The 237,053-nt window shown below is 44.1% G+C and overlaps 6 protein-coding genes across 22 annotated transcripts; 4 read left to right on the top strand and 2 right to left on the bottom strand.

Moving 5' to 3' along the window:
* Nucleotides 1-10,263: 10,263 nt before the first annotated feature.
* Nucleotides 10,264-70,667, bottom strand: LOC121270706 (CUE domain-containing protein 2-A-like). 3 transcript variants are annotated; one of them, XM_041176051.1, is made up of 12 exons: nt 70,523-70,667; nt 56,682-56,788; nt 55,808-55,951; nt 53,678-53,739; nt 49,150-49,277; nt 44,382-44,552; nt 39,844-39,893; nt 38,901-38,961; nt 15,880-15,973; nt 14,235-14,365; nt 12,418-12,548; nt 10,264-10,606 (listed from the first exon to the last, which is right to left on the bottom strand). In XM_041176051.1, exons 2-12 carry the CDS (start codon nt 56,753-56,755, stop codon nt 10,537-10,539), a joined length of 1,116 nt encoding a protein of 371 aa, XP_041031985.1. In that variant the 5' UTR covers nt 56,756-56,788; nt 70,523-70,667; the 3' UTR covers nt 10,264-10,536. The 3 variants fall into 3 exon arrangements, with proteins under 3 accessions (XP_041031985.1, XP_041031986.1, XP_041031988.1); XM_041176052.1 differs by lacking the exon at nt 70,523-70,667 and adding an exon at nt 70,200-70,273; XM_041176054.1 differs by lacking the exon at nt 70,523-70,667 and adding an exon at nt 70,127-70,247.
* On the top strand, nt 19,701-33,817 carry fbxl15 (F-box and leucine-rich repeat protein 15). 3 transcript variants are annotated; one of them, XM_041176055.1, is made up of 5 exons: nt 19,701-19,760; nt 24,366-24,508; nt 27,515-27,674; nt 29,152-29,654; nt 31,022-33,817. In XM_041176055.1, the coding sequence occupies exons 2-5, from the start codon at nt 24,471-24,473 to the stop codon at nt 31,209-31,211; spliced, it is 891 nt and encodes a 296-aa protein (XP_041031989.1). In that variant the 5' UTR covers nt 19,701-19,760; nt 24,366-24,470; the 3' UTR covers nt 31,212-33,817. The 3 variants fall into 3 exon arrangements, with proteins under 3 accessions (XP_041031989.1, XP_041031991.1, XP_041031990.1); XM_041176056.1 differs by having other exon boundaries at nt 19,716-19,747; XM_041176057.1 differs by lacking the exon at nt 24,366-24,508 and having other exon boundaries at nt 19,709-19,760.
* Nucleotides 69,776-122,225, top strand: tmem254 (transmembrane protein 254). 10 transcript variants are annotated; one of them, XR_005941596.1, is made up of 5 exons: nt 76,755-76,918; nt 79,729-79,832; nt 80,998-81,057; nt 121,762-121,899; nt 122,031-122,225. XR_005941596.1 is itself a non-coding variant. In XM_041176063.1 (4 exons), exons 2-4 carry the CDS (start codon nt 79,735-79,737, stop codon nt 87,036-87,038), a joined length of 276 nt encoding a protein of 91 aa, XP_041031997.1. In that variant the 5' UTR covers nt 69,776-69,910; nt 79,729-79,734; the 3' UTR covers nt 87,039-87,363. The 10 variants fall into 10 exon arrangements, 8 of the variants coding, with proteins under 8 accessions (XP_041031997.1, XP_041031994.1, XP_041031999.1 ...); XR_005941595.1 differs by lacking the exons at nt 121,762-121,899; nt 122,031-122,225 and adding exons at nt 86,921-87,110; nt 89,785-90,453 and having other exon boundaries at nt 76,760-76,918; XM_041176063.1 differs by lacking the exons at nt 76,755-76,918; nt 121,762-121,899; nt 122,031-122,225 and adding exons at nt 69,776-69,910; nt 86,921-87,363.
* LOC121270705 (L-threonine ammonia-lyase) lies at nt 105,604-154,897 on the bottom strand. Of its 2 annotated transcripts, XM_041176049.1 has the most exons (12): nt 154,762-154,897; nt 154,188-154,227; nt 149,998-150,331; nt 140,956-141,072; nt 139,327-139,568; nt 137,509-137,674; nt 133,226-133,322; nt 130,737-130,812; nt 128,441-128,566; nt 124,105-124,272; nt 119,758-119,815; nt 105,604-105,932 (listed from the first exon to the last, which is right to left on the bottom strand). In XM_041176049.1, exons 2-12 carry the CDS (start codon nt 154,202-154,204, stop codon nt 105,834-105,836), a joined length of 1,500 nt encoding a protein of 499 aa, XP_041031983.1. In that variant the 5' UTR covers nt 154,205-154,227; nt 154,762-154,897; the 3' UTR covers nt 105,604-105,833. The 2 variants fall into 2 exon arrangements, with proteins under 2 accessions (XP_041031983.1, XP_041031984.1); XM_041176050.1 differs by lacking the exons at nt 105,604-105,932; nt 119,758-119,815 and adding an exon at nt 126,054-126,129 and having other exon boundaries at nt 124,171-124,272.
* A 19,356-nt stretch (nt 154,898-174,253) lies between these two features.
* Nucleotides 174,254-187,084, top strand: LOC121270710 (placenta-specific protein 9-like). The gene is made up of 4 exons (XM_041176066.1): nt 174,254-174,431; nt 179,803-179,882; nt 181,676-181,793; nt 184,895-187,084. Exons 1-4 carry the CDS (start codon nt 174,374-174,376, stop codon nt 184,903-184,905), a joined length of 267 nt encoding a protein of 88 aa, XP_041032000.1. The 5' UTR covers nt 174,254-174,373; the 3' UTR covers nt 184,906-187,084.
* Nucleotides 187,085-214,556: 27,472 nt separating this feature from the next.
* Nucleotides 214,557-234,661, top strand: ncoa4 (nuclear receptor coactivator 4). Of its 3 annotated transcripts, none has more exons than XM_041176504.1 (12): nt 214,557-214,712; nt 218,259-218,416; nt 218,588-218,728; nt 219,545-219,633; nt 221,272-221,380; nt 221,881-221,958; nt 223,018-223,131; nt 226,024-227,205; nt 229,049-229,129; nt 230,535-230,621; nt 231,120-231,206; nt 232,359-234,661. In XM_041176504.1, the coding sequence occupies exons 2-11, from the start codon at nt 218,267-218,269 to the stop codon at nt 231,171-231,173; spliced, it is 2,085 nt and encodes a 694-aa protein (XP_041032438.1). In that variant the 5' UTR covers nt 214,557-214,712; nt 218,259-218,266; the 3' UTR covers nt 231,174-231,206; nt 232,359-234,661. The 3 variants fall into 3 exon arrangements, with proteins under 3 accessions (XP_041032438.1, XP_041032436.1, XP_041032439.1); XM_041176502.1 differs by having other exon boundaries at nt 218,256-218,416; XM_041176505.1 differs by lacking the exon at nt 231,120-231,206 and having other exon boundaries at nt 218,256-218,416.
* Nucleotides 234,662-237,053: the final 2,392 nt, after the last annotated feature.

The raw sequence follows: 237,053 nt of genomic DNA, 5'->3' as shown, positions 1-237,053 counted from the left end.
TCTTCATCTATGTGTCTCTCTCTTCATCTGTGTGTCTCTCTCTTCATCTGTGTGAGTCTCTCTTCATTTGTGCGTCTCTGTCTTCACCAGTCTCTCTCTCTCCACCTGTCTCTCTCTCCATCTCTATCTCTGTATGTCTCTGTCTGCATCTCTGTCCATTTCTCTCTCCATCTCTGTCTGTCTGTCTCTCTCTCCATCTCTGTCTGTCTACCTCTCTCTCTCCATCTCTGTCTCTGTTTCTCTCTCCGCCTGTCTATCTGTCTCTTTGTCCCGCTATCTGTCTCTCTCTATCCTTCTATCTGTGTCTCTGTCTGCCTTTACATCTCTTTTCTGTCTCTCCATTTGTCTGTCTCTTTCTGTTTGTCTTCTCTCTCTCTTTGTCTCTCTGTATGTATGTTTGTCTCTCTCTCTCCCTCCCTCACTCCCTCTTTTCTCTCTTCCACTCCCTGGCTGTCCCTTTTTCTCTCTTTCTCTATCTCTATGTCTCTTTCTCCCTCGTGCACTCTCTCTGCATCGTCCTCTCCACCACTGTCCGATTCCTGGACATAGCTTGTAAGAATGCATCTTCCATTTCAGTCAGACTTTCTACAAACCCTCATTCTTTTCAGTGCCATTTGTTGCTGACTGGTGGAAATTTAATGACATTTTGCATCACAATGTCTGCTTCAAATCAAGAAGCAATCTGACTGTAAACTGAATGAAAGCTAAATATCAGACAGCTAGCTTTACTTCCCACCTGAATTAACTTAAAACCAAATAAAAAGCAAAACACTGTAAATGCTGGAAATCTGTCCCAAACAAAGAAAACACTGGAAACACTCAGCAGGGAAGAAAACAGGCCAGACACCTCTGAAAAACCAAAAGCATCTCTTCTGTTTAATGTGAGGTAACCTTCTTCATTTCCCATCTAATGTCTTTGATTAGAAGATAATCCAATTCACGTTCCACCCAAACTGCCTTCATTCAGTACATCACATCACTTCCAGCTCACTCTATCCCAACAAGTTATTCAGTCTGTTAAAGGAAAGTGGCATTTTAGCTACAATGAAATTAGCGAGGGGCTTTCTCAAACCTAATCTTTTTGCTCATTTATTGCCTGCACACCTTTCACTGTTCATGTTTCCTGCCTCACCAAGGAGGATAGGGAGCTGGAGGCTGTTTGTTCCTGTATTGCCAAAGACAGAGTGTACATTGGTAGTAGAATAAAAGCATAAATGATTCTTCCCCTAACACCTCACCTACTCCAAGTTAACCGTACACACAGGTTGAACGCTACACTACCTCTTTGAAAGACAAGAGTACAGGATGTGGAATTCCCTCTCTAGATGACACAGTAAGAGGGAGACAAAGTGCTGCTCTCATGTTTTTTCCAGCCACTGCACAATCAGAAATCAATTGAACATCATTGTACAGCCCGCCATGCTAAATTTGTAGCATGTAGTTAATATTTAAAGTTCATGCCACAACTATCCAAAGGCTGGAATATGACGTGTATAGTACAGATTTGTAACCAGTGCACAGGGTGGTAAGAAGTGGATGTAGCTGAGAACATTCATCCGTTGATTTTAAATTTTAAGCTTTTAAAGGTTTTTTTAACTTTTTATAGCTTGGCTTGTTCTGTCCCAGTCACTACATCCTGATGGAAGAGAGATCAGAACCCTGCCATCCCACACCCCACCCCACCCCATCTCCCATTGCTGAGTATTAGCTGTTGGAGTACAGTGGCTCTTTTTTTTGATACCTCTCATCCTCCTCTGTGTAATCTGCAAGGATGATGTCAGAACTGTGTAGCTATCAGGAAAGGCTGAACAAGCTGGGTGTTTTCATTAGCAAAGAGAAGGCTGAGGAGTGACCTGAGAGATATTTAAAATTACCAGGAGGTTTGATAAGGTAGTTGTAGGAGAAGATGTTTCCATCTGTGGGGAAGACTAAAACTAGAGGGTTATAAATGTCAGATAGTCACTCATTCAGGAATTCAGAAGAAACTTTTTTTCTAACCAAAGTGGTAAGACTGCAGAACTTGTTGAAGACGTTAGTTTAAATGCATTTTAGGGGAAGCTAGATAAGTACATGAGAGAGAAAGGGATAGAAGGATAGGATGAGATGAAGGGGTGGGAGGAAGCTCCTCTGGAGCATTAACAGCTGCATAGACCAGTTGGGCCGAATGGCCTGTTTCCATACTGTAAATTCTATGTAATTCTGTGATCAGAAATATGCCAAGCAAGGAAGTGCAGCCCTCACCCTTTAACTTCAACTCAGCATGATGGGCCACACTGAGGGCTTCTTAATCAAACCCTATCAGGATTTGAGACCTTGTTCTTACTCCACTGCCTCCCACCCCACCCCGACCAGATTGGTCATGGAGATGCATTGACACTGTTGATAGAATCATTCTATTGGCTGAACGTTTCTGACGTTGGCCATCCCTCAAAAGAACAAAACGAAAAAGCTAATAAGTGGCATTACACAACACAATTTCACTTCCAGCTCACAAGGAAGCACTTTGAGATTTTCCACCCCGTCTCATCAGAAACCAACAGCGTTTTCATTTTAATTGCTCCACACCAGCAAATTAATGCTGGCACCTCTACTGGCCGAGCTGGCAGAGAGGGAGAGCATGTACGAGAAAATATCTCACTGTCTCACGCAATGCGAAGCAGGTGTGAACCGTGGATAGTTAGCCTTTCAAAGCCTTTGAATTGAAAAAGCTTTTTATTACGTTTTCTGTAGGTGAAATTTGATGGTGCCTGATTTCATGCATGGCTATTGAGTTTACTTATTTTTTTTACCGTTGCAAGTCATAAACATGGCACCGCATTTTGACCCTGGTGATATTTGTCATTCCCCATTCTCAACAAAACATTTTATTTTCACAATATGGACTCCAGATTTAGCCTCAAAGTGAGATAAGAACAGAGAAAGGAACAATTTATCAGAAGATTTATTTTCACAGGTGTGACTATTATATGATGACCTCTAACTTCTGACGCTATCTGGTGTACTCCATATTGATCGGAGAAGTACCTGAAGAGATTCCCCCCAGTGACAAACCCTTCACTGTAAACATCCTACACAAGACACACTCATGCCCCTCACTGGTGTCTCCTCAGACCTCATGACAACCCAACGCAATAGTCAGTGTTAGAATCGCTCCCCTTCCCTTTGTGGAAAGGATGATGCTAGATTTCTGAACTAGCACAGGTGATTGGAAAGTCAAAATGTACACAATCTCATTTATCACATGCCTCCTCTGGAATTTTTTTTTAAACTTTTGCCCAAGGAAGTGTTGGTTACCCAAGCGCTTCTATTTTTCAAACACTGAAGACTGACTTTGATCGGTAACTTGCATCGATTCTAAAGGAGTATACTAGAAGGGATTTTAACTAATCTATTTTATTCCCCTCTTTCCTCTGCCATCAAAACATATTACACAAGCCTAACAATGATAATTATCTTCTGAAATATGTACCTGACATGTATAATTTGAATCCCTGTACAAACTGTTCCAATTCAACTTTTTTAAAAACCCTGCGTTTTGCTGTAATTCTGTTTATGATATGTGTGTAAAGTGTCCAAAAACATAAAATATTGAAAATCAACATTGGTTGTTGATGTGGTCTGAGTGAATGTTTTAATTGTTAAAACCCACTGGTATAATACTCAGCCATCCCATGCAATTCCAGTTTCTGATTTTCCTTTTGTAAAGAAATTTCCTCAATGGCAAATGGAGAGTGGACCCAAATGGATGACAAGGCAAGAATTTGAAACCTCTGTTTGCAATAAAGTGGTTTATAAAGAAAAATTCATCGGGCAAAACAGTGAGGAGCCAGAAGGAATAGCTGCAGTGCTAGACAGTTCACGGAAACCTAGCTGAACATAAGCCAAAAGACTGAACTCACCAAATTTAAACTGATCTCAAAAAAAAAAGTTACAGGAGAAAATACGCCTTCACTGACACTTCGAAAGGTTCAGTATGTCTCAAATCTTTAAGGGTTGAAGCTCAAAAGAGTAGTAAATAGACAAGCATCAATATGCTTTTGCTGAAACTGCATCAATAATAATGGAGGTAAGATTGGAAATAATGAGAGCCATGAAATGCTGTTCTTTCATTTTAAGTACGTGCGACAATGCCCTTTCACCTGAGCACCCTTTGGCTCAGTAGGTAAATACATCATGCGTTACAGTTAACTCAGGGAATCCGATATTTATTTCTTTTGTGGGATGTGGATGGATAGGCCAACATTTGTTGCCCAGTCCTAATTGCCCTTGAACTGAGTGGTGGCTTGCTAGGCATTTCAGAATCAACCACTTTGCTGTGGATCTGGAGTCATGTGTAGGCCAGGTAAGGATGGCAGGTTTCCTCCTCCATAAGGGCATTAGTACAAGATGGATTTTTGCAACAATATGGACTTTCTTTATATTCCAGATTTATTAACTGAATTCAAATTCCACCAGCTGCTATGGTGGGATTTGAACCCACATCTCCAGAGCATTAGCCTGGGCCTCTGGATTATTAGGCTAGTACTAGTGACATTGCCTCTACACTACCATATCCCCTACAGCTGTAAGTACTTCTTACACATGAGGTTCTAGTCTAGAGCTATGGATAGTGATGGTAGAGTCTCCAACTTTCATTCCATCACATGGTTGGCCAGGCATCTCTCCCATTCTTACTGCCTGCCAATGACATGTGTCGGAAGGATTTACAAGTTGATTCTCAATCTGTTTGGCTGCATTATGAAGGCACCTTCCTTGGCCATCAAGTCCTGGAGTGGGACCCAAACCTGGAGCTTCTAACTCAGAGGCAGGGACGCTACCCACCGTGCCACAAGACCTCTATAATACATTGAGTAAAGTGACCAAATCTGATCCCAGTGCTGAGTTAGCTGATCTCAGCAAGGGGGTTAAAATGGTCATTTACGTCCAGAAAGTGTTCAAATCGCTCGGTATTCCTCTGCGATCTCTGCGCTCCTCCAATTCCAATTCCGGCCTCTTGCGCATCCCCGATTTTATTTTTTTTTTTGCAAAAAATATACTTTATTCATAAAATATCTGAAAACACATTTCAAAATGGCCATCATAAAAAGTGCAATCACATTCAAGTATTCCACATAGATCATGTGGCACCCTGAGGTGCTTCAGTACAATCAAGGAACATTACAGACATTTGATAATGGTCATAACAGTCAGACAATGCAATGGTATTTAAGAATCACGATTTTATTTGCTCCACCAGTGGCGGCTGTGCCTTCAGTTGCTGAGCCTCTTAAGTACTGGAACTCCTCACATTCTCCACCACTCTGTTTTCCTCTAAGATGCTCCTTACAACCAACCTCGCCTGGTGTCAATTTTTGGCTTGTCACACGTCTGTGCCTTAAAGGTGCTTTTCAAATGCAAACTGTTAATAAGGACAAAATGTACCCAGGGCTGTGACGAGAGTTTGGCAAAAACAGAACTTGAAGCAAATTTGCATGAGCAGGGTTTTCCTGTGTGATATTTCCATGTGCGTACGTGCTGTGTTTCTTATGCCTGACCACATTTAGAATGATTTACAAAACCGTCCCTTTTGCTATCGCTCTCTGAAATCTACCAGTTGTTTCAGTTGCTCAGCGCAGTGCTTCATCAGAGAAAAGTACCTGCCTCTTCCTCTTTAAACTGCACGTCCAATCCTCTCCAGTACAGTTCCGTGAATGTTATACTTACCACTCAAGACTGCAACTTTCAGATCCCACTCCCCGCCCCAACAAGCTCTCAGACAGTAGCTCGCCCCGACTTAAAGCAGGGCAGGGTGGGAGTGACTATTGCTATGTGCTCTGCGTGTATAGATTATTTCAATGTGGCCGCTCCCACTAAAGGTGTATATGGGTCTAATTTCTGTTCATTGCAATGGTTCCTGATAAATTGACACAGATTGTGGGTTGTGTTTCTATTTCCTCTTCTAGTTGTCTCACTTTTACTCTTTTCCTCAGTGCGCTTATTTATCCTGGGGTTGGGGGTGAGGGCGTGATCTTTGAATAGCCGTGAACTGACCAAAGGAACTGTTTCTCACGTGTGAATTTTAGCAGCCTATTTGGCTTTGGAGCTGGTCTGCCAACTCTGGAGGGATGTATTTCTGGAGCTTAGGCCCAGCCTACCTCCGCACTTCTACCATTGGTCATCTGATTGGTCCATGTTTGCAGTGCACCGCCTTCCTATGGTCAGATGGAAAGCAAAGTGGCTGTGAATTGCCCAATTGGATGATGCTTGACTGCCAATCAAACAGCTGTTTTATCCTGTATCAAATATTTTTAAAAATTGATATATGTTCAAAATGCACTGCAGCAACTCACCAAGGTTCCTTAGACAGTACTTTCCAAACCAACAACCACTACCATCTAGAAGGACAAGGGCAGCAGACACATGGGGGCACCGCCACCTGCAAGTTCCCCTCCAAGCTGCTCCCCACTCCGACTTGGAAATATATCGGCCGTTCCTTCACTGTCGCTGGGTCAAAATCCTGGAACTCCCTCCCTAACAGCACTGTGGGTGGACCTACACCACATGGACTGCAGCGGTTCAAGAAGGCAGCTCACCACCACCTTCTCAAGGGCAACTAGGGATGGGCAATAAATGCTGGCCCAGCCAGTGACACACACACCCCATGAATGAATAAAAAAAGAAAATAGGAAAAACACACGCACAATTGTCATATCCCTATTGTTTCTATCTTGGGTTACTTGTAGCAGTGTCCTGGAGATTGATTAATCTTTAGTTCATGGAGGGTCTGGGGCAATCCTCGGGGGGGTGGGGGGTGGGGGGGCATTGGTGTTGGCAACCTTATGTGGCCTACAGCACAGCTGAGCCTCATCCGACATTTCCCAAATAGAAATGGACTGAAATAAAAGCACATCACCTTCAGATTAGGCACTTTACAATCTTCTGGACTCTGAGTTCATCAACTTCAGACCACGAAGACTGTCTCCATTTTCATTTTTATTTTGCCAAGTGCCAGTCTGTATCTTGTTTTCATGTCTTTTCTTTCAGGCAGAGCTGTCCTTTATTCCACCATTAACACTTATTCTGGACCAATGCTTTGTTTCTTTACCACAAACATTACCACTCCCTTTGCCTCTTGTTCCATGACAGTGTTGTCATCTGACCTCCCTCATCCTCAAACCTTTCCCTTTTGTCCTACCCATCCCTCCAACCCATCACCCCCCCTCCCTTTTCAACAGCATAAAACCAATCACATTTCTACAACTCTTCAATTCCAAAGATGAGTCATATTGGACTCAAAACGTTAACTCTGTTTCCTTCTCCATAGATGTTCCCAGACCTCCTGAGCTTTTCCAGCACTTCCAGCTGGTTTCTGGCATCTGCAGTATTTTGCTTTTATTTTACTGTAATTCTCTGTTAATGTACCAGTCAAAAGTGGATCCAAGAAGCACTTTTTCAAACAAATGGTAATAGAAATCTGGAATTCTCCTCTGAAGGATTGTTAGAGCTTTCAAGATTGCAATTGTTAGATTTCTGATCGGTATCTAGGGTTATGAAACAAAGTTATCTAAATGGAGTAGAGGTGCAGATGAGCCACAGGTTAATTGGTGGAATGGATCAAGGGGCTGAATGGCCAGCTTCTGTTCCTACTGGTGGCACTCAGTCTTGGCGGGAACTATTGCTGGTGAGATCACATTGGTCAGACAAACCGCTCTCTGAAACCAAGTGACAGATGTCACCCCAAACAGATCTCTCATCAATCCTCCCCCACCTTGTGCTTGTCACACGGTGAACCAACCGGTCTCAGTGAACTCTATCTTATACACAAGGGTTTCCAATCTCCACTCTCGAAGAACCCGCTTTGGAATCTTCTCCCATGCAACACTTTCTCTCAGACCTTCCACAAGGGTCCACTTCCAGGGCTTCGAACTCTCCTTCCAATGTTTCTCTCCTCTGGATCGCTACGTCCATTTAAGCTATCTCCCACACACACTCTCTCACTGACTCAGCCGTGCCAACAGAACACCACTGCTTCACATGCCCAAGTAAAGACTTTCTGCTGTCCCCTGGCATCTTCTGGCTTCTTACGTGCCTATATTGCTTTAAATCTGTGTCCTGCAGCTTTCTCCTTTTAAACTTGAAGCTTGGAGTTTTCCCATCTGCTCTTTATTTTCACTTCCACAGAACAGGACCGTTTCCAAATTCCTGTCCTTGTCTTTTGATACACTGTCCTCTTGGGACATTTCCTGTTCTAGTCCCCTGGATTTTGGGGCTTTCTTCTTTAGTTTCTGGAACCTGCTCTTGCAGCTGCCTCTCCTGTGTCTAGCTTCTTCTGGCAGCTGGCTTTAACATTAGTTTGGGACTTGCTATCTGTCCCTCTGCTGTCCAGCCTCTCTGGAATCCTGGCTTCAGCTGAGCTGAAGCTACTTTTCTAGTTTTCTCTGCCTCTGTGGATCCCTCTCTCTGAACCCCAGTTGCTAGGCAACGGCACAGTTTTTTAAATCTTGTTTGTTTTAACTTCCCTAAACCCCTTGATAACACAGCTCTCCAATTCAAAGGTGATAAAACTCATTAGAAATGCAGGCACAAAACAAAGCCTTAGACCTGTTGTCCCCACTCAAAAATGAAACTAGATCGCCTGTTTCACCTTTTGAATCCACAAATAGAAAAAATATAAATTAAACTTAAACTTAAAGATATACCTTATTCCTAACACCCACAAATGCAAATACAACTTACTTAAACTATCTCTATTTCCTGACATTACACTCTCTGAGAGGGACAGTACAAGGCAATTGCAGGTTGAGTATCCTTTATCCAAAACCCCTGAGGCCAATTGTGTTCCAGTATTCAGATATTTTTGGTTTTTGAGTTTATAGTTAGGATGAATAAATAGTAACATGTGGAAACCTAGTTAGTAAAGCTGAGTTGGAGAAAAGGTTTTGTGTCCCTCAGTGGTATGTTAAACAGTTTATGAAATAAGGGAAAGCAGCTTTTGGCAGACTGGACTTGGAACTCTTAAAAGACTTGCTGATTCCTTATTGACTCATAGACATCTGCAGCACAGAAGGAGGCCATTCAGCCCATCATGTCTGCACCGGTCAACAAAGATCTGACGGCACTAATCCCATTTTCGAGCACTTGGCCCATAGCCCTGGAGGCTATGGCAACACAAGTGAATATCTAAATACTTGTTAATAATTAAGAGAGTTTCTGACTCAACCACCCCTTCAGGCAGTGAGTTCCAGGCTTCCACCACCTTCTGGGTGAAAATATTTCTCAACTGCCTTCTTAGCCTTCTATCTCTTACCTTAAATCTATTCCCCCTGGTTATTGCCCACTCTACTTTCCTATCCACCCAATCTATGCCCTTCATAATCTTATTCACCTCTATCAGATCCAATCTCAACCTTCGCTGCTCCAAGGAAAACAACCCCAGCTTATCCAATCTTTCCTCATAGCTCAGACCCTCCAGCCCAGGCAGCATCCTGGTAAATCTCCTCTGCACCCTCTCCAGTGCAATCACATCTTCCTATAATGTGGTGACCAGAACTACGTGCAGTAATCCAGCTGTGGGCCTAATCAGTGTTTTATACAGCTTCAGCCTAACCTCCCTGCTCTTGTATTCTATGCCTCTTGGATCAGATAACCTTTCTCTTTGTCCGAGGGGCAACTTTTCTTGGTTGAACTTAGTTGCCATGTAGGGTCTGGATTGAAGCAAAGACTCTCACAACAGGTGGGCACAAAGTAAGGCAAATAACTAGACTTCCCGCGCTAAAGGTCGGGTGTGGTTGGTGAGGTTCATGTCAGTTCGGACGATGTCGGTTCATGTCAGGGACTTCCCATGTCAAAGGTCAATGCAGTTCCAAAAAAACTGTGGTTTTCGGATGTGTTCGGTCTTTGGATTGACGACCTGTACTAAATATGAATCATTTCTCTATCAGTGGGGTACAATTTTACAATTCTTTGCTTCCTTACATAAATGTCTGTGACTGGGGTGGGGGTGGGGGGCATTGCAATGGAGTCTGACCCTGTCCTCACTCCAATATTCGCTTTACGCCCAACAGTCAGTCACTGGATAATGGTCAGGAAAGGGAAACTTGGAAGGTTTCCTTGCTCCCTCCCCAGTCCTGGGCCAGTCAGTTCCAAAGGGTCATTTTGGAGTTGGAAAGTTAACTCTGTTTCTCTCCCCGCAGATGCCGCTGGACCTGCTAAGTCTTTCCCAGCACTTTCTGCTTTTATTCCGGTCAGCACAGAATGGATAAACTACAGACCTGATGCTTAAAATTCTGAATAAACCTGTTTTATTACACTTTCATTCAAAAGACGGGTTTTGTGCAACTTTTTTTTAAAACCTGCTTTTTATTGTGTTAGAAACTTCTCTGGAAACCAGTGGGGGAGTAATAAACCCAGAGCCCTTCACACCCCCACCCCAATCAGAACAATTAAGCTACTGAATTGGTAGTTTCCTCAATGTTCTTCATTCTGTCTCCATCAGTTAAATACTTTTCACGTCTCAGTCCTTTCACTGGGGATTTCCTTTCTTTACAGCAACTGAACTCAGCCCTTCAGGTGCTGCAGGGTCGAAATGTCATCTTCAATAATATCGAATGGTGCATCAAGGTCATACCTACAAACAGAGACCGAAAGCATTAAAAACAAAAAACTGCGGATGCTGGAAATCCAAAACAAAAACAGAATTACCTGGAAAAACTCAGCAGGTCTGGCAGCATTGGCGGAGAAGAAAAGAGTGACTGGGAATCCAGAAAAAGGGGAACAAAATCTTAAGAATTCGAGCTGGGCTGTTCAGGGGTGGCATTGGGAAGCGCTTTTTCACACAAAGGTTAGTGGAAATCTGGAACTCTCTCCCCACCACCCCCCACCAAAAAAAAAACTGGTTGAGGCTGGGGTGTCAAATAAAGAATTTAAAACTGAGATTGTTGTTGGGTAAGGATATTAAGGAACAGAGAAACAAGGAGAAACTATGGAGTTAAGGTTAAATCAGCCATGATCTAGTTGGATGGCAGAATCAGCTCAGGGGGCTGAATGGCTTCCTCCAGCCTATGAGATGCATCGCAATATAAGTAAATGAGTAAGTGACTTGAATATTGAAGGAGTAATGGGAAATGGGACAACAAAGGTAAGACTAGCCTTTTGCTTACAGCTCATTTGTAGCTCCCTGTGGTGATTTGTGCTGGTAACCGGCGCCACACAGTGGCCGTTCTCCAGATATCAGTCCGGATGGTGAGTGGAAGCAGAACATTCAAGAGCAGATAGCATCACAGTTGACTCTCCTTCTGTTCTTAACTAATATCCTTTAACTAACAGTTAAAGAGTAAAAACTTGCATTTATATAGCACTTTTCCTGACAGTAGGACATCCCAAAGCATTTTACAGCCAATTAAACCCTTCTGAAGTGAAGCCACTGTTGCAATGTAGGAAACACGGCAGCCAATTTGTGCACAGCAAGCTCCCACAAACAGCAACATGATAATGTCCAGATAATCTGTTTCTTTTTAAGTAATGTTGGTTGAGGGATTATTTAATGACCATGACACCAGGATGAACTATTCTACTCTTCGAAATAGTGCCATGGGATCTTTTATGAGAGGACAGATGGGCCCTCAGCTTAACATCTCAACCAAAAAGCAGCACCTTTAGCAGTGCAGCACTCCCTCAGCAATGAATACTGTGCAGTGACCTTGAGCGAGAGACCGGGTTGATTTTAATTTCCCCTTTGTTGTTTCAGGAAACTGGGGCCAGTTCACTTGTCACCATTGAAATCAGATGACTCAGCCCAGCTCAGGAATCAAACATATAATTTTCATTTTCTGCATAGCTCAATACTGGTGCAAAACCTATCTACAATCTCTATCAATGACATCGAAGAGAGGACCTAGTGTAATGCATCCAAGTTTGCTGACAATACAAAGTTAGGTGGGGAACTGAGCTGTGAGGAGGACACAAAGGGACTATAAAAAGATCTAGGCAGGTTGAGTGAGTGGGCAAGAACATGGCAGATGGAATATAATGTGGAAAGATATGAAGTTATCCATTTTGGATGGAAAAATAAAAAAGCAGGATATTTTTTAATGGTGATAGACTGGGGAATTTGGTACTTGGAGGGACCTGGTTGCCCCTTGTGCATGAACTACAGAAAGTTAAGATGCAGGTACAGCAAGCAATTAGGGAGGCAAATGGCATGTTAGCCTTCATTGCAATGGAATTGGAGCATTAGAGTAAAGAAGTGTGACCATAATTATAGACCACACCTGGAATACTGTCAACAGCTTAGGTCTCCTTTTCCAAGGAGGAATATATTTGCCTTAGAAGGATTGCAACAGAGGTTCACTAGATTGGTTCCAATTGAACTCCAACTCAGCAGTTGTAGAATAATTGCTAAGTATCTCAGCTACCCATTTACATTAACGTGTGCTTTACCTTTTAAATGGTTGTCCATCCACATCAACCAAGAACTTCTCAAAGTTCCAACGAACGTCACTCACTTTCAAGGGTGACCAGTGCAACCTCGTCCGGTCCCCAATGATAGGGTTCACAAAGGGGCACGAAACCTGTAAAAAAAAAACTTGCATTTCTATAGCGCCTTTCACAACCTCAGGACATCCCCTAGCACTTTGTAACCAATGCAGCACTTTTGAAGTGTAGTGACTGCTGTAATGTAGAAAAGCCAGTTCGCGCACAGCAAGCTCCCGCAAACAGCAATGATGTAATGATCAGATAATCTGCTTTTAGTGATGTTGACTGAGGGATAAATATTGGCCAGGACTCTGAGGAGAACTCGCTGCTCTTCTTCAAAATAGTGCCAGAGGATCTTTCAGTCTACCTGTGAGGGCAGGCAGGATATCAGTTTAATGTCTCCTTTGAAAGGTGGCACCTCTGACAGTGCAGCACTCCCTCAGTACAACATTGAAGTTTCAGCCTAGGTTTCATGCTCAAGTCTCTGGACTGGGACTTGAACCCACAACCTTCTGACTCTGTGCTCCCACTGAGACACAATTTGCTTTCATAACATTTTTCAGTACCGAATTAGGACTGGGTTGGAATTCCTTGGCCAAGTGTGAACAGAATTTGAAAGGGATACTGGTACAATGCTCTACAAAGCAAAACCTGACACCGAGCCACACTGGGCAATATTAGGACAGCTGGCAAAAAGCTTGGTCAAAGACAGGTTTTAAGGAGCATCTTAAAGGAGGAAAGCAAGGTGGAGAGGTTTCGGAAGGGAATTCCAGAACGTAAGGCCCAGGCAACTGAACCAACAGTAGAGTGATTAAAATCAGGGATGCTCATGAAGCCAGAGGTAGAGGAGTGCAGAAGTCTCAGGTTCATGGGGCTGGAGGAGATTACAGAATTAGGGACTGATATGGCCATGGAGGGATTTGAAAACCTGGATCAGAAATTTAAATTCGAGACATTGCTTGACCAGGAGCCGATGTCAGCTGGGACAGCAGTGATAGGGGAATGGGACTTAGTGTCATCGGTTGGGCGGACTGTGAATGGGGCTCTGTGTTTCTACTTCTGGTTTTTTTTTGCCTCTGTCTCAGGATTACATGGCTGCTGGGATTGTGAAAATTGCATGGTGGAGTAAGGGGTGTAGGAAGAGTCTATTCATGATTCTTCAGAGTGGCAGTTTAGCAGGAGCCCAGTCCAACTTGAAACCCTTGAGGGAGAGAATCGGAAGCATAGTCAAGCCAGCTGACAGCACCCCTGACTCTAAGGAGCCTCATATGAGATAGAGAGAGAGAGAGAGAGAGAAAACAGGACTGCAGCCAGGAGCTGGGTAGAAGAACAAGCCTGAACAAGCCTGGTGAGTGACTGCATTGCGGAGTTGAGATCCTGAAAAGAACAGAGATCTGGAGCATCGGCAGTGAATATTCTCTGTAAATAGCTTGTTTCTCAGAGTTATGCTTCCCATTAAGGGTTGATATCACTTTGACACTAGTGGTGTAAACAAACCTTGATTTATAACCTTCATACAGCCCGTGTGCTTAAATCTTACTCTACATCACGTTGGCTTGATGGATTAACTAGTAGTTCCTGCCTATCATTATCGTACATTTTAACATGTAGAGAATATGCTCACAGCGGCTGATCACCAATAGCAGCATTAACAACACAATGACCATCAGTAACATATAAGATGAATGGCCAATGACACTGACTGTCAGAAATGGCCTACTCCTGCTCCTAACTCCTATGCTCCTGTGTAATGTATAGGGCACATTCTCAAAGACACTGACCTTCAGAAAGGTGTAGAGAGGATGCTCTTTTTCACCATTCACTTCAATCTTGCCAAATATGGGAAACTTAGGAACAAAGTTCCCACCCGGGCGGACGAACTTGAGAACATTCAGAATTTCATGGTCTTTCTCTGAAAAGAAATGTTTCAGCACAGATCTGAGTGCAGAGGTGATACTTTAAGTCTAACGTATTAATGTATTAATAGTTCATCACAAAGGTTTTTAGTGACCGATAAGAAGATGTGTTAAAAGTATGTGTTAAAAGTACAAGACACTTCAGAGTTACAAGTTGAGTTGTGATTCCAGTAAGCAGTATTCACTTTGAGTGCTCAGAGTCTCTCTCGATACCAGTCTGCTCATCATAAGGCCAATAATGTTGTGCGCAATGTATTATTATTGCTAAGGTGGAGGTGTATCCCTTTAAGACTAAGGGACTAATTGTTAAGTGAGCTCAGGTACTGTACTCAGTCCCATGTTAACCCTGTATGTACCAGACCCTACTACTGCAGTTTTGCTATAACTGAGTCACTTATTTGGCTATTTCAGAGGGTAGCTATGAGTCAACTCATTAATGCAGGACTGGAGTCACATACAGGCCAGTCTGGATTAGCACAGCAGGGTTCTTCCCTCCAGGACATCAGTGAGCCAAGTGGGTTTATACTACAATAAGATAAAAGCAAAATACTGTAGATGCTGGAAATCTGAAACAAAATCAAAAATAGCTGGAAGAACTCAGCAGGTCTGACAGCATCTGTGGAGAGGAATACAGAGTTAACGTTTCGAGTCCATATAACTTCATCAGAAGAGTTTATACTGCAGTCTGATTGCTACATGGTCACTTTTACTGCTAATAGTTTTGTTTAAAACTCAGTTCAACTTCTCAAATGGCAATGTGAGACAAATCTCTCATTCACTGGATTATTAGCCCAGTAACCTTAAAAAAAGACTTGCATTTATATAGCACATTTTATGACCACCGGACATCTCAAAGCCCTTTACAGCCATTTAAATGCTTTTGAAGGGTAATCATTGTTGTAATATAACAAACATGACAGCCAAATTTGCGCATAGCAAGCTCCCACAACCAGTGATGTGATAACGACCAAATAATCTGTTTTTGCGACGTGGATTGAGGGATAAATATTGGTCAGGACGCTGGGGAGAACTCCCCCGCTCTTCTTCAAATTAGTGCCTTGGAATATTTTACATCCATCTGAGCAGGCAGATGAGGCCTTAATTTAACATCTCATCTGAAAGGCGGCACCTCCGGCAGCGTAGTACTCCCTCAGTGCTGCACTGGAGTATCAGCCTTGACTAACCACTATGCTACTAATACATGCTTCCTGTTCTGAAACTTTACTACCTGCTATGATTTTTGGTTGTGTTGCAGTGGCAACATTTACTATTCAATTTTCCTTTGTCAACAGTCACAATATGGCTGCAGGCTCTGGCCACTTCGGCAATGCTTTGGTACAAGTTGCCAGAAAGCTTTCTTGGAGCTCCGTCACCACCTAGAATATGTGATAAGAAAAACTCAGACTCATCAACTGACTGTCGGCAAAGTCATTGGCAATTTGCTAATTAATTCACAAAACCTGTGTCATCATGGTGACCCTGCAATTCCAGAATGGGTATTTCTTCTCACCTGGATCCTGTTGTCCAAACTGGTTACAGGGGAAAGCCAGAACAGTGAATGAGGAATGGGAGAGTTTATCCATCAGGGCATTCAGTTTGTGGAACTGTTGAACAGAGAAGAAGAGGCAAATAATCAAGGAATTGGAACTTGTTCAACCCTATCCAGATGAAATAGACCAAAACTTATGCTTTGGTGCCATAATAGTGCTAGATCTAACGATATATTCATCCATGTATCACTCATCCATTTATTATTCATCCACATATTACTTTACAGGTGAGAACATTCTTTAAGTGCCGAATACTTTGAAGCAGAGAAGTGCTGCTAACGTCACTGGGCTAGTGACCCAGAGGCCAGGTTAATGCTCTGGGGGCGTGGGTTCAAGTTCTGGAATTGAGAGCTAGTCTCAGCAATGGTGACCGTGAAAACTATCACAAAAAACCCCATCTGGCTCACCAATGCCCTTTGGCAGAGGAAATCTGCCATGCTTTACCTGTTGGCCGACATGTGACTCTAGAACCCACAGCAACTGCCCTCTGCAATTCTGGCCTTACCTGCACTGCCCCACATCCCGTGAAAGGAACTTTAAAAAAAATAATTAGGCGTTTGATTTCACTAGCTGAAACGCTCATTCAGAGAGCCAGTGCGGACACGATGGGCTGAATGGCCCCTCCTGTGCTGTCACAATTCTGTGATTCTGAAACCTCAAGCGTGTAGTTTTATTCCCTGATCCTGATTTCATTTTGCTCTGACGGAATATCCCGTTGAAGTAATCATCCTCGACACTGAACAACAGAGAAGCCCTTTACCTGTGGTACCGTTGACCCTCAAAAAGCGGCCACGTTGGTGAGCAGCAGGATTTCCCCTTGATACTGGCGCAGAGACACAGGGGCTCCATCCAGCGTCCTAACCGTAAAATCATGCACTGAAGCCGCTGGTGCTTCCTGGGCAGAAAGCGGCAGAGAGCAGCCCGGCTGAGACATCATCAGCAGTAAGAATAACGCGCGTCCGATTTTTCTGACTCTCTCCCTCTCCCGTTCCCTGGCCCCTTCCTGGCTCACCATCCACCAGCCGCCCCCCACCCCCCCAGTTCACCAGTATTCATTGGCTACGGATTATTCTGCCTCAGCACCTCCGCCGATCTGCTTTTGTGTCCCTGTGATTGTCTGAGAGCTCCCTGCACACTCATCACTCTGTCCTGATGTGCACATTTCAACAAATAACCTTTGGGATCTTATACAAACCAGTTTTATTTATGTGAATGGGGGCAGAGAAAGATTGACGAAAGAGAGAAAAAGCCAAAGACGGGGAGAGAGAGAGAGAGAGAGAGACTTGCGTTTGCAACGCACCTTGTCACATCTTTGAAATGGCTGAAACCTATCGCATCCACTTTGAAATGCAGACACGGCTGTTGTGTCAGTACATGTAGCAGTCATACTGTGTGCTGTATTATCCCCCCCCCCCCCACCCCACAATCTGCAAGGACATGAAGGAGCAGCCAATTTAGTCAGAGTTGGCATGGACATCAGGCCTCTCTGCACTTCTTCAGATATTATCATGGCATCCTTACTGCCCATCGCAGCAGCTAGACAGAGCACACCCCAAATCTAGCAATGTAGCATTCTCGAAGGATGCATGATTAGGGTCCCCATTCGCTTGATGCATGACCTTTGTTGTCAGGGGGCGTTGAAGTGAGGATGAGATTTGCAGGCGGATGTGAATCCCCTCCAGGTCAAACAGCCTGTAGACATTGAATGGCTCACAATGAGTAATGGTTATCTGGCCGAGGTGGCAAGGAGTTAGCAATAAAGAATCCCTGCAAGGAATCAGCTCCCTTGGGAGGAGCCGTGAACGCTCCAAAATCGTGCGACTTTCAGTATGTTTTAAACAGGGTCAATTATTAAAGTAGGGAAATGTGGATGTACAACGGCCCAATGCTTCCACGACCCTCTTCACTTTATGAGAAAAACATCAAAACTGCAAAGCACTGCCCTCCTCATGGACACTGGTAACACCTCAATAAGCTGTGGATGGGTTTCAGAATCAATTCACTGTTTTTAAACAAAAATCATTTTAGAAACAAGTTTGTCTCAAGTCCTGTTTCTGCCTATTGAAGCCACTCATTGTTGCTTTGGTCAGGAGTTGCAGTTTGGGACAATAAGCCTGGAATTTGATGGGCCTGTGACACTTGTGCACATGTTCTTGCTGAGTCTGCAGCCATTAGTACACATCTGCGTCTCTGAAATGAACCATCAATGTTAATTCACAGCGTGTCCCAGAATGTTCCAACTCTTTGTTCATAGAAAATGGGCTTACTCTACCGCCCACTCAGCATATTAACTCTCAGTGGAAATTCATTTTACTCAGTATCTGTGCTCCGCCTCTATCCCAATGTTCTAACTACTAATGTGTCACTCAGCAGCACTGCTACCCCGGAGCTACAATGTTGTGGGTTTCAGTCCCACTCCAGAGACATGAGCATATATGTGCAGTACTGAGGGAGTGCTGCCTTTTCGATGAGATGTGAAACAGTCTGTCCTCTCAGGTGGATGTAAAAGTTCCCATGGCACTATTTCGTAGAAGGGCAGGGGAGTTCTCAGCTGTGTCCTTTGTTTTTGGACTACAGCCAAAGAAGCATTTTTGAAGTGCAGGCACTTTTGAAATGTAGGAAACGGGATAGCCAATTTGCGCACAGCAAGATCCCATAAACAGTGAACTGACTGGTGATTTTGGTTGAAAGATAAATGTTGGTTAAATACAAGTGCAAGGAGGTTATGCTAAGTTTGTATAAAATACTGGTTAAGCCTCAACTGGAGTACTGCATCTTTGAGGAAGATGTGAAAGCATTAGACAAAGTGCAGAAAAGATTCACGAGAATGGCTCCAAGGATAAGGACCTTCATTTAAGTAGATAGGTTGCCAAAGTTGAGACTGTTTTCCTTGGAGAAGAGGAGGTTGAGAGGAGATTTGACTGAGGTGTTAAAAATCATGAACGGTCTGGACAGTGTAAATAGGGAAAATACAGTTCTCACTGGTGGAAGAATCACGAAAGAGAAGGCATAGATCTAAAGTAATTGGCAAAAGAAGCAATGGATACCTGAAGAGAAACTTCCTTACCCAACATAAAATCAAAATACTGTGGATACTGGAAATCTGAAACAAAAATAAAAATAAAAATGGCTGGAAAAATAACAGGTCAGGTAGCATCTGCAGAGAGGAACACAGTTAACGTTTTGAATCCGTATGACTGAAGTCCATTCTGATGAAGAGTCATACGGACTTGAATCGTTAACTGTCTTCCTCTCCGCAGATGCTGTCAGACCTGCTGAGTTTTTCCAGCTATTTTTATTTTTATTTTTGTTTCTTCACACAGCAAGCGGTTAAGATCTGGAATGCGCTGCCTGAGAGTGCGGCGGAGGCAGGTTCAATTGAAGCATTCAAGAGGGAATTAGATTATTATCTGAAAAGGAAGAATGTGCAGGGTTATAGGGAGACAGTGAGGGAATGGCACTGAGGGAAATGCTCATTCAGAGAGCTGGTGCAGATATGATGGGCTGAATGGCCTCCTTCTGTGCTGCAGCTATTCTGTGAAATCACTCAAACTAAATTTTGAAACTGTTATAAATGTGCCATTGTTATGGCTCACTTTATACATATTTTTCTTAAACCTGAGCAGCTTATCCTTTGAGCTAAAGGATGAGGTGGAGGCTCAATCTGAACGCTGCTGTTCCAAGGCGGTGCCACCAGAGGGCGGGATCTCCAGCCGGCTGAGCAGTGGGACGGGGGAAGCTGAAAGCGGTTACACCCGCGGCTCTCTGGGGGACCGGAGATGGGGGTTACACCAGGCGGAAGTGGAGGGGTGAGTGTCATGGAGACAGGTGAGAGCAGCAGGTGAGGAGCCGCGGGCGCTGCAGCCTGGGTGCGGGGAACGAGCCTGAGCAACAAACGGTGTCCGTGCGTTACCGGCCCGGGGAGAGGGAGCTCCGCCCCCTGAACCTTCCCCCGCCCCCCTCGGGGGGGTATCGCCAACTCTGCCCCCCCCACCCACAACCTCCCAACCCCACCCCCCCCACCCTCTCCCCCCCCCACACCCCCCCCCCCACACCCCCATCTCCTCTCCCCCCCCACACCCTCTCCCCCCCACACCCCCACCCTCTCCCCCCCACACCCCCACCCTCTCCCCCCCCACACCCTCTCCCCCCCCCACACCACCATCTCCTCTCCCCCCCCACACCCCCCCCACACCCCCATCTCCTCTCCCCCCCACACCCCCACCCTCTCCCCCCCACACCCCCATCTCCTCTCCCCCCCCCACACCCTCTCCCCCCCCCCACCCCCCCCACCCTCTCCCCCCCCACACCCCCATCTCCTCTCCCCCCCACCCCCTCTCCCCCCCCCACACACCCCCCCCCACACCCCCATCTCCTCTCCCCCCCCACACCCTCTCCCCCCCACACCCCCACCCTCTCCCCCCCACACCCCCACCCTCTCCCCCCCCCACACCCCCCCCCACACCCCCATCTCCTCTCCCCCCCACACCCCCACCCTCTCCCCCCCACACCCCCACCCTCTCCCCCCCACACCCCCACCCTCTCCCCCCCCACACCCTCTCCCCCCCCCACACCACCATCTCCTCTCCCCCCCCACACCCCCCCCACACCCCCATCTCCTCTCCCCCCCACACCCCCACCCTCTCCCCCCCACACCCCCATCTCCTCTCCCCCCCACACCCCCATCTCCTCTCCCCCCCACACCCTCTCCCCCCCCCACCCCCCCCACCCTCTCCCCCCCCACACCCCCATCTCCTCTCCCCCCCACACCCTCTCCCCCCCCCACCCCCCCACCCTCTCCCCCCCCACACCCTCTCCCCCCCCACCCCCCCCACCCTCTCCCCCCCCACACCCCCATCTCCTCTCCCCCCCACACCCTCTCCCCCCCCCACCCCCCCCACCCTCTCCCCCCCCACACCCCCCCCCCACACCCCCATCTCCTCTCCCCCCCACACCCTCTCCCCCCCCCACCCCCCCCACCCTCTCCCCCCCCACACCACCACCCTCTCCCCCCCCCACACCACCACCCTCTCCCCCCCCACACCCCCACCCTCTCCCCCCCCCCACACCCCCATCTCCTCTCCCCCCCCACACCCTCTCCCCCCCCCACACCCCCCCACCCTCTCCCCCCCCACACCCCCACCCTCTCCCCCCACACCCCCACCCTCTCCCCCCCCCACACCCCCATCTCCCCTCCCCCCCACACCCCCACCCTCTCCCCCCCCCACACCCCCATCTCCTCTCCCCCCCACACCCCCACCCTCTCTCCCGCCCCCACACCCCCATCTCCTCTCCCCCCCCACACCCTCTCCCCCCCCCACACCCCCCACCCTCTCCCCCCCCCACACCCCCCCACCCTCTCCCCCCCACACCCCCACCCTCTCCCCCCCCACACCCCCATCTCTCTCCCCCCCCACACCCTCTCCCCCCCCCCACACACCCCCCACCCTCTCCCCCCCACACCCCCCACCCTCTCCCCCCCACACCCCCATCTCCTCTCCCCCCCCCACACCCCCGCCCCCACACCCCCATCTCCTCCTCCCCCCCACATCCTCTCCCCCCCACACCCCCACCCTCTCCCCCCCCACACCCCCATCTCCTCTCTCCCCCCCACACCTTCTCCCCCCCACACACCCCCCCTCCCCCCCCCCCCCCCACCCCCATCTCCTCTCCCCCCCCACACCCCCCCCCCCCCCACCCCCCCCCCCCCCCACCCTCTCCCCCCCCCCACACCCCCACCCTCCCCCCCCCCCCACACCCCCACTCCTCTCCCCCCCCACACCCCACCCCCCACCCTCCCCCCCACCCACACCCCCCTCTCCTCTCCCCCCCACACCCCCACCCTCTCCCCCCCCCCCCACACCACCCCCATCCCTCTCTCCCCCCCCCCACACCCCCACCCTCCTCCCCCCCCACACCCCCACCTCCCCCCCACCCCCCACCCTCCCCCCCCACACCCCCCCATCTCCTCTCCCCCCCCACACCCCTCCCCCCCCCCCACACCCCCCCACCCTCTCCCCCCCCCCACCCCCCCACCCTCCCCCCCCACACCCCCATCTCCTCTCCCCCCCCACACCCCTCTCCCCCCCCCACACCCCCACCCTCACCCTCTCCCCCCCACACCCCCCCACCCCCCCCCCCCCACTCCCCCCCCCCCCCTACACCCCCCCACCCCCCCACCCCCACCCCCCATCTCCCCCCCCCCCACACCCTCTCCCCCCCACACCCCCCCCCTCCCCCCCCCACCCCCCCACCCCCCCCCCCCCCACACCCCCTCCCCCCCCCCCCCCACCCTCCCCCCCCCCCCCCACACCCCCTCTCCATCCCCCCCCCCCACCCTCTCCCCCCCCACCCCCCCACCCCCCCCCCCCCCCCCCCCCCACTCCTCTCCCCCCCCACCCCTCTCCCCCCACCCCCCCCCCCCCACCCCCCCCCCCCCCCCACCCCCCCCCCCCCCCCCCCACCCCCCTCCCCTCTCCCCCCCCCCCACACCCCCCACTCCTCTCCCCCCCCCACACCCCCACTCCGCTCCCCCCACACCCCCCCCCCCCCCCCCACACCCCTCTCCCTCCCCCCCCACACCCCCATCTCCTCTCCCCCCCCACACCCCCACCCTCTCCCCCCCCCACACCCCCATCTCCTCTCCCCCCCCCACACCCTCTCCCCCCCCCACACCCCCACCCTCTCCCCCCCCCCCACACCACCACCCTCTCCCCCCCCCACACCCCCACCCCCTCTCCCACCCCCCACCCTCGCCCTCCCCCCACCCTCTCCCCCCCCCACCCTCTCCCCCCCCACACCCCCACCCCTCTCCCCCCCCACACCCCCACCCCCTCTCCCCCCCACCCTCTCTCCCCCACCCACACCCCCATCTCCTCTCTCCCCCACCCACACCCCCATCTCCTCTCTCCCCCACCCACACCCCCATCTCCTCTCTCCCCCCCCCACACCCCCATCTCCTCTCTCCCCCACCCACACCCCCATCTCCTCTCTCCCCCACCCACACCCCCATCTCCTCTCTCCCCCACCCACACCCCCATCTCCTCTCTCCCCCCCCCACACCCCCATCTCCTCTCTCCCCCCCCCACACCCCCATCTCCTCTCTCCCCCCCCCCACCCCCATCTCCTCTCTCCCCCCCCCACACCCCCATCTCCTCTCTCCCCCCCCACCCCCATCTCCTCTCCCCCCCCCCACACCCCCATCTCCTCTCCCCCCCCCACACCCCCATCTCCTCTCTCCCCCCCCACCCCCCATCTCCTCTCTCCCCCCCCCCACCCCCATCTCCTCTCTCCCCCCCACACCCCCATCTCCTCTCTCTCCCCCCCATCTCCTCTCTCTCCCCCCCCCCACCCCCATCTCCTCTCTCCCCCCCCCCACCCCCATCTCCTCTCTCCCCCCCCCACACCCCAATCTCCTCTCCCCCAACCCCCAAGCTCCTCTCCCCCAACCCCCCATCTCCTCACCCCCCCCCAACCCCCCATCTCCTCTCCCCACCATCTTCTCTCCCCACCCCCTCATCTCCTCCCTCTCCACCCCCCCTCGACCCCTGATTAATTGGTTAATGGGCTGGGGTGGGGACGAGAGTGAGCTGCACATCTGAAATTCAATCAGCAAATGTTGGAAAAGACACACCTGCATAAGGACAAGTAAAGGCCCAAGCTTTGACAAAGAGCATAGGCATGATTCCATGTCTTCCTTATGGACACCATGCTCTGCTATTCCAGAACGTTCTCTTCATTCATTAGTTATCAGCCAGGAAAGTGTCAGTCCCTGCTCTATAGTCACTTGCAGTCCTGCCCTCCCTTTTTATTTACAAATGTGAAATGACAGGTTGGCGAAGGCCAGTTGGTCAATTGAACAGCTCACACTCATAGTGCCGGGGTACAATAACCAGACACTTCCTCTCCCCCCTCCTGCAACCAGGTAATCTGGGAAAGGCATAAACACTCAAGAACAATAGGGGGAGAACGATCTCTGTAAAATTCTCCTACAACCCCCTCAGGTGATTATGACCACTCCAAGATGTCACATTCATCATGCTATCTGTTTTCTCATTCATGGCTCTGTATGGTGCATACTGTTCCTCAGTCCAGCTCCGTCTTGAAGGCACACACACACAGACACACACATGCACAGAGTCAGTACCCAGCACACCAGATGGCAGTGATGTTTTTGGGCAAAGATTTCATGTGTGGGTGATGTTAAAAGTGAAGGTGGTTTTAAGCAGACTGCCCACATGGTGCCAAGATTAAACACTCCAGTATGACCCGTGTAACTACAGGAAATAAGACAGTGTTATAATTTTAGGGCACTAACAAACAAGGTTCATTGGTTGGGATGGGGACTGAGTTTGTCATTGATGGAAATAAACTAAACATGTAAATAACAAATGTTTGCAAATCATATGGAGAAAATTGGACTTTTGGTATCTGATCTATATTTTAGAATTTCCAGTCTGCTCAAAAATCTGCACGATCCAGTGCGTAACCAGGTGGCAACCTTAGATGATGTTAGGAACCAGTCTGATGTATATACGCACATGCATGTCTGATGGGATTAAGCACTTGCTATCAAGTGAACTCCACCAGGTAATGGGCATTTTACAGTGGAACATCTCTATTTGTCCCATGGTGAGAATGTTATGATGGCACCTCATTACACCTGGTGTTACAAGGCATATAATAACTAAAAGAACAGTTTCCCTTTGCCACCTCCCCCACATTCTTTTAAATCTTTATTTTTCAAAATGTTTCTCCCTTTTCCAGTTTGAGCCATTCTCCTGCTATACTCTTTCTAGTAGGCAGCCCATGTCCTAACAACTGCCATGCTTAAAAACAAATCCTCTCCAACCCCTCTGTTCTTATGTTGCTGACCTTAAACTCATGCCCTTTAGGTACCTGCTCACTGACCAGTGGAAATAGTTTTTCTCAGTTTACTTCATAGCCGTTTGGTAGTATGGAACTTGAGTATTGCTGAAAAATGAGACATGCTATCAAAGCTTTTCATCTTGCATTCATCAGGGCAGCTTGTATGAATTTTCCAACTGTAATGGGGGCAAGTTATACTGCATGAGAAGAGGGTGCTGATTTGTTGGCAAGTGGTCTCTGATTGGTGGAGGTGTTGCCATGGAGAATGCAGCATGGAGCAGTTAACTGCCCAGCTTTGTTCAGATTCAAACTGGGCAGGGTTGACTTTAATTTGTCAAGGCAAGTTGGAAAATTCATGACCCGCCCAGTTTGAATTTGAACAAAGCTGGGCAGTTAACTGTTCCATGCTGCATTCTCCATGGCAACACCTCCACCAATCCACTTGCCAACTATTCAGCACTCTCTTCTCATGCAGTACAAATTATTGTTCCCTGTTAGTTAGAAAATGTTTATAAGCTTTCCTACTGAGTGCAAGATGAAAATAACTTTGATAGCATATCTTTTTCATCAATACTAAAATTTACTTTGTCGAAATCTCTCAATCTTGTATGCCTCTAAACCATCCTATTTTAACGAAGATTGTCTCACTTTCTCTTCCCTCTCCTGATGTTGATGTTTCTCGATGCAGTTGATCATATTTTACTGTGGTGTGGCCTTCAATTATTTGTGTTCTCGTCGTTCTCAATTTTTCTCTTGTTTTGTTTTTAAACTGGTAACTGTTCATGTTACAACCAAAGTGTCAGCTGAATCAACTGTTGGACAAACATTTAAAACATTAAAGGACTTCAGTCTGCTGGAAAACTCTCCAGGCTACCTTTCTCCTTTAGTCCTGTCCGTTAATGTGTCAGTAAAGCAAACTTGTACTGAAGAGTATTTTGTAACTGGGCTCAATATCACTACTATGTACAGCTGAGGGACTCCAGGTAACACCACACACTTGCTAAACTAATACGAACGTATGAATTAGGAGCAGAAGTAGGCCATTCAGCCCCTTGATCCTTCTCCGTTACTCAGTAAGATCATGGTTGATCTGATTGTGGCCTTAATTGCACTTTCCTGCCTGCCGCTGATACCCTTAGATTCTTGACTAACAAGGGAATTAATCTCCGTCTTAAAAATACTCAATGACCCTGCCTCTACTGCTCTCTGGGGAAGAGAGTTCCAAAGACTCACGACCCACTGAGAGAAAAAATTTTCCTCATCTGTCTTAAATGGGAGACCCCTCACTTTTAAACTGTTCCCCCATAGTTCTGGCCTCTCCCCGTCAGCATTTTGTGCTGTTCACCTGGCGATCAGCACTGCTCCAGGCTCTGACCCCTCACAGCCTCTCCCTGCCCCTTGTTGCTCAGCCCTCCATCTCTTACCACTCCCAGTTCCTACTCGGGCTCTGAGCAGCATTGTAGCCTGTGGTAAGAATTCTTGCAGCGCTTTTCTGGGATCAGGAGTTTTTCTCCTGCGATGGATTTGGTGCTCCAGAGCATTAGCAGCAAGGAGACAGCGTGATTGAGAAGGTCGGTCACTGGAGAGAGTGGACTCAGCTACAGAATTAACAGGGAGCTGGGGAGGCTTGCTGAGGTGGGGTGAAGAGATCATGAAGACTGCCGTTGCATGCTGATTGACAAGAAGACAGCCTCCATGAACTGAATGGTGAGAAGTCCATGTGACTGAGCCAGTCATGTGAAAGTCTAGACAGAGAGCGCTGGCACACTGTTCAGTTAGAAGCTGTCACCAGCAATGGCTCCACTTCCCACTGGGCAGTGATCAGGAGTGGATAACCTGCCCCTCCACCACCCAGGCTCCTGGAGCCAGTTGTTGGCAAAGCTGTGACACCTCCCATGGTTAATCAGCCTCAAATGGGGACTTTGAGCAGAATGCAGGAGTCCTGCTGGTGCGTGGGCTAAATATAAATTCGAAAAAAAATGTTCAGACGTGTTGCTTAACTTCCAGCTTTTGCCTCAACCCAGGTATACATAGTTCTGCACTTTTTATTCATTTATGGTGTGGGGTGTTACTGGCAAGGCCAGCATTTGTTGCCCATTCCTAATTCCCCCTGAGAGCAATTAAAGGTCAACTACGCTGTGGGTTGAGGGTCACATGTAGGCCAGACCAGGTAAGGACAGCAGATTTCCTTCCCTAAAGGGACATTAATGAACCAGATGGGTTTTTATGACAATCGATGATGGTTTCATGGTCACCATTACTGAGGCGAGCTTTATATTCTGGATTTTATTAATTGAATTTGAACTCCACCAGCTGCCGTGGTGGGATTTGAACCCTTCCCCCCTGAGCCTGGACCTCTGGATTACTAGTGTGGTGACATTGCCACTATGCCAGTATCGCCATCTAGATATTAAATTGGAGCCCTGCCTGCTTGCTCGGACATCCCATGCTTCTGTCCTGGGCAACTTCCTCGCTCAGTCAGCACACTCAAGCAGATAAACTGGGCAATTGCATCATTGATGTTCATGGGATCTTTCTGTGTGTAACGTTGTGACTGGAGTTGTTAAGAAGTAATTAATTGCCCATGAAGCATTCTGAGACACCTCATGGATATGCTTTATATAAATGTAAGGTCTTCCTCAATTAGATTCCAGTCGGGAACTTGAGCATCGGTCTGGCACTCGCTATATCTGTTTCGTTCTTCAAATTCTCATTCTTTCACCCTAGGTGCCAGCTTCTGGAGCTGCCCTGGGAAGATGTTCTGGTTCCGCACGTCCTGTGCCACCTCCCACTGTGCCAGCTGGTCTGCCTGCAGCGGGTTAGCAAACAGTTCCACACCTTGATCCAGCTCTACCTGGCAAACTGCCACACTCTGGACACCTCGCAGGTAATTCGCCAGGGACATTGTGCCTCCCTCCACTGCCCATGAATCTTTCTTCAGCAGTGAAAGGGCAGTAGACTGGGAAGCTGACCAGCTTTTGTCAGTGATATGGGACTGGCTGCCTGAAAGTGGGGGTGGCGGAAGCAAAATCAGTCATAATTTTCAAAAAGGAATTAGATATAAACTTGAAAAGGGAAAAACGTGCAGAACCATGGACATGAGGTGTGAGACTATGGATGGCTGTTTCAAGGAGCTAGCACAGGTGCAAGGGGCTGAATGGACTCATTTTGTGCTGTAAGGTTCTCTGATTTTATAGTCAGGCTTGTGCTATGTGGGAAGGGTGGGATATTCTCACTTGAAGACATGTTGAGCTTTTCTCATTCTCTTGTCTCCAGTCATCAGCTCTTTGGTGTTTGGTGATAATTTTAGTCTTCCAGTTGATTGGAGTTAAGGGACATCAAGGGTTAGAGTTCACAGGGTGAGACCGCTTCTGTCAGGGTTCATGTTAGGGTGAGTGTCATCTCGGTCATTAGGTTTGCTTCGGAGTGAGGGAATAGTGAGACATTTTGCCATGCACACTCCCCACTCTGGAGAATACTATAGGATGTCCCATCAATTTCAAACAGCTGGGATTATTGAGAGAGAATTTCCATGATCCTGATTGTCCGTTGTCCTGGCTGCAAGACAGCCCGGACTGACTGACCGACCGAGGAGTGTAGTGGAACAGTCAGTATCTAGACCATCGTTGCTGCCCAACTCAAGAACACTGTATAGTTGGTGCTCTCTGTGTAACTGCAAATGAAAACAGTTGGAATGCAGAGGCTGAAAGAATCGGAAAAGAAGTAACAGAATGAACAGAAACATAGGGTAATATATACACCGAGAAATGGCATTCGCTTATCTGTTTAACCTTTTGCACAATGGGATTGCAGCCTTACCAAGGCAGCCTAGTGTTTTGCGCATGACTGAGCTGGAACGGCGCACACGAACCCTTGTGAATAGGGAATGTTGTTTGGAACTTGCAGCTTTGTTAACTGCTTAAAAATGATTTTAAGTCTTGGCTTTGCAATTTGTCACAAAATGAGAGCAGGGTGCTGGGCGTGTATAAAAAGGCTGCCAACTGCAGACTTTGCATGGAATCAGAGGGGTAGATCCTGGATTTTGCCTGTACTGCAACTTCCAGATGTGGTGAACGGTGGGGAGGGGGATCTTTGGCCATTCAAGAGGAAGCTGGATTCGTGCATGAGGGAGAAAAAAAATAAGAGGGATATAGTGACAGGGTGTGTTGAAGTGGGGTGGAAGGGAGGAGGCTTGTGTGGCGTATAAACACCAGCATAAATCATGCGTACATCATCTTGGGTAACCAGTGACTAACTGGAGGAGTTTGGGCTAGTATGGAATAGTTCATCGGGACAGGGAGGAGAGAAATACGAGCATTGGAAACGTTAACTCATTTTTTTTTCTTCCTCTGATTTGAGTTCAGGTCGGGGCTGCTATCCCTCAACACGCCTTCTGCAAAATACTGAAAGACAACACGGTACTGCACCACCTGATAGTAGGAAGCTGTTCCGACTGGCTGACAGACAGCGAGCTCTTACCGGTGATTGGCCAAAATCATCACTTGGAGAAGGTTGACATCACAGGCTGCCGAGGCCTGAGCAGACAGTCGCTGGTGGCCTTGTCCCTGAGCTGCCCCAACCTGCAGCACCTTTCCCTCAGGCAGTGTGACTGGGTGGATCCCCTCTCCCTGAGGAGCCTGGCTGACCGCTGCAGTCGGCTGCTGTCAGTCGACCTGACCGCCTGCAAGCAGCTGAACGATGAAGCCGTCTGTTACCTGGTCCGGAAGTGTCGAAAGATCAGGTCACTATCCCTGGCGGTCAACGCAAACCTCAGCGATTGTTCAGTGCAGGAGGTGGCAAAACAGTGCACCGATCTCGAACACTTGGATCTAACCGGCTGTCTCCACCTCAGGAACGAGTGCATGAGGTAATATTCCTGCCTTTTTTTAAAAAAATGTGTCCCTCAAACAGTTTAGGATCTGCAACGTACTTCTCCTAGGGATGTAGCTATAGTTGTTATTACTAGATTGGTTATCTAGAGTCCTGGATTCATAATCAGGGGAAGTGAGTTCAAATTCTGTTTGGGCCATTCCAATTGAGTTTAAAGCAACTTTGAAATTGTGTCAGTAAAAAGTGACCCATGAGGCTATTGCATTATCGTAAAAATCCAACTGGTTCACTAATGTCCCTTAAGGAAGGAAACCTGCCATCCTCACCCAGTCTGGCTCGTATGTGACTCCAGTCCCCCACCAATGTGGTTGACTCTCAACTGCTCTCTGAAGTGGCCTAGCAAGCCACTCAGTTGTATCAAACTGCTACCGTCTCAGAACAACTGGCTTGAAAACTGCATTATTTATTTTCTTGAACTAAATGCACTTAAAAATGAAGCTTGGCTTGTCCGATGGGCTCAGGATGAATGTCACATATTAAGGCACTTGGAGTGGGAAGGTTCCAGGCTGGTTCTGATGGTGTCAGCCAGGACGGTATTGGGACATGACAATCATATGAATATACATACGAATATACGAAATAGGAGCAGAAGTAGGCCATTCAGCCCCTCAAGTCTGCTCCACCATTTCATTAAGGTCAAGGCTGATCTGTTTGTGTTTTGAATTCCACATTCCCATCTACCTCCAATAACCTTTGGTTCCCTTGCCCAACAAGAATCTATCTACCTCTTCCTTAAAAATGTTCAATGATCCCGTCTCAACCAGCAGAGGGTTCCAAAGTTGCACAACCCTCAGAGAAAAAAATTCTCCTCATTTCTGTCCTAAAAGGGCGACCTGTAATTTTAAAACAGTGCCCCCTAGTTCTGGACTCACCCACAAAAGGAAACATCCTTTCCACGTCCACTTTGTCAATACTTTTCAGGATCTCATATACTTCAATCAAGTCACCCCTCACTCTTCTAAATTCCAGTGGAAACAAGCCCACTCTGTCTAACCTTTCATCATGAGACACAAGTCATTGCAAGGGGAAGAGATAGGAATCTTCCTGACCCTGTTCCTGCTTAAATTAAGATAAGGCAAGTCTTTCCTCGTGCCATTTATTCAATGTTTTCAGGATCCAATGAAGGACAGATAAGAGTGTTTGCAAATGTAAAACATTTAGACATGAAAACTACTTTTCTATGACCCTTTGTTACAACAGTGATTGCATTTCAAAAGAACTTCAATAGCTGTGAAGCACTTTAAACGTTTAAAGAAAAAACTTGCACATGTATAGTACATATCAGTGACATGGTGTGCATGTGATTTGTACAAGAAAAGAATTCCAACTCATTGTGTTTTCCAGGACAGTTGCAGAATATTGCACAAAGCTCCACTCACTGAAAGTGAACCACTGTCATAACATCACCGAAGGGAGTTTAGAAGTTTTGCGCAAGAAGGGAGTGGACATTGATGTGCAGCCACCTCTCCAGCGAGCACTTGTCCTCCTGCAGGATGTTGTGGGCTTTGCTCCATTTATCAACCTCCAGATTTGAACAGAACTATTCGGGTAAACTGGTTCCCCGTCTCCCCGACACACACGCACACAACACTTATGGTGCTTATGTAAACTTAGATTAAAGTAGGTGGTATAATATTTCAGTAGCAAACTGCAAATTCTTTGTCAAATTTGCAGTATCAAATTTGCAATCACTCAAAGCTAGTGTGATATTGGAAAGAATCAAGACCAGTAACTGACAGCCTCGGTGATTCTGCACCACGGCAACTCACACCTGAGCTGGCTAAGTTCCCTTGTAAATGATGTTTGATACTGTGAGCTGATAAGAGTGGCCATGTTGTGCACTAGTGGGGGCGAGGCAGTGTATTACTTCTGTTTACCCACTGAACTGTGAAAGCATGACCATTAATGGTGAATCGTTTGACCTTACAAAGGTCCCAGGTATTTATTCCATTTAAGAGGTGGCAAAGAGTTGCAGCTGTTATTCAGATACATCCAAGTAGTTCTGGTTTGGAAGGTAACAGAGTTGGAGCCTTTAGAGAGAATAGGGTATAATCTAGGTAGCTGTGACAATCAATGGGCTTGTAATAGATGTCTGTGAAAGCACATCAGCAGAGAGAAAGATACATCAGAGATGGACCATGTGAAGATGAGGGTGGTAATTGGAAGTCACATAAATAAAATTCAAAGATTTCAACATGTTGACCATTGAAATGGACAAGAAAGTCAGGAAGGAGGCCTGAGTGGACCTGGAACAAAGTGCATTCAATATATCCTGCAAAAGACAGGTTCACATACCAACATATTTTACCTGGAGGATGCGTGTTAAAAGAGAAGTCATTCAAGGTGAGATATTCGGCTAGGATGAGTGCTGGCAGATGGTTGGACCTCTGTTCGAAGAGGAACCATATGCTGCCCTAGTGAGAGCTGGAAGCGTAGAGGGACTGGAGAATCTGAAATCATGAAAGTGGCAGAGATGACACAAGTGTAGATGAGTAGAGCCTAGACATGGTAGAGAGAAGAGTCAGATAAGAAGAAATTGATCAGTGGGACAGGAGCATCTTAAAATAATTGTTCTACCTAAACAATCCTATTTTTCACATCTTGGAGTAAAGATAGAAATGAGCTAAGCCTGGCTGTAGAACTGAGGTCAGATCCCCGGAAGAGTTGTGATTGCTAATAGCTTGGAGAATAATTTTGGTACTGGGGTCATGGTCCAGAGGCAGGTCAAAGAATTGGCATTCAGCCTCAGCCAGGTAGAGGTCCTCCTGCCTCGACTATCAGCAGGTTTGATATCAGGGTTAGAACTGAGAGAGAAGCTTCAATAGCTATTTGAAGCAATGCATTGTCTTTACCTTTTCATAAGAGAAATTATTTTGATCTCCCCCTTTATACTTTGAATATTAATCCTAAATTCACCATCAGGAAATATTTCACTGTGTACCTTTTTAAAACTTAAACTAGACCTGATTGGCATTCTAAGTCTGTAATTACTGATCCCTGGTAGTATCCTAGTAAAACCTATGTTGTACTCTCTCTAATGGGTCAACATTGCTTCCATAGTGGATGCACAAAACCACACACAGCACTCCCAATGTTGGCTTAGCCCAGGAATGGTCCAAATACAGCACCAAGGAACTTGAGACTAATTTTGATAACTCTTTAAACATCCTCAGAGAATCATACATTACAGGAAGCTGCCATTTGACAGCCCAGTGAAAGAGCTATCGAATTAGTCCTGCTCCCCTGCTCTTTCCACATAGCCCTGCAATTTTCTCTTTTTCGAGTATGTATCCAACTCCCTTTTGAAAATTACTATTGAATCTGCTTCCAGCCCCCTTTCAGGCAGGTCATTTGTGATCAGAACTTGGTGTGTAAAAAAAGAAATTCCTGTTAATCTCCTCTCTGTTCTTTAGGCTAATTATCTTAAATCTCTGTCCTCTGGTTACCAATAATCCTGCCAGTGAAAATAGTTCCTCATTTGCTCTTTGAAGCCCTCACAACCTTGACTACCAATTAAATCTCCCCTAATCTTGTCCGCTCGAAGAATAATCCCAGCTTCTCCAGTCACTCTATATCAGTAAAGACCTTCATCTCTGGTTCCATTCTAGTAAATCTCCTCTGTCCCCTCGCTGGAAGATGGGCCTTCGACTGACAGATGTATGCAGTGGTTTTGACATGAATATCCCTAAGCTTAACAAACTTGTTGTAGTTATTTTAACACAAACCTATTTGTTTCTATGCTTTTATTTCTCTTTGTTAGCCTCTTGACTGAGAAGGTTGTGGGTCTAAACTCCATTCCAATACTTAAAGACATAATCTAGGCTGAAACTTCAGTGCAATATTGAAGGGGAGCTACACTCACTGATACTTTCAGATGAGACGTTAACCTGAGAACCCAACCCCCATCACCCTCCGCGTGATCAGGTGGGTGCAAAAAATCCCACGGCACTATTTCAAAAGAGTAGGAACATTATCCTGGGTATCCTGGCCAATATTTTTAAAGTAGTGGGTAGGGAAGAGTTCTTCAGGTGACCTGACCAATCTTCATTCCTCAAAATGGTTAACCAATCATCATTGACTATGGAGCACTGATGTGCACAAATTGATTGCTTTGTTTGCCAATAAATAATTGATTCAAAAGAAATGTTGTGGTTATGAATCGCTTTGGAATATCCTGGGAAAGCAAAAGATGTATAAAGTTTTTTTTTGCCTGAATAATTAAGCCGCATTTAGAACTACTTGCCAACACCTTTCCTGAGTAAGGATGTAGATTTAAACCCGTTATTGTTGTTCTCGGATGTGGTGATACTGTCTGAGGCCACCGGGTGTCTTTCTAGTTATTCTCTGTAGACTAGTGTGGCTTGTTGCTAGGCTACTTCAGAGGGCACTGAGACAGCAGAGAGCCTAGGCCTGGAGTGGATGTGTTGGGCCAGACCAGGTTGAGGAGGAAGGTTCTTTTCCTTAAAGGACATTAAATATTTCTGGCAGCAAGGACTGATCTACAACTGACAGCAAAAATATTAAAACCCATTTTATTGTTCAGAAGCAACACAGCAAATTTACTGAGTGGAAACAGTATCACACGACACAATATCATACACACTGTAAACAGCAGGGGACAGATTATTATAAAAGCAGAAAAGTTTAATTTACTTTACAGATTGCTCAATTATTTCACAGACAGGTACAGTTATTTTTAAAAAAATACACCCTTTCCTCAATTCATCCCCTGAAGTTTGGATTTCTGTACTTGGCTGTCAGCTACAGTAAGTAATGATTGAAAACCTATGTAATTTTTTTTACAAATGTCATAAATAGCATGTATTAACCAAATCTCAGCTAGTGAGAGACAACTCAAGAGACAATCCAGCCACATTTACCAAGGAAGTTTTCATCTTAGCCTCACAACAGATGCACAAACTGATATCAGTTTGTTCAAACTTCCTTCCTAACATTATTTCACTGCCCATTATAGGTTGTTACTAGACATAAATTTAGCTCTATTAATATAAAATAATTTAAAATGACTAGAAAATTCCACTCGGTAAATTCTTTAAAGGGAAGAATGAGTAAAGCAGTTCTCCTGATTACCAAGTAAAAATCCAGTCTTTAGCTCCTTCAACAAATAATTAAACCTGCTTGCACCAACTCATCAAAGAAAGCTCAAAGTGACCATCTACGTACACAGATTCCATTTGAGGCATCATTATAAAACGACTGTCGCTTCCCTTTGAAGTGCACAGCTGGTCACAAAAACATCAGAGGACCCCTAGTTGGTGCACAGAGTATGTTCAGGACCTCCAATAGACTCAAGAATGTTAATCACGCTAAGTAGGCTGGTGATGTCTCCTGCTTGACCAGTGTCTTGACTTTTAGATGGACAATTAAAAAACAAAATACTCAGTTCAAACTTACAATAGGAGAGAAAAAAATTACATTTGTTTAACTCTATTGGGGGAAGATATTAAGTTAAAGAGACTATTGAATTATCATCAAGGCCACATTTAGATAATGCTGTTCTGAAATGTCGTATGTCAGTGAATTCAGCTGTACAACGGATGCTATCAGATGCAGAACCCACAGACTGCAACAGCTCAATGCTACACGGTAACGTTGTGAAATGAAAAAATAATATTGCTGGGGTCTTAATAAGGGAATCAGCATTCAAATCATGGTTTCTTATAGTGGTTGAGTAGTAACTTCATCACAAAGGTATGAACTCTCCTACCGCACCATTGTCCAGTTCAGGAAGCAAAGTGAAATTTAAATCCTTGAGCTGTGTTGGATGCGGGTGGCTGGGGAATCGAAGTTAGCCGATGCTGGGATCTGAGGATTAACCCATGAAGCACTCAATCGGCATCTTAGTGGAATTTATATTTCCTGGCAGGTTTAAGATTGATGTAGGTTTTCTTTGTCTCATCACTTTCCGTTTTCTTCACTTCAGTGTACCGTTCACCCTTTGTGCTGACCACCTTGTTGTCTATGTATCGGATAAGCTTCTTGGGAGCCTGGTAGGAAGCAGCGGACACAGTTCTATCAATCACAAGTCAATCTGATACTGCTCATTTACTACCATCTAATGCCTGCCAATTGTAGGCAATGGAAAATTTACAAGTGAATTTGAGGTGTTCTGAGGCAGTGGTTAAGACCTAATCGAGGGTTGAGACGAGAGCCAGCATTATTTTACCTTTAATGCAAGCTGGCATGACTAGAGAGTGTGCTTGGTGGGGCAGAGGTGAATCTTCAGCTAGGCTGGATTGATAATAAATCCCATTTATGTCCAGTGTCTTCATCTACGCTTCTTGCTCAAACTAGGCCTCCTGGCAAGAAAGACATTAAGTTCCTTGATGCTACCCCACCATCTTCAGTGTAGGATCTAGGATGGGCCAGCAAAGACTGCAGGTTTGTGTAGATGAATAAAATTTGTATTTGAAAGTATAGCAAGAAGATTGTGAAATAATTGACCGTTACTAATCACAGATCATGAGAAAATCTTACAACATTGCATATAGCTCCTGGTGATTTAACTTTCACATCACAATTAGGAGACAGCTCTATTCAGTGGATTGGACTACTGTCCAACTTTGAAAATTCAGTCCAGATTAAGGTTACTGACTACAAATGTCCTTAGACAAATATGATCCAATGGGTGCAAGCCACTAACTGGAAGACTCAGCTCAGTGAGAAATGAAGAACTTATACTGCTGCAGTTGGGTCCTTATTGAAGACAGAGGGGGTAAGGCATATTGTAGTATCAAACTAAAGGAACACATGTTACCCCAAGCTAATGATGCTTAATGGGCCACAATTAGCATCAGTTTGTAACTGTACCTGAGCTTCAGATTTCACATTGGGCAGAATGGACAAGAGCATTACCTGGCCAAGTTATATCAGACACAGGGTGAATTATTAACATGTCAGATTAACCATATGTGGAAGGTAACCCACTACAGAACAGCAGGAACACTCATGATCTCTGAACCTTGATTGTGCAGAGAGTCCTGTAGTGTCATTTCCCAGGTCTCACCTTCCTGTGTAATCTTCAGAACGTTGTCTATCCTTCACCTTTCAGAATGGGAGTTCACAGCTGATATTTAGAACTGGCTGATTCCTTCCCCCAATACCCCCACTCTAATATTTTAAGGGGAATGGGGAAAATCACATTCTCATGAGACATTTCTTCCTAGTTGAAACAGCACTTACTGTGGTGCCAGGTTCTGAATGAGCAATCCCCAGGATGACCCTTTTTTGCCAATACTTGGTTGAAACTATCCAGGGCTTGAAAACTTTACATGTCCAACAACCTTTGCTCTCCAGAGCAGCTTTTACTGCCAAAAGGTCCGTTTCTATAGCTGCCTAGACATCTGCTATGGTCTTTGGAGCTACGCGCCAGTGAAGAGACCAACCAGGTCTGAAGAAAAGTCCCCCTTCTGTTTCTCCTCTCACTCTCCTCACCTCCATCATTTGGATTGTTGGTAACATACAGCACAAAGAGGCCATTTATACCTGTGCCCATTGTCCCAGCTTCTCAAAACGCTCCATGTAGCTGAAGTTCCTCATCCCAGGTAATCTTCCTCTGTACCCCCTCAAAGCTTTGGATTCTACCTAAAGTGTGCTGCCTAAAACTATACTCAATACACCAAAGATTTCTGAAGGTTTATTATAACTTCCTTGTTATTGGATTCAGGGTTCCTATTTAAAAAAAAAGTCAAGTATCCCAATATGTTTTCTTAACCACCTGTTCTGGGGAAATTGGAGTACTACCCTGCATTGGAACCTTATTACTGTACTTGAAATGCAAGTGAATGAGGCTTGGTGGGTGAAAAACACCAAGTGAATGAGATTAATTGGTGAAGCACGTGAGGCTTGGAGCTCAAGATCCTTCTGGTCTATCACACTTTGGGCGTTGTTCTACCTTTAATACAAATTTCTGTCAGACTTGCACCTGATCGATGCAAATGAAAAAGAGTAACAAATCATTATTGCACAGGTAGACAGTATACTCATGCGAAAGGAGCAAGCAGGAACGGAAATCAATCATTTTGCAAAAGCTACCCAAACAACAACTCAAATATTAAAAATATTTTTGCAAAATGTTGCCATCTAGTTGGAGTTATAAAAATAAAGTTTTCCAAAATGAGAATCACAGCCAACTTATGGTCAGTACTACAGTATAGATTTTGCTGTGTCCTGCATTCACTATTATCCAGACCCGTGCCCCGTTTAATACCTACATGCTGTGACTTAACATGCGTACAGGGAATGCACCATTTTAAATTTTCCTCAACTTGTTAAAAACATAAGACCATGTTTTAAATTTTAATAATCTTTATATCTAAACCTGCCAGGAGGGAGGTGCTGGGATGATTTTTTTTTTTTACAGCGGAGGAGGATATGGTCAACACTGCATTGACCACAAGGAAATGTTAAGTCTTCTGCTTCATTCAGACTGAATGGGAATGGCCAATCAAAATAACCAGGTACATAATTGCTGGAAACATAGAAAAAGCAAAAGACGCAACAGGCCAATGAAACTTATACAGCACTGCTCAAACAATAGAAAGAAAATCTTATAGCAGTGAAGGAGGAGGCCACTCACCCCACCTTGTATTAATCCCACTCACCACTCCTTCCCCATTTCCCCGAAAAGAGACAGAGAAGATTTTGAACTGTTAGCAGCTCAGGCCCTAACTCATTATCATAACAACCAGCAACTTCCCTATTTACTCAGTGACAGGGACAAAGGGACTTCAGCAGTCATAAAATTTAATTTGTGGTAATAACACTCGTCTCTTTATAAAACAATGAGTTATTCAGATCTGGAATACGTGGCCTGAAAAGGCATTGGAAACATTCAATGGCAACCTTCAAAAGGGAGTTCAATATATACTTGAAAAGGAAAAAAAAATGCAGGACTGTGGGAAAGGGCAGGATGACTGGGACTAATCTCAAAGAGCTGACACAGGCAAGATGGGTCAACTGGCCTCCACCTGTGCTATAAGTTTTGACGAACATCCAGCAGAATTCCAGCGAGCTTGGTGTGTTGTGGAACAGAAGAGGCAGAGTTAGGCATCAGCTGTGGCTGGCAAGGATTACAGAAGTAGGATGGAGTGGGGTCATGGAGGGACTTTATGTTGGGCGATAGGGAGTGAATAAAGCTCGATGTGGACAGTGGTGCCAATTAAGTGCTGATCCAAGATTTATATTACAGATAACTTCTTACCTCTTTGGGTGCAATCGGCTTGTGCGTTTTGACATCGTCATCATTATCCACCATCATATATCTGGAGTAACATAGTAAAAAGCATATTTTAAACAGGAAGAATATCAAGAGTCTATGCACAGGGTACAATACTTTACTCTGTAGCAGTATAGCCAGGGCATTTGAAATTTAGGATTTATTTGATTTGGTAGTGTGTACTTTCATAACTAAATAAAGTAACATTTCCCACATCAAATTCATGGTTAAGTTGCAACAAATATAAAAATAAGTTTTAAAGAATTCGAAAATATCTCCGATTTGCTCTGTCAATGGGTCTCACGTACTAAAGTTTGAGCATGTCCTGAAATTGGGTTGCAGCAGTCAATTCAACCGGAAACATCGCTTTGCATTCTTTAGAAACAAGTTCAGGAGCATGGCGAGGTCAATTTTATTCTTGCAACTACAAATACTGGAAAATCTGAAACTAAAAATTGCTGCAAATACACCTTCTCAAGGGAAATTGGAGATTGGCCTCAAATGCTGCCTTTGCCAGCGTCACTCACACCCATGAAAGAATAAAAAAAAATCCCACCCTAATCCTCTTTGCTGCTCTACCTGCCCACACCAGGTTACAGCATGTTCTCTTGTCCAACAATGGTATTTGACCTCTCAGGCACTGTATCTCTGTCCTCTGGAATTCCCTCAACATCTCCCTCCCTGGTTATAAAAAGGTTTCTTCTAAACCTTTCTCGCTATGTGTGTGTGTGTGTTTCATGCTCCATAAACTGTTTTTTTTTTCATGTCTGCTTGGTGTAAATGTTTTCCCTCTGGTCCACAAATTGTTTTGAAACATGGCTGCGTACACGTGAAGGGTTACGGAAATGTGACTGGTCCTAAGTTCCCTTCTTCCTTCCACCCCAAACAAATAAATGCATCTTAAGCTGTCCACGGACTGAATACTCACTTCTCCAAGATGCTTGCTTTGATCTTCTTATCCGTTTTTGGATGAGTTTCCTGAAAATGAAAGGCAAAGCACGGTACAGGTGAATGAAAATCTTGCAACTCAGAACCTGCAGTGTGTAGCACTGTTCTTAATCTACCCACTGTTTACATTGACTAATGGCTTATCTGGGGCCAGACTGAAGCAGCAAATGCATTGGTGTCAGTGAATCCTGCCACCTGGAAATCTTAGTTTGCTTAGATTGCCTCTCGGCAATTTACTGAGGCAATCAGAGAGATTAATATCGCTCAGGATTGGAGTGTGAGCAGAGTGCGATGGGTGAGGCGGAGGGGACTTGGGGGGCAGATAGGTGCTCTACCCCTGTGCACAAAGCAGGACCGCTCACTTGGATCAGTTTTATACCAGAGGACAGACCTCACTGCATTAAGAAACACGGTGGCTGAGTAGGAAACAGCCAAAGATCCTTAACTTGCATCTCCTTGTATATAGGCAGCAACTGAGACAAATCGTAACATGACCAAATGTCAACTAATGTGCTATTGGAAAAGAATTTCCATGTCACCTATAAATACAACGCTGCATTTGAACTTATGGTGAACCATCATTTAATCACTCCAAATTACAAGTGTAGGACAAGTAGCAGCCCGGATTTATAAGGTAACTGTCGGCTGCCCCTCGATTCAAGGATGACGTCTACTCAAGGTCACGGGTTTCTGCCATGGGTCTTCATGCGACTGAATAGGCCAACTCTCAACCTGCAGATCTTTGGGCACACGAGATAGTGGGATCTGGAGGGCAGGATTTGCTTCCTTTTCTTTCCTTCTCTGCCTCGTCATTAAGACGCTGTGACTAAAAGCGTGATGCAGCTTGATGGACAAGTTGTTGCCATTTTGAATGATTGGTGGCAAGCTCCTTCCAGTCATTAATGTCAATGCTGCCACACTTCGTGGAGACTTCAGTGTCTTTGAAGTGTTTTATTTGTCCTCCCCTGGATCACTGGTCATCTGAGAGTTGAGAAAACAGAACCTGGCAGGGGAGATGGTTTTTGACCATCCGGACACAGTATCCAGCGCATCAAAGTTGATATTGCAGAGTTTTTTGCCTGAATGCTTGTAGAGCAGGCTTCAGGAAGGATACTAACGTTTGTTCAGCGGTCCTCCAATTGGATCCAGGGGATGCAGTGGAGGTATAGCTGATGGAATTTCTCTACCGCTCCTATGTGTCACTGATACACAGTCCAGGAGTGCGATGACAACAACTGCTCCATGCATTAGGTCTTTTGTTGACTTAGAGGTCTTTGTTGTCAAAGACTTGCTGACATAGTTTGTAGAAGGCTGAGCTAGTCACAGTCAACCCTAGCATTAAGATCCCCCAGAAAAATAATCTTTTCGTCTTTGAAATGGCAGCGAGGAGTTCATCAAGGTCAAAACAGAACTTTTCCAAAGCATCTTCATCAGAATCAAAGGTCAGGACATAAGTGCTGATGATGGTGGCATATTGATTACAGCTGAGCTGTAGATGAAGTGTCATGCATGAGTCTTTCACTTATACAATTGGAGAGTTCTGCCAGTACTTCAAAGATCCTATTCCGGATGGTAAAACCAACTCTGTGACACAAGAGTCACTGTCAGCTTTTTTCCAGTAGGTGTATCCCCCTGCTTGTTCCTTTAGCTGCTCCTCCTCAGGGAGATGGGTCTTGCCGAGGGCAGCAATGTCAATTTGGAGTCTTAATAGCCCCACATGATACAATCGCAGTTTTTCTTTCTGGACAGTCATAAGACCATAAGACATAGGAGCAGAAATTAGGCCATTCGGCCCATCGAGTCTGCTCTGCCATTCAATCATGGTTGATAAATTTCTCAACCCCATTCTCCTGCCTTCTCCCCGTAACCTTTGATCCCCTTACCAATCAAGAACCTATCTATCTCAATCTTAAAAACTCAATGACCTGGCCTCCACAGCCTTCTGTGGCAATGAATTCAGTCACTCTTGAGACAATCCATGAGTGTTCTCACATTCCAAGTTGCACAATTTAAAGTTTCTTTGTTTGACTGCAGGGTGTGGTTCCCCAGCCAGGAGAAAGTCAGACAGCCTATTTTTAGGGCACCTTTTCTAGCCCCCTCCCCATTTAGGGTGAGCAGAGAATATCCTGAAGAGGTCTACACAGTCACAGATACTGCTGCCCAAAGACATCTCTGTCCCAATGCAGGTTCCAACAATCTTTGTGAATCTGTTGCGATTCTTGACCCACCTGCAAGCTCCCCCTCCAAGTCACACACCATACTGACTTGAAATTATATCATCGTGGCTAGTCAAATCCTCGAACTCCCTCCCTAACAGCACTGTGGCTGTACCTACACCACATGGACTGCAGCGGTTCAAGGCAGCAGCTCACTTTCAGATTCTTAAGGGCAATAAATGTTGGCCCAGCCAGTGATGCCCACATCCCGACAAATTATCAAAAACATCCGCATGATGTCCCAAAGTGCATTAGCCCATTAACCTTTGATGTACAGAAACATGGCAGCCAATTAAGGTCACTGAAATAATCTGTTTTAGGTGTTGGGTGAAGAATATGTGTTGGTCAAGACACCGAAAAAACTCCCTTGTTCTCCTTTAAATTTGTGCCGTGGGATCTTTTATGTTCACCTAAGCAAACAAATGGGCCTTGGTTTAACGCCTCATCTGAAAGGCGAGAACTTTTAACAGTAGAGCACTGCTTCAGTGCTGTCCCTTCCAGTAGAGCTGCCCTCCCTCATTACTGCCTCTCTGACAATGCAGCTCCCCTCATTACTGCCCCTCCCCCTCGATACTGCCCCTCCGACAATGCAGCTCCCCCTCAATACTGCCTCTCCGACAATGCAGCTCCCCCTCAATACTGCCCCTCCGACAATGCAGCTCCCCCTCAATACTGCCCCTCCGACAATGCAGCTCCCCCTCAATACTGCCCCTCCGACAATGCAGCTCCCCCTCAATACTGCCCCTCCGACAATGCAGCTCCCCCTCAATACTGCCCCTCCGACAATGCAGCTCCCCCTCAATACTGCCCCTCCGACAATGCAGCTCCCCCTCAATACTGCCCCTCCGACAATGCAGCTCCCCCTCAATACTGCCCCTCCGACAATGCAGCTCCCCCTCAATACTGCCCCTCCGACAATGCAGCTCCCCCTCAATACTGCCCCTCCGACAATGCAGCTCCCCCTCAATACTGCCCCTCCGACAATGCAGCTCCCCCTCAATACTGCCCCTCCGACAATGCAGCTCCCCCTCAATACTGCCCCTCCGACAATGCAGCTCCCCCTCAATACTGCCCCTCCGACAATGCAGCTCCCCCTCAATACTGCCCCTCCGACAATGCAGCTCCCCCTCAATACTGCCCCTCCGACAATGCAGCTCCCCCTCAATACTGCCCCTCCGACAATGCAGCTCCCCCTCAATACTGCCCCTCCGACAATGCAGCTCCCCCTCAATACTGCCCCTTGCTGCAGTGCAGCTCCCCCTCAGTACCGCCCCTTGCTGCAGTGCAGCACTTCTTCAGTACCGCCCCTTGCTGCTGTGCAGCACTTCTTCAGTACCGCCCCTTGCTGCTGTGCAGCACTTCTTCAGTACCGCCCCTTGCTGCAGTGCAGCACTTCTTCAGTACCGCGCCTTGCTGCAGTGCAGCACTTCTTCAGTACCGCCCCTTGCTGCAGTGCAGCACTTCTTCAGTACCGCCCCTTGCTGCAGTGCAGCACTTCTTCAGTACCGCCCCTTGCTGCAGTGCAGCACTTCTTCAGTACCGCCCCTTGCTGCAGTGCAGCACTTCTTCAGTACCGCCCCTTGCTGCAGTGCAGCACTTCTTCAGTACCGCCCCTTGCTGCAGTGCAGCACTTCTTCAGTACCGCCCCTTGCTGCAGTGCAGCACTTCTTCAGTACCGCCCCTTGCTGCAGTGCAGCACTTCTTCAGTACCGCCCCTTGCTGCAGTGCAGCACTTCTTCAGTACCGCCCCTTGCTGCAGTGCAGCACTTCTTCATTACCGCCCCTTGCTGCAGTGCAGCACTTCTTCATTACCGCCCCTTGCTGCAGTGCAGCACTTCTTCAGTACCGCCCCTTGCTGCAGTGCAGCACTTCTTCAGTACCGCCCTTTGCTGCAGTGCAGCACTTCTTCAGTACCGCCCTTTGCTGCAGTGCAGCACTTCTTCAGTACCGCCCCTTGCTGCAGTGCAGCACTTCTTCAGTACCGCCCCTTGCTGCAGTGCAGCACTTCTTCAGTACCACCCCTTGCTGCAGTGCAGCGTTCCGCCTCTGACAATGCAGCATTCTCTCAGTACTGATCTTTGGAAAGTGCAGTGCTCCTTCAGTATTGCACTTCCAGCAGTGTAGCCCTCCCTCAGTACTGCATTGTCATTACCAGATGTGCATATGGGTCACTTCCAGTTTAAAGCATTGTAAAAACATTAGGAACAATTACTGAAATATTAACAACAGTAGTTACAACAACAACACCAGCCGCAGACTATTGATTGTCTCGGTCTCTTGCTCAAATACCCAATGGACTTACCTCCAGAGTTGCAGTGTCAAGTTGCTCCACTATCCCCTCCATTATTAACTGCACAGCATAATCCAAGTTGCCTTTAGCTACAGACAGAACTTGGCGCATGACCGATAAACTGGAGGATGGAAACATCTCGACAAGCAGCTGGACTCCATCTTCCACCTTGGCACGACCTTCCTAAAAACAATGGGAAAAAGAAAGAGCAAAGCACTGGAATGTTAGATCCAGAACAGATCTCAGGAGCTCAGGAATGTTGGCCAAGGCATTCCTCAAGACGTCATTAACTACCTACAAAAAAAAAACTGTTCCTGAGAAGAGTCTGGATAGGAGTGAGCTGCATTGACTGACTTGGCTTTTTCTTATCACCACACTTAAGTTAGCTTATCTGAAGGACGTAGTTAGGAATGTCAGAAGGTGGTGGGCTCAGGCCTCCCTGCAGGAACTCAGCAAGTAATCGAGGCTGGCACTTGCAGCGCTGAGGGAAGTGCTGCCTTTCTGATGAGGCATTAAACTGAGGCTCTGTCCGCCTGTTGAGGTGGACGTAAAAGATCGAACGGCATGAACCAAAGAGCAGGGAGTTCTCTAAATATCCTCGGCAATAAAAGCAGCGCTGGATGAAGCTTGAAGTCTGATTACTTGCAATGGGTTCTCAGCCAAGAATCTATCTTGAATACCGCAAGTGAATCCACACAATTTTACCAAGTGCCCAAGCAAAATGACTGATTGAATAATGGATCAAATTTTAAAAAAAAAATTAATAGTAATTTTTTCAGCATCGACAAAGTTTTCCATTGTTTAGAGTATTTAACTTCATTTGACTTTTAATTCCTACTGTACCTAATCCAAGTATTGATACTGTTATGATCAGGTGAGTAGGAGTAAACTAGCTCCCTTCTGTTCAACCTCCTCAGTTGGTCACAACAAAGGTTTCAGTTTCTTTTTGCACAAGGATATGCCTTTTTCAAATCCGAATGTATTTTAACTATTTGAGCTGAGAGCAGTAAGGAGCGAATCAAACATGTTTTTCTTAGTTAAATAAAGAGCAAATTTATTAACCATTAAACCCCAGGAAAAAAAATGAATAAAAACATATCACACAGACCAGGTATCAGAAATAAGAGAGGTTAAAAGAATATACGGTGCAGTGTCCTCTGATTGTCCTTTACGTGTAGATTTTAAACATTGTGACCGATTTAGATTAGCTGGTTTCATGGATGTGGTCAGATGTAGAAGATGCAATTATTACAAGATCTCAGTCCGCTGGTAGATTTCTAGCAAAGTTGGCTTCCGGACTGGGTAATACACTTGTTCCAAAAGAGAGAGGGGAGAGAGCCCAGCTTTCAGACTGCTTCCTCTGCTGAAAACTTTATTGCCATCTCTCTGCAGTAGCTGCAGCCTGGCCTGTTATACTTCACCCATTGTGTATTTCCAAGGGGTTTTGGGTGGGTCTGTCTGTTTCAATATCCAGCACTTTGCATTTTAATGTCTCTTCCTTAGACAGTAACAAGTTTCAGTGGATGTCTGAATGATCGCAAATGGCTCTCCCTACAGGTTCCCCTGAGGATAACTTGTTTTCACTTTCACCTTGGAAAGTGGCCTTGCATTTTAAAGTAATTTGTTCTGTCTCATTTCAAATTGCAAAATTTCCAGTCGATTGAAAGTTTAACTCATACTTTCAAAAACAAAAGTAGCACAGCCTTGTGACAATACCAAGAATAGATCAACTGTTATTCAACTCAAAACTCTTGGCACCAAAGGATTCAATTCCACTTTACAGAGCAATATCATCGCCATTTTCTCATAATGTGAGTTTTTTTTTTTACAGCAATGGGCAGCAATATAGTAACCAGGAATGACAGGAAAAACACTCAAATCCCACAAAGTTTTGCTTGCTTTAATGGGGCAGAGGTTAAAAAATGCTCTTTTGCTGGACTATAAATCATCGGACTGCTTGACTGACATCCAGTACTGGATGAGCAGAAATTTCCTCCAGCTCAAAATTGGGAAGAACTTAGCCATTGTCTTTAGATCCCCACCACAAATACTGCTCCCTCTCCCTGGCTCAACAAGATCTTGGTGTCATTCTTGACCCTAAGATGAGCTTCTAACCACATATCCAGGTCATCAGTAATACTGCCTATTTTCACCTCCGTAACATCACCTGACTCTAGCCCTGCCTCAGCTCATCTTTGCTGAAACCCTCATCCATGCCAATGATACCTTTAAGACTTGACTATCAAAAGCTCTACAGGCCAGCTTCCCATAACTTTAAGCTCAGCCAAAACTCTGCTGCCTCTGTCCTTACTTGCACCAAGTCCCATTCCACCTACCACCCCTGTGCTAACTGATTTACATTAGCTCCCAGTTAAGCAATGGCTCAATTTTAGAATTCTCATCCTTGTTCTCAAATCTCTTCATTGTCTTTCCCCTCCCTATCTCTTTAATCTCCTCCAGCCCTACAAACCTCCAAGATATCTGCACTCCACCAATTTTGGCTTCTTGCATATCACCTTGCTGGTCATAGCTTCAGCTGCCATCACCCAAAGCTCTGGAATTCCTTCCATAACTCTCTCTCCTCCTTTAAGAAACTTCTTAAAACCTACCTTTGAGTAAGGTTTCAGTCATCTAGCCTAATATCTCCTTATGTGGCTGGATGTCAGATTCTGTTTCATAACAGTCCTGAATAGCAACTTGGGGCATTTTCCTATGTTAAATGTGCCATTTAAATCAAGTAGTTCGTATTTTTACTCCAACACCACTGGGCCAGTAGGTGGAGCTATTGAACCACAAAATTAACATCACGGTTTCATCCAGTGCAACATCATACTGTGCCAAAGGTTTTTATAACATTATAGATAATAAAAAAAACATATTTTGGCTACAGTTTAAAAAATGCACCACTTCTATGATAAGCATGCAGACATACTATTTTAAAGACCATTCTCCCTACTTCCCTATCAGTTCCATGAAAACCCTAGGAAGAGATTTTTTTTAAATGACCAAATTGTCTATTCCAGATTATGAACCAGTGATGCAAAAGCAAAATACTGCGGATGCTGGAAATGTGAAATGAAATAGAAAATGCTGGAAACGCGCAGTAAATCTGGTAGCATCTGTGGAGAGAGGAACAGGGTATCAGATCTGTGAACTTGCATCAACCTGAAACGTTAACTCTGTTTCTCTCTCCACAGATGCTGCCAGATCTGCTGAGTATTTCCAGCATTTTCTGTTTTTATTAACAATCTAGTTGGAAGAGCAAGTGTGCGAACATAAAGTGAGGATTGGGCTCGGCCATGATGCCCCCCCCAACAGTTGAATATGATGCTAACAGGCACTGGCAAGGGCCGGACCTGAAATGCATTTGAATAGCTTATGAAACTTCCCCTGAAGGGGATGCTTATTTGCCTGTTTCAAAACGTGCCTGAATCCCGATTCGGCTCTGGTTACATGAATCAGTTACGTTCGGTTGCATTCTCCAAATGCTGCACTGCAGTGAAGTCAGGCCCACACAGTTTTTTATGACAGGAATCTCACAATAAGGAGCACTGCAACCTGATCAACAAGGAGTGCTGTCATCATTCTTCAGGTAGAGTCCATATACCATGGGTAAGGCATGATACAGAGACAGGAAAATCAGAGGGACACCTTCCCCTTTAAGTGCTTTCAGGGATAAGGATGCCTGTCCCTTTAAGAGCTTCCAGGCAAAAGTTGTCCATCTTCGCTGATACATACAAGATCTGTACCTTCTTGAACCATCTACACTTACTTATAATTAGGAGTATCTCATCATGACATCCTGTGGAAAGAAAATCTGCTGATCCTCTTCATTAAGTGTTGTACTAATCAGGTTATATGTGGAAACATATCAGATGTAGTGGGATGTTTTCCATAGGTTATATATAAACCAGGAGTACAGCTGATGTCACACAAAAAGATGGATATTTTTAGTATTACAGGGTCAACACAGGATAGCAGATTCACGTCCACCATTAAAGGCAGGCCGGAGCTGCTGCTTGTTCAGTTCAACTCATCAGATCCCAGAACTGTGCCTCTAGTGTCATTTCTGATTGGTTGATTTATCACATTCTCCCAAAACAAACCTGCTGGCAAACAATTGCGGTGCTGGTTTCCCAGATTCCTTCTCCGCTAATCTTCTGTCCCTTATTTTTTTAATTCATTTACAGGATGTGGGTATCACTGGCTGGGCCGGCATTTATTACCCATCACTAATTGCCCTTGAGAAGGGTGGTGGTGAGCCGCATTCTTGAGCGGCTGCAGTCCATGTGGTGTAGGTACACCCACAGTGCTGTTAGAGAAGGGAGTCCCAGGATTTTGACCCAGGGACAGTGAAGGAGCGGCGATATATTTCCAAGTCAGGGTGGTGAGTGGCTCGGAGGGGACACCAGGTGGTGGTGCTGTTCCCATGTACCTGTTGCCCTTGTCCTTCCATCAGGCCCATTTTTTAGAATCCACACCTGACTGCTGCCGCTCGGCACAGCTTTACAAACAGACAGACTCCAGTGCTGTTGTCTGCCTCATGACTCCAGCCATTCTGCAGTTCTTAACACCATCTGCTTCAGTAGCCTCCTTAGTCTGCAGCAATTACCCTTTGGGCACAAAAGCCCCTTTGGACTTCTCTTCACCCTCCCATTTTACTAATTTTAAACGGAGGTACTGCGCCACCCCCCCCCGTTAGTTGAAGCCCTCAGTAGTGGCAGTAATTAGCCTGGATCAATACAACCAGTGCCTTTTACAATCTGGAAAGTAGCCTAACCTTTGCGCTGGCTCCCTCTCCTGCCACTGAATTGTTTTCTGGTTCTGTTGATTCCTGCTCTTCTCGGTCACTTGCCTGCACCTTCGAAGATGACTTATCTTGAGTGGAAGCCAGGGGAGGAACATTTTCTGTGTAGATACAAAAAAAAAGTGTCATGAGATGGTAGCATCCAACTACCCATCTACCTATCTGAGAGTTTTCTTTTGCACGTGTAATTAAGAGTGTGAACTAGGATCAGTCACACTTGCGCACTCCCTCACACCTACATCTTATTGAGCTACAGTGAATGCCTTAAATACAACAGACAGGAAAACTACCTATCACAAAGCAGCAATTAGTGGGAGTTGTCTATAGGCCTCCAAACAATTGTGGTAAGGTAGGGTACGGCATTAAACAGGAAAATCCCAAATGGTAAATGGTATAATCACCCAGCAAATGTAAGACTTAATTGTCCGCTTGGATCACGCTGGTAGCTCTCTTGCTTGAAGTTTCTGTTGGATTCTGTGACAATTTTTGAAGAGTAAGGATGTTCTATGCTGAACCTTGGTTAAACAACACCCAGAGCACTGTGAACAGTTTTGGTCTCCATAAAGAGAATGCATTGAAGAAGGTGCAAAAGAGATTTACTAGAATGAGACCGGAACTGAGAAGTTGAACCTATCAGGAAAGATTGAACAAGCTGGGACTCTGTTCCTTAAAAAAGGACAAGGCTATTGGATGACCTTACAGAGCTCTTTAAGATTATAAAGGGATTGATAGGGTAAATGGAGAAAAGATGTTTCTATGGCCGGGGGTTGGTGGGAGGGAGGATAGTATGGTGATTAGATATCAGAACGAGGGGCCATAAATATAAAAATCAGTAATAAATCTATTCGGAAATTCAGGACAAACTTCTTTACCAAGAGTGTGGTTAGAATGTAGAAATCTCTACCACAAGGAGGTGAATCGCATTGATGCATTAAGGGAAGCTAGATAAAGTACATGAGTGAGAAAGGACAAAGGCTATATTGATACGGTGAGATGTAGTAGAGTGGGAGGAAGCTCGTGTGGAGCATAAATACTAGGGTCAAATGGCATGTTTCTGTGTGGTAAATACTATGTTAAGACGTAAACCTAACAACACTGAAGACTGCAAATCAGGTCGTCTTTGAAAAACTAAATCAATAAACATATTAAACATAAATCCAAAATTCTTACATTCAGAGTGAGTTTAGTCTTCATGATGAAATAAGATAGTGATTTTTCAGCACAATATTGAGGCAGCTATAGTATCAGCCCTGATTCTGGAATCTCCATGTTAACTAACTGAGGTACTGTAATTAGTTCCAATGATGAAGAAAGGTCTCACCCCAAGTGAGGCAGCTCACCACCCCCTTCTCAGGGGCAATTAGGGATGGACAATAAATGATGGCCTAGCCAGTGATGCCCACATCCCATCAACAAAAAAAAAGGTTGAACAGTCTCTGTCTTCTGGATGATGACTATACTGAGTATTTCCAACACTATTTATTTCAGATTTCCAACGTATATGTTAATTGTTATTCTAAGTGGCGAGTCAATGTGGATGACTTACTGCTGTTAAGTCCAAACTAGACAAAAGCCTGGGCATTTCTTTTGCACTTTGGCTTCTGCTTTATATATAGACTGTTCTGACAGTGATGAAAGTTATCTTCTCCCCTTCACCTTGTGCCCATGCTACCTGTACTGCAGACAATCTCCCTTCCCTCAGGTGGTCCCAATGTCTCTCTGAAGACCTGCTTCCACTCTGCGACAGAGCAAGAGATACTCCAGTGTCCCATTTCAAACTTTCGCTGAATATAGGTGACAATGGCAAGTTTCACACTGATTGCCCACCCTCATTACCCAGAGAAATTGGTTGGCATGGTAGTAATTGGTTGGCATGGTAGTAATGGTCTCACATCAAGGCCACTTCCAAGCCTGGGTGAAAACGCTGGAACTCCCGCTCTAACAGCACTGTGTACCTACACCAAATGGACTGCAGAGGATCCTCAAGAGCAATTAAGAATGAGCAATAAATGCTGGCCTTGCCAGTGACTCAAATATCCCATGAATGAATAAAAAAAACTTTAAGAGCCAACCGTATTGTGTAGGGCTGGAGTCACATGTAGGCCAGGTCAGGAGGGCTCCCTTCCCTGTACAGCATTAGTGAATGAATTGGGTCTATAATGACCGATTTCACAGCCACTTTTTTTCCCTTCTTCTGCCAATCTACAACCAACTGGGTTTATTGGATCCAATTTTGAAGCTCATCTGTGATGAGATAGATTTGAGCTCAAACTCCGCGTTACCAATACGCTATCCTGCTCGACTCCAACCCTGCTGCTACCAAAGGAACAAAGTAATTTCTACTTGGCCTTTAACTCTGCACAGGCTGCTCCCTTTCCTTTCGTCTTCACATCTCACGCTATACACTGCCCCCAGTAACAGGGAAAGCGGACAATCTGTGATACTCCAGACTCTTAAAAAGGATATTAATAAATAAATACCAGTTAGCAGTCATCTGGATTTAAATAAATCATTAGAGGGGCAACAGTGTGTGCTCCACAATAATGGATTAACGTGAAAATTTCAGGTTTGATCCTGGCTGCAATCATGTACTGAGTGGTCGTTATCAGCATGTGCCATTATACTTCTTGACCTCTGCTTCCTCTCGAATGACCCAAAAAAAAAATGGAATTGAGCCTGAAAATTCAATATTTACGGTAGATAGTGAGTGGTCACTTCATACAAAGTTGTATGTTGATGGCAGACATCCCATGAGTTCAGAATGGCCTTCCACTTGTGGAAAATGACAATGCCTGCTCCACCACTGGTGTACTATTGGGTTTCACTTACTCACTCTGGTAGGGTTAAATATGTGTGATACACAAGAGAGAATCTACCATCGACCCTTGACATTCAATGGCATTACCTTCGCTGAATCCCCTGCTATCAACATCCTGGGGGTTGCCACTGACCAGAAACTGAACTGGACCAGACACGTAAATACTGTGGCTACAAGAGCAGGTTAGAGGCTGGGAATTCTGTGGAGAGTAACTCACCTCCTGACCTCCCAAAGCCTGTCCACCTTCTACAAGGCACATGAATGTGATGGAATACTCTCCACATGCCTGGATGAGTGCAGCTCCACAGTGCTGTTTGGGAGGGAGTTCCAGGATTTTGACCTAGTGACAGTGATATCATTCCATGTCAGGGTGGTGTGTGGATTGGAGGGGAACTTGTAGGTGGTGGTGTTCCCATGCCTCTGCTGCCCTTGTCCTTCTAGATGGTAGTGGTTGCATGTTTGGAAGGTGCTGGGGAAGGATCGTTGATGAGTTGCTGCAGTACATCTTGTAGATGGCACACACTGATGCTATTGTGTATCGGCGGTGGGGTGAGTGAATGTTGAAGGTGGTGAATGGGGCGCCAATCAAGCAGGCTGCTTTGTCCTGGATGGTGTTGAGCTTCTTGAGTGTTGTTGGAGCTGCATCACCACCATCTGTCCATGCACACCCACCCCCTCCCCCCCAACAAATGCAGCAAGAGTCCAGCCCATGATGACATCAAATGCTAGGTGACAATTGTTTGACAAAGTTTATGTGGGATGAGAGTGTGAGAGCAAGAGAGCAAATGAAAGTGCGACACAGAAATAGAAAGGAAAAAAGCAGAGAAAATGGGGAATAGATTATATTTAGCTTCACATCCTCAGGATGTCACAAAGTTCTTCACTGTCAGTGAGCTGTTGTTTTGTAGGCCAATGTGGCAGCCAATTTGTGCAGATGGTCCCATGAACATTAATGGCCAGCTATCCTGTTTCGTGGTGGATTCCTTGAAGATTTGCCATCCAAAGGCATCAACTTTCTAAATAATATTCAATAAATGCAAAAACACCTACTCAATTTGGTATAATTTTCACACATAAACCAGAGCTGTGTTTAAAACCACATTTTGATGTAAAACTTGGTCATGCAAGCATTTAGGTCACCCAGAACTTAATTGATGTCCTACAAGATTGTCAAATTATGAGTCATGGAGATATATAAAAAAATGCAGCCTTTTGAGTACTCCCACAGATGGCTTTATAAACATTCCTTTCATTTCTGTTGACGCTGGGAATGCATTCATTTTAAATGTCACCGTATTCTCACTTCCATAGGAATGCATTCAAGTGATAAAAGGCCATAAACATGATTGATGGTAAAGATGCAGCTTTGAGTAATTACTGTTGATGTTTACACCCCTGCATATAAACCAGTGACATTTCCTACAGCCTTTCAGTCTGCCTCCCTTCCCCCACCCTCCCTGCATGCAGACACCTGCCCTTGCAGGAAAATGGGATCCAGAACATAATGTCTCCCATTTTCTGGCACGGAGGCACTGATACAAATAGCAGCACCCCAAACTACTGCCCTTGTCAAGATAAGCCAAATCAATATAATCTAGGGATTGAAATCTAAAGCCTGCTGAATTTAACCTGTACTGTCACGTTTCTGCAGCAGCTCCACTCGACACAGATCTTGGCTCTTACCTTTGTTACGAGCTTCTATCAAACGTGCAGCCAAATCAAACATCATCTCGCAGATAGTGACACTGAAAAATAAACATGTCCTTTTTAATCTGTTATCTGTTCACAGAAAGTACTAATTCTTCCTTGTGAACAACTCTTCCCACTGAACACATTTATCATCTGAATGGCTGAGCTACACAGAGCAGCGAGGCTCCAGAGTTGATCACTGCACAGGTGACTGACACCCAGACAACTAATAATGTCACAAAGTAAGCCAGTATAAACAAGGCGTGCAGGGGTACCAACTCTGGGTGGGGGAGCAACCAGCTTCACTGCGAGATCAGGAACCGATGAGTATCCTGACTGATCTGTGCTGAACTGAAGGGTGAGCAGGGCAAAATATAATGGAAAAACTTTGTGTTACTAGGAGGCAATACTGGTCGCTCTTTACCACCCACTAGGCAAGGGGACTAAAATTAAACACAATTTTCTAGATGAAGTCTAGCCAACATCCTTTACAATACAGTAGAATGCTTTTTGTTTCCTTTGGTATCGCATCCCATTATTCCATTTGCTTTTCCAAGGTCCCACAACACTGGTTTGGAGCCTTTATGTTACAGTCTCACGTCCTGTAACACCCAAGACTCTTTCCCACTCGCTGGACTTAAATTCGGCTCAATGTCATAATCGACTGGACTAACTTCATCCACGAACCTAGTCGTTTCCTGAAAAAGGTCCACCAGGTTCATGAGACATGCTACCTTTTCTGGGAGCCCTGTTAAAGAGTCCTTAATAACCTCATCCACAAAAACAGAAAATGCTGGGAAAACTCAGCAGGTCTAACAGCATCTGTGGAGAGAAAAACAAGAATTAACGTTTCGAGTCCGTATGACTCTTCTTTTTCTCCATAGACGCTGTTAGACCTGCTGAGTTTTTCCAACATTTTCTGTTTTTGTTTCAGATTTTCAGCATCTGCAGTATTTTACTTTTATCTTAGTGTTTAATAACCCCTTCCCCGTTTAGGTGGTCACAGAGAGTATCTCCTAATGATCTGTCCAAGCAATGTGATGATTACAGAAGTGAAACTGCTAGGCTTATAATCTATTGGTACAAACTTGCTGTCCGCTTTCAATATTGACCCAACATCAGTTCACTGATTCCGAGGCAAGGGTGCTGCCCATTCTTAATGCTTCCCTTGTGGCCGAGTGGACAAATGCACTGTCTCTTCTGTTACTAGGGTAAACATACCAGAAGGTAAAACATTTAATCCATGGTTTATGAGTTAATTGATCCAACCCGTGGACAATGCAGGGCAAAAATAAATACATCCCTGTCTTCAATACGATCCACTGGCCATTGGAAAATGCTCATCTGTGTAATGGGTTTGGCTGTGAGAATTAATTGCCAACCTTATCTGCTGCCATATGAAGAATGACCTCAGGATGCTCCAACGTGCTTTACAGCCAATGGTGGTCCTTTTTTTTAATCATTTACTGGATGTGGGTGTCGCTGGCTAGGACAGCATTTATTGCCCATCCCTTAAATGCCCATCCCTAATTGCGCTTGAGAAGGTGGTGGTGAGCTGCCTTTTTGAACTGCTGTGTGGTGTACGTACATCCACAGAGCTATTAGACAGGGAGTTCCAGGATTTGGATCCAGGCTTTTGGGAACATTGGTTGGGACACTGGGAAGAATGCGCCTACTGTTCTTCTGAAGTAATGCCGTGGAATCTTTTACATCCACCTGAGGGTAGATAGAACCTCGGTTTAATGCCTCATCTGAAAGATGACACCTGCAATAATGCAGCTGAAGTGTCAGCCTGGATTATGTGTTCATGTCTTGCACCCACAACCTTCTGACTCAGAATGACAGTGCTAGCCACTGAGCCATGACTGATGGTGAAAAGTAGCGTGTGAGAATCTGCACCTTCAAGAGAAGTGAGCAACTTGGGTCATAACAAAATGTCCCAAATGTCAAAACACTAACGTAGGGAATTAAAGTGTTGCTGTCTAAGATTTTTTGGTATGAAATGTTAGGCTATTCAATTTTTCACCCCTTCATTAATAACAATGGAGGTTCTACAGGATTTCTCCCAAACTCTCGTGGTTCATCACATTACCCAACGACAAGCAAGTGCAAGAAATTGCCCACCTGCTTATCTCTGCAAAGCCTGGGATGTAGGCTGCCATCATTTCCACAAACATTTCCACATCAAAGTTCTCTTCCGATGCGTCTGGAGATCCAAGTTCCTCTAGTACACTAGTGATATAGGAGAGAATCACCTCATCCAGCACACTGTAGGGGCAAAATTACAACATCAACAGAATTGTCCCACCACAGTACAAGACGCAGTCCCAATAGTGTGTACAAATGAACGTGAAAAAGTGTTTTCCAGTAACCTGACAGTATTGCTTCAGTGGTCTCTTTCCATCAGATCATTTGAACGCTCTCAGGTTGATTATATTGTAATTAATATTTTATTGAAATAAAGTACAATTGTCCGATGTGTTTTAGATGTTAACTTGATCCTGTTTCAATGCAGTGCTTAGAAAACTCACTAATAACCATTGATTCCCTCACACTTATGTGGAGCTAAACATTTCTTACACTTTTTTTAGTGTTCAAGCTCCACTTGAGGGCTTGAGCACATATTTCCAACTGACACTCCAGTGCAGCATTAATGGAGTGCTGCACTGTCACTGGTGCCATCTTTCAGGTGGGATGTTAAACCGAGGTTCTGCCTGCCCTGTCAGGTGGCTGTATAAAAAAACCCATGGCACTTTTCAAAGAGCAGAGAAGTTATCCCTAATGTCTTGGCTCATAAGACTAAAAAACAGGTCATTCTCATTGATGTTTGTGGGACCTTACTGCATGTAAGTTGGCTGCTCCGTGTGTCCCTACATTACAACTGTAATGGCACTTCAGAAGTACTTCATTGGTTGTAAAGTAGTTTGGAATATCCTAAGGTTGTGAAAGGTGCTATATAAATGAAAGTTCTTTTACTTTTCTTTCCTTTATCACCCACCTGAGATCAGCATCAGGCACGTGCGAATGAATAAACTGGGCCAGCGAGTCATGGATAATTTTCTCCAATGCCATGGCACGGACACTTGAACAGTAACAAGGTCCCACCTACAGAAACAAAGAGATGTCAACTGTTTCACAGTGAAATTGGGAAGACAGACTTCGTTTAAAACCACAGAAGGATTTCCCATTTGAATGCAATTTTCATCTCGAAAGTCATGTTCTTCCTGTTACTCTGCTATTGGTCTTCGCCGCTGGCACCAAAGGTTTGGCACCCTGGGGTAAGATTAACCTAGACGAAGGTAGATTCCAATGTCATGTTGAGGGAAGAAAGAAGGAGCCAGAACATAGAATCACCAAGACCTTCATAATGTCACCCAACACTACCCCTCAGCTCATCTGCTGCTGAAACCCTTATCCATGTCTTTATTAGCTCTGGACTTTTGACTATTTCAACTCACCCCTGGCCAGCCTCCCCAATTCTACCCTCTGTGCACTTGAGGTTGTCTAAAACTCTGCTGCCCATATCCTAATTTGCACTAAGTTCTCTTCAATCGTTATCCCTATGCTCAATATCGACATTGGCTCCCGGTTAAGCAACATCTCAGTTTTAAAATTCTTATCCTCGTTTTCAAATCCAACCATGGCTTTGCCTCTCCCGACCTCTGTAATCTCCTCCAGCCCCACCATTCTGATCTCCCTGATTTTAGTCGTTCCGTCATTGGTGGCCATGCCTTCAGCTACCTGGGCCCTAAGCTTTGGAATTCCCTCCCCTAAACCTCTCAACCTCTCTTTCCTCCTTTAAGATGCTCCTCAAAATCTACCTCTTTGACCAAGCTTTTATCATCTGACCTAATTTCTCCTTATGTGGCCCACTGTCATATTTCATTTTACAATGCTCCTGTGAAGGACCTTCGGATGTCTTATGTTAAAGGCACTAGATAAATACAAGCTGTTGTTGTAAAATCACCCTGAGCTGAGGCAACAGACATTGATAGGATTGTCAACTGTGATTAAACGTATTCCTGGAGGTTTCATCACATGACTTGCCCCCTTACAACAGTCATTAGTCGGCCAACACATCCATCCTTGTGACATACTCCCTTCCTATGCCAATTGGGAAGCATGAACAAAACTCATTGCTCAATTCACTATCAGCCAAACAGCCTCTTTCCCCCCATTTTCAATGTTTTTATATTTGGTAAAGAGAAATGTTCAGAGAAAATGACAAAACAAATACTTTTTTAATGTCCCGATGATTTTTCTCCAGGGTTGCACATAGCAGTGTCCTGGAGACTGATCTTCAATTCCTGGAGACTCCAAGCCAATCCTGGAGGGTTGGTAACCCTAGGCATTGATGATATCAAGGCTCTGGACTAGAACAGTGGTGCAAAGTGAGAAGTATACAGAATAAGCCCTTCCCCTTGAGCATCTATAACCCATATTAAACAGAAATCAAGCTCAGTGTTGGACCTCATCTAATGTAAACTTTTGAACATCTTTGAAGTACTGTACTATGCCTAAATATCACTGAAGGGGAAAATCTATTTTTGGGAAGGTGTTTGCCAAACATCTGTACCACAGGAAGTGGTGGGCTGAGATCCTGAGCTAGGAGCATCCTAGGGGCAGTAGATCTAGGCAGGAATGGGAGGGAGGGCAACACCATCTTATCCACATGACTGATGGATTGGCCATTCACTAGCACAGTGTTACCATGGGCCAACATACCACAGGCCTCCTGTCCAAGACAAGAGGTGAATACAAGCTTCTATAATACCATTGGTACTTGCTGATCTCCCATGGTATTGCTCCAGTGAATACAGGAGTGAGCCCCTCTAGCTGTTTCATTAATCCTTTGTCCTCAGTCGTCTCCCTGTCAGCTGTTTCTATCTATTTCTCCCCTTTAATCTGGCTCCTCCCTTGCACAGCTGCCAAAATGATCTCAATATTCCTTGGATGACTGGATGAGGAGTTCTTAGAATGCTTTCAAGATAGTTTCTTAGAGCAGCATGTTCTGGAACAAACAGTGGGCAGGTTATATTAGACTTGGTATTGTGTAATGTGGCAGGATTAATTAATGAGCTTAGAGTAAAGGCACCGACCACCCTATGATTAAATTTTACATCCAGTTTGAAAGGGAGAAGAGTGGGTCTAAGACTAGTATCTTAAACTTAAATAAGGGCAACTATGTGGGGATGAAAGCTGAGCTAGCTGGAGTGAACTGGGAAACTAAGCGAGAGGATAGATCAATAGAAAAGCAGTGGCAGACATTTAAGGGGATATTTCAGAGTATTCAGAATAAGTACATTACCACCATAAAGAAAAATTCTAAGGGGAGGACTCCCATCCATGGTTAACTAAAGAAGTTAAGGAAAGCATCAAACTTAAGTGTCATGCAGTCAGCATCGTGGTGAAGCAGTCTGGGAAGAGTGTCCTACAATCAGCATTGCAGTGAAGCAGTCTGGGAAGAGTGTCCTACAATCAGCATTGCAGTGAAGCAGTCTGGGAAGAGTGTCCTACAATCAGCATTGCAGTGAAGCAGTCTGGGAAGAGTGTCCTACAATCAGCATTGCAGTGAAGCAGTCTGGGAAGAGTGTCCTACAATCAGCATTGCAGTGAAGCAGTCTGGGAAGAGTGACCTGCAGTTAGTTCTTGTTGAAAATAACAAGACTAACATCACAAGACAGCGTGAGAAAGCGGCAGAGAGATCAGAACCAGCGCGAGTGCAGGGAAGCTTCAAAAAGTGACATCAGCACAAAGGTGAGAGCTGATTGGTGAGTAGTGGGTAACTGTTTTTCTCCAGTTTAAAATAGATTAAGGTAAAGAAAGGTAAGAGTTCTAGTTTTTATTTAAAGTACATAAATAATTCAACTTTTTTTTTTACTGTATTTAACTTAAAGTAAGGTGTTCTTTTGCAACTAGAGGCATGGCAGGGTAGCTCCCTGTTATGTACCGCCTACAACATGTGGGAAGTCCTAGACGCTCCCTGCGCTCTGACCGACCACATGTGTAGGAAGTGCTACCAGCTGCAGCTACTTGAGCTCTGAGTTTCAGAGCTTGAGCAGCAGCTGGAGGCACTGAGGTGCATCTGCGAGGCTGAGTGTTTAGTGGATAGCACGTTTTTAGATGTGGTCACCCCACAGCTTACGGAAGTGTAGACAGAGACCATCAGTCAGAAGAAAGGTGTCAGGCAGATAGTCAGGAAATCCCCAGGGTGCATCTCGCTCGAGAACCTTTTTTCGGTGTTGCAAAGCGGTGAGAGTGACGGTTCCTCTGGGGAGTGCAGCCACGCTCATGGCACTGTGAGTGGCTCAGCTGCATGGGGAGGAGGGGAAGAGGGGAAAAGCAATAGTGGTAGGACAGGCGTTTCTGCAGCTGTAGACATGACTCCAGGATGGTGTGTTGCCTCCCCAGTACTAGGGTCAAGGATGTCACTGAACGGCTGCAGGGCATTCTAAAGAGAGAGGGCAAACAGAGAGAAATTGTGGTACATATTAGTACCAACGACATAGGTAGAAAGAAGGATGAGGTCCTGTCAGCAGAATTTAGAGTCCGAGGAATCAGTTTAAAAAACAGGACCTCAAAAGGTAGTAATCTCTGGATTACTTCCAGTGCCAAGTGCTAGTGATTATAGAAATAGGAGGTTAGTCCAGATGAATGCGTGGCTGGAGAGATGGCGCAGGAGGGAGGGCTTTAGATTTCTGGGACATTGGGACCGTTTCTGGGGGCAGTGTGACCTGTACAAGGCCAGACGGGTTACACCTGCACCGGAATAGGACCAACATCCTTGTGAGGAGGTTTGCCAGTGCTGGTGGGGGGGTTTAAACTAACTTGGTGGGGGGGAGGGGGGGCAGGATCCTGAGAGGAGGTTCAGCAGGGGGAGATGTGCAGCCAAAATTAGAAGAGAGCGCAAGTGAGTCTGGAAGGCATAGAAATTATAGGCCAGTTAAGGCACAAGGGAGTTTGGCAAGTTGGATGGGATTTATTTTAATGCATGGAGTCTGATGAATAAGGCAGATAAGTTGAGGGCACAAATTAACAAATGGAAGTATGGTGTCATTGCTGTCACAGAGACTTGGTTGAGAGAGGGGCAGGATTGGCAGCTCAATATTCCAGGATACAGGGGCTTCAGGCAAAGCAAGGAAGGAGGTAAAAGAGGAGGGGGTATCACAATATTGATCAAGGAATCAATTACACAGTAAGGAGGGATGACATCTTAGAAGGATCCTCAAATGAAGCCATTTGGGTAGAACTCAAAAACAAAAAAAATCAATCACATTGCTGGGAGTGTACTATAGGCTCCCAAACAGAGAGAAATAGTAGATATGTAGGCAAATTTCAGAGAGGTGTAAAAATAATAGGGTAGTAATAGTGGGGGATTTCAACTTCCCCAACATTAACTTGGTTAGTCATGGTGTGATAGGTTTAGAGGGAGCGGAATTCTTAAAATGCATCCAGAAGAGCTTTTTAAGCCAGTACGTAGAAGGTCCTACAAGGCGGGGGTGTGGGGTCCTGGTCTTAATTTTAGGGAATGAAGCTGGGCAAGTAGTAGAGGTATCAGTGGGAGAGCATTTTGCAGTTGGTGATCATAAACTCACAGGGTTAAGTGAGAGGGAGGAACTGAAAGTAATCAGTATTAGTAGGGAAATGGTGTTAGAGAAATTGATGGGATTGAAGGCCAATATATCCCCAAAGCCTGATAACATACATCCCAGAGTACTTAAGGAAGTGGCCCTAGAAATAGATTCTGGAACAGTTCCTACAGATTGGAGGGTAGCTAATGTAACCTCACTATTTAAAAAGGAAGGTAGAGAGAAACAGGGAATTATAGACCAGTCAGCCTGACATCGGTAGTGGGGAAAATTCTAGAGTCCATTATAAAAGATTAATAGCTGAGCACTTGGAAAACAGTGGCAGAATCGGACAGAGTCAGCATGGATTTACGAAAGGGAAATCATGCTTGACAAATCTACTGGAATTTTTCGAGAATATAGCTAATAGAGTTGATGAGGGGCAGCCAGTGGATGTGGTTTATTTGGATTTTCAGAAGGCTTTCGACAAAGTCCCACATAAGAGATTAGCAGGTAAATTTAAAGCGCATGGGATTGGTGGTAGCATATTTGGATGGACAGAAAACAGGTTGGCAGACAGGAAACAAAGAGTAGGAATAAATAGGTCTTTTTCTGAATGGCAGGCAGTGACTAGTGGGGGACCACAGGGATCGGTGCTGGGAACCCAGCTATTCAAAATATATATTAATGATTTAGATGAGGGAACTAAATGTAATATCTCCAAATTTGCAGATGACACAAAGCTGGGTGGGAGGGTGAGCCGTGAGGAGGATGCAGAGATGCTTCAGTGTGATTTAGACAAGCTGAGTGGGCAAATGCATGGCAGATGCAGTATGTGGATAAATGAGAGGTTATCCACTTTGGTAGCAAAAACAGGAAGGCAGATTATTATCTGAATGGTGATAAATTGAGAGGGGAATGTGCAACGAGACCTGGGTGTCCTCGTACACCAGTCACTGAAGGTAAGCATACAGGTGCAGCAGGCGGTAAAAAGGCAGATGGTATGATGGCCTTCATAGCGAAAGGATTCGAGTACAGGAACAGGGATGTCTTGCTGCAATTATATAGTGCCTTGGTGAGACCACACCTGGAATATTGTGTGCAGTTTTGGTCTCCTTATCTGAGGAAAGATGTTCTTGCTATAGAGGGAGTGCAGCGAAGGTTTACCAGACTGATTCCTGGGATGGCGGGACTGATATATGAGGAGAGATTAAGTCGGTTAGGATTATATTCGCTGGAGTTCAGATGAATGAGGGGGGATCTCATAGAAACCTATAAAATTCTAACAGGACTAGACAGGGTAGATGCAGGAAGGATGTTCCCGATGGTGGGGGAGTCAAGAACCAGGGATCACAGTCTGAGGATACGGGGTAGACCATTCAGGACTGAGTTGAGGAGAAATTTCTTCACCCAGAGAGTGGTGAGCCTGTGGAATTCACTACCACAGAAAGTAGTTGAGGCCAAAATATTGTATGTTTTCAAGAAGGAGTTAGATATAGCTCTTGGGGCGAAAGGGATCAAAGGATATGGGTAGAAAGCGGGAGCAGATTATTGAGTTGGATGATCAGCCATGATCACAATGAATCGTGGAGCAGGCTCGAAGGGCCGAATGGCCTACTCCTATTTTCTATGTTACTATAACTCCGTTAGATTCAAGGTTGTTATGGAAAAGGACAAGGATGGGCAAGAAATCAGAGTTCTAAATTGGGGAAAAGCCGTTTTTAATAAGATCAGACATGATTTGGCCAGAGTAGAATGGCAGCAGCTACTTTTAGGTAAATCTGCATCAGAGCAGTGGGACTCATTGAAGGAGGAAATAGGGCCAACATATTCCAGTAGAGATAAAGGATGGCACCAACAAATCCAGGGAACCCTGGATGTCAAGGGATATACAGGATTGGATAAAGAGAAAAAGGGAGGTTTATGGCAGATACCAAGGGCTCACAACAGCTGAAGCCCCTAGAGGAGTATAAAATGTGTAGGGGCGAACTTAAAAAGGAAATTAGGAGAGCAAAAAGGGGACATGAAAAAACATTGGCAGGTAAAATAAAAGAAAATCCAAAGTTATTTTACAAGTACTTTAAGAGTAAGAGGATAACTATGGAAAGAGTAGGGCCCGTTAAGGACCATAGTGGTAATTTGTGTGTGGAGCCGGAAGACATAGGTAGGATTCTAAATGAATACTTTATGGCAGAGTTCACAAGTGAGATGGACGACGTGGGTATGGAAATCAGGCAGAAGGACTGTGATATAATTAAAGAAATTAGCATAGAAAGGGAGGAGGTTCTAAGTGGCCTGGCAGGTTTAAAAGTAGATAAATCTCCAGGCCCAGATGAAATGTATCCCAGGCTGTTGAGCGATGCAAGGGAGGAGATAGCGAGGGCACTGGCAATAATTTTCAATACCTCTGGGGCCACAGGAGAGGTGCCAGAGGACTGGAGGACAGCCAATGTGGTACCGTTATTCAAGAAGGGAGGAAAGGATAAACCAGGGGACTACAGGCCAGTCAGTCTAACCTCAGTGATGGGGAAACTATTGGACAGAACTGAGGGACAGAATTAATCTACACTTGGAGAGACAGGGATTAATCAAGGACAGTCAGTATGGTTTTGTTAAAGGGAGGTCATGTCTGACCAATTTGATTGAATTTTCCGAAGAGGTGACCAGGTGTGTAGATGGGGCAATGCATTTGATGTTGTCCACTTGGACTTCAGAAAGGCTTTTGATAAGGTCCCACATGGGAGACTGATAACGAAGGCAAGAGCCCATGGGATCCAACGCAATTTGGCAATCTGGATCCAGAATTGGCTTAGTGGCAGGAAGCATAGGATGATGGTCGAGGCGTGTTTTTGTGACTGGATGTCTGTGTCCAGTGGGGTTCCTCAGGGATCGGTGTTGGGTCACTTGCTGTTTGTGGTAGATATAAACGATTTAGACTTGAAGGTAGGAGGGTTGATCAGTAAATTTGCGGATAACACAAAAATTGGTGGGGTGGTAAATAGTGAGGAGGATAGCCTTAGATTAGAGGAGGATATAGACGGGCTGATCAGTGGAAAATGACATTTAATCTGGATAAGTGTGACTTGGGCAGGACAAACAAGGCACGGGAATATACGATGAATGGTAGGTCCCTGCAAAGTACAGAGGATCAGAGGGACCTTGGTGTGCATGTCCATCAGTCCCTTAAGGTAGCGGGACAGGTAGATAAGGTGGTTAAGAAGGCATATGGGATACTTGCCTTTATTAGCCGAGGCATGGAATATAAGAGCAGGGAGGTTATGCTGGAACTGTATAAAACGCTGGTTAGGCCACAGCTAGAGTATTGCGTGCAGTTCTGGAATCCGCATTATAGGAAGGATGTGATTGCACTAGACAGAGTGCGGAGGAGATTTACCAGGATGTTACCTGGACTGGAGAGTTTTAGTTATGTGGTGAGATTGGATAGACTGGGGTTATTTTCCCTGGAGTAGAGAAGATTGAGGGGGGACATGATTGAGGTGTATAAAATTATGAGGGGCATAGATAGGGTAGACAGGAAGGAACTTTTCCCCTCGGCGGAGGGATCAATAACCAGGGGGCATAGATTTAAGATAAGGGGCAGGAGGTTTAGAGAGGATGTGAGGAAGAATTTTTTCACCCAGAGGGTGGTGGGAATCTGGAACTCTGTCTGAAAGGGTGGTAGAGGCAGAAACCCTCATAACATTTAAGAAGTATTTGGATTTGCACTTGCGATGCCATGGCATACAAGGCTATGGGCCTAGTGCTGAAAAATGGGATTAGAATAGTTAGGTACTTGTTTGACCAGCACAGACTCAATGGGCCGAAGGGCCCTGTTCTGTGCTGTAGACCTCGACGACTCTATGAAAAAGCATACAACTCCGCAAAGATGATTGGACAGGATATAAAGAACGGCAGAGAATGGCTAAAAGGTTAATCAGGAGAAAGAAATTACGAGTATGAGAGGAAGCTAGCTAGAAATGTAAAAACGGATAGCAAGAGTTTCTACAGGTACTTAAAAAGGAAAAGAATAAGTGAAGTGAATGTTGGTCCTCTAAAGAGTGACAATGGGGAGTTAATAGTAGATAATAAGGAAATGGCAGAAGAAATGAACAAATATTTTGCTTCTGTGTTCACTATAGAGGATTTTAAAAAACATTCCAATAATAACTGCAAATCAGGAGGTGAACGGGAGAAAGGAACTTGGTGAAATTGAAATCACTAGGGAAATGGTACTGAGCAAACTGATGGAGCTGTGGGCTGGCAAGTCTCTGGGTCCCAATGGATTGCATCTTGGGGTCTTAAAAGAGGTGGTTAATGCGGTAGTCAATTTGTTGGTGTTAATTTTCCAAAATTCACTAGATTCTGGAAAGGTTCCATCAGATTGGAAAGTAGCAAATATAACCCCCCCTATTCAAGAAGGAAGGGCAGCAGAAAACAGGAAAGGCCAGTTAGCTTGATGTCTGTTGTGGGGAAGCTATTACAATCAATCATCAAGAAGGTTACAGCTGGGCACTTAGAAGAGCTCAAGGCAATCAGGAAGAGTCAGCATGATTTTGTGAAAGGAAAATCATGTTTAACCAATTTATTGGAGTGTTTTTGAAGGAGTAACATGCACAGTGGATAAAGGGGAGCCTGTAAGGCATACTGTACTTGGATTTCCAGAAGGCATTTGATAAGGTGCCACATCAAAGATTATAAAGTAAAATAAAAGTGCATGGTGTAGGGGAAACATATTAGCATGCATAAAGGATTGGCTGGCTGGTAGAAAGCAGAGAGTATGCATAAATGGGTCTTTTTCTGATTGGCAGGATGTGATGAGTGGAATCCCACAGGGGTCTGTACTGGGGCCTCAACTTTTTCCGACTTACATCAATGACTTAGATGAGGGGAGTGAAGGCATGGTAGCTAAATTTGCAAATGACACAAAGATAGGTAGGAAAGTATGTTGTGAAGAGGACATGAGGAGGCTGCAGATGGATTTAGTTAGGTTGAGTGAGTGGGCAAAGATCTGGAAAATGGAGTTTAATGTGGGAAAATGTGAAGTTGTTCACTTTGGCAGGAAGAGCAATAAAGCAGAGTATTACTTAAATGGACAACGGCTGCATAATTCTGAGGTGGAGAGGGATCTAGCTGTTCCAGTACGAGTCACAAAAAGTTAGTATACCAGTACAGCAAGTAATTAAGAAGGTTAATAGAATGCTATCCTTTATTAAGAGATGAATTGAACATAAAATTAAGGATATTATGCTTCAGTTATACAGGGCATTGGTGAGACTGCACCTCGAATACTGTGTGCAGTTTTGGTCTCCTTATTTAAGGAAGGATGTAAATGCATTGGAGGCGGTTCAAAGGAGGATTATTAGATTGATACCTGGAATGAGTGGGTTATCCTAAGAGGAGAAGCTGGACAGACTGGGCTTGTTTCCACTGGAGTTTAGAAGAGTGAGGGCTGATTTGATTGAAGTATATAAGATCCTGAATGGTCTTGACTAGGTGGACATCGAAAGGATGTTTCCTCTTGTGGATGAGTCCAGAACTAGGGGGCACTGTTTTAAAATTAGGGGTTGCCCTTTTAGGACAGAGATGAGGAGAAAGGTTTTCTCTCAGAGAGTTGTGTGACATTGGAATTCTCTGTCTCAGAAGGTGGAGAAGGCGGGGTAATTGAATATTTTTAAGGCAGAGGTAGATAAGGTTCTTGTTAAGCAAGGGAATCAAAGGTTATCGGGGTTAGATGGGAATGTGGAAATCGAAACAAGATGATCAGCCATAATCTTACTGAATGGTAGAGCAGGCTCGAGGGGCCGAATGGTCTACTCCAGTTCCTATTTCTTGTGTTCTTATGAAAGTCAGTGGCAGTGACAGGGTTGCCCCCTGGGGATCTCTACCCAGAGTCAAACAATCTCTTGTTACAGTTAACATTGAGGCATGGCTGGGGGCTGCAGCTACACTCGGAGGGTGACGAAAACCGGGAACAAAGGACCAGGCTTCCCTCTGTCAGCCACTCTCTCGTCCAACAGCTGCTGCAACACAGTGAGTCAGACACCTCACTTTCCCCCCTACCTCTAGTCTCCGGAAAAAATGTTGGGGACGGGGCGGAGGAAGGACAAGCTTGAGAGGAAGCATGAGCTTAGGATAGAGGAGGGCTGAGGGGAGCAAGATGTCAGGAGCTAGAGTTCATCTTAACCATAGATCCACACTTTTCTTTGTTCTTTCATGGGATGGTGTCTCTGGTTAAGACCGCATTTGTTGCCCTTGAACTGAGTGGCTTGCACATTGCTGTGGGTCTGGAGTCACACGTAGGCCAGACTGGGTAAGGATGGGAGATTTCCTTCCCTGGAGGGCATCAGTGAACCAGATGGGTTTTTACAACAATCAACGATAGTTGTTATAATCACATCACTAAGACTAGCTTTCAATTCCAGATCTACTGAATTCAAGTTCTACAGGCTGCCATGATGGGATTTGAACCCAGGCCCCCAGGACATATGTCTGAGCCTCTAGATTACTAGTCTAGTGATATTACCACAACACCACGATCTCCCCCAGATTAATATAATGAATTCAATCCTATTCCAGTTAGTAGATGGGAAGTTCCTATTCTGTCTCAGATTCGTTCTTTAGGTTGAACTTCTTGCAGGGGAATATAAGAGGGCAGCAGAGTACTCACTTCTGACTGGTCCCCGGTAACCACTTGCTGGATAATACATTAAGTCAACTGGCCCACCAATCAGATTGCTGGAAACAGGCTCAGTTTACTTCTTATAAAACATAACTGCAATGCGCAAATAATTGCAGGTCACTGTAATTAGATCTATTCTTCAGTCTGTCATGTGAATATTTAAAAGGACCACAGGATTATGCAAGGCTGGGAAAGAACCTGCGTCCATTCAGCCAGATTGTGTGTCTAGGAAATAACAATGCGATAGCTCTCAATCCTACACATCTGTCCCCCTCCATCCCATTTTTGAGGCTATGTCCATTTGGTGTAAAATATATAGCCATCTTAAACATAATGACGTCTTTCTTATGTGTAGCCTTTACAATTTCAATTCCTTCCTTAATTCCTTGTGTCAGCAGTGGCTCAGTTGGTAGCACATTTGCCTCTGAGTCACAATATTCTGGGTTCAAGTCCCACACCAAGGTTTGAGTACAAAAGTCAAAACTAACACTGCTGTCATTAAACAAAGCTGTCTTTTTGCCTGTTTGGGTAAATGTAAAAGATCCCATGGCATTATTTCGAAGAAGAGTGGGGGCAGTTTTGCCCGGTGTCTTGGCCAATATTTATCATTCAAACAACATCACACACACAAAATAACAGATTATCTGGGTGATTATCACACTGCAGTTATGGGAGTTTGCTGTGTGCAATCTGGCTCCCTTGTTTCCTATATTACAACAGTGACTACACTTCAAAAAGTACATCATTGACTGCAAAGTACTTTGCGACATATGGTGGTTTTGAAAAGTGCTATATAAATGCAAGCCTTTCTTTTTTATATGCAAGATTGCTCCTGAGGATTCTCTCCCAGTTCTCTTCATGTCATGAGATGCAGAATGAAGGGTCAGTATGGTTTAGCAGTGATTTAGTTTCCAATTTGTCTATGATGAATAACATATGAAACTAACCATCAAGGTTTATACAGAAGGAATGCTCCTACATTAGAGGAAGAACCCCAGTCAAGTGCTAAACACTGCCTCGTGATGACAGAAATCCCAGCCCCAGTAGATCATCAATTGTGTTTGTACATCTATCTCTGCAATATAAAATCTATCTTATTTCATAAAATCACACAGCCAGAAGGAGGTCATTGTACTAGTAACCCTGTTGTTTTTTCAGCAATTATTTTAAATGTGTGTCCTCTGCTTGAAAGGGTGGTAGAGGCAGAAACACTCATAACATTTAAGAAGTATTTGGATGTGCACTTGCGATGCCATGGCATACAAGGCTATGGGTCTAGTACTGGAAAATGGGATTAGAATAGTTAGGTACTTGTTTGACGGGCACAGGCTCGCTGGGCCATAGGGCCTTTTTCTGTGCTGTAGACCTCTATGACCTTCTTACCACGACATTACAGAGTGTTGTTGATCTCCAGGAGTGTCCCTGTCCTGGTGTGTGCGCATGCACCAGGTAAGTGAGGCACTGGTATTCCAAAAGCTTTCGCTTGTACATGGCATTGACTGCCATTCTTTCACTCTATCGTGGCTCCCACATGGAGTACCCATAGGTGTGCAACCTGATTCTAAATGTGCATCAAGAAAGGACACCCCAAAAATCTTAATCCTCTCTCTCCCCACCTGCCAAGGTCCCTGCCCTGGGAAGCACTCCTGCCTTTTGAGAACTGACTGGTTGTGAGCTCAAGTCCCACTCCAGAGATTTGAACAGAGACATTCAATTTGACACTCCAGTGTAGCACTGATGGAGTACTGCATTGTAGGAGGAGCCATCTTTCCGATGAGAGGTTAAACCGAGTCCCGTACTGCCCTCTCAGGTGGATGTAAAAGACCTAATGGCTCCATTTCAAAGAAGAGCAGTGAAGATGTCACTGGGGTCAATATTTGCCCCACAAAAACACATTGCTGCTTGTGGGATCTTCCTGTGCACCTAGTGGCCGCAGAGAGCTACGGGACGTCCTAAGGATGTGACAGACGCTATAGAAATGCAAGTCTTTAAAAAATCCAAAGCTGGCGCACTGGTGGGGTGGTTGGGGCGGGGGGGGGGGGTGGCGCAGAGCCGCTTCAGCGGCTTTACATTGTCGCCGGTATCGAGCTATCAGCCGGCTCAGTGAAAGCACCCCCTCCCCCCCCCCCCATATACTGAGAGGAAGACCCAGTCCCAGAGGCTTAGGCCTCCCTCGAATTCCCGCTGATCACTTACGCCACACAAAACACCCGGTCCTCCGCTCGATGTCTTACCGCTCCAGTACCGCGCTCAGGCACACGAAACTCACCTACTAAGCCCACCCTCCTCTCCGACCCCAACTACCGCGCACTGACCCTGCCCACCGCGCAGAGCCGGCGCAACACCCACTGACCCCGCCCACCTCTCTCACCCCAGCTACCGCGCACTGACCCCGCCCACCGCGCAGAGCCGGCGCAACACCCACTGACCCCGCCCACCTCTCTCACCCCAGCTACCGCGCACTGACCCCGCCCACCGCGCAGAGCCGGCGCAACACCCACTGACCCCGCCCACCTCTCTCACCCCATCTACCGCGCACTGATCCCGCCCGCCTCTCTGACACCCATCCACTGCGCACTGACCCCCACCTACCGCGCATACGGACTCGAATCGTCAGCTGTGCTCTTCTCCGCCGATGCTGCCAGACCTGCTGAGTTTTTCCAGGTTATTCTGTTTCTGTTTTCGCACCGCGCACTGAGCCCGCCCACCTCGCACTGAGCCCGCCCAACGCGCACCGACCCCACCTACCACACACTGACCCCGCCCACCGCGCACTGACCCGGCCCACCGTGGACTGATCCCGCCCGTCGCGCACTGAGCTCACCCTCCTCTCTGTCCCCGCCCACCGCGCACTGACCCGGCCCACCGTGCACTGAGCCCGCCCATCGCGCACGGAGCTCACCCTCCTCTCTGACCCCGCCCTCCTCTCTGACCCCACCCACCGCGCACTGACCCGGCCCACCGTGCACTGAGCCCGCCCATCGCGCACGGAGCTCACCCTCCTCTCTGACCCCGCCCTCCTCTCTGACCCCACCCACCGCGTACTGACCCGGCCCACGGCGCACTGACCCCGCTATTAAAGCGTTGCCAGGGCAGAGCCAAGGTAAAGGTACAAATACTAGAATTTTGTCTAGAAGGTCTCTGAGCATCAGTGAATAGAATCTCATCCAGTCTTAAAAATAGAGCCAAGCCATTCAGAAATGAAATTAAACTGCGTTTTTTCAGACGAGTGTGGTGGAAAACAGGGGCCCTGTCCCTCCATTGAGACCAGGCCAATTGAAATGTTCAAAACTGATTGATCAATGGATGTTAGAAATAGAAATTGTGGAAATTTGGGCACTGATGAAGACCATTCAGCCCATCATGTGGGTGCCAGCTGAGAAAGAGCTATCCAGTCTAATCCCAGATTCCAGCTCTTGACCAGACTATGGCCCTTCCAGTGCATATCCAAGTGCTTTTATTTTAAATACTATTCATGTTTCTGCCTTCACCACTCTTTCAGCATCGCACCTTATGACTCATTGGTGGTGGAGTAATTTTACCTGTGCGTTACGAGCGGCATCTCAGCCTCTCTCATGAATTTTCCTTCATTTCAGTGGAAAGGAAAATGGGGCAGGGCGTGTCACAGGTGGTCGATCAGACATCAATCTTTAATCTCTCACCGAGACTGAACGAGTCCAATCAGTTAGCATTCTGATCCAGAGTTCGGTCTCAGCTATGGCTCAGTTGGTCACACTCTTGGCTCTGAATCCTAAAATTGTGGATTCAAATCCCGTTCCAGAGACTTGAGCGCAAAATCTCAGCTACCACTCCTGTGCGGTCCTGAGGAAGCAAAGGCAGTTGAATGATGTTCAGATACAGAAAGGACTGCTCTTGTTGCTTATATATATTTCCAGCATTTTCTGTTTTCATTTCAGATTCCCAGGCATTTTTCTTTCTTATACCTTCAGTAACTATAACTCCTGTGTGCTGTGTTACTGAGCCATATTGAGCAGTCAAATCTCACCTGCATTCAATTCCTGGTCTTTCCTGATTTAACTGATCTCAGCCAGGGCAACAATCATAAACATTAGATTTATTGAGTGCCTTACATTTTTCAAAGCACTGCAAATTCAGTTGCTGTTATTACCCACACACCACTGGGCTGGTGCCTACTTAAATTTCTGCTCAAATCTCCACTCAAACCACCAAATTGTATCTTGGCTTAGCTTTTTATCTAAAGAATGGCATCTCCTACTGGGAACCATTCATTCATTACTGTACTGGAGTGTCACCTTCATTATATCCTGGAGTGGGGCTTGAACTCACAACCTAGAGGTTAGAGTACTTTTCAAGAAGCAAAGCTAACAGCTATGAGCAATATAATTGGCCTTGGGACCGCGTTAAGGGGAGGAAAGTTAGCTAAGTTTCTTCATTCTGACTGCTATTTCATTATGCCTCTGGGAATTGTAGTATTAGGGTGTTCAGGATGAAAAGAATTAATGTGGGACTGGGAAACAGTACTGCCCACAGGATGATGTAAAAGAGAGTCGCATGATTGTAATAGTACTGTAGTAGTCTGCTAGGAATCTGGATGGAGATAGCTCATGGCTAGGACTGAAGAAGCCTACTGACTTGTATTTATGTACATAGTTATGTTCCATAATAAATAGTTACAGTCAGACATCCGAGCCTTTGAACCTCTCCCTTAGACAATTACAAAAATATACAACAGGAATTGCCTCTGTGAAGTTAAAGGCAAATGCTTGCGTTTGGCATTTTTATTACCACCAAGTGACCTCTGACTAAGAAACTATATTGGCATAGATGAGAAGTAAAGACAGGATTGGGGTTGCCATTGTTAATCTACAGGCTCTTAGCTGTGGTTCAGTGTGTATCACTCTTGCCCGTGACTCTGAAGGCTATGGATTTAACTACCGCTCCAGGGACTTAAGCTCAAAATCTAGGCTAACACTCCCAGTCCAATGCTGAAGGAATGCTGCACTGTTGGAAGTGCTGTCTTTTGGGTTAAACACTAAATTGCCACCCCTTCCACTCTCAAAGGTGTCTCATAAAATGTCCCGTCTCACTATTTTGAAGAAGAGCAGGGGGGTTATCCCCAGTGTCCTGGCCAATACTTTTCCCTCAATCAACATCACAAAAATAGATTATCTGCTCATTTTCACAGTGGCTGTTTGTGGGAGTTTGCTATGTGCAAATTGGCTGCTGTTTTCCCTACATTACATTAGTGACAATACTTCAAAGGTACTTCATTGGCTGCAAAACACTTCAGGACCAAAGGGGCCCAGGCCTGGGGGCCTTCATTCATCAGGAGACAATTGGGAGAGGCAGCAGCAGAGAGCGGACCTGCTTGGATCCTGCAGAGGAGAGAATAAACCAAAACCCAGGCTAGAGTAAAGTGACATGAGGTAAGCTTTTTCATGCAGCAAGTGGCACTGCCTGAGAATGTAGTGGAGGCCAGTTCAATCAAGACATTCCAAAAGAAATTAGTTGTTATCTGAAAAGGAAGAATGTGCAGGTTACGGGAGAAATCCATTACAAAATAAAAGCAGATTATTTGGCTATTTATCTCACTGCTGTTTGTACCATGTACCACCTGTACAAAATGACTACATTTCAACAGTGACTACACCTTAAAAAAGTACTTCATTGTCTGTAAAGTGTTTTGGGATGTCCTGAGAGGCACTATATAAATGAAATTCTTTTTAAAAGTGAGGGGATATATTATCATTAGATCAAGGTCAACAGCACTGGGTGAATTGCTCATCCAGAGAGCCACACAGAGAACCAAAGTACCTCCATCTGCGCTGTTACAATTCTGTTTTCTGATGTCCTGAGATTGTGAAGGATGCTACATAAATGCAAGTCTTTCTTTTCGTAACTTGCAGATTTGCCACTGAGTTATGACATCAGAGAGATACCAGTGCCTGTGAAACTCTGTAAGAGTCTTTAGAGAGAGGAAAATGCAAAGTTTTGGATATCTCCCACTTGAAAGCTTTTTGTTTATGTGTTTAGGCACTTTGCTTCCTACAGAAATAATCCTGAGAAGCCAAACGGCATTTTTTTTCTTAATTCTTTGTTACATTAGTGGCTAAACCATGTCAGCTGGTGAAAGGCTGAAGATACAGCTGTTCAGAAAGGAAGTCATTAGGCTGTTGCCAAGAATCAGTCACCAGAGGACAGGGTAGTGGACTAAAAGTATTCAGATTTCCAGTAAAGTTATTCAGGGTGAGCTGGTCACTAGTTTGAAAACTGGACTTTACATTTTAGACCCTTTAAGAGTTGGGAATTTTTGTGAGGATCTGCTCCCAGCAGAAGGTCTCCCTTGACAGCTGCACAGAATTGGACATGGAGATTCACAGCATTCCTGAATTTCCAAACACTGAAGTTAAACACTGGAAAATCAGGAGCACTGGGAATCTAGCGAATTGATCTCTTCATCCGATTCTCCGGTGAATGAGGCTCTCAACTGGGCGTTGTTAACAGGGTCCAAGCTGGTTGGTGGACGGAAACCAGGACACAGAGCTTTTCTTTATTGAGAGAGTTCATTGACTTCTTCAATGTCATAGCTCTCCTCCCACTCAACCCAGTGTCCCAACTGTCCCCTATTTATATGTGCTCAAAGACAATCAATACCCATCACCTGTTTCTCTTAACCTTAACAATGTAACTGACTTGCCATTAACAAACCTTAACAATGCAATTGATACAACATGAAGAAACATTAACAATGTAATTGACATGACATTAAGAAACATTAACAATGTAATTGACATGACATTAAGAAACATTAACAATGTAATTGACATGGCCTTAGCAGGCGTAGAGCCTCAACAAATTTCCCTGTAAATGTTTTAAAATTAGTTACTGAGATATGCTTAGAGAGCTGGATTTATGTACTATAGAGCAGTGTAAACTTAGAGATGATCTATAAAGGTCTATTAAATAATGAAAAGGCTGGGTTGTATGCTTGTTGATAGGTTTAAAAGACTCGGGTGTACCAGTTTTCAGGCATGTAAGCTACGTGGATATAGGAATAGACTGGATGTTGGCTGTTTCATTTTTCCTCAAAAGTAGTGAGCCTCTGGAATACATTGCCAGTTGGTGCAGTGTGTTCTGACTCTCAGTATCACTTCAAGAGCGAGCTCAAGTAGTTCGTAGCTGGGACAGAGACTGGATCATTTAGAAGACAAGTGGAATAGCGGATGATGTGCACATGGTCACCGTATTATCCTCGACTGGCTTCGATTGCCTGATGGTAGTGATTTTCCAGAATTTCTTTCCCTATTGTCCCAGGCTGTACTTTTCCCTCTCCCAGGAGATCATATACTTGAGGTTGGATAGGAGGTATCTAGCCATGATGCTCCAGACATTATGATGAGGCTTGGTGAACCAGCTGGTCTTCTTTGTAAGTCCATTACAAAATAAAAGCAGATTATCTGGCTACTTATCTCATTGCTGTTTGTACCATGCTGTGAACAAAATGACTACATTTCAACAGTGACTATGCTTCAAAAAAGTACTTCACTGTCTGTAAAGCATCCTGGGATGTCCCGAAGGGCACTAGGTATATAGAATTATTTTTTTCTAAAACAGAGGGGATATATTACAATTAGAGAAAGGTCAATCCAGAGCAAAATCAGGGAGTGTTTCTCCCACACAAAGGGCAGTAGTCCTTTGAAATTCTCCCCAACTAAATATCGTTGGGGGACAATTGGAGCTTTCCAGACTGGAACAGATAGATTTTTATGTTAAGTGCCTTTACGTATATGGAGCAAAGGTGATAAAATGGAGACAAGTTGCAAATCAGCCATGGTCCAGTTTAGTTTCTGGCCAATGGTAACCCCCAGGACATTGAAAGTGGGGGATTCAATGATGGTAATGCCATTGAATGTCAAGGGGTGATGGTTAGATTCTCTCTTGTTGGAGATGGTCATTGCCTGGCATTTTTGTGGTGCAAATGTAATTTGCCACTTATGAGCTGAAGCCCGTATGTTGTCCAGCTCTTGCTGCATTTGGACATGGACTGCTTCAGTATCTGAGGAGTCATGAATGACGTTGAACATTGTGCAATCATCAGCGAACATCCCCTCTTCTGACCTTATGATGAAGGGGAAAGTCATTGATGAAGCAGCTGAAGATGCTTGGGCCTAAGACACGACCTGAAGAACTCCTGCAGTGATGTCCTGGAACTGAGATGATTGACCTCCAACAACTACAACCATCTTCCTTTGTGCTGGGCATGACTCCAACCAACAAAGAGTTTTCCCCCGATTCCCATTGACTCCAGTTTTGCTGGGGCTTCTTGATGCTATACCCAGTCAAATGCTGCCTTGATGTCAAGGGCAGTCACCCTCATGTCACCTCTGGAGTCCAACTCTTTTTTCCATGTTTGGACTAAGGCTGTAACAAGATCAGGAACTGAGTGCAGCAAGGAGATGAGAGAAGGCACTAAAGTAATTGCACTCCTTGCACCAGTTGATGCCACGTAATCTGAAAATAATTTGCCCCACCAAGCCGTGCCCTGGATTCATCCTCACCCTTGTCCCAACTTGCCCCTGTCCCAGCCCCACCCTGAGCCCTGCTTCCCGCAGGTCCCTCTCCTCCATTCGGATCAGGGATGTGGGGAGAGTTGCTCACTCTGTCCTTCAAAATAAGACCTAATTCAAAGGTCTGGCTAAGCTGTATTGTAAGACTTTATTACGACATGCAAGCTAATGTCCCTTTGCACCAGTCATTTGAGTCTGAAGATCTTAATGTTTTGTGGAACAGTCCACCTTTAAGTAGCTCTTGAGTCAAACAGGAAATGAAATTAAACAAATGACCTTTGACCCTCTTCAAACAATGATACATTTAGTAGCTGTGAGGAAGGGGAGTTGCAGTTGAGAATTCTGTGGGAAGATGCCAGGTACAGTCTCCAGTACTTACTTCAGGAGGACCAGCCTCTTCTGGATATCTGTTATCACTGGATCCTTTGGGTATTACACTGTACGTCTGTTTGGAAATGCATCTTTTGGCTGTTGCCCTGCTTTGCAGCATTTCTCTCATTGATGAGGACAGCAAGTTAGGCCCTGAAGTCTGTAGAGGTGGGGTAAGAATTTGCAGAGGGGCCTTCGCGTACATGGACCGCAACCCCAAACTGGGAACCTTGTGGGCTGCAGGGAATAAAATAAGGTCGTGAGGACTCGAAACGTCAACTCTTTTCTTCTCTGCCGATGCTGCCAGACCTGCTGAGTTTTTCCAGGTAATTCTGTTTTTGTTTTGGATTTCCAGCATCCGCAGTTTTTTTGTTTTTAAAATAATTTGTGATCATCTCTTTCTCGTTCAAGCAAGTGCCTGGCAATACTGGCAATATTCCCCAGGTTTGGAGGGATTCTGATGTCAGGGTCTGGCAGGGTACCCAGCGCCTTGTGGCTGGGTGATGAGAGAAGGCACTAAAGTAATTGCACTCCTTGCACAGTTGTGTACCAAATGTAGCTGGGGTTGGCAAAGCATGCAAGGAGGTGGGAGGGAGTGGGGGCAGAAGTTCCAACCCCAATGGGCATTCCCCTTCCCCATGCCAGTTAATGAGAAGGGTCTGTGGGGATGGGAGAGTGCATAGCTGAGGCTTTGCACCAGCTCTCTTCCCCTCCAAATGTTTCCACACCACACTCGCCAAACCGCCCCCCCCCCCCCCCTCCACCGTGTCCCATATTCTAAGATAGTGCCTGTTGCAGGGCTTAGCTCCACTGCTGATTCTGCCCACTCCAGCTCCACTCCTCATTCAACTGGTGATTCATCACTCAACAACAACAACTTATATTTTTGTAGCACCTTTAACATATTAAAATGTCACAAGGCACTTCTTAGAAGTGTTATATTAGAAAAATTAGATCCTGAGTTATATAAGGTGATATTAGGGGCCAATGACCCAAAACTTAGTCAAAGACTAAGGACAGTTTTAAGAACTATCTTGAAGAAAGAAAGAGGCAGAGAGGAGTAGGGAGGGAATTCCAGAGCTTAGGGCCTGGATAGCTGAAGGCATAGCCTCCAATGATTAAATCAAGGTTAAAATCAAGGATGCTCAAGAGGCCAGAATCAGAGGGGTGCAGATACTTCAGAGGAGTTTGGAGCTAGAGGAGATTGTAGGGATAAAGAGGGGAGAGGCCATGGAAGGAGTTGAAAACAAGGACGAGGATTTTAAAAGTAGGGTGTGGCTTGACCAGAAGCCAATGTAAGTCAGTGAGAACAGGGATGAGGGGTGAATGGGACTTGGTGCGAGTGAGGACACAGGCTGCAGAATTTTGGCTGGCCTTAACTTAACACAGAATAGAATGTGGGAGGGCAGCCACAAGTGTGTTGGAATAGTCAAGCTAGAGTTAACAGAGGCATAAATGAAGGTTTCGAAGCAGATAATCTGAGGCAAGGATGATCCAGGCAATGTCAAGAAGGAAGAAGGAGGTGGTCTTAGTGATAGCACGGATATGCAGTTGGAAGCTCATCTCTGGGTCAAACATGCGAACAGTCTCATACAGTTGCCAGGGAGAGGGATGGAGTCGGTAGCTAGGGAATGGAGTTTGGAGTGGGAATAGAAGACAATGGCTTCAATCTTCCCAATATTTAATTGGAAGAAATTTCTGCTCATCCAGTGAGGCGTGGTAAGGTTGCAAGACAGAGGTTTAAGAAGGTGGGTTGCTGTAGCTAAAAGAAGCCATTCTAGGATGATCCTGGGTTGCGAGCAGTTTTAGCAAAGAGAAGGACCTGATGCTGTTTTATGTGTTCCAGGCAGATCTGGTGTTGGATGCTTAACCAGTTGTCTGCCATATCCTTTCAAGCCCAGGAATTTGGAGCCAAGTTTCAGAGAAGATCTAGCTCTAGATTGTTGAGATATTTTCCACAGCTGACAGAGTAAAGAAGAGCAGCCGATTAGAGACAGAAGCTCAGTCTTACAGTTTGTTCCAAACCAGTGCAGAAGCGGTGTTGATGCCCAGAAAAATCCAGAAATGTGAAGGCAGATTTGAGAAAATCTACGTCCAGGTCTTTTCCAGATCTTCTCCGGATCTTACAAGGTAAGGTCGGGGGGATAGGATTTAATCTAACAGACAGGGGCCGTTTAAGCTAATAGTTAACTTTGAGTTTGGCCTAACATGCTGCCACTGTTAGAACCCAGAAGAATTAGAGGGCAGCACAAGGCCCTGGATTGAAGTGCACGGTGAGGCATTCCCTAGAAAGCTGACTGCCCAGGAGCCATTTTGGATCCAATGGGGTAACAGGGACTATTCAGCTGTGGTCTTGTATCAAGACCTGGTTGAACCCGGTCTTCAATTTGCTATCCATGCATTTTGCACAGGGAGAATCGTTGGATGGGAATTAGGAATGAGATTCTGTCTGCTTTTCTTCCACCTCATCCTCTCCTCTCCACCAAAAAGTGACTGAGTTGCGTGGAGTTGTTGTATCAGGGGAAAAGTGGCCCCATAATTGCTGTTTGTATTTGTGGAACACAGGAAACGACCTTATGCAAAATTTACATCACAGAAACTGGCCATTCAGCCTAACTAGTCCAGGCTGGTGTTTATGCTTCACATGAGCTTTCTCCCACACTACTTCTTCATCTAACCCTATCAGCATATCCTTCTGTTTGCATCTTTTTCATACACTTATCTAGCTCTGCCTTAAATGCATCTATGCTATTTGCCTCAACTGCCCCTTGTGGTAGTGAGTTCCACATCCTTAACACTGCCCGGGTAAAGGTGTTTCTCCTGAATTCCTCATTGTCTTTGTTTATTCCTCTGCAAATCATGTCTCATTCTTTTTTCCAGTTGCTGATGTTTTGGCCGCAGAGTGTACCATACAAGAGCCTGGGACCCTGGGGTAGCTTCTCCAAGTACCTGGTGGACAACTATCACCCCTACTTGTATATTGGGTAAGTCCTGGGTGTGTGCTATGCCCTCTGCCTACCCACACCTCTCCCCACCTCCCCTCCTCCACCAACCTCAAATCCTGGCAGTCTGGTCCTTGAAGCCTGGGTCCCTCGGTTCTCTTTGAGTTCATGTCTTTTACTCACTCTCTGCCCTAAGTGAATCTTGTGGAACTAGGGGTTGGGAAAGGGGCTGCTCTTGGAGCTTTCACCTCATTGGTGGATAAATCCCTGAATCAGATTGCTGAGAGGATCTATTGGGATCTGCAACCTGAGAATTAATAGGAACAAGGACTGTAATTTCAGTGTTGTCCCAGTTGCCCCCATCCAGGCTCCATGGACATATACAGCTCACAAAAGTAAGAACGTGACACTCGGGTGCCCTTTTTTCCTTAATTCCTTAATCCTGGAATCTTCCACAGACAAACACACACACACACATGCCAGGAACTTGCCTGGCTGGTACCATGTTCTGTAGGAAAAGAAAATTCCAAGGAATGATGTCCCTTTTAAGAAGGTTGAAGCTAGTGACAATATTGCCTGGAAATGTGGTCATGTGACCTCCCTGACCCTCCTGAGGGGGCTCTCCCTGTCATTAGGACATTCTGTCATGGTGGGATTGTGTTACTGCTAGCTGGCTGTCACAGTTTTTTAATAAACATCGTTTCAAGATGTGTGCAAGCTGGCTAACATTGGTTGCCTATTCCAAGTTGCCCTTGAGAAGGTGTTGATGAGCAGTCCATGTGGTGAGGGTACATCCACAGTGCTGTTACGTGGGGTTGTTCCCATGTGCATGCTGCCCTTGTTCTTCTAGGTCATGCAGATTGGGTGTTTGGGAGTTGCTGTTGAAGAAGCCTTGGCGAGTTGGTGCGATGCATCCTATAGAATAGATGGCACACACTGCAGCCACAGTGCGCCAGGTGATGGAGGGAGTGGGTGTTGAAGCCAAATCAGCACTTTAATCTTTAACTGAACAGCAAGTTGAAAAGGTGGAGAGAGTTGTACAGGTCCTCTTTGCCAGAAGTTGGCCTGAGGTTCAGCCACATGAGTGGGCTGTCCGGTGCTGTTGGCTTGTGCTTCATGAGGCAGGAGGGTGTGAATGGAAACAATGAACCAGTCTAATTGCATCATGTTTATTAGTGTGTATGTGTTTATTTCAAATCTTTTACAGATACTGGTTGGTCTGGGTTCTTCACCTTGCTGAAGCACTGTACAGTGTCAAACTCTGCAGGTGAGGCTGCTTCATATCTGTTCTATTCCGGAAAATCAGTTGGTAAAGGATAGAACCAGAGCCAATCTTTTCGCACACTTTCGTAAGCTTTTATTTAGAGTTACACATTACAAGCATGCATCTCCAAACCTAACTATCAGATTTTTAGTCTGCATCTATTTAAGGGGGCTCAAGTGAATCCCCACCACCGGCGCACAATTCAACACAATTAATATAAAATTAATGATATCTTCTGGTTAACCCAACTTTGCCATCCTGTTTGTTAGGTGTAAATTTGTTACTTGTAGAGCTGAAGGATAACCACTTGGGTGGAACACTTCTCATTTTGAGGATATAGTATCTGTAGCCAGTAACCCCAGGTCAATTAAAATATGTACATACATGTAATTTAATCCTTGGGTCAACCCCATTCTCAGAAGAGCATTCCTTTTACTAACCCGCTGGTTAACTTTTCCATCTCCCACTCATGTGATCTTTCTCAACGAGATTGCCAATTTGTGCATTCGGGACAGTTTTGCATTGTGACTGGCAAACATGTTTCACATGGGAATCTTATATCAAGGGGATGGAGGAGACTTGCTATCGATAAATTAGGCTATATTTGGACCCGCATCCCAGAGGCCCTTTGCTTTCTAGCCTGGCCTCTTGCTGCACACTCCCCCGGAGCTGCTGCTGAACAGTGGCAACACCCATTAGAGTATGTTCACCAGAAAGTATGTACAGGCAGCTCTGGGTCAATGTCCCTCTTGTCCTCTTGTGGATTACCACATGGAAGATGAGGTGTGTGGATCCTTGTCCTGTCACTATGCAGTGAGCAAGTTCTCAGATCCCCAAGGCATGAGGTTGAGCATTGGCTATTGGTGGAATACTCAACCTCAGGGCACACCTCTGCTGAGCAAGTGAGTGTCCATGTCACTGCTGCTCTGTCAGTTAAGGAAATCGCACATGATGGTGATGTGGTTGAAAGGACAAGTTTAAAAATTAGCAACTTAGAATCACCTCTAGAGTAATAGAGTTAGTTTGGAACACGATTGTTGGATAAATGGTGCATATCTAGATTGGGGGAGCATATAAACAGGAGTAGGTAATTTAGCCCTTATGGGCATAGCTTCAGGAATAGGCCATTCTTCAGTTAGATCATTATTGATCTGTACCTCAACTCCATTTATCCATCTTAGTTTCATATCCCTTGATAGCCTTCCCTAACAAAAACCAGGGTAAAACATATTTTACAGCTGAAATATTCCAATTCTAACGCAGGTTGAGATGGGGTACTATACCTACAACTGCAGGCCAGGAACATTGGCTGCTGTGTTTCCTACTTTACAATAGTGACTATACTTAAAGAATACTTTATTGGCTGTAAAACTCTTTGGGAATTTCTGAGGCCATGAAGGGCAGTAGACAAATGCAAGTTCTTTGTCTCCTCAAATTGTCGTGCCAGAGATTTTGTTTCCCTCAAGAACAGAGATTTAATGTTGTTCTGTAATGTGACCCAGAGACATTAAAATCAATATAAGATCAAGAGTAATCTATCTTCTATTGATAACTCCAGCGGGACTGATGATTTGCTCAAGGTGGACCTCTCCTTGGAGTCCTGCATGATTGACATCCAGCGGTGCCCAAGATAGAATCAACAATGACCAGAATTGCTGGAACATTCCCTTTGTTCTTTCTGGGCGTGGGACGTTTACCAGTGCTTCCCTTGATGATTTACAAATGAGATTTTAAAGATGTTTTATTAAATTTAATCTTACCCTGTGACAATTCACCAATGAGCTTTTCTGAGCTGGGCTTTGTTACGGGCCCTGATCGATGGCACTGGATTTTCTGATGGTTATTATGGTATTGCAGGAGCGACTTGGAGTTTAAGAATTCAAATCCTACCATCGGCTAATTTGGCTAATCAGCCAAAAACTGATTGTGTTAATTTGCCAGATTATTTTTTAAAGATTCTGCTGTGGCCTAATCTGCGCACCACCCCCCCCCCCCCCCCCCCCCCCCCCCCACCCCCGCCGCCCCGCCACCGTGGGATGAACATAACGCGTGGACAAACTGCCAGCCGGAAGTCTTTTCCAAGAAAAGTCTGTGCTGAACATTCCGGCTGAATTACTTTCCCAAACCTTCCTGTGCTAGTAATTTTCCCCGGGGCAGCTGTAGGTGTGCTACAATGGACCCGGGCACTCCTGGGTTAAGGAAGGGAAAATTATTCTGGGTTCCTGTTCCTGCTTGTTGTCCAGGGATAACAGCTGGAAGTGACTGTGTCTGGATATTGGATAGATGGGATAGGACTTGCTGGGTGACACCTTTCAGGATAGTATAGCCCCCCTGCCACTTAGTTTCACACGTGAAGAATGTCCACTTGGCTGAGCTACTGAACGGTGGGCGACACCCCTGGAATTATACACCACAAAAAGAACACAAATCATAGCAGGATAACGCTCAAGTTGTGGAGATCAGTGTAACCCATAGGTTTCAAATCATTCCTCTGCTCGCTGACCTACATTGGCTCCTGGTCAGACCATGCCTCAATTTTCAAATTCTCATCCTTGTTTTCAAGTGCGTCCATGGAACTTGAGAACACCCCTCCCTACTTCCCCTAACCCCACAATTCTCTGAGATATTCGCACTCATCTAATTCCGGCCTCTTGAGCATCCCCAGTTTTAATTGCTCCACCATTGGCAACTGTGCCTAGCCCTGAGCTCTGGAATTTCTTCCACACACCTCTCTGCCTCTCTTTCCTCCTTTAAAACGCTCCTTTAAAACCTACCTCTTTGACCAAGCCTTTAGTTGTCTGATCTAATATCTTCTTACGTGGCTCAGTGTCAAATTTGTTAGAGCTCTCGTGAAGCACCTAGGGATGTTTCAACATGTTAAAGATGCAAATAGTTGTAACTACAATCCTGATTTAACGACTGTGGATACACAGTGCTAGTGTATAACATGTTTCTTTCTACACAGAAGTATCCTTGTTCTCTCTTTTTACCTGAAGAATTTCAGATGTGGACAATGCTCAGTTCATTCCTCAATTCCTTCATGGAAATTCATGGCTCTGCCCACTGGAGGAGGGAGGGAGCATGTTCCTGCTTGGCTTGCATGTCTAGACTGGTCCTACAGCAAGGTGGAGCATTTGACATATGAGCATAACAGAGCCAGTGTATCTCCTACCACTGCACTGGAACAGGAAGTTGATGTAAAGTTTTCCATTAAAGGGGGCTCACTTAAGCTGAGGCCAGTACTATGATAGCAATTCCTGCAAGAATAAAATCTAGCCTGGAGGCAAATGCAGGCTGTGGCCTAATCTCTTCCCGTGGGATGAATATAATGCATGGAAGAACTGCCAGGAGAAGTCTCTTCCAAGAAAATTCTGTGTTGAACATTATAGTTCAATTACTCTCCCAAACAGCCCTAGTTCTGAAGCATCAGTCTTTGGAAAAGAGAAATGAATCCTTGCTGGATTATATTTAAATTGAATTAAAGTAAATATTTGACGGCATTATTATCATTACAGAGATCTTTGCTCTGGCTATTTACAATATCCTGCTGTGCCTAGTGCTTGATAAACCTAAACCACAATTGCCAGCAACCTGCCTCCCAATAATAAGTCCACAGTGGAGATGAGCGCAGTGGCGTCAGTAGGATTTCAGTCGTAATAATGGTCAGTGTAATAATGTGGGCCTCTCCCAGCTCTCTTTCTAATGAAAGAACTTTTATTTATATAGTGCCTTTCACATCCACGTGAGACCCCAAAGCACTTCACAGCCACTAAAGTATTTGTAAAGTGCAGTCACTGATGTGTAGAGAATGCAGCAACTAATTAGTACACAGCAAGCTCCCTCAAACAGCAGTGAGATAAACGAGCACCTAATCTATTTTAGTGGGATTGATTGAGGGACAAATGTTGGTCAGGACAGGGGGAGAATTCCCCTTCTCTTCAAAATAGTGCCATTGGATCTTTCACATCCGCCTGAGAGGGTCCTCAGTTTAACATCTCATCCGAAAGATGGTATCTCTGACTGTGCAGCTATCCCTCAAGCTGGAGTGCTAGTCTGGATTATGTGCTCCAGTCTCTGAAGTGGGGCTTGAACACATGAACTCCTACCTCAAGAAGTAAAGATGCTGATTAGAGGTCATGCAGGGTGGGCTCCTGACCAACAAGTGGGAGACAATGGTCTAGATTTTATGGGGCATCATATTACCCCCCCCTCCCCCAACTAAAATGTCATTTGAGAGCCTGCCACCAAAAAGTTGGCTACACCACTGCCATTTTGCAGTTACCTAAGGTTGAGATTTCAGCCCCCATCTGGGGAGGAAGTCCAAGCAGTGCCAGTTTTGAATGGTGGCCACTGCTGGGACTACAGGCAGGCCCCAAACAAGGTGAGGCTATGGGCTATTTGGCTAAATGGCCTGTCTCTGTGCTGTATATCCTCACTCACTTTTCCATAACCATTTCATCCAATTCAGGGTCATGGGGAGTAGGAGGCTATCCCAACAGGCAATGGGCGCTAGGCAAGGTACACCCAGGACGGGACACCAGTCCATCACAGGGCACACGCTCTCACAAACTAAGGGGCAATTTACCACAGCCAATCCACCTAATCAGCATGTATCTGGATAGTGGGAGGAAACCCACGCAGACACAGGGAGAATGTGCAAACTCCAGCCGATTTCGTGGTAAGGCCATTAATTGGCCGTTCAATAGGCCTAAGAGTGGCCAGGCTGCCGGATACCTCCCCCGCCCACTGTAAAATGGGAGGCAGGGAGGGGGCGGGAAGGAAGGCGATGGGCAACCATGCGCTGCATCTTAGAAGCCCCCCCCTCCTCCCTCCACCCCACCCCAGCCTTCAAAGATGTCAGTGGGGAAGGAGGGACCTAAAAATCTAGCCTCATCACTTCCAACCTGGGAAGTCCTGCACTGGGGCAATTTGAAGGGGCAGAGGAGCTCCAAAGATGAAGGAGGGGCAGGTCTGTTTCCCTCAGCCTCATATATTTACTTAAAGAGAAAGTTTGTAGCATTAAGTTCTGTTACAACAGAATTTGGTAAAGAAAGACTTGCATTCATTTCATGACTACTAGATATTTTAAACTGCTTCACAGAATTGTAGTCACTATTGTAATGCAGCAGCCAATTTACACATAGCAAGCCCCCACAAACAGCAATGTGAGAATGACCAGATAATCTGCTTTTTATGATATTAATTGAGGGTAACTATTGACCTGGTCGCTGGGGGTATCTTCTCTTGATCTTCTTTGAAATAGTGCCATGAGATCTTTTACATCTTCCTGACACATTATCTGAAAGATGGTATCCTTAATGGTGCAGCACTCTCTCAGTACTGCACTGGAGTGTCAGCCTTGGATTTTGCATTGCAGTTCTAGAGTGGGGGACTTGAAGCTGGAGCCTTATGACTCAGGCGAAAGTGCTACCAACTGAGCCAGGGCTGATGCTATGATGGAAAAAAACCCCAAATTAATTCTAGGTTTAATTTCTTGGCATTTACTATTTTTTTAAAAAGTGCCCTCCCCAGGGGGGAGAGTGAGCCCATGTAAGACTGCAGGTTTGTTTATTTAACACAGGCTGATCAAATTTATTTGTCGACCTGCAATGGGTAAGGAAAACACTTTGATTTACACCAATTGGTCACAAAATATATAGTTTATTGTATCTGAGGATATCTGTTACAAACTTCTTTCCAAATCCTTTCAGTCAAGATATCCCATTATAACCATGCAACCAGGGACTTTCTGTGAGCAATTCCAACAGTGATATTCTAGTAACACTGAGACTCATTTGTTGAAGGTGCAATCCTATTGCTGCTCTGATCTACACTAACCTTACCTTTTCTCTCTCAATCCACAAAGTGACAAAGGGATCACAAACATAAACGTCCAACTCAAGTGGGCATTTCAGACGTTTTTGTTTGGTATCACCTCTCTCTGGCACCTATTGTCCTACGAACCACAGCAGAAGGAAAAATGAAGACATAGCAACAGAGGCACCTTCCTCATCTTAAAATGATGGCACCATTTCAACACCATGGGCATTGTGGAGGTGAAGATCCTCTTGTTAAGGGATTAAAGGATTGTTAGCAACATCATGAAAAATGTGGTTTTGAAACTGTGATTTCTGAGAGTACGATGTCAATAGCTGGATTATGGGTACAAATAGGCATTCACTATTTAACATAGCATTTTTCCTACAATATATGACTGGCAATCTAGTCGATCTTTTAAAAAGAAATAATTGTAAAATGATTAGTTTCTTGTAACCTGGCCATCCACATTTAATAAAATAGATTATTTTACTGTTTTTGATATAAATTCAAGTAACTTGACAGACAGACTGATGCTCTGGGCGAGTTTCATATGCAAACTGTTCTCTCACATCATTTTATTGCTTATACCAGCCTAGGTTACCAGATGGTCAGGCTGACGGTCATCCATTTAAAATGAATGGTCTATTGCTAGTGTAATGTTAGCAACAGGAGGCTATTCAGCCACTCAGACCATTCGATTAGATCATGACTGTTCTATACCTTAACTCCATTTGCTTACCTTTGCTCTTTGATAGTTTTAACCAATAAATAGCGATCAAACGCAGTCTTGAAAATTTCAGTTGACCCCATCTGCCATAGCCTTTTAGAGGAGTCCAAACTTCCTCTACTTTTATGTGAAAAAAAAATTTTCTGATTTAACTCCTGAATGATCTGACTCATTTAAAGACTATGCACACTGGATTCAGCTGCAAGAAAAATTATTTCTCTCTATCCACCCTATTGAATCACTTTATAAACAGATTACCCTTCAACCTTTCTAAACTTGAGGGAATGCAAAACCAAGTTTCAGAACAATGGGAAAACCAAAACTGTCCTGTTACTGGAGCTGTTGATGACAACTGAACTCATTGCATTTGACCATTTTTGAAAAGTCTTTGATTGGCAGAATCAATTCTGTTCCACCCGTCTGGAACTAAGAACTAGACTGAGACGGCTTAGAGTCATTTTGCAGACAACCGACAGGGAGACAAGATTACAACAACAACTTGCATATACATAGCACCTTTAGCACAAAACGAGGTGCTCCAGAGAGGCATCTGGAAAAAAAGGGCAATTAGCTAAATAAGGGAATAGTAGGATGGGTGACCAAAAGCTTAAGTCGAAGGTTCTAACAATTTTTCAGTCCCATCTCCCAAGAATGGTTCATATTAATAACTAACCCCAGAAGGGGAAAGCTGATCTTTCTTCTGAAATATTGGTCTGTTTAAGAAGCCAACAGTATCCACAAAACTGGCCTGGTAAACAGTTGTAAAAACAAAAAAACTGCGGATGCTGGAAATCCAAAACAAAAACAGAATTACCTGGAAAAACTCAGCAGGTCTGGCAGCATCAGCGGAGAAGAAAAGAGTTGACGTTTCGAGTCCTCATGACCCTTCAACAGAACTTGAGTTCGAGTCCAAGAAAGAGTTGAAATATAAGCTGGTTTAAGGTGTGGGGGGGGGGGGGACGGCGGAGAGAGAGAGAGAGCGAAGTGGAGGGGGGGTGTGGTTGTAGGGGGGTGTGGTTGTTTGTCCCTACAACCACACCCCCCCCTCCACTTCTCTCTCTCTCGGCCCCCCCACACACCTTAAACCAGCTTATATTTCAACTCTTTCTTGGACTCGAACTCAAGTTCTGTCGAAGGGTCATGAGGACTCGAAACGTCAACTCTTTTCTTCTCCACCGATGCTGCCAGACCTGCTGAGTTTTTCCAAGTAATTCTGTTTTTGTTCTGGTAAACAGTTGGCAGGGCATCCTCTATGCAACCGTCACAGAAACTGTAAAGTTTGACTGTGTCACACATTTGACTGTGTTGACATTTTCAAGCTCTTGTTGGCCCAGTGTCTGTTCAGAATTCCTGTTTGTCTCTTCCTGTAAGTCCAGTATTAATCATCTCTTGGGACAAAATGAACCTTGGCTTAAGAATTCTCTCTATTTCACACAAACAGCTCAAATGTCAACTAACACTAAAATGAAAGGAGTTTGCATTTCTATAGTGCCTTCTATGATGTCCCAAATGTTTTACAGCCAATAGTGTATTTTTGATGCGCAGTTGCTGGTGTAATGTAGGAAAAACAGCAGCTAATTTATGCATGGCAAGCTCCCACAAACAGCAAGATGATAATGACCAGATAATCTGTTTCAGTGATGTTGGTTAAGGAATAAATATTGAGAATTCCCCTACTGTTCTTTGAAGAGCACCATGGGATCTTTTACATCCACCCGAGGGGCAGAGATTTGGTTTAACATCTCCCAACTGGAGAAACAGACCCTCTGAAAGTGCAACTCCCCCTCAGTACTGCACTGACCTGCAGGCTTGGATTGTGGGCTCAAGTCTTTTTCAGGAGCTTTGAACCCACAACCTTATGGCTGGAAGACCAGAGTACTACCAACTCAGTCGCAGCACCTCAGGTAGCTTCTAAATGAGGTAGCATCTTATTGTAGATACCCCTCCTTTCCTCCTTTACTGGTAATTCATTCTGCGGTTATGGATCCACACTCACATGTAGCCATCCAGAATCCAGACCATGTAGCATTCTTCACATGAGCCTTGTGTCAGCTGTTGATTTCGTCATACAGAGCATCCCAGCCAAGCCTGGCCAGGCCTTCACTCCACAGCCACAATCCTTTCCGGTTGTGGTCATTGAATAGTAATCCCACTTGACTATTGTTCTCCTTCCTACTCCAAAGGCACTGAGTTCAGTTGCAGTCAAAGAAAAGAATTACGCCCATCATCAGATTCAACCACAGCTGGACTCATGTTAGGGTTCACCAACAGCCTGGTGAACAATAGTGGCAGGTCGGCAAGACCTTGGGATGACCTCCAAAAAGACATTATACGTGAGTGATATAACTGATCACAAATCCACCCACACCCCAGCCATTTCTTCTTAGACTTTCTCTTACCCTCATAAACTTAGACTAGAAGTTTTGGCAAAGCTGTAGGCAGCCAGAAAACCAACAGAATTCACCAAAGAGAAAAATTGGTAGGTTGCCTTGGGAACAAAGGCTGCCATATTGTCTGACCTGGAAATGAAGTCATGGAGGTGACGATGACACATACATGACTTCCTAAAGCCTGTCACTTGTCAAAGATTTCTCTCCAACCTGTTGAAGGCAATAAACCATGCCCAATAAGGCCTGTCAGCTCTGAAGAAGGGTCGTACTGTGGTAAAGTGGAATGCTATGTACTTTTAAGAGAACGTAATTAGTTGACCATGTAACTGTATTGACTAATTGCTACACAGCAGGGGCTTCTTGGGTAACTGGAAGTTTAGAGCTGGAGGTGATTGAAGAAGCGCACATGGTGTTAGTGCTCTGTTCTTAGTTCCAATAAACCACCAGTGTTTGTTAAGTTAATCGGTCTCTCTGTCTGTATTGTTTCAAGCACTAATTAATGTGTTAATATCAAGGGCGCAACTCGCGTTCGCCAGACAAAGTGAACCTGATAAACAAAATCATAAAACTGGCGACAAGGATAAACCAGATCAATTGATGGCAAACAAGAAAGCCACAGTAAGCCAGCTACATTACTTCGCTACTGTCTTGAAAGCGCAGTCTCCTTAGTCATTGAGTTTGCCACGGTTTGGGCATCTTGAACCATTCGACCCCGTTTCCGATGACTGTTCTCATTATGTCGAACATCTAACGTTCTTCTTTACCGTTGACAACTTCGCAGGGGAGGAGAAGAAGAGGGCGATTCTTTTGTCCACATGTGGGAGCAAAACATGGGCTGATTCGCAGCCTCACGTCACCTAACATCCCCCAATACAAAGACTTTTGACGAGTTAGTTAACATTGTAAACAATCACCTGAAGCCAAAGTCCTCAGTCACTACGCAGTGTTTTAAATTCAATTCGAGGAATAGGCTTCCAGGAGAGACAATCGTTATCTATTTAGCTGCTTTAAGGGAAATAACGGAATATTGTGTTAATGACATTTTGAGAGACTATGCGGAATCAGGATTAATGCTATTCAAAAGCGATTGCTATCTGAAACTAATCTAGACTTCAATAAGGCATTTGAATTGGCAACAGTCATGGAGAGTGCAGTTAGAGATGCAGTGGCAATAAAAGATACACAAAATGGTGCCACCCATCTTGTAGGGTGGGAAAAACTGGTATCAAAGGGAGCGAAAATGTTGGACTCCGCAGAAAGGCAAGGAATGCCCACTATGTACAGACCATTGAAGTACAACAGTACTACAGTGAAAACCCATGACATTAATGAGAGAAATGCATCCAGGCAGCCTGCAGGTGATCGACAGTTCAGAAATATCAAATAACTTTTCTGCCACCACAATGATCACATAATGCAGCACTGTCAAGATAGGCTGAGACGGCATTTTAAAAACAAAGGTAGAAATCGTGAAATCTATGTCGATGAAAAATCAGAGGCAGCAAAATCCGACAGCTAATCATTATACAATCTGAAAGTGGGTAGAACTGAGCCAATCTGGGTAGTTATTAGAATCAATGAACAACCCATCAAGATGGAGGTCAATACTGGGGCATCAATGTCTGTCATAGGAGAACATACGTTCAGACACTTGAATAAAAGAGTCCATCCTTTAAGTTTTGAACAATTGGACACTAAATTAAAAACATATTTGGTTAAGAAATAAAAGTGAAAGGGATATGTCAAGTCCTGATGCAGTATAGGGATCAGTCGGCAAATTTACCCCTTATAGTAGTAGCTGGGGCAGGCCCCAGTTTAATTGGTTACAACTGGCTCAAAATGATTAAATTGTCATGGGCTGAGATTTTTCAAATCAGAATGAGAAACACAGGAATTGTTACAAAAGTGTGCTTCCATTTTCAGTGATGAACTAGGAAGGATTCTTGGGCTACAAGCCAAAATCCACGTAGACCCTAACGTAACCCCCAGATTTCTCAGAGCCAGACCAGTCCCTTATGCTCTATGGGATAAGATTGAGACCAAAATAAACAGGCTGGAAAAGTTGGGTATCTTACAACTGGTGCAATTTTCCAAGTTGTACCCGAACTGAAGCCAGACCAAAGTGTTCGCTTATGTGGTGACTATAAGTGACTATAAGTTAACTGTAAACAGAGTGGCCAAACTTGATAGACACTGATACCGAAGATTGACAAATTATATTCAAAATTGGCAGGGGGCATCAAATATTCAAAACTCAACATGAGCCACGCCTATCAGCAGGTAGAGTTGGAAGAAGGCTCTAGGGAATTTGTGACCATCAATACACATCGAGGATTCTATCAATATACTCGACTACCGTTTGGGGGCCTCATCTGCATGTGCTATTTTTCAGCGTACCATGGAAAATCTGCTTCCTATGGACTGCCCATGTCGTTGTTTATCTGGACGATGTCTTAGTCACTGGACAAACTGATGAAAAACGTTTAGCTAATTTGGAGGAGGTGCTGAAATGCTTCTCACAAGCAGGGGGTGCACTTGAAGTGAGAAAAATGTCTTCCAAGCCAAAGAGGTAGTTTACTCAGGTCATAACATCGATGCACAGGGCCTGCATCCTGTGGAAGAGAAGGTCATGGCTATTCGCAAAACACCTGCACCGAGAAACACTACAGAACTGAAGGCCTCCTTAGGCATGAAAAACTACTATGGGTGATTTCTCCCAAACCTACCAACCATCCATTGTGTGCATTGCTTAAAAAAAACCATCAATGGATTTGGCAAGCTCTGCACCAGGATGCGTTTCTGAAGATAATTTTTTGGATTCCTCTCCTGTCCAGGCCAAACGAGTCCATGAGTGGACAAACCGAGATCCACTTTTGTCCGAGAGCAAGTCTTCAATGGATGGTTAGGCGAGCCAAAGTTTGACGACATGAAGCCTTATTTCAACTGCAGGTATAAGCTCACCGGCCGGGATGGCGTTTTGCATTGGGAAGTAAGTTATCGTGCTCCAGAGAGGGCGAAGGCCATTACTGGCCAAATTACACAGAGCTCAGCCTGGCATTAGTAGGATGAAGTTGCTTGCACGCAGCTACTTGTGGTGGCCAGGGATGGACATGGAAACCCCAGTCAAAAGTTGTCTTCAATGCCAGCAGGCACAAAAGGCTCCATTGCACCCCTGGGAATCGCCGGGGTGGCCATGGGTGCACCTCCACATTGATTACATGGGGCCACTCTTGGGCACGATGTTCCTTTTACAAAATGCACACAAGGGAATTTTGTCCAGCGTGAACTTCAACATTATCTTGATGCGTTTGTGACCCATGTCACCGGGAGAACGGTTCAGCAGATACTCACACAAGCCTCGCTTAGTTTACGAGATCCTAGCAGAGCGGTCAGGACGGGGACCATTGCTGATTTCATCTTATGAACACACATACGAACATACAAATTAGGAGCAGGAGTAAACCACTCGACCCTTCGAGCCTGCTCCGCCATTCAATAAGATTACAGCTGATCTGACTGTAACCTCCCGCCTACCCCTGATAACCTTTCACCTCCTTGTTTATCTAGCTCTGCCTTGAAAACGTTCAAAGACTCTGCTTCCACTGCCTTTTGGGGATGGGAGTTCCAAAGACTCAATACCCTCTGAGAGAAAAAAATTTCTTCTCATCTCTGTCTTAAATGGGTGACCCCTTACTTATTAAACAGTGATCCCTAGTTCTATATTCTCCCGCAAGAGGTAACATCCTTTCCACATCCACCCTGTCAAGACCCCTCAGGATTTTATATGGTTCAGTCAAGTCACCTCTTACTCCAGCAGATACAAGCCTAGCCTGTCCAACCTTTCCTCATAAGATAACTCTCCCATTTCTGGTATTAATTTATAAAACGTTCTCTGAACTGCTTCTAATGCATTTAAATCCATCTTTAAATAAGGAGACCAATACTGTACACAGTACTCTAGTTGTGGTCTCACCAGTGCCCTGTACAACTGAACCCATAACTTCCCTACTTTTATATTCAATTCCCCTTGCAATAAGCAATAACATTCTATAAGTTTTCGTAATTACTTGCTGTACCTTGTTACGACTGGTCCCTGGGCAAGGTCCACCAATTTGTTAACTTCCTGAATGGGACCCCAATTTTGTTATGCTCCCAGGTGAGGAGGAATGATTCCCGTGGATACATTTTCCCAGTATAAAAGTATTTATTTTTCTAGAAGGAGCTAATTTAACCAGGCTTTCTTGAGTCAAAGAAAGAGTAAGTTTATTAGTTACTAAAACCTGAGAAAAAATAATAAAAACACAATGCACATACACACAGAGCAGAAATGAGAAGTTAAGACCCAAGTAAAAGTTGAAAAAAATATACAAATCAATCTTAGGCTTGCCCGTGGGGCGTGATAAGTTGCAGCTGTTAAGTTAGGTGATTCCGGTAGAGCTGACTTTGGCAGTTTCACAATGGGTTTGGAGACACTTGGTTCTGCAGATTAGCTGAAGAAGCTGTCCTACTTCCCAGGACCCTAGGATGAAGTCCATCATGACCTGGGGCTTTGTCAGCACGCAGCTCCAACACTTTAACTACTACTGATATAAAAACCAAAAACTGCAGATGCTGGAAATCCAAAACAAAAACAGAAATACCTGGAAAAACTCAGCAGGTCTGGCGGCATCAGCGGAGAAGAACAAAGTTGATGTTTCGAGTCCTCATGACCCTTCAACAGAACTAAGTAAAAATAGCTAGTTTAAACCAGCTTATATTTCAGCCCTCTTCTACTTTTACTTAGTTCTGTTGAAGGGTCATGAGGACTCGAAACGTCAACTTTGTTCTTCTCCGCCGATGCCGCCAGACCTGCTGAGTTTTTCCAGGTATTTCTGTTTTTACTTTAAGTACTACTTCCATGGCGATTGTAATTTTCCTGAGTTCCTCCCTCCCTTCCAATTCCTGAATTACAGCTATTTCTGGAATGTTACTTGTATCCTGTATAGTGAAGACTGATGCAAAATACCTGTTCAATTCATCTGCCATTTCCTTATTTTCCATTATTAACTCCCCAGACTCACATTCTTTAGGATCGACACTCATTTTGTTAACTCTTTTCTTATTTAAGTATCCATAGAAACTTACCAGTCCGTCTTTACATTGCTAGCTAACTTTCTTTCATACTCTAATTTTTCTCTCCTTAGCAATCTTTTTGTCGTTCTTTGCTGTTCTTTATATTCTGTCCAATTGTCTGACCTGCCACCCACTGTTGTGCAATTGTAGCTTTTCCTTTAAGTTTGATACTGTCTTTAACTTTTTTAGTTAACCTTGGGTGGTAAGTCCTCCCCTTGGAATTTTTCTTTCTCTTGGGAATGGATCTATTCTGTGTATTCTAGAATATCCATTTAAATTTCTGCCATCTCTATTGACCTATCCCTTAACCTCATTTACCAGTTCACTATAGCTAGCTCTGCTTTCATTCCTACATAATGGCCCTTATTTAATTTTAAAATACTAATCTTGGACCCACTCTTTTCTCCCTCAAACTGCATGTAAAATTCAATCATATTATGGTCACTGCTACCCAGGAGCACCTTCACTATGATATAATCCTATCTCGTTGCACAATACCAAGTCTAGTTTCGACTGCCCACTGGTTGGCTCCAGAATATGCTGTTCTAAGAAACCATCCAAAAAACCTTCTATGAACTCTTCATCTAGGCTACCTTTGCCCATCTGATTTTTCCAGTCTATATGTAGATTAAAATCCTCCATGATTGTCATGGTACCTTTCTGAAAAGCTCCCATCATCTCTTCTTTTATACTCTGTCCTACAATGTAGTTACAGTTAGGGGGCCTGTACACCACTCTCACAAGTGACTTCTTATCTTTATCATTTCTCATCTCAACCCATACTACTTCTACATTCTGCTTTCCTGAAATTAGTTCATCCCTCTCCAATGCACTAATATCATCATTAATTTGCAGAACCACACCTCCACCTTTTCCTAGATTCCTGTCCTTCCTAAAAGTCATATACCCTTCAATATTCAGATCCCAATCTATGTCATCCTGCAGCCATGTCTCTGTAATGGCTATCAGATTGTATTTATTTATTTCTATTTGTGCGATCAGTTCATCTGTATTGTTTTAAATGCTACATGTATTCAGATAGAGCCTTTAGTTTTATCCTTTTATTATTTTTGTAACCTCTAGCCTTGGCTGCTGTTTTACTCTTAGATTTGTACTTTCTATCCCTCCCTGTCATGTTCTGCTTACTATTTCCCATATTAATACCTTTCTCTCTTGCCCTGTCTCTATTCTTTGGTTTACCACATTTTCTCAGATTTCATCCCTTGCCCCCACTAATTAATTTAAGTCCCTCTCCAGTTCCTTAGTTATGTGGCTCCCCAAGCACGGAGCAGAAGTTAATTACACATTACTGCTGCCACCCTGGCAGCTAGCTTGGAATAGATTGGGTTCCTGGTCTGTTTAGTTGAACTAGTCAATGCATTAACGGCTCAGAGATTGGGGGGGATATAATGCACCTTTCCTGGGTACTTTATTTTGTTGGTTAATCAATGTTTATAGTGCTGACAGAATTTTTGGTCAATAGGCTTTTTGATAAAGTGATTAGGGAAAGATGACTTCTGCTGATTGAAGAGTTGGCATTGAGTTATGAGAGTCCTTGCTGGAATGCTCATAGCACATGACAGCAAAAGAGAGGAGAGGATGAGAAATGGTGATTATATCTAATGTGTGCAGCTTAGGGACTATCTGTGTTTTCAAGTTGTGTTGGCATGATGATTAGGTTTATGCGATGGATTGGAGTGAAAATTAGTGACAGGATTTTCAGGATATGTTTCAGAGATAGCATGGGTTTTCAGGATGTAATGGTGTGCAGGTTGGGGATTGTCTGTGTTTTTGGAATGTATTGGTGTGAAGATTGGGGATTGTCCGTGTTTTCAGGATATAATGGTGTGAGGATTGGGGATTCGTTGTGTTTTTGGGGTGTATTGGTGTGAAGATTGGGGATTGTCCGTGTTTTTGGAATGTGTTGGTGTGAAGATTGGGGATTTTCCGTGTTTTCACGATATAATGGTGTGACGATTGGAGATTTGTCGTGTTTTTGGGATGTATTGGTGTGAAGATTAGGGATTGTCTGGTACTTTCAGAATGTATTGATCTGAAGATTGGGGATTGTCTGTGTTTTTGGAATGTATTGGTGTGAAGATTGAGGATTGTCTGTGTTTTCAGGATATAATGGTGTGAGGATTGGGGATTCATTGTATTTTTGGGATGTATTGGTGTGAAGATTAGGGATTATCTGGTGTTTTCAGAATGTAGTGGTCTGAAGATTGGGGATTGTCCGTGTTTTCGGAATGTTGCTGACTCAGCCTGTCCTTTGACTATGGGATTAGGCAGTAACGTCATTTGATTTCTCCTTTGGTTCAGTATCTGCGTACTTGATGCTTTATCCCTGCTAAGACCATGTTGAATTTTGGCTAACCTTGCAGATGATTAAATTTGGCATTATCTTCATTGCCCTTATTATTGCTGGAATTCCTTAAAATTGCTAGCATGTCTTTGAGCTTTACATGAGATTTTTTGGTAACCATTCACTCAGAACCCAACAGTCTCACTTCTTTCCCTTCTGGTCCTGTTGATTAATTAATGCTGGGATACATTCCCATATGCATCGTCCAGTATCTTAGCTTACTGAGAATTATTAATGGATGAACCTAGACAATAGAGGCTAGATTTTCCAATCGGTGTTATTTTAATGCTGGTGGGACAATGGATTAAAATAACACCAATCAAAAAACCTAGGCCTCAGTGTCAACATGCTATTCAACTCAAGAGAGAATCACATTCACACCTGATCCAATTCTCACTTGAAGTCCAAAGCCAAGAAATTGATGGAGGCAGCCCCACTTCATAAACCAAATAACATAGGTCAAACCAGTTAATGTTCCTTTTAATTGCATTTTTATAGACAAAAGATAGAATCTTTGCCAATGTGCCTTTCTGGAGACCAGGGGAGTGGGTGGGTAGAGCAAGTGTTCCAGCAGGAAGATACAGTGTAAAGCTTTGCCACTGGTTTTCAGCAGAGATACGGGAATTTGAAAGTTAGCTTGCATCAGGAGCTGTGTTGCCAAGCGGAAGAAGAGACGTCTGGTTTAAGGACTAACTCTTTCAGTGAGTGTTGTAGTCATGATCTTAAAGAGGAATCGCAGTCTCACCTGATATGGAGAGGGTTGGATCAGGCCATATTCTCTACTGGTCAGTACTAAGTCCAGTTAATTATTGTTTATCAGTCCATCAAACAGCTCCAAACACTGATTTTTTTTAAACCAATGTTTACAAAAGAGAAGGTTACTGGGTAAGAGGTATAGGTGAACGTGAGATACGATAAATTAAATTACTAGGGAAGTTAGGTTTAAGGATGACAAAGTAACAAGATATGATGAGAAAATTCCAAGGATTCTAAGGGATCTGGAAGTGAGAATGGATGCGTGCTGGAAAACTGGAGGTAGTGAATGTAATAGCCATTTTCAAGCTGAGGGATAGAGCTCATCCGGGTAATCAGAGGTCAATCAGTTTATCAGTGGTGGGAAATGTTGGAATCTTTGAACTTGAAATAACTTATTTTCTTCGTCCATGTATGTAATTAGCAGCAGCCAACATGGCAGATGGGGGAATTTGAATTCAATAGAAAAAGCCTGGAATTAAAAGTCTAACAATGACTGTGAAACCATTGTCAATTGCTGTAAAAACCCATCTAGTTCACTAAAGTCCTTTAGGGAAGGAAATCTGCCATCCTTACCTGGTCTAGCCTACATGTGATTCCAGATCCATGGCAATGTGGTTGACTCTGAAATGGCCAAACAAGCAATGCTCACATCCCATGAATGAATTTTACAAAAGGATTTCAGAGAGGAAGATCACTTCTGCCAAACCTGATAGAGTTTGTTGAGGTGATAGATATGTTGGAGGGGGAAATGCGGTGGATGTAGCACATAGGGACTTTCAGAAAGCCTTTGACAAGATCCCACACAGGAGACTATTACAAGGGTGGATCCCCAAAGTGGTGGGTACCAGTGTCTCATTGGGTTCTGTTATGGGACCACTTTTGTTTGCCATGTGCATCAATGATAAGCATCAAGGGCTAGAGGGCCTGGAGCTAAAGTTGGTACTAAAGAATGAGACCTAGTAATTAATCCTGAGAATCAAAGAAAACTGCAAAGGCGTATTGATAAGATGGTGAAATGGGCAAAAAAGGGGTAGATGGAATTGAATGTCAGTGAAAGCATTTTGGTAAAAGTGATAATTATACTTTGAAAGAGGGAAGCCTGAGGGTTCAGTTCACAAGACATTAACAATGGGCACTCATGCACTGTGAGCCCAAGTCCATAGGGAACTATATCGACACCGTCGAAAACCATCTCACACAGAATCGCCACAGCCCAGCGAGGAGATACCCAGACCACTAGTCTAGTCCACACATGAATCCAGACCACAAGACTCAAGAGGACAACACTGATATGCATTCAGTGTGAACATTTATTATCTAGTACAATATCAGTTAGAGTTACACAGACAAATGTACTTGTTGCCTTTACATGAGGAAAGACAATCCATTAGAATAAAAATCATTTCTCTTCATAGACTCAATAACTAACTTCTAATAAACGGTACTTTAGAACAGAGTTGTTGAAACAATGGACCTAAGCGCTGCTCCTGAACCTGATCCAGCTCTTTAAACCAAGGCAACTCACTTCTGTGTGTGTTTATATAGGGGTTTTTTTTCCGATTTTGTGCGTTTGAAGGTTTGGAATGGCTGTTGCCTCATCAGTAGAAAACTCTAATTAAGAACACAGAGCTTTGTTGGTATCAGGAGCTTGTGCTATTTCTACAAATGAATGGGGATCTGGACTTAAACTTTATACATGGCCCATAAAGACAAATTTGCCAGAATTGTTAATAGATTCGCTTTTTGACTCACCTCAGAACATGGGGCTGTGTTTAAGGGAATTCATTATCTCTCACCTGAGAGTAAAAAGTCTTGCCTCCACTCAACGTTCATTGTGGTCCCCACCCGATGCCCATATATACAAATGCCGGGTCACTGGATAGCAATCATGAGTAAGAGTCTTTGCTGAATTTCCCCTTTCTACTCCAGGGACACTGAGGCTAACTGCACTGCCCCCTGTTGGACAAACACACAACTCAGCACAGATCCAGATTGAAGCCCTCCAGTTCTGTGTGTCTCTCTGCCATGACAGGGTATATACTGAGGCACCAAGGAGCCTAATCAGTTAAGGATGTGCAATCAGGCCTGTGCAACAGGTATGGGGTCAGCAGTGAGAACACTACTAGAGTTTTGTGAATAATGGCTTTTGAGCTAAAACATAAACCAGTCATCAGTACCTCCTCTAAGATGGCTGCATTAGAAGGGGCCTTTGGTCTAGAACATTCTAGAATATGACAATTGTTTCCTGGTGCTAGTGCTACAATTTTTATACAGGTTGCTGACATTTCATGTTCACTCATTCAGAAATCATCAAGTTGGAAAAAATAGCTCTGTATTTTATCAATGTAGAAATTGGTGACAATGATAAGACATTTACCTCACAATTCTAGTTTAAATGAAATTCTAGTGATGTAATTAAATATTGATTCACTTTATTGGTTCCAATTATAGAGTTAGAATGACAGGCTCCTTCATTGCTATTTGATAAGATGGTGGTGGATCTTTTTCCACTACTGGATTACAAGTTGGTGTCAGATTGCTGAACTTTCAAGATTGACCTGGAATTAAAGATTAATCTGGGGCATTAAATAAAAATGTGCGTTTTCTTAAAATTTTCTTTGAATATTTATGCTTTTTTGTTGTAAAATTATTGGAGATGGGAGGGAGGGAAAAAAAACTGTTTGACTGGCAGTCAGGAATCATCCAATTGGAAGAATCTGTTGTGGTTTCCAATCGTCATGGGAACAGGAGTGCACCGCGAGGGTGGATATGTCATGTGACCAATGGCAGGCACGTGGGTACGGGGCAGTTGTAGGTGGGAGGTCACACCAGGAAACATCCGAGGATGACTCCAGTCACACTGGAGCACCCTGGTTGGTGCCCATGTTGCGCCTGTTTTCAACACATGGTTGACAGTTACCCTTTACAGTGAGACATGAATCATTTTTCTGTTCAGTTTTCCGGCTACTTCATAGACTCGAAGAGAGAAAGTCACCAACAAGTAAACCTTCAGCTAATGAAAGTGCCAATTCCGTGACCTTCCAACTCACCCGTCATGTCTAAATAATCACCCTTTTATTTTAATATACAGGACTTATTTTAACGTCCATCTTACCGGCTTATTTTGTACCCAAAGAACAAAAGAAGGATTTCTGACAATGCAAAACCTCTGGAGGCTGAAGGCAGCCCCTGCATCCCAAGCCAATTTGGCTTCACATTCCACAGTTGGTCAAGGGTTCACACTCATTACCATTCCCTCAGTTTGGAAGGTCTGTTTTTAATTTTACTTTTCTATCAGTCTGTTAGATTTTTCTTCAAACAGGGAATACTAGTGACATCATCAGCGTTGCTAATTGCTAATAGAAGTGGATCAAGGGGCAACTACAGCCAACCATAGTACACAGCCTGGGCTTGAAACTTAATACTAGTAACCTGAGAATCTACCTGGCTGGAGTCTTATAGTGACAGACTGCAGAGGAGAAACAAAAGCAAAAAAATGCTGGAAACACTCAGCAGGTCTGGCAGCCTCTGTAGAGAAAGGAAAAATATCAACCTTTCAGGAATAACCTTTCATCAGAACCTCTTAGTAAGGTGTTAGTCCTGGCTCATTAGTTGCACGCTCGCCTCTGAGTCAGAATGTTGTGAGGTCATGTCCCACTCCTAACACTTAATCTAAGCTGACACCCCAGAGTAGAACTGAGGGAGCGCTGAACTGCCGCTGGCTTTCAGATGAGATGTTTAACCGAGGCCCTGACTGCCCTCCTCAGGTGAATGTAAAAGATGCCACTATTCCAGAAAAAAGGCAGGGAAGTTCTACACAGTGTCTCTCAGCCAGCTTCAGAAAACAGGGTGGCTATTGTCTCACTGGTATTTATGGGACCTTGGCTGTTGTGTTTCTACATTACAACAGTGACTACACTTCAAAAGTACCATTGGCTGTGAAGTGCTTTTGGACCTCCTGAGGTTGTGAAAGTTGCTATACAAAAGAAAGTTTGTTCTTTCTTGAAAACCATTATGCTGGAATCATTAATAGATTCTCTTTTGCGCAGAAGCTGCTTGTCCTATTCAGAGTTTCTAACATTTTCTGTTTTTGGTTCACATTTCCAGCTTTAGTAATATTTTGGGCTGTTTTTTGCACTGTGATCCTTTTTAACATTAAAATCCCACCACAAGTGAGAGACATTAAGTAGCTGCATGTCAGGTCCACAGTAAAACTTCCTCCATGTGCAACAAAATCATAAACCCAATGTTTAGAAAATTATCAATTCTGTTACATGTGCTGTAGTGTTCCGGTCGCTGCCCCTCCTCCATGTGGAAATGACCTCTGGAAAGCTACCGGGATAATTGTAACTTTAGCCAATGGTGTAACACAGGTAGATTAGCCACACATTATACATGCGTTATCTCAATGGAAAGGAAATTCAAGCGTGATGTACGTTGTGCTGGTAATTCGCATCTCTTACACCATTGACCCTGGCAGCCTTCAGTCTTGTGAGACATTGGTTTGCACTGTGGTAGTCAGCTCTGTGTTAAACATTGTCTGGTGTGGCTCAGGAGCTCCACTCTAACATGGCAAGACTTTGACACATTTGCTGTAGAATGGGCTGAGAAGGTGCAGGATTCTCTGGTTTCTGTTTTCTCTGGGCCCTCTTCTCAGACGGCTAAGCTTTTCATTTCTCCTATCCTCTTCCAATGCCCTTCCAAACAATCAGTCTCCAGAGATCAAGGCCTTTGGTGACTGTCTTCCAGTTGTCAGTATTAATGATCACCATCTTCATATCTTGCTTGCCGGTTGTAGTTGAGGTACGGACATCCAGCAGGCCATGACCCAATGGCCAATTCACCGTACAGAAGGTCTTTGGGTACATGGCCGTCACCCATCCAATGAGTGAGGCCGAGCCAGCACAGACATTGTTAGCTTAGCAACGAGTGTATGCTGATGGAATTAGCGTGTGCCAGAACCTCTGAGTTGGTGACCTCATCCTGCCGGGAGATGTCGAGGATACGTCTGAGACAGCGAAGATGGAAACTGTTCAGCATTTCTCCTGCCTTGCATATGATGTCCAGGTCTCACCACTCCAGAGGAGTGCACTGAGGACGCAGGCTTGGTAGACTCTCAGTCAGGTTGCTGTTGTTCCACACTCTCTTACTCAGCTTGTGCATAACAGCTGCAGTATTTGTGATGCGCGTGTTGACTTCAGCATCAAGTGACAGATTGCTGATGACTGTGCAGCCTAGGTATGTGAAATTCTCAACAACCTCCAATGTCACATTGTCATTTCTGACAGATGATGGTATGGCAACATCATCTAACATGATACAAAAACAGAAAATGCCAGAAAAACTCAGCAGGTCTGGCAGCATCTATGGAGAGAGAAATAGAGTTAACGTTTCGAATTCGGTATAACCTTTCTTCAGAGCTGAAGAGAAGTGAAAATGTGATTAAATTTATACTGTTACCTCCGGGACACCCTTGGTCCACTCCTCCATCACCCTCAACACCTCATCCCTTTCCAGGGTCATCTTCCCATGCAATTGCAGAAGGTGCAACATCTGCCCCTTAACTCCTCCCTCCTCATCGTCCAAGGGCCCAAACACTCCTTTCAAATGAAGCAGCACCTCACTTGCACCTCCTTCAATTTGGTCTACTGCATCTGCTGCTCCCAATGTGGTTTCCCTTACATCGGGGAGACCAAAGGCAGACTGGGTGACCACTTTGCAGAACACCTCAGGTCTGTCTGCAAGCATGACCCAGACCTTCCGGTCGCTTGCCATTTCAATACACTATCTTACTCTCATGCCCACATGTCCGTCCTTAGCCTGCTGCAAAGTTCTAGTGAAGCCCAGCGCAAACTGGAGGAATAGTACCTCATCTTCCGATTAGGCACTTCTGGACTTAATACTGAGTTCAACAACTTCAGACCATGAACTCGCTCCTCCATCCTCACCCCCTTTTTTAAATCCCCTTTTCTCTACATTCATTTTTATTTTTTTTAATCCATTTTATCTCTATTTTCATTCATTTATTCCTGGTTTTATCCCCCTTTTTAACCCCCCTTCTATCCCATTTTCTATCCTTTTTTCCCCACCACTGCTCCTCTCCCCACCCATTCCCTACAGGGCCCTCTGTTACTTGTTCCATGTTGTTCTTTCACACAATGCTACCCTTTTCCTGCTATTATCACATACTGCTTTCTTACCTTTATGCCACTATCAGCACCTTTTTTAACATTAACTGCTACCATTAACCCTCCCTTTGTCCTTTAGTCCATGACATCTTTGTCTGTCCCTCCTTTGTCCCCATCTATCGCTGGTCTATCCAGCTCCACCTGCCCCACACCCCTTAAACAGTATAAATTTAATCACATTTCCACTTCTCTTCAGCTCTGAAGAAGCGCCACACAGACTCGAAAGGTTAACTCTGTTTCTCTCTCCACAGATGCTGCCAGACCTGCTGAGTTTTTCCAGCATTTTCTGTTCTTGTTTCAGATTTCCAGCATCTGTAGTATTTTGCTTTTATCCTCTAACATGACATGTGTCTTCCTGATGCTGATGGTCAAACCAAACTCTTTACAGGCCCAAAAGAGACTGTCTGGCAAGGGAGAGGATGCCACAAGAAGGAGGTACATTGGTGGAACCAGTATCCAAATATTAATGGCTCGAACTGTCGGATGGATCCATCTGCAGGAGAAAATTTCCAATTGAAAGCATTTGCTTGTGGATTTACTGAACGAAAGATGTTTGCTCATTTCAAGGTGGCTCCATAGAGTCATCTCATAGCATTCTGACCTCCTGCTGTGCTCTCCAGCTGCAGACACAGCGGAGATCCCATGTGCCTCTGGCAAAATGCCAGCGCTCCTCAAAAATGCTGGTTAATTGCTGCTTTAATGGCCTTAATTGGCTTCTGGCTGGTTCTGGGTGGGTTGCCATCTGGGCAGGCAGTCCACTCCTGGGAAAAGCAGGCGGGGGTCTAGAAATCAGGCAGCCGCCTGACGCACTTTTATTTAAAATTCCATTCCCTGTCTCTAAGAGGCTGGGAAAATCCTCCCCCCCGTGAACTCAGATATCATTTTGGGTAAATTTACACTGCACTGTCCAAGGCCAACATACCATTCCTAAACTGTGATGTCTAGAACTAGTTCTTGCGCCCAGTATTGTGATACATAGACCCAGTGTGTGATTCTTGTGCCCAATGTTCCAATATGTGCTTCAGTTTAAGCTCCCAAGAACAGAAATGAGACAATAGGATAAATATTAGCCAGGACACAGGGCAGAACTTGCCTGTTCTTCCTCAAAATTGCGACATTAGATTTTTTTTGACATCCAATTGAGAGGGCAGTTGGAGTTCAATGACCTATAGCAAAATATGGCATGCCTGACTGTGTGGCACTCCCTCAGTAATGTGCTGGAGCATCAACCTGAATTTTAGGACTTAGTGGAGTGAAACCCATTATGACTGGCTTAATGGCCCCACCTTGAATAACTCACCACGGGTGACTGGCCACATGAGAGCCATACACCTGCTGCCTAAGCTACTTCAAAATATGATGTTCTACGCCTGTTGAGTTCTTCCAGTGAAACCCATTTTTCTTTCTCTGCTCCAGCCTTCTTATTGTTCCAGCCAGGTGCATGTGGCATAGCGCTCGCTCAGGGTCCTCTGCAAGTGTAGAGCTTGCATCCTATCTCGGACCTCGATCACACAGGTAACCTGAAAAATCAATCAACATGGGCCGCGACATCAGTTCTCAATAACAGTTTGTATTTGTATAGTGTCTTCAGCACAGAAAACATCTCTTCGCAGTAGACATTAAATTTAACACCATACCACAGAAGGAGATATTAGGAATAAAGGCAAAAATGCTAGAAATACTCAACAGGTTAGGCAGCATGTGTGGAGAGAGAAAGAGATTTAACACTTCAGGTCGATGACCTTTCATCAAAACTGGAAAATCTAGCAGGTTATAAACAAGAATGGAGGCTGGGCAAGGTGTGGGGAGGAAAGAATAAAAGGGAAGGTCTGTGATAAGTGGAAGGCAGGAGAGATTAAATGACAAAAGGGATAATGTTGCAAGGAAAATGGGAATGGTAATGGGAGAAGGAAAGAAACAAAAGGTCAGTCTACAGGAGGTGTAAATGGCAACAGCAGAATCATCAGCAACTGCTGTCCAGAAAAAGGGAGCAGAGGTTATGATCTAAAATTGTAGAACTCAGTGTTGAGGCCAGAAGGGTGTAAAGTGCCCAATCAAAGAGCGAGATGCTGTTCCATGAGTTTACATTGAGCTTTGTTGCAGACCGAGGCCATAAAAGTCAGATGACATGGGACTGGGGTAGAGAAGTATAATGACCGGAATCACGCTTGCAGATTGAATGGACATGTTCCGCAACATGTTCACCCAGCCTGTGTTTGGCGTCTCCAGTGTAGTGGAGAATGCATCATGAGCAGTAAAATCAGTATACTAGATTGAAAGAAATACAAATCAAGGCAATATTAGGACAGACGTGACCAAAGGATTGGTCAGAGGGAGAAGTTTTAGAGAATGTCTTAGAGGAAGAAAGAGAGGTAGAGAGATAGATAGAAACATAGAATATAGAAGCAGGAGTAGGTAATTCAGCCCTTTGAGCCTGCTCTGCCATTCAATATGATTATGGCTTATCAAAGAACAAAGAACAAAGAAAAGTACAGCACAGGAACAGGCCCTTCGGCCCTCCAAGCCTGCACCGATCACATTGCCTGTCAATTAAAACATTTTGCACTTCCGGGTCCATATCCCTCTATTCCCATCCTATTCATGTATTTGTCAAGCTGCCTCTTAAACACCACTATCGTACCTGCTTCCACCACCTCCTCCGGCAGCGAATTCCAGATACTCACTACCCTTGCGTAAAAAACTTGCCCCACACATCTCCTTTACAGTTTTCTCCTCTCACCTTAAATCTATGTCCCCTAATAATTGACTCTTCCACCCTGGGAAAAAGCTTCTGACTCTCTACTCTGTCCATGCCACTCATAATTTTTGTAAACTTCTATCAAGTCGCCCTTCAATCTCCGTCGCTCTAGTGAGAACAATCCGAGTTTCTCCAACCTCTCCTCATTGCTAATAACCCCCAGACCAGGCAGCATCCTGGTAAACCTCCTCTGCACCCTCTCCAATGCCTCCATATCCTTCTGGTAAGGTGGTGACCAGAATTGCACGCAATATTCCAAGTGTGGCCTAACCAAGGTTCTATACAGCTGCAGCATGACTTCCCAGCTTTTATACTCAATACCCCTGCCAATGAAGGCAAGCATGCCATATGCCTTCCTGACTACCTTATCCACCTGCGTTGCCACTTTTAGTGACCTGTGGACCTGTACGCCCAGATCCCTCTGCCCGTCGATGCACTTAAGAGTTCTGCCATTTACTGTATAATTCCTGCCTGTATTAGACCTTCCAACATGCATTACCTTGCATTTGTCCAGATTAACCTCCATCTTCCATTTCTCTGCCCAAGTCTCCAACCGATCTATATCCTGTTGTATCCTTTGACAATCCTCTTCACTATCTGCAACTCCTCCAATCTTAGTGTCGTCTGCAAACTTACTAATTAGCCCAGTTACATTTTCCTCCAAATCATTTATGTATACCACAAACAGCAAAGGTCCCAGCACTGATCCCTGTGGAATCCACTAGTCACAGCTCTCCATTCAGAAAAGCACCCTTCCATTGCTACCCTCTGTCTTCTATAACCAAGCCAATTCTGTATCCATCCTGCCAGCTCACCTCTGATCCCATGCGACTTTACCTTCTGCACCTGTCTGCCATGAGGGACCTTGTCAAAGGCCTTACTGAAATCCATGTATATAACAGCAACTGCCCTTCCATCGTCGATCATCTTTGTCACTTCCTCGAAAAACTCGATCAAGTTAGTAAGACACGACCTCCCCTTCACAAAACCTTGCTGCCTCTCACTAATACGCCCATTTGCTTCCAAATGGTAGTAAATCCTGTCATGAAGAATCTTCTCCAATAATTTCCCTACCACTGACGTAAGGCTCACCGGCCTGTAATTTCCTGGATTATCCCTGCTACCCTTCTTAAACAATGGAACAACATTGGCCATTCTCCAGTTCTCTGGGACCTCACCCATAGCCAGTGAGGATACAAAGATTTCTGTCAAGGCCCCTCTATCTCAACACCATACTCCTGCCCTCTCTCCATACCATCGAAAATTTAGAGCCTAGAAATCTATTTCCTTCTTAGATATATTCAGTGACTTGGTCTCCACAGCCTTCTGTAATAGAGAATTCCACAGGTCCACCACCCTCTGAGTGAAGAGGTTTCTCCTCAGTCCTAAATGGCATACCCTGTATCCTAAGGCTGTGACCCCAATGTTTCAATGAGATCCCCTTTTCATTCTTCTAAACTCCAGTGAATACAGGCCAAGTCGACCCAATCTCTCCTCATATGACAATTCTACCATCCCAGGAATCAATCTGGTGAACTTTCACTGCACTCACTCTATAGTAAGTACATCCTTCCTTAGGTAAGGAGACCAAAACTGCACACTACTTCAGGTGTGATCTCACCAAGGCCCTGTACAGCTGCAGTAAGACATCCTTGCTCCTGTAGGAGGGAATTCAAGAGCTTAGGACCTTGGTGACTGAAGGCATGGCCAGCAATGTTGGGGTGAAGGAAGTTCAAGAGACCACTCCACACCCACCCTCCCTTTCCCTTCCCTTCCATCCCAATGGACATCATTCATATTGTGCTATGGTTCCATTTGCTCTCACTCATGTCTGAGCCTAGGTAGTCGGGACCAGCAGACTATCTAACTGCAAGAGGCATCACAGCCAAGACTTATTCTATCTTCGCTCAAAGCCCCCTGCACACAGGCACAGGTCCTGGACAAACAAAGGGGAGTGGCAACATTGATTTTTTAATCCCCCCTTCACTAGGTGGGATGACTGAGATCATTTGTAGAGTCTCCCAGCTCTTTCCCAGGCTGAGGTGTGGATTGGCAGGCAGACGATTGGTGATCACAGTGAGGGAGGAAGTTCCCCCAAAGTGACAGACAAAACATTAGTCAGCCTGGCTATTCAGAAAGGTGCTGCACACTTGTGCTGGGGGCTTGAGGTGATTTCTGTGAGAGAGGCTTTTGAAGAATCAGAACACAGAGATCAAGCACAGTCGAGCAGAAGAGAGGAGTGACTTCCTTTGTGTATGTTGGAACTAAACCAAATCTATTTTCTGGTGTATTAATTTAGTATTGCATCCCAGAGGTATTGTGGAAAAGAATTGCAAGGGCAAAATCTTCATAACAATACTCTGAATGCTTACAATCAGTTCAGATAGTGACAAAGACTGAGACCCACTTTAGTTTTTAAATTTTTTAACTTTTAAAGTGATCATCCCTTTCGATGGTCTCCAAAGTCAAGAAAGTGTTTATGATTGTAAGATACCCCCTGCGAATTGATGACTTGACATGTTTCAGTTTAAGATGCCAACTTCTTTCCCTTAACCTGGACAATAGGAACATACTGCTCAGAAGAGTTTCAGACATTGGATAGTCTGTGGCACAGGACTTCAGTGCGACCCAGAAACTGCTTAAGAGCATCGTTCAAGAATGAAATAGAAACTAGGAATGACTTTGGGAAAAGGTAGATGACACCATTACAATGTTAACTTGCATTTAAATGGCACCTTTAATGTAGTAGAAACTTCCCATGGTGCTTCACAGGAGCATCATCAACAATTTATATTCATGTCTTTCCTTCAACATAATAAAAGGTCCCAATAGCACTTCACAGAACATTACAAAATGAAGTATGACACTGAGCCACAAAGAGATATTAGGTTAGACGATCAGAAGAGGTAGGTTTTACAAGGTGTATTAAAGGGGGAAAATGAGGTAGAGGGGCAGAGGAGAGAGAGCGAAGTAACAGTTGGAGAGGTCTTAAAGAGGAACATCCAGAGCTTAGGGTCTAAGCAGCTGAAAGCATGGTTGACAATGGTGGAATGATCCTTGAAAATTGGGGACGTACAAGATACCAGAACTGAAAGAATGTAGAGATCTCGGAGGATTGTAGGGCTGTGGAAGATTTCACTGGTTGGGTGGGTTGAGGCCATGGTGGGACTGTGATGGTGAGTGCTGGACTGTCCTTCTTCCCTCCTGGTGATAAAGAAGACCAATTCTCTTGGTCTGGGTATCTGTTCTGTTGAATCTTTAAGCAACCATTGTTTAAGCGAGAGCCCTGACAGTGCATGGCATGCATTTCAACTCAGGACACCCTCATTATGAAGTGATTCTTTTTTGTTGGATAAGAGTATTAAGGGATATGGAACATAAGCGGGGAAGTGATGTTGAGATCAGCCATGGTTTAACTGAATGGCGGAACAGGCTAGAGAAGCTGTTTCTCAGTCAGATTCAGATGTCATCCAAAAATCTACTGACATGCACTTCCAGCAGGGGCACTGTGTTGGGAGTGGGAATCTTGCCTAATTTATTCTTCCCAGTGCAGTCTTTGGTTGCATCTGTAATACTGCCATGCTACCTGACATAAGCTAACTCAGCACAGACTCAGGATCTTAAGTCTAGGCTTAATATTAACTATGAGTGTTCTGACCACAAGTTCACAGGAAAATAGAAACTGCTGCATCAGATATAGGGGTTGTTCTGAAAACCACCAAGATGTCATCTAAAAGACGCATTTGGACATACATGGATAGTAATATTATGAATAATAATAGTCCACCGAGCCTCTGAGAACTTGGCTTCCTGAATAATATGATGAAAAAACTTGAATTGCAAAGTTTACCTCCTGCCTACGGATCAAGCAATGTCCTGGAGAAGCACCTAGTCAAGAAAGAATCCAACTGTACTGCTCCTGTACTCAAGATAAATTGTTGAATGTTACGTAACAAATTTACTGTTCTTTATTTTTCATGGGATGTAGGTGTCACTGGAAAGGTCAGCAATTGTTGCCCATCCCTAAATGCCCTTGCACTGAGTGGATTGCTAGGCCATTTCAGAGGGCAGTTAAGAGTCAACCACATTGCTGTGGGCCTGGAGTCACAGATAGGCCAGTTCAGGTAAGGACAGCAGATTTCCTGCCCTAAAGGACATTAGTGAACCAGATGGTTTTTTATGACAATCAGTGAAAGTTTCATGGTTACTGTTACTAGCTTTCAATTCCAAATTTTATTAACTGAAATTAAATTCAGTGAGGTTTAAACCCTTGTCCCCCGGGCATTAGTCTGGACCTCTGGATTACTAGTCCAGTGACATTACCACTACAATACCATCTCCCCTTGACGGATGCTAGAGTGAGATATGGGAGGATCAGAATAAGCTGCTCAGAAATGTTAGCACACCAGAGTTTAATTCATTAAATTGGCCTTGATATTGATGGCTGGAACACTCAAGATCTCTACACCTGCTCACTTTCAAGAACATTGGAACTGGAGGAGGCCATTCAGGCCTTCAAGCCTGTTCCACAAGTCAATTAGATCTTGGCTGATCTGTATCATAACTGCTTTGGCTCCATATCTCTTAATATCTTTACCTAAATAAAAAATTATCAGTCTCAGTTTGAATTTTGGGGAGAAAGCTCCAAGATTTGCCCTAACCTTTGCGTGAAGGAGTGCTTCATGGCATCATCCTTGTGATGTGATCACAGCCAATGTTAATTGCTGTGTAAACTGAATCCCAGAGGGAAATTTGGCTTACGGGTCAAACCCTTTTTACGTATTCTGAAAACGAGAAGGGGATGTGCTGATCTCAGCAGTAAGAAGTCCAGAAGCACAGTTGAGATTTTAAAAATTAAAAGTAAAAGTTTTAATGACAAGAATAAAATAAAACTTAAACACACAAGATTATTGATGCACAGTTAAACTTAGCCTTACAACACATACCCCCAAAAAGACCCCACCTTGTCAGATCCACAAGTAAACACCTTCCAGGCACCACTCCCTTATAAATGCTTAACTATAAAAAAATCCTGTAATATTACCCAAGGCAAACTTGCTGTAGCTTCAGTAATGGTATACCACATGACCTGCAACTCTCTTCCACTCTGCTGTGAAAATCCAAACTTCAGAATAAAATTGCTTTTTTAGCCCAAGAATTTTCTGGCAGATGATTGATTCAAACTGCATCCTCTCTCAGCCACAGTTCCAACTGAAACCCCAGCTGTTACACCTCACACTTCCAGCTCAACAGCCCAACAGCTCAAACAGCTGCAGCCAAACTAAACTCTCCACAGTAACTCTTCTTTTCCTTTCATCTCAGGTTCCATTGTTTACACAGCTTTTTGAAACTCAAATCCTTCCAAATATAAGATCCTTTATGTCTCCATCTTGTCTTTGCTTCCAGGTCAATAAAATATCATATCCTCACTTCTATTTACCTATGGAACTCCTGCAAGATGCAAACATGTTTCTTTCTACCTCTGACTCCCCTTTGATATTCAAACAAACTCTACACTTATCTAAAAATGCAAATGTTAAACCTAAACAAAAACAGAATTACCTGGAAAAACTCAGCAGGTCTGGCAGCATCGGCGGAGAAGAAAAGAGTTGACGTTTCGAGTCCTCATGACCCTTTGACCAGGTAATTCTGTTTCTGTTTTTGTTTTGGATTTCCAGCATCCGCAGTTTTTTTGTTTTTATCAATGTTAAACCTAACCTATTCACTTGTACCTCAAACCTAATACCTCTATCCTTTTCATGTTTTAAATGGTCCAGACAACCTGTCTCCTATTAATCTCTCGCGAGCTGAATTAATACACACACACACACACACACACACACACACACACACACACACAACCTTTTCACAGAATAACACAATATTTCCCAAAAATATTTTAAAGAAACATCCATTTCTCCCACTTGAACAGCCTCACTCTAATTTTAAGATTACATCCCTTTGTTCTAGACTCTCCCACCAGAGGAAACAGATTTTCTCAATCTAGCCCATCAAACCTGAACATAGAACATATAGCACAGTGACAGGCCATTTGACCCAATCTCTCCAGGCTGACAATTATCTTCCACTCAAACTTTTTACCATCTTCCTCATCTAACTTTATCAGCATAGCCTGCTATTCCCTTCTTACTCATGTGCTTATCTAGCTTCCCCTTAAAGGCATCTATACAATTTGCCTCAACTACCCACTGTGGAAGCGACTTCTACATTCTCACCATTCTCTTTATGACTGATTGAATTCAATAATTAATTTCTCAACACCCAATCCCAAGTTTACACAGTAGTCAAAGCAGTGACAAAAATGGTCCAGGGAAACTTGCTGTCGAACAGCTTGGTAACTCTTTCTTTTCAGCTTACATTTCCCATCTTTAATTACCATTGGTAACTTGTTTAATATTAATAATTAACAGTACCTTAATCATCTTTTTTCTATTCTTTCAAGGGATGTTATCATCACTGGCTAGGCCAGCATTTATTGCCCATCCCTAGTTGCCATTGAGAAGGTGGTGGTGAGCTGCCTTCTTGGACCACTGCAGTCCATGTGGTGTAGGTACACCCACAGTGCTGTTGGGAGGGGAGTTCCAGGATTTTGACCCAGTAACAGTGCAATATATTTCCAAGTCAGGATGGTGAGTGGTTTGGAGGGGGAACCTGTAGGTGTTGGTGTTCCCATGTGTCTGCTGCCCTTGTCCTTCCAGATGGTAGAGGTCATGGGTTGGAAGGTGCTGCCTAAGGAGATTTGGTGAGTTCCCGCAGTACATCTTGTAGATGATACACACTGCTGCCACTGTGCCTCGGTGGTGGAAGGAGTGAATGTTTGTTGTTGAGGTGCCAATCTAATGGACTGCTTTGTCCTGGATGGTGTCAAGCTTCTTGAGTATTGTTGGAGCTGCACTTATCCAGGCACCTGGAGAGTATTCCATCACACTCCTGACTTGTGCCTTGTAGATGGTGGACAGGCTTTGGGCAGTCAGGAGGTGAGTTACTTGCAGCAGGATTCCTAGCCTCTGAGATGCTCAATTATACAATTATATAATTATATAATTCAAGGGGACTGTTACAGCACACAGCTACACCACTTATAAATGTTACATAAGGTCCCTGTTACAACGCACCAGTAATATACATATAGGTTTACAATTCTCTCATCAGGAGTGACAGGCTCCTGGTGACAGGTTGGCGAAGTAAGATCACCTCAAAGAACCTGCTGGAAGCTCAAAAATGGTGGAAATAAAGAATTAGAGTGGTGATTCACTTTACTGAAGAAGGTTTCTTAAAACAGCGACCAGTGACTGGCGGAATATTGGCACTGAAGCCATGGATCGTTCCAAACAGCGTCATCCTGTCTGTAGTTATCGCAATGTGAGAACACGACAGTTGTGCGTTGTTACAGAGTGAGTGGCGGCCAAATTTTTGTCAACCTGACACAAACCCAAGCTACTCAACCTCTGGGTTTTGCCAAACTGCAACAGTCCACGGTTCAAAAACGGCAAAAATAGAGCCAGCAAGAATGGCAAAGAACCAAGATCAAAGGGCCAGAGTTGGAGTGCAAGGCTGCACAAGTGAATCGATTGTAAGATCTCTCTGGAAAATGTGTTTGCATGGGTTTTCAAATTGTGGTTCCCATGGATCTAAAAGATCATTGGGTTTTGCCTGTCTGACGTTTAGCAAAACTCGGGCAAAATTTACCCTTAGGTTTGACTGACTTCGTCCATTAGTCCTGTTACAATAACCACAATGAAAATGAGTGCGTTAGTGTACAAGTGTTTCAGTGAATTTCTTAGTTTATGACTGTCCCTGTCAGTACTTCAGTGAGTGTATTAATCCATGTCCGACCCTGTGAGTGTGGACCCTGTGAACGATAGTCACATGCTGTCAATAGTCTGGATCTAATCTATTAGCTGTGCATTCTTACAAATGGAGGAAAATGGCTCCCCACATATGCCACTCTTCCTGTCAATGGTAAATAATTATCATTATTTAACCACTGCTGTGGCACAATTGAAAACCACTATGGACACCATCGGTTATCTATCATCCATGTCCATCTGCTGTGAACTCATTGTTCGCACAGAATGGAGATCTGATCCAAAGGAACCTAACTCTGCTCCCCCAGATGGTGGGAATACAATGTGAGTTTTTATTGGAACTTCAGGGTAGAACTATTCATGACATGAGCCAATGTGATCTCTTTAGGGTTTGGCTGGACATAGTTATTGTATTAAGTCTATGTCACTCCCAGGTTAAACCAGGCACCCAAACAACTCAGGTTACTCCAAGCCTCACTTGACAGTTCACACCCGAAACATTAGCTGAGATTGACTTGTTTCAGAAGCTGTGCATTTCTGGTAGATTTCCACTGATAATTTACTCTCTTTTAATTTTGTACATATGGCGTAGAGATTCCAGAGTTTAGGAACACCCAGCTTGTGTAGCAAAAAGGCCTGCCCTTAACATTTGATTTAAGCTCTGGGGAGAGATGGGAATGTTTGCTTTGGCTGTGGGCCTCAGGCCTCCTCATGTTTAGTGAAATCACAGAAGATAACTCATCTGAGAGGAAGTAAATTTAGTGTGTCCACTTACTGACAGCCGAGGGCTGATTACATTACGTCAGACTAGTTACAGATTTGACGGCGTGGATATAACATCTTTTGAAGGAACTAGACTGAACAGGCCGGACTCTACCAAAACCAGACCAGTCTGGCAGATTTTGCCCCTGAGGCTCCATGGGGTTGGATAGTGTTCATTCATCAACCCTGGAACAGGTCCTTTCATTTCACCTTACACTTTCACTATTTCCTTTAAGCATCAGCTGTGCTTGTATGCCGAACAGCTACATAGTTAGTTGGCCCTCTTGTAAACCTCTCAGGAGGCTTCATTCAGCTGGACTGACCAGAATAGCAGCATTACTGAATCAAATGGATCAGTCATGGCTTTGAAATTATTTCATCTTGGATTTTGATCATTCCTCAGTATGTGTTGAATGTGTTCATTTTCCTTTTGGGAACTATGCAGACTGTATTTTGCCTTTCCTTTCCTCAAGCCCAATATGCTATACAATATTTCTAAACCAGAGCATGGTCACTGATTGAGTACAAGGCCTCTACCGCTAGTCCCAAGCGATGTAAAAGCAGCAGTGTCTCAGTTGGTGTGAATCCCTCAGATCATCGAGACCGGGTTGTAAAGTTTAAATCCTCGTTCTCATTCATTCATTGAGACCTCAAGTTGCTGATTCTAACAGTTATCTTGGTATTCTGACTTGGGGTTTAATCCAGCAATGATGGCAACAGTCCTGAGAACAGTTTGGTAGCGAGTGGAGACATTGGGGTGGTCAGTATCAATACTGTGTAAGGTGGTTGGTGTGGTCAATATGTTGGTGGTCAGTGCAGATTCTGTGGCTGGAATTGTCCCAGACTTGCACTAAGTGCGATAGCGGGCGGGAAAAAGGATATTTTACCCACCTGCCACAATGGCAGCTATTCACGCCATATTGTCCCAATCCTGCCTCATTAATCATGCATTCCCAGGAAACATGCTGTTCTGATGGCGGATGGGCTCTCGTTTTCCCACCATGCCATCACCTCGCTGCTTCATCACTCCGGGTGCCACATTTAAAGTGCAGCCGTGCGCACACCGCCTAGTGCTTCCAGCCCAGGACTGCTCCAATTAAGACATGGCCTCGAAATGCAAGAAGGCTACAGACACCATTCCCCACCCCGGGTTAAGTGATGTGTCCATCAAGCGCCTTTTGGATGCCGTGGAGGCCCATCGTCACGTCCTCTACCCCTGCTCTGGCCGCAGGAGGGGCAGCAACATTACCACTCTGGCTTGGTAGGTGATGGCAATGGTGATCAGTGCCAATGCTGCACATAAGAGGTTGGCCAGTAAATGCTGATAGAGAATGAATGATCTCATCTGTGCCGCCAGGGTAAGGCAACCATCACTCTAAACCCACAAGCCCACTCACAAGCCCATCACACATTCACTGGCATCTCACTCACTGCCAGCTCAAGGGACATCACCACTCACTCTCTCACACACACCCTCACGTGTCCATCTGGCCTCATCTCCTCTGGAGGCTGCCTCCTCAGCCCTCACCATCTTGAGGCCACTTGCACAGATCAACTTGTGCCCCCCATACACACCCTCCTTCCCCAGTACTGCCCTCGCCCTGCAGCCTCTTCCCTTGCCTGAAGCAACTACTCCCCCTTCCCCAAGCAAGCTCTAGCTCTGCAACTGTTGAAAAGCCATCTCTGCCTTTGAGCCCTCCACTGAAAAATGATGTGGTGCTGCCTGCAAAGCCTGGCGCTGATGACCATGAGTGCTGCCCAAAGCATGGTAGGCGAACAAACCTCGAAGTCCCGAGCGAATTGCGGATCGCCACATGCATGTCGTTTTTATACAGTTGTGAAACACATCGACGTGATGATCCAGAATTGGGGGGGTGGGGGGGGTGATGGTTCAGGCGAGCTGGGCTTATAATGATGTGCAGATGTATTACAATGAGGTTCCTGACATCCGATGGCAGGAAACATGGCCCGCCATTGACGGGCAGAGCAGACGATTGCCAACTGGTTTTTACGACATTTGATACCGATTTTTGGCCTTCTCGCCATATTGTCCGCTCATGCCACTGAACACGCCCTGCGCCAACGGGCACGGAAAATTCCGCCCTGTGGCCTGGATTTTCACCAAGTCAGGGATGACTCGGGGGCTCTTTAAATTTGGCGGGCGGGTCCCAATTCTGGCATTCACGACCCCATTTTTGTCTGATTTAGTGCCTTTTAAGGGCATGGGCTGGTTCCTGTCAAAAGTCCGCATCAGGCACCCCCCCGACCTGGCCAGCTCCATTGCAGAGATAGGTATCTCCTACCCTTCTGCAATTTTTATGGAGTTGCACCAGGTTTTTAAGGAGTCTTGGTTCACGGCCCCTCAGAAGATTCTGCATGAGGGGATCTTTTAAAAGGTAAGATCAAAAGGTCCTCCTGATGCCCCTATGCCATGTTACAAACCCCCATCCACCCCTATGGCCCTTCATTCCCCATTTGCCAAGCTCTGCCCTTCCACCCACTCCCTACAGCTCCTCATGGCCCCATGCCAACTATGGCACTTCCATTCAACCTCACCATGGCTCCTCATGCCCCCTATGTAAAGCCCTGCCTTTTCACCCACCCACTATGGCCCCTCATATACCTAAAGTCAATCTATCACATTTCCATGGCAATTGAGCCACAATGCACTGCCTAGAACCAATGAGCCCTATAATCCATAGTGGAATTTGTAAAAGAGAGATTTTTTAAAAAGTAATTAATTCATAACTTTCTCCCATGTTGAAAAAAAGTCTTCAGCTAATTAAAGTGCCATTCAGCCAGGCCCTTAAAGTATCAATAAAAAAACTCCACAAACCCTGGAAACCACTTAACTGATGTAAACAAACATAATGAAATTGACAGCAGAGATCAGAGAGCCTGAGCTGTCGATCAAATAATGTTTTCTCTGGGGCGAAGCTGTTTCAACAAACTTAAATTTTGTTTGGCCTCTCAGCCAAGCTTCATTAAGTATGCTTGGCTAAGAACCCAGGCATCTATTAGAATATTAAAATACTTTAGCTGAAGGAGGTGCTCGGAGGGGGTGACCGAAGGTTTAGTGAAAGAGCTATGTTTCAAGGCAGGGGCGTGGGGGGGTTTAATGGATGAGAGGCAGGCAGAAAGGTTAAAGGAGGAAATCCCAGGGTGGGGAGCCCAGACAACTGAAGGCAGGGAATTCAATAGTGGGGTGGAGACATGCGCTAGAGGTGCATTAACCCTTCTTACCACTCCCAGCCCCACTTTACCCTCAAAGCACCCCTTGCTGACCCACTTCTCTGCATGTGACACAACCAAGTGAGATCTCCCAGCAAGTGACGAATGCTAATGTGTGTCAGCATACGAGAACATATTATCCAGAGATGTTGGTAATCAACAGCTTAGCTCTTTGTAGAAATGATATACAGTGGCTGTTTCAGCTAGATTCATGCTGGAACTGCTTTCAAATTGTCCTGGTTTCCCTGGTACAACCCTGAACACATAGGAATCAACAGTAGGCCATTCTATTAAGCCATGACTGATCTGCATTTCAAATCCATCCACCTGACAAAGTTCCATATCCCTTAATACCCTTACCCAACAAGCACTGAACAAATGCCCACTTATTATAATATTCAACTACCACTGTCCTGACTTCATTTATTGCTATGTTCTCTATTAAATAAATGAAGGGTTAACTGACAATCCAACACCTCTAGTGGCCAAAAGCAGTTTCTGAATCCCCAACTCACACCTTGACTGAGAATCTACCCCATAGAAATCTCCTCAGGTTTGAGTTCATTAGGTCCTGGGGATGGATAGCTTCACGTTATCCATTGTGCAATGGGGAGACACCATTCATTCTGTCCAACCAGTGCTGAATTTGAATCCAAATGCCATCGTGCTATCCATTCTCCCAGTTGGAACTACGAGTGAAAGTATGTCTGACAGCAAAATACCAATACCAAACTCATTTGACATCAACTTTTGATTCTCTCTTACCTTAACACTGAAGATATCCGAAGTGACAAATGCCCGTTCCTGAGTAATATCCAACACTCTTAAGGCAAGAAAGAAAGAGAGAAAATAGAGTGAACGGAAGGCAGTAATAATGAAAGTAAGAGTCCATAAATTTTCCTTAAAGGAAATAAGGGAAAAAAAGAAGAATGTTAAGGAATATTGACAACAAGTGGGGAATGGGATTAGACCAGGTGGTTCATATTAAGAAAAAAGTTCACTTGATGGGCCAAGTACAATGAAATCTGTGAATTACGGGTGCCTAGGGAACTGGCATCAGGTGTCTGTTTTTTGCATATGTTCATTGTGCAGTATGTAATTTTACTCGTGTTGCACATATAGTCATCATTGGCCCAGTTACACTCGACAGCGAAAATTATTCTTCCCTAAAATAGTCCAGGAGATGGCTGCTAAAAATGTGTTTTTTTAATATATATATAACCAATTAAGAACACACAGATATATTTTTATATTTTATATATTAAAAAAATTCTTTACTAGCAAGTATTTAGGGTGAGACGGTGGTGTAATGGTAATGTCATTGTACTAGTAATCAAGAGACCCAGGCTAATTCTCTGGGGATATGGGTTCAAATCCCACTATGGCGGCTGGTGGAATTTGAATTCAGTTAATAAATCTGGAACTAAAAGCTAGCCATCAATGATGGCAACCGTGAAATTATTGTTAATTGTTGTAAAAACCCATCTGATTAACTAATGGCCTTTAGGAAACTGCCATCCTTACCTGGTCTGGTCTACATGTGACTCCAGACCCTCTGAAATGGCCTGGCAAGCCATTCAGTTCAAGGGCAATTAGGGATAGGCAACAAATGCTGGCCCTGCCAGTGATGCCCACATCCCATGAAAAAATATTTTCCTGAAATTGACTGAAAACATTTCATAGTCCTCAGACATGGGAGAAACACAATTGCAATTAAGCACTGGTGACAACTTTATGGGGGTGTGTCTCTTTTTAATGTGTAAAATACACTAAATAAAAATAACTTGGTACCTTGACGGCTGTGTGTCGCCTGAAATCTGACTGTTGTTTCAGAATTCTGCTTGTATATCTTATAGTGTAAAATATTTGACAGTGTCCATGTTGTACAGTTGTTTGTCATTTACAAATGTTTGTAGGGAAGTGTGTGTGTGTGTCTGTGCCTTTGTCTTTGTGTGTCTGCATCTGTTTCTATATGTGTGTGTGTATATGTGTGTATGTGCATGTATGTGTGTGCATCTATGTGTGTATGTATGAATATATGTGTGTGCCTCTGTGCGTGTGTGTGTGTGTGTCCGTAGGCAGAATTTAAAGAAAGGACCGCAGTTCCTGACAGCGGGACCAGAAATGGGTGCCGCTTCCACTCACATGTCAGGGAACGCAACACATGCAATTATAGCACATTTTTGTGTGACTTGTAGTCTCCATCCCTCTTGAAACCTTCCATCAGTTGTCCCCATCACTGCCCCCTTTCATCTGCAACTTTGTCCTCTTGGACGCGATCACTCCCCACCCAATTCATTAAGATGTCTTCAGACAGACAAACAGTTCACCGATGCCTCCCTGCAGGTTCTCCTCCAGGCTGTCCAGGAACAGCAGGTGCTCTTCCCAGAGATGGCAACAGGAGACCCTCCTGCAAGGCAGCCTGGATGGAGATCACAGAGGAGATGAGCAGCTGTGGGGTCCACACATGAATGTGGATGCAGTGCCACTAAAGGATGAATGACCTCCTCCAATCAGCCAGGATAAGTGGCAATGTGGATTTGCATTAAAAGGCCTCTCATGAGGGTGTCAAACAATGTAACTTTGGGGAGAGAGGCCAGGCTGGGAAATGCGTGGTCATCATCGGCACCAGACCATGTGACGGTTGTGCATGGTAAGGCAATTGGGTACCAGTTAGAATGTGTGGTCAGTATGTGGCATGCAGATGCATGGGGACAAGGGGCTTGGGTACCTCTTGACATGCTAATAACTCTCCAATTTGTCATACAGGATAAGGAGACATTCAGTGCCAGGGAGAGGCTAACGCCGGAAGACAAGTGGCTGAACTCAAAGTGATAATGCCTTTTGAACAGGACGTTTTGGAGATTGCAGATGAACAGGGAGGCCAATTCATTGCAGATGGAAAAGGTGGACTAGCCAGCCAGCAAACTGATAATGCCTCTAATTTGATGTTGAGACATTGGCACATTAGAGAAATGCATGAAATTGCGGTTTCCTGATACACTGAGCTTAATGTCTTCCTTATTGTTCTCAACTAGGTCATCGCCATTGGCAGAGAAGGACAAAATCAATAGTGCAAACAGACGACTCCTACTACACCCAGATGATGCACCGTCAGACTCTCCCTCATCATCTACCAGCGCAATTACATAGATCATGGCTAATCTTCTTGTGTTTCAAATTCCACATTCCCATCTACCCCTGATAACCTTTGATTCCCTTGCCTAACAAGAATCTATCAACCTCTGCCTTAAAAATATTCAATGACCCCACTTCCACCACCTTATGAGGCAGAGAGTTCCAAAGTCGCACAGCCCTCTGAGAGAAAAAAAATCTTCTTATCTCTGACCTAAAAGGTCGACCCCTAATTTTAAAGCAGCGCCCCCTAGTTCTGGTCTCACCCACAAGAGGAAACATCCTTTTGACGTCCACCTTGTCAAGGCCGTTCAGGATCTTGTATATTTCAATCAAATTATCCCTCAGTCTTCCAAATTCCAACGGAAACAAGCCCAGTCTGTCCAACTTTTCCTCATAAGACAACCTGCTCATTCCAGGTATCAAACTAGTAAACCTCCTCTGAACCACCCCCAATGCAGTTACATCCTTCCTCAATTAAGGAGACCAAAACTGCATACAGTATTCGAGATGCAGTCTCACCAGTGCCCTGTATAATTGAAGCATAAAGTCCTTACTTTTACGTGCACTCCCTCTCTTAATAAAGAATAGCATTCCATTAATCTTCTTAATTACTTGCTGTACCTGCATACTAACTTTTTGTGACTCATACTGGAACAGCTAGATCCCTTTGCACCTCAGAATTATGCAGCCTTTCTCCATTTAAGTAATATTCTGCATTTTTGTTCTTCCTGCCAAAGTGAACAACTTCACATTTTCCCACATTAAACTTTGCCCACTTGCCCATTAAACTCACTCAACCCATTTATATCCATCTGCAACCTTCTCATGTCCTCTTCTCAACATACTTTCCTTCCAATCTTTGTGGCATCTACAAATTTAGCTACCATGCCTTCACTCCCCTCATCTGAGTCATTGATGTAAATCGGAAAAGGTCGAGGCCCAAGCACAGACCCCTGTGGGACTCCACTCGCCACATCCTGCCGATCCGAAAAAGACCCATTTATGCTTTCTGCCAGCCAGCCAATCTTCTATCCAGGCTAATATGTTACCCCCTACACCATGAGCTTTTATTTTCCGTAATAACATTTGATGTGGCATCTTACCAAGTGCCTTCTGGAAATCCAACTACAGTACATACAGCCTCCCACAGCGTATGTTACTCCTTCAAAATACTCTAATAAATTGGTTAGATACATGCAAGGTATTGTTTTGATATCTGGTATATAAAAAAGCTTCTTTAGTTTTTCTATTTTTTCCTACTTATTTCTGCTGGCTACTCTTGAGCGTAGCTATGGGGCATTAGAAGACATTCAGTATCTCTAATGAATCTTCTTTTCAGACATTAGATTGCATAGTGTGTGCTGGCATACTGTTTGTCCGTGAAACCTGCCCATAATGTTGCCAGCGTCCTTAAACATGTACTTTCTATGGAGGTTTGCTGGTACCCTGGAATATTTTTCCCTAAAATCACCTGGGAGACAACAACACAAGACAGTAGTTCAGTCATAACATCAGCAAAGGAGCCATTCTGACCTCAACTTTAAAAGCCCATGAAATTCCAATTATTTAATCTTTTAAATTCATTCTCAGGATGCAGGTGTCACTGACAATGTTGGTATTCATTTTCCATCCCTAGTTGTCCTGAGGACAGAGTGGATTGCTAGACAACCGGTAGACCATGAAGCGTCAACCATATTGGTTGAAGGACTGGAGTCAAAGACAAGCCAAACTTGGTAAGGATGGCAGGTTTCCTTCACTGAAGGACATACTGAATGAGTTTGTATGACAATCTGACAACTTAACAGTCACTTTTACTAACGCCAGCTTGTCATTTCTAGATACAGTAAGTGTGGTGAGACTTGAACTTGCAATTCTCTGGACTTTTAGTCCAGATCTCTGGATTACCGGTAATGATAGCACATAAAGAGCTATACCACATTTATAATATAATCCTGGTGTTTTCTCTGTACTCACCGTGCTTCTTCACGAGCAAGTATCTCGAGCAGTTTTGCGATATCTCCAGCACAGTCGGCCAGATGGAGCGAGAACTTACACAGCTTGTTGTCCAGGACCAAGGCCCTGTCCAGGCACTGACGAGTCAGGGGGACGTCCATATTACCGCTGCACAGAGCAATGACCACTCTGGAAAGAGAACCAATGACCAGTTAGCAAACATCTGAGTCAAGCATGCAGCTTAAGCTGTCCAAATACATAAATCCTAACCAGAAAAAAACTAATTCTGCAGATGGCTTCCCAACAGCTGTCCTCATTTCTTGAGGGCTCCCAGAGACCAGGCAAACCATCTTGCAATAAGCTGTCAAGATATCACATTTTGGTCAATTAATAATGATTCAAGTAATGGAGGAATCTGCAGTGGATGACTAGTGAGAGGAATGGGATAAATAAGACTACAGTAAACCAGTTAGGCCTGTATAGCAGGAGGGTTTTATGTGTACCCATACTCTTATGATGAGGGGGCAAGGAACACATTACATCCATCCTGATGTGATTATCCTCTTGTCTGTCAATCCAGAAGAGCTGGAGCTCAGGCCTCCAGCCCGAAACAAGGTTATATCCTTGCACTCCGAGGCAGGAATTCTACCACAAATCCAGTCATTCCATTCTTCATGGTGAAGAGAGGCCCCTCTCCTACTAGATGGCGGAAGTGAGATGATTAATGAGTTCAAAAGGAAATTGGATTGAGGGAAATAAACTTCCACAGCTATGGGGATAAGAGAGCGGGGAAATGGGACTGACTGGATTCCTCTACAGAGAGCTGGCATGGACTCAATTGGCCAAATGGCCTCCTTCTGTGCCGTAATTGCTCTATGGTCACAATGTTGTCCCTAGCGGCAAAGAGAGGCCATTCTCCTACTGGTCACACTACTGTCTCTCGTGGTGAAAATAGGACAGTCTCCTACTGGCCACATCAATGACCCTGGCACTGCAAAGAATCTAATGTTCTGAAGATCACAGTACTGACCCTAGCACAGAGGTAGGCCTAGTCTGGGGTCGCCAACTCTCCAGGATTGGCCTGGAATCTCCAGGAATTGAAAATCAATCTCCAGGACACTGCTGTGTGCAACCCTGGAGAAAAATCATAGGGACATTTAAAAAAGATAGTTTTTTTAAAATTTTGTTTGAGTATTTCTCTTTACCAGATATAAAAAATATTTAAAATTGTGGTGGGGGTGAGGGTGGAGGTAGGGAAGGCTGTTTGGCTGACAGTCAAGCATCATCCAACTAGGTGATGAGTCCTTTTGCCTTCTAATTACCTTAGGAAGGCAATGCATCACAAGGATGGATGTTTTGGCCAACTAATGGCTGGACCCTGTGGGCAAGTCACATGATGAAACCTCCAGGAACATACTTAATCACAGTTGGCAACCCCATCTTTGAGCCTGGCAAGACAGTGGCTCAGCCTCTTAGCTATCTATCTGGGGAAACTAACAGCTCCCAGGAAGAGCAGACATTTGCAAAGAAGACACAAACTTTTAGGTACAAATTCTACAAAGGGTTGACACAAACCTCAAAAGACATCAAAACTCTTCAGAGTTTGAAATTATAGACAGGGAATAATTTGTAGTTAATTGAAAATGGATTCCAAAGGGAAGGTCATGCTGTAGTACATACAGAGAGGAATTGGGATAAAACACAGGAAGACATTAATATACTGCAGAACGGACATATAATTGGCAAATGAACTTCATTATAGATAAATGTGAGGGAGTACATATTGAGAAGAATAAGGAAACAGTATGTGAAAAATAAATGCTCAAAAGGGGTTTAGGAGCAGAGGCATCAAGAGGTACTGACACACAAATTAATAAAAGTAGGCTTATAAGGCCATTAAAAGAAGTGAACAAAGTACTGAGATCATTTTTAGAGGGATGGAGCTGAAATACAGAGAAGTTAAACTAAACTTGTTTATAGATCCTTGTCCAAACCATTCTTGGAGTACTGTGGGCTGTTCTGGTGTCCATATTATGAAAAGAGGCACTGGGGAAGGAAAAATATGATTTTACTAGAACGATATCAGAACTGAGAGATCATACCTATCAGAAAAGATTGAACAGGCTAGCTGCTTTTCTCGAGAAAAGAGAAGGCTGAGGGGTGACCTGAGGCCATAATGATTATAAGGGGGTTTGACAGGGTAGAAGTGCAGAGGATGTTTCTGCTTGCGGGCCAGACCAGAACTGGGGACCATAAATATCAGATAGTCACTGATAAATCCAGTAGGGAATTCATGAGAAACACCCAGGGAGTGGTTAGAATGTGGAACTGCTTCTACAGGGAAACGTTAAGTACAATATTTTTTATTCATTCATGGGATTTAGGCGTCACTGGCTGGACCACCTTAGAACAGCACAGATACATTTAAAGGGAAGCTAACTAAGCAGATGAGGGAGAAAGGAATGGCAGGATATTCTGATAGGGTTAGATGAAGAGGGTTGGGAGGAGGTTTATGGGTGGAGCCTAAGTGCTGGCATGGATCTGATGGGTTGAATGACCTGTTTCTGTGCTGTAAACACTTTGTAGAAATCCAACTGAGAGTCCATTAAACTAAAAGAGCAAAACTCAGATCGACGCCTGAAATTGTGTAAGTGTAAATTGTGTAACATATTCTCAGGCATCTATTAATATGAGCCTGTGTTAGTAGCAGACTCAGGTTGTATTGTCCTGTGTCACTGACAGTTCTTGCAGTCAATCCTGATCTCAGGGTCTGGTCCAAAGAAATGAAATTGTGTCACAGGAAGGAAATTACCCTCAGTTGCCTGACTAAATCCAGCTGCTTCACCAACATGATGCTTGGTTAAACACACAGGCCGGGATTTTCCGTGCCCGCTGGCATTGGGCGTGTTCGGTGGCGTGAGTGGACCATATGGCAAGAAGGTCAAAAATCGGTTTCATGACGTCATGAAACCAGTTTGTGATCAAGCGCTCCATCTGCCGATGGCAGGCCGCATTCCCCACCATCGGACATCGGGAACCTCACTGTGATACATCAGCATTTCATTATAAGGCCAGCCAACTGGACTCATCTCCCCCACCCCGCCAAATCATCCGCCCATGTCGGCAGGAAATCTCACTGACATGTTTCACATCTGTAAGGTGTTCACTTGGCGGGCTGCCAAGGTCTCTCAGGACCTTAAGGTTTGTTTACCTACCCTGCTTCAAGCAGCATTCGCAGTCATCAGTGCTGGGTTTCACAGACAGCACCACATCACTTTAGAGGGGCTCACGGGTGGGTGTCTATCTGTCAGATCAGCCACAAGTGGGCGGCTTTTCAATGGCTGCAGGGCAAGGTCTTGCTTGGGGAAGGGGGAGGAGTGGCCTCAGACAAGGGAAGAGGCTACAGGGCAAGGGCAGTACTGGGGAAGGACGGTATCCCAGGATGTGTGTGGGGGCACATGTTGATCTGTGCAAGTGGCCTCAAGATGGTGAGGGCTGAGGAGGCAGTCTCCAGAGGAGATGAGGCCAGATGGACATGTGAGGGTATGTGTAAGAGAGTGATTGGTGATGTTCCTTGAGCTGGCAGTGAGTGAGATGCCAGTGAATGTGTGATGGGTTTGAGTGTGAGTTTAGGGTGATGAGATGGTTGTCTTACTCTGGCTGCATGGATGAGATCATTCATCCTCTATCTGCATTGGATGGCAGCATCACCACTGCCATCGCCCACCATGCCAAAATGGTAATGGAGCTGCCCCTCCTGTGACCAGAGCCGGGGTAGAGGACATCACTGCAAGCCTCCACAGCGTCCAAAAGACGCACGAGACCTGCAGTCTTCTTGTCTTTCAGGGCCATGTCCTCTTTGCTGCAGTCCTGGGCTAGAAGCACTGAGCATAGCTGTATTTAAAATGTGGTGCCTGGTGTGATGAAGTACAGCCAGCATTTATTACCCATCCCCAATTGCCCTTAAGAGTCAACCACATTGCTGTAGGTCACATGTAGGCCAGACCAGGTAATGGACATTAGTGAACCAGATGGGTTTTTAGTGATGGCAATAATTTTGTTTCACAGTCATGATTAGACTTTTAATTCACGTTTTTTATTGGATTTAAATTCCACCATCTGCTATGGTGGGATTTGAACCTGGGTCCCCAGAGCATCACCCTGGGTCTCTAGATTACTAGTCTAGTAACAATACCACTGTGGTGCCACCACATTGGACAAAGTTACACAGGAGATTTGGATTGAATTTTCCAACAGGGATTCTGAAGTTTTATCTGATTTCAGAAAAACATTCGATAACAATGTGTAATACATAGCGGCAGCTAAGCTGGTGCCGCAGTTCTGGGGAAACTCTTACCGTTTGCCTTTGAGTTCTGGTAGTTTCCCAGCAACCACAGCAGCAAAGCCTATAGCTCCCTCGGCATCCACTGTAGCCCTCTCGTACTCCATGAGGCGAAGGATGGCGAGTAGGATGTCCTCCTCCCTTAGTCACAGAGACACCTTATTATAGACAAGAGCTTCTCACAGATTAGGAGGAGACAAACTTTCCACACATTTTTTATTTCTCTCCTCCTCTATTTTCTTATCATTTTCCTCCCTCGTCTCTCAAAGGCTCTGACTCCTTTCTCAATACAGTCCCACAGGTGCAGCGGCCCTCTGGCACTTTGCCAAAGTGGCTAGTCATTCTTTATTGTCTATCACATGAAACTTTAAACCGAGGCCCCCCACCCCATCTGCCCTCTCAGATCCCGTCCGCTCAGGAGAATTCCCCCAGTGCCCTGGTCAATATTTATCTCTCAACCAATATCAGCAAAAAAATTACCTGGTAATTTATTTACTGCTGTTTGTGGGAGCTTGCTGTGCACAAATTGGTTGCTGTGTTTCCTACATTACAACAATGAGTATGAAAGTACTTAATTGGTTCTAAAGTGCTTTGGGTTCATGAAAGGCACTACAGAATTGCAAGATCAATCCAAAAAATGATCTATGTGCTTTCAGAGTGAGTGTCAACAGGTGGAGGGCATCACAGCCAAGACCCTTCCTGCTCTCAACTAATACCTGCATGCCCTCATTTTGCAATGGGATGGCTGGATTGTTATCAGGAGCAGCAACTCTGACTGGCTGTTTTCTTCTCTCTCCCGGGTCAGAAGTATATTGATGTACTGAACTATCAGAGGTGCCCTGTCTAGCTTCAATGTGCCATCACTGGTCCTTCATTCTGTCCCTTTTTCTTTCACACCATTTCTGTTTGGGGCTGCTTGGTTTCATCTGGGGGATTTTTTTTCTCTCCCCGCATTTTAAAAGTAAGAAGATATATTGAGTTTGGCAGTAATGGGATATTTAGGAAACATCAATTAAAGGGTATAATGGCTATGCCATTAGATGTGCATTTAAGGTCCATAAAGTAAGGTCTTTTTAAAAAAAATTCATTCATGAGATGTAAGCATTGCTGACAAGGCCAGCATTTTTTGCCCATTCCTAACTGACCTTGTTGATGGGGAAATCACCATTCTGAGTATAACTGTGTTTCACTAGGCTGTTCCAGAGGGTAGTTTAGAGCCAACTACATTGTCATGGGTCTGGAATCATAATGAGGCCAGACTGGGTATGATGGCAGATTTGCTTCCCCCAAAGGACATTTGCGAACCAGAAAGGTTTTTACGACAGTCTGATAATTATATGGTCACCATTACTAATACCTAAGAACATAATAGGTATGGGGAAAAGTTGGGCAATGGCACTAGGTCATAACGCTCATTTGGAGAGCCAGTGCAGAGAACGGCTTCCTTCTGTGCCGTTAAAATTCTGTGGTTCTGTGATAAGAGGAAGGAGCAGGAGTAGGTCATACAACCCCCCAAGTCTGTTCTGCCATTAAATAAGATCATGACTGATCTCAATCCACTTTCCTGTCTGTTCTCCAAAACCCTTGACTTGCCTATAGCTCAAGAATCTGTCTAACTCAGCCTTGAATATATTCAATGACTCAGCCTCCACAGCTCTCTTGGCTAGAGAATTCCAAAGAACCACAATGCATTGAGAGAAGAAATTCCTCCTCATCTCCATCTTAAATTGGTGACGCCATATTCTGAAACTCTGCTTCCAATTCTAGATTTCCCCATATGGGGAAACATTGTCTAGAATCCTACATGTTTCAATGCCAACTTCTTAATTCCAGATTTATTTAACTAACTAGATTTAAATTCCCCAGATCCCATGGTGGAATTTGAACCCGTGCGCTTCCAAATCATTAGTCTAGATCTTTGGCTTACTAGTCTGGCAGTATAACTACAATGTTACCATTCTCACACAGGTTAGTGTAGCAATGGATTATATTTGGCTGGGACAGTGAAGGATGTATTGAGTGCATTTAGTGAGGGATGTAACTGGTTGGCTGGTAGAATGTGTATTGACTATTATAATGAAAAGATATATTCAGTATGATCATAACATGATATAAGGGGTACATTGGGGTACATTTGTCATGCCAATAAGATGAGTATAGTGAGTATGCCAATTAGTGGGTGTAATTGTTATGGTGCTATAAGGGTACATTGGGTATTACAATGAGGTGGTAGTTTGGGTATGGCTGGACATCTTTTCCTAAACTCATGAACCATTATAAAGAACATTCCTGTGAAATAAATTATACTTACTTAACAGTAACGACCTTATCTATTAGTTTCTTTGTCATCTGAAAGGCATTACTGCCAAAAGAAGGGTTGACCAATTCTGTGAAATAATGAGACAGTTTTGAACTTTTGACACACAAGTCCCCAGTTTGGTACCAGCTAACTGTTGTCTACCACAACAACAAGAATTTGCATTTGTGTAGCACCTTTAACATTGTTAGCCATCCCAAGGTGCTTCACAGGAGTGTTTTCAAACACAATTTGACACCGAGCCTAGGGTTGTCAACTATGACTAAATGTATTCCTGGAAGATTCATCACATGACTTGCCCCTCCACTCCAGCCAAGACATCCATCCTTGAGACATACTGCTTTCTTATGCCAATTGGACTCATTACCCAATTGGATAATGTTTGACTGTCAGCCAAACGGCCTTTTTCTTTCCTATTTTCAATGTTTTTATATCTACTTAATGTTCAAAGAAAATGCAAAAAAAAATCTTTTTTAATGTCCCAATGATTTTTCTCCAGGATTGCACACAGCAGTGTCCTGGAGATTGGTCTTCAATTCCTGGAGGCTCTAGGCCAATCCTGGAGGATTGCCAACCCTAACCAAGCCACATAAGAAGACATTAGGGCAGCTGGCTAAAAAAAAATGATCAAAGAAATAGGTTTCAAGGATATCTTATAGGAGGAGAGACAGCAGCAAAGAGGTTAACGGAGGGAATTCCAGAACTTGGGATCTAGGCAGCTAAAGGTACTGCACCTATGGTGGGGCAATAAGAGTTGAGGATACACAAGAGGCCAGCATTGGGGGAGCACAGAGATTTTGGAGTGGTACAGGGAGTTATAGAGAGTGGGATGGGCGAGGCCATATAGAGATTTGAAAACAAGGATTAGAATTTTTAAATCGAAACAGTGTAGGTGACAACTGTTTATTTTTCAAGCTGATTATAAACATTAGATACACTCCCCACCTAGCCATGCAATAAGTGGGAGAGGCAAAAAAATACATAAAACCTAGGCCAATTAAAGAGGAAACAAATTAGGAAAATTCCTCTCCAGACCCTTTAGGCAATCGAAACTGGTCCAGGAGAGCATGCTGATCTTGATTAATGCCATAACACTTATATGAGGTGATCTCCCAACCCAAAACAGGCCCTGCTCTTACTCGAAGGAATTCAGCATTTAGTGTTTACTGCACAACTTGGCAGGCATACTATTCACTGGGAATAGAACCCCCTCCTGACATCCAACTGAGTTTTGCCTTTTTACAACTGGAGATTTGACCTCTAATTCTACCTAACATTGAGTCATTATGGCACAGAAGATGGCCACTCGGCCCACTGAGTCCACGCAACAAACTGTCTACTGAAACATGACTGATTCCTTTAATCATCTTATCAGCTTATTCCCGTGATTGTGGAGACAGGGGATTTGAACCAAGGCAACGTCAAGAAGCTTTTCATTGAGCTGTTAGTGTTGGGGTCCTAGTTGCACAGACATGGTTTGGGCTGGTCGTATCACCGATTGTAAACGTTGATTTGTAAGGCATCCTATACGCACAGTGACAAGAGAATTTTTAACTTTACACACGTCAATAATTTCAGGTTGGGTTGTCGATCCAGTCAGTTTACGAATGCATTGTGAAGTCTTTGCTGATGATCAACCAGAGCAGTGAAAGTAATTAGAAGGGAAACAACACTGAAGCACTCTATCATAGGCACTACCTTAACCATTAAACCTCCTGAGAAAAGGTTCTCACTGCCCTCTCCCTCCAAGCAAATTGACCGCAACTCCAGGTTGCTATCTAACATTTCATCTGCAATGTGTTCCCTATGTCATTCACCTTTCATATAACCCAGAAGAAAAACCAGTTCAAAAGTTTCAAATCCCAGTAAAAACCAGTAACACTGGAACCAGTAATACTGGAGTCCCATTTTAAGGTATACAAGACCAATTCAGACAAGCTGTGGTGGTATCCTTCATTGCCAAGTTTTGCTAGTTTTTTGGTGAGACATATTCATATTCCAGCAGCCTGGCCCCATCTTCCACAATCCAATGAATCCATTTCACTATGATTCATGTAGGTAAACTTTTGGAAACTCCCTCAGCTCAAGCCAGTTATACAGCTTGAATTTGCCCACAGTTGAAAATCAAAATGCTGGATTAGGAGATGATTGTAGCCAGAATGCATCTCTTGAGGTCAAAGGTCAGAGGGGAGATGATTCTTCCTTCCACAAAGCATCATGAGGCTGTAGAAGTCACTCCCAAAGTAAGTGGTTGAAGCAGAAACTATGCCATGATTAGATTGGAAAGGTGGATGAAGGAAAAAAGGATGGAGGGATGTGAGAACAGGGAGGGTAACAGGACTAGATTCTTGGGTGGAAGGTAAGCACCAACTTGGACTGTTTGGTCCGAAAATTGTAACCGCTATGTAATCCGATCTATGACTAAATGAGGAGAAGGACCCATTGTATAGTTTGGCTCATAGTCATTTTCCACAATCATTTACCTCTGTATAACCTGTGGTTGGTGTAGGCTGAGTCGGCTATTGGTTGGCCCACCTTGAGGGATTGTTGCAGTGTTGGATAACTCTCAGGCTCCACACCCTGTGAGTAAAGAAGACAGAACCAGGTGTCACTGGCAGAGATTAGACTCAAGAAACATACAAACATTAGAACAAAATGGCATCAGATACAACCCTGATAGATATGAACAGTCTATCTTCCAATTATTTCCCTTCTAATTACTTTCACTGCTCTGATTGATCATCAGCAAAGGCTTCACAGAATCACAGAATTTTTACCGAACATAAGTTGTCCATTCTGCCCATCGTGTCTGCACTGGCTCTCCAAATGAGCTTTGCACCTAATGCCACCTTCTTCCCATAACACTGCACATTGTTCCTTTTCAGATAATGATCTCATTCCCTCTTGAATGTCTCGATTGAACCTGCCTCCACCACACTCTCAGGCAATGCGTTCCAGACCCTAACCACTTGCTATTGCTTTTGCTTCTTTTGCAAATTACCTTAAATCTGTGCCCTCTCGTTCTCGGTCCTTTCACGAATGGGATCAGTTTCTCCCTATCTACTCTGTCCAGACCCCTCATGATTTTGAATACCTCTGTTAAATTTCATCACAGACTTCTTTTCTTCTCCCAACTTCTCCAGTCTATCTTCATAACTGAAGTTCCTTAACCCTGGAATGATCCTCCTTAATCTTTTTTGCACACTCTAAAATGCCTTCATGTTTCCTAAAGTGCAGCACCCAGAATTGGACACAATAACCCAGCTGAGGCCAAACTAGTGACTTATACAAGTTCAAAATAATCTCCTTGCTCTTGTACTCTATGCCCTTATTAATAGAGCTTAGGATACTGTAAGCTTTTTAAATCACGCTCTCAAACTGTCTTGCCACCTTTATGACTTATGAACATACACTCCCAGGTCTCCCTGTTCCTGCACCCACTTTAGAGTTGCACCCTTTATTTTATTCTGTCTCTCCATGTTCTTCCTACCAAAATGAATCACATTCACATTTCTCCGCATTGAACTTAATCTGTCACCTGTCCGTTCCTTCCACCAACTTGTTAATGTCCTTTTGAAGTTCTACACTATCCTCCTCATTGTTCACAGTGCTTTCAGGTTCATAGCATCCCCAAGTTTTGAAATTGTGCCCTGTGCACCAAGGCCTTGTTCATTATATATCAGCAAGAGCAAGTGTCCCAACACTGACCCCTACAAACCTTCCTCCAGCCAGAAAAACATCCATTAACCACTACTCCCTGGTTTCCGTCACTCAGCCAATTTCATATCCATGTTGCTACTTTCCCTTTTATTCCGTGAGCTATAACTTTGCTCATAAGTCCCTTGTCTGGCACTGTATCAAGTGCCTTCTGGAAGTCTATGTATCTCACATCAACTGCATCGCCCTTATCAAACCTCCTTGTTACCTCTTCAAAAAAACTCAAGCAAGTTAGTTAAACATGATTTTCCCTTAAGGAATCCACGCTGACTTTCCTTAATTAATCCACAATTGTCCATTATTAATTTTGTCCCAAATTATTATTTCTAGAAGTTTCCCCACCACTGAAGTTAAACGAACTGGCCTGTAATTGCTGGGCTTATCCTTACACCCTTTTTTTGAACAAGGGTGTAATGTTTGCAACTCTCCAGTCCTCTGGAACCATCCCTGAATTTAAGGAAGACTGGAAATTAATGGCCAGTGCCTCCGCAATTTCCACTGTCCATATCCTTGGATACATCTCATCTGGTCCTGGTGTCTTATCAACTTTAAGCACAGATAACCTAATCAATACCTCCTCCTTATCAATATTAAACCCTTTTAGTGCCTGAATTACCCTCTCCTTCACCATAGCCTGGGTAGCATCTTCTTCTTTGGTAAAGGCAGATGCAAAGTATTCATTTAATACTTCAGCTATGCCTTCTACCTCCATGTGTAAATCCCCTTTTTAGTCCCTAATCGGCCCTACTCCTCCTTTTGTCACCCTTTTACCATTTATATACTTATAGAAGACTTTGGGATTCCCTTTATGTTAGCTTTCAGTCTCTTTTCATACTTCCTCTTTGCTTCTCTTATTTGCTATTTCACCTCCCTCTGACCCTTTTATGTTCAGCCTTGCTCTATTCTAATTACCTCTCATGTTTTTCACTCGCCTTTCTTCAGTTACCCAGGGCCTTCTCAATTGGTCATTTTCCTATAAGTCAAAATGAAATCTGATACTTAAACAGGGCCCTGGCAGAAACTGGTCTGCCAACCTCATTTCCTGAGCTAATCGCAGACACAGAGGTAGCTTGCCAACCAGGGAGGCACCAAGATCAACCCTCGTCATGTTCAAAGCATGGGAACAGGAGGAGGCCATTCAGCCCTTTGAGCTTATCCTGCCATAGAGTCATAGAGGTCTACAGCACAGAAAAAGGCCCTTCGGCCCATCGGAATTCAATTAGTTCAATTGCCTTTCAATTAGATCATGCCTGATCTATATCTTAACTCAGTCCAACCACCTCATTTCCGCATCCCTTAATACCCTTGGCTAGTAAAAGTCTAATGCTCTCAGATTTAACATTATTAATTAAGCTAGCTTCTACTGCTCTTGATCAGAAAGAGTTCAGCACTACTACCACCTTTTGTGTGAAGAATTGTTTTCTAATTTCCCACCTGAATGACTTGGCACTGATTTGAAGGTTATGTCCCTCATCCCAGACTCTCCAGCAGCAAAAAGGAATCAATCCTTTCAAAATCATGAAAACCTGAATCAAATTACCCCTTAACCTCCTTTTTCAATGGAGTACAAGCCTAGGTTATTGGGGAACTCAGTTGTTCAGAGGTCGGGGAGGGGTCAAGGATGTGCATTGGGCAATGGTGGCTGGCAATAACCTGTGCAATCTACTTCAGATCTCGGAGGGGCACCCCCACTTCTCCCATCTTTACAAGTAAAGAGTAAAAATAAGAAAACATTCCTTTATTCTTTTACGGGATGTGTGCATCATCAGCATTTGTTACCCATCCCAAACCACCTTTGAGAAGGTGGTAGTGAGCTATCTTGACAAGTGAGTGGCAAGGCCATTTCAGAGGGCAATTAAGAGTGAATGACATTGCCATGGGGTCTGGATTCACACATAAGCCAGACCAGCTAAGGATATCAGATTTCCTTCTCTAAGGGTGACAGGCTTTTATGATAATCAACAATGGTTTCATGGTCACCATTACTGAGACAAGCTTTTAATTCCAGATTTATTGATTGAATTTAAATTCTGCCAGCTGCCATGGTGGGATTTGAACCCATGCCCTCCCCCCCGCCCCAGAACATTATCCTGGGCCCCTGGATTATTCAGCCATTGACAGTACCACCACACCACCATCTCCCTATCACCTTTCCAGTGACAGCCTATCAGCAGTCCGTTTGAGGAACATTGTTTACGCTGTCAAGATTCTGAAGGAGTTGCTCGCAGCTTGTCTCATCCATCTTGTCATCATGTGCAGTCCAACTTTGCAAAAGGGACCTCAATCATGTGTCAGGTGTCTTATCTGCATAGGTAAAGTAACTAGTGCTTGTATCTGGTGCACTCTGGGCACCTATGGAGGTGTGTGGTTAATGGAATTGTCACATGGGTAAGGAGATGGAATGGTGTTCTAAACTTGGGGTTAGAGACCATTGTTGGAGAAAATTTAGACAAACTTTTGATCTACAAGGGAATCAAGTGTTGGGGGGGGTCGGTTGTGGTGGGGGGGTGGGGAGGGAAATGGGAAAGGGAAGCTGAGGCCACAATCAGAGTAGCCATGAACTTATTCAATGGTGAAGCAGGCTCAAGGGGCCAAATAGCCTACTCCTGCTCCTATTTCTTATGTTGCTATGTTCTAAGGGGTCTTTTGCCTTTAGCTGTCTGTGCTATAATTGACTGATTGTTGCTGACACTGATTAATAAAATTGGTGTAAAGTGTTGCCCTCTGAGGGGGTGGAATTGGAGATTGGGGGGGTCAGAATGGGCATAAACAGGCAAAATTCCACTTGCTGCTCTTTGTATAATACATGGGATATTCCATTTTATGGAATAATGGACAGGAGAGATAACGTGACCAATGCGAATCCCCCATTGTTGCGTCAATGGCCGTCTCTGATTCCAACCCTTACAACTCTCAAACCCTTTGAATTAGTTAGATAAAAATTCAGCTTTCAAATCCCCTCACCTCACCACACTGCCCGCCGCCCTCACTCACCACCACCACCACCCCACCACCTCCCCCACCCCCCCCTCGGTCTGTTTGAACTTACAATAATAGTAATGCCCGGATTGAGATGTTTGATGGGGGCGGCAGCCCCTGCCAAGAGATTGCACTCTCCTCCTGCTGGCAGGATCACAGCGTCCAGCTTGTTTACCTGCTCGTAAAGCTCGAGGCCCATGGTCCCCAATCCTGCCAGGTAAGGTGCACTGTCCTCCCTGTCAGAAAGACACACAATATGGTCACTTATGCCAGAGCTGCCATTTGGTCAAAGTTCCACTCTTTCTTCCAGATAACTGCGATAACTCATAACTACATTATAGGATATTCATTACAGGAATAGGCCAACCAGTCCATACCTCCGCTTTATACTCCACTTGAGCTTTCTCCCATATTTCCTCTTCTACTCTATCATCATACCCTCTAGTCCCTTCTCCCTCATATGCTTGTCCAGTTTCTCCTTCAATATATCTATACTATTCACTTCTTCCACTCCCTGTGCGACTTCCACATTCTCATCACTCTTTGGGTAAAGAGGGTTTTGTAAATGATATTGTCCCCATTACTATAGCCGGATGTCTATTCCATGTGCTGATCCATGAGAGTTTCCTGGTCAAACCTGTGTCCCCTTGGGAAGGTCATGCACACCCTTTCTCAGAGATCCTGGCAGTGGAAGAGGCATCTGACCAATGGCTGAGGCTCAGAACATTTAGTCTACTGAACATTCCTGATAAGTGAGGCTCACGAACTATGCCCACTGGCAATTTTACCAATCCAAATTGCACAACATGTGTCACAAGAGCACAAAGCGATGACATTCTACACCGAATCTACAATACAGAAACAGGCCAATCAGCCCAACTGGTCTATGCTGGTGTTTGCACTACATGGGAGCCTCCTCCCAATCTAATTCCCTCTTCCCTCATATCCCTCAATTCCCTTCTCCCTCATATTTGCCTCAAGATTCCCCTTAAATATGTCTAAGCTCTCTGCTTCAATCTGTCCATCATTCCAGCTTATCACCACTCTTTGTGTAAGGAATTTCCTTCTCAATTTTTCATTTGATTTGTGAAACTCATATTTATTGTTCCTAGTTCTGGATTCAAGGGAAGACAAAAAAAATGTGAAATTCTCCACATGCGCTGTGTTGAGTTCCTTTCAAATTGTAAAGACCCCGATTGGGGGTCCTATCCAGAGCACTTGGCAATGGGAATTCTACCTCCACTATTCTATCCCTCTCCCACACACCCCAATAATAAAATCCTGAGTTACAAGATGTCTCCCTAATGCAGCAGCAAATAATACTTTACAACTAACTATATTTTCAAATGATTGATTTTCCCCTTCCCATGGGATTATGAGAAAGTCTGCCTTTGGCTACCATGGTTTCTTCAGGGCTGCAAGTAAGAAAGAAAGTCTTGCATTTATATAGTTCTTTCCATGACCACCAAGCAAATAAAAGTGCTTTACAGTCAAAAAAGTACATTTGAAGTTATTAGTCACTGTTGTAATGTGTGAAATGTGGCAGCCAATTTGCACACAGCAAGCTCCCACAGACAACAATGTGATAATGACCTGATAATCGAGATGTTGATTGAGGAATAAATATTGGCCAAGACTCCTGGGAGAACTCCCCTGCACTTCTTCTAAATAGTGCCATGGGATCTTTTACATCCATCCAAACAGGCAGATAGGACCTCGGTTGAACATTTCATCTGAAAGACAGCACCTCTGACAGTGCAGCACTCTCTCAGTACTGCACTGGAGTGTTAGCCTTGATTTCGTGAGCTCAAATCCTGGGGAGTGGGTCTTGAACCTGGAACCTTGTGACTCAGAGGCAAGAGGAAATTAGAACAATTCAGTAACTCACTCCTGCAGATAGAGGTAACCGTTCTCACTGGCCAGTTTTCTTGCATGGCTCTGGGAATCCTGCACGCTATTTCCGTAGGTAATCACCATAGCTCCATACTCGCGGCATGTTTTCACCTTGCCTGGCAAGGTGTTGGTAGGCACGATAATAAAGATGGGGATGTGGAGCTCTGTGGCATGGTGAGCCGTGGCCTTGGAGAAGTTGTTGTCAGATGCCAAGATCACGCCCTTTCTCTGCTGTTCCTGCAAAATGGAACAGGATAGTTCATGGAGTCATACAGCACATGGGTCCACCATTCTTGTGCTGACACTTTGAAAGAACGATCCAATTTGTCCCATTCCCCACATTCTTCACCCACCAACTCCCGCAACCCTTATAGCATTAGTAATTACCTAAATTGCAGCACCCTCCAGCCTCTGTTTTCAAAACCTGCCTCAACTGAATGAAATCTCTATGATAGGGAAGAAGAGTGGGCAATGGATTAAATATGTTACCACGTTTCCTTTCCTGCTGATCCCAGAGAGAAACATTTACTGCAACCTGTAGCTTACTTATCACAGTTTCAAAGGAATTCTAGACAGGTGACAGAGGCTGGGGCATCGATGGGGTCTCGGTAATGTCACTAGCTTTGTAATCCAATGGCCCAGGATTATCCTCTAGGAACGTGAGTTCAGATCCCAGTGTGGCAGCTGGTGGAATTTAAATCTGGAATATAAAGCTAGACTCAGTGATGGTGACTATCATTGATTGCTGTAAAAACCCATCTGGATCATTAATGCCTTACTTTAGTGAAGGAAATTTGTCATTCTTACATGGTCTGGCCTATATATGTTGCCAAACCCACAACAATGTGGTTGACGCTTAACTGTTTTCTGAAATGGCCTAGCAAGCCTTTCAGTTCAAGGGCGATTAGAGATGCTGGCCATTTCAAAGAAAGAAAAACTAAACAAAAATCACTGCAACATACAATCTACCTGGTAATTGGGACCGATGTGCAGCTGCACTTAGACAGCTTTGTCAAGGTGTTGCACCTTCCTCCACACCTGCTACAAACCCTGAGATGTATGCAGCATTGAACCCAACCACCACTTCCTGCCAGGCATGCTGTATTACTGGCCTACAATTGGGAGAATGCTCTGGTGTGCTAAGTGGACTAATGATCTTCACAGCCACATCGTGCAGAGGCACCTCCACTGACCCAAATCTCAGCGAGTTCAGAAACTGGACTACGTGTCCACAGGCCCTATTTCCTGCTCTAATATCCACTGGCTTTGCCATCAGGTTTCATTTTCACCTGATAGGGCTGCCGACAATTTCTGTCCCAGCAGCTAACTATTTACTGTTAAGTTTCCAGGTCACTTTAAACCCTGAATATAGCCCTTTAATAACTGCTGATCCAGATATTCTACTCCCATTGGCAACCCCCTACCTTTCAGTTCAGTTCTGCTGGAAGGTCTACACCCAAAACATTAACTGGTCATTTTTTTTCTTTAAAGATGCAGAACGGTTGCTGCATATTCCCAATGTTTTTGGTTCTCATTTGAGATTTCCCACATTTGCAATGCTGTGTTACCTTCCTGTTAGAAAGGATGGACAATTAGCTGAGATGGTAGTTTTTACTTTACGTACCTGTGATAGTGATGTCAACAAGTACCACACTCCTCGCTCTTTCACACTGCCAGTGTAATGCAGGTATTCCTTCTTCAAGTAAAGATCCATCCCGTATTGCTTAGAGAGCCTGGAATACTGGGAATAAAGGATATTTGCTAAGTAACCGAGGTTAACGAGGCTGTTGGCTTTGGCCAAGTTGCCAACAAGTCGTAAACACCCATCATTGTCACTAGACTAGTAATCCAGAGGCCCAGGCTAATGCTCTGGGCACACAGGTTCAAACCCCATCATGGCAGCTGGTGGGATTTAAAATTCAATTAATAAAATCTGGAATTGAAAGCTAGTCTCAGTAATGGTGACCATGAAACTATCACCGATTGTTGTAAAAACCCATCTTGTTTACTGAAGTCCTTTAGGGAAGAAAATCTGCCATCTGTACCCGGTCTGGCCTGTTAGGGAAGAAAACAGTTAAAGACGTTCAATTGCTAATTAATAGGTTGTTTAATTAAGTACCCATTTGGTTGTATAAAAGGGATAACAGCTGAGACTAGTTCTCTCCGTGGAGAGATTTATGACAAGTAATAAAGCTCTGCCTTGGTTTCAGTCTTCATTTCTAAACAACTATTGGAACTTAATAGTGGTAGCAGAGGATGGTTGCTGCTTGTAAGTAAAAGATTGGAAATGAAGTTTTCTTCGGACAAAAGACTGTATTTGGAGTTAACTTTAAGAGCAGAGTGATTTGGAGTCACTCAAAAAAAGGAGAATTGCTGAATCAAAATGGAGAGTTTTGGGATATGATTACCCACTGATGTTTTTTGAGAGTGAACCCTATGAGCAATGGAAGAATGAAGTAACCATGTGGACACAGGTTACATCCTTGCCAAAGTAAAAAACAGGGAATGGCCTTGGGACTTTTGTTACCATACAAAAGCAATATAAGATGCAAAGTATTTTCAGAGTTGGAGCCTGAGCATCTGGACATGGATGAAGGTTTGGAAACATTAGATTTTATGGATAAGATCTATAAAAAAAGATGATATATTAAGTGCTTATGAAGCATGGTCCGATTTTGACAAATTTAGAAAGTTGGAAGAAAGTTCCATAGAAGATTGCATAATGGAATTCAGTCGGCTATATGCAAGACTGCAAAAGTTCTGTCTAGAAATTCCACAGTTGGTGCTGGTGTTCAAGTTACTAGACTGTGCCAAAGTATCAAATATGGACAGGATTCTAGTTCTCACGGGAGTTAAGTTTACAGAAAGACACACACGGCTAGAACAGACGTCAGAAGCTCTAAAAAAGATTTCATGGAAAAAATTCCCTTCCAGCAGTGTTCATGGTGCAAATGGGCCATTCGGTGGTAAGACAGAAAATGGAGGATACAATGTTAACAGGATGGCGAGATCGTTTAGAAACAGGACACAGGCATCAGTATGAAAGGAGATTTGAAACTGGAAACAATGGGGACAGAAACACTTTGGATAATTATGGCAGGAGGAAAGAATTAGGGATTTATGACAAAAGAATAAACCCCAGAAACACCCAGGTTGTGGTCAATTGGTGTTTTGGATGTGATTCAAAATATCATTATGCAATGAACTGTCTTAAATGATATAATAAGATGTTCAAAATTAAACATGAGACAGAAGATTCAGAAGAAGAAGATGGAGATATTGATCGAAAAGAGGGCATTGTATTAGCTACAAGAAGTTTCAGCCCAGTGATGAATGTCTTGGTGGCAGAGTCCTTCAACTGTGCAGCGCTAGATACCGGATGCACATCTACAGTCTGTGGAATAGACTGGTTAAAATGCTATCTGGACACCTTAAATGACAAGGACCGGAATAAGGCTAAAGAATTTGAGGGCTCCACAAGTTTTAGATTTGGAGATGATAATACCCTAAAATCTTTAAAAAGGGAAGTGATTCCCTGTAAGATAGCTGGAGTCAATCATTTCATCAGCACAGATGTAGCGTCTAGCAAAATATCATTACTATTGGGCAGACCACTGATGAAAAAAGTGCAAATGAAGCCGGACATGGAAAATGACAAGGCCATTGTATTTGGAAAACCTGTGGATTTACAATTTACGCAATCTGGACATTACTGTATTCCTTTAATGAAACCTAACTTTTCTGCTCAGGAGATTAAAGAAATGTTATTAACGTCAGGGGATAGGAATTTGGAAGGCAAATTGCATTAAAATGGCATTGGCAATTTGCCCACCCTTCTTCACAAAGATTAAAAGTTTTGCTAAGGGATGGAGAGTACAGTAAACTTACATCACATTTATCGCTCACCTCCTCTATATGTAAGAAATACAGGAGGACACCATCATGGCTGATAGTCCGTCTACCTTTAGCGAGGGATTTCAATGAAGTTGTGGTGATGGATTTAAAGATGTGGGATAAAGAAAAGAACATTTTTATTTTACATTTTGTAGATTTGGCAACAAGGTTTAGTCAGGTGACAATCATATATACTGCAAAGAAAATAATTGTGGATCAGGTAATGGAGAAGTGGATTGGGACCACCAGCAAGATTCCTCACTAATGAGAAGGGGGGAGTTTGCTAACGACGAGTTCTGGGATATGTGCAAAAACATGAATATAATAGTTATGAATACCACAGCTGAAAGCTCCTTTAATGATGGAGTGTGTGAAAGGAATCATGTGGTTCTAGATGAGACGCTTTGTAAAATATTGGCGGATAGACCAAGCTGTAAATTAACATCTGCTCCAGCATTGGCTGTCCATGCCAAGATGGTTGGGGGCTATAGTCCACATCAGTTAGTTTTTGGTAGAAACCCCAAAATTCCTTCAGTCCTGAGTGATCATCCCCAAGCTTGGGAGGGAACTATGATTAGCTCTACCTTTTCTGAGCATTTTAAATGCACTATACGCGGGTAGAAGAGCATTCCTTAAAGCTGAAGTTTCAGAAAGAATTCGGTGAGCTCTAAGATGCAATGTACGTCCATCGGAAACTATTTTCAATCAGGGAGATATGGTATACTTTCAAAGAGAAGGACTTAACAAGTGGAAAGGCTTGGGAAAGATTATAGGTAAAGATGGTAAAATAGTCATTTTACAACATGGGAACCAGACTATTCGAGTACACTTATCAAGGTTAGTTGGCGTGGACTACAAATTTGTGGGTTCGGAAAGTGTGGGAAGGGATGAGGAACCATGTACTTCTCATACCCATATGTGCATGATTGTGAGGACCAGGTAGCAAAGTTAATAGGGTATCTGAAGATGGAGACAGTAATTCAGATGAAAAAGATGAGACAATTTGTCCCAGAGGACGACTGCTGAAATTTGGCACTAAAGTTACATACATGCCAGGAGGGGCCAATCAATAGTGGGTTGCGACGACTGTAGGTAGAGCAGGGAAGGCCACTGGAAAATATAAAAACTGGTTAAATGTATGAGGTAAAGGACAGGAAGTTAGGCCTTTGGATTGGGAACATGAAGCACAAAAATTGAAGGCATGGAAACGCAGTATCAGTCCAGACATTGGGTCTGGGAGTGAACATGCCTCTAGGGAGAGATCGTGAACTGTTGAAAGAAAATCTATAAATGGGAGAGGGAGATCAAACAGTAACAGTCTGCAGCATGATAGAAGGCAGGATAGAGGGCATAGCTTAATAAGGTCAAGGAATATGGCATAAATTGGTAATGCTATAAGGAGCAGAAGCCCATGTGATCGAGAAGTCTTAGTAGCTTTAAACAAATTACATGATAAATTAATAAAGGATGCCAAACAGCAAGAACTACATAGTTGGAAAGAATTTGGGGTATACACAGAGATGCCAGATAGGGGACAACCAGCTCTATCTCATACATGGATATGCATGGAAAAGGTACTTCCTGATGGGACTTATAAAGCTAAAGCCAGGCTAGTGGCACCAGGGTTTGAAGAAAAATTGGGTGATCAGGATATAAGAGTAGATTATCCTATGGCAAGGAGAGTTATGCTGAAGATCTTTTTAGCTCTATTAGCCAAAAATACTTGGGAATGTAAGTCCATTGATACTAAAGCTGCTTTTTTGCAGGGGCACCAACTTCAAAGGGAAGTTTTTCTCCGGTCCACCAAAAGAGGTGCCAAAGACAGAAGGAGCTCTCTGGGAGCTAAATAAATGTGTATACAGTTTAAATGATGCCTCCAGAGTTTGGTATTTCTCAGTGAGGTCAGTTTTGTTAGAGTTGGGCTCTCTTCAATTGGAAGCAGACCTGGCAATGTTTTATTGGCACCATGGAGGGAAACTTGCAGGCATCTTTATGATGCATGTAGATGATTTTTTTGTGGGGTGGTAGTAGCGAATTTGAAACAGTTGTCATTAGTGGGCTCAGAACGGAGTTTAAAGTTAGAAGTCAGGCTTCTGATGTGTTTAAGTACAGTGGATTGGAAATCAGGTAGAGCGGATCACACGTCCTTTTACATCAGCAATCCTACTTAGAGAACATCAGTCCCATTGCAATTAGTCATGGCAGGGCCTCCCAGAAAGATACAGCGGCTTCTGAAACATGAAAAGAGGAACTCAGGAGTCTAACTGGGCAAATCAATTGGCTAGGCAAACAAACAAGGCCGGACATCAGTTTTGACATTTTGGAATTGGGCACTAAAACGAATGATGAAGGCTGAAGAAATCATTCGGGCAAACAAAACATTAACAAAGCTAAAAATGGAGCAGTGCATTTTGAACTTCCCATCTTTGGGTGATGTTAGAAAAATGAAACTGTGTTCAGTGATGCGTCCCAAGCAAATCTATGTGATGGATTTTCAAGTGCGGGAAGATTTATAATATTTCTCATGGGGGGATAAAGGCTAATGGTGCCCTTTAGCATGGGAATCTTAAAAAGATACGAAGAGTTGTAAAAAGTACATTAGCAGCGGAGACTCTTGCCCTTGTTGAGGTAGTAGATTATAGCATTATAGTAGATTATAGCATAGATATTGGCAGAAAAGTTTTAAATGGAAAAGGGCATTCAGGAACAGTACCTATCATATAGATAATAAGTCACATTGGGAAAATTTTCCCTCTATGAAGTGCGTTAACAAACAGAGATTGTGAATTGACATTGCAAGCTTAAAACAGATGCTTGAGAACAAGAAGATTGCCAAGATCAAATGGATTGATAGCAGCTACCAAATATCTGACTGCTTCACCAAAAGAGGAGCGAGCTCCAAGAAGTTACTCGTGATCCTCAAAGAGGGATGTCTTTTTCTTTAAGAAAAAATACTTATTTTGTGTGGACATATCTAGACATGTGTTCTTTTTTTCAGGAGGAGAATAAGGTCAATTTATTAAATGAAAAAATGTATATTGATGTTTGTTATTACCATTTTTTTGTGTGATTATATAAAATTAACAGTTACTTTCTTTTTTAAGAGAGGATTCTGTTGGAGAAGGAAACAGTTAAAGAAGTTCAATTGTTAATTATTAGGTTGTTTAACTAAGTACCGATTTGGTTGTATAAAAGGGATAACAGCTGAGACTAGTTCTCTTGGTGGAGTGTTTATGACAAGCAATAAAACTCTGTCTGAAGGGGTCTGTCTTCATTTATAAACAGCTATTGGAACATAACTAGGCCTACATGTGACTCCAGACTCTCAGCAATGGGGTTGACTCTGAACAGGCCTCTGCAATGGCCTAGCAAGCCATTCAGTTCAAGGGCAAACGGGAATGGCCTTGCCTGTGACACCAGCTTCCCATGAAAGAATAAATACATTTTAAAAAAATTTAGCAAACATTTGAGAGTCTGAGAATCATACCTTAGACCATGAATCACAAGGCAGTAGTGCCAAGCTTGAATCAATGGGTAGCATTCTTGCCTCTGTGTCAGAAGATGTCAATAAATGCTGACCTAGCCAGCGATGCCCACATCCCATGAACGAATAAAAAAAATTCATACATTCAAGTCCCACTCCAGAGATTTTTGCCACCTAATCTAGGGTTACATTTCAATGTAGTGCTAAAGGAGTGCCCAAGGGCCACAGCATTGCATTGAAAAACATTGCAGAGGCAGTGAATCACACATCACTTCGCCTTGTCCTCAGTATAACGTCGTTCCTAGTTTATCATTAATCTCATGCAACAGCACCACAGTACATTTATATAGCACCTTTCAAATTATCAGAGGTCCCAAGGTGCTTCACAGGTCTGTAATTAGACAAACGTTTGACATCAAGCCCAAGAAGGACATTCTGGAAATTGAGCCAAAGTTGGAGATGCAAGGCGAAAGGAAAAGAGGTTTTGGGAGGGAATTTCAGAGCTTACAGTCCAGATGGATGAAGGTATAGCCACCACTGGTGGGGCAGTGGCAGTGGGGCTGCACAGAATTGAAAGAGTACAGGTATCTTGTCATGAGATGTCACTGGATGGTTCACTGGAAAATAACACACTGTTGCAGGAGGAGTTGCTTTTCTGAGAGAGGTGTTAAGTCCTATTGCTGAAACTAAGTAAGGGGAGTTCTCCTGTGCAATCCAACCCAGGATATGTGTGAATTAGAAGTGCTTGAAACTGACAGGGTGGAGGGATATGAGAGTAGTGCACTGACGTGATGCTGTGGCTCAATGGGTAGCATTTGAGTTAAGTAGGCTGCGGGTTCTGTAGTAGAAGGTCTGGCATATACAGGGTTAATATCAGAGAGTACAGTACCACCCACACAATGATGTAGGAAGGCGCATGACCCAGGCCTAGGATCAGTGTGGTGTTGGCCAGAGATGTGTTAAGGCCTAAGATGGAGATAGTTCCATGCCTGTACCTTTCACCGTACATTTGTATGTATTCACAAGTAGTTAATAAGCACTTGCTGTTAACATACAAAAGACGATAAGGACTTCTTTAACAGACACATTCTGTAACACCATCCCAACAGGTTCAAGTGCCACCCAGAGACTTAAGCACAAAAATCCATACTAATACTCCAGTGTAGCGCTGGAGAGATGCTGCACTGAACTGAACCTTGTCTGCCCTCTCAGGCGGATGTATCAGTATCACAGTATCTTTACAGTGCAGAAAGAGGCCATTCAGCCCATCGAGTCTACACTGGCTCTCTGAAAGAGCATTCCCCCCAGTCCCACTCCCATGCCTTATCCCTGTAACCTTGCACATTCTCTCTTCTCAGGTAACAATCCAATTCCTTTTTGAATACCTCAATCGAACCTGCCTCCTCCACCTTCTCAAGAAGTTTGTTCCAACCTCTAACCACCCTCTGGGTAAAAAATTTTTTCCTCACATCACATTTACTCCTCTTGTCAATTATTTTGAATCTGTGCCCTCTAGTTCTTGATATTCTACAGAGAGGGAACAGTTTCTCAATATTTACCCATACCCCTCAGAATCTTGTTTACCTCTATCGAGTCTCCTCTCAGTCTTCTTTTCTCCAAGGAAAACAGTCCCAACCTCTCCAATCTATCCTGTTAGCTACAGTTCTTCATCCTGGGAATCATTCTTGTGAATCTCAGCTGTGCTCTCTCCAATGCTTTCACATCCTTCCTCAAGTATGGCACCCAGAAATGGATGCAGTACTACAGATGAGGCTTAACTAGTGTCCTATACAAGTTCAACATGACTTTCTAACTCTTGTACTCAATGTCCCTATTAATAAAGCCTAAGATACTATATGCTTTATCAACAGCTCTCTCAACATGCCCTGCCATCTTCAATGACCTATATACGTATACACTGAGGTCTCTCTGTTCCTGCAGCTTCTTTAGAGGCTCTCCTTTTATTTTATACTGTCTCACCATATTCTTGCCAAAATGAATCACCTCACACTTCTTCTCTGCAATGAACTTCATCTGCCACTTATCTGCCCACCAACATGTCTATGTTCTTTTGAATCAGTCTTGATATACACAGGGATAGAATCCATCTCGATATACACAGGGATAGAATCCATCTCGATATACACAGGGAGAGAATGAGTCTCGAAAGACACAGCAACTGAATCAGTCTTAATATGCCCAGAGTCTGTTTTGATATTCACAGAGAAGAAACCAGTTGTGATGTACACAAGGAGAGAATCAATCTCATTATACACAGGGACAGAATCTGTCTCGGTATACACAGAGATAAAATCAGTCATCGTGAGCACATGTGGTGAATCGGTTTCTATATACACAGATATAGAATCAGTCTTGATATAAACATGTGTCTCAATTTCCACATGGCATTATTTTGAAGAAAAGCAGGCAAGTTACTCCTGGTGTCCTGGCCAATATTTATCCTTCAATTAACATCATAAAACAATCATATTATCTGGTTGCTATCACATTGCTGTGTGGGGGCCAGGAGCTTGCTGTGTGCAAATTGGCTGCTGCCTTTCCCACATTTCAAAGGTGACCACACTTCAAAAGTGACCACTCTCCAAATGAGCATTATGACAGAGTGCCATTGCCCTGCCTTTTCCCCGTTACCCCTGCACATTGTTTCTATCTAAATAATTATCTAATGCCCTCTTGAATGCCTCAATTGAACCTGCCTCCACCACACTTCCAGGCAGTGCATTCCAGACCTGAACCACTCGATATGTGAAAAAGTTTTTTCTCACGTCACATTTGTTTCTTTTTCAAATCACTTTACATCCGTGCCCTCTTGTTCTCAATCCTTTTACAAGTGGGAACAGCTTCTTCCTATCTGTCAGGTCCAGCCCTCTTGTGATTTTGAACATCTCTATCAAATCTCCTCTTAGCCTTCTTCTCTCCAAGGAGACCAATCCCAAACTCTCCAACCTATCCACATAGCTGAAGTTTCTCATCCCTGGAACCATTCTTGTAAACCACTTCTGCACTCTCTCCAATGTGTTCACATCCTTCTTATAATATGGTGCCCAGAACTGAACACAATACTCCAGCTGAAGTTTAACGAGTGGTTTATATAAATTCAGCATAACCTCCTTGCTTTTGTACTCCACGCCCCTATTACTGAAGCCCAGGATGTACCCCTTTCCTGCTTAGAGATGCCAATTCTTAGCCTTATGCTGCAGCCTCTATCAATGTAAGCTCAACATTCATGAAAAGAGTTCAAACTGAAAAATAAAGTTATCAACCTACCGTGCAGGGAGTTTTCTGCAATCCATTCTGGATTTTAAAGGCAGCTGCACTAATGTCCTCAAATCGGACTTGATCGCTGCCGGTTTCAGGGGTCTTGTTTGTCTTGTACTCCGTCACGTTCAGGGCATTGCTGAGCCGTGTTTCCGAGTGGCCCGTAACCGTCACTTCCCAAATCTTGACGTCTTTTTCCAGGTACTCATCCTCCCCAAAGTCCTTGAGCCTCTCCGGGTTTATCGCCTTTGGGCATCCGTTCCCAATTGGGCCATCCTTGTGGTGACAGGAATCACTGCTCACAGGCAGGTGCTGGTGAACCTGCCGACCCCCTTCCTCAACACTGTACAAAACACAAATGGAGACATGTTGGTGCTGGGTGGCAATGCTGAGCTTTCTTCCCTTAGAGGTTCCAAAGTGGAAGTCGGACAATAAAACCTACACCACTTAGAAAGACAAAGATAGCTGGCTCCATGTCTCAGTGGGGTTCACCAGCTGAGCCATGCAACAATAACTTACATTTCTATAGTGCCTTAAGTGTAGCAAAATATCAAGGCGATTCACTGGAATGTTTTCAAACAAAATTTGACACTGAACATCTTAAAGAGATATGGTAAAAGTTTGGTTAAGAGTTAAATTTTAAGGAGCATCTTAAAGGAGGAGACAGGGGCAGAGAGGTGGAGACACAGTAAGAGGAATCTCCAGAGATTTTCAGGTCCAAAAAGACCGAGTGAATGGCAAATTGCTTTAACGAAACTCACTGACAAGCTCACATCTGCATTGCTACTCTGTAAGGTAGCAGAGAAGGATTATGGATTTGAGTCTGTTTGCCCAGCAAGGTCAGTGGGAGGGCACTACACTTACAGGCAGTCGAAGTGCATTTCCAACATCCGCCTACCCCTCCCTGTCAGAGATCCCATGCAGCTCCCCCCTCAGATTATGTTGAAACACACCAATCTCAGTGACCGTCTCCGTCTCCGACTTACCCCACGTGGATTTCAACTGAAATTCCATCCCTCTTGTTTCGAACCCACCCAGGATTACAGGTATCTCAGGGGTATAAGACGTTTCTTGGACTGCTGTTCCCATCACATTCTGAGATCCACACTCAGTGCCATGCGCTGCCATATGAACACACTCGACCTCTCCCTCCAGCAGCACCGCCGTACCCTTTTTCAAAGCTGCGCATGCCCCCAGTTTCATTTTATTCTTCATCTCATCTGAGGCCTCAACAAAAAACTTTTTCTCTTTCTCTCAAGTGCTAAGGAACACAAGCTCCAACAACTCATCGACACCAACACCCATCTAGGACTCTCCACCCCTGCCTGTCCCTCCGTCCCCACCCCATCTTCCAATCCCAGCCCCAGCCGTGTATTCACTATACCCCCTGACCTTCCCCTCTCTGACACTGAACGTTCAGTGCTCAGCAAAGGACTTAGTTTCATACCCTTACGCCCTCATCTCAATGAATTTAGGGCTCGGCACGATGCTGAACTCTTCTTCCACCGTCTTCGTCTCCGGGCTCACTTCTTTGGGCAGGAGTCCTCTCCCCGTTCAACAGATCCTTTTACCCACCTCCAATATTCTCCCTCCACCTGGACCCCTCCCTCTGGATTCTTACCTTCACTTGATCTTTTCATTGAGAACTGTCGGCGTGACATTAGTCTTCTCAATTTCTCTGCTCCTCTCACCGATTCTAATCTCTCTCTCTCTGAACTTACTGCACTTCGTTCTCTCAGGTCCAACCCCGACATTGTCATCAAACCCACTGACAAGGGTGGTGCTGTTGTTGTCTGGTGCACTGACCTCTACCTCGCGGAGGCTGAGCGTCAACTCGCAGACACTTCCTCCTACCTCTCCCTGGACCATGACCCCACCACTGAACATCAAGCCATTGTTTCCAGGACTGTCACTGACCTCATCTCCTCTGGAGATCTACCTCCCACAGCTTCCAACCTGATAGTCGCCCAACCTCGGATGGCCCGCTTCTACCTCCTATCCAAAATCCACAAACAGAACTGTCCCGGTAGACCGATCGTGTCAGCTTGCTCCTGCCCCACGGAACTCATTTCTCGTTATCTTGACTCCCTTCTCTCTCCCCTTGTCCAGTCCCTTCCCACCTACATCCGTGATTCCTCTGACATCTTACGTCACATCAACAATTTCCAGTTCCCTGGCCCCAACCGCTTCCTCTTCACCATGGACGTCCAAACCCTCTACACCTCCATCCCCCACCGGGATGGTCTGAGGGCCCTTAGCTTCTTCCTCGAACAGAGGCCTGAACAATCCCCATCCACCACTACTCTCCTCCGTCTGGCTGAACTTGTTCTCACACTGAACAATTTCTCCTTCAACTCCTCTCACTTCCTCCAAATAAAAGGTGTGGCTATGGGTACCCGCATGGGCCTCAGCTATGCCTGTCTCTATATGGGGTATGTGGAACATTCCTTGTTCCAGTCCTACTCCAGCCCCCTTCCACAATTCTTTTTCCGGTACATCGATGATTCCTTCGGTGCTGCTTCATGCTCTTGTCGGGACTTGGAAAAATTTATTAATTTTGCTTCCAATCTCCACCCCTCCATCATTTTCACGTGGTCCATCTCTGACACTTCCCTTCCCTTCCTTGACCTCGCTGTCTCAATCTCTGGTGATAGACTGTCCACCAATATCCATTACAAACCTACCGACTCCCACAGTTACCTCGACTACAGCTCCTCACACCCCGCTTCCTTTAAGAACTCCATCCCATTCTCTCAGTTCCTTTGCCTCCGTCACATCTGTTCTGATGATGCTACCTTCAAAAACAGTTCCTCTGACATGTCCTTCTTCTTCCTTAACCAAGGTTTTCTACCCACGGTCGTTGACAGGGCCCTCAATCGTGTCCGGCCCATCTTCCGTGCATCCGCCCTCACGCCTTCTCCTCCCTCCCAGAAACATGATAGGGTCCCCCTTGTCCTCACTTATCACCCCACCAGCCTCCGCATTCAAAGGATCATCCTCCGCCATTTCCGCCAACTCCAGCATGATGCCACCACCAAACACATCTTCCCTTCACCCCCCCGGCGGCATTCCGTAGGGATCGTTCCCTCCGGGACACCCTGGTCCACTCCTCCATCACCCCCTACTCCTCAACCCCCATCTATGGCACCTCCCCATGCCCATGCAAAAGATGCAACACCTGCCCCTTCACTTCCTCTCTCCTCACCGTCCAATGGCCCAAACACTCCTTTCAAGTGAAACAGCATTTCACTTGCATTTCCCCCAACTTAGTCTACTGCTCCCAATGCGGTCTCCTCTAATGGGAGAGACCAAATGTAAATTGGGTGACCGCTTTGCAGAACACTTGCGGTCTGTCCGCAAGAATGACCCAAACCTCCCTGTTGCTTGCCATTTTAACACTCCACTCTGCTCTCTTGTCCACATGTCTGTCCTTGGCTTGCTGCATTGTTCCAGTGAAGCCCAGCGCAAACTGGAGAACAGCACCTCATCTTCCGACTAGGCACTTTACAGCCTTCCGGACTGAATATTGAATTCAACAACTTTAGATCTTGACCTCCCTCCTCCATCCTCACCTCCTTTCTGTTTCTTCCCCCTTCCTTTGTTTTTTCCAATAATTTATATAGATTTTTCTTTTCCCACCTATTTCCATTATTTTTAAATCTTTTATGCCCCGCTAGTCTTTCCACCCCACCCCCAATAGAGCTGTACCTTGAGTGCCCTATCATCCATTCTTAATTAGCACATTCGTTTAGATAATATCACTACCTTCAACACCTCTGTGTTCTTTTGTTCTTTTGTCTGTGACATCTTTTGATTATCTGCTCCTATCATTGCTTGCTTGTCCCTACAACCACACGCCCCCAACTTCTCTCCCCCCCACACCACCCCCCCCAACCTTAAACCAGCCTATATTTGACCCTTCTCCCTTATATTCGCTCAGTTCTGTGGAAGGGTCATGAGGACTCAAAACGTCAACTCTTTTCTTCTCCGCCGATGCTGCCAGACCTACTGAGTTTTTCCAGGTAATTCTGTTTTTGTTTTTATCATAAAATATTGAAGGGAACTGCCTGCTGGGAGTTCAGGGCACTTCCCTAGTCTGGGTTACCACAGCCCTCCCCTTCCCTTCCCCTCCCCTCTCCCCACCAGCCACCCCATAAGCAGAGCTCATTTCCACCCCACTGGAGCCCAGTAAGCCTCACCTGACTGAAGACACCATCCTCCACTTATGTCAGGTCTCCGCTGGGTTGGGGAAATATTAAAGGGAAGATACTTTAGTAGGAAGCGTGGAAAGACAAAATATATTTTAAAAGGTCGGAGGCTAAGAAATGTTGGTGTTTAAAGAGGCCTGGGTGTTCTTGTATACAAATCACAGAAAGTTAACTTGCAGTTACAACAAGCAATTAGGAAGGTAAATGGCATATTAGCCTTTGGTACAAAGGACTTGGAGAATAAGAGTAAGGAAGGCTTATTCCAATTGTCTAGATCCTTAATGAGACCACCACTGGAGTACTGAGTGCAGTTTTGGTTTCCTTAAGGAAGGATATATGTGCCTTGGAGGGTTCACTAGACTGATTCCTGGAATGAGAGATTTTGCTATGACGTGAAATTGAATAAACTAGGTATTATATTCTCTGGAATTTAGAAGAATGAGAGGTGATCTCATTGCAATATGTAAAATTCTTAAGGATAGATGCTGAGTGAATGCTTCTCTTGGCTGGGGAATTGAAAACTGGTCATGTTATTATAATGATATAATACCTTGGGCTTACTTACTGTACAAGATACAAGGCACCAATTGCTCATAATGGATTGGGTAAACATGTTGTGGGTTCACTTATTAGGACGAGGCACATGAGAACAGTTATACATAGGAATAAAGCTTGAAGGCACCAGAGCTGCTGTGTGCGCTGCTCAAAGCAAAAGTGAAAATAAGACTGGATCACATGACTCACTTCCTTTCTATTGATTGTATGCTGATATTCCTTAAAGGCACATTACAATAGAAGGAGTCACAGTCTCAGGAAAAGGGGTCGACTATTTAGAACTGAGATGAGGAGAAATCTCTTCACTCAGGGGGTTGTGAATCTTTGGAATTTTCTACCACAGAGAACTGCAGATACTCGGTCATTGAGTGTATTTGAGGCAGAAATTAATAGATTTTTGGATACTAAAGGAATCAAAGGATATGGGGATTGTGTGGCAAGGTGGAGTTGATGTAGAACATCCGGTGGAGCAGGCTCAAAGGGCTGAATGGCCTACTCCTGCTCCTATTTCTTATGTTCTTCTGTTTAGAAGACCTACTGTATGCATCTCTGGGTGAGATATGGAGAGATGGATAGTGGCATTGTGAAGGAATGCAGCTATAAATACGAAGTTATTAGAGACTCCAGCTATAAATTTGGAATTATAAGATTAAAATAGTGATTCTGCTATGAAGTAGGGATAAAAAATTAAAAGCAGAGTTCAAATTAAAAGCAGAATTCATCTGCTGGACAAAGGGACAAGAGTTAAAAAGTTTGTAAACATGCCTGGATATAATTGTACAACAGTATGCTGTGGCAAATCCTCTAACACAAGGCAGTTCTGAAAAAAAATATGAACTGGCCTTTACATTACCACAGCAAGTTATTGATAAATTGTAAGATACTGCAATCTAACAATGGATAACCTTAAGGATGACCCTAAACAACTGGTTTTCTGAATCCTGGAAACCGGGTGTTGCAAGGAACTGACCACTGTCCGCACCTCTCAGTATCCAGTTTGACTGGAGGATGTTGACGCAAAACGAAGGATGTTTCCCAGCCTAAGTGCTCAACATGCTTCCTGCTGGATTAGCTCTTTTAGGGTATAAATAAAGGAACTACAGTAGAATTTTTGCATTTGCTGGATTCACTCCAGTGTCTCTCAGGTAAAGGTATGTCTTTGTAGTGTAGTAATGATAGTTCTCCCTTTTAATTGGGATAGAGGTGTCCTTGCTTCACTCAGAAGCCTTCTGTTTAAGTTAAATACTAGTTTAAATATTGATGGACATCTTAAATATCTGTCATTAACATTAATAAGACCTACATACTCTATTAGAACCAAGATTATACTTACTTTTCCTAGAACTGTTAATGGTGAGATTGAATTACCATCAAAAGTGAACAGCATGTTCAGTTATTTAATAAACTCATATAATTTAGAAAATATATTGTCTCATATAGTCTTCTATATTCAAACTCAAAAATCCATCTCCGTACACTTTTCAGTGGAGAGGTACATTGTTGAGGATAGATACCCGGATGCTTATGGTATCCTGGTTGTTATAATCTAGCTAAAACTTGTTAAAATGGCCATTTGGAGGATGGTAATATTCTCTGGTGGCTCCTTTCCTTTGGAGAGAGTTTGATCAGTTCTTCAGGCCCATTTAAGTGTCAGTGGAAGCTGTCTTTCTCAATAGCAAGTGTGAGTGATTATCCGAGGAGTATGTCTGATCCTGAATAGTCCTAAAGAAGGGCTAGGATTATAATTCACTTCAGCACTCACTAAGCTCTGAGTGGGTACTTGTTCACAGTTTGAACCAACTAAAACAAACCATGCATATTCATACTCTGCTATTCAGTTAGTGTCCACCACACTCATGCCCTGGATCCAGTCACACCATGCACACATTCCTTGTTGTAACTAATGATCAGTTCATCTTCATAATCAAGTCACAAGGTTTTCCATTCTTAAAATAATACTTCATAGTTCACTCATGGGAAAGAACTGGTTCCTGAGACAATGCTAAGGGATACATTCCTCTGTGGTTATGTGTTTTATCGCCTGTATTCCTTCATGGGATGTGGGCGTCATTGGCAAGGCCAGCGTTTGTTGCCCATCCCTAATTCCCCTTGAACTAAGTGGTTTACCAGGTAACTTCAGAGGGCAGTTTCAAGTTAACCACTTTGTTGTGAGTCTGGAGTCACATTCAGGCCAAACAAGATGGCAGATTTCCTTCCCTAAATGGGCATTAACAAACCAGGTGGATTTTTACACCAATCAATGATGGTTTCTTGGTCACCATTACTGGGGCTAGCTTTATATTCCAGGTTTATTAATTGAATTTAAATTCCATCAGCTGCCATGGTGGGATTTGGGTCCATGTCCCCAGAGCATTAGGTAGGGCCTCTTGATTGCTAGTCCAGTGACATTACCATTACACCACCTTCTTCCCACATGTAATACCTGTGGTAGTGTCACATGTATGAAAGCAAAAACAAGAAGTTGCATTTATATTTTGTACCTATCACATCCTTAGAATGCCTCAAAGCATTTCAAAATTATGCACTTTTGAAGGATAGGTGCTGTTTTGTAGGCAAATGCGACGACCAAATCATGCACAGCAAGATCCCAAAACAGCAACATGGTAATGACCAAATAATCTGTTTCACTGATTGGTTGAGGAATAAATATTGGTCAGGTCACTGGGCGAACTCCCTGCTCTTCTTATAATGGCATGGGTTCTTTTATGTCAATATGAACGGGCTCACTTTAAAGTCTTTATCTCTAAAAATAGCACCCCCAGTAGTACAGCACTCCCTTAGCATTGCACTGATTATGGGTTCAAGTCACCTGAGCAGGTCTTAAATCCCCAAACTTCTGACTCGATTTTTCTTGAAACACACTCCGAGGAAATTTTTGCTAACTTGCTCCCATTGTCACCACACGTAGTGACAAGGGAAATTCATCTCCTGCGATGTTTGGAAGCGAATTTGTAGGATTCCTAAAGCCTATTGGCTTGATAAATGAAGCTCACTATTTGCTAATACTGTGACTGACACTGATCTTGTTTTTTTTTTAATAGTAATCATTAATTGCTTCAAATTCTCCAATGATATTTTATGTGTGTTAGCCTGATATTCTTAAATATTCTGCAGGCTGTTTCTTCCACTACCATTCCCACTGGAGCGTTCTCCCAGTGATCTGACCAATATTTATTCCTCAACTGGCATCAATGAAACAGGTCATTAACACATTGCTGTTTTTAAGATCTTGCGGTGCATGACTTGATTGTCGCATTTGCCTACAAAACAGCACCGATCCTTCCAAAGTGCTTAATTTTGAAATGCTTTGTGGTATTCTAAGGATACAATAAGTATATATAAATGCATTCACATATATGACACCACCATACCTCGGTAAACTCCTATTTAATCTTATAGGAGCAGAGTGTTCTATTATCATTTAACGAAGTATAGTTCACCCAGTGCAAGTTTATGAAGGCAAGCCTCTGTTTAGTGCTGAGTCACACATACAGGAAGATCCCAGGTTGAATCCCCAGTTACCTCTCCATCTCTTTCCCTCTTTTAAGCAATGTTGTTGACTCTTAAATGGCCTCTGAACAAAGGCAATTAGGAATGGGTAATAAATGTTTGCCTAGCCAGCGGCGCCCACATCCCATGAACGAATAAAAAAATTGCCTCCTCTTTGACCAAGCATTTGGTCATCCACCCTAATAACTCCTTTTTTGGATCTGTGCCAATGTTCGTTTGATCACGCTCCTGTGCAGCCCCTTGGGACATTTTCCTACATTAAAGGTGCTATATAAAGGCAATTGTTGTTGCTGGTCTTTGCTTCAAGGGTGTGAGCATGCACCCAAACATCAGGTTAGGGCCTGGTTTGGTTTTGTTCTAATGTCTCCATTGTCCAGTAGCCTGTACTCAAACATGAAGAATGGTTACTGGGACTAGGTACATCCAGGAAACAAGACAGAAAGTTAAGAGGGAGTTGGGGTTGGGGGGGGTTTAAGTTACATCAATGAAAACTGCTAACCTTGTCACTTGACCTTTAATGTGTTTGAATTAAATAAGCAAATTAATCTCTCTAAGAACCTACTTGTCTCCACATACACGCTCAACAAAGCTGCAAATAAATAAAGCCAATTAGGAATGGTTCAACATAGGACAGAAGACAGTACAGAATAATTAGACACATTTGACTGTTCACAAGATAGAAGGAGCTTATGAGCTAACCTGATCTTGTGTACGAATGAATTATCCTCCCACCATCCAGTTCCATCTACATTAGCCATAATCAGGTAAGAAACAGATGGAATATCTATAGAATAGATATTCATATTGACAGTAGGTAGTTGTCTTTGGCTCACTGGTATCATTTCCATCTTTGAATCAGAAGGCGAAGGGATTAAGCCCTGCTTCAGGCAGCACTGGGGCAAGTAGAGACTAGAATATGGGGCTGGATGTTCAGTCCCCGCCAGGGCTGGTGTTGGAGGCAGCCAGGAACTAAAAATATCCCCAAGGAGGGTAGCTGATCAAGGTCATTAAGAGGCCAATTGGAATTTTCAAATTGGCCTCCAGGTTCCCACAGGCAGCAGGGCCTAGTTTAGGTGCCTAGAGATGGGCACCTGGCAGCAGGCTAGGGGGGCCAGCACGCTAGGTTGGCCTAGAAATCCTTCCTGCCTGCCTGGGTGCAGGTGCAATTTTAGGCCACCCTGTAGAGGGGCTCCTCCCTCCCTTACACACACACACACACACCACTTCCCCCCCCCCCCCCCCCCCCCCCCCGCCCCGCCCCCCCCCCCCCCCCCCCCCCCCCCCCCCCACCTCCACCGCCCCATACAGTGATAGTCTGGCTGCTGAATCTATTTTTCAATTGAAGATTTGAAAAAGTTAGACAGAGGGTGCCTCCATCTTGAATTACCCTCTCTCATACTTACCTTCCAACGCAGGCTGCTGCTCCTTTCAAGCCAGAAGGCCTCTAATTTGCTCTCAAGCTGCAAGAGAGCCTCTTTAATTGGATGACAAACCTGCCCTCTGGCCATTTATTGGTCACCATGGGGAAGATCACAATGAGTGACTCTTTCCTCCAGGCATGGGAGCACAACCTGGAAACAGTCACGACCTCTGTTTCCCATCTCCAGGTGGAATATCCAACTCACAGTCTCTAAAGATGAGGTTGACAACCAGCAAGGCACTCAAACCTGGACCACGTGACCACTGGCTCAGCAGTATTGTTCCTCCATCTGAGTCAGAAGGAGTAGGCTCGGGCACAACTACAGACAGGTCCTACTCCTGCATGAAGAGGGCTCTGGTCCCTGTGGAAGAAACCCGCAGTACCAATTAGCGCTGTGGATAATTGACCTCCTATATTGCATTTCATACCAGCAGCTTGCATTTATTGAGAACTTTTGGTGAATGAGTTAAAATTGGGCCCCCAATGTTTCATGTTGATGGCCTTTCATCAGAACCTGCCAGCATAAATCCTCATGATCCTCAGTCATGAACTGTTCACATCTCAAAGCTGTCATGCTTTACCGTTACAAAGTTCTTCAGCCTTGAATTCTTGTGGGGTTCTTCCAATCACCTTCCAGAGCTTGGGCAAGAGATTAATGGGCTTCTCAGAGAAATTCAGCAAATGGCCATTCACACCATATTTCTGTGCTCTCTGCCCACCTACTGCCTGCTAAAATTCTATTACAAAACTTGGGTTATGATGAGCACAGTCTGTTGGATATAGGGAGCAGGTCAGTCATTGTGTGTAAAAAGATAGGCTGTCGGGTGTAAATCTTTCATCGGAATGATAAACTAAGGGGTCAGTAATGATTTTACAGGTCAAGTATCCTTCATCTGTAAATCTGAAAACTGAACACACCCAAAAACCGCACTTTTTTTGAACCTCATTGACCTTTAACACGGGAAGTCCCTGACCCAAGTCCGCACGACCCGAACCAACATGAACTTCACCAGCTGCACCCGACCATAAGTGCGGGAAGTCTAGTTGTTTGTCTGCACATTGACACTCTGAGCCCTCTCCTACAAGCAGGATTGCAGATAGTGCCACGGGTGGGAACTTGTTACAGGTACTCTGTGTTTATTACTCAGTGATACATCTTACTTTTCTAATCATTTTATTTACTTTAGACTATAGCTAGCCTAAGCTTAGGCTATTGTAATATAAGTAGGCCTAATCCTATATGCAGTATTGGAAAACCAAAAATATCTGAAATCTGAAACGCAATTGACCCCAAGGATTTTGGACAAAGGATACTTGACCTGTAGTAATGTAGAGGGCAGGATACTGCAATTATAATAGAGAATTAATGGGTCAAATGACCCAAAAATTGCTTAATAGAAAACTTTTAGGTGATGTAAAATGTCATTTCGATGAAGCAATGGATAGATAGTGAAAGAACAGCAGATGCCGTGAATGTTTAAGAGGTTGAAAAGACATTAGAGAGATCAGCAAAAAGAGGAAAGTGAGTAAGTGGAGATTGAACAAAAGAAAACAATAAAGGCCTGAATTGAAAATCAGCATATTTGGTTTATTTTCATTTTCCGACAATCCTGCCAGAATTTCCACATGAAAACAATCCTCATGTTGCAATCCTTCTGTATCCATGTGCCATTTATTATTACAAACTTTTGCAGACTCCTAATCTGCTACAAACACTTGCAAGCTCCAATAAGAAGGTCTGCTACAATCTGTTAGGCCCAACTGAGCCCCATTTAAAACTGTTGGCGGTCCAAAGGAATGTGCTGACCCCATGACGTTATTTTGAAAGCTGCTAGAATTACGTAGGCATTACAGCAAGGCAATAGGTCATTCAACACAAACAGTCCATGCTGCTGTTTATCTTCAGCATGAGCAGTATCCTAATCCCATGTACTCATCATGCTCCCTTATCCCTTTATCCCTGTTTCCTTTAACCCACCTATCTAATCCATAAATTAAGGTGATAACTCCAGTAGTACATTCCACAACCTCACAACCCTTTGCGTAAGAAAGTTCTTCGGCTCTCTGTGTTAAATGTCTTTCATTTGAACTCGCACCTATCTTGTTCTGGACCCTGCAATTGCTGGAGTTCCCATCAAATCATGTCAAACGATCAGAATAATTACCTTATTAATAGGTCAATGGCAAAAATAAAGGGGCGAAGCAGGACTCCAACAAAACCGTAGAGAGCCGGAGAAGGAGGGGAAGGAAGAGGAGGCCCCTAGATGGATTCAACCTGGCACAAGCCATTAACTTTTGGCTGTAACATGATGTTGCTCTGTACAAGCTACAAGTTCTGAGGGCCAGAGAAGGACTATGAAAGGTAGGCTATTCCTAAAAAACAACAAGTTCAACCCAACCTTCTCCAAAAGGGATCATATTCTTCATCTTCTGAGGAGATCTTCTTGGGACACTTGTTCTTCATGGACCTCGAAAACAGAAACTGGGCTGCAAGATGCATGCTTGCCCAGGGCGATGTGGACACCAGCAATGTCACACAGCAGAAGAGCCCAACTTCAGGATATCCTTGTTCTCTTAAAGCAGCTTAGAAAATGACAAAGTGTTGTGCTTGAATCGATCCTTGGCTCAACACCACCAACTTTTTCTGAGCTGAACTGTTCTCCTCGTTCACTCAGCAGTGAGTGAGGGTGAGGCTACTGCAGCAGCTGATTAAAGAGATTAGTTCACCTGTCAAACTGTCTCTGTCAATCTAGGAAATGCCAAGATTACTTACTACTGACCTCCTTACTGTGTAGCACTATTAAAGCTTCAGAGATTTACCATCTCTCCACAGGAAGAACTTCTTGAAGGAGCAGTTCTAATATCTTATATCTACATTCTGTTTAACCCACATAAGAGTACTCACATATTCTCTTCAGGTACTATGCCCTAAGAGGACGTTGGTGACCATGGACTTCCCTGTGTTGGTCCATGCTTATGCTTGGTAACATACTAGAGTGCTTTGCCATTGCCTTCTGCAGATTCTGGCTGACCTGAAGACTATCTCACTCTTATCGCCTGCTATAGGCATATTGGAAGGATTTGCAGGTTGATGATCAATCTGTTTGGCCACGTTATAATTGCCATCAAGCCCTGGAGTTGGACTAGAACCCAAGGCTTCTGGCTCAGAGATAGAGATACTACCATTGTGCCACAAGACACACTCTAGGAAAAGTACAATATAAGCAATATTTGTTATTTTAGAAAATTCTGGTATGTTGGTCATCCGCAGAGACTCAATGAATAAACCATCTGGTCTACAATCTTGGACAAGGTAACGTGTGATAGAGGAAGGGGCTGCAATGGTCCTTAGTGTTTGGGGAAGGGGTTTCATTGTCCTTAATATTTTGGGGGAAAGGTGTTCCATTATCCTCAATGACCCAGGCCAGTGGAGGGAAAAATTCTTGCTCCTGTTGAAAAAGTATGGAGACATCAGGATGGGATCAAGTTTGTACATCATGCCCACATGGTTGAAAAGCTTGCTAACAATAACTACCTAGGCTTGGAAACAAAGAGCAGCCACTTGAACGAATACTAGAGGGCTGCTAAGGCCTATGAAACTGTACTGTAACAGGAGACACTGCATCCGGAGGAATAAATAATCCTGATCATCTCCCTGTAATTCACAACATGCCCTGGTTTCCAAATCCCCTATCTCCCCTTCCTCCACTTACCTTCATCAGAGGTAAAATTAGAATAAATCCCACCCATCGATCTCACTTTCACCACTGATTAGGTGCAATTCACTCTTCCTTGGACCCTACTAAGCAGGCAACTGACCATGGTTAAAAGCTCCAAGGAGATAAATTCAGTGTCAGGGTTATCTTGCCCTCTGTCATGCCCAGTAGGGCATGTCATATACATTACTCTTAAAACATAAACTATACCCAGTGTGGAATCTCCTGGAACTGATTTTTCTTTTTAAAATGGACACTGATGGGCTGCATAAGATGGCTGCTGAGAGTCATCTGACTTGCTCTGTGGATTCAAAGCTGCCAAGCTGTCTTGATAAGACAGAAGGACACATTCCAGATTAGAGGTGTCACTACTCATCTCCTGAAACCATTCAAAAAGGAATTTCCTGACTTGATTGGGTTATTCTGAAACCAAGATGGTGATTGTCTCAAACCCAAAGAAAGTCTGCAAACAATAATCCAGGTTGTGGGTAATCAATGTAAGCCCAACGCCATATTTGGAAGGAAACTATGAGCTCCCACATGGTAAGGCAGCCATGTTGGTCTTCCTATTTATTCTTTAAGTGCTGTCTGCAAAATGACACAAGTCAACACCTGCAGAAAGAGGAGCAACACCTGTGCCTTAAGTATTGGAGGCATGTATCATCATAAGATCACCAAGCTTGTTCTTTTTCAAGTCCACCAATACTGCAAACCGAACTCCTAGTAACAAAACTATAAGCAACTAACTTTGTGACCTGCAGAAAGCCCATCTCTTTGAGATAATCCTCTAGTATTCAACTTTGGCTACTGAATATGCCTAAACACACTTTAGTAATGAAAATGTCTTCTTCATCAAGACTGCACCTTGTGTTTTCCAAGATGAGCCAATTACATGAATTCTGAACAATTCTTTTGTTATAGCTTGTAGATGTGCACTATCCTCTTTAATTTATTTTCTTCAACTGTGTGTGAGTGTGTGTGAGTGAACAAGTGACGTAGTATTAGATTTTCGGATTGAGTGCATGAGTAAATAATTCTCTTTATTTAAGCCAATGAAAAGCTTGCTGCTGGTCATTCAAATGGTCCTTTCCAAGAAAACACACATTACGGAGACCAAGGGAAGGGAACAGGGGTTCCAGTTCTCTCTCATTCATGTCCGTAACATCCTCCAAGGAATCTAAGCAAAACTTTAAAACTTTAATCCAGTTTACAATGGGCATGTCCAGCTCTGAGCTCTTACATTCTATGAATGACTTATCCTAGCAGTAAAGGACCAATAGTTCATAGAGTACCTTTGAAGTCACTGTTGCAAATTGCATACATCAAGGATCCTTTTTTTATTCATTTATGGGATGTGGATGTTGCTGGCTAGGCCAGCATTTATTGCCCATCCCTAATTGCCCTTGAGAAGGTTGTGGTGAGCTGCCTTCTTGAGCTGCTGCAGTCCCTGTCCCAGACCTACGGCGCTGTTAGGGAGGGAGTTCCAGGATTTTGACTCAGCGGAGGAACAGCGATATACTTCCAAGTTAGATGGTGAACGGTTTGGAGAGGAACTTCTAGGTGGTAGTGTTCCCATGTGCCTGCTGCCCTTGTCCTTCTAGATGGACCATTCCAGACTCACAGTAATATGGTTGATTCTTAAATGCCCTCTGAAATGGCCTAGCAAACCACTCAGTGTAACAAATTGCTACAAAGTCACAAAAAAGGAATGAAACCAGACAGACCACTGGCATCAACCTAGGCACCAGAAACAACAACCGCAATCTCAGCCCTGTTGACCCTGCAAAGTCCTCCTTACTAACACCTGGGGGTTAGTACCAACATTGGGAGAGTGGCACAGTGGTATACAGTCGGGAGGGAGTTGCCCTTGGAGTCCTCAACAACGATTCTGGACCCCATGAAGTCTCATGCCATCAGGTCAAACATGGGCAAGGGAACCTTCTGCTGATTACCACATACCGCCCTCCCTCAGTTGAGGAATCAGTGCTCCTCGATGTTGAACACCATTTGGAGGAAGCACTGAGGGTGGCAAGGGCACAGAATGTACTCTGAGTGGGGGACTTCAATGCCCATCACCAAGAGTGGCTCAGTAGCACCACAACTGACCGAGCTGGTCGAGTCCTAAATGACATAGCTGCTAGACTGGATCTGTGGCAGGTGGTGAGGGAACCAACAAGAGAGAAAAACATACTTGATTTCATCCTCACCAACCTGCCTGCCGCAGATGCATCTGTCCGTGATAGTATTGATAGGAGTGACCACCGCACAGTGATTGTGGAGACGAAGTCCCATCTTCACATTGAGGATAATCTCCATCATATTGTGTGGCACTACAACCGTGCTAAATGGGATAGATGTTGAACAGATCTAGCAACTCAAGATTGGGCATCCATGAGGTGCTGTGGGCTATCGGCAGCAGCAGAATTGTACTCGAACACAATCTGTAACCTCATGGCCCGGCATATCCCCCAATCTACCAGTACCATCAAGCCAGGGGATCAACCCTGGTTCAATGAAGAGTGCAGGAAGGCATGCCAGGAATAGCACCAGGCATACTTAAAAATGAGGTGTCAACCTGGTGATGCTATAACACAGGATTATTTGCGTGCCAAAGAGCATAAGCAGCAAGTGATAGACAGAGCTAAGCGATCCTGTAACCAACGGATCAGATCTAAACTCTGCAATCCTGCCACATCCAGTCATGAATGTGATGGACAATTAAAAAACTCACTGGAGGAGGAGGCTCCACAAATATCCCCATTCTTAATGATTGAGGAGCCCAGCACATCAGTGCAAAAGATAAGGCTGAAGCATACGCTAAAACCTTCAGCCAAAAGTGCTGAGTGGATGATCCATCTCAGCCTCCTCCAGAGGTCCCCAACATCACAGATGCCAGCCTTCAGCCAATTCGATTCACTCCACGTGATATCAAGAAACGGCTAAAGGCACTGGATACTGGAAATGCTTTGGGCCCTGACAATATTCAGTCAACAGTACTGAAGACTTGTGTTCCAGAACTGGCCATGCCCCTAGCCAAGCTGTTCCAGTACAGCTACAACACTGGCATCTACCCGGCTATGTGGAAAATTGCCCAGTATGTCCTGTACACAAAAAGCAGTAGCAGCAGTGTGTCCCATCTACAAGATGCAGGGATTCACCAAGGCACCTGGGACAACACCTTCCAAACCCACGATCATTGCCATCTAGAAAAACAAGGGCAGCAGATAGATGGGAACACCACCATCTGGAAGTTCCCCTCGAAGTCACTCACCATCCTGACTTGGAAATATATCACAGTTTCTTCACTGTCGCTGGGTCAAACTTGGGCAACAGTATTAGCAGAAGCAACATGCTCTCATGGTACTCAGTCTGGAGCAGCTGTAACTAGATCTGGCTATTGACTGCTAGAATTACAGCAGAATATGCATTTTTATTGGGTGAAAGCTGTTGCCCAAGTCACTGACCCACTGTTGCTGGGTCAAAATCCTGGAACTCCCTTGCTGACAGCACAGTGGGTGTACCTATGCCATGGACTGCAGCGGTTCAAGAAGGCAGTTCACCATCACCTTCTCAGGGGCAACTCGGAATGGGCAATAAATACTGGCCCAGCCAGCGAAGCCCACATCCTGTGAATGAATAAAAAAAAATGGTAGTGGTCGTGGGTTTGGAATCTGCTGTCTCAGGAGTCTTGTAGATGGCTCACACTGTTGCCACTGTGCATTGGTGGTGGAGGGAGTGAATGTTTGTGGATGGGGTGCCAGTCAGGTGAGCTGCTTTGTCCCGCATGGTGTCAAGCTTCTTGAGTGTTGTTGGAGCTGCACTGATCCAGGCAAGTGGAGAGTATTCCATCACACTCCTGACTTGTGCCTTGTAGGTGGTGGACAGGCTTTGGGGAATCAACAAGTGAGTTACTCACCACAGGATTCATAGCCCCTGACCTGCTCTTGTAGCCACAGTATTTATATGGCTAGTCAAGTTCAGTTTCTGGTCAATGGTAATCCCCAGAATGTTGATAGTGTGGGATTCTGCAATGGTAATGCCATTGAATGTCAAGGGGCGATGGTTAGATTCACTCTTGTTGGAGATGGTAATTGCCTGGCGCTTGTGTGGCACGAATGTTACTTGCCACTTGTCAGCCCAAGCCTGGATATTGTCCAGGTCTTGCTGCATTTGGACATGGACTGCTTCAGAATCTGAGGAGTCGCAAATGGTGCTGAACATTGTGCAATCATCAGCGAACATCCCCACTTCTGACCTTATAATGGAAGGAAGGTCATTGATGAAGCAGCCTAAAATGGTTGGGCCTAGGACACTACCCTGCAGTGATGTCCTGGGACAGAAATGATTGGCCTCCAATAACCACAACCATCTTTCTTTTTGTGCTAGGTATGACTCCAATCAGCAGAGAGTTTCCCCCCTGATTACCATTGACTCCAGTTTTGCTAGGGCTCCTTGATGCCACACTTGGTCAAGTGCTGCCTTGGTGTCAAGGGCAGTCACTCCCACCTCACCTCTGGAGTTCAGCTCTTTTGTCCATGTTTTAACCAAGGCTGTAATGAGGTCAGGAGCTGAGTGATCTTGGTGGAACCCAAATTGAGTGTCAGTGGGCAGGTTATTGCTAAGCAAGTGCTGCTTGATAGCACTGTTGATGACCCCTTCCATCATTTTGTCGATGATCGAGAGTAGGCTGATGGGGTGGTAATTGGCTGCGTTGGATTTGTCCTGCTTTTTGTGTACAGGACATACCTGGGCAAATTTCCACATTGCCGGGTAGGTGCCAGTGTTCTAGCTGCACTGGAACAGTTTGGCTAGGAGCGAGGCAACTTCTGGAGCATGTTCCCAGTACCATTGCCAGAATATTGTCAGGGCGCATAGCCTTTCCAGTATCCAGTGCCTTCAATTGTTTTTTGAAATCGCGTTGAATGAATCAAATTGGCTCAAGACTAGCACTGGCGATGCTGGGGACATCTGGAGGAGGCTGAGATGGATCATCCACCCAGCACTTCTGGCTGAAGATCGTTGCAAATGCTTCAGCCTTATCTTTTGCACTGGTGTGCTGGTGTCCCCCATCATTGAGGATGGGGATATCTGTGGAGCCATTTGTGATAACGGTCATCATCAGGCTTTTAATTCCAGATTTTAATTGATTTCAAATTTCACCATCTGCCTGGTGGGATACAAACCTGGGTCCCCAGAGCATTACCTTGGGTCTCTGGATTACTAGTCCAGTGACAATGACGGTGACCACCACACCACCGCCTCCCCCAAATAGCAGTGTGATCATTGCCATGGATAGCAAGGTGATTGTGACCAGGTTATCTGTTTTCAGTTATCTAGGCTGTAGGATAAATGTTGGTCAGGAAACCAGGGATGACTCCCCAGTCTTCATCAAACAGTGCCTTGTGATCTTTTACATCCACCTGAAAAAGCCGATGGAGCCTTTCAGTGTTAAAATAGAAGCAAAATGCAGTGGATGGTGGAAATCCGAAATAAAAATAGAAAGTTCTGGAGAACCTTGGCAGGTCTGGAGAGAAACAAAAGTTAATGTTTCGAGTCAAATAAGACTCTTCTACAGAACTTTCAGACCTGCTCAGTATTTCTAACAGTATTTCTAACTGACCTCTACCTCGCGGAGGCTGAGCGTCAACTCGCAGACACTTCCTCCTACCTCTCCCTGGACCATGACCCCACCACTGAACATCAAGCCATTGTTTCCAGGACTGTCACTGACCTCATCTCCTCTGGGGATCTTCCTCCCACAGCTTCCAACCTGATAGTCGCCCAACCTCAGACGGTCCGCTTCTACCTCCTACCCAAAATCGACAAACAGAACTGTCTCGGTAGACCGATCATGTCAGCTTGCTCCTGCCCCACAGAACTCATTTCTCGTTATCTTGACTCCCTTCTCTCTCCCCTTGTCCAGTCCCTTCCCACCTACATCCGTGATTCCTCTGACACCTTACGTCACATCAACAATTTCCAGTTCCCTGGCCCCAACCACTTCCTCTTCACCATGGATGTCCAATCCCTCTACACCTCCATCCCCCACCAGGATGGTCTGAGGGCCCTTAGCTTTTTCCTTGAACAGAGGCCTGAACAATCCCCATCCACCACTACTCTCCTCCGTCTGGCTGAACTTGTTCTCACACTGAACAATTTCTCCTTCAACTCCTCTCACTTCTTCCAAATAAAAGGTGTGGCTATAGGTACCCACATGGGCCCCAGCTATGCCTGTCTCTTTATGGGGTATGTGGAACATTCCTTGCTCCAGTCCTACTCCAGCCCCCTTCCACAACTCTTTCTCCGGTACATCGATGATTACTTTGGTGCTGCTTCGTGCTCTCGTCAGGACTTGGAAAAATTTATTAATTTTGCTTCCAATCTCCACCCCTCCATCATTTTCACGTGGTCCATCTCTGACACTTCCCTTCCCTTCCTTGACCTCGCTGTCTCAATCTCTGGTGATAGACTGTCCACCAATATCCATTACAAGCCTACTGACTCCCACAGCTACCTTGACTACAGCTCCTCACACCCTGCTTCCTGTAAGGCCTCCATCCCATTCTCTCAGTTCCTTCGCCTCCGTCACATCTGTTCTGATGATGCTACCTTCAAAAACAGTTTCTCTGACATGTCCTCCTTCTTCCTTAACCGAGGTTTTCTACCCACGGTCGTTGACAGGGCCCTCAACCGTGTCCGGCCCATCTCCCGCACATCCGCCCTCACGCCTTCTCCTCCCTCCCAGAAACATGATAGGGTCCCCCTTGTCCTCACTTATCACCCCACCAGCCTCCGCATTCAAAGGATCATCCTCCGACATTTCCGCCAACTCCAGCATGATGCCACTACCAAACACATCTTCCCTTCACCCCCACTGTCGGCATTCCGTAGGGATCATTCCCTCCGGGACACCCTGGTCCACTCCTCCATCACCCCCTACTCCTCAACCCCCACCTACGGCACCACCCCATGCCCACGCAAAAGATGTAACACCTGCCCCTTCACTTCCTCTCTCCTCACCGTCCAAGGGCCCAAACACTCCTTTCAAGTGAAGCAACATTTCACTTGCATTTCCCCCAACTTAGTCTACTGCAATCGTTGCTCCCAATGCGGTCTCCTCTACATTGGAGAGACCAAACGTAAACTGGGTGACCGCTTTGCAGAACACCTGCGGTCTGTCCGCAAGAATGACCCAAACCTCCCTGTCGCTTGCCATTTCAACACTCCACCCTGCTCTCTTGCCCACATGTCTGTCCTTGGCTTGCTGCATTGTTCCAGTGAAGCTCAACGCAAACTGGAGGAACAACACCTCATCTTCCGACTAGGCATTTTACAGCCTTCCGGACTGAATATTGAATTCAACAACTTTAGGTCTTGACCTCCCTCCTCCATCCCCACCCCCTTTCTGTTTCTTCCCCCTTCCTTTTGTTTTTTCCCAATAAATTATATAGATTTTTCTTTTTCCCACCTATTTCCATTATTTTTAAATCTTCTTAAATCTTTTATGCTCCCCCCACCCCTACTAGAGCTATACCTTGAGTGCCCTACCATCCATTCTTAATTAGCACATTTGTTTAGATAATATCACCAACTTCGACACCTATGTGTTCTTTTGCTCTGTTGTCTGTGACATCTTTTGATGATCTGCTTCTATCACTGCTTGTTTGTCCCTACAACCACACCACCCCCCTCCACTTCTCTCCCCCCACCCAACCCCCCCCCCAACCCTCCCCTCCCCCACCCCCCCCGCCCCCCCCCCGCCCCCCCCACCTTAAACCAGCTTATATTTCACCCCTTCCTTGGATTCACCTAGTTCTGCTGAAGGGTCATGAGGACTCGAAACGTCAACTCTTTTCTTCTCCGCCGATGCTGCCAGACCTGCTGAATTTTTCCAGGTAATTCTGTTTTTGTTTTGGATTTCCGCAGTTTTTTGTTTTTATCTCAGTATTTCTAACACTCTGTTTTTATTTCCTCCTTTCAACAATGCAGGACTGCCTCAGTACTGCTTGAAAAGTCAGCCTGGGGTTGTAGTCAACTCTCTGGGGTGGGACTTGAACCTTAATGTAGGATTATTGGCTCAGTAACATAACCGCTACACTTACCAAGTTCCTGAATGACCATCTGTTGTTAATGAATAGCCTATTGTTTAGTGTCTGAATGAAGCTTCAGTACTTCGCATCTTGCATACTAATTACCATTTGTTTGTCTACAGAATGCACAGAAATGAACAAAGAATCAGGAACCATGACAATCCTTGAATCCCAATTTTTAAACCATATTCCTTGTTAAAGGGATTAACCAATTTGTAATCTTGCTGAAAGAATGCTGCATACTCATGGCCTTTAGTTCTATTGTCACACAACAAGTTTATGGCTATATTAACCCACTCTGCTCATCATTTTAATAACTTGTACCATGTCATCCTCAAATTTCTTTCCAATTAGGAAAGAATTGCAGATCCATAATCCTTCTGTTTAGTTCAACAGCAGCAACAACAACTAGCATTGATTTAACACCTTTAATGCAATGAAGTGTCCCAAGGTTCTTGAAGCTCAGATCCTCAGCTACAGAGATTGTTGTCACTTTTCTGCAATCACTCTTCAATGCATCAGGGTGAAGGTACTATGTCCAAAATTACCCAGGACTTTCTAAATACCTCACAAATACATTCTACGAGGCAAAAATCTCCAGTTCTGATTTATAATCAAGTTGAATGTTTAATTCTAATTAATAGCAGAAAGAAAGTCTTGCATTTATATAACACCTTTCATGCCCCCAGGATTGTAGTAGAAGAACCCAGTACATTAAGGGGTAACCTGGGACTGAGGACAGCACTGCACACCAGTGATGTAAGGAGGCACCTGACCTGGAGCTTTGGTCAGCAGTGTAGAGCCAGGAAGCAACATGTAAGGACATGTCATGGAGCCCTTTCCATAACTGTACCCTCTACTGTAAATATGTACATTGTTCAATAATGTTCATAAAGACTTCTCGGTAACTGCTGCAAGGCTGCTTAATGATGTCTAAACAGTACAGACCATATGTGCCGACAACCCAACAAAACAAGGATGTTTCAAAGCACTTTACAGCCTTTGTTACACTTTTGAAGTGTAGTCACTATTGTAATGTAACAAACACGGCAGCCAATTTATGTACAGCAAGCTCGCACAAACAGCAATATGATGACCAGGGTAATCTGTCACTGGTGAGGTTGTTAGAGAAACAAAAATTGACAAGGAGACTGGGAAGAACTCCCTTGCTCCTCTTCAAATTAATGCCTTGGGATCATTTTTGCCAATTGAGGAGGCAAACCTCAATTGGTTTAACATCTCATCTTGAAGATGGATAAAAGTATTAGGCTTTTTCAGTCCACCACTGGGCTATGATCAAATGCCATCAGCCTCTTGAAATGCTCTGACATAAGATCATAAGAAATAGGAGCAGGAATGGCCATTCAGCCCTTCGAGCCTGCTCTGCCATTCAATGAGATTATGGTTGATCTTCTACTTCAACACCATTTTCCTGCACTATCCCCGTATCCCTTGGTGTTTTTAATATGTAGAAATCTATCGATCTTACTCTTGAACATACTCTATGACTCAGCCTCCACAGCCCTCTGGGACAGAGAATTCCAAAGACTCACTGCAATAAAGAACATAAGAAATAGGGCCAAGACTTTATGGGTTGTGTGAGAGTTTCCATAATTCTTCCTGAACAGTAAACCTCTTGCCTGTGATGGTTGAATTCCCTTATTTCCTGGTTCAGTGTCAGTTCTTGAAGTAAACAGCCATTGTTTGAGTCCAAGTTTATTAGGGCTGATTACAGTAAAGCGTTTATTTTCTAAATTTACCAGAACACATAGGGCTCGTCACTCAATCCCCTCACAAAAATCACTAGCTTTATATTCCTGCTCATACGGTGAATTAAACAGTATCTGATGCCTGGGATATTTAAACTGTGGCCTCTGCCTAATGTTTATAAATCAATATGTTGACTATGAAAGGAAACTGGTTCACACCCTCCCTGGAGAGGGAATACTGTAATGTTATGTGGTACTCAGTCTTGCAGGGTAGGAAGATTCCAAGTACTGTGCCATACTGTGTAAGATGTTCCCACATATGGTTTGGTCCACAGTCTGTGCTGATCTCAGGAAGGGCAACAGGTGAGAGGCTACAAATGACTTAAGCATGCGTGGATAGGGAAACTCAAGCAGGGTTTCCTGATTCCCCATGGCCACTCTCAACTTCTCTCTGATGGAAGTATCAGGGGTTGGGATCAACTGTGACTGCCCTTATGGTCAGAGTCATAAACTCATTGTCCTGTTGTAATGTAGCAGCCAATTTGCGCAGAGCAAGATCCCACAAACATCAATGAGATAATGATCATTTAAGTTGTTTTTAAGTATTGGTTGAGGGATAATTACTGGCCATGGGCACTGGGGAGAACTCCCTGTTCTTCTTTGAGTAGTGCCATGAAATATTTTACATATACCTGTAAGGGCAAACGGGGTTCAGGCTTTATTGCCCCAATAGTGAAAATTAAAATTAAGCTTCTCTCTCCCGCCACCCCCCCCCCCCCCCCCCCTCCACCTCTCATTCTCCCGGAAACTCTATCAAATAGGATTCCTTAGTCAAACACCTGGCTGGTCAAAGAAAAACATTCCAATCTCACTCGAGCTATTAGCAATAGTTTCCAGGGCTGCTACAATCAAAATAAAAGCTGTGAGGAGTGATAAAGCTACAGACCACTCCCAGGGTAGGAGCGGTTAATGACTTATACAACCACAGCCAGCAATTCAAACGGAAGGGCGCAGTTTGGAGCTGGAACCTGGAAGATATCCAGCACAAGTCTTCGCCCCCCCCCCACCCAACCCCCTCTTTCTCCCTGCCAGGTTGAGATTCTGAAGACAGGACAGAGGGGGACTGAAAAACCCAGTGATCGAGGCTGAGTTCAACATGCGGGGCGTGTGGGCTGTATCTGGAATCTTGTTGCTTCTTGGACTGGCCGCGACTGGTAGGTGATGGTCACTGGAGTCACTTCTGGATTGTTCGGGTCTTTAAAACGTTTCTTGGGATTTATTTATTTAACCAACCCCGTGATGAAGTAAACATTACTACCCCCCCCCCCCCCCCAGTGTGATTTGCTTCTTACGTTCCTATTTCTCTTCTTTTTTTGGTGAACTTGTTTCATTTTTTGTTGGATTTAAAGCTCCGGGTGGTATGAGGAACATGGAAACATTTTAAGGTACTAATTGTTTGAGAACGAAGAGAGAAATAAGGCAATGCTGAAAATTGGAAGGAGAGAACCAAACAGCAGACAAGTTCAAAACATTGAAAGAGAAACGTGTTTGGTTGAGAGAAAATGTAAATTAAGAAATAAGGCATATAAGAGGGAGAAAACAGATTTTGGATAAAGGGATGATTGAGGGGTGGGGCTAGATTCTGCAGAGTCGAGTGTTTACTCGACACTATCCCAATCCATTATCCGGAGGGGTCCAAAATGCCAAACAGTTGCTTTGTATATCCCAGGGGTGACTATGGAAGACAAGTGTGCCCAGTTCCTCATGCTAAGGGCGACTATGGGAATTAGTATCCCCAGATTTTCAGTGGTAGCAATTGGAGATATTGGTCTCAGTCCCCAATGTGCCCCAGGGGTGACTATAGGAAACAGTGTCAGCTCCCAGTTCCTCTGTATACTCCAGGGGTAACTTATGAGAGACAGTGGTCTCAGTCCCCAATACATGTCAGGTCAGATTAGTCTCTAAACATGTCACGGAGCTGTTGGAGGAGAAACGGAGAACTCTAAACTCCTAGTGTGGCCCAGGACTGCCTGATCAAAGCCAGTTTCCAAGTCTTGAACCTTCATTACATTTCACATTAATTACAAGGTGGAGCCCTTCACAGCACCTTAATTATAATGTAACTGCATTGCAGTGGGCATATCCCCCTTACTGTAACTTGCTTTTCTTACACTAATTATTAATGGATTACACTTTAATCATCATTATAATACTCACCACAACATACTTTTATTATTTTGTCTTTGTTGCATTCCACCGTTATAACTTCCCCATGTGCAAATGCTTCGCATTGCAAAGTCTTTTTGATTACATTGCTCTTTTTACACTTTACAACCTAATTTTTAAGATAACGTAACAGAGTCTGAATCTGTGCCGAAGATAATGCCTCTTAATAGTTCTGTTGTGTGCATTTTAAGTATTCTTGGTATTCAGACCTGGTGAAGAAATTACTGTGAATGGCCCATGGCCTGCCCGAATCTCAGCCCTAGTTCTTCGGGCTGGTCCAGCTGACGTCTTGCTTACTTTGGTGTAGGGAGCCCTCTGATGCTGACACCTGTGCATAGCATTGAACCTAGGGTATTCTTCCTGGTTGTCCAAAGGTCTTTAAAAAGGGTAATTGTATTTCACACTATCTTCTGGTTGATGTTAACATACACATTTTGTTTAAAAAGAATAATGAATTTAGATTTAAAAGCCTAATTAGACATCATTGTTCTGCCTAGCAAGGATCCAAGTTGGGATTTACCTGGTGCTGTACCATATCATCCAGTGAATTAACCAACTGAAAAATTGGGGAATCTCGGAAGGAGTAAGGATTTTGAGAGCTTTAAGAAAGTTTAAATCAGGAAATGGCAAAAAAATACATTTTCAGATGTTGTTTTGCAGTTTGTTGCTGGTATTTGTTTGCAGGGAAGTACCTCAGTGCACTGGGATTGCTTGCACAGTGCAGCAGCTCCTGGAGTCCGAGTGGTTTGCAGAGTCTTTTTGTTTTGGTTATTCTGTGAATTGGAATTCAAATACTTGATGCAACCTTTTTGTAGTGAGGCCTGTGGACATTCGCATTCAGATATAGTCTGGACACCCAAAACAACATCTGAGTCCATAACTATCATTCAGGAACATAGGTCACACAACACAAGAGACAATGCAGTTCTACTAGTTATGACAAATAGATAATAATCAGCCATTGCTAAGATAATGATGCAATTGTATGACACAACATAGAAGGAGACCATTCAGCCCATCATGCCTATGCCAGTGGTTTGAAAGGGCTATCCATTTAGTCCCACTCTGCTGTCCTTCAAATATTTATCCAATTCCCTTGTGAAAATTATTATTGAATCTGCTTCCTTTCAGCCAATGCATTCCCGATTACAACAACTCTGCGTAAAAGATGTTTTCCTTGTCTCAGCTCCTGTTCTTTTGTTAATTGCCTTAAATCTGTGTCCTCTGGCTAGTGATCACTCTGTCACTGGAAACAGATTCTCCTTATTTATTCAATCAAAACCATTCATGATTTTGAATACCTCTATCAAATCTCCCCTGCTTGAAGAGAATAACTCCTCGAGATAACTGAAGTCTTTCATCCCTGGTACCATTCTAGTAAAGTTCCTCTGTGCCCTCTCTATAGCCTTGACATTCTTCCTATAGTATGGTGCCCAGAACTGGCTGCAATACTCCAACTCTGGCCTAACCAATGCTGCATAAAGGTTTAGCATAACTTTCTTGCTTTTGCACTGTATTCCTTTATTTATAAAGTCAAAGATCCCATATGTCTTTTTTCACAACCTTCTCACCTTGTCCTGGCACCTTCAAAGATGTATGTGCATACATTCCCTGCTCCCTCTCTTCTTGCATCCCTTTAAAATTGTACTATTTAGTTTATATTGCTTCACCTAATTCTTATCAAAATGAATCGCTTCGCGCTTCTCCATGTTAAATTTCATCTGCCATGTGTCTGCCGATTTCACCACCCTTTCTATATCCACCTCAAACCTGTTGCTATCCTCTTCACTGTTTGCTATATTTCCGAATATGTAGCGTCTGCAAACTTTGAAATTAGGCTTTGTATGCCTAACCCGAGATCATAAAGTTGCAGCTCAGTTGGTGGCAATTTTGACTAAGAATCATGGAAGTTGTGGGTTCAAATCCCACTCAAGGAATTGAGCACAAAAACCATGACTGATGCTCCAGTACAGTACTAAGGGAGTGCTATCTATCGGTTGAGACATTAAACCAAGGTCCCATCTGTCTCTCAGGTGGATGTAGAAGATCTCATGATGCTATTTTACCATTTCCTAGAGGCACTTGGGGATGGGCAATAAATACTGCCCGTGCCAGCGACGTTCACATCCCATGAACAAATATAAAAAAAACTTTGAAGAAGAGTAGGGGAGTTCTGGCCAATATTTATTCCTCAATCAACATCACAAAAACAGATTATCTGGACATTTTCACATTGCTGTTTGTGAGAGCTTGCTGTGTGCTCTGTTTCCGAGATTACACTTCGAAAATCATTTCATTTTGAATACCTCTAGTTATTCACCTCTAGGTGAAATCTAGGTGTAAATGCACTTTTGGACATTCTGTAAAGCACTTTGGGACATTCTGTGGTCATGAAAGGTGCTACATAAATGCAAGTCTTTATTTTTTTCTTTTTACTAATATATATCAAAAAGTGCAGTGGCCTTTAAACTAACCCCTGAGGGACACCACTGTAATCTTCTCTCCAGTCTGAAAAACAATCATTACTCTCTACTTTCTGATCCTTAGCTAATTATGTAGCCACCATCCTTTTAATCCCATGGGCTTCCATTATGCAAAGAAGTTTATGATTCAGCACTTTATCAAGTGTCTTTTGAAAGTCCATATGCACATTTTTTTTAATAGTTTATTCTTTCATGTCACTGGCTAGGCCAGCATTTATTGTCCATCCCAAATTGCCCTTGAGAAGGTGGTGGTGAGCTGCCTGCTTGAACTGCTGCAGTCCGATGTAGTGTAGGTACACCCACAGTGCTGTTAAGGAGGGAGTTCCAGGATTTTGACCCATCGACGGTGATACCATGTGATATCGTTCCAAGTCAGGAAGGTCTGTGGCTTGAGGGGAACTTGCAGGTGGTGTTATCCCCATGCATCTGCCACCCTTGTCCTTCAAGGTGATAGAAGAGGCTTTGGAAGGTCCTTGGCACATCCGTCAAACTGCCCTCATCCACACTTCTGTTGCTTAATCAAGTTAGTCAATCACAATTTGCCTTAAACAAATCTGTGCTGGCTTTTGTTTGTTAACCCATATTTTTCCAAATGCCGATTAAATTTGTGTGGCTTATTTAAAAATTTCCAACATCAATGTTGGGCTGACTGGCCTTTTGTTAATTCCTGTTGCTATGATAATAACACAATGGCCAGAAATTTTCCCCCGTGGAGGGGGTTGTGCGGGGGCGGGCGCGAACTCAATCGGCGCCCCCGATCAGGTCCACACTGCCATTTTACATGGGTGGGCCAATTAAGGCCTGCCCATTGTGATGCGCGCCCAGAGCGCTGAGCGCTCCCTGTGCGGGGGGGGGGGGTGGTGGAATTCCCTGACTGGTTCCCTGCACTCTTTCGCACATGCACGCAAAAGAGCGCAGCGATCTCCCTGAGGCACAATTTGTTTAAGTTATTGAAATTTGAATAAGGTGGGTAAAAAATTTAAGGACATGTCCCCTCATGTGAAACTGTCACGTGAGCTGGGATATGTCCATTATTTATTTCAAAAAATCTTATTTAAATAATAAACCCTTCATGAAACCTCATCCCACCCATGAAAAATGCAAAGGCCGCCTGGGCTCTTCGCCTGCCCTCCAGCCTTAAGGGTGGACGGGCAGCTCAGTTAATTACTTTAATTACTTTTTACAGGCCTTAATAAACCTTTGACAGTTTGGCGGGCGCGCAGCCGAGTCAGCTGCGCACCCGCCGAGCTAAATGACCTGCAGTGACATTGGGACGCCAGCAAGCAGACGCACCCCCCCACTTGCTGATGGGAAAATGCTGCCCAGCGAGTACTTCCTGTTGCTATGGAAATTATGTTGCAATAGGGGTTATGATCCTTTGCTCCGTGTGAGCTTGGATCCCTTTTGGAAGAGTGGGGTTGGGGAATTGCCCCAACTGGATGAGCTTCTATTGCCAGTGTTAATGTGGCGAAAGGCCAGTTCCTATTGGTAAGATAGCTGTGTAATAATACAGGACACAGAAAAGTAACGTTGCTGTAACGATGAATATTATGTGCCAGCACAGGTAACTGGAGGTTAAAAGGCAGCGTACAGACTTTTTTTAGTTACACCTAGATTTCCCCAAGCATTTATATTTTGTTCTCTGGAGAAACACTTTATTATGATAGAAAGCAACGAAAGAGTGGCAGCGCTCAGATTACAGTGGAACATGAGCTTAAAAGAATTCATTTTCACATATGGTGAAGTGTTCTTAGTTACATCTGCTACCGTTTACTACCTGAACTGCTGGAAAGAGGCAAAATGAGTGAGTCAGATGGAAGATGAACAGTGGAAAGAAGAAAATGTATTAATTCAACAATGGCACTGCTTGTTTCAGAAGCAGACCCACAGAGGGATGACACAGACTGGTGCGAGCGTGACAAGGCACTCCACAAACGGTTGGATATTGTAGAAAAGGTAACAAAAGCCAATTCCCTGTTTTGAGTGTAGCAACACTAGGTTATGGTACGTATAAGAGATGCTATAATGGATGCTCGCAGAGAATTTACATTGTGGTTACATTTGGCCCAACTGATCCATGCCTGCAATTCATGCTCCACATGAGTCTCCACCCAGCCCGTTTCACCTAACATAAAAGCAAAATACTGCTGATGTTTAAAATCTGAAATAAAAACAAAAAAATGCTGGGAAAACTCAGTAGGTCTGGCATCATCTGTGGAGAGAGAAACAGAGTTCACATTTTGAGTCCAATTTGACTCTTCTCCAGAACTAGAGAGCAGTAAGAAGGTGATGGGTTTTATGTTGTTGAAAAAGAGGTGGAGGGTAGGTGGAGCAAAATAAAAGATCAGGGATAGGTTGGAGGTCAGGAGAAATCTAATGACAAAGATGTCATGGAACACAAGACAAAGGGAGTGGTAGTATTAAAGACTAAAGCAAGTGTTAATAGTGGAATAAAGGTCAGAACTGTCTGAAAGCAAAATAGCAGAAGGTGTTAATAGCAGAAAAAGGATCAGTGCTGTCTGAAAGCAAAACATGAGAACAAGATACAGGCTGGCCATGGGCCGGGGGGGTGGGGGGAATCAAAATGGAGGACAGAGTTCATGGTCTGACATTGTTGAATTCAATGTTGAGTCCAGAAAGCTTTAAAGTGCCTAATCGGAAGATGAGGTGTTGTTCTTCCAGCTTGTGTTGGGTTTCACTGGAACATTGTAGCAGGCCGAGGACAGAAATGTGAGCACGAGAGCAGGAATGGTGAATTGAAATGGCAAGCAACAGGAAGGTCGGGGTCATGCTTGCGGGCCGAGCGAAGGTGTTCCGCAAAGCGGTCACCAAGTCCGTGTTTAGTCTCCCCAGTATTTCATTTAATCCTTTCCACAGGATAAACAAAAGGACATGTTTCAATCTCCAATTTTAAAAAAAACAAATAAAAGCAAAACATGTTGGAAATGTAGTCAACTGCTGAATGTTTAAAAGAGGTTATAGGTTAACACTTTAGGTGGGGGTTATTCAGTGTTGGTTATGGCTCAGCGGCCAGCACTTTTGCCTCTGAATCAGATGATTGGGGGTTCAAGTCCACTCCAGTGAATTAAGCACAGAATATTGGCTGACAGTACAGTAATGAGGGAGCATCTTTCAGGTGAAATATTAAACAATCCATCTTAGCTGAATATGAAAGATTCCAGGGCACTCCTAGAAATGAAGGGGCGTTCTCCCCAGTGTCCTGGCCTCAACTCATATCACTAAAAAATAAATTATCTTGCCATTAATGCAAAAGCAAAATACTGCGGATGTTGGAAACCTGAACGAAAACCAGAAAATTCTGGAAAGCAGGTCGGGCAGCATCTGAGGAGAGAGAAACAATTAATATTTCAGGTTGATGACCATTTGCCAGAATTAGAAACAGTTAGAGGCAAGTATAGAGGCAGTGAAAGGAGGGGAAAGAACAAAAGGGAAGAATTGTGGCAGGATGGAAGGCAGGAATAATTAAATGTCAAGACAAATGGAAATGACAATGGGACAGACATTAGGTCGTTATTTCATTGCTGAGTTATGGGACCTTGCTGTGCACAAATTGGCTGCCATGTTTCCCACATTTCAAAAGTACTTCATTGGCTGTAAAGCACTTTGGGACATCTTGAGATTGTGAAAGGCACCATATAAATGCAAGTTCTTTCTCTTACTGGCCAGTGGTAGATGAATTTTGATTGATGTTGCTTCCTTTTTTCCTCTCCCTCTCTCGTTTACTTCAGAATATAGAACAAACGGTCAATCACTTGGAAGCTGAAATATCTGCCCTGCTCAGATTCATCGAGGCTTCAAACCCCCCACTTCAACTGGGAGCACCAACCATGGACATTTTTGAGAATGGTGAATACGGTTTGTCAAGTAACTTCCTTTCCTTTTGATATGAGTGAATTCGTTGTCGTTGGGCTGAGGGCTGTTAGCGCTGGGAGATGGATCACGTTCCCATTTCAGGCACCAAGAATCAGCATGAAAGCACTGACAGGCGCTGTGCTGCACTGGTTCAACACAGAGTCAAGTGCCCGCTACTCTGTTCTGATAAATTTGACCTAGCCTACCAGTCACACTTTTCCATTTCACTCACCGGACATACTGGTGACCCTTAGTTGGTTTGTATTTTGGGCCCATACCCACTAGAGGCTAGTTGAAATCATAATTCGTATTTATATACCATATATGCTCAAGTAATAGTCAATCTTGTGTAAAATTCGACCCCACCCCCCAACTTTTGGCCAAACAATCCTTAATTTTTCACGTACCTCAATTCATTATTCATTAAAACAATTCATTTTTAAAATTTGTTCTTTCATGGGATGTGGGTGCTGCTGGCAAACCAGAATTTGTTGCCCATCCCTAATTGCCCTTGAACTGAGTGGCTTGCTAGGCCATTTCCAAGGGCAGTTAAGAATCAACCACATTGCTGTGGGTCTGGAGTCACATGTAGGCCAGACCAGGTAAGAATGACAGATTTCCTTCCCCAAAAGGACATTAGTAAATCAGATAGGTTTTTGCCACAATCAATGATAGTTTCATGGTCACCGTTACTGAGACTAGCTTTCAATTCCAGATTTTATTGATTGAACTTAAATTCCACCAACAGCTGTGGTTGGATTTGTACCCATATCTCCAGAGCATTAACCGGGACCTCTGGATTTCTGGTCACCATCGTCCCTCGCACATGCTGATTCAGTGCAATCCCCCTGCACCAAGGCTTAGGTCAAAGGCTGGGAACCATCAGCGAGATATTTTCCAATGGCGCGACCCTTCCCTTTTCTGACCTCCAAGCAGTATTGAAACTGCAGGCCCAGTCGATGCTGCCACTTCCTCTCCAGGCCTGTGAGGGGTGGGGGTTGGGGTCGGGGAGGCTCTCTGAAGCTGGAGCACAGCCTGATGAAACCGTATCCGGGAGCAGCCCCGAGCTTGGTGCCTCTATGGGATTTTGGTGGGAGCACCATGTTGACGGGTCATTACGCTCGCCCAACACCCGATGAGCACAGTTAGAGCTGATCAATCTGGAACCAAGCGCCATTCTCCCTGAAAGACTGGGAGCTCCATGTCCAGTTCAACGGTCATGGAACCAGAAAAAAGAATCCTCATTGTGACGGTTAGCTAGAACCATAGAAACCATAGAAAAGTTACAGCATAGAAGGAGGCCATTCAGCCCATCTTGTCCATGCCAACCTGAGGACACCCAGGTGCCCTTTCTAATCCCACCTTCCTGCACCCGGCCCATAGCCCTGTAGCAGCTAGCTGGTATATGAAGAATTGATTAAGCCCTGGCAATGTGTTTGGAAGCAAAGATAAGTTCCACGGTTTAGGATTGTTCATAGACAGGATTTCAAATGATGAGAATACTAATCAGGTGTCTCCGTGCATCTCAATAATGGCTTCCCCCATTACCGTTAGTTAAAAGTAGGCCTCTTGAAAACATTACCCATATAAAAGTCAACCCCCTAACTTTTAGCCTAAAAATAATTCAACTTTTACATGAGTATATATGGTATTCAATAAAGCTTGACCACATATTAGCAGCCGTGAGCACAAGATGCAAACCAGACCCTGATTTGGCACTAATTAAGGGATGAGTATGGCTGGTGAGTGAAATGGAAAAGAGTAACACTGCTGTGCTTGGAGGTAGACTTCTCAATCCCCTAATCTGACAGCCGATGCCTCCTACTCACCTATTTGTTTTTATATATTCAATGGACTCAGGCAGTAAGATCGAGGGGTTGCCTGGTACATGAGCCCATGTACTATTATGCTGGCCGCAGCATATGTTTAATTCACAGAAACAACTACCCCTCCCTGACACTCACTCTCTTAGTTCATGGGAAGAAAGGCCATTGGAGCAAGTGTTGGATGATAGCTGGCACCTGTGGATGTTCCGAGCAAGGAGTTCTGTTCTTGGAAAAGGAGCTGGGGTTTTGTGGTGTGGGTGAGTGCGAGCATGGGTGAGGGCAGCCTCTAAAAGAGGCTTTGTTGAGGGTTAATTTAGGAAATGCAACACCTGGGGTGGGATTTTCCAGCCCCGACACTGGCGGGCGTCGTCACTAGTGGGTAGGACGGGAAAATTTGGAGAACCGTTAAAAGTCAACAGCTTCCCAACTTTTCCTGTCTCACCCGCGATGATGCCCGGTGGTGTAGGAGCTGGAAAATCCCACCCCTGATGTGTTACCAGAAGGGCCAAAAATTCCATCCCCGGTTTGTGGTGAGTTAGCTGGCCTTTACCGGGCTGCAGCAACTCCTGCCTGAGTGTGAGTGTGAATACACGCAGTTGCATGTATGTATGTTTGTGTGTTGCATATGTACATTTATGTGTACATATAGGTATAAACCTGTGCGCATGCACAGGTATATGCATATATGTGTGTGCGTGCAAGCATAGGTGCATTTGTATTTATCTGCATGCACAAGTATGTGTGTGTATGTTTGTGTGTTCTTGCATGAGTACATTTGTGTGTGTCTGTGAGTGTCTGTACATGCAGATATAAGTGTGTGTGTGGGTGCATGCACAGGCATGCAAGTATGTATGTGTGTGTGCATGCACATGTATGTATGTGTGTGTATGTACATGCAGGTATAAGCGTATATGTGTGCATGTACAGGTAAATGCATGTATGTTTGTGTGTGTTTGCACATGTAGGTACATTGTATGTGTGCAGGTATATGCATGTATGTTTGCGGGGGGATATATGTGCATTCAACATCTGGATGTTGGACAAGGGCAGGATCAGGCTGAAATAAGTTGCTAGGATCAAGCCCAACCATGAGGCCCTCATTCTTAAGCAGCCAGCTAATTCTCACTGTGGTCATATATTAGGATGAAGGGCTAGAGGGCTGGACCCTGGAATCAGTCGGCACTATGAATATGGGAGGGGAGAATAAAACTGGATAACAAATCAAGTGGTTGATCTCTGTCTAACTCCCATTATTTTCATATTCACCAGGTTTGCACTGAACATCACGATGCCACTCTCCATTCTGAAAGGCAGTCGTAGAACAATACTTGCATCAAGAAACATATCAGTAAAATGACATTTAAAAAATGTGTCTGTTATTGATTGCAACAGCTATTTCCAATATAAACTGTGTCGTGTTCCTTGCATGGGGCTATATTGAGCAACTGCTGGATGTTCATTGGACTTGGAGCATCCGTTACCAGGGTGACGTGGGAGCCTCTAAAATTTGCAGTCCTCACTGGGCCTAGGTTAAGTTTGGCAGTTTTCTTTACCTTAGTTTGATTTACTCTCACTTTTTGAAATTTCTTTGAAAAATAATTACAAGATGAGTTGCAGCAGTAATCCACTAATTTGATACTGGATAGTTTTGCTGGTACCACATCTCCAGTGAACACCAGACATATAACCCAGCCTGTCCTATGTGAACAATTTCAAAGGACTGAAGGTTTGTTGCTGAGGAAAAAAATTGTGATTTTGTGTAGGAATACAAAGTATGTACAGAACAGAAACAAGCCATTATGTCCAACTGATTAATACCAGTGTTTATGCACCACACAAGCTTCCTTCCACCCTTTTTCATCTAACCCCATCAAATATCCTACTATTCCTTTCTTCCTCATGTTCATTCCTAGCTTCCCTTTAAATGCATCTATGCTATTTGTTCAAATGCTCCTCAACTCATATTATTAGTGGTTCTCTTTCCTCAGTTACTGTCCCTCTCCCCTTCAAATCTACATCATGACACCTCTCCTAAAAAAAAACAACCCTTTATCTCTCTGTCCTTACAAACTACCACCTTCTTTCCAATCTCCGGAGTAACTGAATGTGGTGTTGACTTCCAAATCTGTGCCTGTGCTTCCTGAAATTCCATGTTTAAATATCTCTAACCAGGTTTACATCCCTGTCACAGTAGGGCAGTGTCTCTTATCAAAGTCATAAATAACATCCTATGTTACTGTGCCCATCGTAAACTATCCCTCATCATCCTTTTTGACCTCTCTGCAGCCTTTGACATGGTTGACCATGCCAGCTGCCCCCAATGTCTCTCTACTGTTGTCCAGCTGGGTGGAACTGCACCCGCCCAGTTCTATGCCTATTTATTCACTCATAACCAGCCAAACACCAGCAATGACCTTTTCCACTCCTGCACCATTACCTTTGGTGTCCCCCAAACAACTAACCTTGGCACTCTCTTATTTCTTGTCTACATGCTGCCCCTCAGCCATCCTAAAACACTGTGTTGCTTTTCACATGTATGCTGATGACACCCAGCTCTCCCTCACACTCGTCCCCTCCACTGTCTCTAAATTATCAGACTGACATCAAGTACTGGATGAGCAGAGACTTCCTCCTATTAAATAATTGGTAAGATTGAAATGATCTTCTTTGAGCTTCACCACAAACTCCATTCTCTAGCCATCTACTCCATCCCTCACCTGAACAGCTACCTGAGGCTAAACCAGACTGTATGCCACCTTGTGTCATATTTGACCCTGTGATGAACTTCTGACCTCATATTCGTCCTATCGCTAAGATGCTATTTCCACCCCTGTAACATCACCCAACTCCAACCATGGTCTCAGGTGATCTGCTGCTGAAACCCTCAGCCAAGCCTTTGTTATCTCTGTACTTGACTCTCCCAATGCAGTCCTGACCTGGTCTCCAATATTCCGGCCTGCATAAACCTAAGTTCATCCAAAACTTTGCAGGCTATATCCTAACACTCAAACGTAAGACAAAAATGCCACTCAGCCCTCTGCTCGCTGACCTACAATGGCTCCCGGTCAAGCAACGCTTTGATTTTAAAATTCTCAACCTTGTTTTCAAATCCCTCCATGGCCTCACCCCTTCCTATCTCTTTAACCTCCTCCAGCCTCACAACCCTCTGAGATATCTGTGCTCCTCCAATTCTGGCCTCTTGAGTATCCCCAATTTTAATCACTGTAGCATTGGCATCGTCCCTTCAGTTGCCAAGGCCCTAAGTTCTGGAATTACCTCAGTAAACCTCTCCACCTCTGTTTCCTCCTTTGGGACTCTCCTTGAAACCTGCTCTTTTAACCAAACTTTTGGTCACCTGCCCTAATATCTCCATATGCAGTTCAATGTTAAATTTTCTTTGCCACTGCTCTTGTGAAGCACGCTGGAACTTTTTAACTACATTAAAGATGTTATATAAATGCAAGTTGTTGTTGTTGTTGTGATCCACATTCCGACCACTCTCTGGGTGAAGAAGTTTCTCTTGGACTCCCTATTGGTTTAATTGATGACTTTATTATCTTTATGGTCCTTAGTCCTGGTCTTGCCCGAAAGTGGAAACATCTTTATGCCTACCCTGTAAAAACGTTTCATAATTTTGAAGACCTCGATCAGCTTATCAGAACTTCTGTTTTCTACAGAGAAGGGCCCCAGCCTGTTCAACCTTCCCTAATAGGTATATTGATAGAACAATGGCAGCTAAGTATTACTTAGTTGAAGAAGGGGGAAAAAAATGTCAACAGGCAGAACTTTTCCCTCAGCGGGTGGGCGTGCACCTGACCCAAACGGGAGTAAACTGGTGCGCGATGACCTCGGGTGAGCGTCCCGATATCATTGCGCGCTCTCACGATGTTTCGCTCGGCGGCCACGCACAAGAGGCAGTAGTGCGTGCCCGCCAACAACTAAGAGGCTTATTAAGGCCCCTAATCAATTAATTATATGGAATTTTTCGCTACCCATCGAACCGTTCGGTTGGCGGGTGGGCGAATAGGCCAAGCGGCCTTTGCACTTTTTGCAAAACATCATCCTTGGATGGGATGAGGTTTCAATCAATGATTTAAAAAAAAACTTTTACTACTCATTTGCAACATGTCCCTGCTCATGTGACAGAGTCACATGAGGGGACGTGTTTTCCTTATTTTTTAAAACTTTATTTTTACTGTGGAAATCTTCAGCTCTCTGAGTCAGCTCTGTGCCTTCAGGGAGCTTTCATTGAGCGCACTGACTTCTGCACTCACCCTCCTTCCCCCCCCCCCACCCCAACCCAGGCAATGCTGAGCAATTCATTGCGCAATTCACACTGGCTGGCCATCAATCGGCCAGCCAGTGTGAAATCGCGGTTGGGGCCTGATCGCGGGCAGCGGACTGTTGCACGTCCGCTCCCAGGCCCACCCGCCCGATGAGGGGAAAATCCTCCCCAGTGCTAACATGAAGGAGCGGTAGCATTACCAGCCTTCCAAAATTGTCCTGGAGTCTCCAGGAATTTAAGATGAATTTCTCGGACATCGCTGCTGGAGAAGAAAATCATCGGCCCCTTTGGCTGTGATTTTAAAAAAAAATTTTCTCTGAATAAATTTATTGTAAAGATATTGGAGATGAGGGGAAGATGGTTGTTTGACTGGGCCTGGGCAGTTGGTCTTGTGACAGAACGTCCAGAATATATCCAATTAGCATTGACAGGCCCACTCAACAGGTGTCCCCTTCCAATAGCTTTGTGGGTAGCGGCATTACTTGTTGCAGCTCAGAGGCCCAAGATTGGTGCAGGTTTCGCCAATACCAGTTGGGGCAGCAGTGCTGGTGCTAGAGGGTAAAGGAAGCTCTGATTCCAGCTTCTGACCTCTTGTGTGGAGCTTAGGTGATCTGCTGTGCAGCCCACCTTCGACTGATAGCCAACAAACAAGCTCGGGGTCATTTCAAGTGTAAAAGGGGTGAAACCTGGTTGGCTGCCCAATGGAAAGTAATGGTGACTGGTGCTATTTTGCCCGTTTTATACTATCACTAAAGGTTAGTGTCAGGGTTCACCACATATGAAGGACAATTAGTTGGACAAGGGAGCAGGAGGCAGCCAGGATCCATGGAGTCATCACCCAGTAACAGTAAGTCTCTTTAGGGTAGAAGGGGAGGAAATTATCTGTATTGGTACTGGGCTTTCCTGCTGTGAAGTTTGCTTCTCTCTATTGTCCCCTTCCCTTACTTCACAATGAAGTGCTCTGAAACCAAAATGCCACTTCCAACCTCTGAAGTTCATTCCGATGAGACACAGGAAACTAAAGACTTCAGGCACTTAAGTCAAACATAAAACATGACCATGCAATTGAAAAAAGATATATAAAGGCGCAGTCCGAATGAAATTCCTTGTTAATCAGGGTGAGAAATATTTTGCCAAAATAACTTGAGTATGTTTTTTTTACACTTGGCTGCCAATTGACTTGGGAAATATTCAAGGATCTTAATGAAGGAAATCTTTCAAAAGTATCGTACCTCCTAATGAAACAATGCATGAATGTAAATGCCCCAGTGACCATGAATGCAGTTGAGGGTGCTGCACTAAGCCATACAGACTAAAAAGGGACAGATTGAACTGCTGGCTTGTCCCGAGCTATTGAATTTTGGCCTGGCCAGTAGTTCCCAGGCAAATTATAGATGATGGAGACTGTTTTGACCCATCTTAATTCACCTATTTTGACAATAGAAATACTGCCACCTGCAAATTCCCTTCCAAGTCACGTACCATTCTGACTTGCAAATTCTTACACTGTCAGTGAGTCAAAATCGAGGAACTCCCAGGAAAGAATATAAAGAACAGCAAAAAATGACAAAAAGATTAATAAGGAGGGAAAAATTAGAGTACAAAAGGAAGCTAGCTGGTAATATCAAGAGGGATAGTAAGAGTTTCTATAAATATTTAAATAAGAAAAGAGTTAACAAAGTGAGCATTGGTCCTGCAGAAAGTGCGTCTGGGGAATTGATAATGGAAAGTAGGGAGATGGCAGATGAATTACACAGGTATTTTGCTTCAGGCTTCACTATAGAGGACACAAGTAACATTCTGGAAATAGCTGTAAATAAGGAAATGGATGGGAGGGAGGGACTCGGGAAAATTACAATTACCGGGGAAGTGGTATTGAGCAAATTGTTGGGGCTGCAGGCTGACAAATCTTCAGGACCAAATGGACTTCACCCTAAGGTCTTGAAAGAAGTGGCTAGTGAGATAGTTGATGCATTGGTTTTAATTTTCCAAAAATTCTCTAGATTCCAGGAAGGTGCCATTAGATTGGAAAATAGCAAATGTAATTTTTTTATTTAATAAGGGAGGGAGATAGAAAGCAGGAAACTACAGGCCAGTTAGCCTAACATCTGCTATAGGAAAAATATTAGAAGCTATTATTAAAGATGCTATGGCAGGGCACTTAGAAAAAATCAAGGCAATCAGGCAGAGTCAGCATGGTTTTGTGAAAGAGAAATCATGTTTAACCAATTTATTGGAGTTCTTTGAAGGAGTCACATGTGCTGTGGATAAAGGGGAACCAGTACTTAGGTTTCCAGGAGGCATTTGATAAAGTGCCATATCAAAGGTTATTATGGAAGATAAAAACTCATAGTATAGGGGGTAACATATCGGCAGGGATAGAAGAGTGGCTAGCGAAGAGGAAGCAGAGTTGGCATAAATAGGTTTTCTTCTGGTTGGCAGGATGTGATGAGTGGTGTGCCACAGGGATCAGTGTTGGGGCCTCAACTTTTTATAATTTATATAAATGACTTGGATGAAGGGACCAAAGGAGTGGTTGCTAAATTTGCTGATGACACAAAGATAGGAAAGTAAATTGTGAAGAGGATATAAGGAAGCTACAAAGTGACATAGATAGGTTAAGTGAGTGGGCAAAGATCTGGCAAATCGAGTATAATGTGGGTAAATGTGAAATTGTCCATTTTGGCAGGAAGAATAAAAAAGAACAAAAACAAAAATACCTGGAAAAACTCAGCAGGTCTGACAGCATCTGTGGAGAGGGATACAGTTGACGTTTCAAGTCTGTATGACCCTTCATCAGAACTAAGACACACAGAAATGAGATGAAATATAAGCTGGTAGAGGGGGGTGGGACAGGTAGTGCTCGATAGGGGGCCAGTGATAGGTGGAGGCCAAGAAGAGAGTGCCAAAGATGTCATAGACAAAAGGACAAAGGGGTGTTGATGGTGGTGGTGATATTAGCTAAAGGATGTGCTAATGGGGACATTAAGGGTAGCAAGCAGGACAAGCTAGTGGCAGATGGCCCTAGTGGGGGTGAGGTGGGGGGAAGGGATTGAAATGGGCTAAAAGGTGGAGATGAAACAATAGATCGAAATAAATTTAAAAATAGGGAAAAGGAAAATATATTTGTAAAAAAATTATAAATTATTGGAAAAAGGGGGATCAGAAAGGGGCTGGGGCTGGAGGAGAGAGTTCATGATCTGAAATTGTTGAACTCAATAATAAGTCCGGAAGACTGTAAAGTGCCTAGTCAGAAGATGAGGTGCTGTTCCTCCAGCTTGTGTTGAGCTTCACTGGAACATTGCAGCAGGCCTAGGATGGACTTGTGGGCATGAGAGCAGGGTGGTGTGTTGAAATGGCAAGTGACAGGTAGGTCTGGATCATGCTTACGGACAGACCGAAGGTGTTCCGCAAAGCGGTCACTCAGTCTACGTTTGGTCTCTCCAATGTAGAGGAGACCGCATTGGGAGCAGTGAATGCAGTAGACTAAATTGAGGGAAGTGCAAGTGAAGCGTCGCTTCACATGAAAGGAGTGTTTGGGCCCTTGGACAGTGAGGAGGGGGGAAGTAAAGGGGCAGGTGTTGCACCTTCTGCGGTTGCATGGGAAGGTGCCGTGGGAGGGGTTTAGGTGTAGGGGATGATGGAGGAGTGGACCAGGGTGTTCTAGAGGGAACAATCCCTGCGGAAAGCCGCCGGGGGGGTGAAGGGAAGATGTGTTTGGTGGTGACATCATGCTGGAGTTGGCGGAAATGGCGGAGGATGATCCTTTGAACGCGGAGGCTGGTGGGGTGATAAGTGAGGACAAGGGGGACTCTATCATGGTTCTGGGAGGGAGAGGAATGTGTGAGGGCGGATGCGCGGGTGATGGGCTGAACACGGTTGAGGGCCCTGTCAACCACCGTGGGTGGAAAACCTTGGTTAAGGAAGAAGGAAGACATGTCAGAGGAACTGTTTTTGAAAGTGGCATCATCAGAACAGATGCGACGGAAGCGAAGGAACTGAGAGAATGGGATGGAGTCCTTAAAGGAAGCAGGGCGTGAGGAGCTGTAGTCGAGGTAGCATACATTGCTGAATAAAAAAGAAGCCTATTATTTAAATGGTGAGAGGTTGCAGAGCTCTGAGATTCAGAGGGATCTAGGTATCCTAGTGCATGAATCACAAAAGTCTACTATGCTGGGTCATCAAGTAATTATGAAAGATAACAGAATATCATTTATTGTGAGGGGAATTGATAACAAAAATAGGGATGTTATGCTTCAGTTGTATAGGGTACTGGTGAGACCACATCTGGAGTATTGTGTACAGTACTGATCTCCTTATTTAAGAAAAGATGTAAATGCTTTAGAAGCAGGTCAGAGAAGGTTTACTAGACTAATACAAGGAATGGGTGTGTTTTCTTGTGAGGAAAGGTCAGACAGGCTAGGCTTGTCTTCACTGGAATTTAGAAGAATAAGTGGCGACTTGACTGAAACCTTTAAGATCCTTAGGGGTCTTGACAGGGTTGATGTGCAGAGGATGTTTCCTCTTGTGGGAGAATCTAGAATTCGGGGTCACTGTTTAAAAACAAGGGGTCGCTCATTTAAGACTGAGATGAGGAGAAATTTTTTTCTCAGAGCATCGTTAGTCTTTGGAACTTTCTTCCTCAAAAGGTGGTGGAAGCCTTTTGAATATTTTTAAGGCAGAGCTAGATAGATTCTTGATTAACAAGAGGGTGAAAGGTTATCGGGGGTAAGCAGGAATGTGGGGTTGAGTTTACAATCAGATTAGCCATGATCTTATTGAATGGCGGAACAGGCTCAAGGGGCCAAGTGGCCTACTCCTGCTCCTAATTCATATATTCACAATGGCAATATGGATGTACCTTCGCCACACGGACTGCAGTGGTTTAAGAAGATGGCTCACCACCTTCTCAAAGGCAACTCAGGATGGGCAATTAATGCTGCCCTTAGCAACACCCACATCACATGAAAGAATAAAACAACAAAATCACCGCCATTGCAGAATCCATTTTGTTTTTTCATATTCTTCCATATAACTCCTTAAGATATGCTTCACAATCATCTCAAAACATTTCACACAATGAATTGCTGCCATCCAGAGGATTTTATATGTCAGGAGTGATTCTGCAGGAATTGGAAATGATCCAAAAAGTCACGAGTGCTTGGGAAGTTGGGGTCAGAACCTTCGTATATGCGTACAGCTTTCGTAGACCTGACATTTTAAGGGAAATTTTAACTCATCAGGGATTATTGTACAAATACAGTAGGTGTTGTGGAAGAATTTCCATGAAGCACAAACAACACCTATATCTATGCATACACTTTGCATAAGAAGAGAAAAACTAGGAGCAGGAGTGGACCAAGTGGCCCATCGAGCCTCCTCCGCCACTCAATATGATCATGGCTGAAATTCGGCTTCAAATCCACTTCCCTACCCGCTCCCATATCCCTTAATTCCCTGAGAGAACAAAAATCTGTCTATCCCAGCCTTAAACATATTCGACAATGGAGCATCCCAGAATTCCAAAGATTCACAACCCTCTGAGTGAACAAATTTCTCCTCATCCAAGTCCTAAATGATTGTCTCCTTATCCAGAGACTGTGCCCCAGTGTTTTAGATTCCTCAACCAGCAGAAACAATCTCTCAATGTCTACCCTGCCAAGCCCCTTCAGAATCTTGTATCTTTCAATGAGATCACCTCTCATTCTTCTAAACTCCAGAGAATATAGACCCACATTACTCAGCCTCTCATCAAAGGACAACCCTCTCATCCCAAGGATCGATCTAGTAAACTTTCACTGTACAGCCTCCAATGCAAATTTAATCTTCCTTAAATACAGAGACCAAAACTGCAGACAGTAGGTTTGATCTCAGTAAAGCCTTGTGCAACTGTAGCAAGATTTCTTTAAACTTGTACTCCAAACCCCTTGCATCACTGAAACGCACATGCATCCTGCATTGGTCAAATGAGAAAAAAGTAACACTGCAAATCAGAAATAATCAGAGCATATGCAGCTAGCAGCTTCAGCACTTCAAAGTCATTCAACACAGAAGGAGTCCATTTGGCCCATCGTGCCTATGCTGGCTCTTTGAAAGAGGTGTCCAATTCACTTTCCTGTTCTTTCTTATATTTTTCCTTTCACATATTAATCCAATTTACTTTTCTAAGTTATTATAGACCATTCTTTCACCACCCTTTAAGAAGAGGTGGGTAGTAATCCAGAACTAGTAAACCAGTGAATTGAAAACTGCACTAGGCATCTGGCATATCTGATAAGAGTCTGGATCTTCCGTAGGAAAAATAGGCACTTTTTTTGGCACCCAGATTCCTACAGATGTTCAAGCTGTTGAGTATAACTCTGGTCTGCTTCTTCAAGTTTTGATTGTGTTTAGTACTGCATCTTTCTGCTTGTTTACTGATCAAAAAAAATCGAAGCGCTGAACTAACGGGTTCATTTGTGGTGTTGGGAGGTATTGCAAGGGGTTGCTGGGCAGGAAGATCGGTATTTACAGGTTTTATTTGCATTAATTAATATGTACATATATAGTCTACATCATCATTAATATGCAAATATATTAACTACATTATCAGTGATGTAAGATCACATGACAAGAGCATGATGAGTGATGGTTCTATGTCGAGCTACGTACTGAGTCTGTTTTGTACATAGTTAGAATAATGTTCAATGTGGATTTCGACGAGGAAGAGGAACCAGAGATCAAATCACTAATCTTAGAGTCATACTGTGCAAAGTCCAAGAAGAACAGCAGCCAATACACACGTGCTTCATTGATTTTGAGAAGGCATTCGATTCAGTCTCAACAAGAAATTCTGGCTGACAAGGTTAGACATGGGATACCCACCACATTTAATTGACCTACTAGCCAAGCTTTATCATAAGCAACGAGCTAGGGTCAGAGTTGCCGGCAGCATCACAGAATGGTTCAGAGTCAAAAAGGGTGCAAGACAGGGGTGTGTCCTCTCACCATATTTATTCAACATCCTAGCAGGAATGGTTATGAGAAAGACACTTGATGGGTACAAAAGTGGGATACCGATTGGCTGGTGGCTAGTTTTCAATTCTTCGATATGCTGATGACATTATTCTGCTTGCTAACTCAATGGAGGAGCTACAGGAGTTGGTGGATCGTCTTGATCAAGTTAACCAGAAATATAGTCTCCTGATCAATGTCAACAAGATAAAGGGGATGGGGATGGGTGGAAAGACTGGCAAGATTCTGATTAATGGAGTTCAGCTTGAACAGGTTGATATCTTCCGCTTTCTTGGGTCACTCATCGCGGAGGTGCAGTCTACCAAAGGAATTCGGTCTAGACCTAACATGGGTCATGGTGTTGTAAACTCACTTAAAAGAGTACAGAGTAGCCACAGCATCTCAACTACAATGAAAATTCATCTTCTGAAAGCCCTTGTCTGGCTGGTGACAATGTATGGCTGTGAAAGCTGGACCATCAAGAAGAGTGATGAGGCTCGAATGAGAGCAATTGAAATGAAAGGACTCAGACGGATATTACGTGTGCCATGGACAGCCAAGCGGACAAATAAGTGGGTGCTGGCGAGAGCTGGTGTTAAGAGGAATTTGTTTGAGGCACTGATATCAAGGAAGCTCACATGCTTTAGACTCATGATGTGACCAGGAGGGGAGTGTTTGGAAAAAGAGGTAATGCAAGGCAAAACATCCGGGGCAGAATTTTGCCCTTGTCGGGTGGGCTCGGTGGGGGCGATCAGGAAGCAGACCACCGCCCGTGATCGAGGCCGGAAGGGGACATTCTGGCAGGTCGACTAAGGCCCACCCATAATGAAACGCGAGTGGTAGCGCTTAGCACTGCCTGTGCGGGCAGGGGTAGGAGGGTGAGCGGGGTGAGCGCAAACTTCATGCGTGTGCGTGAGTGCACACTTGAGAATCTCCCTGAGGCACAGAGCTGCCTCAGGGAGATGAAGATTTCTTTCAAAAAGTAATAAATGAAAAATGTTATAAAACATGTCCCCTCGTACGACTCTGTCGCATGAGCAGGGACATGTTATTAATTAAATTTTTATTTTATTTTTATTTGCTTTAGGAAACCTCATTCTGCCCATGGATGAGGTTTCCTAAAACGTGCAAAGGCCGCTTTGGCTTTTTGCCTGCTCGCCAACCATAAGGCTGGACGGGTAGCGAAAAATGTCTTTTAATTACCTTGTAAATGGCTTTAATAGGCCTTTTAATTGTTGCTGTGTGCACGGCCAACTCCGACGCGTGCCCGCCGACCGAAATATCACACAACTGCGCGTTGATGTTGGAACGTTCGCCCGACGTCAGCGTGCGTCATTTTACGCTCGATTGGGTTGGGTGCGCGCCCGCCCGCTGAGCTAAAAATTTTGCCCCTGGAAAATGTGCACAAGGAAGACCCAAGATGGCATGGATGGATAATGTCAGAAGGTGGACAGGAAGTAAGGTCAGCGGAGAATAGATTGTTCATGGTGCGGCCAAACCTCAGTCAGAAGATCGATGAAAGAAGAAGTATAATGTTTAATAAAAGGCAAAATTTACCAACAGCCTTGCCTCCAGAATTGCATTTAAGGCCAGACCCATGATTACCACATCTAAGACCCACACAACAATAACAAACAATGGACCCATGATTTCCCAACTAGTGCTTGCTATGCCTTTCTAACCGTGGAATCAACCTGTAAATATTTCGGCCACTCCTCCTCCTCTCCTGAACAAGCTGACACGTGCTGGGGAGTAGCTCCTCATGCATCAATAGTCCCTCATTTCACCTGAATTCACACTCTGCATGTCTGAGCTCAGGCAGCGAATAGTGGCAGCTATTCAGCTGTGAGGGCATCGCAGTCAAATACATCCTATTCATATGTGACATTCCAGCACTTGTTCAGGTCAGATTTTGGTGGACATTAAGTTGGCTCCCAGTTTTTATCCTACAGGTGGCAGCCTTAGCCCAGCCCAGCAGCACTCTTGTCTCTGAGTCAAAGGGCTGCAGATGCAAGCCCCGCTCCAGGGATTTGAGCACAAAATCTAGGCTGACTGAAGAAGTGATGCACTGTCAGAGGTGCTGTCCTTCAGACGAGACTTCAAAGTGAAGCCCTGCTCGCTCTCTTAGGTGGATATAAAAGATCTCATGGCACTATTCAAAGATGACCAGGGAAGTTCTCCCTGGCATCCCGGTCAATTTTTACCCATCAACCAGCATCACTTTAAAAAAAAAACACAGTCTATCCGGTCGTTTAACTTATTGCGTTTTTGTGGGATCTTGCTGTGCATAAATCAGCTGCTGTGTTTTCTACATGATAGCATGTGAAACTTCATTATCTGTGAAGTGTTTCTGGATGTCCTGAGGTTGTAGAAGGCACTGTATAAATGTAAGTTCTTTCCTTTAGTACATCCAGCTCCCTTGCCCCAGCAGATGAATTCTAGACCCAGCTTTTATTTTTTTCCAACGGAGCTGGATGTAGTCATGTCAGCACTGGGACCCAGCAAATGGATGCCGTCTCCCAGAATTTGACTGAAATAGCCTCAGTAAACAGGCGACTTAAGCAATTTGGCTTTGAAGGCAGCCCAGCCTGCTGTGATAAACGTGCTTTGTCCTCTGACTGTAAAGCTCCTAACTGATACAAGCTTGGGAATTCCTGACCCGATTTCTTTTGTGGTTAAACCCATAGCACAAAACCTTGCTGAACAAGATTTTTTTAAAAATAGCAACCGGAGGTGGGGGAATGAGAATCAAATATTATCTTCAAAACTCCCCATTTCAGATATGAAGGAATCTTCCAAAATATTGAAAATTAAAACTATGCGTACAGATGCCAGCACATTAATGAAAACAGCTGTCGTCTCATCTCTGCCAGATTCATCATATTCCGATGAAAGGCTGACAGGGAACAGCTGTCAAGCATTTTCACAGATAGAATGACAATGGGGAGGCTAGGTGTAACAGGCAATATGTCTCCACCAGATGAAGGAGTCTTATCTGCCATTGAAATAGCACAGGGGTGAAACATAAAACATCTTTTACAACCTCAAGAAGTCCCCAAGTGCTTTATAGCCAATAAAATGCTTCTTGTGAAATATAGTCAGCATCGTAATGTAGAAAACACAACAGCCAATTTGTGCATATCCAAGCCCCATAGACAGCAATGAGATAAGTGGCCAGATAATCTGTCTTTTTTTAGATGTTACTTCGGGGATAATACAGGCTGCCGTTGCTTTTTTAAAAACAATTATGCTCAGGATATGTTTAATGCTTGCAAGGCTCATCCCTAGTTGCAGGAGCAACAGAGGGAATTTAGCATGAAATTCGACTTGGGCAGCATCGCAAAATGGGCAATTCAGCAGCCTGTTTCACACCCGGTCCAATTTTCTTTGGAGGATAGAATCAGACGTTGTAAAACTGATTTTTGGCCTACTCGCCATGTTGTCTGCTCATACCACTGAACTTGGCTGAAGCCGACGGGCACGAAAATCCTGGCCCAAATGTAAAATGGGGCTGTCAATTCACTATCACCCATTTTGTGACTCTGGCAGAGATGAATTTGAGTAACACGTACACCAGGTAATCACAGAATCTTAACTGCACAGAAGGAGGCCATTCGGCCCATTGTGTCTGTACCGGCTCTCCGAATGAGCTTTATAACCTAGTGCCATTGCCCTGCCTTTTCCCCGTACCCCTGCGCATTTTTTCCATTCAAATAATCATCTAATGCCCTCTTGAATGCCTCATTTGAACCTGCCTCCACCACACTTCCAGGCAGTACATTCCAGACCCGAACCACTCGCTGTGTGAAAATGTTTTTTCTCACATCACATTTGCTTCTTTTGCAACTCACTTTAAATCCGTGCCCTCTCATTCTTGATCCTTTTAGGAGTGGGAACAGCTTCTCCCTATCTACTCTGTCCAGCCCGCTCATGATTTTGAAAACATCTATCAAGGCTCCTGTTAGCCTTTTCCTCTCCAAGGAAAACAGTCCCCACTTCTCCAATCTATCCTCAAAGCTGAAGTTTCTCATTCTTGGGGCCATTCTTGTAAACCTCTTCTGCACTCTCTCCAATGCGTTCACATCCTTCCTATAATATGGTGCCCAGAACGGTACTCAATATTCCAGCTGAGGTCTAACGAGGGGCTTATATAAATTCAGCATAACCTCCCTGCTCTTGTGCCCCTATTAATAAAGCCCAGCATACTTTATGCTTTATTAACTGCTATCTCCACCTGTCCTGCCACCTTCAATCATCCATGCACATATAGGCCCAAGTCTTTCTGCTCCTGCACCCCCTTCAAAATTCCACCCCTTATTTTATGTTGTCTGTCCATGTTCTTCCTACCAAAATGCATCACCTCACACTTCTCCACGTTGAACTTCATCTGCCACATATCTGCCCACTCCACCAACTTGTCTATGTCCTCTTGAAGTTCCACACCGTCCTCCTCGCAGTTCACAACACTCTACAACATTCCCAAGCTTCGTATCATCATCAAACTTTGAAATTGTCCCCTGCATACCAAGATCTAGATTGTTAATATATATCAGGAAACGCAAGAGTCCCAATACTGAACCCTGGGAAACTCCACTACAAACCATTCTCCAACCCAAAAAACATTAATTGACCACTATTCTCTGCTTCCTATATTTCAGCCAATTTTGTATCCACGGTGCTACTGTCCCTTTTATTCCATGAACTATAACTTTCCTCACAAGTTGGTTGTGTGGCACTGTGTCAAATGCCTTTTCAAAGTCCATGTATACCACATCAACAGCATTACCCTCATCGACCTTTTCTGTTATCTCTTCAAAAAACTTCAGCCAGTTAGTTAAACACGATTTCCCCTTTAGAAATCTGTGCTGGCTCTTCCTTATCATATTTTTCCACATGACTACTAATTCTATTCTGAATAATTGTTTCTAGAATCTTGCCCACCACTGAAGTTAAACTGAAAGCAGTGTTTTCAGGGGCTCCCCAAAAAACATTAAAGAAAGAGTTGCATTTATATGCACCTTTCACAACATCAGGATACTCCCAGAGCACCTTACAGCCAATAAAGTGTCAGCACTATTGTAATGTAGGAAATGTGGCAGCCAATTTGTGCACAGGAAGCTGCCACAAACAGCATGATAATGACCAGATAATCTGGCTTTAGGTGTTTGTTGAGGACTAAATGTTGGTCAAAACACCAGGGAGAACTTCCCTACTGTTCTTCAAAATGTTGCCTTGGCATCTTTTATGTCCACCTTAAAGGGCAGACAGGGCCTCAGTTTAACATCTCACCCAATCCAGCTGTTTTCATCAGTTTCTGATGTCAACCCACAATTAGCAGATTAAATTCAATGTTGCAGTGTAACCCAGTGGGATTTAACTCATGCCATAGGGGGAGATGTTAGAGAAAGTTTATTTACTCAAAGGCTTGTTAAGAATGGAATGCCTTACCAGAAACTGATGGAAGTAGAATCAATAACAGTTTTACAAGGGAAATGGATAAACAATTGAATAAAAAGATCAATCACAGAATTGTTACAGCACAGGAGGCCATTCTGCCCTTTGTGTTTCTGCCAGCTCTCTCGATGAACAATTCACCTAGTGCCATTCCCCCGCCTTCTCCCCGTAACCCTGCACATTCTTACTTTTCAGATAATAATCCAATCCCTCTTGAACGCCTAGATTGAATCTGCCTTCACCACACTCTCAGGCAGTGCATTCCAGATCTTAACCATTCGCTGCATGAAAAAAATTTCTCCTCATGTCTCCAATGCTTCTTTTGCCAATTACCTTAAATCTGCTACCTCTCATTCTGGATTCTTCCACTAGTGGGAACGATTTTTTTCTATCTACTCTGTAAGAACAAACTTAAAGTGTACCTAGAAAGGGCAGGTGAAGGAGACAAACTAGCACAGGCTGAATGCTCTCCTTCTGTACCGTAAACCTCTGTGGATTCCTCTCATATTTAGTCTCATCCTTCTTCTAACTGTTTGCAGATGTTATAGCACGCAAGAATGAATGTGTTCAGAACATGAGTCTGAAAATGTTGGCAATGTTCCACTGCTCCTTAACTCTCCTTCCTTAGAAACTCATTTTTCATTTTTTATACATTCTCGGAATATGGGCATCATTGGCAAGGCCGAAAGTGGTGGTGGTGGTGGTAGGCTGTCTTATTGAAGTTCAGGAGTCCCTTCTCTCACTCCCTAGCCTCCCTCCCCCCATGTCCACTCCCTCTCTCCCTCCATGTCCACTTCCTCTCCTCAGTCATTGCTCCTCCATCACTCCCTCCCTCCTCCTCCTCACTTCATGCCCTCCCTCACTCCTTCTCCTCCATCACTCCATCCCTTCTGCCCCACTTCATCCCCTCCCACCTCTCCCTCTCTCACTCCTTTCTCTCCCTTCTTCACTCTCTCCCTCATTCCTTCCTGTTCTTCCCTCACTCCGTATGTTGAACAGTCCCACGGCGCTGAGCCTGCACCAAACGTTACCAATTACCATGAGTCCACCTGGCCCGGCTGTGATGCATCCCATGGTGGATGAGCCTCCAGGAACCGGGAAGGTGATCGCTTGGTGATCCCCTTGCGGCGGCCTCTGATGTTGTCGCTTCGGAACCCACCCAACCGCAAATAAGCTCACCCTTCCCCTCCTCCACCGGCCGCAAATGGACTCGCCCGGGGTCCGCATCACTGAGGCACCCCCGGGGATCAAACCATCCGGCATGGGAGGGGCTAATCAGATCAAATCGTATCAAAATTGCTTGTATAAACATGGATAATAGCACAATCACAACAGACGTACGATTAAATTATAGAATTATACAATGGAATGATGATCTTGTGCTTGTTTGTTTTGATGTGGAAGGGGTTACAATTGTTGAAGGGGCAACACACCCCCTCCAGCTGACGATGAGTGGGTGGGTCCGGGATGTCGGCTTTGCTCTCGCGGGAGTTGGTGAGGGCGCGCGGCTGAAGGTGAAGTGGATCCGCCGGCAGAGGAGGAGGGGCGGCTGGTGAGGTGGGTGGGGGGAAAGTATTGATTATATTCAAGGCAGAATTAGACCCATTTTCAATGGTGGGGGCAGACAGGAAAGTAGAGTTAAGGCCACAATCTATTTAGCCACGATCTCATTTAATGGCGGAGGTTAGCCACTATCTGCAATCCCCGCTCTTCCCCCCACCCGCCTGCTCTTTGCCCCCCCCCTCCCGCTGTTCCCCTGCCCTTTCGCCCCCCCCCCCACCCCCCCCACCCCACCCCACCCCGGCCCTTCCCCCCGGCCCTTTCGCCCCCTCCCTCCCCCCGGCCCTTTCGCCCCTGCCCCCCGCTCTTCCGCCCACCCCCACCCCCCCCCCCCGCTCTTCCCCTGCCCTTTTGCCCTCGCCCGCCCCCCCCGCTCTTTCGCCCACCCGCCACTCCCTTGCTTAGTTTCATGAACTTTTCTCTGTTAATAAGCCACTTTTTTTCCTGAACAAGTGAGCACATATTTGTTAGCAAAGTTAAATACAGATGCAATTACAGACTGACAGGAGCCTCTCTGTTTAACATTACTTTTCATTTTAGTTTCTACATCAGGGATACTTTACATGTGACGTGAGTGTTTCCACTTGTTTAGACTGCAAACCACTATTGGAAAATTCAACCACCCACTCAGCCTAACTTGTATGTTACAATTGCCAAGGGACTGACTGTTGCGTGTCAATTTATTCATGTTAATTTCAGACAATTAGAATCACTGGTACCACCACACCCAACAACATCAGATGGCAAGACATTTCTGTTGCTTCAGTCTTTGGGATATTGCTAGAGATATAGGTAGACAGAAACAACTTACATTTATGTAACACCTTAGGACATTCTTAAGCACTTTACAACCAATCAATAACTTTTAAAGTGTTGTCACTGTTGTAAGGAAACATGACAGCCATTTTAAGCACAGTAAAATCCCATATTTGTTTATTAAGGTGACAGCAAGACTGGTCTGGGACCTGTGATACCTTCATTGCTGTCAATGTTTACACACAAAGAATAAACTATTCAGCAGACTTGTGTTACCAACCACTGGCTTTAGCTAATCTTGTGGGTTATCATCAGCTCGACTAGAACCACTTTTCAGGGACCTGCATTTTTAGCACCCCACAACTCCCAACATATAATCTGTATTTATACCAGATGTATCATTTAACATCATCATGTGGATGTGAAGAAGCTGAGGTAGAGCATGAAAGCCAGCATGGACTGGCTGGAGTTGAATGACCTATTTCTGTGTTGCATGTTCTACATAATAATCTCAACCCTAGTCAATTCAGCCTGGAATTGTCAGCTGCTAATTGAATCAAAATGCTTTTCCTTGTTCCTGTTGTGATGATGTAACCTGGTGTGGTCCGCTGGTCCAAGCTAATATGAGCTTCATGGGGATCAGAGTCTGTTTATAGTCTAGACTCTTCAAATTCGAAGACAATTTGCAGACACCACAGGCCATAGTTCAGGTCATGTCACTGACTACGATAAAGGATATCAGCATCTATTCAAGGCCACAAAACTGCATTGCAGTTGGTGATGTTTACAGTTGTAATGCAGTTTTTATTTTGTTGTTTGTGTTTAATTTGTTTTGGAATTCCAGTTAAGGGGGCTTGTGGCTACACCTCCCATTGAAGCTATATTTTTCAGGTCTTGTGTGCTGCTGTGACTAGTCAGTGGAAGTCTGTGTGTTGAAGACAAAATCCTACTTGATATTGTAAAAAAAAAATGAAAATTAAAGTTGGTTTTTGTAGGAATATTGTCCGTGTTCCATGAACAATGTTCCCTTTTAATCTATTGTTTGAATTGGGCAATAGTGCCAAGTGGCAGCTATTTTCGTTTTCATAAACCCCACTTTGCATCTATTAAGAGTGTACAATGGCGGCAAGCGAAAATTTATCTTACCAGATTATCTTAAAAAGTTGTAATAATAATATGAAATTGGTCTCTCAATCACCACTAACACTGTGAACAGTCTGGTTGCTGATGAAATCTTTAATGCTTTTAATCCTTAGGAATATAGAACTACTGGCAATTGTTTGGTAAACTTCTGCAGTGAACAGTTTGTCAGTTTCAGTCACTGTCCAGTGTTTAATTATAAGCTGGAGTGAACCTTTATCTACTTTATTCAAAAATGTGTATGCTGTCTGTGGAACTCCAGTGTTTCAAAGAGTGCAGTTGTGGCGTGAGCAGTTGAGTTTTTCCTTTATGGGCCATTTAGCGCAGTGAAAAGTTTCCGTGCCTCTAATGATTATCTAAACATCTTGTTTGGCTTTGTGCATTGGTCATTCTGGCTTCTGAGAATTGGACAAACAAGTTGGTGGTTATCCAGCGAATGTGATCTAACTGTAGCATGATTCTGCTCTAGCTGCACAGTTAGCTGCCAGAGAATTCTTCTTGTTACTTATTGAATGAAAATTAGAAGTTGCCACGCTGTAATCTTATTGAGGTTAATGTCGAGCATTAACCTCTTCAAACTTATGGACAACAATACAGGGATTCCCTCATGGTTTTGTCAAATTTAACTTCCTGATCTTGAGCGATTTATAAATTTCCAAAATGATTATGCATCTCCAAAATAGCTACCTTGACAAGATTAACTTGCTCACCAGCATCATCAGATTGTGTGTCATTGAGTGCTTTTTACATTTAAGCAAGGGTGTCACAGAAGGACGGTGGAGACTGTGCACTGATATTCAACTTTGTTCGTACTGCCACTCCAGTCAAGGCTGTTGAGGTAGAAGTGAGTGGGGTTTAGATGATTGCCATCCATCAATCACAGTCATCTTTGTGCCAGGTCCCTTTTTCCTGCTATCTCCAAGCTTGAAACTTGTTCTCTTCTGGAGCGGGAGGTCTTCGCCTTCATTTTTTTATTCACTCATGGGATGTGGGCGTTGCTGGCTGGGCCAGCATTTATTGCTCATCCCTAATTGCCCTTGAGAAGGTGGTGGTGAGCTGTCACCTTGAACCACTGCAGTCCTGTGCTGTAGGTATACCCCGAGAGGAGGGAGTTCCAGGATTTTGACCCAGCGACCAGTGAAGAAATGGCGATATATTTCCAAGCCAGGGCGGTGTGTGGCTTGGAGGGGAACTTGCAGGTGGTGATGTTCCCATTTACCTGCTGCCCTTGTCCTTCTAGATGGTAGCGGCCGTGGGTTTGGAAGATGCTGTCCAAGGAGCCTTGGTGAGTTTCAGTAGTGTTTCTTGTAGATGGTACACACTGCTGCCATTGTGCGTTGATAGTGGAGGGAGTGAATGTTTGTGAATGAGGTACCAATCAAGTGGGCAGCTTTGACCTGGATGGTGTCAAGCCTCTTGAGTGTTGTTGGAATTGCAGTCATCTAGGCAAGTGGAGAGTATTCCATCACACTCCTGACCTGTGCTTTGTAGATGGTGGATAGGGTTTGGGGAGTCAGGAGGTGAGTTACTTGCTGCAGGATTTCTAGCCTCTGACTTGCCCTTGTAGCCACAGTATTTATATGGCTAGTTCAGTTTCTGGTCAATGTGCCCGATATTTGGCATGTGTAAGGGCCATTACTACAGCATATCATTGCTTAGCATTAGCATGCGAGTAACTCGACCACAGGCTTTATTCCACCTTCCAGCCCTGACCCAAGATTAACTGCTAGTGCAGCCTCCCTATGAGCAGCACCACTGGCGTCCTGTTGTGATGATGCACATGTTTCTGATTGTGAGAAGCTGGATTGGCAAGGTTAGCACTTGCCTTTTGACAAACAAGAGCATATCAGGCTAGCTCACAGATTATTGCACAAATCACCCTTTAGAAAGAAAAAACTTTTGTTATGGACAGCTTCTCTCATACTGGTCCTGATGCTGCTGGGGTGGCAGAACTGTACTGATTTTCAACCACTTGAGTATTTACATTAGCAGACGCTCATCAGCCCTGGACTGGCGGGGGCGGGGGGGGGGGGGGGGGGGGGGGGGGGGGGGGGTTGTTGAGAGAGGTTTGTTTTTAGTACAAGACAGAGAAAGGTAACACATTAAAACACTTTTGGCAGGAATCAACAAGGCTCAAGACTGCTGTAAGTCTGTGCTTCCACATAACAGTAGTGTAAAACAAAAATACCTGGAAAAACTCAGCAGGTCTGGCAGCATCTGTGGAGAGGAGCACAGTTAATGTTTCGAGTCCGCATGACTCTTCAACAGAACTAAGGAAAAATAGAAAAGGGGTGAAATATATATTTCCTTAGTTCTGTTGAAGAGTCATAAAGACTCGAAACGTTAACTGTGCTCCTCTCCACAGATGCTGCTGAGTTTTTCCAGGTATTTTTGTTTTTGTTTTGGATTTCCAGCATCTGCAGTTTTTTGCTTTTATAACAGTAGTATAATACTTGACTGTGTGTCTCTACTGTTATTTGCTAAATGTAGAAGAAAAAGATACTAAAATTTGGATGTAACAAACACTTGTGCTCCAACTGATGCAGACACAACTAGTACAGAAATTGTAAATAAAATGGATGTTGGAAATCTGAAACAAAGACAAGAATACTGGAAATGCCTAGCAGGTCTTGCAGCATCTGTTGGGGGTGGGGGAAAGAGTTAACTTTTTAGGTTTCAAACTCTTCACCTGAATCTCTTCTGACGAAAGATTATAGATTGAAATATTAACTGTCTTCCATTTTTTCCACAAGTGTTGCCTGACCTGCTCAGTGTTATTTAGTTTGTGTTGTACATTGGCCCTAAGATTTTGAAACGTGCTGAGTGTAAGGGGATCAAAGGTGTGAACAAGTGGTGGTTGCATTTTCTCTCTGCTGCTTTTAGCAATGAGAAAGCAGGATCAGGCATCATGAAATAAAAGCAAAATGCTGCAGAAGCTGGAGGTCTGAAATAAAAACAGTGCTGGAGAAACTCAGCAGGTCTGACAGTATCTGTGGGAGAGAGAAACAGAGTTAATGTTTCGAATCCAATATAACTTCAGAACATTCCAAAGAAGAGTCTTACTGGACTCAACATTAACTCTTAAGATAAAAGCAAAATATTGTGCATGCTGGAAATCCGAAACAAAAACAGAAAATGCTGGGAAAACTCGACAAGTCAAACAGCATCTGTGGAGTGAAAAACATGAGTTAACGTTTCGAGTCTGTATGATCCTTCAGCTCTGAAGAAAAGTCATGTGGACTTGAAACGTTAACTTTGTTTTTCTCTCCACAGGCGCTGTTTGACTTGTTGAGTTTTTCCAGCATTTTCTGTTTTTGTTTCAACATTTAACTCTGTCTCTCTCTCCACAGATGCTGCCAGACCTGCTGAGTTTTTCCAGAATTTTGTGTTTTTATTTCAGGGATCACTGGCCTTTGCTGAAATGTGGGCTTCTGAGAAGTCAGCACCAGTTTTAGTGCGAAATGGGAGGTCCAGTTTCAGTTTGAAATTATGAAGAGTATACAGGTCTGTTCTGACAAATGAAGGTTTAACTTGGTTGAAATGTGACCTCCCTTTTCCTCGAATTCCGAGTTTGGAATGCAGGCTAGAGCTTGTCAGTGCCAGATCAGATGGCTGCATGTGTAGACTTGGCGGTGAATCTAATGCCCTGAACTCAACAATTTTCTTGCTGCTTAATCCCTCTCTGCTGATAAACATGAATTAAATAACCAGTCTACTCACCTGGATTGATCACATCAGGTTTTTGTTTAAAGAAAATAAATGACATGGTTTCAATAGTCTTATAATCTAGGTTGTAATTGAACTTTTACCACTATCTAAGCCACAATCCAAAACTTCTGATGCACTCGGTCTATGTTTCACCAGAGGTGTGATGCCATTTAACTCTTTGCTTAAAAAAAATTGAATTATCAGGTAATTTAAATAATGCAACTAAAGTTAAGACTAGATTATTACAAAATTTTTGTGCATATGTAGTACCAATATTATTTGTATTGCAAAATGCGAACTGTTGGATAATTCATATATTTAGTGGATGCAAACCTTTGAATTACCAGGAGTACGTTCTGTAACTTTTTGTCAGCGTAAAATTACTTTTCCTCCCTTGGAACAAACTTTGAAACTGATGATCTTTTGTATTGGTGCACTTCTTAGCAAAGGTTAAAATATGTTGCCAATATCTGTGTTTGTTTTGTAGAATATTAACCTGTAAACCTAATTAAATTGATGATTTGGGGCCAAAATCCAAGCAGTTTGCTGAGCTGTGCTTTTTAAGAGAAACCTTTACCTCCTGGGAGGTGGCTGTAAAGCGTTGTGTACCTTGTGATAGCTACTGAATTAATGGCACATTACCTACTTTTGTTGAGAAACCTAGGTAAGGGGTCAAGGCAGGTGATGAATATTTTATCATATTTAGCAGCAAGGCTATAGATATTGGCTTAGGGAAGTAGGTTCCGAGAAGGGTTGATGTGTCTATCCAAAAAGAAAGGTTAGAAGCTAAAGGGGAGAGGAATTACCTGTTAGATGACCAACATTTATTTGTATCTTGTTATACAAGAGAATGTAAGAATGCATTGCAGTTGTATTCAGGAAAGACTGAAGAAAGAGTCCGGTGCACTTTTCAGAGAAGACTGAGGTGTGACCTAATAAAGGTCTTTAAAATTATGAAGGGGTTTGATAGGGTCAATTATAAGATGGTCGCTGATAAATCCAATAAGAACTCTTTAGTGTGGAATGTGGAACTTGCTAATATTAGGAATGGTTGAAGTGAATAGCATAGATGCATTTAAGGCGAAGCCAGATAAAAAATGAGGGAGAAAAGAACAGAAGGGTATGCTAAACAAAAACAGAATTACCTGGAAAAACTCAGCAGGTCTGGCAGCATCGGCGGAGAAGAAAAGAGTTGACGTTTCGAGTCCTCATGACCCTTCAACAGAACTAGGTGAATCCAAGGAAAGGGGTGAAATAAAAGCTGGTTTAAGGTGTGTGTGTGTGTGTGTGGGGGGGGCGGGGTGTGGGGGGGGAAGAGAAGTGGAGGGGGTGGTGTGGTTGTAGGGACAAGCAAGCAGTGATAGAAGCAGATCATCAAAAGATGTCACAGACAAAAGAACACATAGGTGTTGAAGTTTGTGATATTATCTAAACGAATGTGCTAATTAAGAATGGATGGTAGGGCACTCAAGGTATAGCTCTAGTGGGGGTGGGGGAGCATAAAAGATTTAAAAATATTTAAAAATAATGGAAATAGGTGGGAAAAAAAATCTATATAATTTATTGGAAAAAACAAAAGGAAGGGGGAAGAAACAGAAATGGGGTGGGGATGGAGGAGGGAGTTCAAGACCTATAGGTGTTGAATTCAATATTCAGTCCGGAAGGCTGTAAAGTGCCTAGTCGGAAGAAGAGGTGTTGTTCCTCCAGTTTGCATTGAGCTTCACTGGAACAATGCAGCAAGCCAAGGACAGACATGTGGACAAGAGAGCAGGTTGGAGTGTTAAAATGGCAAGCGACAGGGAGGTTTGGGTCATTCTTGCGGACAGACCGCAGGTGTTCTGCAAAGCGGTCGCCCAGTTTATGTTTGGTCTCTCCAATGTAGAGGAGACCGCATTGGGAGCAACGAATGCAGTAGACTAAGTTGGGGGAAATGCAAGTGAAATGCTGTTTCACTTGAAAGGAGTGTTTGGGCCCTTGGACGGTGAGGAGAGAGGAAGTGAAGGAGCAGGTGTTACATCTTTTGCGTGGGCATGGGGAGGTGCCATAGGTGGGGGCTGAGGAGTAGGGGGTGATGGAGGAGTGGACCAGGGTGTCCCGGAGGGAACGATCCCTACGGAATGCTGACGGGGGGCGGGTGGTGAAGGGAAGATGTTTGGTGGTGGCATCATGCTGGAGTTGGCGGAGGATGATCCTTTGAATGCGGAGGCTGGTGGGGTGATAAGTGAGGACAAGGGGGATATGCTGATAGTTTGAGCTGAAGTAAAGTGGAAGGAGACTCCTGTAGGCCATAAACACTACCTTAGAATGGTTGGGCCGAATGGCCTGTTTGCTGTCGATTCAGTGGCATCTGTCCGTCTTGGGAGACGATGGACAGCGTCCGGGGTGTTTGTCACTTCTGGATTAAACATCGTCTGTTGTGACTGTAGAGGTCGATTGTGAGTGGCAGTCCCTTCCGCAGCTGGCACAAATGAATAGCGTTGGCCCGAGCCAACACACCCAAGCTGTGTCAACATAAACAACAAAGGTGTGTGCTCAATGATGTGATTAAAGCAGGAGCCTGCAAGAGGTTCTGACATTTTGAGAAGCAAAGACTTTTGGAGACGGTGTTAATGATGAGAAAAGATACATTTGGATAAAGAAGGAAGCTGAGCTCCCTGAATGAGCTAACTGGCTTTGAAATAACAAGATTGCTGGTTTTTAAGGTGGAGTGGCTTGATTTTAGTTCGGAACTTTTCTTACGTGACATCATGACTGGGAGTGTCAACTTTAACCCAACAGTTCACTCCATGATGTTGGAAGGAGTTCCATAGTTGCATAGAATTGTATAAGGAAAAGCCTTGCACAGCACAAACAGTACTGGTCGGCCTTGTACAGCCTGCTGGAATGCATTTTTGATAACGTCTGGTGTTATTTCAGAGGAATCTGGATTGGGGATGATTGTTTTAGATTGAAAGACATGGAATAATACTTGGGAATGATGCACATAAAGGGCTGCCTCTGTGTACCACCTACATTGCTCACATTTTACACTGTTTTAGCCCTACAGCAGTATATTAGTATGGACTCGATGCTGCTTTCATATTGAGGGAAAGCTTTACTTGTCTGATGAAAATATCAGTTATTGTATGTGTTGGATTGCTGTTTTGATTCCCAAAAACTCTGTTCTCTGGAGCAGGGGGATGTTGTAGTACAGTTTGGGTATTATATTCCGTATACATAGTTGGACTTTGCACAATCTTGTTGGGACCTACCCTGTAATGCAATCCAAGTGTAATATTTTAAAGTAACTGGTGGTGCTTTTTGAGAATGTAACAAAGTGTGTGCAGGGGTATATATCATGGATTTTTAAAGTCTGGTTTAAAGAGTTGACGCATACCTGGAAGCAGCTCACTCTTTTGATTAAGCTGGTGTGTGTAAGTTAGCCAGGTGTTCTAAAGCAGCAGCTGCTGTTGGACATGCGTGTTAGATGTGGAGCAGATTGGGCTTGGCTGTGATTTTTCCAACTCTTCCTCTTATCCTTTCTGTTGAATATACTGATTACAGCCCATCAGATTTGCACAAGGCACCATCAGACAGTTAATGCCCATAGAACAGTATCTTGTGGAGGCATCAATATTGTTAGGTTAGGAAATAAGCTCCCACTTAGGTCACCACAATATTCATTATGATTTAAATTTAAATAGTTAAATATCTCAAGGTGCTTTACGGGAGCATTTTCAAACAAATGTTGACTTTGAGCCACATGAAATGTTAAGACAGGTGACCAAAACTTGATCAAAGTGATAAGTTTTAAGGAGCATCTTGAAGAAGAAGAGTTTTTAGGGTGGGAATTCCATAGTTTGGGGCCTAGGCAGCTGAAGGAATGGCCGCCAATGATAGTGGTTTAAATCAACTAATATTGGAGGAGTGCAGAACTCTGGTTCCAGGTCTGGAGGAGGTTGAGAAATAGGGAAGAGGTGAGACCGTTAGGAATTTTGAAAATAAAGGTGTAAATTTTAAAATTGAGGCATTGCCAGACTGGGGGTCAGTGTAAGTCAGTGAGCATGGGTGAATGGGACTTCACCTTGGCATAGAGGATCATATTGTTACTTGCAGTTGTCCACAAAATGGCAACTTGCAGACTGACTGTAACCAGAATTCCAAAGCATAAAAGATTGTGAAAAAGAATAAATAAAATGCAAAAGTACACATTTGTCCTTATGACAGTTAGAATTGTGGGTCAGTTCAAAAGACTGGCTTCGTGAGCATCCCATTTTAATCTATCCACCATTGATGGTAGCGCCTTCAGCGGTCAAGGCCCTAAACTCTGGAATGCTGTCCCTAATCCTATCTTTCTCTCTTTCCTCCTCCAAGATACTCTTTAAACTCAGCTCTTAGACCATCTGCCCAAAGATTGCCTGATGTAGCTCAGTCACCTTAAGTTTGATAATGCTACGTTGAAGCACTTTTGGATATTTTACTACTTTAAAGGTGCTATATAAATACAAGCTGTTTTCCTTTCAGAGAACATTACAGCATCGAAGGAGAAAGGAACGAACAATTGCATTTATATAGCATCTTCCAGGACATCCAAAAGTACTGGCTGAAGTACTTTTGAACTGTCGTCACTATTGGAAAGTAGGAAATGTGGCAACCAATTTTCGCACAGTAAGCTCCCACAAACAGCAATATTATAATACTAAATAATCTGTTGCTTGATAATAGGAGGACCTGCCCAGCAATTCTCAATCTCCCTGCCCTTTCCCCAAGCACCTTCAATTTTTTTCTCTTTCAAATATTTAAGATCCTTTGAAAGATTATTATGGACTCTGTTTCTACCACATTCTTATGCAATAATGAAACTGCTAACCACTTTCTGTAGTCATTTTGGTGATGACCTTAATTTTATGCCCTCTGGTTACTGGCCCACCAATTTGTGGAAATTATTTTCATGATTTACCTCATAATTGACATTCTCTGTGTGGGTGTGAAGGATTTTTTCAGCATTAAAGATGCTCAAAGAAGGAAATATAGCTGACCTGGGCAGTGGCCATGCAAGAGCTGCATTGAAGTTTCAAGGCACAGGTTTTAATTCCTGTTACCAAAGCATCTTATGCTGCTACAATTGGGAGTTGCATTGCAGAACTGCTCCAGCCTGTTGAGAATTAATGTGATGTTGAAAGACTAGTTTTAATACCTTTGGTAGTCCTTAATTTTTGCCCTTGGGAGATTGACATAATGTTATCAGTAACTTTAATGCAACTCTTGCATGGCCACTACCCAGTTCAACCATGTTTCCTTCTTTGAGCATCTTTAATGCTGAAAAATCCTTCTCTCACATGCGCACGGAAAAAGGTGGGTGTCGCCCCCTCCAAAAGGTGGGTGTCGCCCCCCCCAAAAAAGGTGGGTGTCGCCCCCTCCCAAAAAAGGTGGGTGTCGCCCCCCTCCCAAAAAAGGTGGGTGTCGCCCCCTCCCAAAAAAGGTGGGTGTCGCCCCCTCCCAAAAAAGGTGGGTGTCGCCCCCTCCCAAAAAAGGTGGGTGTCGCCCCCTCCCAAAAAAGGTGGGTGTCGCCCCCCTCCCAAAAAAGGTGGGTGTCGCCCCCCTCCCAAAAAAGGTGGGTGTCGCCCCCCCTCCCAAAAAAGGTGGGTGTCGCCCCCTCCCAAAAAAGGTGGGTCTCGCCCCCCCCCCCCAAAAAAAGGTGGGTCTCGCCCCCCCCCCCAAAGGTGGGTCTCGCCCCCCCCCCCAAAGGTGGGTCTCGCCCCCCCCCCCCCAAAGGTGGGTCTCGCCCCCCCCCCCCCAAAAGGTGGGTCTCGCCCCCCCCCCCCCCAAAGGTGGGTCTCGCCCCCCCCCCCCAAAAGGTGGGTCTCGCCCCCCCCCCCCCATAAGGTGGGTCTCGCCCCCCCCCAAAAAGGTGGGTCTCGCCCCCCCCCCCCCCAAAAAGGTGGGTCTCGCCCCCCCCCCCCCAAAAAGGTGGGTCTCGCCCCCCCCCCCCCCCAAAAAGGTGGGTCTCGCCCCCCCCCCCAAAAAGGTGGGTCTCGCCCCCCCCCAAAAAAATATGGGTCTCGCCCCCCCCCCCCAAAAAAAAGGTGGGTCTTGCCCCCCCCCCAAAAAAAGGTGGGTCTCGCCCCCCCCCAAAAAAGGTGGGTCTCGCCCCCCCCCCAAAAAAAAGGTGGGTCTCGCCCCCCCCCCCAAAAAAAAGGTGGGTCTCGCCCCCCCCCCCCCAAAAAAAAGGTGGGTCTCGCCCCCCCCCCCCCCCAAAAAAAAGGTGGGTCTCGCCCCCCCCCCCCCAAAAAAAGGTGGGTCTCGCCCCCCCCCCCCCCAAAAAAAGGTGGGTCTCGCCCCCCCCCCCCCCCAAAAAAAGGTGGGTCTCGCCCCCCCCCCCCCAAAAAAAAAAGGTGGGTCTCGCCCCCCCCCCCCAAAAAAAAAGGTGGGTCTCGCCCCCCCCCCAAAAAAAAAGGTGGGTCTCGCCCCCCCCCCCAAAAAAAGGTGGGTCTCGCCCCCCCCCCCCCAAAAAAAGGTGGGTCTCGCCCCCCCCCCCAAAAAGGTGGGTCTCGCCCCCCCCCCCCCCAAAAAGGTGGGTCTCGCCCCCCCCCCCCAAAAAGGTGGGTCTCGCCCCCCCCCCCCCCCCCCCCCCCAAAAAGGTGGGTCTCGCCCCCCCCCCCCCCCCAAAAAGGTGGGTCTCGCCCCCCCCCCCCCCCCCCCCAAAAAGGTGGGTCTCGCCCCCCCCCCCCCCAAAAAGGTGGGTCTCGCCCCCCCCCCCCCAAAAAAAAAGGTGGGTCTCGTCCCCCCCCCCCCCCAAAAAAAAGGTGGGTCTCGTCCCCCCCCAAAAAAAAAGGTGGGTCTCGTCCTCGTCCCCGTCCCCCCCCCCCCAAAAAAAAAGGTGGGTCTCGTCGTCGTCGTCCGTCCCCCCCGTCCCCCGTCCCCCCCCAAAAAAAAAGGTGGGTCTCGACGTCCCCCCCGCCCCCCCCCCCCCCCCGCGTATGTGAGGCCGGACGAAACGCTGGTGGCGGACTGTTGATGTGACGGCCGGCTGTGCGGATGACGTCAGCGCGCAGGGGTTGGTGGTGGGGGCGGGGTTTCTATTCCGACGTGGCCGGTATTATATAAGGAGCGGCCCGGTCGGTGGTCGGACGGTACTGGAGCCGGGCTGTTGTGGTGGTGCTAACGGTAGCGGTTCGGTTCGGAGGTCCTTCACTTGCATCCCCCTCAGAGGTACGGTTCTCAGTATCAGTTCATGTGTGTGTGTGCTGAATAATTCCTGTTGTTGCCCACTCGGTGTATTGACCTGGCACTGTGGAGGGATGATGGCGGCCAGAGAGCACAGGCCTGGCAGCCATTGCTCCAACTTGCAGATTTAGAAGGCACCTTGGAGGGTAGATTCAATCCGAACATCCTCTATTTTAACGTAAACCCTGATTTTCGCACAGTTCCTGGTTCCCTCTTGCTGAAACTTTTTTCTGTTCCATCGACTCATTTCTAGGATGGTGGGGGAAAGATTGAAGGTTAATGGCTTTCCACCCGATAGTTTCCATGTGGACGTAACCTGCGTATGGCTTTGTTCAAATTGATCTGTCGATTTCTTTTGGGTGGGATTATTTCGTTTTAAATTTTGTGGAGCTGGTGCGTGATAAATTTAATTAGACGATGCAAAATGGCAGCGGGTGTGAGAAATTCTCCCCCCCGGATGTAAAATGCTACTCCAAAGATGTTTGTTTCGGTAACTGTTTGCATTATTTCCACTCCCACCAGATGAGCAATGAATAGTACCCAATTCCCCTCTTATCAATACCGCAATTTACTGAGTGGGAGGGAAGTTTGAGGCTGAGGGAAAGAAAAACGAATGCAAGATGGAAGAAAATTATGCCACAAGATTATGCAGTTCTTTGAATTGAGTGATAGAATCTGCTACTGTGGTTGTGACAGCTGATTTCGCATAACGAGCAGTGCAAGTTTGTTTCTGGCACTTGCAGGCTTTTCATATGAACAATTTAAGATGGACAGAGCGCTGCAGCTCATAGTCAAGTGGATTTCAGGGATGGTGGGGGGTGTAAGTGAGATGTAGAATGCATCCTATCCCTACCTTGCTGCAGCTGTCCAAGAAGGAATGAAAAGCATTATTCATTTTGTTCCCCAAGGCATTTGATTTTGCACCCATGGCCAAGCCTCTCGTAAAGCTAGTTTATATCCCTGCATTCTACTGAAGAGGGCTTGAGTTTCAGTGCTATGCAGTTTGTCTTCATACCGTAAACCTGTGGGCAATCATATCACAAAGGACCAGAGTTGGGTGAATTGTAAGCATACCATCTGTGATGCCATAACATGAACTGAGCAGTACTGGAAATGAGTGAAGGGTCAATTATGTGAGGAGTATACACACTTAGGCAGGCTGTAGTTCCAAGTTTTATTTGTGCTGTGAACCCTCAAGGGATTTTAAAATACAATTTATCTATGTATTGTATATTAAAGAGTTTGTAAGTCTTTTCAATATGGTAATCTTTAACATTGAAGCTTAACCAAAATTTCAGAAAAACCTTTGCTGTTGAATATATCCTAAACATATTTATTTACCCTGTAATTATACGGGACTTTATGCCAACTTAAAATTTGCAAGCCCACGTTTAAATATCATTCTTATAATGAGGAAGACTTTACTTACAGTAAGTCATCTACCAATTTGAGACAAGTTTGCTAAGCAGGGAAATGCATTTTTTTACTGCTGAGTGCAAATGCTGGAACAGTAGTTCTCCACTTGGAGCTTTGCATCAGCTTTGTAATTTGCATGTTTTAACTTCAGCCTTGCTCTCAATGAGGAAGTCTTTACCTACAGTAATGACCTTATTTAAGATGGGGTTGCTAAACAAGGAAATGTTTAAATAAGGCATTCTTTACTGTGGCTGCAAATGTTGCTGCAGAAACAGTGTACAAGTTCCAGGCAGACACGTGGACAAAATAAAAGGGATCTGATTGGAATGTATTTTGAGTCTCAGCTTTTCCTGCGGTGTGATTTGTGACTTTCCAGTTTAAAATAAAAACACTTCATGTAAAATGCCTATGCCATATGCCTGTAAGATAGATTTGAATACAAAAAAGCAGCTTCAGCCCTTTCGATTTCTGCCTTTCAGAATAATAACCACATCTTCTTCCCATTGTAAATTTAGCTGTCCAGCATTGTGGCCCAATTTTTTCCTTCTCTTCCTGCAGCTGTAAATCAACTTCTTTGAAAAACAAATTTCCTATGACTTTCCTAAATTTTGAGATCCACTTATGAAATACACTAATTTGTTGTTGTGTGAAATCTGGATTGTGTTTTTCTTAAAAAAGAGACTTGTAGCTGTACTAAAATAAAAATGTTAATTAAAATCGTAAAGCTATCTTTAATGTTGGTGACACCACTTAAGGTCCAAATCAATGAAAATTATTCACTAGAAATCATGTAGTTGAGACACCTCATTTTGGCTCCATGCATTACCCCTCATTCAGATGCTCCTATTCATCTCCTCAGATCTGGATTTAATAGCGTCAAATTGCCTTACATAGTCGTCTGTTCTATTGAGGAAACTATAATATGGGCTAACTAAAGCTTTTGTGAATTAATGGATACGTTAAAACTCCTCAATTCAGCTTGCACCTCCTGGAAATGTTGCACTTCCTGCAATCCTTTGTTGATAATGCCCCTGTTGTTATAAAACAATATTCTCAGCTTCACTCTGAACTGTGCAATAGGAGATCTGCCTCGTATAAATAACTCAGTCTCTCATTTTGTGTCCTATGTAAATTCCTCTTGGGTTCGTATTCGTTTAGTCAAATTATATTTTCTTAAATCCGGAAAATTGTAGCTGATGCAGCAGGGAACCTGCGGGTTAAATGCAAGCATAGAAAAACTTTGAGTGAGAATCACTGAGGACATGAAGTAAATTAAGTGAGAGCAGTGGGAAAAATCGACCAAAGAACCAAATTTATCTGCCATTTTCCTTTCTCTGCTAAGCTGATCACTTGTTGCACGATATATACAATTACAATCATTAAATTTACCTACACATAGGATCAACTTAAAGAATTTTCCTGAAAATAATGAAGGGTTTTGTCATAAATTAAAATTTAGAAGTGCAAGCTAAAATGTTAGAACAGTTGCCTTCCTAGTAATGGTGTACCATTTTCATAGAATCATAGAAAGCTTATGGTACAGAAAGAGGCCACTTGGCCTATTGTGTTTGCGTTGGCCAAAAAACGAGCCACCCAAAACTTAGAGTATTCAAGTTTGAGAAACTTTTTGGCCATACTTGAATTTAAAGTAGCTTACCAATAAATATTGCTTAAATGTATTAAAAATAGTTTGTTTCCCTTCTTCCTTCATGGGAGGAAGGATGTATATTTCCCCCCCCCCCCCAGCTATACATTTCAGTTCTCCCTCCTCTGCAAAAGCAAAACCTCTGACTTGTCATGTGCAACACCAGAGGATCTCTGCTTTAATTTAAAATAAAATCCCCTTTTGGATTTACTTTAAATATGTTGTGGAATAGCCAAGTGCTTTGAGGATCTGAATTTAAAATGGTGCTCTTCCGGATGTCGGTGAGAGGTCAGGTTGCTAAGTGAACTAAAGTAATGTAAAATCAGCCAGAATTTGAACAGTCGATGTTTGGTGTTCTTAATGTTAAGTTGCTTTTAAGTTAACAGCATTTATTGGGTGTTGAGTGACAGCCCTGCTAATCTTGCATGTCCATGGCTATGTTTATCTTAACAACCTTCTTTTTTCAGCAGAGACCAAGATGAATCCAACACACAACCAGGGTGGGGAAAGTACCAACTTCCAACCCAAGGATTTGATAACGAATTGTATGCAGGCCAAACGAGATCTGGAGATGGCCATTAGCAGCATCATTAAGGCTGAACAGGAGATAAAAGCAAACAGTAAGGAGGTAAGCTTTGCTTGGACCATGTTAAGTGCTGGATGGAAATACTCATGCCAATTTTAAGTAAAATGAGGATTTTGTTAACACGACAGTCTGTAGGCTTTATTTGTTGTAGTATTGGTGCACAAAATTTCCCGAATAAGGAATGCCATTGCTTAGTTTCTCGATCTTTTGTAGGTAAAATTTCAAATTCACAGCTGCATCAGCCGTCACTTGGAGTGCCTGCGGAGTAGGGAGGTTTATCTCTTGGAGCAGATTGACCTTGTGCAACAGCTGAAGGAAGAAGCCCTGCAGCAACAGATTCAGCAGCTTTACTGGGTAAGGGAACGGTTTAACCATTAGAGCAACAATTCTAGAGGTTGGTCTTAGATTAGAAAAGTGACATATTTGGATCTTTGGGTGTGCATTTTGTTAAAAGGCTGATGCAATGTTTGTGCTTGTTTGTTGAGATTTTTGTGAATGATATGCTTTATAAGATGCCAAATTAGGTATGTTGATAAATTTTATATTAATTCCTGCTCACAAGTGCAGCTTATTAGTGATAAACTAAGCCAATGTATGAAATAATTCCTGGAGCTAGTGCATTTCAGAACTGAAACAACCAGTGTTTTGTCTTCATTGCCTATTCTGTTTCCCCAACATTGCCTGCCGTCAACCTATCTCTGCCCGTCTACCTCTAAAATCCTTAGCTTGACTTTTATAATGTCCAGACTTGATTTTTCTATGATCTCTTATGCCCCATAGACACTGCCTGGCCTAAAACTGCTGTGTATCCCCTGTCTACAGTAAGGCCCATTTGCTCATCATCATTGACCTACACCAGCTCCCAGTCCCTCCCCCTCAAATGTTATGACTTTAGATCCTTATTCTCATTTTCAGATCCTTTCATGACCTAATTGCTCCCTATTTCTGCAGCCTCTTTACAACTTTATATGCTTTGAGTTTCTGGCTGTCCTGCATCTCTTTTTTGAGATTCCTCCTTATAACGAGTGATTGATCTCTGTTATGTGTAGGATACTGCTCGCGCAGAATGGCTGCCACTTTTGGCCATTCAGGAGGATAATTGAATTGTACAAAGATTTTTTTGAGTTGTTCCATAATATAAGTATAAAAGCAATTTTTATTTTCCCTCAGCTGCTGGGTCAGTTCAATTGTCTTATTCATCAATTGGAACATCCTCAGAGTAACCTTCCAACTGATCAAATTATAACCTGCCTGGAGAGGTGAGAGCTGCCACGCTTTTATGTTTTAAGAAAATGCATTATACTCATTGCCAATATATTTCATGAACTTGAAATCAAAATTCAGTTAGAGTAACTTCAATTCAGCAATGAAAGCCTTTCACTTTGTGCTTGTGATATGGAGGTCTAGTATCCGTTATCCGAAACTCTTGGGGCTGATTGCATTTCGGATTTCAGATAGTTTCAGTTTTCAGATACTGCAGACAAAACTACATTATGATAGTCTAAGCCTAAGCTAGCTATAGTCTAAAGTGTATAAAATGACTAGAAAAGTAAGATGTATCGCTGAATAATAAATATAGGGTACCTGAAATCATCATCTTGACATGTTCACCACAAAAATCACAAGATGAACAATGCAGTCAAACAACTGGACATGCTAAAGGCGGGCGGGGGGGGTCAAAAACAGTGTGGTTTTTGGATATGTTCGGTGTTCGGATTTATGGATAAAGGATACTTAACCTGTAATAAATGATCCTTAATGGGCTGTAATTCATAGACCAGCTCTGTTCAGTGCCTAGCTGTGTGTGACAGATTAGCAGGGGTGTGGGATTCTGTAACTGATTAGGGAGGGTGTTGGACTCAGCAACACTGTTCCAAATAATGCCACATTCATATTAAAGGTATTTGGAGTTAAGAAAGAGCAGCAGTGTTATCAAAATTGGGTTATATGGATGTTGAGAGCTTACCTTACACCATTATCCCAACCTGCAGTGAGCTCCATATAAACAATAGCCCCTGTCGTTGGAGGGACAGGTGAGGAATATATAAAATGGCTGCTTGGTACTACAGAGCTTGAGTATTGATTGTGAAAAGAGACATACTGTCAAAGCTTCTCATCTTGCATTCATCAGGACAGGTTAGTTTTGAGATTTGGCATTCTTGTGATCCTGTCCTGATGAGTACAAGACAAAAAGCTTTGTCAGTATGTCCCTTTTTGTTTTCAGCAATACAGAATGGCCTGAAGCTCAACAGAAGCTTGGGGCAGCACCTCATTTTTTTGATTTAGGCACTTCATAGCCTTCTGAACTCAACATTAAGCTTAACAATGTCAACCACACAGTTGGTAATGACTCTGCTATTGCCATTTATACCGCCTCAAGATCTGTCTTTTGTTTCTTTGGTTGTCCCATTAACATCTCCTTTTGCCTTGCACCATCACCCTTTTCGTCATTTAATATCTCCTGCTATTCTCCACACACACACACACACACACACACACACACACACACACACACACACACACACACACACACACACACACACACACACACACCACCCCCCCCACCCCATCATAGACCTTCCCTTTTGTTCTTTTCTTTCCTGCTGTCATATACTTTTCTCTGCTTCTGTACAGTACTTGCTTAAAACCTGCTAGATCTTTAGTGTTTCCAGTTCTGATGAAAGGCCATCGACTTGAAAAGTTAACTTTGTTTCTCTCCATTCTTGCTGAATGTTTCCAGCATTTTCTATGTTTATTTTAGATTTCCAGCATCCACTGTGTTTTGCTTTTATATAGAATGGCCTGTGTGTGTTAAATGATGTTTCCACAGCTTTCCCCAACACTTAAATAGGAAAGCAGCACAGCATATTACTGATTTAGCACGTGTCCCATTCCAGATTGAAGAACCTGACTCTGAAACCAGAAGAATCTCCAACCCTGAATTTTGAAGCCGACATCCCTTCACTCCGCCAAGCCATTACAAGCTTCGGGGCCATCAAAACATTGGTAAGAATCTTAGCCTATCTGTTAGTTCAAAGAAGGTTTATTTTTCATAAGCGTTTATGGAATGGAGCAATTAAAGTTCTTATTTATTGGTGGAAGGCTTGTAGTTATTTCAATAATACAACTGAGAAGTATCATCTATGTCACAGGAAAATTGCTTTAGTGACCATGGAGTTTGGCAAGGTTACCATTTCCTTATTGCCATGGTGGTGAAAGATTGATTGGAAGGATTTGGAAATTGCATTAGGTTTCAAATCTAGATTAGAAATAACCGGTTTCTCCCTCTTAAGTAAGGCCAGCCTCTTATTTCTGGGCTAAATTTAAACCCCTGCTTTGAAGTAAGAAGGCAGGTGACTAACACAGCTCCAAGTTTTGGGACAGCAAATGAATTAGCATTTACACTGAGCGATAATGTGTGCAGGTGTATTTTGCTAAGTGTGACGCATAGGACCTTGTGTATGTTGACTACAGGAATCATAAGAATTATGTCTGATCTGGTGTAGGTTTCAGAGACAGAGTGCACGAGTTCTTGCACCATGGCAGCTGATCTGGATTACTGCTTTGTTCCACTGCTGACAAAGGTAAGCCTTTTTACTTTTAAAATGTAGCTTGTCAAGTCCCTTGCAGTTCAAAGTGAACTGATTTTAAGCCTGATGTACTGTGCTTTGTATTGTTTGAAAGCTGCACTATTTTACCACTTTCTGGAATATATGTATAAACCAGTAATAATGCCAATAGTTGCATGAAGACTCCACACAGCGCTGAGAACGCATAGGAATTGAAGTGAAATTCCAGCAGGGTTTGAATATAAAATCAGGCTTTGTTGGTCTTTCGTATAACAATTGAAAGGCCGTTCCACTTTTGGTGAAATTTGTAGTTCTCAAAGGGTCACACTTTAAACTTCCATTATCTGTACTGTTGCTAAATGTTTGGGAAGTTCTATGTGCCAATTTAAATCCAGATGTGACAGGTTTTCTGAAGTATTGGCTGCTTTGTAATAGTTCATAGCAAGGACGTTTATTACCCGAATGATGATGAATTTATTTGCTCACTTTCATGTCAAAAGCCCTTGATTTTGGTCTCTTTTAGTTGTGACTTTGATCTTTATAACACTGTTAGCTCTCTGAAACTCATTGGCCTTAATTACATGTACAGTATTAATGTTTTGTAATTAAGCAGATGTTGCATAAAGCAAAATATGTAAATGCTTTCACCACTGAATTTTGGCTTTGCATGCGTGTAAAATTTGTGGCATTATAGAACTATGCACAGTGATATTCAGCTTTACCCTTAGGGCTGTAATGTGTTCTTGGCACATTTGAGCATATTGTGGGGCTTATTTGGTGGCGTGTACACTGTGGACTGAGTATGTTGTGCACTTCATTCACCTTGTTGTAGGTCTCAGCTTGTGAGAAAAGTAGTGTCTGTTCTGCTCCCATGGTAAATGACCAGTGATCTCGATGTTCCATCCACATGTTGAGCCGTATGTTTATTTTTCCTCTGCATTTGTGCAGCATGCTGCATACATGACAGCCTGGAGCATTGGGCTATGCCATGAACCGTATGTTGTGCACTGCTGCTGTCTGACTTTATATCCTTCACTTAATGAAGTAGTACTAATGCTGGCTTTCTTCTTACAGAAATCATTCCCCAATGGGAAGGAATGCCCACTTGCTGACTGGTTGCGTAGTCCCCCTCCTGTGCGGATGCCAATCTTGAACCTGCAAGATTGTCTCCTGAAACAGTCTGGCCAGGTGGGTATCGATAGACTGCCTGGAACTATAAATTCTGAGTACTGATGATTAGAGTTTTCCATTTAGGGTCAAGTGGTTTGTGTTCCCACTATTTCTACATAGCTTGCTAGTACTGCTTGTCAAATGTCTGTCACTGCCAGGAACAACTTGAGATAACGAATTAAGAACTTTGCACAATATGAAAATGAGTTTGCCTCCTCCTGTCACAAATAGCACCGATTTGATTTATTGGTATGTGCAGAAAGCATCTTGAACTTTAATTGTGACATTTGTGGAACTGTTTGTATTGAGGTCAGTGAAGGCTGTAATTCACTTGCTTTCTTTTTTTTAAATCTAATTCTATATAATTGACACTCTGAACTAACCTAATCTTTTGAATTCAAGAGTAATTGTGATGCGGATGGCTCCTTTTTTAATTTAAAGGCACTAAAGCTTGAGTGAAAGAATCCATTTGTATTTCTGTCCAACATTGTAGATTTTCTGGTGGACCATTGCAGAGTGATGTTTCACAGTGCCAATGAAAATGTAGCGTGTGGCTCTTGATCAGTTGTCCAGGACTTTGATATAAGATTTGCTGATAGGTGATTATACATCCTTGAACTCTGGTCCTTCTAATCATTAATTAGCAGGACAATTTATCAAGCTATAATGTTCATCTTTGATATAAAATTTAGTTAGATGTGCTTAAGAGAAAATGCCTCCAGTTCTGTGCTTCACACGTTAGATTATAAAGTTAGAGGGTTACGGAAATGCTTGTTTAGTAGATGGATATTAATTTACCAAATCAGGCAGCAGAAGACATTCTGTGAATCACAACAGTACAAATACCAGTTTCCACTCTTCTCTTTGGGATCCTTTCCCTGTCGAGAAGCAAAAACCCCTCTACAGGGGGAAAACCTAGCTCTTAAGTACAGGCTTCAATGAGCACCACATCACAATTCATTCTGAAGCTTGCCCTGGTTTGCTGTTAAAGGGACCTGCATTTCTAACATTGTCAATGCTTGAAGGCAAGTGAAATAAAGCGTGTTTTATATTGCTTCTAATCCAAGGGTAACCTAAAAAGCTGACTGGTTTGAAATCAAAGACGTAACTGTTTGCTACAGTGCTTAAATTGGAAGTGCTGAAGAACATCAGTTAATATCGTTCTTTAGCTACTGAGGCTAAAGCTGCTTTTAACTTGATGTAAATTTGCATGTTGCCGTTTTCTTTAGTGTAGAATTTTTTTATTTGTTTATGGGACGTGGGCGTCGCTGGCTGGGCCAGCATTTATTGCCCATCCCTAATTGCCCTTGAGAACTGAGTGGCTTCCTAGGCTATTTCAGAGGGCATTTAAGAGTCAACCACATTTGCTGTGAGACTGGAGTCACATGTAAGCCAGACCAGGTAAGGTTGGCAGATTTCCTTCCCTAAGGGACATTAATGAACCAGATGGGTTTTTACGGCTATTGACAATGGCTTCATGGTCATTTTTATTGAAATCAAATTTCACTATCTGCCATGGTGGGACTCAAACGCAGGACCCCATTACCCTGGTTATCTACAGCAGTAGTCCAGTGACCCTGCCTCCTCTTCCCCCTGTTTTAATCTGTATTGCTTTAATAGTGAAATAAAATGGGATGAGATTCTGTAGGTGTTAAAGTACATTATTAGGCAAATGTTTTTGCTTACTCAAAAGGTTTTCAAGTGCTGATATGTGATTATACATCCTTGAACTCTGATCCATTTAATCATTAATTACCAGGGCAATTTATCAAGTGATAATGCTCATTATTAGATACTTATCTGTAACTAATTTAAAACTATAGATTTGACCCCAGGATGAACTTTCGACCACACATCCACGTTATCACAGACCATCTATTTCCTCTTCAGTAACATCACCCATTTGCAACCCTGCCTTAGGCTCATCTACTTCTGAAACCTTGATCCATGCCTTTTTGTTGCCTCTGGTGTTCACTATTGCACTGCTGGTTAGCCTCCCATGTTCAACAACTGCGAAACTCAACTGCCTGTGTCCTAACTTTTACTGAGTCCCATTAATCCATCAGCCCTGTGCACACTGTGCTATGTGAGCACCTGGTTAGGCAGTGCTTTGATTTTAATGTTCCTTTCCTTGTTTTCAAACCCCTCTGGCTTTGCCCCTCCGAGACCTGTGCTGCTATAATCTGGGCTTCAGTATCATCCCCAATTTTAATTGCCCCATCTTCGGTGGCTGTGCCTTCACCTGCTCTTGGAATTCACTCCATAAACACTGCCTCCCTATCTCGCTTTCCTCTTCTATGACACTACTTAAAACCTACCTCTTTGACCAAGCTTTTGTTATTTGCCCTACTATTTCCTTTTGTGGCTGTGTGGTTTTTAAAAATATATAATGTCCCCTGTGGCGATCCTTGGAATGTTTTATTGCATTTATGTAACATCTTTAATGTAATTTCTTGTTAATTCTACAATTGGGTGACAATCTTTCACTTACTGATTTTTTAAATGGGGGATGCAATTGAGCATTAATGCTCACCCCTGTCGAATGGTCTGGAAGGTAAATTGACCTGTTTATACTGCAGAATGGATTCAGCACCAACAGCATAACTTTGCATGTCATTAGCAAGTTATTTTTGCAAGCTTATATTGATCCTGGTTGTGGACCTCCCCTGGAGCTGAGTAGATGTTCATATAGGCCTATCTGGGACTATAAGCCTGCTGAAGGAGGCAGCCCCATGAGATACATGGAAGATGGTTTATGGGTAATGCATAGGTATACTTGGAATTCTATGCTTGGCTCATGTGTGTGGGGATCTCTGGAATGGATTAATGTTGGGATTCAGTACTGACGTCTGGGTGATATTCTGCATTGGAAATATCTGAAATTGACCGCTATGTTGAATTTTTCCATAGGGATCACCACCAAGTCCCAGTGCAAAGGATTCCGACCCCTACAAATTGCCAGCCTGGGGGCATCAACAGGGCCCTGAAAACTGGCTACTTCCTAACAAGCAAAAGAATCAGCCAGCTGAGAACGTTGCTGCTCAACAATATACTCAAACCTCCACCAACTGTAACCTGAACCCAAAAGATCCAGACTACTATAGGATGCAGGCCTGGGGTCATCGGCAGGGCCTGGAGCACTGGCTGCTTTCCAGCAAGCAGAATGTTGACGTAACTGAGAAGACCACTCCACAGCAATGCCCTAATTCCACTCATGAGAATCCAGTCGATATGAATTACTATAAATTGCAAGCCTGGGGTCATCGTCAGGGTCTTGAGCACTGGCTACTTCCCGAGAAGCAGAAATCCAGGAGCGATACCCCTCCACGCAAGCATTCCGAGTCATCTGATGGTTCTTCCACCTTTGAGCTAATAGGAGAATTTGACATGGAGGTTGTGGACCAAGAAATGGAAGAAGTGAGCCCATCTTCTGGAAAAATGAGTGTCACTGAAGTGAAGAATGCACGTTCTGAAAAAGCAAGTAGTGGCAGCACCAATGAAGACAAATGGAAATCCATAACTCAGCCTTTCAGAGAAAAGTATACCACCAGCGAGTGGCTTTTGAAGCCTAGCAAGGCTGAATCCTGTGGTAGCTGCTGTAGTGTTCAGAAGAAAGCAGTAGAGATCGAAAACCTTGGCAAGCTTAAGTGCCTGAATGAGCACCATAGTGCCAAGAAACCATCGCCTGCTTCACCAAACAATTCCCGCTGCCTTCAGCCACCAATCCGAGTGGCAGACGTGTGTAAAGCCAACGAGCAGTGTAGCAGCTTCTCGGAGTGCGTGTGCGGCCGGAGTTGTGAAAAAGAGGCGGTCAACGAGTGGCTACTTAAACAAGCAGGGAGAGACAAGAATGGCGTGCAGACAGGCCAGCCAAGCAAACGCGATACAGAGCAGCAGAAGACCGATTTAGACCAGTGGTTGCTGTATCCCCAATCAAAGTCCGCAAAAGAGCCAGAGCTCCCTGTCGACAATCCTGTTAAGTCAGTTGAAGCCCTGAGGTCAGAAACTCCTGTCAACACTGCACCCGAGGGCACAGAGAAAGGAGCTGAGCACGAAATAGAGAATAAATTTTTGTTGCGCAAGAAAGCACATGTAAGAATCTCCATCTCTTCCTCAGTACTTTTAATTCTATTGCTTAGTATATCTGTTATTTTAACCATTCAACATATCCTTGTCATTTGACGATGTGGGCAGATAATGAACTAATTCCATTCAGATAAAAGCAAAATACTGCAGATGCTGGAAATCTGAAACAAAAACAAATTTGCTTGAAAAACTCAGATCTGACAGCACCTGTGGAGAGAAAGACAGAGTTCTTCAGAACTCTGAAGAGTCATATGGACTCAACGTTAACTCTGTCTTTCTCTCCACAGATGCTGTCAGACCTGAGTTTTTCCAGCAATGTTTGTGTTAAACTAATTCCATTCCCCAGGTTGCTCAACTCACTTCTCAAACTGGCCATTTTGTTTTTTTTCAAACACTGAGCATTCATAACAAGAGAGGTAGAGGTTTCTTTGAAATGTAAGTAGCTATAAATATCCTTGCTGGGCAGCTAAAGGCACATTGCCTAGAATGTAAACGAGAACCAAGTTTTTTTTAGACCCCACTCCACTGCTTCCTAAGCCATTGGAATCAAATGTCTGAAAACAATTCCCAGTAGTGGTTCGCAGGTTACAGTTTTATCCCTATGGTTTTGTGTATTATTTATGTACTGTTAATATGCAGGCTCGTGTTTCATTTGTGAGCATAGGAAGACTTTATAGCTCATTAGCCATGTGCATGTTGCTTCAAAATCATTTAAATCGGTAAAAGATCTTCAGTAATTAATCCAAAGGTCTCCGTTTTATTAGGTCAGTGATTAGAAAGCTGTGCTTTCACCTCAATTGTTCTAAGCTAACAACCAGAAACTCAAGGTTGTACACTCTTGTGAGCTCTCAGGTTTAGCCTCTCCATTCCAATGGGCTAAAAGCCACCCGTCCTTTTGGGAATGCCATGGTTACAAGTTTTTCTACCCTTGCCCATTGTTGGACAGTATTTACCTCAGACTTCAATTTCCCTTTAACCCTGTCAAATCTATTACTATATAGAAGTTTTGATTATATGGTTTAGTCACTGACATCCCACTCTCAGCATTTTGAGGATGTGCATTTAAATATTGAAGTTATTAAGACGAGTTCAAAATAGCAAGACAGCTCAAAAGAGCATTAAGTGAGTCCCAGGTGGTTGTTAACTGATGGCATTGATCAGAGAGTAGTTTTTGTGGTTTAAAAAAAGAGCTATTTGTATGTCTGTCGTTTGTAATCTCTGGGAGATTTTTGATGTAGTTTTAGAGCTTTCTCTCCAACAAATTCATTGCGCCAAAGAATTGGGCATAGGGTGAAGATCACATGGGATTGAATTGGATATATCTATCTAGGTAAGGGGCTTAAGGTTACAATGGAGTATGTGCATTTTGGTCAAACTTATCCAGTAGGTGCTGCAGCTCTTCAGTGTAAACTCTGAAATTGTATTCACTTGGATTCCTTGAAGAGAAGTGGATTCTTAAAAATTGACAGTGGTGATGTAAATTGATTCTGAACTTGAGCCTTGTGTCTTGTGGCATTTATCAGTAATCTGCCATTTTGCTCAGTGATTGGGTTTGGTCTTGGGTGTGGCTGACTCCCCAGCCTGTCCAGGAACCAGCTGTTAATGTACAGGAGACATCTAGTTATAGGTGTCACTAATTGTTCAGCCATTTTGCAGAAGTTTTGTTAGCAATTCCACCTACTGTATATGGGCAAAACTACTTTTGTAGAGTATTGCCAGTCTTCCCTGTACTCAGCTAAAGCTGAGGCTAGTGAGGTGCAGCTTTAGTGACAAGGTGGGAATTACTTTGCAAAGTTCAAAGCCTACAAACTTTGTTGCCCAAAACATCGAACTGTCTGTTTGTCCTCAGGAACTAAATGGTATACCCGAAGTGTCCAGTCTTCTCTCTAACCTGAACCTTGCTGTTGATCGAGAGAAGCTTCCTGCAAAGGTCAGTATCTGTGCAATGTGGTGTTGCCAGTGTAAGTAGGTTATCTGACTCTCTATTGTATAGGTAAGCTGGTTACCATGCCTTTCCAACAAGTTTTGGGAGGTTCCAATTCTGCCCTGGTCTGGCCTGTTGTTCACAGAAACACTTCTTGTGGCAGGGATCACTGGCATTTATGTTATTTTATGTATTGGTATAGATGCATTAAATTTGAGGATGATGGTTTCACTTGTTGAAAAATTCACATGACCAAACATTTGTTGCTAGGGACAGTGACAAAATATATGATCAGTTTATCACTTCAGTTTGAAACCATCCTGGGCTGATGTTCATGTTTGATTCCAATTCCACACCCTCTTTCGCCCCCCACCTCCAACCCCACCATCCCTACTTTTAACATTAAATTATTGTAGTCGGAGAGACAGATTTAGCTGCTAAGGAAAATTGGTTTGTTACGTTTTTCAAATGAAATCAAAGCATGTTTAATGTTCCACCTGATTTGAGACTGAACTATGCTGAATAGGAAGACACCAGGTTTGATTCTGAGCTAACAGTGAGACCAGAAATTGATCTTGGTGCTAGGAAGGTCAAAGGTTGATGAACTGTTGCCCATTCCTGATTTGTTGTGTCGAGTTCCGGTTGGTTGTGATGCTGCCTCCCTGTTCCCCTACGTGGCCACATCGCCTGCTATCTGACCTCGAGTAAAAAGTCAGCTGCTTGATTATTTGCACCACAGGAGATGACATGAGAGAACTTTGGGTATTTATCTGGGAAAATAAAGCTTTATCCTGAATCTGATCTATATGGTCAAGAGGTCTGGGTGCTTGCTCCTTATATAAAATTGAGGATGTTCCTTTCTACAGCATAGAAATCTCTTTTTGACACTGCTTTCCATAAGACATAGGAGCAGAAATTAGGCCATTCAGCTCATCGAGTCTGCTCTGCCATTCAATCATGGCTGATAAGTTTCTCAACCCCATTCTCCCGCCTTCTTCCTGTAACCTTTGATCCCCTTACCATTCAAGAAGCTATCTATCTCGGTCTTAAATACACTCAATGACCTGGCCTCCACAGCCTTCTGTGGCAATGAATTCCATAGATTCACCACTCTCTGGCTAAAGAAGTTTCTCCTCATCTCTGTTCTAAAAGGTCTTCCCTTTATTCTGAGGCTGTGCCCTTGGTCCTAGTCTCTCCTACTAATGGAAACATCTTCCCCATGTCCACTCTATCAAAAGATCATCTTGTTTTCATTGTGAAAGGGAGGGATCAGATTTATTGCAGTTAAAGTTGCCGTCTTTTAAGGGTTAGAATAAAGCCTTGGTAAAGTAAACTGCATAAATATTTACAGTGCTGCTTCTGACAGCTGCCAGATCTCTGATCCATGAATTCTTTCCTTTTCTCATTGTAGGAGCAACCCGTGTCATTTGGCAACCTATTTGCTCATTTCAGAGAGCCCTTTGACAGAGAGAAGTGGCTGTACAAAGGTGCTCGTCGGGTCAGTATTGGATTTGGACTAAGGAGGGGTAAATCGGGTGATATATAAGCTGTATGCATGAAGGCACTTCCCTTCCCACGCCCAGGATTATTGGATTCACAGATTTTAGTATCCTGCTGCTTTGAGGTGGAAACTGAAACTGGTCTGCCAAGGCAGCAGCTGAAGAGTTTGTGCAGTGACTGCGTGCAACATTGATAAAGAACATGGTTCTGTTTAGCCACATAAAGGCATATTGGGGAATTTCTGGCATGTTGGAGAGGCAATGTCCTGACTGAGCAGTTTTAAAAACGTTATCATTTGAAGATTTTTGTTTGGCATGGGTATGAAGAGTCATAGAGCCAAGGTGGATAAATGAGTTAATACAGAACAACCATGATTTAATTGAATGGTGGGGAAGGTTTAAGGGCTGATTGACCTACTCGTGTCCCTAGTACTCTGTCTGTCTGAATGGTGAAGGAATAGGTTAAATCTTTATCTAATGATTTGTCTTTAATGTAGATTGAACAAGGCCCACAAGGAGCCTATATCCCAAAGATCAGTGCAGACTGTTGATCAGAAGCGATTGGACAAGAACCCTCAAATTAGGTTAGTAACACAGACAATATTTCTCTGTAATACCAACTAGAGAAGTACGGTGTACAAGGACTTCTAGCCATTTGCAACATTGCAATGGGAGTCTTGTGCATTAGTGTTCCTGGTGTTAAAATAAAAGGTAGGATTTGGGACTTTGACTATTTTATACATTTTTTTTGTACTTAATTTTAGGGTATATTTGTGTTGAGATATGTGTGTGTGTGTGCGTGTGACAGCACGGACACAGTATTGAGACTTGATTCCAGCAAACTCTCCTACCAGGAGGTTACTTTCTCAGGCAAGGAATGGAGCAAGACTCCATTCACTCACGCTTGCTAATGTCCAGATCATGAATTTCAGAGACTTTGGGTATCAATTTGTCTAAACACACATCTGAAGGGGGAAGGTGAAGCATGTAAAGAATGAAGGACCCTAGGGGAAGAACTACATGCTAATTAATATCTTTGTACAACTTACCTGTTACTTTTACTTTTCAGTTGAAGTGAGGGATCATCAATAAATGATCTTCCTTTAAAGTCACCTATTGTGTTTCACACTGTTTACACAATTCCCCACCCTCCATACCCTGCCCCACAATATCAGACTTAGTCGGTTAATCTGATTTGCAGCATCTTTCTTTCTACATGCCTATCTGATTTTCTGTCTTATGGTTTTGACTTATGGTTCTATAAGTCTGCTGTAATGAGTACCGGATCTTACACTCAGAACACATTTCTCCGAAAGAATTATCTGGTATTCCAAACTAACTGATAATGTCCTTAACTCAGAAACCATTGCTCAGCAATGGATCTGCCATTTTCTAAAGAAGTGTAGGGCCTAATATTCATGCGATGCATTGCGTTTAGGTAAACGTTGTACAAAGCAGCCCAACAACTTTCCCTTCAGCCTCTGGTTGCAACTGTCTACCTCAACCTGTTTTAATGTCAGTTTCTGTAACATTGGCACTTGGGGTATTTGTTTAGAACTATTTGTATTGTGGAGCAGTTGACTGACTCATGCGAAGGTAACAACAATGGAAAAGCTTTCCACTTGTGAAGCAAGGATGCTGACTATTTTTCTGGAAATACAAGAGAATCCATAGACCTTGCATCTGATGAATGATCTTTTACCTTTGTTTTAAATGTATCTTTTCTCTCTTTGTAGCTTTGAACCACCAGCGCTAAAGATGAATTGGCTGAATTGCCTTTATTCTGGAACTACATCAGACGCACACTCATCCCCTCTGAGATTCTGCTGAATCAATTTCTTGCTTCTGCCTTGAAGACGACTGTTCAAATTTTTTCTGGTGTGTGTGTGTGAGTTGTCCTGTGAAATTGGGTAGAGTCAACAAGATAGGGAAATCTATGTAATCAGAAGTGTTTCCTCCTCCCTCTTAAAACGAGATCGTTTTCATCTCGGGTGATCTGTAGCTTATCCCTCTGCTAAGATCCTCCAGGGTAGGGTGTGGGGTGCCTTTGGGTTATGTTGTCTCACCTACTGTGTGTGTTAACTTGTATTCAGGGCACTCCAGTTAATTTGATTAACAGTAATGCTAATTACACTGTTAGAACAAAGTCCAGAATGCAAGAGTGTGAAATTAGTGATTAATAATCTGCTCCTAGATGCCTTTAGTGGTATTTGCTATTATGTAATACTTGGAAGAGTATACGTGCCTCAAATTGCCTCACTTAGGGTACTAGGCATATAGACAGAGTAAATGTTCATTGCAGAACATTGATAGTGTACCAGTCTTCATATTGTTGGGCCAAGTACAAAACCCTTGTTGAGGTGGCTCAGTAAAATGCCAGCAGAATGTCTCTTAGTGCATAATATAGCCAAACGCATCGATCATAAGAGATAATTTAATCCAGTGATTGAACCGTAAACTGCTGCAATACACGCCAGAGTAAATATTTGCTCCAGAGCAAATGAATACTCTGATCATTGTCCTGAATCTTGGTATGTTTATATTGAATCTGCCGGTATTCCCAACTCCTGGTGGGTAGTGGTGGGGTGGGGGGAGGGCTGGGGGGCGGGGTGAATGGTTGCATTTCCATATAATAGCTTACCTGTTTTCCCCATGCTGTTCGTGTGCCAATGTTAAGGTCTGGGACAGAACATTTTAATTTTGGATCTCTTGTTTTGATATGTTGAAATTCAAGTGCTTCAGGATTTGATTTCCTTACCAAAAAAATCTTTTTTTTTCCGAAGGGAGCTGCTTGCAGAGTCCAGCCCAGTTACCAACTAAGTTTTAATAGTGTGTGCGCAAGAGAAGAATGCAGGGTAGTTATCCAAATCCCTTTATTTGGGGTGAGTGATAACCTATCTTGCTTGTTTTATTGTTAACCTTTCAATTTAATCCTTAACTGAAGTTCTCAATTAGTCCTAATTAAATAACTATTGACCCAAATGGGATGATCCATTTGAAAGTGCATCAGTTGATCCTTGAGCCAGGGGATGATGTTTTGAGGTCGATTGTTTCGATATAGTAATTGGGATGTTTTAATACAACAATTGTAATGTAACAATAACAGGAATGGAACAATTGGAACAAATTCAATCCAGCGGTTCTCATAGTATTTTAATGGACTTTGTTTTGATTCGAAGATGCTTGTTACCGTTGTTGTGATTCTAAATATGTAATTGACTATGGGAGGGAGGAGGAAGAATCTCTTGCTGTCAAGTCAATGTTGGAAACCTGCCAGTTTCAGTATTGTCTCTTCTGTCACTTACACTGAATGTGGAAGATGACATTGAGCTAAATACATGTTGGGTCGTTCTGCAACAGTTGACAACACCAGCTCCAGTGTGTGACCTTTTTTATTCTGTTGATGCTGTTCAGTTCTGGTGAATGGTTGGATCAGGACTGTTCATTTAAGGGACTGACAATGCTGTGGCTGGATCTGTCAATAGCCTATGGAGCTGAAGGGCAGATATGCCTGGCAGTGACCCAGAGATGATGGAAGCCACGGTACTGTCACTTTGCACAGGTTGTGGCAGCATCTTACTTTCCAGTAAGTGCATATCCTGAGTGTACAACATTTTACCTTTTAATTGACAGATATCTGATTTTTGCCAATTTCAGTACCGAAGTCCTTTTTTCTTTCACCCATTCCCATATCTGCTGTTGGTCAATTTGTGTTTGAGGACTTAACCTTTACAAAGTCTGATTAATAACCCACTGCCAAGTCTTTGGTGGTGTGATTTTAGAGGGTTACACAAGTCCTTCTGGTGCAACATTGAACCTATATAAGGTCTTAGCTATTACCTGTTTCATTAATGTAGCCACTACTGCTATTTTATAATCGAAAGTAAATGGAAGCTACTGTGAACGAAATTATATTTCTTCTCTTCTTAATTAAAAACCTACCAGGACATTGCTTCCTCAGTTATCCTTATTTATGGATATTGTTTTGATGGTGACCTTAAAATATTTAATCGTCTCAATAAATTGCAGCAAAACTCTGTTTCTCTTGTGTTTGTAACGGATGATTTCTGGATATATTATACAAGCTAGTTTTTTACAATGCAGCTTATTCAGACAGAGTTGTACATAATCATGCCCTATATATACAATAGATCAGACAGTGTTGCTCACAGTTAAAATTATCTTTTTCTGTCTCTCCATTGTTGATCGCTCACCTCCCAGTAGCGACCCAGTCATCCTCTTCAACAATGCACCTGTTGGGGTGTGTAAGTTCTCAGAATGATAGGGTTCACAACATTCATGCCAAATGTGTACAGATTTATTCAACAAATAACTGACTAATTGTGCAGGTAAGACAAAGGTCATGCGAGTTTTAGCCAGAAAATTCAAATCTGTTACAGCTCTGAACTCGGTATGTTTGGCAAGTTGAACCTTCAAATTCCAAAGTGTGTTTTAATGCCAACTTTTTAACCTTTTTCCCCTACAACCTGCTATATGACAATTCCCATATTCCCTAGCTTAGTGCATTTGGCTGAATGGCTAGTGTGTTGCAGAATGATGCCAACAGCACAGGTCCAATTCCTATATCAGCTGTGGTAGTTCATGGAGGCCTGCCTCCTTATATATCCTCTTGTCCCCCGACAGAGAGGGATGTCTATAATTTTTTGTAGACACTGGCTAATTACCAACCTATTTCATTTAATACTGATTTCATTCTGTCCTTGCAACAGACAGATCATACCCCTAATCTGGGTATCACTAACTTTCCAGATGTTTCTTTCAAAACTAGAGTGGACAAAGCAAATTCCTATGTGCAATAAGTGTTTTAGTCAAGTTTGCTGTCCAAACTTACACTTGCCCTTCAAAATATTAAAATAAATCCTTATTACTTCAACAGTGTACCTGTTTCCCTGCAGGTTCATGTTGACCTGCAAGTTACGGCCTCCAACCGCCTCTGTTGCTTTGTGTAAGCCTAGCATATGGAAGCTACCATTGAATTGATGGGATTCCTGGGGCAGCTGACCAGTGCTTTCAGTATTTGCAGTCAGTGACGTTGGTTGTGCAATGATTTGGCTGTTCACCCTTGGCTTGAATAGATTACTGATCTATTGGCATTTACATTGGTTAACCAACAAAGCACCTTAGTGCCATGACACTGCCTGCTCCAAAATTGACACTCCAGCCTTGCTTGAATGGGTACTTTGACCCTGTAGATACTAACACCCATTCACACCAGCATCATTGTACACCATATCTTACTAGATTAATGTAGGATTTACACCACATTTTGAGAGCGTGGTGTCAATCCTGTATCTTCCAGCAACAGCATCTTTATTCTTTCATGTGATGCGGGTGTTGCCAGCAAGGCCATCGTTTGTCGCCGATCCCTAGTTGCCCTTGAACCAAGTGGTTTGCTTTGCTATTTCAGAGGGCAGTTAAGAGTCGGCCACATTGCTGTGGGCCTGGAGTCATATGTAATGCCAGGCACAAGGTCACTTAAACTTAAGTTTTCTAAGCTCTTGATCACTTACCACCATTAACCCTGTATACTTGGAACTGTCATGTTTCCATGTCAGATCCCCACTACATTATCCTATCTCCCAATGGGCAGAAAATAGCAACACACTGGGCAAAGTATACACACTAAACCATGTGTGTACATTAATGTAGAGAAGAAATAATAGAATATGCTTGCATAGCTCCTTCAATAATGTAAAATTTAGCAAAGCACTTCACAGGAGTGTTATCAAATAAATTTGGGGCACAAGACCTAGTATCTCATTATGTAGCTCAGCGGTTAGTATTTTTAGGGCCAGAGGTAACTAAGGGAATGCCAGTGGTGGAATGATTAAAACTAGGATGTGCAAGAGCCAGAATTGGAGGAATGGAGACCTTAGGTTGAAGGGGGGGGTGAACTTGGCACTTATAAACAAGGCTTCAAATGCACTTTTTTTAAACTTGTTTTTTAATAAGTTCTCACTTTTTTCAAAACCACTTAATCGTCATGGGGAGTCAGCCTATCCTGAAAAGGTAATGGGTGCTAGGTGGGGTATACCCATGACAGGGCACCAGTCCATCAGAGGGCACACACACCCCACACTAGGGCACAATTTCTCTTAGGTGGATTGGCTAACTTGCATGCCTTTGGACAGTAGGAGGAAACCAGAGAACCTGGTAGAAACCCACAGACATGGGGAGAACATACAAATTCCAGAGACACCCATGGTCAGGATCAAACAGTCCCTGTAGCTGCAAGGCAGCAGCACTAACTACTGCAACACCATGCCACTCCCTTAATGAGTCCTAAGGGGGTGAATTCTCTAGCTCCTTTGTCTACTTTCACCAGAGGAGTCTCAAAAACCCCAGACAAAGCCTTTCATATGGTCACAAATTCAAGTTCCACTCCAGAGATTTGAGCATATGATGTAGTC

Source organism: Carcharodon carcharias, chromosome 28 (assembly GCF_017639515.1).
Source record: "Carcharodon carcharias isolate sCarCar2 chromosome 28, sCarCar2.pri, whole genome shotgun sequence".
Taxonomy (NCBI): Eukaryota; Metazoa; Chordata; class Chondrichthyes; order Lamniformes; family Lamnidae; genus Carcharodon; species Carcharodon carcharias.
The sequence above is the reverse complement of the archived record's forward strand: the minus strand, read 5'-3'. Positions and strand labels throughout refer to the sequence as shown.

Excerpts from the sequence above, each read along its gene's own strand:
- fbxl15 (XM_041176055.1), top strand. The coding sequence starts at position 24,471 with ATGGGATTAAGCACTTGCTATCAAGTGAACTCCACCAG. Across the intron at positions 24,509-27,514 it reads TATCAAGTGAACTCCACCAG|GTGCCAGCTTCTGGAGCTGC; the intron begins GTAATGGGCATT and ends CTTTCACCCTAG. Across the intron at positions 29,655-31,021 it reads CTCAGGAACGAGTGCATGAG|GACAGTTGCAGAATATTGCA; the intron begins GTAATATTCCTG and ends TGTGTTTTCCAG.
- LOC121270706 (XM_041176051.1), bottom strand. The coding sequence starts at position 56,755 with ATGGCATTGGAGAAAATTATCCATGACTCGCTGGCCCAGTTTATTCAT. Across the intron at positions 39,894-44,381 it reads TTGACACTGCAACTCTGGAG|GAAACTCATCCAAAAACGGA; the intron begins GTAAGTCCATTG and ends TTTCATTTTCAG. Across the intron at positions 12,549-14,234 it reads CTCTCTACACCTTTCTGAAG|GTTTCGTGCCCCTTTGTGAA; the intron begins GTCAGTGTCTTT and ends TTTTTTTTACAG.
- tmem254 (XM_041176058.1), top strand. The coding sequence starts at position 76,832 with ATGCCAGGTACAGTCTCCAGTACTTACTTCAGGAGGACCAGCCTCTTC. Across the intron at positions 76,919-79,728 it reads GATCCTTTGGGTATTACACT|TTGCTGATGTTTTGGCCGCA; the intron begins GTACGTCTGTTT and ends TCTTTTTTCCAG. Across the intron at positions 81,058-86,920 it reads TACAGTGTCAAACTCTGCAG|TGACAAAGGGATCACAAACA; the intron begins GTGAGGCTGCTT and ends CAATCCACAAAG.
- LOC121270705 (XM_041176049.1), bottom strand. Across the intron at positions 128,567-130,736 it reads GATAAGGTCGTTACTGTTAA|GGAGGAGGACATCCTACTCG; the intron begins GTAAGTATAATT and ends TCTGTGACTAAG. Across the intron at positions 119,816-124,104 it reads CTTGCTCGTGAAGAAGCACG|AGTGTTGGATATTACTCAGG; the intron begins GTGAGTACAGAG and ends TCTTGCCTTAAG.
- LOC121270710 (XM_041176066.1), top strand. The coding sequence starts at position 174,374 with ATGCGGGGCGTGTGGGCTGTATCTGGAATCTTGTTGCTTCTTGGACTG. Across the intron at positions 174,432-179,802 it reads TCTTGGACTGGCCGCGACTG|AAGCAGACCCACAGAGGGAT; the intron begins GTAGGTGATGGT and ends TGCTTGTTTCAG. Across the intron at positions 179,883-181,675 it reads GGTTGGATATTGTAGAAAAG|AATATAGAACAAACGGTCAA; the intron begins GTAACAAAAGCC and ends CGTTTACTTCAG.
- ncoa4 (XM_041176504.1), top strand. The coding sequence starts at position 218,267 with ATGAATCCAACACACAACCAGGGTGGGGAAAGTACCAACTTCCAACCC. Across the intron at positions 229,130-230,534 it reads GAGAGAAGCTTCCTGCAAAG|GAGCAACCCGTGTCATTTGG; the intron begins GTCAGTATCTGT and ends TTCTCATTGTAG. Across the intron at positions 230,622-231,119 it reads TGTACAAAGGTGCTCGTCGG|ATTGAACAAGGCCCACAAGG; the intron begins GTCAGTATTGGA and ends TCTTTAATGTAG.